Genomic DNA, 286266 nt, shown 5'->3' with positions numbered 1-286266 from the left:
GGAGTTTCTTCTGGCCTGGAGGGGCCCGAGGGTCCAGCCTGACCCCCACCCCAAGGTATTGGGAATGGGGGAGGGGGCTGCAGGGTCCCCCCCACCAAACCCTGTCCCACCCTAGGGCCCAGGCCACGGCACTGGCTCCCCTCCCAGAGCTGCTTCCTTCCCCTAGCGGCATTTGGCATTAGCTATCATCGCCAGGTCCATTAGCCATTAGCTGATGCGGTGACCTTGACCCGGCCTGGACCCTGCAAATGAGGGGGCACGCCGGGGGCGCAGGGCCTGACCCGCAGCGGCCTGCTGTGACCAGTCATGCGGCGGCCCTCTTAGACACTGCTCCGCCTACGCGGCCCCTGGGCATAAAAAGCCGGGCCAGAGAGACAGCGCAGCCGCCGGACCCCGGACCCAGCGCGCCCGCACCATGGCCGGCCCCAGCCTCGCCTGCTGCCTGCTCGGCCTCCTGGCGCTGACCTCCGCCTGCTATATCCAGAACTGCCCCCTGGGCGGCAAGCGGGCCGTGCTGGACCTCGACGTACGCAAGGTGAGCGCCCAGCCCTAGTCCCGCGGCACTTGAGGCTGGGCAACCCGCAGCCACAGGGTCGCCCCTGCCGCTCCCTTTCCCGCGCTGACCCTGCGCCGGCCCCGCCTGGCCTGGGAACCAAGGCAGCCGAGTAGCTTTTGAGTCCCCTCCTTCGATCGCTTCTGGGGGCCAAAGAGCCCCAGGGCGACCCCGAACCTCCGGCACTCCTCTGCCCTGCCCACCCCCACCCGGCTCAGCCCCCCGCCCCGCAGGCTCTCCCTCCCGGGCCCGGGCCCCTCCCCGCCCCCGGCTGGGCCCCTCCCCGCCCCCGGCTCACCCCCGCCCTCCCGCCAGTGTCTCCCCTGCGGCCCCGGGGGCAAAGGCCGCTGCTTCGGGCCCAGCATCTGCTGCGGGGACGAGCTGGGCTGCCTCGTGGGCACGGCCGAGGCGCTGCGCTGCCAGGAGGAGAACTACCTGCCGTCGCCCTGCCAGTCGGGCCAGAAGCCGTGCGGTAGTGGGGGCCGCTGCGCCGCCGCCGGCATCTGCTGCAGCCCGGGTGAGTCAGGCTGTAGCCGGGGCGGGACCGGGACACCGGGACCAGGCGGGGCGGGCCGTGGCGGGCCCTGACCCGGCGTCTCTTCATGCAGACGGCTGCCGCGGCGACCCCGCCTGCGACCCCGAGGCCGCCTTCTCCCAGCTCTGAGACCCGCCGGCCACCGACACCGTCGGAGCGCAGCCCTCGCTCCCTCCGTAGCCACCCCCAGGAATTAATGACTATTAAATAAAGCAGATTTTTTCTCCTCCAACCCGACTCGCGTCTAAGTGTCAGAACTGGGAAGGGAGGGCGTTGGGGGAGTCGAAGATCGCCGGCTCTCGGCGCTTCATAGGGAATTAAAGCCGCCACCCCGAGGGGAGAAGGGTGACGCTCCGCGGTGACATCCTGTAGGGGTGGATGGAGGAAGGAGGGGGACGACACGGCAGGCTCCCAGGGAGATGGAAACAGCCTCCTGCTTCCCACTCCAAACAGAGGTGGGGGCCTACAGCAGGCTGGACATGAGAGGAACTTTCTAAGGTCCAAAGCGACAGAGTGGGCCTGCAGAGATAAGAGTCTGACGGGGCACCAGAGGAAGGGCAGGAGGTTGGTCGTAGAAAGTGAAAGACTTCCTGACATCTGGAAGCAGGCTTGGGCCACACATGAGGGCTGGCCTGGGGGAGGGGAGCTTCGCTGGGGCAGCTGAAGGGCCTTCACGTTTCCAAGGAGCTGGACTCTCAGGCCGCAGGAGGCCACCTGTACTCTCAGAAGGGATGGCCAAGCTGGGGAGGCTGGGCGGGAGGGCCAGCACAGCCACCCTGTGGCTTGTTGTCCCACCCAGGAGGCCCTGGGTTCCCAGTGTTGCATGGAAGCCAGGATCCCTGCTCCTGACTGTGCAGTAAGGAAACGTGACAGCACTGGGGACCCTGCAGAACAGGGTTTCCTGAGAGCCCATAGCCACAGAAATGACCACAAAATGCAGAGAACACTACCAGAGAGACTCTTGCAACCTACACTTCTCATCTGTTCCTGGATCAAAGACCATTTTAGAGCAGCTATAAAAGCCTAACCCCTCTCCCCCAGAATGTGCCGCCGTTCACTTACTCGTGCTGTGGGACAAAAGCGATTTCAGAAGGTGCATGCCCACACACCCATTCCAAATAAAACAAGAGTGCATCACTATCTGTTAGTAATTTTTATATGTTATTTCTGTGGCTTTCTCACACACTGAAGCAATGAGGATTCACTCAGAGGCCTCCCACCCACCACAGCAGTGTGTCGTCTCACAGAGTAGAGAGAGAAAAAGTATACTAAAGAGGACTGTAAGGTTTTCTTTGTATAAATTACAAAACCAGGCAAAACTAAGCTATGGTGCTAGAGGTCTTGGGTGTGGTGGTGACAGGAAGGGGTGTAAGGGGGCTTCTGGGGTGCTGGTCATATTCTGTTTCTTGGCCTGGGAGCTGGTAAAACAAGTGTGTTCAGTTTATTAAATTTCATTCAGATTGCACACATGTGATTTGTTCACTTTTGTATGTATATTATACTAGAATAAAAGTTTTTTAATGAAAAACTTATCATTATTACCAAGATGTATGAAGAGAAGAGAGATGAAGCTTTTGAAAGCCCCAGTGGTTCCTGACAAGGCTGTGAGAGCAGGTCCCTCCTCTTACCCCATATCTGGAAAAAGAAATGACTGAAAGCTGAGCCCTGTTCAAATCAACCATGGGGAAGTATGTGATTCTCATAATTTGGTGTTTGAGAACCATGTCAAAGTTCTGTGGTCCCTCAGAAACCACACAGATGAAGAGGGAAGCAACCAGAAGGAACCACACTACTCAACTAGAGAGACACAAGGTTAGGGATTTGTGCTTTTCCAAGCTTGGGCATCCACCGGCCACATCAGCAGGAAGCCTGGGATCTCCCTCTGGGACCTCACTCTCTGAGTGCCCTGCATACCCTTCAAACCCCAGAGGATTCCATAGAGCAGAGCCATGTCAGCCCAGGTCTCCCCACCTGGAGAGAGAGTTCAGGGTCCCCTCACCCCTCCAGTGTTTTCTTTTCTGGTCTCAATAACACAGGGGCAGATTGACACCTCTTTTTCAGGGGATGATGCAGAGGTGGCATCAACCTGGGCCTGGTGAGGAAGAGGAGCTGGGAGAGCTGCCACGTGTGCTAAGTGAAGTGGTTCAGTGGCCAGACGGTGCAGAAGCCATTCTTCACTCTTCCTCCTGGTTCAGACCCATGGCCTTTGTCCTCCTTGGAATGACTTCTTCAAACTACCAAAGTACTTGGGGCTTGTGCAGTGGGGTGGTTCCCAACCCCTGCTTTGTATAACTAGTACTTTGTGAACCATTTAACTACCTGGGAATGAAATTCCTAGATAACATGCCCACCCACACACAATTTCAAAAACATATAATTAGTCCTAGCAGTAATATAAAGTAGAGAAAAGGAAAGTAATTTAGTACAAAATAACATTATTTTAATATGTAGCTAAACAGGTCAGGCTACACTGGGTGACATATACACAATAAGGTCATCTCATGATTATATCTGCTTATATCAAATACAGTAAAAAGAGATTGGAAGCCAATCTCTACAGGACATTCAGGAAAATAAGATGATCAAAGCACCATGAGGATCAATAGTCTTTTTTGTACCTAAAGAAAAGATGGACTCAGATATCAATGAATCACAAAGAATGTATTCATGGGACACCTGGGGAAATTTGAACAGTATATATTTGATGATAATAAATATTGTTGAGTTTTGGCTTGGGGCTTGCATGTGTGTGGTAACAGTCTGTGGTCATATCTTTAACAAAAGTCCCTCTCATTTGAGATGCACACTGGAACATTTACAGATGACATGGGATGACTGCTGGGATGACTTGGGGGTGGGAGGAGGGAGTGGAGGTAGGGATGAAAGAAGGATCATGTGTTGATAATTGTGGGAGTGAAGGAGGGGGTAGGTATCCAAGGGGTCTTTGTTTAGTGGCTCTACTTTTTTGTATATTTGAAATTTCTCTTAATAAAAACTGAAAAACCAAAAAGATTGTGGTAGAGGTAAATATTCTGATATGAAGAGATGCCCCAAATGTACTTTGTTAAAGAAGATGTGAATTAGTATCTGTACATTATGAAATAATACTAATTTGTAAAATAAAAATTCATATGTGTGCATACCAGAACACTGTGGGCAACCTCAGAGATGAGCTCTTCACAGCTGTGAGAAGCTTTAGGACAGAGCATTCCAGTCTGAAAACTATAATCATTGACTGCATCACTGAGCATTTATTGCTGTGATTTATTTTTATGTCACTCTGTACTATCCAGCTCCTCCAGTACAACCTTGAAGGACAGCAATTTCAGTTTTCTGTAGGGTCTATGTGGACAATAAGTTTGCCCTGCTTCCATACCTACTAAATTTCGTGTAGTTTAGTTTTTAAATCTGGAATGGTTTGAAATTATACCAGAAGTTTTTCCCGGCATCATAAGAGGTGATTGTCCATGGGACAGAGGTCAGAAATATTTTTTCCTTTTCCCGATATTTTCTTCCGTGTAGAGGGGTTTCCCTGAGATAACACTCCTCCCAGGGAGTAGCTGACTTGCGGGGCAGGGTGAGAGGAAAGGAGCAGGTATAATGCCACCCCTTCCTCTCTGATCCCTCTTGGGATGAGGCTGCCATCCCAGGAAGCATGTGCTGTCACAGTGCAAATGCAGGAGCTCAGCGGTAAGCCCTGTGAAGGTCCAGCTCCTTGTGTCTGGGACAGTAAACAGCTCTAGCTTGTTACTCAGCTTTGTGAAGCCTCCTCGCCAGCAGGTCCAAGTTGCATTGTTTAATATCAGTTCTATCAATAATAAAGGTAGTCTTCTGGCCTCCAAATGTCACATTCTTTTATTTCATTTTTTAATTGTTTCAGAATTCAGGGGTTATAGTTAGTTAAAGTTAGGCTGCCATTATAAAAACACCCAAACCGTAAGGAGACCTTAGGGAGGTAGAGAAGGTCACTGTTTAATTCCCTCTGTCCTATCAGTCCTCAGCATCCTCAGCTCTGTTGCACTTTGTCACTTAGGGACCCAGGTTTCTTCTGTCATATAGTTCTGTCATCCCCTAGGCCTCATCTCTGTCTGCATATTTGAGACCAGGACGTTGTGGATTCCACTGGGTGGGAAGGGAAAGAGTGTGGAGGAGGCTCACACTGTCGTTAAGACCCCAAGCTCACTATTCCTTTCACTCACATTTTATTGACAAGAACATGGTCATATGGACACACAGTGCAAATGAAGCTGGAAAATGTAGCTACAATTCTATTACTACACAGTGCCAATCAAACTCCCAGAAGGATTTTTTGGGTACAAATTGCAAAGGAACTAAAATAGCTAAATCAGTTTTGAAGAAGAAAGTTGAAAGAGTCTCACTACCTAATTTCCAGACTTACTGTAAAACTACCACAGTCAGGACAGGGTGGGAGTGGAGAAAAGATAGGCCTATTGATCAATGCAACAGATCAGAGAGGCCAGAAATAGACTTACGTGTGTATGGTCAAATGATTTTGAGAAAGTTACAAAGACAATTGAATAGAAAAAGAATAGCCATTACAACAAATAGAGCTGGAGGGAATTCCCTGGCGGTCCAGTGGTTAGGACTCCATGCTTTCACTGCCAAGGGCCCGGGTTCAGTCCCTAGTCAGGGAACTAAGATCCTGCAAGCCCCATGGCCAAAAAAAAAATGAAAGAAAGAAAAGAAAAATAATTAAAACAAACAAATAGAGCTGGAACAAATGAATATCCAGATGCAAACAGTGAACTTCAATTCACAACTTGCACCCTATACAAAAATAACTCCAAATGGATCATAGTTCAAATTCTAATCTGTTTAAAACTTATAAAGTTTTGATGATTACAATAGAGCCACTATAAACATTCACATACAGCTTTTTGTGTGAATATAGATATTCATTTCACTTGGATCACTACCTATTAATGGGACTGGTGGGTTAAATGGTAATTGTGAGTTTAACTTTACGAGAAACTATAGAACAGTTTTCCAGAGTGGGTGAATGGTTTTGCATCCACATCCACAATATATGAGGGTTACGATTGCTCCATATCCCTGTAAGCACATGATATTCTTAGCGCCCCCCTTTTTCTTAAGACATTGAAATGGTTTCTCACTATGGCTTTAATTTGCCTTTCCCTAATGACTAATGATGCTGAACATCTTTACATGTGTTTATTTGCCATCTATGTATCTTATGTGGTAAAGTATCTGCTTAAATTGTTTAGCCATTTTAAAAGTTGAGTCATTTTCTTATTATTGAGTTTTGAGAGGGCAGTCTTTATATATTCTGGGTATAAGTTCTTTATAAGTTGTGTGATTTGTGAATCTTTTCTCCCAGTCTGTGGCTTGTCTTTGCATTCTCTTAACAGTGTACTTTAAAGAGCAGAAGCTCTCTCCTGCTCTCATGACCACGTCCACACTCCTACAGTCCAGCCTCCCTCTGCCTCTTTCTCTCTCATAAGAACACTGAGATTACATGGAGGGACCGCCCGGATACTCCAGAGCCATTTTCCATCTCAAGATCCTTAACTTCGTTCCATGTGTAAAGTATCTTTTCCCACATAATAGAATTTCATGGGTCACAAGGATTAGACTCAGGGTACCTTTGGGGTAGTACTCTAACAAAGTATGGTAAGAACTTCAGAATGTTCTGTTTTCATATAAAGAAAGCTTTGAAAACTGTCCTGTTCCTGTCCTGTGTGCCTGATTGTGATAAAGTGTTGTCCCCATAATTGTACCTCCTCACACTCCCCAGTCTTGTGGGACGGTCCCATTGCTTCTCACACCCCCTTAGACATTTATTTGCATGGTTAGCTGTCCTTCCCTCAATCTGGTTGGAGGATGGTGACATTGGAATGAAAATGGGGCTGGGGGTCAGTGCACTTGTTCCTTGTACAGGAGCACTTCCTCTGGAGGTACAGCAAGCTCAGGTCAGATCTGGACTCTCTAAGAGGCAGACTTTCCAGGTTCTAAGCCACTCCTGGGACTAAAGCAAACACATGCTCATTGTATCTTCCAAGGATTCAGTTATTTCATGTATGAAAGACAAAACTTCAAAATTTCTGCAAGGTAATACGATTACACGTTCATGGATAATGTATGAATATTTCTGACAGACAAATTAGTGACATGTCCAATAATCCAGCCATCAGTATTCTTAAAGCAGATGTCTATTCTTCGATTGAAGACTTTTTAAAATATATTTAGTGGGCAAAATTGTTCCAGTTATATACAACCAAATCATCATTCTGCTGTAAAAACATTATATATTGTCTTAAATATGACATATCATGAACCAAAATTAATTAATTAAAATGAGCAGAAGTTTTTAATTTTGGTGAATTCCAAATGTATCAAATTTCTTCTTTTATGGATCTTGCTTTTGGTGTCAGAGCTAGGAAATTTTTGTATAACTTGAGGTCCTAAAGAATTTCCCCTATATTTTCTTCAAGAAGTTTTATAATTTTAGGGACTTCCCTGGTGGCCCAGTGATTAAGACTCTGTTCTCCCAATTCAGGGGGCCTGGGTTCAATTCCTGGTCGGGAACTAAGATCCCACGTACCACAACTAAGCCCACATGCCTCAACTACTGAGCCCGGCGTGCTCTAGAGTGTGCATGCCGCAACTAGAGAAGCCGGTGTGCCACAGCGAAGACCCAGCGCAGCCAAAATAAATAATAATAAATAAATTAAAAAAAAAATAAGTTTTATAATTTTAGATTTTATATTTAAGTCTATGATCCATATTTTTAATTGAAGAATAGTTGATTTACAATGTTGTGTTAGTTTTTGGTGTACAGCAAAGTGATTCAGTTATACATATATACGAATATATATATTCTCTTTTTTCTTTTTCTTTTCTATACATTCTTTTTCAGATTCTTTTTCACTATAGTTCATTACAAGATATTGAATATAGTTCCCTGTGCAACAGTAGGTCTTTTTTGTTTACCTATTTTATATATAGTACTGTGTATATTTTAATGCCAAACCCCTAATTTATCCCCCCTCCTTCCCCTTTGGTAAACATAAGATTGCTTCCTATGTCTGTGAGTCTGCTTCTGTTTTGTAAATAAGTTCATTTGTATCATTTTTTTAGATTCCACGTATGTGGTATCAAATGATAGTTGTGTTTGTCTGACTCACTTCACTTAGAATGATAGTCTCTAGGTCCATCCATATTGCTGCAAATGGCATTATTTCATTCTTTCTTATGGCTGAGTAATATTCCATTGTATATGTATATACCACATCTTTTTCATTCATTTGTCGATGGACACTTAGGTTGCTTACCTGTCTTGGTGATTGTGAATAGTGCTGCTATGAACATTGGGGTGCATGTATCTTTTTTCGAATTATAGGTTTTGTCTTTTCTGGATACATGCCCAGGAGTGGGGTTGCTGGATCATATGGCAACTCTATTTTTAGGTTTTTTTTGTTTTTTTTAGGGGGGGGCACTGCAGTGGGTCTTCATTGTTGCACGCGGGCTTTCTTTAGTTGCAGCGAGTGGGGGCTACTCTTCATTGCGGTGCACGGGCTTCTCATTGCGATGGCTTCTCTTGTTTTTGTTTTTGTTTTTTAAAGAGATTTTTAAAAATTTATTTATTTTATTTTTGGCTGTGTTGAGTCTTCGTTGCTGCGCGCGGGCTTTAGTTGCGGTGAATGGGGGCTACTCTTTGTTGTGGTGTGTGGGCTTCTCATTGTGGTGGCTTTTCTTGTTGCAGAGCACGGCCTCTAGGAGCACGGGCTTCAGTAGTTGTGGCACGTGGGCTCAGTAATTGTGGCGCACGGGCTTAGTTGCTCCGAGGCATGTGAGATCTTCCCGGACCAGGGCTGGAACCCGTCTCCCCTGCATTGGCAGGCAGATTCTTAACCCCTGCGCCACTAGGGAAGTCCCGCGATGACTTCTCTTGTTGCGGAGCACGGGCTCTAGGCACGCGGGGTTCAGCAGTTGTGGCACTCGGGCTTCAGCTGTTGTGGCTTGCAGGGTCTAGAGCGCAAGCTCAGTAGTTGTGGCTCACGGGCTTAGTTGCTCCACAGCATGTGGGATCTTCCCGGACCAGGACTGGAACCCATTTCTCCTGCATTTGTAGGCAGATTCTTAACCACTGCGCAACCCAGGAAGCCTTATTTTTAGTTTTTTAAGGAACCTCCACACTGTTCTCCATAGTGGCTGCACCAATTTATATTCCCACCAACAGTGTAGGAGGGTTCCCTTTTCTCCACACCCTCTCCAGCATTTATTATTTGTAGGTCTTTTGATGATGGCCATTCTGACTGGTGTGAGGTGATACCTCATTGCAGTTTTGATTTGCTTGTCTGTAATAATTAGCGACGTTGAGCATATGATCCTTTTTTAAAAACCAAGCTGCCTCTTCCCACCGCCCTCTGTCTGGATGGGTTACTAAATTCCTATTAGGTCTGGTCCTGCCCCAGGTCTTCCCAGACCTGGGGACTGGTCCTGAGTGTGCCACACTAGGGTAGAGGCGGGAGGCCATGGCAGGGAGAGAAGCCAGTGTGGGCCCTGCCCCGGCCAGAATTAATCACGCTGGACACTGAGCTGGGTCAGGATGATGGCAGAGCAGAGCTCTAAGACCAGAAGAGAGCTTGCGGCTGACTAAGACTGAGTCACCAGGCTCCGCCCCAAGGCAGGGTATTGGGGTCAGGGCTCAGAGTGACTTCTCTCTGCCTGCGCTCCCTCCTGGCCTCCCTCCTGGCCTCCAAGTGTGGGAGGATTCCAGAGGAGATGCAGCCCCTGTGGTCCCAAGACCTGGAGCAAGAAATCCCAAGGAGAGGATGCAGAGAAGAGAGGGGGTAGAGAGAGAAGGATGGGAGGTAACAGAGGGGAAAGTTGGGACAGAAGAGGCAAGGAAGGGATGAAGAGGGATAAGGAGAGAAGCAAGAGGAACGAGAGGTCGGGGGGTGGACAGGGGAAAAGAGACCAGTGAGGGGAAAGGGGATAAAGGGGCGAATGGGATAGAGGGGACAAAGAGGGACAGAGGGACATAGAAGAGGATCTGCCAAATGCTAGCAGACTTCTACCCTGAAGCTGCATAGTCAAGGCTGGAAGGTCCTAATGTGAGTGTGTGTGTGTGGAGTGTGTGTGTGTGTGTGTGTGTGTGTGTGTGTGTGTGTACATGTGCCTGTCTATGGTCTAGTCAGCTGGGTCTGCATTTCTCTGGGTGTGTCTGTGCTTCCCAATGTGTATCTCAGGGTCTGTATCTCTGACTGTGGGCAAAGATCACTGGGCGTGTCCCAAACAATTTTTTTCTTGTCTGTTTGTCTGGCTGTGTGTGTGGTTGGTGTGGCTGTTTTGGGGGGGAGGAGGTATGTACCTAGGGTTTCCGTGGGCTCTGTCTCTCATGCTGGCTGAGTGGTCCGAATGGGGATGCTTAGTCTCCTCCTGGACCGACAGTACCTGGCCCTCTCTCTGCTGGGTCTGGGGTGATGTTGTCCCCTCCACACGGGCACATAAAGCACAGCCTTGGATGAGATAGGCTGGGAATTCCTGAAGCTGTTTGTGCCTCAGCCTCCCAGGATGTAAAAGGGGATGAGAACTGCGGTCACCCTTGGTGCATCCCCTTGCCTCTCTCTCTCACTCTTCTCTCCGTGACTCTCAATGTTTCTCTCTCTCTCTCCATTGTTCTGCTGTCCCTCTGTCTCTTGCTATCTTGTCCACCCATGTCTTTCCCCATCTCTGCCTTTATTTCCATCCCTCTGCCAGATCCCCAACCCAGCCTCTCCACGGCCTGGACAGTGGCCCTTCCCCTCCCCGCCCGCAGGTCGCCCTGTCAGTAGTTCTATCTAGAATCGTGCTGGCCCAAGATCGCTTCCCGACAGGATCTGTCCCTTTTCTGGGGTGGATCTGCCCACGACTTAGGGTCCGGGAACTGGTCCCCCACCCTCCTGTCCTCTCCCCTCTCCACCCCCAGAGACGGAGACGCACGCTAGCCAATGCCTTTAAGACCGTTTATTTTTCGTGCTGCGAGGGCAGGGGTTGGGGTGGGGGCGCCTCAGTAGACGCCGGGCTGGGCGGGCTCAGCGGGCTCCGGCGCCCCCGCCAGCTGCACCAGCCGCAGCAGCAAGGCCCCGCTTGGCCCGTCCAGCAGGGTCGTGTTGCTCAGGTCGCTGGCCCGGGCGCGTCGAGGGAAGCTGGCGCCCTCCCGGCACTCGGGTTCCGTCACGCAGCTCTCTGCGGGCAGCATGGGCTGAGCGCGCGGCGCGGGGGCGCAGCAAGCTACCCAGGCCCCGCCCCCACCAGACCCAGGTTGGCCCGGCCCCCGCCCCGGCCAGGACCCAGCGCCCCCCGCCCCCAGGCCGCTCACCGTCGTTGCAGCAGATGCCGGCGGCGGCGCAGCGGCCCCCATTACCGCACGGCTTCTGGCCCGACTGGCAGGGCGACGGCAGGTAGTTCTCCTCCTGGCAGCGCAGCGCCTCGGCCGTGCCCACGAGGCAGCCCAGCTCGTCCCCGCAGCAGATGCTGGGCCCGAAGCAGCGGCCTTTGCCCCCGGGGCCGCAGGGGAGACACTGGCGGGAGGGCGGGGGTGAGCCGGGGGCGGGGAGGGGCCCGGGCCCGGGAGGGAGAGCCTGCGGGGCGGGGGGCTGAGCCGGGTGGGGGAGGACAGGGCAGAGGAGCACCGGAGGTTCGGGGTCTCCCTGGGGCTCTTTGGCCCCCAGAAGCGGTTGAAGGAGGGGACTCAAAAGCTACTCGGCTGCCTTGGTTTTCAGGTGACTAAGGAACAGCTCTCAGTGACAGCCCTCAGCATCCTCCCCCTTCGTTGAGGGAGGGGTCCCTCATGGGCTGCATGGGAGAGACCTTCCTTCTCACCTTTGGGGCCTCCTGGTGTGCACCCCTCTCTCAGCTGCCCACTACCCTCCCCTTAATGCAGACCTTCCTCCTCTGCCCGCGTTGCTCCAGTTCCATCTCTAGCATGCACCCCCTCTCCACACTCACCCAACCCCGTGCAGGGAGGGCCCCTGCCCCACTCCAGAATACACTCAGGCCCTTCTTCATATGTCCTGTTCCCTCTCTGGCCTTACCCTGCCCCTCAAGCCAGTGGGCCTCACTGGGGCCCTGACCTCTGCTCACTCACCTATGGACTGACCCTGTGGGTGGCAGGGACATGAGCCCTAGAGGAGGGCATGAGGCACCTAGGTGACTCCAGCTTCCACAGCTGCCAAGCAGAGGGAGGGGTTGTTTGTGGGGCTGTCCACCTGCCCACCGTAGTTTGTTCAGCAGCTCAAAACTGGCCACCTGTGGCCTTGACAGAATTGAGCATGGTTACTGGATTCCCTTTAGCTCTGCTGAGGTGGAATAAGAGGGAGTCACTGGACATGCAGCATGAAAGAATTGGGCTAGGTACCCAGCAGAACTTCCTTACAGGATACTTGGGTGGCACCTCCCACTCAGGCAAGCTCAGGGCAATGGCCAGCTTCTGGGGGATGGGGGGCTGGGGCCCATGGCTAGGAGAGGCCAGGAGTTGAACAGGGAAGGCCTCAAGTGCTGGAGAAGACAGAGCCTCCGAAGCTCCAGCTAGTCCTGGAGGAGAGGCCGCCATGGGCACCGCCGCCATGGGCACAGAGGAGGTCTTGCCATCCAGTTCTCCCTGATCCAGCACAGAGTCCAGTTACTGGGGAAACCTCTCTTTCCTGCATCCCTTCTCTGGTTGGAGACAATGTTCAGGAAGTCCTATGGCCCGTCCTAGCCCGCCCGACAGCCTGGTCCCCTCTGTTTGCCCATGCCAAGCCTCCCTTCTTCTGTTGGGCACTTCCCCTAAAGCCTGCCTCTCCCACGACTTCCCTTCCTAGCCCCTGCACTGTGATGCCATCCCTGGGCCTCTGCCCCTGCCCAGTAACCCTGAGATGGGCCACGGTCATACCTGTCTCAGCTCCAGGTCGGACATGGCCCTCTTGCCGCCCCTTGGGCAGTTCTGGAAGTAGCAAGCGGAGGTGAAGGCCAGCAGGCCGAGGAAGCAGGCAGGCAGTGTGGCGTCGGGCATTCTGGCACAGGTGGGCACAGTCTGCAGTACTGCTCTGTGGACTGCTGTGCTGCCTTCGCTGGCTGCCTATTTATGTCTGCAGGTGTTCCCTCTGAGGTGACGTGGCCACCACCCCCCTCCCCAGTGGCTCCCCAGGAGCCCATGGCCGCCAGGTCCCAGTCGTCAGCAGTGATTCAGGCATCTGGGGACGCACGTGGGCCTGTGCAGGGGATGATGGGGGAGGGGTGCCAGCCTCTGGGCTGTCATTGGCAGCGGTGTGGCTGCGGTGTGACAGGAGCTGCTGTGACTGTAACTGTGACTCTCTGGACTCAGGGAGAGACAGACGTGGGGGGGGGCCGTCACCTGGAGACTGTCTCCAAGCTTTCTGGTGCCCAGAAGAGGCTGGGGGTCAACAGGCCCTGTCCCCCGACACAGACCCCAGAGAAGGGGATGGGGGGGGACCCGAGGGGCTGCTGTGTAAGGAGCAGGTCAGGCCCCAGCCCAGGAGTGATGAGCAGGGGACAGTCGCTATGCAGGGCCCCATCAGGAGCATTAGTCCTGTGAGAGGATAAGTGACCAAGAACGGCACACACTCGAGGTGGTGCAGACAGAGGCCTTTGTACCGGCTGCACTAGGACAGAAAGTGCTGCCTGCAGCCCTGTGTAATGGAGGCAAGAGACCAACATGGGATCGGGGGTCATTCCCACTTGGTGGGTGAGGCAGGTTCCCGGGGGGAGCTGGGGATGCTCCCACCCCCACCCCTCACACCCACACCAGGGTCCAAAGACTCAGGGACTGGGGACCTTGGGGACAGCTTCTTGGCATGTCCCCATCACTCCCCTTCCAGGCAGGAGCATGGGGTAAGGGGAGCATCTATGGGGGAATGAGGAAATCCAGACCCATTAAGGCTCAAAGGTTGGGGGGTAAACTGACAGCCAGTTTGCCCCAATTCCTACCCTGACCAGGACACTAGTTTGTGGGGACCAGAGCAGGTACCAGCTCAGGCCTGGGGCCTCAGGGGGCTTTGAGGCTCGGGGAGGGCCAGAGCCACAGCCAAATGGGCCCAGCCTGAGAAGCAACTTTTGGTTTATGACCCCAGGCTGGTAGGTTTAAGGGATGGAAGTCTCCCTCCCTCGGCCGCCTGAGTGGCCCTCTGGTCCTTGAATCCAAGCTAGCCACCCTGCACCTCTCAGGCTCTGCACAGCCCCCAGCTCACCCAGCCCCCAGACTCTCGGCCTCCTCTCCTCTCGGCCTCCTCTCCAGAGTGCTGCCAGGAAGCTCCAGCTGCTTCCTGTCAACCAAGTGCAGTGCAGGGTCCCAGGTCCCAGAGATGGGGGGCTGTGAGGATGCTGGAGCCCAGCAGCCTGTTGAAATCTGGCCTCTGTTCCTCAAAACATCATGACTCGGGTAGATCACTTGACCTCTCTGTGCCTCATTTTTCTCCAGTGTGAAGTGGGGAAGATACTTGCACCCACATCACCAGGTTGTCATGAGAACTGAGATAATGTAATGCAGGAGGGATTTGGAAAAGTGCCTGCACCATTGTAAAGTTAATTACTAGTATCGTAGTATCATTAATGCCATTATTCTTAATAAGACCTTAAGAGAGTTCTTCCAGAGAGAGTAGCTTCCTGAGTTAATGCAGGATAAACTTTTTCATTCTGTTCATGGCCTAGAAATAAACTTGGTCTGGACATTGCCCCCCTGAGACTCTGCACTGTGGGGTAGACTGAGAGGGGCGACCAGAGGCCTGGCTTAGGCCAGCTGTGCCTTGGCCCAGCACCTTGCCCTCTCTGCACTTTTGGTCTGAGTTACCAACTGAAAACTGAAGGAGCTACAGGAAATTAAGGGCTCAAGCTCTGGAACAAGCTGTGTCCTGACTAGCCGTGTCTACCTGAATCACCATTCTAAGACTTGCCTCCCATACCAGGGCCCTTTGAAGATCCCAAATCCCACCTCCACACAGATACCAGAGGGCCTGCTTCTCCCAATACCACCTTCTTGGAGCCCACACTGGCTGGAAAAAGTCCCGTTACTGTGCTGACTGGCTGCATTTCCACTATAATACCTCCCAGGTCACATGGACCCTGAGGACACCCCCACCCCTTCTTCACTTCCCTTATATGTTCTCTTTCCAAAACTACTTTTTCACACCTTTGCCACCCTTACATCTTCTACAACTTAGCTCATGATCTTGATTCAGTGTCACTTAGAAAAAGAGGATTAACTCTTTTACCAGTCCTTCCTCACCACCCCTCACAGTACCCTCCCACACCATTTTCTTGATATAATAATGTCATAATGGTTAGGTCACTGTTACGAGTTAGACTGCAAGCTAAGCCTCCAAGCTAAACCATATGGTATATTATGATGACCTTTCCATCACTGAACAACTTTTTGTGTTCCCTGGAGTTAGTGATCACCTTTGTTTTTCATTGTTGTCCAACTGCCATTTTTATCCAGAAGCCAACATTTACTCTTCAACTCACTCCACTCAGGCTTCTGCCCAAACCAGTCCACTGAAACTCCTGTTATCAAGGTCATAAACTACTTCTGTATTACCAAATTTGGTGGTCATGTCCATGTCCTCATTTTACATTATCCCTTAGTAGCATTCAACATGGTTGAGCAGTTGTCTTTTTTTTTTTTTTTTGCCATGTCTTGTGGCTTGCAGGATCTTAGTTCCTCAACCAGGGATTGAACCTGGGTCCCAGCAGTGAAATTGCTGAGTCCTAACCACTGGATAGCTAGAGAATTCTGCACTTGTCCTTTTTAAATATATGCTTTTAAAATCCACCACACTGGGGCTCCCATGGTGGTGCAGTGGTCGGGAGTCCGCCTGCCGATGCAGGGGATGCGGGTTCGTGCCCCTGTCCAGGAGGATCCCACATGCTGTGTAGCGGCTGGGCACGTGAACCGTGGCTGCTGGGCCTGTGCGTCCGGAGACAGTGCTCCACAGTGGGAGAGGCCACAACAGTGAGAGGCCCGCATACCGCAAAAAATAAATAAATAAATTGCCAAAAAAAAAAAAAATCCACCACACTGGATGTTCTTTCTCAGTCTCTTTTTCTGGCTCTACCTCTTTGACCTTGACTTCTAAATGTGGAGTATCCCAGGACTCAGTCCTGTGTCCCTTCTCTTCTCTTCTCTTCTTAGGTGATTGCTTCTAACCCCATAATTTTATATACTTTCTACAAACTAATGATTCTCAAATTCATACCTCCATCCTGGGCCTCTCCCCCAAGTGCCCAGTGACAACTCCCCTTGGATATTCAATAGGCCTTTCCAACTTAGCGTGGTCAACTCCTGATTCTTAGCTGCTCCCCTGTTCTCTCCCAGGGTTCTCCAGCCCTGCAATCATACCACCATCCAGCTAGCTGGTCCTCCCAGAACCTGGGACTCACCCTGATCCATTGCTTCCCCTCACTCTTTGTTAGTCCTACCTCTAAAATCTATATCAAACTATCTGCTTCTTTCCATCCCTGCTTTGGAATTTCAGAGCCTGCTGTCTCCTTGTCCTAAAAGGCTTGCCTACCCTCACCTATCCCTGGGGTTCACCTTGCTGCTTTAAAGTGTCATCTCCCAAGAGGAGCCTTCCCTGAGCACCCACGTGGAGCATACCTCGCACTTAGCTCAGTTATTTTTTAAGTTGGGTCTATGTTGATGGGTTTAATAGCACCTACTACAACTTGCAGTTCGTTTGTTTGTTTATTATTATTATTTTGTATGTATGACTGTACCCCCTCTAGAATGAAAGCCTCAGGGCAGAAAGGACTCCATCCTTTGTGTCCCGTACTGTAACACCACTCCTGGTACAGTGCTTGCCACACAGTGAGTTTTCAATAAATGATGGAAAAGAGGAAGGGAGGGAGGGGAGCCCTGGGTACCAGCCTCAGCTCTCCAGGTAGTTACTGTGTGACCTTGAGCGAGTCACACCTGTTCCCAAGGTTGCTTGATGTACTGACCCCATGTCCTATCTCACTGAGGTCTTAAGGGAATCAGATCTGAAGGTGCTATAAGGGGTTAGAATTTTCAGAAATCTTTACATAACAAAGAGTTGCAAGCCTCCAGATTAAACTCCAAATCTCAGAATGTTCTTTAAATACTTCCTTACCCTTAGACCCTCTTTTCTGAGAACAGGTAACAACTGCCCCCCACTCCTGTTTCTTATTCCTTTTTTCTCAGGGTCAACCCAGTGCTTGTACTATAATGACATCTCTGCTACGCTCCGAAGGGGGTGGCCTCATTCTCAAACAGGTCTGCTAGCGTCTCATCTCATCTGCTTCCTATTAGTCTGACTCAAGGACCTTCAGCAGTGTGGTCACACAAATGCTCTGTGAACTATGCAGAGGAACGAAAGTGAGCAAACGTTGTGAGAGCCCAAGAACTGCTGACTGAATGAATCGAAGAGGGCTGTTGAGCAGGGGCAACAAACAAGAAAAATGCTGGGCCTTAGCATGAAACTGCCTTGGGTCTGCACCAGCAGTAAGGAAAAAATAAAAAAGCTTTCCCTTCTTCATCAGACGGGAGGGAGCTGAATGTGAATATGAGATCTCTAAAGAGGGTTACATTAAGCTTAAAAGAAATCAGAAATGAGAGGTCATCATAAAAAGTCTTACCTGCAAAAATAACCTAAGTAAAAAGCAACATAACCTAGGAAAAAATATTTTTGAGAGGCTTTTTTCTGTATTAAAAGCCTGTACAGCAGCCAGGTGGGTGGATTCACATCTGGGGACTGTGGGCTCCAGCTCCAGGGCCCACGGGGCCGGCCTGACACCCGCTGGGGACAAAGGCTTCTGCTCCGGGGGCGATCGAGGTGGCCCCCTTTGGTCGGCTGGGAAGAGCCAGCGGAGGGCCACATGCGCTTCTCTCACGCTTCAGCCAGAGGACTGGCCAGAAATGCCGCGGGCCGAGGAGAGCAGAAGCGCAGTCAGGAAGCTTCGTGGGCCTCGGGGACCCGACGGGGTCGAGCACAAAGCGGGCGGTGCTGCCGGGGCGCACGGCTCGCCGGCTTGGGCTCCCAGGAGGAGTCTCGCTGCGCCATCTGACGCCCTGGCCCAGCCCGGCCCGGCCCCAGCCCCGCGCTCCCGGCGGAGAAAAGCGCGCAGGGCGGCCACGCGGGGCGCAGGCAGCGGGGCAACGGCACAGGGCAGATCCCCCTCTCCGGGACACCTTCGGTGCCTGTAGTTTGGAGAGTGAAGGCTGAGTGGGGAGCTCCGGGAAGAGGGGGCAGGGAGGGCGCAGTTGGCAGGATAAAGTACTTGTGCTGCAAAGGTGTGAAGGAAGAGGATCTAAGCATGGGGGCCGGGGGCGGGACATAACACAGGAGGAACAGGCCTGTTGAACCCCGGACAACAACAGAGACTTCCATAGCCCTGAGTACGCGGCAGTACTGTTCTCAGCCTTTTACAAACCTTTCCTCCTTGAATCCGCATAAAACCCTAGGAAGGAGGAAGTCATTTTTATCTCCATTTGTAGACAGGAAACTGGGGGACCGAGAAGTTGCCCCAGGAGGCCCAGGTAATAAACAGCAGACCTGGGATTGAAACACAGGCCCCAGAGTCTGTGCTCTTTACCACTCCATTGCCTGGAAACCCACTAACAGTGACTAAACCACCAGGACATTTATAACTTATTTAGGATTCAGGGTTGGAGGTTGATGGTCCTATGCTTGGCCTGGGGTCCAGGGATGTCACCTGGGAATTCCTTACTGCCTCTGGCACCTTCTTCATGTCTGGGTGTCCCTCCTCATGGCAAGGGAGGCAGTCACAAAATGGGTGCCCTCCTCTGAGCCTCTCCTTTCTCAGGGAGGAGAAACTTATCTGTCCATGTTCTACACTAAATAGGGGAAATGCCTAAACAGGGGTGATGGGGAATAGCTAACAATTACTGCAAGCTGACAGTGTGTTCCCAGCACTACACTATAAGCTGTGTAACAACGTCAGAAGATACGTTTATCACCATTTTATTGATGTGGAAACTGAGGCTTAAAAGGGTTAAGCAATGTCCTGAAGTGCCACAGCCAGCAAGGAACAGGGGCAGGACCCCAACACCAGAACACCCTGAGGGAGACGGGTCCCCACCCCTGCGCCTTTCAAGGCTTTGATGGGTTATTCCAGGTTGTGATTTGCTGTTTTTTTGGGAAGACAGAACTCCAGGAACTCCTACAAATCATGTCCTAAATGTGTTAATCTGATGCCATCCTAACTTGCTTCAAAATAACATGAGAGGGGTGAATTTGGTGGGGGTAAGTAAAGAAGAAATAAGACTAGCCATGAATTGAAAGCTGTTGAAACTGGGTGATGGATACATGAGAGTTGATTATACTAATCTGTATTTTTGTATGTGTGTGGAATTTTCCATAATAAATTTTTTTTTTTTTTTTAAGTATCAGCTCCACCTTTTTTAGGACCTGGGGTAAAATATGACTAAATATATAAAAGTTGTAAGTCAAGCTAACAAAATGTAAAATGAAACATGCTCTGCCCTCCTACCTTGAAAAATATATGTTCATAATGACCTGAAGTCATGTTCAGATTTGGAGGTCTGCAGCAGAACTTGGCAGCCTAGGGGGCTGGTCTCTCCCTATAGCTTTGTTCTGTCCCACATCCCAGGGACAGGCACACCGGTGGACATTCCGCGTTCTGCCTGTGCACCTCACAAATTGCCTCCCCTTCCCGCCACGTAGGCACATTTGTACAGCTGAGGGGCAGTCCACCTGGGCCACAGACCCATGGAAGAGGACTCTTCCAGCCATAGATACAGTCATGGGAAAGTTAGGCAGCAAGTTCCAGGCCACAACCCTCAGTGCACAGATTCTGTGTGGGCATGTCCCCTGGTCTCACCCTGAGGAGAGCAACATAATGGCTTCTCTTGTCTGGTCTTAGACATTAATGGTCCTTGAGTCTGCCAGAGCCCTGCCCTCAGTAGGCACATGGCTCCAACGACTCAGCTGCTTCCTCCTCCCCTGTCATAGGACACCAGGGTCCAAACCAGAGTGTAAAGACCCATTTCACTGCCTTCTGCCCCTTCCTGAAGAATCCTACCTGCCCCTCATGTTCTTGAGAGTCATATGTCCATTCCTTAAAGCTCCCTCAGTCTGTAGCCAATGGAGAAACGGTAGTGCCTTAAAAGAAAATCAGGATGCTATTATGAAGAGTCAGCGGATGCCTCCCCACAAAATCCACTGAGATCAGTACCAGAGTCCCATCTTTCTTGCCCCCATCCCTGACCTTAGCAGACTTGACTCTCCTTGCAGGTTGATGTAGTACTGTACCTAGACATCCCTTAATGTGTTTCCCCGTCTCCCTGCCCCACTAGACAGTGTTTCTTTCATCTTTGTGTCCCCAGGACCCTGCATCAGGCCCCTCACTGGCTCTTTAGTAAATGGCCAAGTCAGTGTGCTGGCCAGCCCGGGAGCATTAGGATCCTCTGTCTGTGCTGGCTGCCCACGGTCAGGTACAAAATATTAGCATAGGAATATTTTCAGGTTTTCCCCTCCCCTCTCTGCTAAGAGGATTCCGGTTTTGAGCTCCCAGGTTCTCCCCCTCCTTCCCCAGCCCCCTCTGCAGCAATTGTCTAGGATTTTGTGGTTGTTCCAGTTACTACTGCTGTGTAACAAACCACCCACAATGCAGTGCTCTAGACAACCACCATTTCTTTATGCTCATGGATTCTGAAGGTCGGGAGTCCCAACAGGGCACAGCAAGGACACCTTTTCTCTGCCCCACAATGTGTGGTGTCCCTGCTGGAAAGAGTGAATGGCTTGGGGCTGGAATCATCTGGAGACTTCTTCATGCACATGCCTGGGCACCTGGGCTGAGGTGACTCAGAGGCTGGGCCCAGCTGGGACTGCCAACTGGAGTGCCTGCCTGCCTGTGGCCTCTCTGTGTGGCTCCTCACAGCCTGGTGGCCTTGGGATAGTTGGACTTCTTGCTTGGTGGCTCAAGGCTTCAAGAGTGAGTGTTCCAGCAAACTAAGCAGACAGGCAGCCTCAGAAATCTCATAGGGTCACTGCTGCCACACTCCATTGGTCGAAGCAGCCACAAGCCTGTCCAGGGTCGAGAGAAGGAACAAAGTGCCCCTTTGGGTGGGAGGAGTGCTGAATAATGGGCAACCAATCATTTGAAATCATCCCAGTGGCATGAAGTCAGGAGGAAAGGATGAAGACTGAGGTTTGGAATAGATGTTTCCAGGGAGCACTGGAAAAATAGGTATGGGAGCAGGGGCACAAAAGGACTGCAGGAGGTAGGTGGGAGGATAAAGGGGGAATTTGAAGAAGAGTTGCTGACAGACATCACGTATCATGTGAAACTGCGTTTTGGCGGCTGAATCTGTATTTTTGCTCCAGATCACTCCATGACTGAGCCGTGTGGGCCACAGCTTTGCAGGCCTTAAACAGACCAAGCTTGAACAGGTCCACCCAGGCCGCTCAAGCCTGCCCACAGGTTTCTTGAGTTGAGGAAACTTTCAGGGGCTGAGGCACTTACCATCATTTCCGCCATCTCATTACAGAAGGTCAATCTGCCAAGGCCGCCTGGTGCATAAACGCATGCCTTGGCATCTCATTTACCCCCGGTGTTCATGCCCTCCTCCCCTCCTCATTCCCAGGGGCCAGATCCCCTCAAGCCTGATCTCATTCTTGGGGTGGGGGGGAGAGGAAGGCAGGTGAGAGGGGCTCTCTCTGGGGGATCCTGGTTTCTGAGACGGGCTAATTACAGGCTTCCTAATTAATGAGCCATGAGGTTGCATTTCATCAGCTGAGTCACAGGTGATGTCTGGGCCCTGGGCCCAAGGGGAGAGTATGAGGAATCATGGGAGGCGGAGGCCAGGCTGTGTCTCTGCCTCCCTGACCCTCATTCTCTAGATGCTCTCTTTTCAAACCCAGTTCTTCTTACCACCTTAGAGGGTGTCAGCAGCCCCCCTTCCTCCCTACACCTACCTCTGCTTCCTGATATTTTCCTGGGACTGTCCCCCAGTCTGTCCATCCCTTATGCCTGCGCACCCCCCCAGGACCACATAGAGCTCATTAGTTATTGTTTCCCCATCACCCAGTTTCTCTTTCTCTTTCTCCCTCAGCCACATACATCACACAACTGGAGCTGCTGTCTGTACCATGGCAACCACATCTCAGGATCCTAGCACCCACTGCCGTTGGCCACAGCCTGCCAGAGACCATTCCTGAGCCACTCTTCCACCTGTCTCCTCGCTCCTTCCCACACTCACCTCTTTCAGTAACTGTACATGACAGGTACTTTTCCATTTTCATTTCAACCAGAAGATGTATCCATTTACAGGAAGTTAATGCTGCTGAGTCTTTATTGGCAGTGGTGGGGGAAGGGGAATTCTTTTATTTTTTGTGCCTAGAGGTATAATATTTTTGAATTTTCAAAAGCTGTGCTGTAGCTTGGTCGTGAGTTGTTATTCCATAGAATTTTTTGTGCCTTTAGTTCTGGGTCTCATGATGGACTTGGGTCCAGGTGGAAAGGTTCTAGTAGGTCGTGGAGTTGGGTGGTTTCCCACCAGATCAGTGCTGGCAGTACCCCGTTCCCTGCACTAGGCTCCCGTTCAATGGAGGGATCCTTAGCAGCTCTGTGGTGACAACATCCAGGCCACCCCTGTAGAGGGGACCTGCGCCTGATCTTTGCCAGCCTCTACTACCTTCAGAGTGTCTCAGGGGTTAAGTTGGTGGCCTTGGAGTCAGTCAGATGAGCTCTTCATGGAACTGGGCCTCGGCTTACTCCTTCTACCGAGAGTTGTGAGGATTAAATGAGATAATATGTATGAAGTGCTTAGCACAATTCCCAGGACGGCATGCTCAATATATAAAAACTTTCTAAAAGACTTATTTATTTATTTTTATTTGTTTTTTTCGGCTGCATCGGGTCTTAGTTGTGGTGCTTGGGCTTCTATAGTTCTGGCATGTGGGCTTAGTTGCCCCTTGGCATGTGGGATCTTAGTTCCCCGACCAGGGATTGAACCGGCATCCCCTGCATTGCAAGAAAGATTCTTAACCACTGGACCACCTGAAAGACTTCTGAATGCAAAGGTTTTTTTTTTGTTGTTGTTTTTCATACCTGGATGGGCTTCAAATTCTCTATAATCCCCTTGATATTTCATGCAAAATCATGTGTGTGCAAACCACTTGTTCCTGGGCCCATCTTCTGGACACAGCTGGCCACTCCACAGGGGGTGATGTGGCTCTAAGCCCCCCAGACCAGCCCTGGCTGCTCAGGCTGCCTGTTGGTAGGGTTGGAATCGTTCTCTTCATTTTTTGCCGAAGAATCTTTGGGCTAGAATCCTATAGGTGGGATGGCTTGGTCCGAGGGATCATGCATATGTAACTTTGCTAGATATTCTCCTCCACAGAGGGTGTACTCCTTGCATTCCCACAGCCTCATCAGCAGATTGTGGCCAAATTTTGAGATTTGTGCCCATCTGCTAAACAAGAAATGGTATTTCAGGCGTATTTTTATTTCATCATATTTATGAGCAAGGTTGAGCATCTTTTGACATGCTTAAAAGGCCATTTGCATTTCTTTGTGTGTCTTTATTTTTAGAAGCTATATATTGGAATATTAACCATTGTAATGCAACTTACATATTGTGTCTTCCCAGTTTGTAATTTGTGTTTTTGCTTTGCTAATGGTGGCTTTCTTTTTCTATGTAAGAGGTTTTTTATGTTTTAATTTTTTATGTAGTCAACTTTATCAATATTTCCCCTAACTATATGTGGATTCTGAAATCAGGAAAGGTTTTCTCACTTCCAGCTTTACAAGAATTTCCTCATTTTCCATTTTCTTCTAATTCTTAGATGGTTTCCTTCTTCCAGTGACTCCAGCACCACTTGCTGAGAGGTCCCCGCCCCCGCCCCGCCACCCCAATTTCCTTATGCAGTTGGGTCTGTTACTGGATTTAAAAATTTTTTTCATTGCTCTGTCTGTGTATTCATGGGTTAGTTTTCCCCACCCCCAAATCAAACTGTTCATTTTCAGATTTTTTCTAGTTATTCTGGCTTGTTCTTCAAAAAGATCTTTATAATAGGAATAGTGTGTAATGACAGCAAATGTCCATTAAATAATGTTAAGGGAAATAGCAGGCAACAGAACCACACAGTATATACACGTGCCTCTTTTTCCTTATAAAAAATTATTGGAAGAGAAAAGAGCCAGGAGAGCCATGTTTGAGTGGTCATCTCTCAGTAGTATGGCTATGGGTAGCATTACCTTGTTACTGATGCAGACCTTGGTGGAAAAAACCTGCCAACTGCCACATGGCTGCCTCTTCCTCCTTCCTCCTCACCTCCTCCCTGTGCCACTCGGGAGATCTTGTCACCCTCTGGGCCAAGGCATCTCTTTGTAAGGGAGGGAGAGCATTACAGCAGGGAGGAGCCTGTGGGCACGGCCTCTGCCGGGTCGGGGGTGGGGGTGGGGGCCGGCAAGGTGCTGGCGCATCTGATTCTCTACCCCACTGTCCTGCTCTCCGTTACAAGCTCCACCCCCGTGTAGGGGTGTTTCCCTACTTCCCGGGAGACAGGTTCCTAAGCGGTAAAGGGAACACCAAGGGCCAATAGAACTTTCTTTGATGATGGAATGTTCTGTATCTGTGCTGTCCAACAGGGTAGCCACTAGCACATGTGACTATTCAGTACTTCAGATGTGGCTGGTGTGACTGAGGAACTGAGTTTGTTTTCTGTTTTTTGTTTTTTTGCGGTACGCGGGCCTCTCAGTGCCCTGGCCTCTCCCGCTGCGGAGCACAGGCTCCGGACGCGCAGGCTCAGCGGCCATGGCTCACAGGCCCAGCCGCTCCGCGGCACGTGGGATCCTCCTGAACCGGGTCACAAACCCGTGGCCCCTGCATCGGCAGGCAGACTCTCAACCACTGCGCCACCAGTGAAGCCCCTGAGTTATTTCTATTTACTTTAAAAAGCCACTCTATTGGCCAATTCCCAATCCAGCCACGCCCCTTCCAACCTAGAACTGGAAGGAAAGATCCTGCCTGTGTAAGTGGACTGAGAGGCCAAGCAGGCCGGTGTGGGCTGGAGAGGGGAGAGGGCAGCTCCGCGGGAGGGCCCAGCACACCAGCAGCCCCGCCCTTGCCCCAGTGGCCAGCACACAGGCAGCCAGCCCAGCATCACAATACTGCAGACGGCAGGTGAGCAGCAGCCTGGCAGCCTGGCAGCCTGGCAGCCCGGCAGCCTGGCAGGGGGGTCCCTCCAGGGGCAGGTCTCTTTGTCTGCAGACCTCCTTACAGCAACCCAGGCAGCAGAGGACCATTTCTTGGGGAATGGAAAAGCACCCAGCAACTGAGCGGCCTCAGGCTGGAGACCCATGGGAGGAAGCAGGGCTGACGAGGGGATGGGGGAGCCTTTCAGCTCCAGGACCCAGATGCAGCCGCCTGGAGATGGAGTACTCCGGGGCACAGAGCAGGTGCTCCTCTTGGTGATTTGGTTTCCCTACTTCTTCTACCTTCAGAACTACTTCTGAGTGGCCCTCCTTTCTGCCTGCCCCTGGGGCTGGAGGGCGAAGGCAGGGCGAGCATGAGTGAGGGTGGAGTAGCCAAGGCCTGGGGCCTTGGCCCCACAAGGGGACGGCCAGGTTATGGGGCAAGGCCTCACTCTGTACCTTGGGGATGAAGATTTGGAGACCAGCCACTGGGGCCCAGCTTCCTGCTCTCAAAGGGCCCAGGGCTGCGTGCCCCCAAATGGACGTTGGGTTGAGTAAATGCTACAGGAAAGGGGACATGTACCCGCAAAGACCCTGTGGTCAGGCAAGGAGGCAGTGGGGTCACAAGGCTTTGAAGTCCTGAGTCTTCTCAGAGTCAATAGAGTCCAGCTCCTTGAGTTTATTGGTTAGCTGCTTTGCGCCTGCCCTGGGCTCTGGTGAGAAATCCTTTGAGTCTAGTTGGCAGCAAGAGAAAAGTTATTCTCATTTTCTAGGGTAGAGAAACGGAGCCCAGCAGTGCTTTGTGTGTTCTGGCAAGGGTGGTGAAAAGACCACTTCATTTTAGGGGACTCTTTAAGATAAAAATGGATGCATCTCCAAAGATGTGGATATGGCTCCACCTGTCCATCACAGGGGCTCCCATGCCTGGTTTCCTCCCAGAGCTACCTGGGGAGCAGCAGCCTGTTCAAAATGCAGATCACTAGGCCCCCTGCAGGAGGGGAGGAACCTCTGCCCTCATCTGGGCACTCTGCGCTTTATGCTGACCCCACGCTGGCGGCTTCCTCAGGCTCCCAGGTTGGGAGAGACAAGACAAACCCCAGAGGGAAGGCCTCCCAGCAGTGAACTTGCTCTTGGGGAACTAGGCTGTTATCTTGAGGCCATGACAGGCTGAGGGTAGGAACTGCCCTCCCCTCTGCAGCACTGCTTTTGCTGCAATGGTGGGGCTTTTCCTAGAACACAAGCACACAAGGAAGATAAGGCAATAATCTGGACTGACCCAGACATTTAAAGCCGAAGGACACATGGGAGTCTCACCAGCCAAGAGGAAAGCCCCCCAATGCAGACCTTGGAGGCTCATGTGAGGAGGGGTCAAGGGAAGTGTCACCAGGAGGCAGAGGGGAGGGTGGGATTGCCTCTCCACAGCCACCTTTGTGGCCATACACACCTTCTAGGAACTCTTAAAAACACATTCTCTAACCCCAACCCCAGATCTCTAAATTCTTAGATCTGGAGTCCAAGAATGGAATTTTTAATAAGCTCCCTCCTTCCCCCATTAGTGTAAGAACTATAGTTCTCTCTGCCCTGTGAGCAAAGCGTGGAAGCCAGAGAGAACGCTGGCCTTCTCCCCTGGAGGGTCCCGGAGGCAGCGGGCCTGTGGGAGTAGTGGAGAGCAGATGGCTCAGTATCCTGAGTGGCTTGAGGGACCCCCACAGGCTGTGCACCGGTGGCTGTGATGAAATCTCAAGAATAAACTAAGAAGCATCACCGTGCTCCTCCTTCCCAAACATGCTCAGAGGGAACAGGGAATAGCAGAGTGTATTTTTTCACGGATATTCTTCCATGACTAGGATCTACTCCATACAGTGAACAGTTGTAGGAATACATATTTTCCCTCTGGGACTCCAAAATTTTGAATGGGAAAAAAAATGCAATCTATCCACAAGTATCTTTGCTGAAATAGGCCCCATGCAGAAAAGGTACCTTCTCCCCTCGGAAGGCAGTGCAGCTCTGCCCACACGCAGCTAAGCAAGCTGTCACCAGCCTAGGGGGCTGCTCAACCCTTCCAACTGGCGTGCACACCCACCTGCAAACCCTCATGCATCAGATGCACCTGCAAATGCAACTTCTTGTCCCTTCAGGCCATTGACCCAAATTACAATCTGACAGGGTTGCAGTGACTGCTCACGGCTGCCCTGTGACAGCCCCACTTTGTGTGGGTGCGGGTAGGGTAGAGGAGTATGATGACACAGACAAGAGGAAGCCCACAGCGGATGTCAACCATTGCTTTATTAAGGCTCGGAGTGGTTTGCCAGTCAGAGGGGCTGAGTCATTTACTCCACAGATCCTTGCCATGCTCCACTTTTGGGTGACACTGAAGGTGGAGGCTCTCTCTGAGATCCCGAGCCACATTCACATCCACCTTGTAGGCTGAGGGGTGTGTGCAGACGACCTGGGGGGCCTCAGAGGGTGGGGCTGGCTCTAGCAGGCCCTGGGCTCTGGCAGGGGGGTGCTGGCAGGGAGGCACAGGAGGGCAGGGACATCTCCCCCATCCCTCCCAGCTCAAACTATGGCTTTGTTATCCTATTGCCAATTGAGCAGGCGTGGAGAGCCCCTTCCCTGACCCCTCACTCCACAGGCCCATGTACTATGCTGTGGGAGGAGACAAAGGGAAAGCCCGTGAGAAAGCAGAGGCCCCCCTGTGCCTGGGACCTGGCCAGACCTCAGGAGCTTTGACCCCCCCACTCGCTCCTCCTCAGCTCCTCCCAGCGATGGGTCTTCTCAGGTTGAGGTCAGTCACTCAGAAGTGAACCCGCAGAACGTCCTGGCTGGCAAATGGCCGCTGGCAGGCTATGCATGTCATGGGCAGGGAGCGTTGCTTCTCACCCAGGCAGGGCCGGCACAGGAGATGGCCACAGGGAAGCTGGTACACGGGCTCCTTTTTGAAGTAGGGAGAGAACACTCTTTTGCAGGATGTGCACTCGGGGCCCAGGATGCTCCCAGGCTGCTCTGGTGAATCAGGGAAGAAAATAGGCCAGGGTTAGGAAAAGCTGACCCCGGTCCAGGCTCCATCCTGGAGGCGGGCATGTGCCTGGAGTAGGACAAGAAGCTTCCCTACCCTGCATCCCTTCAGCAGCCTGGCTTCCTCCCTCCCTAGGCTGCCTCTGACTGATCTGGGAGGAGAGGATGCCAGAGAGCCTGAGAATCTGGGGAGCCTCCTCTCCATAATCAAATCTCGGTGCTCCAATGAATGCTCAAGAAAAGCTGGCTTCTGAGGGCTGCTGGGCAGCACTGGGCCCTTCCTGCTGCTCTCCCAGCAAGATGGACTTTCCCCTGGATAGGCTGCCAAGGTCAGGGCAAGGCACAAGCTCACCCTGACAACCTTGATAAACTGCAAGAAAGGTGAGATGTGACGAGAAGAAAAAGCAAAAAATGGTCTGAGGTACCCAGGTTGGGCAGGTCAAGGGGGGACGGAGGTCACCAGAGGGGCAGGGTTGAGGTCTGTCTGTAGCAGACCTGCCTGCTGAGCCTGGCACCTGAGTCTCTTTGGCCCTGTAGCCCAGCAGTTCCCCTCCTGACCCATCAATCCCTTTCTTGTGCTGCAGGCTCTCTCCTTCATGCTTCCCACAGGGTGTCCTGAATGAGGGCCACAGCGGGCAGGTCTTGCCACCCCTCCTCCCCAAGCTATACCTGCTGCCCTTCTCTCGTGGCCCTGGCCTAGGGAGGCTGCTCTTTCTCCCCCAGTCCACACCCATCTGGAGAGGGCAAGGATGACCTTTTGGGTGAAGAGCCGTAAGAATGAAAGGGAGCCAGCCATGCATGAGTGAAAGGGACAGCAAGTACAAAGAGTGGCTGGTCCATTAAAGAAACAGAAAAAACAAAGGTGTGATGTGTGAGAGAGTGGCAGAGGAGGGTGAGGCAGGGCTGGAACATGCAGGACCTCACAGGCAGCAATTTGTATTTTATTCCAAGTTCAGCGGGATACCCTGGAAGGATTTTAAGAAGTGGAGTATCATGATCTGGCTTACATAAAAAGATCCCTCTCTGGGCTTCCCTGGTGGCACAGTGGTTGAGAGTCCGCCTGCCACTGCAGGGGACACGGGTTCGTGCCCCGGTCCGGGAGGATCCCACATGCCGCGGAGCGGCTGGGCCCATGAGCCATGGCCGCTGAGCCCGCGCGTCCGGAGCCTGTGCTCCACGACGGGAGAGGCCACAGCAGTGAGAGGCCCGCGTACCGCAAAAAAAAAAAAGATTCCTCTGGCTCCTATGAGGAGGATGGGCAGGCAAGGGTGACTGTGGAGGAGAAGCAGAGGCTGCTACAGGAATCTGGGGGAGCAGTGCAGGAGCTGGGGCCAGGGTAGCAGCAAGAGTAATGGAGCAGAGAGGACATCCCTGAGATCTATTTTGGAGCAGTGTAAACAAAACTTGATGACGAATAGAATGTGAGGAATGTTGACGGAAACGAAGGATGACCTCCATGTTATAGGCTTGACCACAGGGTAGAAGATGCTTGCTCTTTACCAGTGACTGGATGATGGGGGGCTATGGGGAAAAACCTTTGGAGGCGCCTGCAGTTCTGAGTTAGAAATTCACTTAAGATATCCATGAGTTTCCCACACAGAGGCACCAAGAAGCTGTAAGGGAGGTCAGGGTCTGAGTTCCAAGGAGAGGAAGGAGCTACAGGTGAATATGGGCAGTCACAGGCCAAGTGGGCTCTCACTTGAGTGACACAGAGTATAGAGAAGAGGGTCTAAGACAAGAGTCTGGAAGAGAAGGAAGAATCAGCAATGGAAATTGAAGAGAGACTCTTGAAAATGGGGAGAAAAAGAGCATAACATCCGGAAGGCCAAGACAGGTGTTTCAGAAAGGAGAGGCTGGTTAGCCACAATAGACGCTGCTGAGAGGGTAAGTGTCCATCGAATTTGGGGTCATGGAAATTGCTGGTCACCTGGACAAGACAGGTTCTGGGAGTGATTAGGATGGAAACATAATCAGAGAGACAGGGAGGAGGGGACAAGGGCAGAAAAGGTAAGATGGCCTGGGATCCAGGCAATAAGAGAACAGACTAACTTTGGACAGGCAGGAGGAAGCAAGTGTATACCTTATCATTAGCCCCACCAGATTTCATCTTGTAAAAAATGCTCCAGATCCTCTCACTTTGTATCCTAACCGATTCTATCATCCATTGTGGTCCCAGGTTCATTTTAGGCAAAACTTAGCTCAGTAAGCTATCACTGTTCTAAGATACTGGTGAAAATGTTAATAGGAAGGGATGAAGATGACATACTCAACTTGAAACCACCCTCCACATTTACATGAAGTACCCCAGATGTCAGATGAGAGACAGACTACATAAGAAAAATAAGCAAAAAGGGAGAAACAAACAAAAGTCCTCAGGACAGAGTAACATTAGATCTTACCAAAAAATACCAATCCCCAGCGCCACAGAATTACTAAGAAATGACTAAAGAAAGACTTTCTTGTGAAGAGTTAAACTTCATAGGCAGCCCTTGAACTCACCCTGGAAAAGTAAAGGCCTGGGTGTTGGAGCTAAGGAGCTTGGGCATAGAGGTTCACAGAGCCCCAGAGGCATGGCCTGGCATCCTGTTCAAGGGCTCTGAGGAGACAGACAGGGCCCCTCTTACCCGAGCTGGAGCCTGGCCTCCAGGAAGTACTGCTCCCTCTTGTGCTGAGGTGCTGGAGCTGTCCCCTAGTCAGCCGAGCTGTGAAGGAGGGCATGGAGCCAAGGGTTGACGTCAAGGCAATTTCCAAGCTTTGCGACAGCTTTTGCTCATGGGATACTGGACCTGTTGAGAGACGCACAGACCACAATATCCAGAGGTTTGGCAAAAGCGAAGACCAAAACACAAAGTCCTCTGAGAACCACAAATGGTACTTCTAACTTCAAACAGACACAAACATAAAGAAGGTCCTCCCTAATGTCTACTAATAGACTGTGATGACAGGATACCAGGAGTTAAAGCCCTGGGGCCCCTGGCAGTTCTTACCCATCCCACACTGCTTTCAGGATTCCTGGGCTCTGCGCTAGCTTTTCTCCTCCTGTACAAATTGCTGGGCAGGCCTGGGCCACCTCCTGGCTCACCTGTAGAACTGTACCCTACTTTCTGAAGGCCTCCCTGCCTGCCAAGGAAATGACTGGGGCAAGTAAACACCCAGTTTTGTACCCCTGCTCCCTGCCCCCATTCCCTCCCCAACAGCCTTAGTCTGCTCTTTCCCCACCTCCTCCCTGCTAGGGCCCCCTCAACTCTGCAGGGCCACTGGCCTGCACTCCCTTGGTGTTCGTGTCCTCTTGCTTCCTAGGTAAAGCAAAGCAGTTATTATCGAGTGGAATAATGAAGACCTCACTCTGCCCACTCCACTATCTATAGGGCCTTCTCTGGATATGGGCTGAGGATGAAGGTAACAGGAGATGGGGACCGCTGCTGAAGAAAGGACGTAGAGATCTGCCTGATAGCACGGCTTCCCCAAAGTAGCACCATAAAAGTACCCCAAAGCGGGGAGTGGAATGTTTGGTCTACAGTATGTAGGACATAGGATATCAGCTTGAGGCCTTGAAGGAGCACTGGTCAGCGTGGTCCTGTGTCACCAACAAATCTGTCAAGGCCAACACCACTGGAGACCTCCACAAACATCAAGGTCTAAGTACCTTTCTCCTCATCTTGCCCCACTGCACCTCAGATGCTTCCAGGAGTTTCTGGGGGTCTTGTTAACTAAAATTTGCACTCAAAGCCAGAGAAGATACATACGTAACCTTTAAGTGTGCTGTTTGCATAAGCCTTTTAGACTAAGAGAGGAACTTTAAAGAATGATACAGGTGGATGGACCTAGAGTCTGTCATACAGAGTGAAGTAAGTCAGAAAGAGAAAAACAAATACCGTATGCTAATGCATATATATGGAATCTAAAAAAAACGGTACTCATGAACCTAGTAGCAGGACAGGAATAAAGATGCAGACGTAGAGAACAGACTTGAGGACACAGGAGGGAAGAGGAAGCTGGGACGAAGTGAGAGTAGGACTGACATATATATACTACCAAATGTAAAATGAATAGCTAGTGGGAAGCTGCAGCATAGCACAGGGAGATCAACTCGCTGCTCTCTGACGACCTAGAGGGGTGGGATAGGGAGGGTGGGAGGGAGGCTCAAGAGGGAGGGGATATGGGGATATACGTATACACATAGCTGATTCATTTTGTTATACAGCGGAAACTAACACAACATTGTAAAGCAATTATACTCCAATAAAAATGTTAAAAAAAAAAGAATGACAGAATCTAAACAAACTAGTTTTCATAAGCAAAAAGAAAAAGTTGTCAAAGAGCTATCTCCAAAAGCACCAAGCACTGACAATCACAGGGGGATTCTACCAAACATGTAAAGAGTAAATGAGGGACTTCCCTGGTGGTGCAGTTGTTAAGACTCCACGCTCCCAATGCAGGGGGCCCGGGTCCGATCCCTGGTCAGGGAACTAGATCCCACATGCCGCAACTAAAAAGAAAAAAAGATCCCGCACACAGCAACTAAAAAAAAAGAAGATCCCGCATGACGCAACGAAGATCTCGCACTCAGCAACAAAGATCCTGCATGCCGCAACTAAGACCCGGCACAGACAGATAAATAGATAGACAGACAGATAGATAGGAAGGAAGGAAGGGAAGGAGGGAGGGAGGGAGGGAGGAAGGGAGGGATGGAAAGAGGGAGGGAGGAAGGAAATAAGGAAGGAAGGAAGGAAGGAAGAGTAAATTATTCTAATACTACTAAATTGTTCCAGAGTTTAGAAAAGGAAAATTTCCTAATTCTTCTTATGGAGCAAATCATTGATACTAAAACCTGACAGAAGATGATGTGTACTTGTACACACACACACACACAAAACTGCAGTCCAATCTCATTAATGAAGGCAAAAATCCTAAATAAAAACACTAGCAAACAGAATTAAGCAGTACACTAAAAGCAGCATGACCAAATAGAGTTTATTGCAGGACTATAACAGTGGTTCAATATTAAGAAGCCTATTAATATACTTTACTGTATTAAAAGATCTAAGGATGAAAAATCATAATATCATCTCTACTGATATTGAAAAGGCATTAGACAAAATCCAACCACCAATCTTGGGTAAATACATTGAATAAAATAGGAATCAATGGTGTGGGAGAGTGTCTGAAATGGCCCCCAATGAACCCCACCTGAACTTAGTAACTTGCTTCTTACAGAATACAATAAAAGTGATGGGATGTCACTCTGTGATTAGGTTCTACAAGACTGACTTCCACTTGTTTGCACATGCTGGTGTACACAGCTACCATGTTGTGTGCTGCCCCTGAGAGGCCCATATGGCAAGGAATTGAGGACAGAATCCAGCCACCAGACAAAAGGGAAGTGAAGCCCCCAGTGCAACAATTCAGCAAGGAACTGAATCCTGCAACAATCACGAGTGACCTTTGAAGTGAATCCTTCCCCAGTCAAGGCTTGAGATGGCCGCAGCCCTGCCAACACTTTGATAGCAGCCTTGGAAGACCCTAAAGCAGACAATCCAGCTAAGCAATGCCTAGATTCCTGACCAGAGAAGCTGTAAGATAATAAATGTGTGGTTCTTTAAGCCAGTAAGTTTTGGTGTAATTTAAGCTAGCAAAGCATAAAACAAAGGGCAAGTGCCAAGTGTCACCCGGGAGGAGTAGAGATGACGACGGGCTTGGACATAAAACGAGGGATTACCTGTTGAACAATCCATGAGCTCACTGGCAGCTTTCATTTTCTTAGCAGTGTGCTCTGAGGTAGTGGGTGAGACCAGAAGGCTTGTGGTAGAAAAACAGGAAGCATTTAAGCCAAGGCTACTGTCTGGGGCATGTTCACCCTGCTCCATCTTCCTTTTCTGAGAGGGCAGAGCAATGGAAGAAGGGGTCACTGCCAATGCAGTCTGTGCTCTCCCAAGCAGGTGGCAGCCAGGGATGGAGTGCTGGAGCAGGAAATGGTCGATCCGGGCCTTCAAGTAGGGGTGAGGCAGGGGCTGGGAGTGCGGAGTAAAGGCTACTCCTGTGAAAGGGTCACTGGGCACTCGGCCCCATGTGGCTTCACTACGGTTACACTTCTCCAGCGTGCTCTGGTCAATGACCTTGCCTGAGGGCAGCAACATGGGGTAAGGCATGATCTCCAGGGTGATGGGATCCAGGAACTCTTCAGGTACATCCCGAATTACCTCAGCCAGCTCCAGGAGGCTGGAGGGGGCCTGCTGGCCCTCAGACTGGCCCCCAGGATCACAGTCACTCTCCATGGGCAAGGCTGGGGCCTGTAGAGACAAGTCCTGAGGGAGGCTCTCTGAGGCAACCAGCAAAATACTGTCTATCACCTCCTGAGAGCAGGTTTTAGCTGGCTGACCCCATACTTCCAACCGCTTGATACAAGGGATACCACTGCCTGTCACATGGGTGATACAAATCTTGAGATGGGCCACATGACTAAGAGAAAGAGCCCCTTTATTCCAGAGTTCCTGGGCCACAACAGCAGGGGAGGGAAGTGTGGCTTCCATCGGGCCAAAAGGTGGCCTGGCTTTGAAGCCCCTGTGGCTAAACACCACTTGGCTCTGGTTTTTCAACAAGACTTTGCCCACCAAAGTGAACGCTTCTTTCTCCGGAATGGATGGCTCATCTGGGCCTGGGGTCTGGCACTCGGGGGTATTCCAAGACACTCTGCTGGACAAGGCAGATGTATACATTTCCAGGCCAGTGACATTCTGGCCTCCCCCAGCTGTGAGGTCTATGTTAATCCTACAGATTTCCACATTGAAGGGAAAGGAAACTGTCACATAGACTGGTGGCTTAATGAAATACTCTGTCCTAAAACCATGACTTCTCTTTGTGAGGTCTTCAGAGATGAGATTTTCTACTTCATAACCATCAGCTGATATCTAGATTTAATGACAAAAACGAGACACATTGATTTGACGAGATCCAAATGAAGACAACTAGTTTTCAACAACTTGTCACTTCTAAGAAAACTCTTTAAAGAAAATCTGAAGTTCCTCATTTGAAATTTCCTCTATTACATCAAATTTTCCTGGGGTTTTCTTTTCTTTTTTTTTTGGCAGGCATCCAAGATCAGGTCAAAGGCTGAGGGCCACTGTGTCCCCAAATACTGCCCATCCTTAAAAAATGAGCATAAAACTCTGCCTAACCAACAAAAAATCCCTTCAAAATAACATGTCTGTGAAAAGGGGGCAGATTTACAAGTGTTTTTTAGATTGTTTTTGGGTTTTGGGGTTTTTTTTGCTTTTAAATTCAGAGGATGAAAATGTACAGATTTAGGGAAAAATAAAGATGTTCACTGAAATTCTCAATTTTGTATTTGGACTTGATCAGTTATAAGAGTTTCCCTAGGAAGGCATAACAAAGGAACTTCTTGTAAATCTATGAATGATGAAACTTGGAAAGAAAAGTTTGCACAGAGACAAGGACCACAAAAGACTATGGGAAATTTAAAACAGTAAATGTGCTAGGGGTGGGACTGTGAGTAGCTTTTTCCTTTCTCCCTTTTAATGTTTCCAATACCTGTTATAACCAATGGAAATTTTAAGATATCCTTGTCTGAAGGAGTCAGCTTAACAATCTGGGAACCTGAAATAATGTGCTGTGTGCAGAAATTCCAAATTGGGGAAGAAGTTCAATTCTCCCCTTGGAGTTTCCTTACTCCCTGCTCTGGACTGTGGAAGATATCCAGCTTTGTACAAAAGGGGAGGCAGCTTAATTCAAATAATAAAGAACAAGGAATCCATATAACAAATATAAGCCATTATTTCTAGCATGAGAAGTTAGCAAGAACAACAGCATGGGAGAGAGAGAATTCCTACCTTCACTCTGATCTTGAGTGAAATTAAAATTTACTGTCAAAGGGAAGAGAACCCTCCACAAAATGAGTCACAACTCAGCTTGTAATGGTGCTGTCTGACTCTAGAGGTGCGGTCTGACCCATGCTTACCTAAATATCATCTGGTAGACTCTAAAACAATGAGGGTGAAAGCACATTAAGCCTGAATTAAGTCTACATACACAAGGCAGGAAATGGGGAAAAACATGAAAAATAGATGTCATATATTTATTTATGTGTATATACTTGTTTTGTTTACCTTGTTGCAGTAAATTCTTGGTCTGAACTGTGGGAGGCAAAGATTTATTACCATCCTTACGGCTGAAAGGATAGCTTCCAAGCATCAGAAATAGCCTTAAATGAAAAAATAAAACTTGGTATTAGACAAGTTAAAATTCAAATCTAAACTTTTAGGAGTTGATTCATAAGATCAGCTTGGTGCTTTGTGACCACCTAGAGGGGTGGGATAGGGAGGGTGGGAGGGAGGGAGACGCAAGAGGTAAGAGACATGGGGATATATGTATATGTATAGCTGATTCACTTTGTTATAAAGCAGAAACTAACATACCATTGTAAAGCAATTATACTCCAATAAAGATGTTAAAAAAAAAAAGGGAGGAGAATCAAACAGGATAACAATAAAACTTTAACACACACACACTCTCATGGTCTATACTCACTCTTTTTGTATACTATATGGGATACTGGGAAATTCGTCACTGAAAAATTACAAAGCAGATTTCTTTTGCAGACTGTAGTTTGGTTCTCTGGATGACAGCTGTTCTAAAGCCCCAGTGGAGGCAAGGGCCTATCAGCTCTGCAGGGGGATCCCCACAGGAAAGAGAGGGTCAAAAGTGGATGAGCTCAAAGAAAAAAGAGGACTACTTAGCCAGAAGGTTTAGAATGAAAAGGGGCACAGAAAATAATCATAGTGGTGCTATGCATCATTGTCATTTAACACTTGTTAATGCAATTATGTTTTCTTATTAACACGAAAACAATTAGAAGAATCAAAAATGTCATTATTGAGAAGTAGAAAATCTTAGAGTTGAAAAGCACCTTAAAAGAACATCTAGGAGCTTCCCTGCTGGCGCAGTGGTTAAGAGTCTGCCTGCCAATGCAGGGGACATGGGTTTGAGCCCTGATCCGGGAAGATGCCACATGCTGTGGAGCAACTAAGCCCGTGTGCCACAACTACTGAGCCTGCGCTCTAGAGCCTGCGAGCCACAACTACTGAGCCCACGGGCTACAACTACTGAAGCCCGCGCACCTAGAGCCTATGCTCTGCAACAAGAGAAGCCACCGAGATGAGAAGTCCACACACCGCAAGGAAGAGTAGCCCCCACTCACTGCAACTAGAGAAAGCCCGCACGCAGCAATGAAGACCCAACACAGCCAAAATTAAACAAACAAACAAACAAAAAATATATAAAAGAACATCTAATCCAAATACAACTGACCCTCGGGACTTCCCTGGTAGCACAGTGGTTAAGAATCTGCCTGCCAATGCAGGGGACATGGGTTCAATCCCTGGTCCGGGAAGATCGCACATGCCGTGGAACAACTAAGCCTGCATGCCTACAGCCTGTGCTCTGCAACAAGAGACGCCACTGCAATAAGAAGCCCACGTGCTGCAATGAAGAGTAGACCCTGCTCACTGCAACTAGAGAGAGCCTGCGGGCAGCAGTGAAGACCCAATGCAGCCAAAAATAAATAAAACAAACACATTTGACCCTTCAACAACACAGGGTTTAAGGGCACTGACCCTCCACACAGGTGTTGAAAATCCACGTTTATCTTTACAGTCTGCCCTCTGTATTGTTTCCACATAAGTGAATTCAACCAAACTCAAATTGTGTGGTACTGTCGTATGTATTTAGTGAAAAAAAATCCACATGTGAGTGGATCTGCATAGTTCAAACCGGTGCTGTTCAAGGGTCAACTGTAGTCATTTTGATGACCAATAAGCAGGGTGAGGGAAATGGATGAAGGTGGTTAATAGGTACAAACTTCTAGTTAAGATAAATAAGTTCTGGGGATGTAATGTACATACAACATGGTGACTACAGTTAACACTGTATTGTACATTTGAAAGCTCCTAAGAGAACAGACCTTAAAAGTTCTCATCACAAGACAAAAAAAAAAAAAAAAGTAACTATGTGAGGTGATAGATGTTAACTAAGCTTATTATGGTAATCATTTCACAATATATACATATATTAAATCACTATGTTGTACACCTTAAACTTATACAATGTTATATGTCAGTTATAGCTCAATAAAACTGAAAGAAAAAGACTTTCTTTTGTCTTTTTCCAATGTCCAACAGCCTTCGTCTTTCTCTGTAGAGAAGTAGGGAAGGCACTAGAAACATCCCTCCCAGTGGTAAGCCTCTCCAATGGATTTGAACTCCTCGAATGAGGCCAGCCAGCCATCTATGCTTTTCCATCTAACAGACAAGGCCATGAAAAACTCCCGATAGCTACAGGGCCACCCTCTGGGGTCTTGGTATTGTCGTGCTCAGTAAGTGCCACTTGCAGAGGCCAGGCATGTTGGGCATCCTGCAACATTTTAGTGAGTAGTTTCTGCACAGTGAAGATCAGCCATGAGACCTGTGAATGTTTATTATCTCAGCCTAGCCCCTATGTCAGTTTTACATATAAACACAGAATTTTTTTTTTTTTAAAAGATCTTTAAATTTATTTATTTATATTTGGCTGTGTTGGGTCTTCGTTTCTGTGCGAGGGTTTTCTCTAGTTGCGGCGAGCGGGGGTCACTCTTCATCGCGGTGTGCGGGCCTCTCACTGTCATGGCCTCTCTTGTTGTGGAGCACAGGCTCCAGACACGCAGGCTCAGTAGTTGTGGCTCACAGGCCTAGTTGCTCCGCAGCATGTGGGATCTTCCCAGACCAGGGATCGAACCCGTGTCCCCTGCATTAGCAGGCAGATTCTCAACCACTGCGCCACCAGGGAAGCCCCAGAATATTTTTTAACATGATTTTAACACATGCTGAATTTTCTAGGAAGGGAACTTCCATGTCAACCACAGGAAGACCATACTTTACTTCAGGTCTTTACCAAGAAGTGTTCACTTCTGAAAACCACATCACTGTGGTATTCAGAAATGCTAATATATCTGACAGTCCACATTTTTTTTTTTTTTGCGGTACGCGGGCCTCTCACTGCTGTGGCCTCTCCTGTTGCGGAGCACAGGCTCTGGACGCGCAGGCTCAGCGGCCATGGCTCACGGGCCCAGCCGCTCCGCAGCATGTGGGATCTTCCCGGACCGGGGCACGAACCCACGTCCCCTGCATCGGCAGGAGGACTCTCAATCACTGCGCCACCAGGGAAGCCCCTGACAGTCCACATTTGTAGAAGTCTGCATTCATGTTGATTCTACATGTTGGTAAAAGCTTTTGATTACTTTTTTTTTTTTTTGGCTGTGCCACGCAGCTCAAGGGATCTCAGTTCCCCAACCAGGGATCGAACCTGGGTCCCCTGCAGTGGAAGTGAGGAGTCTTAACCATTGGACCACCAGGGAAGTCCCTCAGTTAACCTATTGAGCTCATTGATTTTAACAAAGTTTCAGGGACTTGTGGGGGCAGGAGGTTCTACAATCTCAATAATAATGAGAGCCTCTTTCTTAAAATGGTAACTCTTATTTCTGTCTCTCATCTTACTATACTAGCTAGAACTGCCAGAATTATATAAAATAATATTAGAGTTGCCATGCTTGTTTTGTTCCCATTAGAAAACACCTCTAGTGTTTCATCTTTGAACATAATGCTGACTGTTAGACTGAAATATTCTTTCTATGTTAATAAAGCACTCTGATTTTCATAGGTTTTTGAAAATCAGGGATATGCTTTGAATTCTGATTGTCTCTATATATTGAGTTTTATTTTTTTCTTATTTGACAGATTAATGAGATATATTTATTTTTTAAATAAATAAATAAATTTATTTATTTATTTTTGGCTGTGTTGGGTATTCGTTGCTGTGCGCAGGCTTTCTCTAGTTGAGACGAGCAGGGGCTACTCTTCGTTGCAGTGCGCGGGCTTCTCATTGCGGTGGCTTCTCTTGTTTTGGAGCTCGGGCTCTAGGCGTGTGGGTTTCAGTAGTTGTGGCATGGGGGCTCAGTAGTTGTGGCTCGTGGGCTCTAGAGTGCAGGCTCAGTAGTTGTGGCGCATGGGCTTAGTTGCTCCGCGCCATGTGGGATCTTCCCAGACCAGGAATCGAACCTGTGTCCCCTACATTGGCAGGCAGATTCTTAACCACTGTGCCACCAGGGAAGTCCCAAAATTTCCAATTTTAAGCCATCTTTTTATTCCTAAGATAGGCTCTAGTTGGTTGTGGAAGATTGTTCTTTAAATGTTTTTCAAACTCTACTGAATTTGATTGGTCATATTTAATTTTAGATAACACTGCACATTCATGTAACATTTACAAGCCCTATGCTAGGAACTGGAGTGGAGATAAAAATGAAATGGTCAGGTGGTGAAACTATTCTGTATGATACTGTAATACATGGCATTATACATTTGTGAAAATCCACAGAACTGTACAACACAAAGAATAAACCTTAATGTAAACTATGGATGCCAGATAAAAATAATATATCAATATTGGCTTACCAATTATAATAGATATACCACATTAATGCAAGATGTTAATAATAGGGAAACTGTATGCAAGGGAGAGGACGTATATGGGTACTCTCTGTATTATCTGATCAATTTTCCTGTAAGCCTAAAACTACTCTTCAATAGTCTAATAACAATAATAAAATAATAATAATGACTGGGGAAAAAGTGACTGAAAACAAATTAGGACTGGAGAGCAAACTGAAACAAGTGACTGTGCCGTTACAGGATTAGAGTAGCAGATCCTTTAAAGAAAATCTTACAAATCGTGGTATCTGTTTCTTTAGGAAATAGTGATGTCCAAACACTGTAGGATTCTATACGACTCCGGTTGCCACTGAGGTCTGTGCATGATCTTTTCCTCTCTCTTGTTCCAACACTCCTGATCTTTTAAGGCAAGTATTTCCTGCCTTAATGCTTAACACAGAAGAAAAAGAATGGCTCACCATATGAAAATGCAAACAGTCTCATCCAGGAAGACGGCCTCCTTAGCTCTGCCTAGGAAATAGCCAAGCTACCTGAATTCACTGCAAACACTCTCCAGTGAATACTTACAAATTATAGACTCCTTATCCAAATTTGGCAACTAAGTACAAGAGAGACTGTGTCTGAGTATAAGCTGGGGACCACAGACCATGGCTAAAGTGCCCTGCAGTTCAGAGAAGCAGCTTGAAGCCAGACAATATGGCCTTATAAGATAGTAAGATAATAAATATTTATAAGCAGATATCAATTTTCATTACAAAGATTTTTTTATTACAAAATATTTTAGATTAAAAGGTAAAGAATATAACAGAGTAGACATTCTTCTACCCACCACCTAGATTTAGTAAATGCTAACATTCTGCCATGTTCATGTCTCATTAATGTACCTTAATGATAATTTACCGTGTATTATCTTGCAACATGCTTTTCTATTAAGCATTATTATTTTAAGTTTTCTCATGTTGAAATGTGTATATCTAGTTTGCTCATTTTAACTTCTTCATAGTATTCCACGGTATGACTAAAACACAGTTTATTTCTCCATTGACCTATTACTTATATTTTTAATTTTTTTACTATGAAAAAAAGCTGCAGTAAATATTCTCTATAAGTCTTTTTGTGGGGAAAAAAAGTTAAATAACACGGTCCTGTCCTCAAGTCTTGAAGCATTACAAACTTCCTTCCAACAGTGATTATGGAATACAAAGGTTTGTAACAGAGCTTTTCACAGATGACATTAAGAGGAGGGAAGGATGGTCTAATCAATGTTTTTCAATTTGTTGTTTTAAAATCAAGTTATAGGTTGAAGAAAAGAAATATGAACTAAAAAAGTACAAAATACCAAAGTGCACATAGTGCATTATTTCAGGAGACTTTTGTTTCAGTTTTATACAAATACATATAACAAATATATACTAGGTTCAATATAAAATGTACTGTGGCTTTTGATGAAAAAGACTGAAAACATTGGCCAAAGGTATACCCAGAAGTCAGGGAAGAATTCACAGGAGTAGCGTTTGAACTAGAGACAACTAAGACACATGTCTGACCTCACGGACAACTCTGAAGGACAGATACCACATACTAGTGGTAAATCGTACAGTATGTGCTTGACTATAGGAGCCAAGAGACAAGAACAGGAACAAAATAGGAAGGGCACTAGGGAGAAGGACCAGTAAGACTCAAGGCACAGAAACAGGACAACGTGAGGCCAATCCAGGAAATGCTGAATATGCCACTTAGCTGGAGGAAGCAGGGCTGGAAAGGCATAGTTATAGTGCAACATTACTACCAGGAATCTGACAATGATAGGATCTACTGATCCTACTCAGATTTCACCAGTTTTACACGTACTCATTTGTGTGTGCCTGTTTATTAAGTTCTGTGCAATTTTATTCTATGCACAGATTTATGTAATCACTTTGTGTGTACCAAAGTCAAGATACAGAACAGTTCCATCACAAGGATCCCTTGTACTGTCCTTTATAACTCCAAATACTCTACTACCACAGAAGTCTTAAAGTTCCTCACCCAGATCTAAGCTCCTCAACTGAAGACTCCAGTTTAATTCACTACCCACACTATAAGAAACAAACTTGAGGGACTTCCCTGGTGGCGCAGTGGTTAAGAATCCACCTGCTAATGCTGGGGACGTGGGTTCAAGCCCTAGTCCAGGAAAATCCCAGATACTGCGGAGCAACTAAGCCCATGCGACACAACTACTGAGCCTGCTCTCTAGAGAGCCCGTATGCCACAACTACTGAAGCCTGTGCACCTAGAGCCCATGCTCCACAACAAGAGAAGCCACCTCAATGAGAAGCCTGTGCACTGCAACGAAGAGTAGCCCCCGCTCGCCAAAACTAGAGAAAACCTGGGCGCAGCCAAATATAAATAAATAAATAAATTTATTTTAAAAAGAGGAAGAAGAATGAGGCTCCAGATACATGCTCTGGAGTATTTCTTGCAGCTGACAGCCCCTACGGGACTGGATGTCCACACAGAGACAGACCTTTCTCCTCTGCCTCCCTGTACCAGGCTGAGGAAGGGAAAATGCAAGGGAAGGACTAAGAAGGGACCCAGAGGTAGGGTGACCAACAATATGGTATACCCAGGACTGAGGGTTTTTTTCAGAACGTGGAACTTTCAGTGCTAAAACCAAGGAAGTCCCAAGCAAACTGGGACATCCTATCTGGAAGGTTTCTGTCTGTGCTTCCTAGGAGCTTAAAGCAGCCAAGCAAACCTTTTTGTTGCTGATGACTCAGAACCTAGAGGTGGGGAAGTGTGGAGGGATAACTTAGAAGTGAATAAGGTGACCATGACACTTTCTGGACACGTGTGCATCCATCTTCCTTTGGCTTACAAAGAAGTTGCCATAGCTGAGCTATACAAGCTGATTTTTGAGTCTCATGAAAATGTAATGGAAAGTAATTCTGGCAGGTGCACATATTTTAAAGACTAGGGTCAAACAGGTTACAGAATAAAAAAAAAGATTACCTGTCAAATAAGAGAAAAGCATTTAGCATCAAAGAGTGGGTGGAATACCAAGGCACTGAGCAATTTCATAAATTGGGCATTTCAGCTTTTAAAGAAGTACAATACTTCTTATAATTTCTAAATTGAGTTACTGGTCCATCCAAGTAAAAAATCTGACAGGTTCGAGCCCTGGTCCGGGAAGATCCCACATGCCGCAGAGCAGCTAAGCCCGTGCGCCGCAACTACTGAAGCCTGCATGCCTAGAGCCCGTGCTCTGCAACAAGAGAAGCCACCGCAATGAGAAGCCCGCGCACCGCAATGAAGAGTAGAACCCCACTCGCCACAACTAGAGAGAAAGCCCGTGCACAGCAACGAAGACCCAACGCAACCTAAATCAATCAATAAATAATATTTTCTTTAAAAAAAAAGGAAAGAAATTAAAGAGCTAAGTAAATGGAAAGACATCCTGTGTTCATGGGTTGGAATACTTGATATTAAGATTGAAAAGCTACTAAACATCATCAGTCACTAGGGAAATGCAAATCAAAACCACAATGAGATATCACTTCACATCCACTAGGATGGCTATTTTTTTTAAAATAGCAAAGATGTGGAGAGGGCTTCCCTGGTGGTGCAGTGGTTGAGAGTCCGCCTGCCAATGCAAGGGACGCGGGTTTGTGTCCCAGTCCGGGAAGATCCCACAGGCCGCGGAGCGGCTGGGCCCGTGAGCCATGGCCGCTGAGCCTGTGCGTCTGGAGCCTGTGCTCCGCAACGGGAGAGGCCACAACAGTGAGAGGCCCGCGTACCGCAAAAACAAAAAAACAAAAACAAAACAAACAAAAAAAAAGATGTGGAGAAATTGGAAACCTAGTACTTTCTGGTAGGAATGTAAAATGGTATAGCCACTGCGGAAGTATGGTGGCTCCTCAATAAGTTAAACATAGAATTAATACATGACCCAGCAATTTCACTCCTAGGTATATACCCAAAAGTACTGAAAACAGGTGTTCAAACAAAAATTTGTATATGAGTGTCCACAGCAGCACTATTCATAATAGCTAAAATGTGAAAACAACCCGATGTCCATCAACTGATGAGTGGATAAATAAGATATTGTATATATATGAAATGGAGTATTTTTTGGCCATAAAAAAGAATGAAGTACTAGTAAATGCTATAACATGGATGAACCTTGAAAATATTATGCTAAGTAGAAGTCAGACACAGAAAGCTGCATATTGTACAATTTCATTTATATGAAATATCCATATATGCAAATCCATAGAGACAAAGCAGATTAGTGGACAGGGTCTGAGGAAGGGGGAAATGTGGGGTGACTGCTTAATGCGTATGGAGTTTCCTTTGGGGGTGAAGAAACTGTTCTGCAAGTAGATAGTGATGACTGGTTACACAACACTATCAATGTACTAAATATCACTGAATTGTACACTTTGTTTAAAATAGCCAATTTTACATGTATTTTACAAAACATTATTCACTACTTATCTGAAATTCAAATTTAACTGACCATACTATATTTTATCTGGCAATCCTAGTCCCATTCTAAATCCTGCTCAAGTTTCCCCATCCCTTCAAAGGTTCCCAAGGAATTGCCTCAATATTTGCAATCCATTCCTTAACTCCACTCATTCAACAGGTGTGCAGTCTAGCTTTTGCCCTGACAATTCAATTCAAATTGCTATTGTTAAGGTCATCAGTGATATACAAGTTGCTAAACTGACTGAAGATTTTTCAGTTCTTGCCTTAATTGCTCTCTCCCTAGCAACTGACTATACAATCCCTTTCCTTCTTGAAATACTCTTTACCCTTGGCTTCTGTGCAGTGAAAGGTTAACTCAGCAGGTTTGGGGTATTCAAGTCTTGCACATTCCAAAGAAACTTCACCAAGTCCTGGGATATAATCTCTAAGCCTTTGGAACACTGTGCCTGATAAGACTGTTTTATATACATCTAGGACCTCGGGCCACACCAGATAGTTTACAGTAACAAAGTAATTTATGGTGGGAGCCTTGTGTCATGCTGTATAAGCTGGACCTCTGGAGGGGTTGGGGACTGAGTAACTAAGATCAGCCATGTGGGCACTCACTCCATGTCTACATGACTGACCCCAAATAACAACCCTGCACACCAAGACTCAGGTGAGCTTCCCTGACTGGCAATATCTGTACATATTGGCAAACATCATTGTTGGGATGAATTAAGAGCAGACTGTAAGTCTCCACCGGACAAGGACAACTGAAAGCTTGTGACTGGCCTCTCCTAGACTCTACACTATGTGCCTTTTTCTTTTGATTTTAATCTGTATCCTTTCACTATAATAAACCATAACTCTAAATTTTTCTTAGTTTTGTGAATCATTCTAGTAAAAGTGGTCTTGGGGAGCCCAGACTTACTTCTATGCCCCTATTTTTTCCTAAGTCTGATTACCTAACTGTTCTTTTCCTGCCTTTATCACTGGATCCCTTTGCTTTGCCCTCCCTATAAATTCTGGTATTCTACTCTTGGTCATCTTTTCCCCTCCCTACCTGCAATAACCTACTTTCCACCTGTCCTAGGAAATTTCACTCATGGTTCTGCCATCTGACCTCATGCCCACTTGAGACCCCAGCCTGGACCCTTCTGCCTAGAGGCCCATCTCAGCATGATCCGGGCAGACTCAGCATTAACTCTGTACCCAAACACATCTCCTGCTTTAGTCTCAATTTTAGTTGCTGACTCCCTATCAATCTAGGCACTAAAATCATCATTCCCCAAACTGATCAATTAGCAAGTATTGATCTTTTTCCCCTTCCAAACATCTCCGAAACTTAAACTTTCCATTCCCATAATTTGGGCCTTCATTGTCTCTCACATGAGCACACATTTGTGAAATACTCTCCCTGATTGATCTCACACACCCCCACCACTCAATCTAGTTATATCCTGCTTTTTACCTAACGTTTCTAAAACATGAATCTCTCCAATTACTCCCCGACTTAGACCCTTGAGAGGCACTCTAGCCCCTGTAAACCTAGGCTCTTTAGCAAGGCCATAAGGCTTGTAACCCAGATATTCTCTCTCTCTAGCCCCACCCTCTACCTTCCTTCTACCCCCAACTCTCCAGCAATGCCTAACCACTCTAAATTCCCCGACCACACTCACTAAACATTATTATGTCCCAGGACCCATTCTAGGCACTGCAGATAAATTCTAGACAAAGTTAACTCAAGGAGCTACCTTCCAACAGGGAAACCAGTAAGTAAATAAAGAATAATTTCTGATACTGCTGAATGCAATGAGGATAATGAAGCTGAAGGTGATAGAGCATGATCAAAGGCCAATGGGGTAATTTTAGTTAGCATGGATGGGGAAATGACTTTTGAGAGGAAACCTAAATAATGGTGGGAGGAGTCCATTTTAAAACAAATTCTCATAGACCCCAAGTGTTTATAAAAGTTACCTGTATCAAGTTTCTTACATATATATAATCTTCTTATGCTTGTGGCTCTAATACAAACCTGAAGCCCCCTAGACTACCTATTATGGGAGTAATACATTTCCTTCTTGTCAGAGCTACTTGCCATGAAAAACATTCTGCCTGGTCATCAGATTTGGGAACCACTGGCCCAACAGGCACTCATGTAATTCTACTCTTCTAGGTCCAATTTTAAGGAGAAAATATCCTTGGGAGTGGGGCGAGGAGGAATTATATAAGAGAAGTAGAAATGCAGACAAGGGAGCTAAGAGGAAGATATTAAGGTAATTCTAAAATGGCTCTTTGAAACAGGAAGAACGAGCAACCAACGACAACCAACCAAATCTAAACGAAAATGAAAAGGACTTTAATTTTAGAGGGTGTGAAGAAAACATGAATGGGGGAAAAATGGTGAAATGTAAGTGAAGCTGTAAAAGATTCTTACTTAAAACAAAGTATAAGAAAATCACTTATTTAAAATGAGCTTTAGACAATGCCTGACTACACTCCTGTCCTAAAAATTCAAAATAACCATGAGATGAGGCCAGTAAACTGAAAGGAAAATGAGATAGGAGTTACTTGACCATAAGACATTTTAAGATGTTTATTATTTACCTGCACAAATTAACAGAAACTTATACAACTGAACCAGGTTACAATTAATTCACAGTAACTAACGTATGCTAGCTTCTATCTGCCACAGACAAGAACACAACCAAGTCTCCTCAACAGATGATTTTATTACCAAATCTACATTCTGGCTTTTATAACTGTTTCACAACAACTGGCACAGTGCACATCTACAGCATTTATGACTAGAAATGACCCAGAAGGCCCTTCAGAGAGCAGAGGTGAACACTTTCTCATGGAGAAAGGCCAGCTTTTCTAAGCGAGTTCGTTTCAGTAGTGGGAGCCATTCCCAGTGAGATAACTCCACCACATGGTATCCAAGCTGATTCAGCTGCCGCCTCTTCATATGATGTAGTCCAAGCAGATCCCTGGAACCATAGCAATACTGGTTCTTGTTTGTCAACTGAATAGCCAGCTTCACTTGTGGGGCCTGTCTGCAGGCCGGGGGGCACAGGCCAGCCATCTCCATGGCCTCCAATCTGTCTGCCGTATTGCAAAGGGAGCCCCCCATAGGTATGGCCGCCTCCTCCTCTAATTTCATGGGCTGCTGCCCACTGTCTGACTCAGTTTCCCCCTGCAAATGCCCTCCTGATTTCCCTTTTAGTAGCTGATTCATCAAATCATCTGTAAGGCTGATTCCCACATGCTTAAGCCTTAATTTGGCTACATCTTCAGTTGGTGTGGCTTCTCTGTTAAATGGTAATGGCTTCATGTTACCATCAAGCTGAACCTCTAAATCAGAAGATCGGGTATGAGGCAAAATCATATGGTGTTTGACATACTGGGGCCCACCCAACATGGTCTCAAGTAAAAAGAGAGCTTCTAGGAATTCAGGCTTTGAGTTCATATCCTTCCTTGCTAAATTCCACAGCATTTCCAATGCCTTTTGCTGAAGGTGAGAACTAAGACGATTGCCTCTGTAATCTGGACACTCAATGCCAACTGTACCATCAAGAGTATAAAGCTCCTTGGTGACCTCAAACTTACTTCTCTCTTGAGCTAACCTGACAAACCCTGGACTCAAAGCGAAATCTATGAGCTCTACTGGAAAGTACTCAGAAAATGCCAGGCCCAGCAGGCAGGTGAGCAGGTGTTCTGGGTATCGGTTGAACTCAGGCATCTTTCTGTGAATCTCATTTATCAGGCTAGAATAAAACTCTTCTGCATTGGGTGGCTTATAATTCAGAGTTCCAAATGACCACAGAATCTTGGCAACATCTTTACTTCGACAGTATGCTACCCTAGGAGGCAAAGAAGCAGCTACAGCATTCATTACTCCTTCGTCCAGGATGCGTAAGGCTGAGCAGGCAAGAGTCAGGTGCATGACACCTTGAACTCCCAGGGAAGGAATTCGCTGAGGAGCAATCTGTCCAAACTGCTTCATGAAATTTACGTGATCCACATGAGTGAAACGGAACATTTTAAGAATATTCACTAAGGCATAACTACTCAGATGCTGCATGTCAGCACAAGCCAGGTCTCCAATTTTCCGCATGACAAATTCAGAGAGACTACTACTAGATTTAAAAAACCCCAAACAGATTGTACCAACCTCCTCTAAATTAATCAAATCTATATACTTGAGGATTAATGATTCCAATTTTTTCATTAGGTCCTGGGGTGCCTGACGACTTTCACCTATAATATAAATTAAGTGAATCAGCTGGGACAAGGATAGCTCTTTCCAGTGCAAATTAAGATAACTAAAAAAGATTTTTAAAAACCGAGGTACTCTGCGGCCCAAGTACCGCCAGAGGTCAGCCACCAAGAGAAGTTGATCCAGACTCACCTCCCATACCTTATGGCAAAATTTGGTTTCAAACACATCTAGCATTGAATGGGAATGAGGAATTCCTAAACTGACAAAGGCTTTCAAAATACTGATCAGATCTGGGGCATCAAAGAGATTTATGTTTTTCACACTCAGCTGGCAGAGCAGAGCAAAGCTGGCACTGGACAGCAAAACAGGATGCTGCTCTGCAGGCAAAGAGCTCAGCTTACAAAAATAGTCAGCAATAATTTGAGGCTGGAGATTATCTTGATAAACTGTGACTTTGTGCAAAATTAGTTCACCTTCTGAAACAGACAGGGGCTGACAAGTCTCAGACCTGTTATAGCTGTGAAGCTGGTATTCTGGTCTTAGCTGTAGGAAAACTCGAGGGTCTTCAAAGGAATCAAAAGTTTCTACATCCTCTTCATCAACTCTCATGGCCCTGGGTGAGCCCGGCTTCAACGTGCTGGCCTTAGAGGCAGAAGCCCTGCTGAATTCCAAACCGGGGAGGGTACTGCTAATTGTCAGAATTCTCCCAGAAGCAGAGGTGCTACAAATGTTAACTTTTTTGGCAGGATGGCAGAGGCTGTTTTCTGGAGAGTCCTGTCCTTTGCGCCATGTGCAGCTTCTCATATTCCAACATGCCACACTTTGGGTTGCAATGTAGGTAAAAGGATTGCAAAAAGCTCGATATCTTAAAGGTTTTAACAGCTTGAGAGTGGCTGCCATTCTGGTGTCAGAACTGATCATTTTGGCAGTCAGAACACAGTCCTCACTGGTTTGACCAAGCAATTTCTTGTTTACATGGTTCTTGATTAGAGCTGGATGAGAAGGCATTCCACAGAAACTGCCTGGAAATCTTCGGCATATCACAAGAGCCATGGATCACAAATGACTGGGCCAGAATTGGTGCCAGATACTGAAAGAAGGGCAGATGAAGAGTAAGTGGCTTCCACCTATCATAGTACCAAAATTTACACACTATAAAAATGGATTAAAACGACACCACTGTCCACTCAAGTAAGTTCAATGCTGGTGAACGCCCAAACCACAAGACAGCATACATCAAGGATAAACCCCATGTACCTTGAGTAAAGGCACAGGAAAGCCCCAAACCCAGGGTACTATTGGGCAGTTCTTCGGACTGCTCCTCAGTCTGAACTTCCTTTGTCCTCTGGACAGACTTCCTTTATGCTTAGAAACAGCTGTTCCACTAACATCCAACAGGAAGGAGGCAGGCAGATTTCCAAAAAGAAAGCTGGGAACAAAAGTGAGCAATGTATTCCACCTCTTTGATATCAACACATAAAGAGCACACTTGGAGAATAAGAAAGTTGGTAAAAGCTGCCATACTAACAGCTAAAGTAAAAAGTGGGATTTGGGGTAAAGTTTAATTAATTATACCCACAATAACCTTCCCTGTTCCTCCTTTTGATTACAGAATTTGGCTGTTCTAATGCTGCTCCTGTACCTCTTAGAAGATGCCTATCCTCCTTCCAGACCTCTCCAGTCTAAATCACTATCACAGAGTAGTCATGTACTTGGGAAGTAAACTCAAAAACTCACTCACAAGGAATGAAACTGTGCCATTTGCAGACATGGATAGACCTAGAGACTGTCATACAGAGTGAATTAAGTCAGAAGGAGAAAAACAAATATCATATAATATAGCTTATATGTGGAATCTAGAAAAAATGGTACAGATGAACTTATCTGCAAAGAAGAAATAGAGACACAGACGTAGAGAACAAATGTATGGATACCAAGGGTGGGGAGTGGGATGAATTGGGAGATTGAGATTGACATATATACACTACTATGTATAAAATAGATAACTAATGAGAACCTACTGTACAGCACAGGGAACTCTATTCAGTGCTCTGTGGTGACCTAAATGGGAAGTAAAACTAAAAAAGAGGGGATATATGTATATGTATAACTGATTCACTTTGCTGTACCACAGAAACACAGCATTGTAAAGCAACGATACTCCAATAAAAAATAAAAAACTCACCCACTTTGGTGGGGGAGGGCAGAAGGCCCAGGCCCCACTCACTGTCAATTCATGGGTGGGACACAAAGAGCATCTCAAAGCTGGGCTCAGGGAGCACCAATTCATGCAACTGCCCTGCTGACAAGGGGACAGCACAGCTTTCCTCTGGAGGAGGCAGATTAGCAATGCTTCCAGTGAGTCAGGTGTTGATTATCCTGCCTGTGAGCAGCCCAAGTCCCATTTTTCTCCTATAGTAGAAACCATGAGAGGCTATGAAAATGACTCTGCTGTACTATTGCTTTCAATGTTTATTGTCTTTCCCTCCACTTGAGAAATACCAAGGCCCGACAAAGAAAACCCAGGGAGCCCTAAGCTGCCAAGATATGGACCAGACAGGGCTCTTGCTGCAGAAAATCCCATGAGGGTTCTGAGGGTGCCAGAATGACTTTCTGAAATGCCTAAGCAACTCCCGTCAGTCCCTTCCTTCCAGAGCCCACAGCATAAGAAATAGAGGACTGCAGGGCAGGCCAGTAGCATTTTTCAGGTAGCCCAGCTACACAGGCTTCTCTGGATGGCAGAAATGTATGCTCTAATTTCTTTGTGAACCAGAACGGAATTCTCTCATGCCAAATCTTTATACGCTTGGTTTCTTACTGTGGCCTGGGGACCATTCTGCCCACTATGTTTCAATCTGTGGGTCCAGATGCTATAGATCAGGTGTTAGCAAACTATGGCTCAGAGCCCAAATCCAGCCCTCCATCTGTTTTGTTTTGTTTTTTTAATTTTTTTAAATTTATTTTTATTTTTGGCTGCGTTGGGTCTTCGTTGCTGCGTGTGGGCTTTCTCTAATTGTGGTGAGCGGGGGCTACTCTTCGTTGCAGTGCGTGGGCTTCTCATTGCGGTGGCTTCTCTTGTTGCGGAGCACGGGCTCTAGGCATGCAGGCTTCAGTAGTTGCGGCGCACGGGCTTAGCTGCTCTGCGGCATGTGGGATCTTCCCGGACCAGGGCTCGAACCTGTGTCCCCTGCACTGGCGGGCAGATTCTTAACCACTGCGCCACCAGGGAGTCCCCTTCCATCTGTTTTTCTAAGTAAAGTTTTATCGGAACATAGCCAGGCCATTTGTTAAATATTGTCTATGGCTGCTTTCTCACTACAAGAGCAGAGTTGAGTAATTTTGGCAGAGAATATATGGCCTGCAAAGCATAAAATATTTACTATCTGGCCCTTTACAGAAAAAGTTTGCTATAGACCATTAGCTTACTCCTATGAATGCATATGGCCCACTTTTTAAAAATTAGAAAACATCAGAAAAACAATACTGAAATAAAGTTTTCTTTAACACTTAGATGATAATTAAAGATTTATGCCTCAAAATAGTCACTAGGAATCTCAATTAATATTGCAGCACAGGCACCGTGGGAACAAAGGAGAGAGCAATTAATGGAACTCTTCAGCTGACAGGGCTTTTAAGAATACCTGTTTCAGAGGACTTCCCTGGTGGTCCAGTGGTTAAGAATCCGCCTTCCAATGGAGGGGATGTGGGTTCGATCCCTGGTCGGGAAACTAAGATCCCACATGCCGCAGGACAACTAAGCCCGCATGCCGCAACTACTGAGGCCGCGCACTCTGGAGCCTGCGTGCCACAACTAGAGAGAAGCCTGCACACCGCAATGCCCACATGCCACAACAAAGGTCCTGCGTGCTGCAACTGAGACCTGACGCAGCCAAATAAATAAATATTAAAAGAAAAAAAAAAGAAAGAATACCTGTTTTGGAACCTGGAATCTAAATTTAATTCAACACAACGTGCAACTAAAGCAATTGTTCAAAGTCCTTCTTCGCATCTTGGGAACTAGATCTGAAGAAATAACTTAAAAAAAAAAAAAAATTTTTTTAAGAGGATTCCCTGTTGGCGCAGTGGTTTAGAGTCCGCCTGCCGATGCAGGGGACACGGGTTCGTGCCCTGATCCGGGAGGATCCCACATGCCGTGGAGTGGCTGGGCCCAGGAGCCACGGCCGCTGGGCCTGCACGTCTGGAGCCTGTGCTCCGCGGCGGGAGAGGCCACAACAGTGAGAGGCCCGCGTACCGCAAAAAAAAAAAAAAAAAAATTTTAACAATAGCAAAAAACTGAAAACCCATTATGTCTCTCCAGAACGAGGAGGGTGATTTACAGAATAAGTGTGTGTCAGGCATCAACACATGAAAAAGTACATACAAATAGTCAGTGGAACAAACAGAACACAACAAGTGCCATCATTTAAAATATACTGGGTTGGCCAAAAAGTTCATTCGGGTTTTCCCAAATGAACTTTTATAAAAGGAAAGTAACTATGTAGCTTCTTTGTTGGGAGACTTTCTGCTACACCTTTGATAAATTCACTTTTTTTTCCTTTTTATTGGGGTTAAAACTGTTAAATAGAAGAGTACATGGATTAATTTAACAAATACTTTTATAAATAATATAATTTTAAAAGCACATTAAATAATTTAAGTTACTGCAATTAATACTACCTAAGAGTACTTAATGAGATTACTGTATGTGGTCCTGAAATGAACAAAAGAACCACATGGAACATCATTTGACTGGTGTAGATCCAGTGTTTCGAATTGATGTGGCTCTTTTTGATACAGGCTAAGGGACTTCCCTGCTGGTCCAGTGATAAGACTTCACACGTCCAACGCAGGGGGGGCGCGGGTTCGATCCCTGGTCTGGGAACTAAGATTCCACATGCTGTGCGGCACAGCCAAAAAAAAAAAAAAATACAGGCTACACCCCAAGATGGAAATAACAAGAGCCACAATTGTCTCAGGGTCTCCACTGTGGCAAGCCTTGAATGAGCTGCTTTATCTGCATCAGTTCCAATCCTTACAACTTTTCTGTAAGGTAAGTTTTATTATCTCCATATTGTTGATAATTAAAAAGAGTCTTCACAAGATTAAGAAACCTGCTGAAGATTACACAGCCAAGGGACAGAATGGGGTTTGACATCACATCAAAGATTATCTGATTCCAAAACCCACATTGCTAGTGTATTGGAGAGACAAGAAGGGGAGTCAGATTCCAGACAGGGGTGTGGGGGGGGACCCCAAACAATCTATACGGTTTCCAGGTGCCAGGAAGCTAGAGGACTAGAACTGGGTGAGCCCAAAAGCCCCTCATACCTCTAATAGTGTAAGATCCTAGCTATCACTAGTATATACTTATAAAAAGAACAAAAAGAAAATCTCAAAGACCAAAATCTACATGAAGGAATGAGTTTACAAGATGCCCCAGTATCGGGCTTTCCTGGTGGCACAGTGGTTGGGAGTCCGCCTGCCGATGCAGGGGACATGGGTTCGTGCCCCGGTCCGGGAAGATCCCACATGCCGCGGAGCGGCTGGGCCCGTGAGCCATGGCCGCTGAGCCTGTGCATTCGGAGCCTGTGCTCCGCAACGGGAGAGACCACAACAGTGAGAGGCCCGCGTACCGCAGAAAAAAAACAAAAACAAAAACAAGATGCCCCAGTATTAAGGTAAAGAGAACTATAATTGAAGTTTATACATAAGTTCAACATAGAAGGGAAGTAAAGGGAAACCCCAGGATAATGATGAAGATCCCAGGACTACAGCAGTGAGCAGACACAAAAAGCAACTAGTTTATGCTGGAGGAGATGGATATTACATAGGAGAGAAGATTTACATTTCTGATGGGTAATCTGAAGATGAACAAGTAATAGGTAGATGGAAAACCAAGCCAATAACAGCAACAAAAATGATTAATTCCAAACAACACAAAAAAGTTGTACAAGACAGAAAATGTTATATTACTCTCCTTACTCAGCTGTAAACAATATTTACATAATCTTACTTATATAAACCTTGAATATCTGCCTCACCAAAAATTATGAGCAACCTATGTTGGGACATTAAAGGGAGGGGAAGTGGGGTAGAAGAAAACTGAGTAGTGATACAAGAGACCTAGAGCATCAAAGTCCATAACAAAGAAGTCAAAAGATTTTATAGACATAGATATATCCTAGAAATCAAGAAATAGAAACACAAATGTTACTTAGAAATACACCAATGAATGCCAAAAGAAACAGGCAAATAGTTGAAAAGTGACTCTGGGTAACAAAAATGGAGGGAGAAAAGAAAGAAAATTAATTTTAGTGTTATAAGATCTGTCAAACTATTTGCCTTTTTTTTTTTTTTTTTGGCAGTGCTGCATGGCTTGTGGAATCTTAGTTCCTGGACCAGGGACTGAACCTGTGCCCTCAGCAGTGAAAGTGCAGAGTCCTAACTACTGGGCCACCAGGGAATTCAACTACATAAGCCATGTATTTTTTTTTTCTTAATAAATTTATTTATTTATTTATTTTTGGCTGCATTGGATCCTCGTTGCTGCACATGGACTTTCTTTAAGTTGTGGCGAGTGAGGTCTACTCTTCGTTGTGGTGTGCGGGCCTCTCATTGCAGTGGCTTCTCTTGTTACGCAGCACGGGCTCTAGGCGCGTGGGCTTCAGTGGTTGTGGCGCATGCGCTCAGTAGTTCTGGCTCACGGGCTCTAGAGCACAGGCTCAATAGTTGTGGCACATGGGCTTAGTTGCTCCGCAGCATGTGGGATCTTCCCAGACCAGGGCTCGAACCCATGTGCCCTGCATCAGCAGGTGGATTCTTAACCGCTGCGCCACCAGGGAAGCCCCAAGCCATGTATTTTTAATTTAAAAACTTAAATTTACAAAATGCATGTTCTAACAGGAAATTAAAGTGTTCTTCAAGAAGACAATCAGGGACTTCTCTGGTGGTCCAGTGGGTAAGACTCCGCGCTGCCAATGTAGGGGGCCCACGTTCCATCCCTGGTCGGGGCACTAGATCCCATATGCCGCAACGAAGATCCCACGTGCTGCAACTAAGACCCAGTGCAGCCAAAATAAATAAATAAAAATGAATATTAAAAATAAAAGACAATCAGTGAATAGAGAAAGCAACCTTGGGACTTCCCTAGTGGTGCAGCGGTTGGGAGTCTGCCTGCCAATGCAGGGGACGTGGGTTCAAGCCCTGGTCCTGGAGGATCCCACATGCCGCGGAGCGGCTGAGCCCGTGCGCCACAACTGCTGAGCCTGCACTCTGGAGCTCTCGAGCCACAACTACTAGGCCTGTGTGCCACAACTGTTGAGGCCCGCGTGCCTGGAGCCCATGCTCCGCAACAGGAGAAGCCACTGCATGAGAGGCCCGTGCACTGCAACGAGGAGCGGCCCTCGCTCGCTGCAACTGGAGGGAGCTTGCGTGCAGCAACGAGGACCCAACACAGCCAAAAAATATTAAATAAATAAATTAATACTTTTTTTTTTTTAAAAAAGAAAGAAACCTACATACTCAAGGAAAATGCTGAAAAGTTATTTCTAGTACAAGCACTTCCTATTGTCTGCAGAACTTCTCTGTGGATGCCCAGTAACAGAACGATGACAAAATAAATAATCTTAGAGCCATGCAGAGTGAAATTGCAAATGGCAAACAACAGCTACTCACTTTTTCACCATGTAACTTTTAGCACAACTGTATAGACACCATATCTATGTATACAGATCTGAAATATAACCACTTCAGAAGCTGGGTATTAAGTACTGTGGAGAAGGAAAGGGAAGAAACACAAGGAAGATACAGAACCAATAAAGCAGAAGAGTGAGGGGGAAAGGCACTACAAAAGAGAGGAGGCCAGAATGTTTTGCCCAGATAGAGAAAAATATAGCTGAGAGTTAGTTCCTCCTTACGTAAGGGCTCCCAGAAAATCCATAAGAAAGCTGGAAAGAGAACACTATGAGATGCCCAATCAATAACTCCCGATGTCTCCTCTAAAGGTTCAAATTTATGTGACATCATTTCACAAAACCCCTTTCCTAGTTAAGTGCCCCAAGGATACTCTCCTTCCCATCTCCTCTTTAGGGGTCCTAAAGAACCAGAGTGGAGCCTCAGAGACCACTGGACCAACCATGGCTGTTCTGAAAGGCACTGCCCAAACCACCCTGAATGATATGATTTCACAAGAGTGAGAAATCTTACCTTTCCACCTTCCAGGTACAGGTCTGAGCAAGGCCGAATAGCTTCGTTTTAAACTACAGTCCAGAAGTTAGAGGAGGGGAGCCAGGCGGAGGAAGGCAGCCATGCTAACTGTAGATTAAGTATATGACACCCTCAGCATATTCAATTTACCAGTTACCGGATCTCATCCCTTAATTCTGATTTGATTCTTTTGCTAGAAAAATTTAACCCACTTATACCCTGATAAAATTACCACAAATAAATGGATACTTCAAACTCCATTTTTGTTTTAGCAAATAATATGTTGAGTAGCCCTGAGAATTAAAATAGCAAAAAACGAACTTCCTCTAGGCACTGCAGTCTACGAGAGGATTGACAAAAATCCCAACATGTAAACTACCTGCACCCACAACCATGTGAAAAAATTTCCAAATAAACAGTCCAAGTACCTATCACTGTTAGCACAACCGAACATTTGGCTTTATCTGTTTTCCTAGATTTGCAAGGCTGCACAGTATAGTATCTCAGACAAGTGAAGGGGAAGCATCAGAATTCTTTGGTATCAAAGTTGACTTATTTGCATGATGAATGACAAGGCTTTGTTGGGGACCAGGAAAAATAAACCAATGAATGGGGAAGAAAGTCATACTGACAAATTAGATGTGCAAAACTGCCAAAAACCTCACTTTCTCAGCTGTCTTATGCAGCACAAAGTCTTTAGGTTTTATTCTGGTCTACCAGGCAGAAGCAAATTCATCCCAGAGCTTGCCCAAGGCCATTCAGAGCAGTGAGTCACAGAATCTAGGTGACCGTTCTTACTATTCACAAAGTGTGAGCGAAGTGCAGAAAACATAAATTCAGATTCCAGCAGCAACAAATGACTAAAGCACAAAACATTAGCCATGTTGGTGCTAAAGCACTTGGCTCCAGCTCCACAGGATGAAGCACCGTCCAAGCGTCTGTAGTGAGTGGGCAATGAAGCATCACCCGAGGAGGCCCATGCACGTAACTGGTATGGAGAGGCCCCAAAGCTCCCTGAGTCAGGAAAGAAGAGCTGTGTCATGATTTGTACGGAAAGAGAAATGGCAATTATTTTTCTTATCCCTGGAGAGAAAAAAGGGAGGGGGACATCAATAACACCCTTAGACTTGTGCAACCAGAAACTATCTGTTAAAAAATGGGGAAAGGGTATATATCGTAGTGATATTTACTGAAGACTCAACCTCTCCCAGGTACTGAGCAAAATGCCGCAAGGCCTTGCTGCTCACAGTGCGGCCTGCGGAGCAGCGGCATCAGCCTCACCTGGAAACTGGTGAGAAACGCTGAATCTCAGGCCCCACCCCAGGCTTACAGAATCCGAACCTCCAGATTCCAGTGAATCGCATGCAGATTGAAGTGTGATAAGAGAAGCGTCAGAATATCTCACTACGCTCTCACAAAAGACCTGTGAAGCAAGTACTGTTATCATCTCCGTCTCACAGAGGAAAACTCAAGGTTCAGGTAAGCAGCCTGCCAAAGGCCACAGAACTCTGGGTCGCCGAGGTTCTCCCTAGAGCCGGGCCTTGGACAGGTGCCCGCAGCCCGCGCCGGGAAGCGCAGCCCAGCTCGGCAGGGAGCGCCGCCGCGGCCTCCTCTCTGGCCGCCGTCACTCACCTGAGCCTGTGGAGCGCGGGCGCCGCAACACCAGTCGCCACTCCCGCGAGTGGCCGCGGCTCGGCGACTCCTCCAGCTACCCCCGGGCCGCACAGCCCCACTTCCGGCCAACTGCCCGTTACTTCCGTATGCTGTGCGAGTGACGGGTGCGGCCGAGGCTCAAAAGACTCTGTCAGCGTTTTCCAAAGACGTTTTCCACAGGAAGATGTTGCTGCAGAGACAGGACCTGCGAAGGGAAATCCGCGCTGTGGATGGACGGCTCTGAAAGTCACTGAATAGCCTAGATACAGGTTGGAATCTCAGACCGCTACACAGGGTTTATGGCCTTGGGGAAGTCACGTAAATTCTCTAAGCCAAGTTTCTTATCTGCACAATGAGGTAATCATGCATTTATAATAGAGATATATCTAGAAAGCGTTCTCAGGAGGAGAGTTAGTGATGGATAGACGAGCCTGTTAGGAGAAATGGATGTGAGGAGCTGGGCTGAAAAGGCCAGGGCTTTGGCAGATGAGCCAGGGTGATCCTCCACCTCCCCAAGTAGGGGGGCTCCCACCTGAGTGGGTATGGGCAACCAGGCAGGGAAGAGATTCTCGAGACTTCCAGGAGGACTTGGCCCCAGACGGCCGTCCCTGGGGGCACTGGAGACGATCAGTGTGATCAGGGTGGTCACACCTTGTCCGTGCCTTGGCTGCTGATCCACCCATCCTAAGGGCTGTGAAGGGGACCTGAGAAATGGTGCTCCCTCCAGGGCACCGTCTTGACAGGGAGGACACTTCACTGCAAGGAGAGGCAAGCCTGGCATCCCAACTCCTGAGCTCTGTGGAGGGCACTGTTTGCCTGGGGGTGAGCATTTTGGGCCCTAGACCACTGACACCACTGCTCAGAGAGGGTTCTCTCACCGGGGCTGGACCAGGGCAAACACTGTGAGTTGCTGATTATGACTCTGTCCTTGCCAGCAGAACCCAGAGAGAGAGCCTAGGCGATGAAATGAACTGTAACGGCTCCTTGCACGTTGCTCCAGCCACGACAATCCCGTTCCTCTTTGCCAATACTCAATTTTCCAGGCTCCCCTGAAGTGAGAAGAGCATGTGACTCAGCTCCAGCCCACAAAATTTAAAGGGAATGGTGCTGTGAAGCTTCTTGGAAGGCTTTTACTTTCAAGACAGAGTGCTGCTGCCTCAGTCACTTCACGCAGCGGTGGCTGCCGCCTTGTGGCATGGAGGGAACATGCAAAAGTTGGGAGAGGAGGAGGATGAAAAGTCTAGGTCCTTGATGAACCAACACCTATGACACTTAGAGGATGCTTATGTCCAGACTTTTTGTCAGGTGAGGAAAAATGAACCACTCTTTGAGGTCCTGTGTATCAGGTTGTGTTACTTGTAGCAGAGTGCATTCTTGATTGAGGGTCTTTGTGAGGATGACCAAAGGAATTATAAAGGACAGCTTCCTACTTGCAGCACGCTTGGGTCGCTTCTGCCTTTGGGGCCTCACCACTAATTACAAACCAGTTCTCAGCCTTCATGTGTTCTGCCCTCAGACTTTGGCTAATCACTGTAAGGTGGCTCAGGATGCTGCAGGCTGCATCTAGTTGTCCTGCATCACCTGCCTTCTGACCAGCAGTCTGTTATCCAGATTCTGAGCTGGAACTAGTTTGAAACCCTTTTGGCAACAGTCTGAGCTGAAGAGAAAGCCCCTTTGGGCAGAAACGTGGAACCACTACTCCTCCTGGGCAACAGGGAGGAGCTTGGGCTTTGGGCCAACCTCCTGGCACAGCCCAGTGAGCACCTCCAGTCTCATGCCTCCTCTGGGAAATATTTACTCCGGCTTTGCCCTCCACACCCCCCTCACCCAGCCCCACCTCCCACACCTGCAAAGACACAAGCATGCCAAAAGAGTGCCACTCAAGAGGCTTTCTCCATTTTATTTCTTTGGGAAAAGAAAACGAAGTCTTTCCATCACATGTGGTAGAGATATATATTTATATATATTTATATATAATTTCTTTTGTGGCTGGAAATCCCAAAGCTAAGTCTGTTCATATTTTTTTCTTTTTTTTTTTTTTTACCTACTAATGCCTCCTCTTCCCCCTGCCCCTCTGGCCCAGGCCCAATTTCTGGGGCAGGTGCAGTGAAGGGTGAGTGGAATGGGCAGTGATTGCCAGGACAGCCCCCCACCCAGCTCAGAGATCTGGTGAGGGGCACTGGAAAGGGCTGTGCAGAAGGACAGAGGCCACAGGGGCACTCCTGTTTTTGTGGGGGATGCACAGCTCGTTAAACAGTCACCAGTCATGGGAGGAGGCTGGTCAGGGGTCGGGGGATTGCTCACAGTAGTTGCCAGCTCCCTCCACCCTGCCCCACAAACCCAGTCTGTGGGTGGGAAGGAGAGAGTAAAAAGAGAGAAATACAAGGGCTGAGGGCCAAGCCTCCTCTGATTTTTATTGCTGGTGTGTTAGAAATTTGCCTTTCCCTTCTTATTTTGGGGAGATGGACTCTGAGACGGCCCCCAGAGGAGGAAGTGACATTGGCTTCCCCAGTCCCCACCGATGGCCATGCCAGGCCTACCCTGGGCAAACACTGGGCTACTTCAGGCCTCTGGGACCCAGGGGTCAGTGATCCTCTCAGTTCAGTCTTGCTCTTCAAGAGCAATCATAGCCACCCCCACCCCCCAAAACAGGGGCCTCAGGCTCAAGCTTGGGCCCAGTGGAACTTGGAAGTGGGCAGTGCACCAAAGATCAAGCAGTTTTCTATTGGAAGAAAAGGTGAAGTTTGGGGGAAGAGATGGCCTAGGACAATGATGTTCTGAGCATGAAAGCAATAGGCTGAGCACGAAAGCAGAAGGTGGCTGAGGGAATCAAGTCAGGGAAAACACAAGAAGACATCACAGACACTCATGTGACCTCAGAAACTAGGTGAGGGGAGTGCCTGAGAGGCAGGTGGCACTTAATAGCTGTAGTTAGAGCTGGACAGTGGCCCTGGGTGTGGGGTCAGCCAAGCAGATGGGGCTGTTGTCCTGTGGGATCCTGGTCAGAAGGGTGAGGGTAAAGCTAAGAAGCTTCTAGGTGACCCTTCTCAGGAATAGGATGGCAGATCTTCCCTGGGCACTGAGCCTCCAGCCCCAGCCCTTCTCTCCTCCAACACACACATATGGACACACACTCAGGACCAGGCCAGGCTCTGAGGCCTGAGTCCAAGAGACCTTGGCAGGGAGGGGCTGGGCAAGTAGCCCTTTCAACCACAGGTAGGCCACCTGCTCCCGTTTGTCCTGCCAATCTGCCCAGGGAGGGAGAAAAGTACTGGAAGGAGAGAGGCCAGGAGTCCAAGGTGTCAGCTTTGGCAGAACGCACGCAAGCCACCTCAGGTTACATGGCCAAGGAGATGGGTACAGAGAGCATCTCTGGACACAGGGTGGCCGACAGTAGCAGCCCAGACCCACCAAGGAGCTGGGCACATCATGGCACTGCAAGGCCTGCCACCTCTCCAATAAGGGAGTGCCAAGAAAAGGAGCATGAGTTCCCCTGCTGCCTGGGCTCCTCATCCCCACTCACTCTGCCCTTCCCCTGTTTCCTCCTTGGGAGGAGGGTTGAGTGGGCTGCCCAGAGGGGCAGTGGTAGAGCCGGGAGACACCCAGTGAGGGGAGGGGAGGGGAGGGGCCTGGTCACAGCTGCTTTGAGAACCTCTTTGGTCTGGGGATACAGGGGACATGGGGAAAAGAGATGGCGGAGGGGGGAACACTGGGGACTCTGGCCTTTGACTGGGTATTTGTCAAAAGGCCACATGCCCAGGTAGGGGATCAGATTTCTGTGGACTCGATACGCTCGAGGCGGGAGGGGGTCCAGGCTTTCTTCTCCTCCCCATGTTGGGGTGTAGGCGTGCTGGCACCTCCCGCAGCCCCCCGCTCTCGCAGCCGCCGCTCCAGCTGCTGGTTGCGCTGGTACATCTCCACATAACTCAGCTGCAGCTGCTTCTGGTACTCGATGACCTTCTCCTTCTCCTCCAACCACACTCGGCGCTCCTCTGCGAAGCTGGCACCCTGGCGCTCCCGGGCTCGCCGCTCAGCTGCCAGCTCAGCCTGCAGGCGCCCCACCTCCCGCCGCAGGGCCCGAGTCCCACTCTCCCCCCCAGCATCCACCTCCCCATCCAAGGAAACCAGGGAGGCGGCAGCAGCCACCCCAGCCTGACGGCGCATCTTGGCCTCGTCGCTCTCGCAGGTGGCCAGCACGTCCTGCGGCTCGGCCGGGTCCACTGGGGTCAGCGCCGGCTTGAGGCAGGCAGAGGGCAGCTCGCCCTCACCCAGCTCCAGGCTGGCCTGTTTGCTGCTGAAGGAGTCCCTCAGGCTGAGCAGCTGCTCCTCCTTCTCCCGCAGTGAGGCCCGGCCCTCCCGCAGCTGCGAGCGCAGCCCAACAATCTCACTCAGCTTCTGGGACACATCCGCCTGCGAGTCCTTCAGCTGCTGCTTCAGTAGGGAAATCTCCCCAGCCTTCTGGCATACCTGGGCAGGGACAGGTGAGAAGAGAAGTCAGGGTGAAGGCAGAGCTCTGCTCACCCACACCCCAGCCCCCATATCCAGCCCCAGGGCATCAAGCTGCCCCAGGGCTCAGGGTCAGCTCCTCATCATGGCAGAAATGACATGCAGGCTTCCCTCCTCAGACTTGGGACAGACATGGCTAATCTCACACAGCCTGGGACAGCTCTGGTCCTCACAGACACTCCTAATTGATCCCTGCACAACCTTCACACCCCTTGTGATAGTTGTGGGCTGCTGCTCTGGGTTTCTCCAGAGAGACAGAAGGAAGGGGACACAGGGAGATGCCCAACCCCCCAGTCTGCACCTCCCACTTAGTTTCCTCCATCCGGGGCAGGAAGTCAGCCTGTTCCTTCTGGCAGGCGGCAACCTTGTCCTCAAGCTCTTCCCGTTGCCTCATCAGCCGGGCTGCCTCCTCCTGCAGCTGCTTCTTGTCCTGCTGCAGCCGCAGCACCTGCAGCTGTAGGCCTTGCTGGGCACGCTGGGCGCGACGGGCCACCTGCTGCAGCTTCCCACTGCAGCCCTGCCGCAGCTCGGCCAGCTCACGCTCCCAGGCCTTCTGACGCTCCTCCAGCACCTGTGCCACTGCCGCCTCGCTCTGCTCCAGGCTACGCCGCAGAGCTGCCACCTCCTGTTCCTTCTCCCACAGCCGTTCTTCTAGCTCCTGGATCAGAGCACTGGGCGAGGGTGGTGAGCAGGCCGCAAATGGCAGGCCTCCACCTCCGCCGTCCCCTGATCCCAGGTGGCCTGGCCGCCCCATGGATGAGGATGACCCACCCTTGCTGGAGGCCCGCACACTGTCAGAGGTTGCCAGGTCCTGGTAGCCTGACCCACCACCGCTGCTGCTGCCACCACTGCCACTACCATAGCTGGCAGTGCCAATGCGGTTGATGTGGCTGGTGGAGGCACTGAGGGGCGCCAGGTGCTGGCTATAGCTGGAGCTGTAGGTGGGCAGGCTTGTGAGTGAGTTCCGGCCTGAGTCTGAGAGGCCGCCCCCTCCCCCACCCGCTGGGGTCATGGTCCGAGACTTGTCCAGTCCACCCTTGAGGCCACCAGGGCCCTGTCGTCCCTCAGGGGTCCCGTTGGTCTGGGGGGGGCACAAGTTCTGCATGGAGTGGAAATTTTTGGGTACAACAGGCTTGAAGGCCGAAGGCCGAACTAGCGGCTCTGAGCACTGCACAAAAGCAAGGAAGGGGGAGTCGACATCAGGATGGGACCTTAGCCTTGCCCCCAGTCTCTTCCCTCTGATCTAGACTTGTTCAGCCCCACCTCCCACCCCCATTGGATCCCCATCCTGGGAGTCCCTCCTGGCTGGAGTCCCACCTTATATCCACCACCTGCCCCCCTCACAGCCAGGTCTTTACCCTTGACCTACCAGCTGGAGTTGGCCCCCAAGGCTCCCCAGCCCAGCTTCTATCTCAGCCCCTACAACCCAAAAACGTCCAAGAAGGCCCACTTCACCCTCTTCTATGGGCTGCCTCCTGCCCCAGGAAAAGGCCCCGGGGACTGACCTGGTCTAGCTTGCCAGAAGTGGCCAGGAGCTTGGGTGGGTGGCTGGGCTCACGATACTGTGGTGGGGCCTTGTCACTGCCGCCGCTGCTGCTGCTGCCACCACTGCTGCCCACCACATTGCCGCAGACATCTGTGTGGTCATTGCCCCGTAGCTCGCCATTGAGGTAGAGTGAATTGGCGAGAGCCTTGTCCTCCGAGGGGTAGCGGCCTGGCCTCTCCCTGCTGGCCCCACTGCCACGGGGGCCAGGGAAACTGCCTTGGCTGCCCCCACCCCCCGTGCGGGTGCCCACACTCTTCATGGCGAACTCCTGAGTGTGGGCCACCCCACTGCCCACACTGCCCATGGCCAGACGAGGGTCTGGGGGTCCGAGCTCAGAGGGCCGAGGGGCAAAGGCCAGGAGGGGATCCCGCCCTGGATCAGCGCGCACAGGCAGTGTCTCCAGCTTCGCCATGACTAAGCCAGGGGGGCACTGTGGGCACAGGTGGGAAAGCAGATAGGTCAGCTCCACCTCCACTCCCACCATCCCATGCAAGCCTGACCCGGCACCACCTGCATCCTGCCCCTCAGTGTCTCCTTCCTTATAGTGGGTACAAGAGTTCCCAAACACCCAAGGTAAAGGAATGGGGCTGGGTAAATAATGATAGCTTGGTAATAGGGGCTGCCCGTTGCACACCTGACAAAGCCCAACCCCCAGGGACTATGCACCTACCCTCCTAGCTTTGCTCTGCTCAGTATTCCATTCTTTAACTCCCACCTCAAACCCACCTCCTTCATGAGCCTCCCAGACACAGTGACCCCCTCAACTCTTCACTGCAACCCCCAGAACTCAGGTGTACTTTACTCTGGGTCTGGACCCCTATATCCCAACCTCATGGGCTGGGGAGAACTCAGGTGTACTTTACTCTGGGTCTGGACCCCTATATCCCAACCTCATGGGCTGGGGAGATGGGGTTGGAAGGGGACAGCAGTACCTGAATTCAGTAGGGAACCTCAGAACTTAAGGGAGGGAGAGAAACCCATCCCTATCCAAAAACTGTGGATGGGAGTCCTTCCCGGCCCCCTAACCCAGGGTGTTGCAGTCAAGGGCAGAAGTGGAGGCTCACTACCAGCGCAGGATCCTCTCCTTGCCTCTCCAAGGGGGTGGGGGGCCGACGGGTCCTCAAGCCTTGGACCCTCCGAGGCCCGGTCTGCAGGGGCCATGTGCCTCACTCTCGCAGCTCGTCCAGGACCAGCTGCGCGACTTTGGACGGGCCGACTGAGCCATCCTGGACTGCAGTTTTCTCCTCTGCGAAATGGGAGGAATGGAGGACCTACCTCGCAGAGCTGCCGCATGCCAGGCACCCCAGGGAGGCGGGCGCGGGGAGGGGACAAGGGTATTGGGGGTCTGGTGGGCGGGAGCTGCCGCGGCGGCGCTTATCTGGGCCACCAAGGGCATGCCCCGCCCCTCGCGGACTGCCGGGGACCCCAGCTGCAGCGCCTAGCAGAGGGCCCTACCGGAGGTCTTTCCAACTCCGCCGCATGGGGGCCTGGCACGAGAGGGCCCCCTACCCATGGTCAGTACCTCAGCAGAGGCCCCCGGGCTGGCTGAGGCCGGGGCAGAGGACGCAGCGCCGCCAGCGCGGGCGCCTGCCAAGCCTCCCTCCTGGCCTGCTGTTCCTACAAGTGGGCGGGGGCAGGAGCGGGGCCTCCGTGCCCAGCGGCGCCCAGGAGGATTCCGCGCCTGCAGAACCCCTCCAAGAATTCATTGCCTTCGGGAAGACTTCCTGGATTACTCCCCTCCCCCGCTCCTTGTGGACCTTGACCCTGCTTAGTTCACCGTGAATTTCTCTGAGCCCTTCAGTGGACGTGCGTCCCTCCTCCCCCAGGGCTGGCCCAGAGAAGCAGGGGGAGCAGGGCCTCGGGTTACCTGCGCTCAGGAAGGCCCCGCTTCCTGGTTCCTTTGTCTCAAGTCCGCACCTGGGAAGACCTGCCCCAGAGATCCTCATATCCAGCCAGGCAGTGGGAGCAGGCAGTGCCTGCTGTGAGTGTAGACGCTCAAATACGTGTGCCAGAAATGGCAGGGGGCGCCCTTCAGGCCTTTAACTCCTGTTCCCACCAGAAACCAGGCAGGGAGCCTTCCTTCTCTGCCAAGGTGAAGGGGTACTGGTAGCAGCCCTCGACCCCTTGAGTGCACTTCAAACTGTCTTCTACCCATATGCCCATTTTTAATGCTGTGTTTGTGCTATCAGGCCCCAGACCAGGGGAGCCTTAACAAAACTCTTGCCCTTCAGTCTTCTGGCCATCACACCTGGAATTACAGCCCTAGGTGGTTGGAAAACTTACCACAAACCAGTCCACACTGACTTCGTAAAATTCCATTCTATCAGCATCTCCCCCCGACCCCCCAGGTGTGGAGAACAGGACTTTACTACATTGCTCCCTTAAGCTAATCTGTTCCACATGTCCCACAAGGCTGAGACTTAGGGTGAGTCAAGAGAGGCACCTAGGGCGCAATTTAGGTGCAGGATCAGCAAGTGCAGGACCCTGAGAGTGAGTGCCTCCTTTCATCTGGTGCCCTAGGTGCCTCCCTTTTTTTTTTTAATATATTTTTGGCTGCATTTGGTCTTCGTTGCTGCACGCAGGCTTTCTCTAGTTGCAGTGAGCGGGGGCTACTCTTTTTTGCGATGCGTGGGCTTCTTATTGCGGTGGCTTCTATTGTTGCAGAGCACGGACTCTAGGCACGCGGGCCCAGTAGTTGTGGCTCAAGGGCTCTAGAGCGCAGGCTCAGTAGCTGTGGTGCACGGGCTTACTTGCTTGGCGGCATGTGGGATCTTCCTGGACTAGGGCTCAAACCCGTGTCCCCTGCATTGGCAGGCGAATTCTTAACCACTGCGCCACCAGGGAAGCCCTACGTGCCTCTTGACTCACCCTGGCCATGCTGTCTCCACTCCCAGTATACTCCAGTCCAGATATCCCCCTCCCATTCTAAGCATGACCCCCTTCTCTTGCCATCTCTGGATGCAGTGTAGGGAGCAGCTAGGGACTGAGAAGGTGGAGGCTGGGAGGCCTGAGGCTTAGAACCAGTGGGAAGATCTGGGCAGGGAGGAAGAACGGACAGAATTTCATACAGATGGTGTTCAGGGGGTGGGGGCAAGGGAGGAATCTGGACTGGGGCACCAGGATGGGTGTGACACCCTTAACTTGACAGGAGGAGAATGTTTGGGGGAAATGGGTGATTTGAGGAAGACCAGAGAAAGATATCTGTCACATACCGGATGGAAAGAGAGACTGGAATCATGAGCATTCAAGGGTGGTGTGGGTGGCGCCCAGCATGGAGCTCGAGTGGTAGAGCCCCAGAAGACTGGGAGGTGGTGTGGGAGTGGGAAGAAGGCCAGGAGAAGGCAGGCCCTGAAGACCAAGATGGAGTGGGCTGCAAGAATGTGGGGGCAGCTCCTGGTGTTAAAAAAGGGGCAAGGGCTTCCCTGGTGGTGCAGTGGTTGAGAATCTGCCTACCAATGCAGGGGACACGGGTTCCAGCCCTGGTCCGGGAGGATCCCACATGCCGCGGAGCAACTAAGCCAGTGCACCACAACTACTGAGCCTGCGCTCTAGAACCCGTGAGCCACAACTACTGAAGCCCACACGCCCAGAGCCCGTCTCTGCAACAAGAGAAGCCACTGCAATGAGAAGCCCACGCACTGCAACGAAGAGTAGCTCCCGCTCACTGCAACTAGAGAAAGCCCGCGCCCAGCAACGAAGACCCCACGCAGCCAAAAATAAATAAATTTATATTAAAAAAATTTTTTTAAAGGGACCAGGTAAAATTGGGATTGGCGGGGGTGTCCTGAATTTGGCAGGTGGAAACATCACGTGTCTATGAGAGTATGATTTCAGAAAAGTGGTGCAAGGCAGAGCCAGACTACAGGAGTAGGAGGGGGGTCTGAAGGGAAAGATGGAAGAGTTCCCTTCTCTCTTTTTTTTTTTTTTTTTTGCGGTACACGGGCCTCTCACTGTTGTGGCCTCTCCTGTTGCGGAGCACAGGCTCCAGACACGCAGGCCCAGCGGCCATGGCTCACGGGCCCAGCCGCTCCGTGGCATGTGGGATCTTCCCAGACCAGGGCACGAACCTGTGTCCCCTGCATCGGCAGGCGGACTCTCAACCACTGCGCCACAAGGGAAGCCTCCCCTCTCTTTTAAGAGGAGGCCAGAGAAGGCAGTAATTTAAGGTGGTTTGGGATCCAAGGGCTCTCTTCTAATTTTAGAATTTAACATGGTAGAAACCTGAGTGTGGTGATATCCTGAAGGAAGGCATCAATAGTGAGATTAGAGATCTAGGCAAGGGGGCGCCACCAGAAGCCTGGGTGTGGACAGGAGCAAACCTCAGAAGTGATCATGTTGATCATGAGAGTGACAGGAAAGTTCTTTGCAAACTGTAAGGTGCAGTACAAACATGCAATACTACCTTCTCTGAGATTCAGTAAAGGAGAATCTGACCATAGGTTGGGGCTGATCATATTCCACCCTGACCCACTGTTTCCCTGGATTGTGTGTGGTCCCCAGGAAGGCCTGGATGCCCAGAGTCCTGGATGGATGGAAATGAGGTCCCAGAACTGTTTCCTGAGCCTCCTATCCCTGTGGTTTACCTGGGGAATCTTTGACTACCAACCCACTGCAGCTCTCCCTGGAGTCTCGCTCTCCAAACAGCTTCTTGCCATAACTCTAACCTGTTATGGTCAGCCCCATACAAGCGTTCCCTGCCCCTTCTCTCTCCCAAGCTTGGGCTGCTGCAGCTTCTTTCCACAAAACCCCAGCAGGGACTGGTAGGATAAGCAGGGGCGTATGTTTCCCTGATAGGTGGAAACTGAGCCCAGGGGAAGGGTTTGAGCTTCATTTGTGGGTCTGGGTCCTGAACTAGCCCAGGTAGCTGAGTGTGGTCGGCAAAGACAGCCTCATGGCCTCAGCTCAACAACCTGGGATGACAGCCTGTTGCCCGATTCTGCCTCTATCTCTGTCCTATCAGCTCTCAGTGCCTAGGACATTACACACAGTATTAGTGGTCATGAACGGGCCAAAGAGACAATACCTGGGGGTTACATGGGCAGGTCCTTCCATCCTACAGTGACCACCCACCCCACCATAGCTGTGTCCCTCCCAAAACTAGGAATGCCCCACCCTTCTCTTGGGTCTCAGAGGCCCCAAGCTCAGCCCATTCACCCCCTAAAGATCTCAGCAGCCCCTCCTGCCAGCATCTTTGCGGGGGGCTCCTCACTGGGCTTTCTTTCTCAGCACTCCCTCCCCTGTGCAGCTGCCAAGGGACCCTTTCTAAAGGGCAAAGCTGATCTTGTCTGTGCTCTGCCCAAATTCTACTGCACCAAGTGCAATAGACAGAGTTATGGAGGTATCAGCTCCAAGTGTAAATCCCAGCTCAACTGATTAGGGGTGGAACTGCATGCAGGTTATTCCACCGTGGGTTCTCACACCTACCCTACAGGAATCTTAAGAAGTGAATGTATTACGGGTAAATGCCTGGCATTCCTCTCAGCCCTCAGAACCAGAGCAGAGCTTGAAGCAGGGCCCCCAAGGCCTCTCCTGTTGCTCATCCTATTTCCCTTGACCTGAGCCCCTCTCCACTCTACACACAAAATCTCTTCTCAGCTCTCTGTGCCCATCCTGCATCCTTCAAGGACCAATCCAAATGCTGCCTCCCAGGACAGCATCCCTGATCTACCCTGGGAGAGGGGGTAGGGTGGTCTTGGAGCACTTGGCTCAGGCCACTCCAGGGATATTTCATTCTGAGACTGGCCTGTGAGTACCCCCAGGGGGAATGGACGGCAGAGTCTTGGATCTCTGGCCCCTGGCACTGAGGAGATACAGAGAGAATGTGTGTGGGAATGCTAGTTATGAGCAATGCAAAGAGGCAGTGAATCGGACAGGAAAATCAGGAAGGGTTCCGAGAAGAAGGACTGAGGGAGAAAAGGTATCAGGGGCACTGTAGGGCTTTTGGGGGTGCAGAGGTCTCCAGAACTTCTTGGTTGGGATGTGTGAGGGAAGATCCATCTTCCCTTGGCGACAAAGGGGGAAGGGCCCCATCCCCTAGATCCTGGCTCTGATAAATCCCATGTTTCAGGAGTGAGGGGGCTGACAGCGCCCCCCCCACACACATCCCGAGCACACACACGCGCACACACGAGCCTCCCGCACGGGGGTGGGGGTGGGGGGTGGCGGGTGCTCGGGCGCTGCCCACGACAGAGACCCCGGCCACAGGCCATCCCGAGGAGATGCCCGGGGGTGGGGTGGTCTCTGCGGTGGGGGAAATCCCTCCCGCACCTCTCGATGCTCCCCACCAAGGCGTGTGGCCCGGGGGGCGGGGCGCAGAGGGAAGAGGTGACATAATCCGGGCCGCACCCCCTCCGGCCGCCACCTTCCCCCAGGCCCTGCGAAGCATCCATGACATCATCGGTCTCATCTTCACTCTCCTCACCCCCAAGGATCCCAGCAGTGGGACGCGCCCCCTCCCCGGCTCCGGGTCCTACCGAACGAGCCTCGCGGTGCAGCGGGCAAGGCGACAGACAGGTCGGAGCCAGGAGGGGCGCCGCAGTGCGCCTGCCTCACTTACTCGCTATCTCAGGGTCCGGTGCGGGGTCTTCGGCGTAGGCGCCGCCGGTCCGGCTAGCTGGCGCAGCCAGAAGCCCGCCCGGCTGGGCGCGAGGCGCGGGCCCGGCTGCGCTCGGCGCCCCTCCCGCTCCCCGCCTGGGCCCCGCCCACTCGCGGCTGCGGCAAACGCGGGCACGCCCTCCAGCCACGCCCCCCGGACCCGCCAATCCCGGGGCTGGGGCGGGGCCCAATGCCTTAACCCTTTCGTCGCTGCGTCCAGGCCCGCGCGTGGGACCCCTCTCTTTCACCCACCCCAGGGCGCCACGAGTCTGCCCCGAGCCCCCTGCTCATTCCCTGTTAACCCTCAAGACCCTTGGGCTCAGCCCCCAGTCTCCTCTTCAACAAATCCAGTAGGACCGCGCCCTCCTTGAACCCCACATCTTTGGCGACAGGGAGGAGCCCCTCTGACTTGGGGAAGGGGCTCTAGAAGCTAAGCCCCGAGCCCTATTCCTCTCGCGCTCCCGTTCTTCGGGACGCGACTTCCCAGCGAACGCCGTGGAGACCTTGCAAGTCTGCAAGGTGGGGGCGGGGCGAGACGTCTGGAGTGGATCCGACAACGCGCTTGGAAGACCCGTCGCGGGCATAGGGGAGGCTTCGCGGGTCGTGACTGTGTCCGTCAGCAATCGGAACCGGTTTGAAACTTGATTGTCGCGGAGGATCACCGTCGTGGGGGAAAAGGCGGGTGACAAGGAAAAAGACATAACATTACAATCGAGCAGGGTTTGACTGCTTCACCCTGTGGGCCGAAACTGGCAGGATGCCCGGCCCTTCGGAGTGAGAGGGAGTAAGGTGGTTCGTCTCATATCTGGAGCACCAGCTTCGCACGCGCTTGCCAGGTCTGTGAGAAGAGTGCTCATTCCGCCCCTGGTGGCCCGGGAGGACTGCCGGGAGGAAGAAGTCTGTCTGGAAGTGAGGCCTTAGCCTTGAACAGGGTAGACAAGCAAGCCAGGCCTAGGGTTCAGAATTAGCAAGAGCCTGGAGGCACAAAGTGTCTGTCCTAAAAACTGCAGCGTCTCCACTCCGGCTGGCATTTAACCCATTGTAGCTCTACTGTTAACAGATGACTTGTTTGGTCATCTGTCATCTTATTTTATGGTTTTTATTTCTGGCTATTTCCTGTTTTCTGAATTTTTCCATATTTGCTTTTATTTGCTATAGTGATTTGCAATGCAGAAAGCCTGTTTTTAATTCTCCTGGTTGTTGCCTTTTTCAAATAAAAATGCAGTTTATATTTCACAAATTATTAAAGTCAATGACAAATCATTTATTTATTTATTTATTTATTTATTTTTTTTTTTTTTTATGCGTTACGCGGGCCTCTCACTGTCGTGGCCTCCCCCGTTGCGGAGGACAGGCTCCGGACGCGCAGGCTCAGCGGCCATGGCTCACGGGCCCAGCCGCTCCGCGGCATGTGGGATCCTCCCAGACCGGGGCACGAACCCGTGTCCCCTGCATCGGCAGGCGGACTCTCAACCACTGCGCCACCAGGGAAGCCCACAAATCATTTATTTTTATGTTCCTCCTTGTGTAATGAGAAATTTCCATCTCTTGGCCTGCTGCCCTCACACTTACTTTTATCTGTCCACTTAATCTAGGATGATAGACCCAACTTTTTTTTTTTTTGCGGTACGCGGGACTCTCACTGTTGTGTCCTCTCCCGTTGCGGAGCACAGGCTCCGGACGCACAGGCTCAGCGGCCATGGCTCACGGGCGCAGCCGCTCCGCGGCATGTGGGATCTTCCCGGACCAGGGCACGAACCCGTGTCCCCTGCATCAGCAGGCAGACTCTCAACCACTGCGCCACCAGGGAAGCCCTAGACCCAGCTTTTGTTTTTACACTTTTTTTTTTAAAGTCAAAAAATCCTCTTTTTCAATCGTTTTTGGCTTTTGCGAACCCTTCGTTTAATTAGTAACAATGTCACTGCCAGTTTTTTATGCACTAATTTTTCTGTTCCTCATTCAGACTCATCTCCCACTTGACTGGTGATTTCAAGAACTCTGGGATGTTACCTTTTTCTAAGTCTTTGCCCTAGGTGAGAATGCCTTTCTACTGTCTTTACACACATGATGGCTTGACTATTTATAGAATTCTTGAATCTCAAACTATCCCCATCAAGACTCTCTTGTCCTTATCCCATTCTTTTGGCTCTTAAAATGGTAGCAAGTACACCTGAAACTAATATAATGTTATATGTCAATTATAGCTCAAAAAAAAAAGGTAACAAAGCTGGGCTGGTCTCTTTTATTATTATTTTTTTTAATATTTATGTATTTATTTGGCTGTGGCGGGTCTTAGTTGCAGCAAGCAGGATCTTTGGGGCATGCCAGATCTTTTTTTAGTTGTGGCATGCAGGCTCCTTTTAGTTGCGGCATGCAGGATCTAGTTCCCTGACCAGGGATGGAGCCCTCAGTCCCCTGCATTGGGAGCGTGGAGCCCTAACTGCTGGACCACCAGGGAAGTTCCTGGGCTGGTCTCTTTTAGGCAAGCAATTCACCTCGTGCTTGTTGGGATTTTTCCTTACCCTCAAAATTCAAACATTTTGCCAGTATAATTCTCAGTATAGGCATTTTTCTGTTACTTTTACAGAAACAAAAAAGGTCTTCCTTTCAACTGAGAAAAGTTTCCTTCTATGTTCTTTCTTGTCCATTCTATGAACAGATTGTTTTGGATATTTTTCTCCCCTAAAATTATCACGTTGGATTGCCATTGTCAATGAAATCTCTTTGTCCCTTTTCTCTGAATCCTGGAGACACTATCTCAAGTTTTTTGTTTTTGTTTTTTCAACATCACTGATTTAATTTTCTTCAGAGTCAAAGATATGCTGTTTTCTCTAATAAAATATCTCATTCTGTTTATTTTCCTTTCATTTTAGCCATTTTCTACCCGCCTCTGTCTTGATCTCAACTTAATCCCTTTTCATAGTTCTCTGTTCTTATGTCATGGAGAATGTGGTTTTGCATCTTAAGAGCACCAAGAAAATAAGAGAATAACCATATCTGGCTCTGTTCTAATGCATATGAAAACCTTGATAATGTGGACAATTTTCTGGGAAATAAAATTATAAAAATAAGAAAGATGTTGAAAATATTATCCAAGAAAGATGTCCAAAACAGGCTCTAGGCCCAGATGGTTTAATGGAAGAATTCTCTCAAACTTTCAGTGAACAGATAATCCTCACCCTATAAGTCTGTATCAGAGCACAGAAAACCAAAAATGGTAAATATTTCATTTTATGAAGCCACAATTCGCAATAAAGGAGGATCAGAAAGGAGAACTACAAACCAGTCATACTTATCAGTTCAGAGGGGGAAAAAAATCCTAAATACAAATCAAGGAAATAAAATTAAATATTATTGTATATGAACTTAATAATCCATGAGTGTGTTAAATGAGAAAAACAATCATCATAATAGAGGCCAAAAAGTCATTCAAAAATCAATACCCCAAAGAACCCTCATAATTAACCAGGAATGGTTGAAATTAAGATTCAATATTTTGTGTTTTCTTGACAAAAATCCAGAGGGCCTCAAATGGCCTAACTGAAAGTTGCCCTAGTCAAACAATCCTCCTCATCAAATGGATGAGGTGCAGTTTCTGCTTATCTCTGAGTATTGTAGTGGGTTTCAGTTCTCTGCCGGCCCTCAGATTTATTCAAACAAGCAAATCAGATCCCCTGCAGGAACCAGTGGGCACTCACCCTCTTGCTGCTACAAAGTCTGCCTCCCACAGTCCCTGGTTGTTCACTGTATTCCTGAGTGCAACACCTGTGTGGCCCTGGGTGGCTTGTGGTGTTCTCCTCCCCTGGGCTGTGAGTATATGTGCTGTCAATCTCACCTGCTCAGTGTCAGGTATTGTGTTTGGCCATCCCCATAACCCTAAGGAGGGAATCTCTGCCTCACCAATGGGGTGAAGAGCAAGTAATTAAAACAAGAGTATATCAGACTAACAGGGAATTCCCTAGCAGTCCAGTGGTTAGGACTTCTCATTTTCACTGCCAAGGGCCCGGGAACTAAGATCCCACAAGCCGCGAGGCACAGCCAAAAAAAAGAGTATATCAGGCTAACAAGAATTAAAAACCCACGTTGGTGAGGATGTAGGGAAATAGAAAATCATAAAGTGTTTTTTTTTTTTTGGCTGCGTTGGGTCTTCATTGCTGTGCGCCGGCATTCTCTAGTTGCCGTGAGCAGGGGCTACTCTTCGTTGCGGTGCGTGGGCTTCTCATTGCGGTGCTTCTGCACGGGCTCTAAAGCACGAGCTCGGTAGTTGTGGCACATGGGCTTAGCTGCTCCGCGGATTGTGGGATCTTCCAGGACCAGGGATAGAACCCGTGTCCCCCTGCACTGGCAGGCAGATTCTTAACCACTGAGCCACCAGGGAAGCCCCACAAAGTATTTTTGAGAGTATAACTTGGTTCAACCTTTTGGGAGGACAATTGGGTAATTTATTAAAATGAGAAATGCGATATCCTCGGACCCAACAATTCCATTTCTGGAAGAAATACCATCACAAATAATATGACAGATGTACAAAGACAGTCATTGACATAATGGTGTAATAGTAAAAAAAAAAGTTTTTTTAAACCTAAATACATCAATCTGCTAAGAGAAGATTGATCAAGTGAATAACAATGCAACCAATGCAATGCAAGTCCAAAAAAGCAAGTGGCAGAATCACATGTATACACACTATACTCTAATTTTTCTATTATTTTTTAAAGAATATATATGTACACGCATAGAAAAGTCTGGAAAGATACATACCAAACTATTAACAGTGGCTACCTTGAGATGGTGGGATTTCAGGGAGTATGACAGAAGAGAGGACACTAGGCACTTTGGTAATGTTTGCACTTTTTAAAACAAGCATGTGTTACTTTTGTAAAAAAAAATTTTTTTAAGGTAAAGAAGTTTGCTTGCAAGAATAAACAGGTGAGTAAGCTCTGAAAATTTAGACAGACTATTAGATATTAAATATTTGCTCAAAAATCCCTGCCCCAATGGAGTTTGCATTCTAGTGGGAGGAGACAATAAGTAAAATATATAGTGAATTAGAAAGTGGTAAGTACTAAGGAGAAGTTGAGACTGCAGGGGATCCCAATTCTGAATAAGATAGAAGGTCTTGCTGAAGAAGTGCACTCAAGTTACAGACCTGGAGGGGAGGGAAGCAAGCCTGAAGTATAAAAGAGGTTCCTAGGATGCAATCATTTTATCTATAACAAAATGAGCTTTTCTTTTTCAATGTTTTGTTTTATTGCACTAAAGCTTCCAGACAGAAAAATGGTTAAACATTAAAACATTATAATTTTTAATAAGATCAATAACTACAAAAAGAATTAGCATTGTTAAAAATCTACCTTTTGGGGCTTCCCTGGTGGCGCAGTGGGTGGGAGTCCGCCTGCTGATGCAGGGGACACGGGTTCGTGCCCCGGTCCGGGAGGATCCCACATGCCGCGGAGCGGCTGGGCCCGTGAGCCGTGGCCACTGGGCCTGCGCGTCTGGAGCCTGTGCTCCGCAGCGGGAAAGGCCACAGCAGTGAGAGGTCTGCGTACCACAAAAAAAAAACAAAAAAAAAAAATTTTTTTTTTTTTTTTGGCCACACCACGTGGCATGTGGGATCTGGTACCCCAACCAGGGATCGAACCTGTGCCCTCTGCAGTGGAAGTGTAGAGTCTTAACCACTGGACCACCAGGGAAGTCCCAAAGGTCTACCCTTTTAAATGGCACTGGCCCTAGATTGTTTTATGGCTGAGTTCTACCTATCTATAAACAGGTCATTCTAAATCATAGGAAAAGAGGAAAAGCGCTATGGACCTAGAGATTATCATACTAAGCTCAGTAAATCAGAAAGAGAAAGACAAATACCGTATGATATTTTTATATGGAATCTAAAATACAACACACATGGACATATCTACGAAACAAAAACAGACTCACAGACATAGAGAACAGACTTGTGGTTGCCAAGGGGAAGGGGGGTTGGGGAGGAGAAGGATTGGGAATTTGTGATTAGCAGATGCAAAGTATTATATATAGGAATAATAAACAAGGTCCTGCTGTGTAGCACAGGGAACTATATTCAATATCCTGTGATAAACCATCATGGAAAAGTATATGAAAAAGAAAATATGCATGTATAACCGAGTCACTTTGTACAGCAGAAATTAACACTTTTTTAAATCAACTTTTTTATACTTTAATAAAATTAAATAAACTTTTTTATACTTCAATAAAATTAAAAATAAAGGAAAGCTCTCTAATTTATAAAGGTAGAATAATCTTAATGCCAAAATCTGACAAATGAGACAAAAGAAGAAAATTGTGTGATTGATTAATCACCTGTCTTCCCCACTAGCTTGTAGCACCTATGTAGACAGGATCCTTTTTTAAAATTCCATATTTCCATCTTAATACTCTGGTAAGCAGAATAATGGCCTTCCAAAGATGTCCAAGTCCTAATTCCCAGGACCCGTGACTATGTTAGGTTACATGGCAAAGGAGAATTAAGATGTAGATAGAATTAAGTTTTCTAATAACTTTAAAATTGGGAGATTATCCAAGTGGGCTCCATGTAATCACAAGGGTACTTAAAAATGGAAGAGGGGGATTTTCCTGGTGGTCCAGTGGCTAAGACTCAACACTCTCAATGCAGGGAGCCTGGGTTCGAACCCTGGTCAGGGAACTAGATCCCACATGCCCCAACTAAGGATCCTGCACACGGCAGTGAAGATCCTGCATGCCATAACTAAGACACAGCACATCCAAATAAATAAATATTTTTTTTAAAAAATGGAAGAGGAAGTCGGTGGTGGATTGGGGCGGGGTGGGGAGGGAGATGTGACTATGGAAGTATGGTTAAAGAGATACAACGTAGCTTGCTTTGCAGATGGAGGATGGGGGCCATGGAAATATGGGTGGTCTCCTGAAGATGGAGAAGAGCCTCCAGAAAGAAACATAGCCCACCTTGATTTTAGCCCAGTAAGACCTGTGTTGGACTTCTACATAACTACAAGATAATAAATTTGTGTTGTTTTACAACACTAAGTTTGTGGTAATTTGTTACAGCATCACTAGAAAACTAATGCAAGCACATAACAGACACTCAACATTCATTTGCTGAATGATGAATGAAACCACAAAAACCCTGGGTCTATAGATAAATGGGTAAAAGATAGAAATATATCATTCACAGAATACAAATGGCTAATAAGCAGTTGTAAACATCTTCAGCTGATATTGAAGAGATGCAAATGAAAACCTATCAAATTAGCAGGCTGTTGTGATCCTTTGGGCGTCCTACCCACCAAGTTATCCAGAAGGGAATTAGGGGCTTCTTCTCTGGGATGACTGGGCAGTTATCTCCAGATGCCAAATTGAGGAGCAGGCACTTAAATCCATGCTAAAGTTTGGATGTTTGTACTAAAGCTTCTTCCAGCTTGCTTTATAAATAAAGGAAATAAAAACCTCCCTAATTGGGACAAAAATTCTTAGGAATGACCAGTAAAAGTCTTGGGGGTTATCTAGACCAATATAAAACTATAAGTGAAATGTTGATGACCCAAGCATGCTGGGGTGTTTTACAAACTGCTGATGTTCACACACACACATGGCCCATGAAAAAATTTTAAAGGAAAAATACAAAAACATTATTAGACTATATTCTCTTTTTTACCACTATTCTTTACTAATGGCACATTTTACCTAAGACAGAGATGGCTTTATGTTCCCCAGGAATTTTTCTTTTCTGTAACATTCTTCTTTTCTGTTTTTACATAATTGATGCTTTGTTTATATAATACTAAGAAACAGACTTATCTGTACCTATATTATATAAACCTCACTGCAAGATATTTAGAAACAAGGTAAAAAGGAATACAAGTCACCACCCCATCTGCCATCTCAGGTGAGTTTCATGCACTCACCTCTATTTGTGAAGCATGTTGGTCCTTCTTAAAGCCCCAAGCAAAATAATATTTTAAATTATTATTGCATCATGGAAATTATGGTCATGCCCAAACCTCTAATCAATCTTATGGAAACTTGCAAACTCCAAAAATGTTACCAGATTTAATTTTTATAAAATCTGGGGTAAATTTGTCCAGCAGAAAGTCTTTTCTGTAAACTCTGTACATTATCATTACAGATAGGTACACTGGTGGTTAAATGAAACTTTTATAACCTGCCTTGGGGGCCCACATTTCCCATGTGTCCAATACACACAAACTAAAAAGGCATCAAGACAACTCTCAAACTAGACATCAAGCGTGTGTCTACACAGCTACTATGAGGTTTAGCTCAACAAAAAAGTGACTTGACTTACCTCATTGATGAGGAATAAAGGAAAATAAAACAGCAGAAGTATTTATCTCAGTTACTCAGTTACGATACAGTCATAACATTACTGGTTTTAGTTTTGGTGTAATTATTATTATTATGGATGCGTTTTTTGTATCATGTTAGAAATTTAAGTCAAATTATAAAATCATATAAGAAAGTTAAAGTGACTAAAATTGGTCAGAGTAAATCTAGCAGGTTATATAAAGGGATATATTTAAACAAGTTTAGTGTTACAGTATCAGTATTTGGTAGGTTCTCTTATGAGGTTCCTTTACACACTTACCTGTAACGAGTAATCAAATACTGCATTAACCAGTCAAAAATTATATATGGTGTCAGAATAAACCAAGCAAAAAAATTCTTTTCAATGTCCCCACTATAGTCTACATTGCTTTTGGTACAATTCTGTGACTACTAAAAGTTATGTATGATACACAACTCTTCACTCATACTGCCCTGTCAATACAAAAGGAACAGGCTCCTTAGAACCCTGTTTTTCAAATTGTAGGTCGAGATCTCTGAGGGGGTTAGAGAAACAGGGAGTTCCCTGGTGGTCTAGTGGTTGGGATTCTGCGCTTTCACTGCCATGGCCCGGGTTCGGTCCCTGGTTGGGGAACTGAGACCCCGCAGGCTGCTCGGGGCAGCCAAAAAAAAAAAGAATAGAGAAACAAATATCAACATGCATCAAACCATGATAAGCAAAGGATTACTGTGAAACTTTAGCCTGTTCATTATCTCTATATATGCACACACACATGATGTAAAACGGATTTCTTAGTAAGAGATACTGTCAAAAAAATTTTGAAAAACACAGCATTGGTAGGATAGTTGTCTCCAATCTTGGGGCCAGGGCTTAGGACTGGAGGTGTCTGGGGCATGCACTTGTGAAGGCTTGCTGCAGTGCCCTCCAACAGTACAACGGGGGCGTGGAGGGAGGAGGTGATAGAGTAATAAAGATTTGTGGGATATGAAGATTGCGAAGAAGGCTTAAGAAATGAGTTAGTGATTTAAAACACTAATTAAACATCCCCCTGACACTTCACTAAATACAGCCCAAATCTCTGGGCTCAGTATTTACCACCCTTCCCAGCTGGGTCCCAAGCTCCCTTTCCACCCTGTCTCACCTTTGCCCCCACCTTTTCCTTTCCTCCACCCAACACTCCATGCCCCTCAGTGAACCACAAACCTTTACATTCTGCACACCTGGCTTCTCCTCAGCCCAAAAGGCCTCACCTTGTAATTATAGGCCGTGCACCTGTTGGCTGAATGATGGGTGGTATCCCTGCTATATTAATAGCATTGCCCTGCCCCCACTTGTGGATGGGGACATGTTTTGTTTACTGTGATTCCCTGGGGTGCTTAGCATCCTGCCTCATACTTAGTATTTAATAATTTTCCAACTCTTGACCAATTTTGTAAACAACCATTTTGATAAGACAAGTTTATTATATGGCTCTCCAACCTCTGCTTGTCAATATACCTTGAAGGTACCTTAAAAAGAAAAGTTGTAGGACTTCCTGGCAGTCCAGCGGTTAAGAATCTGTGCTTCCACTGCAGGGGTACACGGGTTCAATCCGTGGTCGGGGAACTAAGATCCTGCATGCTGTGCGGTGCAGCCAAAAAAAAAAAAAAAAGTAGTGATAGAAACTAACTGAACCACACTGGACTCTATTGGGAGCAAAGTGCTTTCAAAATAGACCTGTTGGGCTGGGCTGTGAGGATAAGGCACCTAGAACTAGCACAACAAGCACTGTGTAATTTAGGGGTTACAAAAATCAAAACTTATCTGATTGGTTGAAGCCATCAGTCTAGAGTTCCTGATGCAAGGGGGAAATCTGTGAAAAAGGAGCCACACAACAGGTTGAGGACTCAGATAGGTCCCTGGTTCTGAATCACCATCCTTCAGTCATTTATATTCTCAGCCACCTGAAATAACCACCCTGGTGCTCCAGGAAAAGTAAAAACTGTACCCTCAGGAAAAAATAAAAATAAAAATGGAGTTAGTGGGCTTCCCTGGTGGCGCAGTGGTTGAGAGTCCGCCTGCCGATGCAGGGGACGCCGGTTCGTGCCCCGGTCCGGGAAGATCCCACATGCCGCGCAGCGGCTGAGCCTGTGAGCCATGGCCTCTGAGCCTGCGCGTCGGAGCCTGTGCTCCGCAACGGGAGAGGCCACAACAGTGAGAGGCCCGCGTACCGCAAAAAAAAAAAAAAAAAAAAAAAAATGGAGTTAGTGAATAAGCAAATGGAAATCCATGGTATTTAAATGTTTACAATCAGTTTTAGCATTACATGTACAGATCAGTAATGTAATCGCTATGATACCATGTGTGTCTGGTCAACTTTTTACGGTATAAAAGTATTTAAAATAATTTCATATACAGCTGACCCTTGAGCAACATGGGTTTGAACTGCTTGGATCCACTTACACGCAGATTTTTTTCAGCAGTAAATACTACAGTACAGCACAATCTGTGGCTGGTTGAATCCACAGGTGTAGAATCACAGATAGGGAGGAACTTCCGTATAGAGAGCCAGCCATAACTTATATGCAGATATTTGCCTGTGCAGAGGGCCAGCGCTCCTGACCCACTGTGTTGTTCAAGGGTCAACTGTACTAATTTGGGGAGTTTAAATGCTTAGAAATATTTAAGTAATAATTAATGCTTAAACACTTGAAAATTTGTCTAAGTGGTTAAACCTGAAAGTTTTCATTTATTAGTTGTTAAAACAGTTTGTACATATTTAGAAAAATGTTAATCGCTTGCTATCTGAAGAACTATTCATTTGATACTTTTATTAGACTAGTAGATTGATTACTAAATAATGCACAGAGGGTTATAGGTTTTCCCCCTCTACACTAAGCCCCTGGGACTTAGAAGCCTTCTAAGTCCTGGACTGCCAGGAAGTCCTCATATCCCAGAGTCTTAGAAGCCTTCTGGGATATGAGGAAGGGTTGTGCCCTTTTCTTACTCCAGGCCTGTGGGCAGTGCCCTGAAGGTAGAATGTGGTGGCTTGGGCCGCCATAGTCATCTTGCTACGTGGATGGCAGTGGCTGAGGATGGTTGAGGGAAAGGATGGAAGAGACCTGGAGCTACTGTCTTGCTCTTCCAGAGAAGCTCCTTCCACTGGGGATTTTAATTACTTGCAACTTTACAGCCTGCCTTTCCACCCCACCCTCACTTCCTTCGCTGGCTCTCAACCTCGGCTACACATTGTAATCTCTTACTTATGTTCCCTGGACCCCAACCCCAGAGATTCTGATTGAACTGGTCCAGGGTGCAGCCTGGCACGAGACTGCGGTAAACTCCCCAGGTGATTCTAATGAGCAACCAGGGCTGAGAACCACTGCTCTAACTGTAAGCTCTTCTTTTCTCTTTGGAATTTTATCTTTCTATCTCTTACTGTGGTTATCTATGTCTATTTCTTCCTTCTTACTAGGCTGTGGGCTCCCAAATGGCCTTCCAAACAATGCATGTGGCCCTTCCCAGCTCCAGGTGACTTCAAGTGTCTATCGCTGATAGAAGTAGCAGAGTTATGCCTTATTTGGAATTTAGGTTCTATAGTCTATGCTTATGGCATCAAATGAGTCAAAATCACCCTTGACAATCCCTCAGGAAGGCTCTGTTCTGGGAGCCTGATGTCCTGTCTCCCCATGACCATCTACACAGACCGTTTCCTCCTAGACCAGAACAGAAAGCTGCCCTCCTCCACCAGGCACTAGAGGAAGTAGGTGGTTGTGTTTAGGGGCCATCTTGCATAAAAAATACACATTTAAACAGATGCCTCACCCTCAGCACAGCAGGAAGTTCATGCCATGAACAGCTCACAGGAACCAGAGTGCTGACCCTACAGGAGACACACATCTCCCATCTCAACCCACTCTCGAGCATATGGTCCTCACATCCACCAGTGGGTGGAATCACCCACACCATTCAAACTTTTTGTCAAGGATGTAGAGCTGAATTCATGTGAGGTACTATATGAAGCAATGTCCCTCCACTGCACAATTCTATCCAGCTCACACAGGTCTTCCCCTTTCTTCTCTCTGTCCCACAAGCAGCTGGCCCAGCCTCTCTCCTCCCTGACCTCCCTTCCGTCCCTCTTAAGGCTGATGTTCCCTAGGACTCTATCCTTGGCACTTCTCATTAACTCTTCTTCCTAAGGGCTCTCATGGTGAGAACTCCTTCCTCAGTTCAGGGAGATGTGGCCCAAGAGGATTCCCACTTTGGCTCTGGTAAAGTAGGGGAGGAGGAGTAAGACCTCATCCAGGCCTTGGGGGCTGGGCTTGCAGGACACAAAGGAACAGAGTAAACGCTTTTTATTGAATGAATGGATGAATGCATGCTTGATAAGAACAGAACTTGTATCTGCCTCCAAAGGACCCCACCCCCACTCCCAAGATATATTCTGAGGCTGAGATTTTCACCTGCTCACCTAGCACCCCTTCTGCCACACCAAGCCACACCAAGCTCACCAGTGCTCATAGACCTTTAATCTATAACTGCCTGGCCACACTCCATCACTGCCCCAGGACGGAAGGGAGGGATAAAGATGTATAGCCAGCTAGACCATGCCAGCTCTGAGTCCAAGAGGGAAGGGCTAGGTCAGGCTGGGACCTGGGCAGGGGGCTCCCGGCCCCAGGCGATGAGGGAGTTGCTGGCCTGGGCAAGCTCGGTGATGGATACCCGGCCCCGCTGTCGGATGAAGTTAGCCATGGCAGCCAGTTCCTCCGGGGTTATGTAGATGAACTTGCCCCGGTCGTCAATCACACCTGTGGGGACATGCAGGTTGTGGGGCTCAGCCCTCCCCACCTGACCTGAGGATGCCTACCCACCCATCCCTCCTGCCTGTCTACTTGGCCTTTCCTGGCTGTATCCAATCTTGACTAGGTGAGTCAAATCAGGCTTCCTTGCCTGTCCTCGTCACTCAAAGCCATCCCCAGGCCTTAGCATGTCCTCCTTGTAACTGCATCCCCCTCCTCAGTACACTGCTCCCCCAACCCGGGGTGGTCATCCTACCTCTGCAATAAGTCCCTGCAGCCCCACATGGCTAGATACTCCCCAAGGCCAGGGCCCGTAATGACTGATTCTTATCCTCTCACCTGTAAGAGTTCCCTCAGTCAGCAGGTTCTGGATGCGGTTTATGGTGTCCTATGAGGAGAACAGTTCTCAGAGCAGAGATGGGTGTTGCCATCCCCAAAAAAGGCACTCGCAACCTCCCTCCCACCACAGCCAAATCTCCTCCTCTCCTTCTCATGGCCACCCTGCAATGTGACTCCATGTTTCTCCTTTGGAGGGACCCAGAGCGAAAGGGCTCTGGTCCTGGGACCCTGCAGGACCCCTGAGAGAGTCTCTCTTCCAACCAGGGGAGAACCGTTGGTGACATTTGGCCAAGAAGGTTGGTATAGACTGTTGTAAGACAGCTGTCAAGGTAACTGGATTTGGGCTGCTAAGAGTGATGGGGTTTAGACATTTTTCTTTTTTCTCCCTGCCTGTTTTCCAACTAGTTAGAAAGGCAGGATTCCTGGGGTGCCAAGAGATTACTACACTCTACTCATTCTTGGTTGCGGGCAGGGTGGAAGGGGCATCAAGACTTTCCATCTTTAGGGCAGGCCCTCTCTTACAGCCACACAGACCCCACGGCCACACTCCATGTAACAGGCTACCTTGTAGGGCTTACCTGAGTCCGCAGGCCCACCTGGGAAGCCAGGTCTTCCAAGAGCACGACCTTGGACTGCTACAAACAAAAGGAGGAAAGGGAGTGAGGCTGAGCTTGGGCAAGTCCTTCTCAGCACTGGAACCCTCTGAAGTTGGCATTCTGATCCGACCTGCTCTGGGTGGCTGGAAAAACACTGTGCAGATTCCTATGGGAGAGCCTTGCTCCCTTCACACATTACTCACGCACTCTCCCAACTACCCATATGGAGAGACACACACATTCATAACCTCTCTCATTCCCTTGCTTGTGGGCAGAGATCTGCCCAAAACTACCACCTGCCCCCCAGGCTCCTGGACTGAAGACCACCCTGAGAAAGACTCACAAGTGGAGAACCAAGCACAGCTGCCACCTTCTCCTCTGCAATCAGACGTATCTTTCTAACATCTTGGGCAGGTTGGAAGGGGAAGCACCATAGAGATGAAGGGGAGGGGTGACAGTCACCAAAAGCTATTTAAAAAAACTTTTTCTAGAACTTGTATTTGCTGAGAACCTGCCAGGACAAGGTACTGAGAAGGTGCTGGGGAAGCAATGTTGAAAAAGACATAGCTCACAGCCCCGCCAGGAGGAGTGTAAGAACGTGGAGAAGAACAGAGCAGATAAAAGGACCCAATAAGCCAGGGCCTCGGTAGAAGCTCATTCTTGCCTCGCCTTTGCTCAATGCCCCCCTGGCCTGGAGAGTACCACAACCCTGACACGCCCATACTTCTTTTTACCCATCCTCTTCACACCGTATGAGCTCCCCCTTAACATAACTGTTGATAACACTGCTCAGTGCTTTCCACACACAGCCATGTGCCACGTGCCTCCCTCACATCCTCAGGAGAAAGGTTAGTTCCCAGGGATGCAGCTGAGGGTCCACTGCTGGATCCTACGCATGCACCTGCCGCCGCCTCCCCCGCAAACAGACAGCATATGACTTGAGAGAAGGCGGTCTTTTGCGTTTCTGTGAATCTTCCATAGCAAATGAGTTGGGGTAGGAGTGACATGGTGATACCGCCCCAGCTGCAGATGGCATGTGACTGTTTGAAATGCCAAACCGAATATGTAAGCAGGGAGGCAAGTGAGTGGCAGTTGGGCCAGAGTGTGGGCAAGCACAAGGTGACCTGGCCAGCCGGCCTCTACCTACAAAGCAGAGAGTGGGTGTTGGGCTCCGAGCGACAGCTCAGAGTGAGAATATGGAGTCACCCCAGGTGGTCCCTGAAAACCTGGCCTGAGGGGCTGCTGGGGCCAAAAGTATGTTTGGAAAAACAAACCAACCAACCCAGCCTCAATCAGAAAGAAGAGTGGAGTAACAAGAGCAAGCTATGCCTGTGCACATAACTGCTGCTCACAGAAATGTCCCTCCAGTTCTGAAACCCTAAGACGAAAGGGCCCATCCCCTTGGAGCCAAGAGGAAGGCGGGCAGGCTGAATTTTGGAAGTTCTCCTTCTCCCTGCAGACAGCAGCTCTGGGAGAATCAGCTAGCACAGGCTGGAGAGACTTCTAAACTCCAAAACAGTTTGGAGAACCCCCAGAAAATGGCCCCTCCAGAGAGGTGCTGAGAGCGAGGGCTGGCACTGCCCTGGGTACCTTTTCTCAGGCCTCCGCCTTGGAGAGGGGGACCTGAAGCTGATGAAGGAGGGCTTCCTGGAGGAGAGACTCAGACTACATTGCTGCCCACTGGGTAGGTGGGGACAGTGAGCTCCAAACAGCAGCAGGAAAGTGTGAGATACCCTTCCCAGGGTTGCAGCCCTCAATCAAGTGTGCCAGGGTGGAGAATGGGCTCCATGAGAGGGGAATGGCGGCAGTCTGAGGGAGCCTTCTCCCTCTCGGGAGCCTTGGCCCCCAGCTGTGAGCCTAGCCCCTCGCCGGCTGGGAGGTGTCTAAACCCTGCTCTCTTCTGGGAGAGGTGGGGGAGGATTAGCAAGCCCCGGCTCCTTGGCACCCCTGGTTACCACTCCCACCACCGCCTCTGCTCCCTCTGCATTCCTTCCCTCAGCCGCCTCTGCACCCCTGAGCTGCACTTGAAAACCTCTCCCCTCATCGCATCCTTTGTGGGAGAGGAGAAGTTGCTTAGCAGCAAAGCAGAGCAGGACGTGCTTATGCAACGCAACCCGGAGCAGTATCCGGGAGGCCTGCGCTACAGCTGTAGACAGAAGGGGGCACACCTGCTGCCCTGTCCCAGGTTCCAAAGGAAACATCATCCTATATCCCCCGGAAGACCCAAGTTACTGGCTGGGAACACATGGCAGGGGATGCTTGTTTCACCTCAGTAGAGCCTCAGTATGACAGAACTGGCAGAAAACACGCATGAAGAAACTGGAAAACACAGTGACTCACTGAGCATGGGGTCTAAAGAGCAGGGAAACTGTCAGACCCTAAGTGTGAGGAAGCGATCATAGACTCGCACCTCCCACACAGACCAGGTCCTTCTCCACCTTTGGGGTCAGAGGAGAAGGGACTCTCCTGGCCAGGAGCCCAGCAGCTCAGCCTCTCTTTTTCCACCTGCCCACTCCTGCACGAGCTTGAGTGAAACGCCTGCAGCCCCCGCTCAGGCCTACTCCCTCCAGGCCCTGAAGACGCATCGAACATGCACACAAGAAGCAGGCAGCTGACACCCAGGTTCTGCTCTGTGGCTTCTTACCTTAATGTAGTTGATGAACTCGGCCAGGAAGCTGTGGGACTAGAGGAGCAGAGAAATCAAGGTGAGTATCCCCCTGGCAGGGGCCACAGGGTCTATGCCTACACACCTGCCCATCTGAGTGCCACCTGCCTGTCCTGCCTGTGTGCCTGTCCAACCACCTGCGTAAGCAGTCGAGCCTCCTGTGGTGTGGGGATCGAGGCACCACTTCTCCCAAAGACAAGGTCTCAGCCGCTAGAGCCTGCTGATCCTGATGCCCACCCGCTTCTCACTGTCTGACTGGGGAGGCAGGTGAGGAGCAGCGGGGTGTCTGGGACAGGGTGGCTCGTCTTTTTGGGCACAGGGAGGGGTTTCCTAGGGGCAGTGGGCCCACCTGCTCCTCAGTCATGGTCTCGCCCACACCCTCTTCCTCCACCACGAAGGCCTCCTTCAGTTTCAGATACTCTTCATGCTCCCGCTGGGCCTGCTCCTCCCGGGCTTTCCTCTCCTCCTCCTCCTGTGGACACAGAAGAGGCAAGAGTCAGATATTTTGGGGTGAGTGCCCACCCTATCCTGTTCTGGTCTCTGCTGCCCCCACAGGGCAGCAGAGCATCCAGACCAGCCCTTTCTCAGGGACAGAGCTCCTTTAAGACCTTGATCCCTCTGGCTCCTAAGCTGAACAGCAGGATCCCTCTTCTCAATCAGTTCCATCACCTCCCAGATGAATGCTGCTCAGCTCCCCTTTCCCTGAAAATCCTGCCACGAACCCCCCCATAATATCCTCCAGTCACCTCCCCTCCCACTTCCTGTCCTGTCACGTCCAAACTTCGTGAACAAACACCCAGTTTCCCTTTCCCACCAATCAGCCATCCCTCCAGCCCACTCCAATCTGGCTTCTGCATACTCAGCTCTACCAAAACAAGTCCTGCTATGGTCTCACCCATGTCCTCCAACCACAAAAGCCAAAGGACAACCATCAGGCCTCATACCCCTGTCTTCTCAGTGGCCTGGGGCAGAGGCAACCATCCTTTCTTCCCTCCCTTGGCATCCAGACCCTACCCTCTCCTGGATTTCCTCCTGTTCCTTGGGCCATTCTTCCCGCCTCCTCCATCACTCAGCCCTGTCCCTTCTTTCTCCTTCACTCTCTGGGCCACCTCACCATGTCCACAGCATCAATATGCTGTCCTTGCCAGTGGCTGCCACAGTTGTATCCCCACCCAAATCTCTCCTTGCAAACGCACGACTGCCCAAGTGGCACACCTACTGGGCTGTCTCACAGGCACCTCAAATTGATTATGCCCCAGAAAGACCCTGTGATCTACTCCCCACACATCTGGTACTCCTCCTGGGCCCCTGGCTCAGTGAATCACACAACCATCTGGCCAGATGCCCTGGTCAGAAATGAGGCCCCATCTACCACTTCTTTCTTTAACTTCTGGAAAACTTGATCCACCCATGTCATTCTATCACCAGCACAACGTACTGCAACAGTCTCGCCCCAAATCAACCCATTTTCCAGAATTCTCAGAACGATCTATTTTAAACATGAAGCTAAAGCTGGGACACGGAATATACAAGATGAGCCTGGAGCACTTTGCAGTGTCAAAAGTAAGAAAGTACTTTAAAAAAACTAAACAATAAGGGTATGTCAAAGGTACACAGGAGCCAACTAAAAGAGCTCCCAGTGGCCAAAGCTGGAACAATCTAAGCAAAAAAGTAAATAAGATAGCACTGGATGGGACTTCCCTGGCGGCCCAGTGGTTAGGACTTCGCACTTTCACTGCTGAGGGCCCAGGTTCAATCCCTGGTTGGGGCACTAAGATCCCAGAAGCCACGTGGCATGGCGGGAAAAAAAAGCCTGATAGCGTTTGGATTATAATACAAAGTTCAAATAAATATCCATAAGTCCATGTGGATACAAATAAACAATTGGGGACTTCCCTGGTGGCATAGTGGTTAAGAATCCGCCTGCCAATGCAGGGGACATGGGTTTGAGCCCTGGTCCGGGAAGATGCCACATGCCGTGGAGCAACTAAGCCCATGCGCCACAACTACCGAGCCTGTGTTCTACAGCCCACAGCCACAACTACTGAGCCCATGTGCCACAACTACTGAAGCCTGTGCGCTCTAGGGCCTGTGCTCCACAACAAGAGAAGCCACCGCAATGAGAAGCCTGTGCACTGCAATGAAGACCCAATGCAGCCAAAAAATAAATTAATTAAAAAAAGAAAAAAAAATTTTAATTGCTTTAAAAAAATAAAACAATTGAATAAATAAAGAAGAAAAGATAAATCTGTACAAAAGAATTCCAAATACTTTATGTAAATACTCTCCTCTTAAGAAGGTGGAGCATAGCTCCCTACCCCTTAAGTGTGGGCTGTGCAGTGACTTGTTTCCAAAGAAGCATGGGAAATGGAGAAATCTGGCAAATATAACCTTAGCCAGATGATCAAGGTTAACATACTAGTGATAAGTCAAGTTGATAACATGTACCCTTGCTATGTTGTGGTGAGGATGACACTTCACCTCCGGTCTTCCTCCCAGAAATCTATAACCTCCAGTCTAACCGTGACAATAACATAAGCCAAACGCAAATAGAGAGACATTTTACAAAATACTTGCCCAACAGGTCACAAAACTGTCAAGATCATCAAAAGCAAAGAAAGTCTGAGAAACTGTCACAAGCCAGAGGAACCTAAGGAGATATGACAACTAAGTGTAATGTGGTATCCTGGATGGAACCCTGGGAAAGAAAAAGGATATTTGGGAAAAGCTAATGAAATCCCAATAATGTGTCAAATTCACTTAATAATAATGTATTAATATTAGTTGTGAGAAATATACCACAGTAAGGTATGATGTTAATAATAAGGAAATCTGGGGTGCAGGGGAGAAGAGTCCCAGAATATTTAAGGTGCATTATTAAGTTCAATATTCAGAAAGGTAAAAAACTCTCTCAACTAATGCCTCCCCTCTGCTGTGTTCCAGCCCATCTGCTATAGCACCCATAGCCAGGCTTCCTGCTATCCAGTGTCCCTGGACAATAGGGCCAGTAGAGGCCAAAGGCACCACGCTATGGGGTCTTCCCAGCTGGGCAGCCCTGGCTCTCACCCTATATACCCCACATCTTTGTGATGTTGCCTTTCTTCAGCACCTGATTCTCAGAAGGAAGGAAGCACCTGGCAAACAAAGGTTGATTCACCACCCTTACTGCAGTGGCCTCCATTCCCTGAGCATCTTCTCTATGTCAGGCCCCAAACAGAACCTGGTACAGATACAATCCACCATCTCTTACAATGCCCTTTAACAGCCTCAAGACCCTTAGGATCCAGAACCCCCCCTCTGCCACCTTACCTCTCTGACCCCTTTCCTTCTTCCTTACCCTGCTTTAGCCACTCTGCCTCAATGTTCTTCAAATGCTTTAGGTGTGTCCAATAAATCACATGCACAAATTTCAGTCTCAGGCTCACTTTTTAGCAGCAGCTTTACAGAGGCTGTGCCTAGAGCTCAGGGACCAAATAAACCAGGGCCTGCACCTGGCTCAAGGCCCCTCTTCTAGGCTGGAGGTGTTGGGAAGCAGCATGGGTATCAAGGCTGCCTGGGCAGCTGTCAGAAGTCAGCATCGGGGGCCTGGCTCACCTTCTGTTCCTCCTCCAAGCGAAGCCGCTCCTCCTCCTTTTTCCACTCTGCCTCACGCTGTGACTCAAGGCGTTTCCTCTCCTCACGCTCAGCCTCCTCTGCCTGGAGAAAGGCCGTCATGGGGGGCACATCTCCACCCCCAGCTAGAGTTTGCCCACCTCCCAAACAGGCCAGGCCAGGCAAGGCCTGGCCACAGACCAACGTTGCAGGAGACAGAGACAGGCAAGCATCAAATACCAGCCCAGCATGCAAAGAGCCTCGAGGGGAGGGTCTGCCATTTAGAAGACTCTTTCCCACTTCTCAGAGCTGCACCCCATCCCTCCTGCTTGCCTCACGCTGGGCTTTTCGTGCTTGTTTCTCCTCCAGCTTCCGCAGTTTCTTAGCTCCAATTTTCCCTAACAGGTGAGTTTCCACTGGTTTCTCGATGTCTTCTTCCTCTTGGGCTGAGTATGGTCAGAGAAAAGACACTTCAGGTCCTGGCCACGGAGGACTGATGATGATGGATCCACCTTAGGTCCTGGCCATGGAGGACTGATGATGATGGATCCACCCTACCCCTTGTACCTCTCCTTATGGGGGGTCTCCTTCCACTCACTTACAAATACCACTAGCCCAGCTCTGCCCTCTAGAGGCCTCTGCCACGCAGATATTCATCTGGTGGGGGGTGTGTTAGGTGTGGGGGAGAAGGGAGGGAACCATGGGGCAAGAAAACGGATGATAACTTTAGATCTACATAGCCATTAAGAAAGCACTCTAACCCAAGGGTTAAGCCCTCAGGAAATGAGTGTACCCACACAAGGAGAGTGCTGGAATAGAAGGAGTGGACTGGGCTTCCCTGGTGGTGCAGTGGTTGAGAGTCCGCCTGCCGATGCAGGGGACACGGGTTAGATCCCTGGTCTGGGAAGATCCCACACATCCGGAGCAACTACGCCCGTGTGCCACAACTACTGAGCCTGCACTCTAGAGCCCATGAGTCACAACTACTGAGCCCACGTGCTGCCACTACTGAATCCCATGTGCCTAGAGCCCTTGTTCTGCAACAAGAGAAGCCACCGCAATGAGCCCGAGCACCACAACGAGGAGTAGCCCCCGCTCGCCACAACTACAGAAAGCCTGCACGCAGCAATGAAGACCCAGTGCAGACAAAAATAAATAAATAAATAAATAAATAAATAAATAAATAAAAGACTCCTGCCCTCCTGTTTGGACACTGAGAGCCAAAATGAAGGAAGATGGGGTTGGCTCAGTGGAATAGGGATCAGGGTCCAGAGCTGCTAGCCCCCGGGAGCAAAGGCTGGATCCTAAGTCTCCCCTAACTATACCCTATGGCTCCCAGATATCCCTCCCACACTATGGCTTCACACCCCACTCTTCTGCCCAGCTTTGAGGGTCCCCTCACCCTCTAACCCAGGCCCTTTCTCCACCAGGCTGGGCCCCTCTCACCTGGGATGACGGCCTCCCCATCATTCTCAACTACTTCTGCCCAGGCCACCCGCTGGGCTCGACGCTGGGCCTGCAGGCGGCTGTCCAGGTCCCTGCGGCGCCGGGGCCTGCCCCCAGTTCTCTGCTCCTCGGGCTCCAGGGGCTGAGGCTGGGCCACTTGGCCTGCTACTACTGCCTCCTCCTCATTGTGCAAAGGCTCTTGGACAGCTGTAGGGAAGAGAAGAACCATGATTCTGTCTGGCAGCCCAAACCACCTCATGGCAGGGGGAACAGCGTCCTGGAAGCCTCACCCTCCTCTGCTCAACTTCCTCCAGGCTCCCGCTGCCCACAGCACAAAGTTCCAATTTCTCAGTCTGACTGTGGAGGCCTTCATAACCTAAACCCAGTCCTTGGTCCTATGCAGCAAGATCACCCCATCCCTCCCACCTGTGCTGCTTATCTCTTTCCTCCCAAGGACCCACTTTTCCAGGTGACCTGTCAGGAAACTACCACCCTGCAAGATGGAGCTGAAGCTCTACCTCCTCTAGGAAGCCCACCTTGACCTCTCCAGACCTCATCTGAATGCCCACGGCAGGACTGCATTTATCTGTTGCCTAACACCACCTGCCATGGTTTTATCTGGCACCCCAATCAGAGAGCACACCCGAGGGCTGAGTCTCTCCTCTCAGGAAGATTTGTTGGCTATTTGCCTTACCTCAGCTTCTCTGTGCCCGCCCCCGCCCCCACACATGCTCTTAAGTAGCTTGTGGGTCCAAGGAGGGGGAGAGACATATACACAAACCCATATGCTGATAAGAAATGATGGGGAGGGGGACAGGATGGAGGATGACAGGTGTATCTGTTCTGTGCCCTGGAGGATGACATGGACTTCCGGGCGTGGTGCAAAACAAGGAGGAAGGTGCATGGCCACATGGGTATTCTTGAGAGTGAAGGAGAGAGCTTCCTGGAGCTCTCTTCCTCATGCTCTGTTCAGCTCGTGGGTAGGTAGAAAACTTAGGTTCCCCCTCCTCGTCAGCTGCTCTGGAGCCAGCCTGGGAGGGATGGGAAACCCCTGTGGATCCCCCAACTGGCGCAGAGAAGGGCTGCCCGGATGACGGATGTGAGTGCCCGTCAGGGCCTAGCCCTTCTGCAGTGCCAAGGGGCGAGGGGAGAGATGAGGAAAGGCTCTCTTTTGGGGCCAGGAGAAAGGCGTAGGTACCCTGCTACTCTGTCCCCGAGCCGCAATCCTGCTCTGCGGCTCCCCGCTGATCCCCCTTCGCGCACGTATGCGCATGCGCGCAGCCTGCCTGCCGCGAAAGGCGCGGCTATCTCGCCAGGCAAGCCGGCGCACGCGCAGGAATCGCGGCTCGACGGCCTACAGAGGCTCCGGAGTCAGAGAACGCGCGGCCTCACCGGCCATGGCGTGGCGACATCTCCTACCTGCTACCATCCGGCTCCGGCTGCGAGTCAGGAAGAGGATAAGGCCGACAAGCAGAGCCGCCGCCACCAAGTACACCACCGGGGCCACCATGACAACGGCTTCCAGATGGAACCAGCCAGTGCGTCCAGCCTGAGGCCCGGGATCTCTCAGACCCTGCCTAACGCCCATGTGGCCCCTCCCGTTTCCCATTCTAGGCTCCGCCCACCACTCGGTCCCGCCCAGGCCGCACACTTAATTTAGAGGCCCTAATTTTTTTCTCAATATGCTGTACAGCAATGAATGAATGAATGAATTAGCTGTATAGCAACGTGATTCAGCTATACATATATATCCTTTCTTTTTTTTTGGCCTTGCTGCGCAACTTGCAGGATCTTAGTTCCCCAGCCAGGGATTGAACCTGTGCCCTTGGCAGTAAAAGCACAGTCCTAACAACTGGGCTGCCAGGGAATTCCCTACTTTTTTTTTTTTTTAATATTCTTTTCCATTATGGTTTATCATAGGATACTGAATATATTTCTCTGTGCTATAGGAACACAGAAGGTAGGAGCTTGTTTATCTATTCCATATATATCAATAATAGCTTACATCTGCTAACCCTAACCTCCCACTCCATCCCTCCCCCAACTCCTCCCCCTTGACAACCACAAGTCTGTTCTATATGTCTGTGAGTCTGTTTCTGTTTCATAGATAGGCTCACTTGTCATATATTAGATTCCACATATAAGGGATATATGGTATTTGGCTTTCTCTTTCTGACTTACTTCACTTAGTATGATGATCTCTAGTTGCATCCATGTTGCTGCAAATGAGAGGCCCTAATTTTTAACTTTAAAATGAATTCTGGGGGAGTAAAAAAAGTTAAGTGGAAATTATTGCAAATGATTATGTGCAGCGTGACATTTATGTATGTTTTAAAAGCACTAAATAATACCACAGTGTTTATGGAAGCACACATATGCAGAAAAAGTAAAAAAGATGCTTGGGAATGACACATACCAACTTCAGAATAGCAGTTACCTTTGGGGAGGGAAGAAGTTGGATGGCATTAACAGCAGAGCTTTGCCTATATCTGTGACATCTGATCTCACTAAAAGTAGAGACCAAATCTTCAAAAAAAAATAAATTGTAATATACTTTTGTACTCAGACTTGCAATTTTAAAGTAACTTATTGGGTTGTACAAGAATTATTGATCCAGTTTTCCACAGTGAGCACTAGGAAATTAAATACTCACAGGGAATTTAAATTTTAATTCTTGACACTGTTAAAAAAGAAAACAAAACTGGGACTTCCCTGGCAGTCCAGTAGTTAAGACTCAGCACTTCCAATGCAGAGGGCGCGGGTTTGATGCCTGGTCTGGGAACTAAAATCCCACATGCCATGTGGTGCAGCCAAAAAAAAAAAAAAAAAAAAACCAACAAACAAAAAAAAACTGGGGACAAATTCTACCTCAATAAAGTTGTGTAAAAAAAACCCTAGGGACAGGATGTAAACTCAAGATTTTTTAAAAAGCAAAGAACAACTAAACTACTAGGAATTTGCTATTACAGTAGTATGAAGATTTTGTGTGTATGATGACATAAAGATCCCAGGACCCATGATGTGTGTGTAGGGAAGGATTTGAAAAAATATGGACACATGTTAACACTTTAACATATGTTAAATTGGAATGGTGGGAACTTGAGCATTTATGATTTTCTGTAATTTTGAAATAGTTCATAATTTATAAACAAGCAAAAAGGGCAGGACAGTGCTTTTGAAACATATAAATGTTGATAATCGTTAAAGCTGGTCAGTGGTTATATAGGGGCTCATTATACTGCTTTTTTTTTTTTTTGGTAAGTTTGACATTTTTGTGCAAGTTTGAAATTTTCCATAATAAAAAATATTGTTAAAAAGTAAAAATTAAGACTTGATACATTTTTGTGTGTAATTTGCATGTGCACAGAAAGTTGTTTGGAAGGGTGAAACAAGAAACTGTCAATAGATATAACTTCCTTGCTGCCTCAGATTATATCACTTTCACAGCTTTCATTTGGAGTTCTGATTGTCAGGGTCCTGGACCCTAAGCATGTTGCTTAAGGTTTGTGGGCAGACTGAGTGGGGTGGAAGATGGCAGGGAGAACAACAGTGAGACAGCTGCTGCCCTGGTCCAGGTAAGAACAGAACAGGGCTGGATTCATGACAGTAGCATTGGACTGGTGAGGAGGGGACTGATTCAAGAACTATTTCAGAGGCAGAAATGATAGGACCTGACAATCTCCTTTGAGGGCAAGAATTGTCCTTCTTTGCTTAACTTGGTTTCCTCCACAATGAGGGAAGTGCAATTCCAAAGAGATTTTCTGTCATATTCCTTGCTAAAGGAAATAAAAATTTACATTTTAGGGACTTCCCTGGTGGCGCAGTGGTTAAGAATCCGCCTTCCAATGCAGGGGACATGGGTTCGAGCCCTGGTCCGGGAAGATCCCACATGCTGTGGAGCAACTAAGCCCGTGCGCCACAACTACTGAGCTGTGCTCTAGAGCCCGCTAGCCACAACTACTGGGCCCATGTGCCACAACTGCTGAAGCCAACGCACCTAGAGCCCATGCTCCACAACAAAGAAAAGCCATCGCAATGAGAAACCCACGCGCTACACTGGAGTAGCCCCCGTTCGCCGCAACTAGAGAAAGACTGCACGCAGCAACGAAGACCCAACCCCAGCCAAAAATTTAAAAAATAATAATTAAAAAAAATTTACATTTTAATTCTGGCATAGGCTACTTAATGAATGAATAATGCAGTCCCCTTCCTTTCTGCTCAGAGAAACTAAGAACCTATTTACGTTGGCTCACCAGTTAAGTGAAGCAATCGATACATTTCTTTTTTGTTTTGTTGTTGCCTAAGAGGATTTCTGTTACTTGCAACCAAGGATCCTAACTAAAGATCACACATACACAAACTTCTGCCTACAATTTTAGGTATTCACACATCTCCTTCCTCCCCTCCCCCCGACCCTGCCAAGCTCTTGGGCTCCAAGACCTTCAGATTTATTTATCTAACTATTTACTATTTATTTATTGGCTTGTGGGATCTTAGTTCCCTGACCAGGGACTGAAGCCGGGCCTTCGGCAGTGAAAGCACAGAGTCCTAATCACTGGACAGCCAGGGAATTCCCCAAGACCTTCAGATTTAGAGTGAGGTCTATCTAAAGTGAATACTCATTTCCAATACTCCATGCTTAATAACCCCGTAGCTGTCAACAGTCAGGAGGTCGGCTTTGCTGACGGGAACCTCTTCTGCCCCTCCACCTCCCTGAAGATTCACCATGACTTCATGAATTAGGAAGACAAATGACATAGAGGGAAGGCAACCACTTCCTGATGTAACCCACTACTTCTCAGGCCAACTCCAAGGAGCCTCGCAAATCACATGGTAGAAGGGGATCACATGGTAGAATGGGAAACTTCAGGACCTGCCTTAGGACACAGTGAGGGCTTCTGGCCTATGCAATACTCCCGCTATGGTAAAGTCATTGAGCAATGGGATTTTTCCCCCTCCCCGCAGAGGACAAATTCTGGGATCTAAAAAAAAAAAATCATCCAGATTATTAGAAGTCTTTAACATTAACGAAAATAACTCATACAGGCATTGACAGTCCTCCAGACTTCCGATGACACTCATCTGACAGGAGTTGCCTCACCAGGAGTAGAGCTGGCCCTGAATCTGCCCTTATTGTTAACCTCTGGTTGCTGAGTCCATGAAGGAGGGAGACAGCTGAATTGCCCAGTGGGGGTGTCAGCAGTGGGTCAAGGCCTATCGCACAGGTGGGTCTGCTGGGGCACTTTCTACTCTTTGCTGTGTTAGGGATGAAAAGATGTGGCTGAGAAGGGATGATGGACTTAAAGGACTGGAGGGATGAGGTAATAAGGGAGTCGAAATGCTGAAGTCGCAAATCTGGGAGATAGGGGAAAAGACCGGGCTAGATTTAGGCTATGCCAAGTTTAAGATCATAGTCAGAGAGCTGGCAAGCAAGGAGGAGCTAAGGAAGCGAGGCTGAAGGTGAGGTCAGAATAAAGAGCCAGGTTTGGGGGCCCTTGTCTAGAAGGAAACAGTTTCCAGAGACAGCTTTAGAGTGCCCGCGGTTAAGGTGAATCGTCCAGAGCCTAGGCAGTTCATCACCAGCCTCGAGGTAGGTACGCTGGGCTTCTTTGCTTCCTCGGTGTCCCTGTTCCAGAGAGGGGCGAAAGCAGGGGTGGGGCAGGTGGCTGGAACGGTCTCTTCTGACCTTGAGGAGAGCGTCTCTTTGCGGGAGGAACTGGTCTCGGCTTACACAACCTCCAGCGTTGGGAAGACCCCAGCAAATCCGACGCAGGAGGGCCGAGCCCTTCTGCTCCCTTCTAGCGCCCGGGGCCCCAGGCTGCTCAAACGAAAAGGGCGCTGTGCTCCCGGGGATCTGAGCAAGGATTCTGGGCGCCCAGCGCAGCCTTCCCGCCCCTCAGGTGCCCAGACTGCAGCTGCCGCCGTCATCATACCGCGCAACACGCAACAAAATCCACAACCGGCCTTCCTGGAACCCGAGGCCGGAAAACGGGCCACCCACTTCCGCCGCCAGGCGGAAGTAGAGGGGCATCCGGTGAACCGGCCAGGTACAATGGCGGCCTCCTTGTCCGGGAAGAAGATCGTGTTTGTCACGGGGAACGCCAAGAAGCTGGAGGAGGTGACGGGAGGGGTGGGAAGCCGACCAGGAGGCGGTTGGGGGGTAGCGTGTGGGAAGGTTGGCTGGGGAGAAGGCGGAGAAGTGGCTTCCAGGCGGAGGGAAGCACGCGGGTGGAAGAGCAGAGGGGGCACAGAGTCCGACCCGGGGGGATGGGTTGGATCGGGAAGGGGATGGGCCGCGTGGAGTGGACCAGCACGTGTGCGGAGTGGGGGTGACCCGGGGTTGGACTCGACAGAATGAGGGCCTTGACAAATCTGGGCACAGGGGTTGTGAGCTTAGGGGCATCGGGAGCTGAAGGAGTGGTGAGGTCCTTAACACTTGTCCCAAAGGTCACCTCTTAAGCTAGGTCCCAAACCGGGACCCTGACACCCCTCTGGAGCGGATCCAGACCCCGCTGCTGGCCTGGGGTTGGCAGGGGCCGGACAGGGTGTGGGGAGAGGCATCCAAGCTGAGTTCCACACCCCACCACGGTCCAGAAATGTGGTCCTCAGCCTCTCCCAGCCTCTTTCCGCCATCTGTGAAATGGCCATTATGCAGGAGGTCTGCTTCACAGCGCAATGGAGAGGAGTGAAGGAGGCAGTGGATCCAAAGTTCCTGCCTACAGGGACTTTGTGGTCAGCTCTGAGAATTCTGGGGGTTGATGGAACCGCTTTGGCTGCAAATAGTAGAGAGACACAGGGAGCTCATGTAAACAGCCAGGTGACAATCGTGGTAATACAATGGTATGCTGTCCCACAGGGCTTGAGGAGTCTTTCTCAGGAGTCCCTATCGAGGGGTTTATTTGTCCTTCTAGTTCTCTCTGGATGCTCATCCCTTTTCCTTTTGAGGTCTTTCTGCATTTTTCCCTTCTGATGGAGGAGGCAGCAAGGCTTCTGCCAGACATCAGCTCTGATTGGCCTTGCTTGGATCAAAGGTTTGCCCTTACTTGGTCAGCCGTGGTCAAGGAGGTGGATCATGTTTGGGGAGTCAGGATGACACCCACTAGATGTCTGAGGCAGATCAATGGGGTGCAGTCATTAGGGTCATTTGTCTACAGCATAGGGACCAATGACACTTGTGTGCTGTTACAGGGTGGCCTCAGAAGTCAGAGCCCTGTGCTGATAAAAGGTTTGGGATCTTGAGGCCAGACCAGACAGGCAGACAGGCAGTGCCACACTGAACAGAGCCCCATGCGAGATGGTGGGTGCCAGCTCCCAAGGCCATCTCTACCTCTGTTTGAGAATGTGGCCCTCCCACATTTAAAGAAGAGGGAGGGAATTCCCTGGAAGTCCAGTGGTTAGGATTCGAGCTTTCACTGCCGGGGCCCGGGTTCGATCCCTGGTCGGGAAACTAAGATCCTGTAAGCCATGTGGCACGGCCCCCCAGAAAAAGGAGAAAAAAAAAGAAGATGCTGGAGTGGCCAGAGGAGGCTCACTGGAGAAAATGGACTTGAAGTTGGCCTAAAATAGGGAGTTTTAACTCTTCATCTCATGGTACCCCATTGGCAGAGTGATGAAGCCTCTGGACCCTCTCTCAGGAAAATATTTTTAAATGTACAAAGTAAAATACATAGGATTACAAAGGAAATCAATTCTATTGATGTACAATTCTCAAAATATTATAAATATTTGTGATCCAGTTACATATGCTTTATTAATGCATACCGAGCTGATCTCCCTGTGCTATGCCCCTGCTGCCCACTAGCTATTTTACATTTGGTAGTGTGTATATGTCGATGCTTCTGTCACTTCGCCCCAGCTTCCCCCTCCCCCGCTGCCATGTCCTCAAGTCCATTCTGTATGTCTGCGTCTTTATTCCTGCCCTGCCACTAGGTTCATCGGTACCATTTTTTTTTTAGATTCCATATATATGCGTTAGCATATGGTATTTGTTTTTCTCTTTCTTTACTTTTTTTCTTTACTTCACTCTGTATGACAGAATCTAGGTCCATCCACCTCACTACAAAAAACTCTTTTGTTTCTTTTTATGGCTGAGTAATATTCCATTGTATATATGTGCCACATCTTCTTTATCCATTCGTCTGTCAGTGGACATTTAGTTTGCTTCCATGTCCTGCCTATTGTAAATAGTGCTGCAATGAATATTGTGGTGCGTGTCTCTTTTTGAATTATGGTTTTCTCAGGGTATATGCCGAGTAGTGGGGTTTGCTGGGTCATGTGGTAGTTCTATTTTTAGTTTTTACGGCACCTCCATACTGCTCTCCATAGTGGTTGTATCAATTTACATTCCCACCAACAGTTCAGGAGGGTTCCCTTTTTACCACACCCTCTCCAGCATTTATTGTTTCTAGATTTTTTGATAATGGCCATTCTGACCAGTGTGAGGTGATACCTCATTGTGGTTTTGATTTGCATGTCTCTAATAGTGATGTTGAGCATCTTTTCATGTGCCTCTTGGCCATCTATCTGTATGTCTTCTTTGGTGAAATGTCTGTTTAGGTCTTCTGCCCATTTTTTAATTGGGTTGTTTCTTTTTTTTAATGTATTTTATTTTATTTTTGTTTTTGGCTGCGTTGGGTCTTCATTGCTGTGCGCGGGCTTTTCTCTGGTTGTGGTGAGCAGGGGCTACTCTTTGTTGCAGCGCGCAGGCTTCTCATTGCGGTGGCTTCTCTTGTGGAGCATGGGCTCTAGGCGCGCGGGCTTCAGTAGCTGTGGCACAGGGGGTCAGTAGTTGTGGCTTGCAGGCTCTAGAGCGCAGACTCAGTAGCTCGGTAGTTGTGGCGCACAGGCTTAGTTGCTCAGCGGCATGTGGGATCTTCCCAGACCAGGGCTCAAACCTGTGTCCTCTGCATTGGCAGGAGGATTGTTAACCACTGCGCCACCGGGGAAGCTGGGTTGTTTCTTTTTTTGATATTGAGCTCCATGAGCTGTTTGTATATTTTGGAGGTTAATCCTTTGCTCGTTGTTTCATTTGCAAATATTTTATCCCATTCTGAGGGTTGTCTTTTCCTCTTGTTTATGGTTTGCTTTGCTGTGCAAAGCTTTTAAGTTTAACTAGGTCCCATTTGTTTATTTTTGTTTTTATTTTCATTACTCTAGAAGGTGGGTCAAAAAACACCTTGCTGTGGTTTATGTCAGAGTGTTTTTCCTATGGTTTCCTCTAAGAGTTTTATAGTGTCTGGTTTTACATTTAGGTCTTTAATACATTTGGAGTTTATTTTTATTTTTTTATTTTTTGGAGTTTATTTTTGTGTGTGGTGTTAGGTGGTGTTCTAATTTCATTCTTTTACATGTAGCTGTCCAGTTTTCCCAGCACCACTTACTGAAGAGGCTGTCTTTTCTCCATTGTATGTTCTTGCCTCCTTTGTCGTAAATTAGGTGACCATATGTGCATGGGTTTATCTCTGGGCTTTCTATCCTGTACCTTGATCTATATTTCTGTTTTTGTGCCAGTACCATAATGTCTTGATTACTGTAGCTTTATAGTATAGTTTGAAATCAGGGAGCCTGATTCCTCCAGCTCCGTTTTTCTTTCTCAGTATTGCTTTGGCTATTCAGGATCTTTTGTGTTTCCATACAAATTGTAAAATTTTTTGTTCTAATTTTGTGAAGAATGCCATTGGTAGTTTGATAGGGATTGCATTGAATCTGTAGATTGCTTTGGGTAGTATAGTCATTTTCATAATATTGATTCTTCCAATCCAAGAATATGGTATATTTCTCCATCTGTTTATGACATCTTTGATTTCTTTCATCAGTGTTTTATAGTTTTCCAAGTATAAGTCTTTCACCTCCTTAGATAGGTTTATTCCTAGATATTTTATTCTTTTTGTTGCAGTGGTAAATGGGATTGTTTCCTTAATTTCTCTTTCTGATTTTTCGTTGTTAGTGTATAGGAATGCCAGAGATTTCTGTGCATTAACTTTGTATCCTGCAACGTTACCAAATTTGTTGATTAGTTCTAGTAGTTTTCTGGTGGCATCTTTAGGATTTTCTATGTATAGTATCATCTCATCTGCAAACAGTGACAGTTTTACTTATCCAATTTCTATACCTTTTATTTCTTTTTCTTCTCTGATTGCCATGGCTAGGACTTCGAAAACTATGTTGAATAAGAGTGGTGAGAGAGGACATCCTTGTCTTGTTCCTGATCTTAGAGGAAATGCTTTCAGTTTTTCAACATTGAGTATGTTTGCTGTGGGTTTGTCATATATGACCTTTATTATGTTGAGGTAGGTTCCCTCTATGCCCATTTTCTGGAGAGTTTTTATCGGAAAAGAGTGTTGAATTTTTTTCAAAACCTTTTTCTGCATCTATTGAGATGATCACATGGTTTTTATTCCTTAATTTGTTAACATGGTGTATCACATTGATTGATTTGCGTATATTGAAGAATCCTTGCATCTGATGTATGATCCTTTTAATATGTTGTTGGATTCTGTTTGCTAGTATTTTGTTCAGGAGTTTTGCATCTATGTTCATCAGTGATATTGGACTATAATTTTCTTTTTTTGTGATATCTTATTTTGGTTTTGGTATCAGGGTGATGGTGGCTTCATAGAACGAATTTGGGAGCGTTCCTCTCTGCAGTTTTTTGGAAGAGTTTGAGAAGGATTGGTGTTAGCTCTTCTCTAAATGTTTGATAGAATTCACCTGTGAAGCCATCTGGTCCTGGACTTCTGTTTGTTGGAAGATTTTTTTTATATATAAATTTATTTATTTTTACTTATTTACATTTGACTGTGCTGGGTCTTCGTTGCTGCGCGTGGACTTTCTCCAGTTGCGGCAAGCCGGGGCTACTCTTCGTTATGGTGCACAGGCTTCTCATTGTGGTGGTTTCCCTTGTTGTGGAGCATGGGCTCTTGGCAGGCGGGCTTCAGTAGTTGCGGCACATGGGCTCAGTAGTTGTGGCTCGTGGGCTCTAGAGCATAGGCTCAGTAGGGCGGCACATGGGGTTAGTGCTCCACGGCATATGGGGTTTTCTCGGACCAGGGATCAAACCTGTGTCCTGTGTCCCCTGCATTGGCAGGCAGATTTTTAACCACTACGCCACCAGGGAAGTCCTGTTGGAAGATTTTTAATTACAGTTTCAATTTCATTACTTGTGATAGGTCTGTTTATATTTTCTAATTCTTCCTGGCTCAGTCTTGGAAAAATTGTACATTTCCAAGAATTTGTCCATTTCCTCATGGTTGTCCATTTTATTGGCATATAGTTGTCTGTAGTAGCCTCTTATAATCCTTTGTATTTCTGCAGTGTCAGTTGTGATTTTTCCTTTTTCATTTCTAATTTTATTGATTTGTGCCCTTTTTTTCTTGATGAGTCTGGCTAAGGGTTTATCAATTTTGTTTATCTTCTCAAAGAACCAACTTTTAGTTTTATTGATTTTTGCTGTTGTTTTCATTTCTGTTTCATTTATTTCTGCTCTGATCTTTATGATTTCTTTCCTTCTACTGACTTTGGGTTTTCATTGTTCTTCTTTCTCTAGTTGCTTTAGGTGTAGGGTTAGATTGTTTATTTGAGATTTTTCTTGTTTCTTGAGGTGCGATTGAATTGCTATAAACTTCCCTCTTAGAACTGCTTTTGCTGCATCCCATAGGTTTTGAATCATCGTGTTTTTGTTGTCATTTGTTTCTATGTATTCTTTTATTTCTTTGATTTCTCTAGTGATCTCTTGGTTACTTAGTAGTGCACTGTTTAGCCTCCATGTATTTGTGTTTTTTACAGTTTTTTTCCTGTAATTGATTTCCACATAGCAGTGTGGTCAGAAAAGATGCTTGATACGATTTCAATTTTCTTAAATTTTCCGAGGCTTGATTTGTGACCCAAGATGTGATCTGTCTTGGAGAATGTTCCGTGTGCACTTGAGAAGGAAGTGTACTGTGCCATTTTCGGGTGGAATGTTCTATAAATATCAATTAAATCTATCTGGTCTATTGTGTCATCTAAAGCTTGTGTTTGCTTATTTATTTTCTGTTTGGATGATCTGTCCATTGGGGTAAGTGAGGTGTTAAAGTCCCCTACTATTATAGTGTTACTGTTGATTTCTGCTTTCATGGTTGTTAGCATTTGCCTTATGTATTGAGGTGCTCCTATGTTGGGTGCATAAGCGATTATAATTGTTATATCTTCTTCTTGGATTGATCCCTTGATCATTATGTAATGTCCTTCCTTATCTCTTGTAACAGTCTTTATTTTAAAGTCTGTTTTTAAAAATAAATTTATTTATTTATTTTTTTATTTTTGGTTGTGTTGGGTCTTTGTTGCTGTGCATGGGCTTTCTCTAGTTGCAGCAAGCAGGGGTTACTCTTCATGGTGGTGTGCAGTCTTCTCATTGAGGTGGCTTCTCTTGTTGCATAACACAGGCTCTAGGCACGCAGGCTTCAGTAGTTGTGGCACACGGGCTCAGTAGTTGTGGCTCACAGGCTCTAGAGCGCAGGCTCAGTAGTTGTGGTGCATGGGCTTAGTCGCTGCACAGCATGTGGGATCTTCCTGGACCAGGGATCGAACCTGTGTCCCCTGCATTGGCAGGCTGATTCTTAACTGCTGCACCACCAGGGAAGCCCTAAAGTCTATTTTATCTGATATGAGTATTGCTACTCCAACATTCTTTTGATTTCCATTTGCATGGAATATATTTTTCCATCCCTTCACTTTTAGTCTGTATGTTTTCCTAGGTCTGAAGTGGGTCTCTTGTAGACAGCATATATACGGGTCTTGTTTTTGTATCCATTCAGCCAGTCTGTGTCTTTTGGTTGGAGCATTTAATCCATTTACATTCAAGGTTGTTATCAATTGTATGTTCCTATTACCATTTTCTTAATTGTTTTGGGTTCGTTTTTGTGGGTCTTTTTCTTCTCTTGTGTTTCCTGCCTAGAGAAGTTTTTTTAGCATTTGTTGTAAAGCTGGTTTGGTGGTGCTGAATTCTCTTACCTTTTGCTTGTCTGAAAAGTTTTTGATTTCTCTGTTGACTCTGAATGAGATCCTTGCTGGGTAGAGTAATCTTGGTTGTAGTTTTTTCTCTTTTATCATTTTAAGTATATCCTGCCACTCCCTTCTGGCCTGCAGAGTTTCTGCTGAAAAATCAGTTGATAATATTATGGGGATTCCTTTGTATGTTATCTTTTGCTTTTCCCTTGCTGCTTTTAATATTTTTTCTTTGAACTTAATTTTTGTTAGTTTGATTAATATGTGTCTTGGTGTGTTTCTCCTAAGATTTATCCTGTATGGGACTCTGCGCTTCCTGGACTTGGGTGGCAATTTCCTTTCCCATGTTAGGGAAGTTTTCTACTATAATTTCTTCAAATATTTTCTCAGACCCTTTCTTTTTCTCTTCTTATTTGGGACCCCTATAATTCGAATGTTGGTGTGTTTAGTATTGTCCCAGAGGTCTCTGAGATTGTCTTCGATTCTTTTCATTCTTTTTTCTTTATTCTGCTCCTTGGCAGTTATTTCCAGCAGTCTGTCTTCCAGCTCACTTATATTTGTTCTTCTGCCTCAGTTATCCTATTGTTGATTCCTTCTAGTGTATTTTTCATTTCAGTTACTGTGTTTTCATCTCTGTTTGTCCTTCAGTTCTTCTAGAACTTTGTTAAACATTTCTTATATTTTCTTAGTCTGTGCCTCCATTCTACTTCTGAGATTCTGGATCATCTTTACTACCATTACTCTGAATTCTTTTTCAGGTAGCTTGCCTATTTCCTCTTCATTTATTTGGTCTTATAGGTTTTTACCATGCTTCTTCATCTGTGGCATACTTTATTACCCTCTCATTTTTTCTGATGGGTGGGATTGTGTTCCTGTTTAACTGGTTGTTTGGCCTGAGGCTTCCAACACTGGAGTTTGTAGGCTGTTGGGTAGAGCTGGGTCTTGGTGCTGAGATGAGGAACTCCGGGAGACCTCACTCCAATGAATATTTCCTGGGGTCTGAGGTTCTCTTGTTAGTCCAGTGGTTCAGACTCAGAGCTCCCATTGCAGGAGCCGTTCACTTGGGGGTTCTTCCCGTCTCCTTGGGTGTCAAGGTCCCCCACCACCATCTGGCAGGTGCCCTAGTTGTAGGGAGACACAAACTCTGTGTCTTCCCATGCCGCCATCTTGACTCTGCCCCTTGTAAATGATATTTTGAGATATCTGCTACAACTGTAATGGGATATGACAACATCTGTGATTTTAATAGGTTTAAATATCACAGGAGATGCTAATGCTATTTGTGTTTGTTTTCTATATTCACTATTGAAAGGGATGCTAAATTTCAGGTAGGGGTTAGTGAAAATAAAGCGTTTTTTTTTTTTTTTTCCTAATCCAAGTTCACAGATCTCCTGAATTCTGGGTAACCCCTGATGGAAAATTCCTGGCCCAAAGGATAGGTTTTGGGAGCACTGAGAAGGGAAGAGGGTGTTCTAGGTAGGTGGTTAGCATAAACAGAGACCTGAAGTAGGATGGAGGGATTGGAGAGTGAGGAGATGGGGGAACTGACCTGCTGGGGTGGGACCCTGAAGGCTGGGGTGAGGCTCGTGGGCCTGACTTGGTGAGCTTTAGGGGACTGACAGGAGAGTTACCTGACGAGAAAGGTGGGTGACAGCTTGTGTAGTAATGGGGAATAGTTAAACAAATGGTGATAAATGTTCTTTTGTTTTGGAACAGGTCATTCAGATTCTAGGAGATAAGTTTCCATGCACTTTGGTGGCACAGAAGATTGACTGTATGTCTCTGATTAGTTCTATTTTTAAAAGATGATTCAATTTCTCTCTCTCTCTGTGACCTGACTGTGTGTCTGTTTCTCTGATAAGTGCCAGAGTACCAAGGAGAGCCTGATGAGATTTCCATTCGGAAGTGTCAGGAGGCAGCTCGCCAGGTGCTTGCTCCACACATGTCCTGTACTTGCGCCTCTTGTCCTGGTGGCTTCTGGGGTCTGTGCCTGCTGGGGATGGGTAGAGAATATGGTGGGCACAGTTTATAATGACTTGAAGGACGTTTCCAGGCTTAGCTAGGCTGGAGTCAGTTAATATTGGCTCTGGAATACTGCCTTCCTTTCTCAACCTTGACTGCATAGTATCCCCCTAGATGACCACACACACACATAATTCACTCTTCCCAATTCTCAGGTACATACATTCCACCTCTACATTCTCCCCACATACATCCACCCTGCACTCACACATCTCTGTGGAACTGAAAAAGAGTGCTTTGTAAACAGTCAGGCTGCTTGAGTATGAATCCCAGCTCTCCTGTCACTGTACCTGGAGCAAACTTTACAACCTGCCAAGGCTTTGATGTCCCTACCTTTAAAATGAAGATAAGAGATTAGTCAACAGCTGTTACCCAGAGCAGATGGACCTCTATCTGCTGCTGCTGTTGCACATCCCAGCTAGCTGTGAGTGTGGCCCTGGCTTGGGTGGCAGGGGAATTCACGGTGGAGATGGGGCCTGCTGCTGGACGCGCGTCTCAGGGCTGCATGTTCTTGTGCTGCAGGTGCAGGGCCCTGTACTGGTGGAGGACACCTGTCTGTGCTTCAACGCCCTTGGGGGCCTCCCTGGCCCCTACATGTGAGTGCTCCCCCACCATTTTGCAGGGCCCTGGCCACAAAACCACTTGAAATTTGAAATGATTTGTTACTTGATACTGCGGGTCATTCACTGTCTTGGCATCAACACCAGTATGTCAGATTGTCTTGAGGGAGGATTAGGGATGGGGAAGAGGCATACCTTTCTTTTGTAAAGTGTGAGAATGTGATTGTGTAAGTTGAGATGGGCAAGGGGAACTCACCCATTGGAGAGGTACATTCGTGGGCAGATCAGTTTCAGGAAAGAGGAAATAAGGAAGTTGAGATCTGCAGATGGATTTCCTTAAAGCTATCCAGTACCCTGGACCCCCTCAGAAGGTCTTTGTGTATCTCTAGGGTATAAATACCCCAATTTGTTAGGTCTTGGGTATGTATACAGTTGACCCTTGAACAACTTGGGGGGGTTAACCTGCGTTTAACTTACAGTTGGCCTTCCATATCAGTGAATTCAACTGTATATTACTGTAGTATTTACTACTGAAAAATATCTATGTATAAGCGAACATATGCAGTTCAAATTCATGTTGTTCAAGGGTTAACTGTATCTTTAACTTTTGGATTGCTAATTTGTTTGCCAAGGCAGTAGCACCCCTACACACTTATAGTGTATATCGCTCCATATTCTTACCAGCACTGTTTTATGACTTTTTAGTATTTTGTAATGGCGGGAGTGGGAAATGTTACCACATGCAATTTTAATTTGCATTTCCCTAATTACCAGTGAGATTGAGGGCTTCACTGGTTTATCAGTTCTTTTGTGGATTGCCTCTTTGTCTCCATTTCCTTTTTCCTATTGGATTATTTCTCTTCATTTTGAGTTGAAACATTCTTTGCTCTCCCAGGGCTCTAATCCCTGGGGGATGCAGCCCAGAAACAAGGTGGTAAGAACATCCATCTGATTGTGGTGTCTGACTCACCTTTATTTCTCTTGTAGAAAGTGGTTTCTGGAGAAGTTAAAGCCTGAAGGTATTATCCCCATGTCTCTTTCTTTAGACCTGTTTGAAATTAAGAATCTGTGGGTTCTACGGGAGGAGCTCCAACTAGTAATCAGGAATCTCGGGTTCCATCCCCTTCACGGAGTCTCCATTCACCTCAGTTTCCCCATCTATAATCTACAGCTCACACTCTCCCTATACACCCTGTGCCAGGGAGCACTGAGATTTGGGAGGAGTGGATGGGGTGGGGGTGGGTGGTGAGAGCTTTGTGTTTGAGGGACAAAGGGGCTCTAGTTGATTCTGGCTCAGAGAGGGACTGGCCCCACTTCTTGCTGTCCTTGCCTCAGTGGGGGGCGGGGAGGGGGACACCCTGCTGCTCCTCCTGGTCCTAGCAGCGCATACCCTGAAGCCCACAGTGGTAGAATAAGGAACCCCACATCCCCATCACCCAACTTCCTGGGTTATCAGCGCAGTGCCTATTTGGTGATATGTATAACTCCCCTTCACCACCTGGGCCCATTGAGTGCGGAGAGGGGGCTGGGGCCGGGCAGCGTAGAGTGCGCTGAGCCCTCACTACACGTGCCCGCAGGTCTCCACCAGCTCCTGGCTGGGTTCCAAGACAAGTCGGCCTATGCACTCTGCACGTTCGCGCTCAGCACTGGGGACCCCAGCGAGCCTGTGCGCCTCTTCAGGGGCCGGACCTCGGTGCGTACCCATGCTCGTTCCCCCCCGAGTGCCGCCAGAGGGCGCTGTGACTCGCGATGATGCTGCAGGACTGTAGTGGGGAGGGCGCGCCCCTGGGTACCACAGCTAGAAGTGCTGTCAATCCCGAAACTTATTTGACCCCTGAGTCTGGTGTTTGGAAACGCACAGTGGCTTACAGCTGTTGGGGCCTGGTATACCCAGAGCTCTGCAGTGTATGCTCTCCTGAGAAGCAGATGTGGAAACTGAAGGTGACAACTCCTAGAGCTACATCTATGGCCCAGACTCCTCCAAGCTTGAATCTCCTCATCCCACTGCTGAGGCAACAGCTTCCCTTGAACATCTCACAGCCTTTCCGACTTTTTATGTTCATATAGAATCTTCCTTCTCCCCCCAACTCATTCCTTTCAAAACTGCCCTTCAGTGCCCCAATGCTTACCTATCAGACCGTAGGTTCAGCTGCTTCTCACAGGGTCCAGACCACCCTCTGGGCTGGCCTGCTTCCCCCACCCCCCCGCCCCAGCCCATCCATCCCCTCCCCGTGGCAGGAGTGTACCTTGAGGCACATCATTTCTCTGCTTTGTCCTTTCTGCTTAGGATAGAATCCAGAGTCCCACCCTAGCTCACATAGCGCTATGCCAGTGGCTCCACCAGGGGCTGTCCACAGATGTTTTACTTTACACTCCCTGATTAGATTTTTAATTTTTGTGGTGAAAAAACAGGTAACAGAAATTACCATCTTCATTTTTAAGTGTACAATACAATAGTGTACACTGTTGTGCACCAGATCTCTAGAACTTTCTCATCTTGCAGAATTGAAACTATGCCCATTGAATAATGACTCCACCTTCCCCACCTCTCTCCAGCACCTGGCAACCACCATTCTACTTTGTGTTGCTAAGAGTTCAGCTACCTCAGATACATCATATAAGTGGAATCCTGCAGTGTTTGTTTTTTTGTGACTGGCTTATCTCACTTAGCATAATGTCCTCAAGTATCATCCATGTTGTAGCATGTGACAGGATCTCCTTTTTTAAGGCTGAATAATATTCCATTGTATATATATACCACTTTTTCCTTTATCCGTTTACAGGCATACCTCATTTTATTGAGCTTCACAGATATTATGTTTTTACAAATTGAAAGTTTGTGGCAATCCTGCATTGTCAGATGATGGTTAGCATTTTTAGCAATTAAGTATTTTTAAATTAAGGTATGTACACTTTTTTTTAGACATAATGCTATTGCACACTTAATAGATTACAATATAGTGTAAACGTAACTTTTATATGCAGTAGGAAACCAAAAAATTCATGTGACTTGCTTTATTGCGATAATTGCTTAATTGCAGTGGTCTGGAACTGAACCCACAATATCTCCGAGGTCTGCCTGTATTCATTGATGAACACTTGCGTGGCTTCCACTTTTTGGCTCGTTCATAATGCTGCTATGAACGTGGGTGTGCAAATATCTCTTCAAGATCCTGTTTTCATTCTTTTGGGTATATATCCAGAAATGGGATTGCTGGATCATATTGCCTGGTTACATTTTTAACAGTTAGTTTTAGTGGTCTGCTACTTTCACAGAAATGTTCTCTCAAAAATCAAAAGTATGAACAACCACAGGCCCAACTTCCTGCACCATGACTGACTAGCAGCTATGCTGCTGACGGGGCCTGATCACTTTCATCCGACCATTCCCTATTGTCTCCCCAGCGTGGGCTGCTGTTTGTACTTTGTTGCTGCCAGCCCTGACTTTAACTGAGGTAGCCTTGTTTCTCCTTGTTCTGTTCTCCCCTGTGCTTTCGAAAAAACCCTAGCCACATTGTCCTTTCAGCAGTGCGTATGATAAGCCTTTTCCATCTCTGGACCTCAGCACAGCTGTGTCCTCCACCTAGAATATTCTTGCCCTAGTCCTTTATGTGGCCAAAGTGTCCCCTCCTCACTGAGGCCTTCCCTGAGCTCCCCATCTTGTTATTCTTGAGCCCAGCTCCCAGTTTGTTGCCTCAAAGACACTTTGTATTTGGTAATCATTAATGTTTACTGGTGTAATGCTTGTTTTGCTTAAGAGTTCCATTCTGTGAAGGCAAGGCTACGATTTTCTGTTTTCCTGGTGCCTGCTTCGCTGAGGTGTTCAAAAAACAGTTGTTGCGTGGGTGAAGTTCAGAGTGGTTCAGTAACTGGCCTCAGTCACACAGCTCCCCATTAGCAGAAGCAGAATTTGCCTTTGGTCTGAATGACTTGGAATTTATATGGCTAATCCCCATCCTCTACTACCTCCCTTGTATTTTATAAGTTGTTTTTTTTTTGTTGTTGTTGTTGTTTTTTGCGGTACGCGGGCCTCTCACTGTTGTGGCCTCTTCCGTTGTGGAGCACAGGCTCTGGACGCGCAGGCTCAGCGGCCATGGCTCACGGGCCCAGCCACTCTGCGGCATGTGGGATCTTCCCGGACCAGGGCACGAACCCATGTCCCCTGCATCGGTAGGCGGACTCTCAACCACTGTGCCACCAGGGAAGCCTGACACTGGTTATCTTTGTCACATTTTCCTTTTGGAATTTGCCTATTACAGCCAGTATTTACTGAGCTCATTTTTGTGTTGAACATTGTGCAAAGTAATTTCTATTTTGTTGTTTCATTTGTTAGAGCCTCCCTTGTATTTTGAGAAATGCAGTAATAGTAGCAGGCACAGGGCTTGGCTGCAAGGTTCAGGGCCCTCAAACTTCCTATTAGGAGAAAATGTTTTCTGTCAGTCTTTCAAAGTTGCTTCTCTTCTTCAGTGAGGTCACAGTTTGTCAAAGCTTCAGAGAGGGAGGCTGGTCCCAGGGGTATCTGTGGGCTAATCAAGCATGTGGTTCCTCCCTGTCTGTGGGGAGCAAGCCATCCTGCTCTGCATTTTATCTGTGTTCAGCAAACATTTGCTGGCACCATGGACCCCTTGAAATAATATATTTTGAGTAAATAGGGTTTAACCAAATTCGTAAACTAACCAAACTCAATCTGGCTACTGCCCTCCTCACAGTGCATCTTCTCCACACCCAGTGGCACACCTGTCCCCCTTTCCTCTGGCAGGGCCAGATTGTGGTGCCCCGTGGCTGCCGGGATTTTGGCTGGGACCCCTGCTTTCAGCCTGATGGATATGAGCAGACGTAAGGAGCCCCAGTTTCTTTCAGGGGTGTGGGGTGGGGATGGCCGTGGTCTGGGTTGGGTCAGTGCCCTGCCCAGGTGCAGGCACGCGGATACAGGCGGGGCAGGCTCTGAGGTGCCGTTCCGGCTGAAGGCAGCTCTGCTGGGGTGGATGCAAGGAATCTGGGTGGCCCGGTCCACAGCTGGGAGGCAGCTGGGCATAGCTGAAGTCCTGGGCTCTCGGGCTCAGCTCAGCGCAGAGCAGCTTTGTAGCTTCAGTGGCTTCCCTGCTCTGACCTGGGCTTGTCAGCTTTGTTGGATGACTATCTGACCCCCATTTAGTCTGGAAAAATGTTAGCACTTGGCCACCACGTTACACCCCCACAGTGCTAGGAGTTTTCAGTATTTCATGCTAGCCCCCGCTTATTTACACGGGACATGTTGGCCATTATTGGAATCGGGTTTGTCAAGCTGGAGGGGGGCCCTTAGGGAGTGTGGCCTGAGGCCTCACAACAGCCAGGCAGGGCTGAGGACAACATGAAGCAGCACTTTGGTGACACAAAGGCTCTATATCTGCACTGTGCAATCCGGTAGCCATTAGCCACGTGTGGCTGCGGAGCATCTGAAATGTGGTTAGAGCAACTGAGGAACAGAATTTATTTTTATTCAGTTATAATTGGTTTAAATGGCCACAGTGACTGGTAGCCACCATATTTGACAGCATAGATGTGAAAGTGACAACTGGAGTAGGGATTCTTACCTCACTGGAGTCCTGCCATGGATGGCAGGCCACTGGCTGGCTGTTCAAGGCTCATCTGCTGCCCCCTGCCTCCACCTGCCCGTCCCACAGTGCATTGGAGGAGATTGCTATGTTTGCTCTGTCAGGCCCCACTGCTTCCCGTCAACAGATGACAAAGCTGATAAAGCATGCAGCTCATCCCCCTGTCCCCAGCTTCCCTTTGATGACTTTTGGACACACTAGAACCAGTTTAAGATCCTTTCACACTCATTAATATGGGTTTCTACCTACAGGGGAATTTAAGACTGATTTTTAAAATATTAACTCTGGTTGCCAGGAGCTGGTAGCCCCACTACCCTTTCCTAGGGACTCTTTGAGCTTTGGGCTCCAGGATGAGGTGAGGTGTACACACCCTACCTGAATCTGGGCCCCCTCTTCTCTGAGCTGCTACTGTTGCCCCTTAGGTATGCAGAGATGCCCAAGGCTGAGAAGAACACCATCTCCCATCGCTTCCAGGCCCTGCTTGAGTTGCAAGAATACTTTGGCAACCTGACTCCACTTGGAGCTGGTGATGACCACTCTAGCTGAGGATCCGGGGAGGGCTAGCCTGAAACCGCCTCTATCAGGCAGGCACCCATCCAAGTACCGCCTTCAGGGTTACCACTTCCTGGGGGTGTTACCAGCCGTCAGGAGCAGCTGGCTCTGCTTGGAGAAACTTCGGCCAGAGGACACCATCCTCTTGTCCTCGGGGATTCAGTGGTCTCCTACAGCCTCCAGGCCTGGAATCCGGAAAGGACCTTGGGTGTTAAAACTGGCCTTGGCAGGGTTGAGGGTTTGGGGAAGAACCACACAAACAGCCTTAGATGTTTTTTAAATGCAGCAAATAAAAATTCCGGAGGGTACTTGCTTCCAAAATAAACTGGGTATATTTGCTTTGAAACTTGCCTCAGACAGGTGTCTGTTTCCTGAGTCCCCTTTGGCACGAGCAGGAAACCTCTCAGGTCGGGGGGTGGGGGCAAAACGGGTGTAGCGGGGTGGCTGGAGGAGGGCAGTGCTGTGTTGAGGCTGTTTGTGTGCCCTTGCTAGCTGGAGTATTATATCTTTCTTTTTGTCCTTGAAGTCTCTGATCATGGGCTGAACTTTTCCATGCCACATCCCTGCTGCCCGCCCACCCAGCCACTGAGCAATGCCACCACCCAGCTGGCCTCTATTGTGTTTGCTGGGTTGGGGGACGGGCAGTGTGGGATGCTGAGTGCTTTTGCTTTATTCTGGTGTACATTAGAGCAGCTAAAATGTTGGTTTATGGTTATAACGCCAAGTTCATTTTTATGGCAGGGAGGAGGGATGGAGTTCTTGACCCCAGTTGGGTTGACATGCCACGGTTCAGCCTGGGGGGCCAGCTGAGTTGAGCCCTTCAGGAGGCCCAGCTCAGCTACCCCAGACCCGTACTGAGTCCTGGTGAAGCCCTTCCCTGGGAGGGACTTCAGAGGCCTGGGGTGGCTCCCTTACCTTCCTGCAGGTGTTACTCTGGTAAAGAGGAGGTGCCCAACCCCAAGGACAATCAGAAAAGCCTGTTGTGTGTTGGGGGGTGGGGGTCCTTAATGCTGGTGTGTCGCTCCCAAGCTTAAGTTACATCCCCTCCTCAGTCCTAGCAGCGCGGCCCAGGGCCTAGATTTAACAGTTGTTTCCTCCCCTAAAATTCATCAGCACCCGTGGGTGAGGACAGGACCTCATCCCTTTGCTCCCTTCTTGTCTGTGAAGCCCAGCTGGGTTGATTCCTCAGGAAGTGCCGGTGGTGGTGCTCAGCCTCCTCTGAATTGTCTGCTTGGCGTGGGTGGTGTCCGGCTGGAACTCAGGTGTGGGGTGCTGGGGGGCCTGCTTACTCCTTGCCTGGTGATCCTGGACACAGCCCCACCTGCAGGAAACACAGGCTACTGGGGTGGGGGCCCCAAAGAAGGATCACTTGCCACGTGGCACTTGGAGCAGGGCACCCCTCTGTGTCTGCTCCTCAGCTGCTTCCTCAGAGTTCTGTCCTGGATGCACAGTACATTTTCTGTCCCCTTTGAACTTTACCCATCCTGCAAGCAGCACCGTGAATGTGCTCATCCCACCCTACCAGCCACTGGGCTCTTCACTGGCCCCAAGCCTACTTTCCCTGCAGGTTCCTGGCAACATGGCAGAACAAAGGCCTCCTGGACCTTCCATGTTTCCCTGTTGAGCTACTGTGTGGAGTTGGAAGTAATAGCCCTTAGGCGGCACTCAACAAATCAGTCCCTTTTATCCCACCTCCCCTGGGATGGTTTCTCCCTCCTCAGGGCCCTCAGGTGGCCTTCAGAGGCTGGGGCAGGGCAGCATGGATGGAGGCGGTATGTAGAAGCATAGAAACAGGAGCTTTATTCTCTAATGTGCATACAGCAAGTTCCTTACACAATCAAGGAAATGGTTTCTCTTTCAGGCTCTTTTATCAAAAGAAAATCCGTCCTGCTTAGTCCCACCCTGGGCAGAAGCTGCCCTGAGCAGAGTTCCGGACCCAAAGCAAAAGGCTAATGGGAAGAGGAGCAGACACACACCTTGGAGCCCCCTCAATGCCCAGACACCCTAGGCCAGTTGGGACAGCTGTGAGGAGGTACAGTACAGAGCAGCACCCCAAGATACCCACACACAGCCACAGAGCCAGCCTGGGAAGACCCAGAGGGATGGGCGAATGGGGTGTGGCCAGGGCCTGGTAGTCAGGACCTCAGTGCTCAGCGTCCATGGCGTCCAGGTACTTGGCTTCAATGATTTGGGGCAGCAGGTTGTAGCTGAGGGGAGGGGGAACAGGCAGGAGGATAAGCATTGGGTCAGGGAGGAACAGGCTGAGGGTAGCCACTCCAGCCCACCGTCTCCCGCCCAGCTGAGTCCCTTCTGCCTGCTGGCCACCCTCCCGTACCGGATGGGGATCATGGCGATCATGATGAGGGGAAAGATCATCTTCATGTAGGGCAGGGTGCTCATGCCAAAGGCACAGAGCAGCAGCAGCTGCAGGACCTGCAGGCCTGTGAAGTAGTGGATCTTCCTCTGAGGCACCCTCCGGATGTAGTGGGTGGGTGGGTACGAGGTCTGTGGGTGGCAGGGACCAGGTGTGGGCAGGTCTGCAGCCATATCCCCCACCCCCACCCCTCACTCTCAGGGCCAGATACTCACTTGGTCCTTGAGCAGCAGGACCATGCGTGCAAACAGCTGGTTGCCGTCGATGGAGGTGAGCGCGATGTAGAGAAAGAGGCCGTAGAGCACAGGCTTGGGGATCCACTGTAGCGGGAAGGGCAGCAGCAGGAGGGAGAAGCCCACCAGGATGCTGGCGCCCAGGGAGGTCAACCGCGTCTCCTTCACACTCACAATCCTGCGAGGTTCCAGTGCACTGGGTCACCTCTGGCCTGGTCCACAGGGCCGTGTCCATCCCCGGTCACATGTGCTTCCTGGGCTCTGTTACTTCTGGGCCCTTATCCCCCGAACCATATCCTTCCTTAGGTCATATGTGGCCCAGGGCTACCCCCCACCTAAGGGTCCACGTGACTCTGGCCTCACGTCTCAAGGGGCCACTTTCACACTCACGTCTCGTAAATGTGCCCATTCTCCACACGCTCCTCCACCAAAGCTAGTGCCCGCACGTGCAACGGGGAGTGGGGGTAGGCAGCATGGATCCAGGGCAGCCCAAACAGAGACAGCCCGGTGTTGATGATGGCGATGAGCAGGAGGTCCCAGTGGTAGGCAGTGCCCTTTACCAGCCTGCAGCAGGCAGGGTCACATGTGGACAAAGCCCCATGGTCCCTGGAGGGCTGGACACACGCTTACCCCTCCCTCCCCAGCCCTGCGAACCTGTTCTCCGGGGCATTAGCCAAGGCAGCCACCAGGTTCTGCTCGATGAAGAAGAGCATGGAGAGGAGGAAGCCGAGGCCCATGGCGCCGCTGACGGCCACCAGGGATAGTGAGTGCATCTCGGCCATCTCGAACAGGCTCTTGCTTGGGTTGTAGCGGAACTTGCCCACTGCAGCCAGGTACAGGTCCCTGCTCAAGCCTTCCCCACAGAGCAACCCACCACACCCCACCACACCCCACGCCTAGTCCCAACTCACTCTTAATCTCCTGGAAGCCGTAGGAAGAGATGAGGGAGAAGGTAAGCACTGAGATGGGCAAGGCACAGTCTGACAGGATCTCACGCATGTAGGGGTGCAGGTAGGGGCTAGGGAGGCAGGTGGGTGTCAGCGTGGCCTGCAGCTTGTGCTCCCTTCCCCTCACCCTGAATGGGTACCCCTCACCTCTTCTTGAACTGATAGAGGGTGTAACTCAGCCAGAGCGTCCCCAACATGATGAGGAGGCTGAGCACAGCTGTGTCCCGGGCCAGGGGCTCGGGGCCCTGGCTGCCCACTGAAGTCAGCTCTGGTGGGCCAGCCAGGAGGCTGGTGTTGAGGGCAGCGTGGAGGCTGCTGTTGAGGCTGGGGCTGAGGCCCAGCAGGCTCACCGGGGAAGGCCTATCTTCGTAGTAGTTCCCGTGGTTGTGGCCACAGTAGTACTTCTGGAAGACTGGACACAGGCCAACAGGACTCAGCCATCTGGGCTCTGGGAGCCTGGGGCCCAGCAGCTTCCTCCTGGATGTGGGGGTGAGGGAGCCCCGAGGGGAGGAAGGGATTCTGGGGGGAGGAGGGGAGAGAGCTGGCCTTCTGTCAGCCAGGACCCCTTGGCCTGCCTGTCTACCCACCACCCCACACCCTGCCCTTGTCCATTTCTGACAACAAATCCTGCTTGGCCCAGGGCCTCTGATCCTGCCTGGGGCAGCTCTGTCACCCTCTAGCACGTGGGCCTGCTGCTCTTTGCCAGTCATGGCTCCCAGAGCACCCTGGGCCATGGAAGCAATCTTAGCGCTTACATGCTTCTTGGCTGCTCTGGGCACAGTCCATAGCCCCCCATCTCAACTCAGCTTCCCCTATAGCAGGTGGCCGCCGGCAATACACTCACTTTTGACCATGCCCTTGACAGCATCCAGCACGAATGTGATGGAAATGAACAAAGCAATGATCTCCTCTGTTGACCTGCCAGCAGGGGATATGCCTCATAAGACGGGGTGAGTTGTTAGTAGCGGGGAGGCTTCCCTGAGCCTCAGCACGGCCCCCTACCTCCTGCCATGAAGAGGACCAGGGTCCTAGGCTTTCCCCTTGGAGCAGTGATATGGTGGGGGCACCCCATCTGCTCTAGGGTTAACAGGGCCTCAGAGGCTGGCATGGAAGCTGACCCAGGCCCCTGGCTTTGGTCTCCCTCCTGCTTGTGAGTCCCAGAAGCTTAGGGAAGGCCCTGTCACCTCTTGAAGAGACTCATGACCAGGCTGAGGTTGAAGAGGGCATAAAGCGCGAGGAAGAAACTGTTCCACAGGCCTGTCCATGCATAGAAGGTACTAAAGTCCAGATTGTAGTCATCACAGATGCCACGGATCACTGCAGGCGGTGGGACAGGAGTGAGCAGTCAGGGCCAGGCTGGGACCAGGGACCTCAGGAAGCATCTCCCCGCTGCCACCCCCACTGCACCGTGGATGTAGAGGGCCAGGGGTGCGGTCGTCAGCAGCACCACCAGCGGCTGCCCGGAGAAGAGTGCGTACAAGAGGCCTCCAATGCTCTGCCCAGCTATGGTCTTCTGTACATCTGAGGAAGCGGGGCGGTCAGGGGGGAACCGTGGCCCTGGGCTCCACCCGGCATGCCCCACCAGGCTCCAACCCCTCACCAATGGCCCCGTTCGTGTTCTCATCGTTGAGGGACCCAAAAGCGATCGTGGGCAGGAGGCAGGCGAAGTAGAGGAACAGGGTGGTGGTGATGTATTTGCCCACAGCTTTGTTTTTCCCGATAATGCCTAAGAATGGGAGACAGGGCGGAGGGTGTGTTGGGGACACAGGACAGGCCTGGGGCCTGAGCTACAGGCCGAGCTCCAGGAGGGCCATGGGCCACTTACCATCAGTGAAGTCCAGCGGGTACACAGGGAATCTGCGCGCGATGTCCTCCCGGATGCCCCTCCCCATGGGAAGAAAGTCCTTGTGCCGTGGGGGCTGGGAGGAGGACACGCATCCATCAGCCCTGTGTCCCTGCCCTGTGCTGCCCGCCCAGGCCACCTCTGCCCTGCACCTGCGGGGGTCTGTGGGTGCAGATGGAGCTCATGCTGTAGTCCTTCGTGCTGATGCTCGGACAGTGGCTCATTATGGTGAGCAGCTGTCTCTGATGTACCAGGGCCTCCTTGAATTCCTCCTCCGTGCGGGTCTTCAGGAGCTTTTGGCGGAAGGTGATGTCTAAGAACATCGTGGCAAACGTGCGTCCCACCTCTGTCGCAGTCTTGGTGCTTTTCTGGGCATGGGGCAAGAGAATCACATCTGTAGCCACAGTAGAGCGAAGGGTGCCCAACCCTGGCCTGGCCATTCACGGACAGACATTCCCAAGCACGTGGCAGGTGCTCTCCCCATGACCTGGGTGTAGTCCCCCAAAGTTCAAGCATAGTGGACCCTGCCACGATTTCCACCAGGTCAGCAGATCACTAGAACTACCATCAGCCTAGTATTTTTTTTAAAATAAACTCAGGTATTAAATCTGTGTAATTGTGGATAATGATATCATGATGATGGAGAAAAATGTTCACCCAGCTACTTTTCACTGGTGGCATTTGCACGGTCGGCTGGTTTATGATTTTCAGAGGTGTTCCAGGCCCATCCGGCCTTCTGCCTCTTGCCTGGCCAAGCTCAACCCCGTCCATGAACTCAATGTTCAACCTCCACCACAGCAGCCTGTCTCACCTCCCCATCCTAGGTCCCCTGGGAGCAGCATGCACCCCCCTGCCCCCCACTCCGTGCTGCCCAAAGCTACAGTCCCGGGGCTGCACCGTGCACACTGTGCTTTCTGGTAGCTTTAGAACAGGCTTGTTCCCCCGAGGAGGAGCCAGGTGTCAGGATGGCTGGCGTGTCTCAAGGCACCAGTCTAGCCACTCAATCCTAGGGATTCTATTCCTTCCAGCTGTTCTGGCCACCTTGTCAGCTGTCACTCCCTCTGACCCATGAGCTGCCCGCTGCCCTAAGTGCCCTTCCTCTCTCCCCAGCAAAGTAACATCTGGAGAGATTCACAGCATGTCTATGAAAGCCCTGGGAGGAACGATCCCGTTAGCACCCCCTTTGCTTAGAGAAAGCCTGGGGAGGGGCCATCTGAAGCTCTGAGTCTACACCAGAGGCAGGGGCAGAATCATCAAGAAGCCAGTGGAATCTTAAGCATTAAGGCCCTTCCCAGGCCTGGGGAGGGGCCCTAGCCATTTTCTTTTAATGACTTTAAAATCCTTTTCCATAAAAGAAGATTCCCCAAATATACGTATAAGTCTCAGCCCCCACAAAAGCGAGATGCCCCTGGCTGGGGGGTAAATGCCCCAGGAAGGAGTGGGGATCTTTGGTCAACAAATCATAGCCAACTATAGAGTTAGGGTTGGGCAGGCCAAAGAAAGGCCCCTATGTTTGAATAGTAATAATCTTAAAAAGTATCTCTTGGGCTTCCCTGGTGGCGCAGTGGTTGAGAGTCTGCCTGCTGATGCAGGGGACACGGGTTCGTGCCTCGGTCCGGGAAGATCCCACATGCCACGGAGCGGCTGGGCCCGTGAGCCATGGCCGCTGAACCTGCACATCCGGAGGCTGTGCTCCGCAACGGGAGAGGCCACAACAGTGAGAGGCCCGCATACCGCAAAAAAAAAAAAAAAAAAGTATCTCTTTTCAGTCAGGAAAGAAATAGAACCTTTTGGGCAACTTCTGGGGAAATTAGGCGTTGATGAAGACCTACCAAGTATGCTTCAGATAAACCCCAGTAGGGCAGAGATGAACAGAGAGGGTGAGAACGTGGCCTTCAGAGGCCAGGACTGTGGTGCCTCCAGCACTGGGAGAGATGCCTCCAAGAAGAGGGCAGGGTAACCTGGAACCCTCCTTCCTGGGAAACAGAGCAGCCACCCGAAACCCCTCCTCACCATCTTGGGTGGGGCCAGCACTAGGATGACAAACCGCACCTCACAGGAATTCTCCCCCCAGTTCTGCGGGCGAACCAGGCGGCTGATGCACACGTGCCGCTTCAGCAGAGCCTTGGAGGTACAGCTGGCAGGGACAGAGAGGGCACACGGCACACAGTTGCCCTTGGGAGCTGGGGCTCCCCCCTCCCCGAGCCCCCAACTATGACCCCAGTGACCTCTGTTGTTAGGGAGGAAAAAAAAGACCAAATGGGATGGATTCCTCACTCTCCCCGCAAACTGAGCGAGCCAGCCTCCACAGGGACTGGATGCCTGGCTCCAAGGTGACGTGGGGAGGCCAGTTGTGGCAGCCTGGCAACTCACATGATGCAGAGCCACGACTGCTGGTATTGCACCCCCGTTACTGTAGCAGTGACCCCTTGGATTGTATCTGACAGTAGGTGAACTGCTGACAGAGTGGAAGGAACAGGAGGGTCAGATGGCCCCACCTCCCTGACCTCCCGCCCAGGCAGAGGGACAGCCCTTACCTTTACCCTCCATGGGGGCCCCGGCATCAGTGAAAAGCATGGCCATGAGCAGGTCCAAGTTGCAGTCGGGCTCGGTGTTGTGGGAGTCTTGGGCTAAGCGGCACAGCATGGCCCGTAGCACGTCATCCAGGGAGGTGGCTGTCTCGTTCAGGATGATGCTGGCCCGTGCCAAGAAGCCGTCTAGGTCCCGGTGCGCCCGGATCTCTTCCTCAAAGTTCTTTAACTTCAGGTACTGTGGGGGCCCCACACACAGAACCACACAGGCCCATAAATAAGAAGGACCTGTCGCTGTCTGGGTCCTTCCTCTGTGGTGGTCCCCGGCTGACCCTGCCCACCAGGACCCGACACCCGCTTCCCAGAGAGAAGACCAGCGAGGTTGGCCCCAGCAGCCGGGCCCTGGGCTAGTACGAGATCCAGCATCAGTGTGAGCTCTCTCAGGGAAGCAGCCACCTCCACCCCCACCTAGTGGCCCAGGACCAAATGTCTCCCATCCGGTCAATGGGCCACTTACCTTGCGGGAGGTGTGTAGGAGACCGTAGCCTCCAGGCGATTCACTCTCTGCTGGAGGAAAGCGGGGGGCTCAGGGGGCGGCCCCAGCCCTTCAGGTCTCTCTTGGTGGAGCGGGGCCGCATCTGCCCAGTCCCCAGTCCCCTGTGTGCCTCCCCCGACCCGTCCCTGCTACAACCCCCATACCAGACTGGGTGGGCTGCACCTCGAGGTTGACGTTGACAAAGAAGCGGATGCTCTCGCCAGACACAATGGAGGAGTTGACCGTGTCGAAGGCCTCATCCCCCAGGCTCTCCTCACGGGTTTCAGAGGCATCATCCGCGTCACACTTGAGGTAGCCTGGAGCCCCAACCACCACCAAGAGAGACCCCCCCCCAAGAGGGCCTGGCTACACACAGGACAAAGGGGCTCCAAGCCAAAGGAGCGGGGGCCCCTGGGCTGTCCCACTTGGTGCAATCTCGGTGAGTGGTAAGGGAGGCCTCTCACAGGCTAGGAAGGAAGCCTCAGCTAGGCCCAATATCTGGTCCTGGCCCAGCCCCCTGAGTATGGCAGCCAGCTGGCACCCCCCACCCAATGGTTTTCTCCAACATTCTTCAGCAGCGGGAACCCTGCACTGCTCTGTGCCACACATATCCTTTAGCTAGAGAAAGAACATGTCCATTCCACAGACACTGAGCCAGGCACATGGTACAATGATGTAGTTAAGACTGACTGGCCCCTGCCTTCTCAGAACCTCCAGGTTGTGGGACCTGGACCTGTCTGGCTCCCCAGAAACGATTCAAGGAAAGCCAGAGCCCTGCAGTATCCGGACCTCATTGGCACAGGGAGGGCATGTGGGGCAAAGCATCAGGGCTGAGAGACCTTAGTCCAACATCAGACAAGGCCCAGGAAGCAAGAGAGCCAGATAAACAGAGCCAGAGATGGAGGTGACAGGACCCCAGAGGAGGCCTCATCTCAGGCCTCCACCCATGGTGGGCGGGGGGCATGTTATGGTACCTTGGGACTCCAGAGCACAGAACCTGCTGCCCCTTTCTTATGGTCTGCCTCTCAGTTCCTGCAACTGACCCCCAACACAGGCCCCCTCCTATAGGAAGCCTTCCTGATGACATGGAAAAGTTCCAATCTGCCCTGAGTCCTGCTGGGGCTCCCCACAGCCTCTGGGATGACAGCCTGAGCCAGACCTGCTACCCCTGGCCCCTCAGGCCCAGTCCCACACCACCCACCTCAATCTCTCACTCCTTAGGCCAGGCGGCCGGCACCCCAGGCATGCCAGCTCTTGTCCTCCAAGCTGAGGGCTTCCCTCCCTGGAGGGCCTTCTTCAAGGCTTGACAGACCCTTTCTTCTCTGGCAAGTCCACCTAGAGCCCTCCCTGCCTTACTTTTGGCCCAGCTGACACCTCTTCCTCACTGTCCTGTAGGTCCCCTGTGGTCCACCACTTGTGATTCACCCAGGAGCCCTTGTAGCTGAGACCCCACCAATGCCTGAAAAACACCTGTGCAGGAACAGGGACGGGTCAGCAGCATGCCTCCACCTGCCAGGCAGTGACTCACCCTGACTCACTTCCACTCCCTCCCACTGGTTTCCTCTGCACATCCCGGGCCCTGTTCCCCCAATGTCCTGTGCTCAGTCTGGGCCCTTTCTGGGTAGGAGGCACTAGGCCTCCACTGTCAAGGCCATCATGGACTGGTGACCCCTAACTCCAGGTCTGCACTGCACCCAGAGCCCAGAGAAGAACTATTAAGTCAAAAGACGTCATTCCCCCATTTGTCATGGAGCTCACGTCCATGAAAAACACCTTCCTCCCCAATTCTAGACCTGCTTTGCTTAGAATGCTTGGTTCCCCAGCCCCAAACTGTCCCAACCTCCCTTCTGTCGTCACCCCCACCAGCACCCACTATTCCCTGGCATGCCTCTCACACTGTCCCTCTTCTCCCCTATCCTGGGCTCTATCTAGGACCTACCCAGCAGACACTACCAGCTCCCTGCAAGGCTCCTGGGATGCCATGTGTGCCCTATCTCCACCCTATAGCCCAATCACATACCTAACCTGTCCACCAGCAGCCTGGCACATGCAGTCACCATGCCCTGGGGACCCTGGGTAGGAGCACATCACCACTGTGTCCAAGCACTGTCCCACTAAACACCCCTCTGAGGCCAGCTCCCGAATCTGGGCTCAGGAGAGGCGGCACAGAGCCAGCCCAGAGATATGGGGAGGGAGAGAGCTAGGCTGGTGCAAGCAGGGAAAGCTGAGGTGCAGAGAGGTTACAATTCTTTAGAGGGACAATGGCAGCCCCTCCCTCACAGGGCTGGGTGGGGTCTGAGGAATGTGGGCACACACAACACTTAGCCTATAAGCTGGTCAGACAACCAGAGCATTGTAACAGCAAAACCATGGGCTATCAGATGGTCCACATAGTGCAGGATGGGAGCAGTCTGCCCTCCCAGGACCACAGGACCACCAGAGATCTGCCAGAGTCCAGGGCAGTGTCAGCTGCCTCTCTGACCACATCACAACCTTCTGGAGGGTAGAATCCAAAGGCATCCCAGCACCAGCAGAGGACCATGAGTACCCAGGTAGATGGACTAGGTCCCCTAGAGACTTTTGACCAAGGAGCTCTCTATATACACACACCCATACCTGAAATGTACTCACCTGCATCCTCAAAGTATCCATTCTGCGACATGATAGAAGAGTTTTCTGCAAGGCAAGCCAAAGAATTGTCACCAGCTCCATGCACCAGCCCCAGACAGTCTACAGGGCACATCTGCTGCCCACCACACACCAGCCCTGCTGAGTCTTTCTTACCCTTCCCAGAGACCCTGGGAGAAAAAGGAGCAGGGGACAGTACAAGACAGGGGCTCCTTGAGGAGCCAGAGGAAGCCAGGCCTGTTATTCTTCAGCCCATCTGCTAGGGGCTGCCCAGGTGGGAAAGGACCGAGGCAGACAGGGAGATGTTTTCAGCATGTTTTCTCCAGGAGCAATTAACAGTACCCGGTGAAGGAAGGAAGGATTCGCTTGTTGCAGGAGTCTGGAGGGAGGAGACCCGTCTGGCCACCTTCCCTGTGGAAGCCAGCCTCCCTCTCTCAAGCCTTCGCTGCCAAGCCCAGTAACTGGGCTGGGGCTCTTCCAGCACATTTCGGCTCTCACTCTCACGTCGGTCCCTGGTGCCATCAACACCCACCACACGTGCAGTTGCCACCAACCTCACGCGCCAGGGGTCACACTGGGGCGACCCGGCAACGGCCTCCTGCCCTCAGCACCACCCACTTTCTCCTGGGAGGCGGAGCCGTTGGTCCTCTTGGGAGATGCCGCGGGGTGGGGGGCGGGTGGTGGGGGAGGAAGGGAGCTGTCCGCGCTCTCAGCGCCGGGCCCCGGATGGATGGTCCGGACTGTTTGTGCCTCGCTGTGCGAGGAAGGAAGCGACAGGAAGGGCCGCGTGCACGAGAGGAAAGCGCCTCCGGACTCGGAGACCCTGGGGGTCGGGGGGCAGGATGCGGACGGACTCCCGGGGCGGGAGCCCGGGCGGCATAGAAGGGAGGGGCGGGGTCAGTAAAGCTAGCACCAGAGGCTGCAGGGATGGACAAAGGACGAGGATGACGACGGTATGGAAGGGTGGGGATGCTACTCCCATGCGGGGCGGTTCAAGTGCACGTAAATAGATGGTCGTACAAACCCCGGGCGTCAGAGCGGCGACGGAGAGACTGCTGCGGCCGCGCAGGGGACAGTCAGAGGCCCAAGGATCCCTAAGAGTGGGCAGGCTGCCGCGCTGCGCCAGGGGCGGGAAGGTGTCGGGTAGAACGTAAAGTGAGGCTTTCCGAGGTGGCTGCACGCCCGGCTGCGAAGACCCTGGCGCTCCAGGTGTTAGGGACCCCGAAACTCCGCCCCGCCATTTGCAAGCCCCCCACCCCTCCACCAGCTACCTCGTAGGTTGAAAAACTGTTAAGAGTTTCAAAACAGTGTTAAGTAAAGCGCGCAGTGCCCACGAAGTCGTCCTGGGCTTCCCCCAGCCACCCGCGTACCCACCCGGGCTCCCACTCCCTCGTGGCTGAACTCACCCCGGGCACCCCCGTCCCGGTTGGGAAGCCCCCACGACCCTCTCGCCCACCACGCCGGGGGCCGGTGCAGGCCGGCGGCGTCCGCATCCCCCCCAGCGCCTCGACGGCTCCGCGTCCCAGCTTAGCACGTCTCTGCGACGGAGACCGGACGGCCTTCCAGCCGCAGGCACCCACCGCATGGCTGGAGATGGAACATGCGCCTGGTGGCCGCGGCCATGGCCCCAGCTATCAGCCGCGGGACGGCTGCACACCAGTGCGCACGCCCTGGCTCCTCACCAGGTGCCGCGGGACCGCAACCTCGGCGTCCAGGGCGGGCCGGCGGCTGGAGCCGGTGACACAAGCCTGTGCCGCGCCTGGGTCCTAATGCCGCGCCAACGGTCCTCCCCAGCGCGGCCCGGGCGGGGTCCCGTCCGCCTGCCCCGCGCCCTCACCCGCGCTCCTGTTCAGTAAGGGCGGGCTACTCCCGGGAGCCCGCGGCGACTTAGAACGCGTAGACTGGGCTTCTTCGGGCCCGCGCGCTGAGCGTTAGGGGCTGAGCGGGGCTGCGAAGTTTCTGGGAAGAAGGTCGGTGAGCTCGGAGACCCTCCGAGTTGAGGCAGTGAGGCGGGTCTGGGTAGGGCCTCCCTGCAGTCGGCTTTAAGCTTTTGGCCGGGCCCCCTCACCCCCTCCTCTCGGCAGGGGGCCTCTGCTGGGCCCAGCCCTCCTGGGCCCCGCCCCCTCCATTCATCCCGGCTGCTCGAGCGGTAAATCCTCCTACTCCTCCTCCAGGAAGCGCGCCCCGACTAACTACACGGGCCGGCGCGCGTTCTCTGGGCTACGCCCTGCCCCGCGGAGCCCGCTGCCCTCCCGGCTCGGCGGCGTCGGGTTTACTGGCAGCGCGCCTCGCGGTTTCTCTCCCGGCCTCGTTGCGCCCTCGGCCTTCTCTTGGGTCAAGGTCTTGGCTTGCGGCTTTTTTCCTTCTCAAGATGGCCCTGCCGCCCGGTTTTCCTTCCCGGACACGAGGGAGCCCGGCCCGGGGACGCGCCTTCTCCGGCGCCTGGTCCTATGCAAGCAGAGTATGTGTTCGGGGGGAGGGGTGCAGGGTGGGGCGCGAGCTCTCTTGTGTAGGGAGGCGGTGGTGCGCGCGGCCAGGCAAATCCAGCCCATGCGGTGAACCCCTGGTCTGACCCTTGGTGGCTTCTCAGCAAATGAGCACACAGCCCTCAGGCCCCGGATTGACCCAGGAACTCTCCCCATAACAAGGTGTTAACTCCCCATCCCCTCCACACTGGCCACCAGCCTGAGGAATAGCAGCAATCCCCCCATCTGACCTCCTACTGGAAAGGAGTTCTCCGCCTCTGTCCCCCAGGCATGGAAGAGGGCAGGTGAAGCAAGCCCAGGGTGAGCCCTGCGGCCCCCAAGGGTTCCTGGTGCGTTGGGGCAGCCTCATGCATAGATCGGGTGAGGCTGACCTGGTTTTGCCTCCCAGCGAGATAAGAGAGCATTAGGAGCAAAGCTTCATGGGGTGCCCTCCTTGGCAGATGAAGGCCTGGGGGTCAGGATGGCCCAGAGCAACCTGCTCCCTGCTACTGCAGAAGATGCTGCAGAGGAGACCTGCGGGACTCTGACCACGACTGACTCGGGGCTGGCCACATGCTTCTCTGGTTGTGGTGAGCAGAGCTTGGTTGGAGACATGGGGTCACCTCCATTCATGGGTATCCCCTCAACTCAGCCTAGGGACCGTCTCTAGGTCACCATTTAGGTAGACCCGCAGCCCATGGCACAGACTCCCCCAGACAGCGGGGTGGGGGATGGAGATTTGAAGAGGAGCTGAAGATAGGCAGGCTGATTGCCCAGGAAGCAAAGTTCCATGTGGGAGGTGCAGGGGCTGGACCCCTGAAAAGACACCCATTTTGCCCTCAGCCCCTCTCATCTCAGAATGCCTAGGCTTCTACATCTGCCTCCCCATGTCATCAGCAGCTCCCAAACACCTGGACATTCCAAACCAACTGTTCCTAGAAGCCACCCTGTAATGGAGGGGACACCTCTCATCCCCTTACTGCAGCCTCCTCCTTCATCTGAGGCCCTTACGACTGAGCTCACTGAGGAAACAGGAGCCCACAGTCAAGATCTCCCGCAGTGGTCTGTGGACCTGACTCTCACAGAAACTGACACCAACCCCTTCTGACCCCTTCCCCACTATAGCCTCCTGCACTCTGCCCCTGTGGTTTCTATTCCCCTGATTGTCCTGGAGAGAGCCCCTGACCCCCACACCCCTGCTGCAAAGTGAGAAGCTGTTTCCTTTAGTTCTCCCACCCACCACCTGCCCTCTGTGGACTAGAGGCTGAGGGCAAATACAGGTGCTCCAGGTCTCCCTCCCCCCACACTCCCCATCTTCCCCCTCACCCTCCATGCCCCAGTGGGTCATTACACAGGGGTTTAGGGACCTGGACATAAACACACACATTCCCTCTCATTCCCATCCTTGAAGTCTCAGACTTTACTGGGCTGTGGACACAACCTTGAATTCTGGGTTCCACAAGGCGCTTAATGGCTTTCCGAAGTACTGAGTTTCAACTGAGTTTTCTCCTTTAGCCACTATGCCTATAGATTTTAGAACCTGGAGAAGTAACTCTATAGTATCTCATTAAAAAACAAAACCCAAAATACTCCCTTGAACTCCCCCCTCCAGGTACCACCCATTTCCTCAGTTGCACTTCAGAGCAAATTTCTCCAAAGAGTTGTCTCTAGTTCTCTGTATCCATGCCCCTCCAACCTCTCTTCCACCGATGCATACCTATCTTTTGTCCCCACCACTCCACTGAAACTGCTCTCAAGATCATCCTGCCTCAGCTTTCTGCCAGCCCCTCCCCCACCCCCTAGCAGCACCCACCACCACCAATCCCTCCTTTTTAAAAAAAATATTTATTTGTTTTGGCTGCACCAGGTCTTTGTTGCAGCATGCATGAGGGATCTAGCCCCCTGACCAGGGAACAAACCCGGGCCCCCTGCGTTAGGGGAGCAGAGTCTTACCCACTGGACCACCTGGGAAGTACCCCTCCTTTTTTCTTGCAACATTTCCTTCTCTCTCTCTCACCTCCTCGGACCTAGGAGTGTTGGCCTGCCCTGGATCTTTCCCTAGATCCATGGCTCTCTACCAGCCACAGCTGGCCACCAGGTTTCATGACACCTGTCACTGAGCTCCTGATTTCAATATGACATAGCCTACTTACACCCTCCCCCCTACCTGGATGGCTAATAGGGAATTCAGATGATAGTCAGGCAAAATAGAGCTCCCGAGTCCACTATCCACCACCATCCACCTGGCTGCTCTGGACCTGGGAGTCCCCCCGACTCATTCACATCTGATCCATGAGTAAATTTTGCTGGGTTTACCTTCAAAATAGAGCTCACTTCTGCCCACTTACATCCCCAGCCTGGTCCATCATCTGGCCCTCTGACTTGCCCCCACCCATCATCCATTCTCCACCTCCAATGGCTTCTCATGGCATTTAGGAAAAAAATAAAAGCAAACTCCCTGCTGTGGCCTAGGGGAGTAGGGGTGTGGGGTAGGGGATGCTGTACAACCTGGCACCTGCCTAAATAGGGAAATCCCAATTCATCCCAGACCTCCTGCTCCCAGGGGAGCACTGTTCCAGCCATGTGGCTGCCAACAGTTCCTACAACACAACCGGCCCCCACCTGCCTCCAGGCCTGGAGAGTCTGAGTACTGGAAGGTGTGTCCACAGCTCTTATTGTGGTTCAGTTCATCCTTCAGCTCTCAGAGAGGCCTTCCCTGGTCACACCATCTAAAGTAGTTCCTGTTTTCTTCCATCACAGATCCCCATGTCCCCTAACTCTGCAGCACAGCCTTCTTTACTGCCTGGGCTGTCTCCCAGGCTAGACTGGGATCTCCCTGAGAGCAAGGCTATGGTGTCTTTCACCAGCGCAGCACTGGTGTAGTAGGTGCTCATGACATATTGAACACATGACCAACACCTCCATGTACAGTTCCTGGAGGCTTTCAAGCCATGAAGCCGCCCAGATGACCTCTTCAGCTGCCATCCTCCACTCCCACTCAGGTTTTCCAGCCAGATACTCCTGACTCCCTCTGCCTACTTCCTGTCACCTGGACTCTTCAGATGTCCAAGTCCCTGTATTTCTACTTCCAATCTGCCCTCTCCTACTGCCCTCACCTTCCTTGGACCCTTGGCAAGCATGGCTTTCCACACCTTGCAGCCTTAGGCTTTCCCTGGAGTCACAAGCTTCTTGGGGCTCCTTGCTGCCCAGGGCAGGCAGCCTTGACCAGCATTCCCAGCCCCTTAACAGCCCTTCTCCAGCTGCGGCTGTACTGCCCCCTTGCTGTTCCTGGGAGGAGAGATGATGTTCCCACACTATCCCTCCAGTGGTGCTGGAGGGGGCTGAGGGAGGGAACAGGGCCTCCACTGGCCTCCCCTCTTTCCTGGGGGACACCTCCAGGACCCCTGGGTAGGTGAGAGGAAGACCTTTTGGTGCTCAAATATCACAGCATGAAGCCTTCTCCCAGTTGCCATCTACCTCTACTGAGGGGAAGATCCAGGTTCCTATAAGGGCAGCCAGGAAGGCAAGGAGCCCTATGGAGGGCCAGAAGGACCTGCTCCGCTCAGGACAATATCCCTCTGTGCCCCCCATACTCAGAGTCAGAATCTAGTGCTAGACAGCAGGATATTGAGCAGGAAGGTTCCAGAGCTGCCCCACTGCCCTCATTCCTTCTGACCTGGGTTCCAGTTCCACAGCCCAGCTTCTCAGCCAAGAAACCCCTGGCAGACAGACACCACTAAACACTGACCTACTTTCACTCATCCTGCTCCAGGGTATCCCTATGAAGGGCCAGGAATCTGCATTCCCAGTAGAGCTGGCCCCCAAACTTCCCCACCCTCATCTACTCCCAGGCCCCACTTCATTTGAACCCCATCACCAGCCACCTGAGTCCTTCCAAGTGGTGAGTCCAGGTGGCCTATCACCCTGCTGGTCATCACTGCCCTCCTTAGCCTTTATGTGTACCCCACATCCTCCTTATCCATGGCTCTCATTCTCACTGATCCCCCGTGTCAAGGAGCTGCCCAAGGTTCTGCTTCGAGCTCACTATTTAGGGCTGACACTGCCTGCCGCCCCACTTCAGCTGTCTTTCAAATGACCTCCAGCTCCTCCCAGCTCCTGCCAGGAAGCTGGATGCACAGAAAGGAAAAGTTAGTGGGGAAGGCATATAGGGCAACACCCTTGGGCAAATGTTCAGCCTCTTTGCATCTCTGATCCTTTTTATCTATAAAACAAAGAGGTTGAAATCGAGTGCTTTTTTCTTTTTTAATTTTTATTGGAGTATAGTTGACTTACAATGTTGTGTTAGTTTCTGCTGTGTAGCAAAGTGAATTGGTTTTACATATATATATATATACCCACTCTTTTAAAAATTCTATTCCCATATAGGTCATTACAGGGTATTGAGTAGAGTTCTCTGTGTTATACAGTAGGTTCCTATTAGTTATCTAGAAATAGTTTTTTTAGTTAAAAAGTTCCATGAATTTTTGGTTATCAAACCATCTTTCCTCCTCCTGTTGTCCTTATTTTGCTATTATTTGTACATTCACCCAGGCATGAAATTTCAGAGTAAAGATGTAAAGTTTCTTAAAATTTTGAAGCTATGAAGGAAAAAAATTAAACCTGTTTATTGGTATGGAAAAACAGTAGTAATGGTAGGATAAAATGGAAATATAGTCACACTTCATTTGGTTAGCTTTTTTTTTTTTTTACAGATTTATAATCATTTATTAGTTTGACATAAAATTTGTCGACCCTGATGCAAGTTTTTTAACCAAATTATTTTGGCTAGTCAATTTAGCAATGCTGAGGCCTGGGCGAAACAGGAATAATTTGTGGATAAACAAATTTATTTTTCTTCAAATTTCTGGAGAATGAAACAAAAGAATTTTGGAATTGTTTCAAAATGTTGGGGTTTTTTCCACTTTGGCTTTTTCCACTTCTACCTTGAGGTCATTCATCCCTTTGGCTCTTGTTTAATTAGTCATTTCGTCTTGTCAATTGCTCCTTCAAAATCACTCTCTAGTTAGTCCAGTTCTCACCCCCACCAATGTGGAGTAGCATTACAGTCTACATGATCTTTTTTTTCTTTTGGTTGGGTCATTTCCCTGACCAGGGATTGAACCCGGGCCACAGCAGTGGAAGTGCAGAATCCTAACCACTAGACCACCAGGGAATTCCTGATCCTTCTTTTATTTAGGAAAAAAAAAGTATCAAACAGGTTCCCATGGAACACTGGTGTCCCTGGGTATACAGAGGCAGTAGGGAGCCTTTCTCCATCTTCAGGGGGGCAATTATCTTAGAGAATAGAACATTTTCAAGTTAAAATTTTTCTTCCCTTGTTTAAAAGTCACTACTACCATCACCACCACCACAACAGAACAACTATGCTTGCTATCACTTGTACTAGAAAAGACTAGCAGAAAGCAAAAAAAATTAAATCAGATAGGTATCTGACTTTAACAGAAAAGCTCAGAAATGGCCTTCAGGTGGATGTGCAATGCTGATCCAGGGGAGCAAACCCTTCTTTGGGGAACTCAGCTCCCAAATGATGTTGAAGTGCCCTCATAAATGTGCAGTGACCCCTGGCCAGGCCAATCAGAATACTCCTGACCATTGTGACTGATTCAGGGATGAGAATGTGACCCCAGATTTTGGGCCTGCCTTTGGAGAGAGAGGTCGGGTCTTGCCTTTGGGTTGTTGGGGCTGTTGGGTGGCACAGAGGAAGCTTACTGCCAGGGGAGAGTGAAGCCATTAAGGACAGAGAGGGGGCTCTGATGACATCTGAGACCAGCTGAACTTGAAGCTGGTACTACCCTGGACTCCTCTTAGAGCAAACGAAGCCATTCCCTTTCCGTCATGAGCTGGCAGTAGGACTGTGGTCAGATTTTCTTTGGGCATGACTGTTCCCTAGAATATATGATAGAAATTAATACATCAGCATTTCTCTGTGCTCCTCAGAGAGGCTTGTGATTTTCAGCAGCTCCACCTTCTGCTTCAAATCACTTTCCACATGTCTATCCCACCAGGATTCCTTGATTCTGGGACTCTGGCTTGGTCAAGCATACCCTCAGGGTTCAGTTCAGTAGTCCCTGGCCCCTACTGTGGGCCACTGGTGGGGAGGACTCCTTTCCCCATCCCTGGACTTCTTGGCCTCCAAGTCCTCCTGGCCCTCAAAGATCATCCAGTCCTGGAGCTCTTTGCCATTTACTGTCCCCCCTTCTCTCTGACAATTATTTGTGGGTAATCCCCAAACCCTGGCGGTTTCTGGGAAGTGCAAGCACAGGAGCTCCTTCAAGGTTCAAGCCCTGTAGGATGGCGCGTGTGGTGGTGTGTCGGGGGGTGGTGTGTCGGGGGCCGTAGCGGGGAGGGAGGGGTCGTGTTGGGAGGCCCTGGGTAAGCCGGTGCTGAGGAGGGTGTATAGTACTGAGGCCAAGACCCCTCCCCCAATTCTCTCGGCTCCTCGCACAGTTTTGCGATCACATAGAGCCTCCAAACCCAAGACCACCTTCCCAACCATTTGAGGGAGGCTGCCTGTGGAGTCTGCACCCTCCCCCTCGGGCCAGCTCCCAGATCTTCCCAGTGGGTCACTTCCTTCGTCCGGAGGCCCCTGCATTGAGGGTGGGATAGGAAGCAGGGTCTCTGTGGATGCAGGTGGTGCCCCTCCTTAGTCGGCCCTTTTTCCAAAACGACAGAAGCCCCTGCACGGGGTGGGTCCTTGAGAGCTCCGGGGGTTCCGGCCGACCTCTCCCTTAGACCGTGCAGTTCCAAGGCCCGCCTGACCTAGGGAGCGCCAGGAGAGGTGCTCGGATCTAACCCGGCAAGGGCAGTGACTCTGCCACCCGAGCCAACTACTGTCCCTTCACGCCTTGCTCATCTCCCAACTGTAAAGTGGGACGAGTGGCCACCTGACGGAGCTTTGGCCGGGATTAAACCAAGCTACCAGCCTGTGAAGCAGTGGTTCCTAAGGCAGACTGGCACAGGCGGGGTGCCCCGCAGGCCAAGCGCCAGGACTGCGGATGCGGCTTCTCTGGGTGAGGGTGGGACAGCTTATCTCTGGGGCTCCGCAAGACCCCTGCGCCCACAGCCAGCTTCCTCGAGCCCCTCCTTGGGATCTGGGACTCCCAGAGAGTGCCCACCACAAGCCACGGTGTTCTCCTCATATGAACTGTATTCTCCATGGCCGCTCAGGGGTCTGGGGAGGGGAGTGGAACTCCCAAGGATTCCTCCTGAGGCAGCCCCAGCAAAGAGGCGTCCCGGGGAAACACTGCGGGGACGTCCCCAGTCCCAGGGGGAAGGCCACCTCCTGAACCCCCAGGGACACTTTGGGAATACAACAGGCAACTACTGGAGGCCCTGCTTGTTCAGTGATAAGTTTATTGGTCCTCAGTATTACATCTCAGTTAACAAGATAAATTCACATACACAACTGCAGGTAAAAAACATGAAAATAATATAAAAATAAATTGAAGGCTACTTTTATATATTTACTGAATTAAGTAGTGTAATAAATACTATAATAAGCAAAAAGCTTCAATCACACAATTGTTTCACTGAAGTTACAGCAGTGTTTGTAAATATGAGTTTTAAAATTTAAGTTATGAATATTAAAGCACTGAAAAACTAGTATAAAAGTGAATTTTGGCACGTAAGTGAGCTCTTCTGTCATTACTATTTGACAACCTGGAACAGTGAGGAAGCTATTTCTCACCTACTTTTTGAGGTACAACTATCCATCTAGGTCAGCAACATGGCTGGAATACTTAATAGCTTACAATCTTTGAGTTAACTTTTCCCTTTTGACAAGCCCAAAGAGCAAATCCAGAGCTTATTACTGTGCAAAAAATTTCTGAAATCCTAATAGAATTTAGGAGGGTACTTTTTTTTTGAGACCCACAGGGCCTGGTGTCCAGGCCTCAGGTCACAGCCCCCAGGACTCTGTGGGGCCAACTCCACTCCTTGTCAGCGGCCCCTTCCTAGGGTGATCCCTTTTCTCCAATTTCTGCCTCCTTCCAATCAAAAACAGAAAAATCCCACATCAAAATGTAAAATAACCTATAACTTCAGCGACTTCAACACTATCACACTCACTCGGGGTGATATAAAACTGAAGCTGCTAATAGAAGAGTGGGCAAAAAGCATGTAAGACCCTGGAGGACTTCTGCCTATCCCTAGGAACCTGATGTCTTTGGCTGGATCTCTGGTATCCACTTCTAAGGTCAAAATTTCAAACACAGTGTCATGGCCCTTCCTCTAGAGACAGTCTAAGACCCCACACCTCCACCTGGAGTGTCCAGAGGAATCAAGTGGATATTAATCTTCACATCCAAGACCCAGAGGCCCCAAAGGTTACAGAAGGGGCAGTGTGAGGAGGAAGCATCCTCCCGGCCTCAGTCCTCAAAGAGCTCACACAGCGCACCGCTAGTGTGCCTCTTCACCAGGGGCACTGCAAGTACGCCCCAAGGAATGCCCTTTCGCCAGTGTGCCCTTCACACTCCCAAGCAGGCTGAGGAGTGTCTATGGAAGCCTCAGCCAGTTTTGCCTTTTTGGCTTTGAAACTTAACATTTTGACTTTTTTCAATCACAGTTTCATATTCAAGTTGAGGTAATCACAGTTTCCCCTCTAACAGGAGAGGAATTGGGACAGTGGGGCAAGTTGGTGAGAGAGCATTTCTATGGACAATGGTCAGAAACCAAGACCATCAGGAGGTATAGCCCCATGCAGTGTTTAAGACCCACTTTTATGGGCGGGCTCCGACCCCTCTTTAAAAACTCTTTTGTGCAGCAGCCAGGAAATGGCTCAAGCTCCTAGAAAGAGAGCTTTCATTTAAATGTTCACAGCAACCCACCTGGAGGAGATGGCCTGTCATCTCCCCCCCGCCCCACCCCCCACCCCCTCCCACCCCTGGCTCCCTTTTCTAAGGCTGCTTGAGTTTTTAAAAAGAGCTCGGTAGAGCTAAAGGAAGCTACAGTAACTCATTATTATTTCATCAATTGCACTTAACATCTGTTACTGATTCTGAAGCAGAGGCAGGCCCGTTGTGGACCCCAGCCTCTGGCCAGCTAGAAGTGAGGGGCTCCCAGATGGGGCTCCACACCTGGGCCCTTGTCACCAGCAGCTTTGGGAGCTGAGACTGGAGCACATGGGCCTTTTCAGAAGCCTTTCTTCAAGCAAGAGTTCTTATTAAATGGTATTTGGAGTATTGTTCATTTGGCTTCAAATGAAAAATTTTTTTCTAATATAAGTACATGTTACTAACAAGCCCTTAACAACTGCTTTACTACTTGTATGCAGGACTCTGTGTGACAGACTACATGTGCTCCATCGGTTTTCTGTCTCTCCTCTGTGCCAGAATCCTTTCTCAAAAACCCCTCTACATTACTAGAAACTTTGCTGGTTTTGCCTATGTGCTCCTTCCTAAGGCATGCAAAAAAATACGTGAAATTCAGAAAGCATTTACAATCTAGGCAGCTGAGGCGCTGAAGTCCTAACAGACATCACCTAAGTATCTGTGCCTGCGACCTTCCTCTTCCCCACACTAATTCTGGAGGTCAGGCATGGGATACACTTGAAATTCCCCTCTGCTTTTTAGTCCAGCTGAAAACAAAGCTACTAGAAGGAATTCTAACTTGGATATTGGAATTCTCCGAAATTCCTGGTCCCCTAGAGCCAAACAAATACAAGACTAGCAACGATGCTCGGAGACATGAGATTCCTGAAGGTTGGGCTGAAAACCAGGCCTTCCCTGGCAAGACTGAGGGGAGGTATGGGTGCTGAGACTGAACCCCCTTCAAGTGAAGATGCCCCATAAGTGACCAGAACCCTGGGCATAAGACTACGCAGTTGCAGGACACTGCCCTTAACAGTGAGGCAAAGCGTCACCAGGGAGGCCTGAGCAGCAGTTTCTCTCGTCCCCAAATGAGGTAAACCAGAGTGATGACATGAGGAGGCTCAAAACCAGTCCCAAGGGGGGCTGCTTGTGTCAATTCAAAAGCCACATACTTCTGGAAAGCAACAAGTCTTTCCCCTCTGTTTAGTCCGTAAGGGACATTCCCTCATTTTAGAATAAGCTGCTGATCTCCGCCCAAGCTGTTGGCTCTGTGGGTTGGGATTGGCCAGGGCTTGTGCTGTTCCCTCTAGGACTGGGCACAGGGTCAGCAGGGCCCAAGCCTTCAGTGGAAGGGGCCTAAACAGGGAGGCAGGCACTCCACTGGGGTGAAAGGCTCTCCTGGGGTAGTGTCTGAGGCCCAAGGCCGGTGGTGGCCTGGGCCCCCAGGCATGGCCACAGTTTGGCAGCCAGGATTCTTTATGTCCCAGCAGCCACTCTGTGCAATCCAAATGCTCCTCCCACCCTCACACACTGCTGCAACAGCCCAAAGAAAATACTGTTATCAGAGACCCAGAGGTCCTGGACTGCCGGCTACACACAAAGGGCAGCCCCTGTCTGCTCATCCTCCATAAGGACCCCCCCACCCCTGCTAAATCAGTGGTGCAGGTGATGCTCTTCAGCGCTGTATAGAGAATAAAGACAACATGCACTCAAGCCAGCACACAAAGGCCAAGGAGAACAAAGACAGCCCCTCTAGGGAGGGGCCTCTGGAAAAGCTGAGGTTAAGACACCCCGTTTTAAAACGTCCATCTCCAGGGTCTTCTTCCTCTAGGGCTTCTGCTCAAAGAGGTCATGATACTCCTGCTGCTCCAGCTCGCGGTTATACTTCTCGATTTCCCGGTTGGCTTCTTCTACGTAGTCATTCATGAACTGGTCCATGACTGGCACCTCATTAAGGAAGAAGGCCCTGAGCCTTGGGGCCAAGGGAGCTGCCCAGGCCAGAGGAATCCGTGGACAGGTGGAATAGGGGACACTGAGGTAGTGAGTGCTCAGCCTGCACAGAAGGTACCTGACTGGCTTTTTTTATATACTGGCAGCACCACAGCTGTAAAGAATGTGACAGGGGTTGACACAGGGCCCTTCATGAGCTCTAAGAACTGAGCCCTTCAGCTTTCACTAGCCCACAGCAGCACCCCATCCACCTTTTCACAAATTAACTACTGTAATCAGACCCAGTCTCCAACTTGTAAATCATGACTCCCTGATGACCACAGGATGTCACCACAGCTGCATTTAAACTACAACCCCCAGAGTAACCTCAGTCATCACTGAATGAAGAATAAATGTAATTTTAATGACTCTAAGAGGACAAAATGAAAAGTTAGCCTCTGTGGCTTGCTGTGTATTCCCAAACCCAGCCGGCACCAGGGGCTAGGCTATGATGGCTCTAGCAGATACCCTCTTTACAGCCAGGTTTTCACACCCCCCCAGCCTCTCTGCCCCAGATTCCAAGGATACGTGGGTGAAAATCAGTCTTGTCACCAAAGAAGTTGACAAACTGGGTGCCATTATAAAAGTAACCTGCAGGTAGGGGGTCCAGGTGGCGTTTCACCTGTAGGAGAAGAGTCCTGTTAGAATTATCTGACCATTTTCTATCATTCACTCATTCATTAAAAACAAAATCAGGGACTTCCCTGGTGGTCCAGTGGTTAAGACTCTGCACTTCCACTGCAGGGGGCGTGGGTTTGATCCCTGGTCGGGGAACTAAGATCCTGCATGCTGTGTGGTGCGGACAAAAAAAAAACAACACCCCAAAACAAACAAGCCTATTACCCTAGCAAAATAGCTCACTTTGCCCTGTGGAAGGCTAGGTGTGCCAGGGAATTAACACCATCCTCACAAAAGCCATCAAACAATGACTGACAGAGGTTCTCCCACCTCTCAGGGAGGAACTCTGGGATTATTAATGGGACCAAGCCCCAGGTGCCAACAGTGGTACTGGTTTGACAATACACGATTCACTTCTCTTACTTTCCCATTTTCCTAATAGTGTTTTCTAGAATCACTTCCAAAATAAACTACCTGCACTCAAATCCTTATTTAAGGTGTGCTTCTGGGGAAACACACACTGCCTGCCTTCTGAGGTGCCCATGGTGTCCTCAGCAGGAACACCCAGAGATGCCCAGGCCCTGGAGTCGGAATAAAGGGGCCCTCCTCAAATCCACAGCAGGGGCTTCTGGAAGCCCAGAGTCCTGCCCCACCTGCTCATTACTGGGACTTGTGATGCAGCTCATGCTGAGACCTGGACTCTCTGTCCCTTTTAGCCTTTTCCCCCAAACCCATCAGGAAAAGGCCTCAGTGGGTATGGGAACTGGGGTAGAGCCTGGGAGTCAGCCTGGAGTCTGAGAGGGCTCCTCAAAGGGCCTCTCGTCCTGGCCTCAGGATTTCACAACCTGCCCATGAGCAGCTTCAGGATCTAGAGTTTTTACCTGGGACCTCGCTGGTTTCTCTGTGGTTTATCTAGGACAGAGGAATGGGAGAAGGAAAGGACTTCTGCAGCTGCTTGAACACGGTGACAAAACAGACCTCCATATCACCCGTTTCTCCCACAGGCACTAGTTCTCCCCAATTTTGTAACCACATCACACCAGAGGCCACCCCGTCCTTCTCACTGAGGCTGCAAGACCAGGTGAGCTGAGGTTTCTCTTTACCCAGCTTCCCTCTGTGGCCTGAGAGAAGCAGGACCTCCAGCATGCCCTACAAACAGCCACCTCACTCAGGAATCCTAAAAGATAGAGCTGCACAAGAACATCCTTGGGACACTGAGGGGACTTAGGCCCCCAGGGCAGGGTACTCACATGGATGTTCCTGATCTCTTGCTGGGTCAGCATCCCCCTGGTCTTCAGGGCTTTCCTCTGAGGCTTCTGTGCAGAGATGTAAGGAGGTGTCAGTTTCCAACAGAGCTGATGGGTACACGGGAGGGTGAGGGCTCAGGGCTCTGGGGGCCAGTTACATGACTGAGATGCCAGAAAGGGAAGCACAAGCATCGTCATGGACTGGATACAATATCCTGCCTGTCTGTCCCTTGAGAAGACCACTTTCCCATCACAGAGTCCTGCGGGCCAGGAGGGGACAAACGGCAGAAGAGAGACTGATGCATTTGCAAATAGGCATGTTTCTGCCTCTTTGCAGATTCTCAATCCTAGGCCCCAACAGTGACAGACATGCAGACAAAAGAACAACTGGAGGTCTCACAGTCAAATAGCATTTAAGAGTCTATCCAGTGAGTTTGAGAAAGACCCAGTCTGCAAGCAGCCATTCCTTAGTATAAAAGACAGGTCCCAACTGAGCATGTACAGAAGACCCAGGCCCCAGCCAACTCTATTTCCAGAGCTCTAGAATAAGCTTAAGCTCAGACTGTGCTAAGAGGCTTAGAACCCAAAGCTAGCAGCATATTAAAGGATTTTAACTCCAGTCCGGATTTTTTTTCTTTGTAGTATTGGACTAAAGATGTTTGTGTGGATCTATAGGCAAGCCTCCTCTTCCCCTGTACCTCTCTCCAGGGCCTCCGGGCTCACTGCTGTCTATGCTTGGAGTCTTGGTTTGCAAAGGACTCTAAGGATATCTTTGTTTTTCCTTTCTAGAGAGAGAACCAAAGTACAGGAGATGCTGGGCTCAGAAGACAGGAGAGCCTATGAATTAGGTTCAGCTAAGAAGACATTTTTGAGTTTAGAACACTAAGCTGATCCAGGGTCCACATGAAACAACTAAGTTTCACCTAGGTCCTGGTTAAGCCATCTGATAATAACTCCAGCCTGCCTTGGGAAGCAGGACTGGAAATGGCTTTGAGCACCTGGGCTCGCAGGGTAGGCAGCAAAACAAGTCTGCCTGGAGTTTGCCCCAGGGGCTTCCTCCCACTCTCAGAGTCCCTGAAAATGCTGGCTGAGCCTGTGAGGGGTGAACCAGTGGGGATAAAGCAGGGAGAAGGTGCAGGGGCTTCTGCCTCAGGTCCATCAACAACTCTGAAGTGTCTGGTCATATCAGTGCCAGGTCTGTCTGGGCTTTGGAAACCACCTGCTTAGCTGACTGCCGCAGCCAGTCCTTGACACTTTCTTCCTTCAGGGAGCAGCCTATGAACACGAGGTAGCATTCCTGCTGCCCGCTGCTGCCTTGAGGTGTGCTTCTGGAGTCAGGCGGTGGCGTGGGTCCCTCCAAAACTGGCACGATGCTCAGGGAATTGGCCAGAGTGTTGTGGCAGACCTCCATGGTCCTCTCAGAGTCTGCAAGGAGAACACTTTAGTCCCTGAGACCCTGCCCCAAAAGGATAAGGCTACACTAAGACTGGATTAGTGCAGCTGTGGGGGACAGATTCACAAGACATGCAGGAGGGAGAACTGACATGACTGGCAGCAAATTAGAAAGGATGAAGTAAGAGAGGGAGGAACAATGTAAGTTTCTAGCTAAGCTGATTGGGTGATCAGGTGGACACCATTAACCCAGAAGGGGACTACAAGAGGAAGAAAAGGTTTGCAAGTGGGAGAAGAAGAGTTTGACTCTGCATCTGTGGCATTTGAAAGACTGTAGGACCCTGAGTGGGAGACATCTACACAGTCATTAGAAGAAGAGAATGGCTGGGGTCACCCCTATGGAAGAGGTAGTTGAGGAGAAGCAAGGAAAGCTCCCTTGGTAGAGGTGGAGGGGGTGGGTCTCAGCTGAGGTCTGAGAGTCCATGGGAGGAGGGCAAGCTTAACAGTACAAGTGCTGCAGGAGGGACACATGCATGGGAACAGGAAAGATGCAATCGGGTTTATAAGCTGAGGCGCTGGGGGCTAAAATATACTGGAGACACAAGGGTAAGGTTCCCCAAAAAGGCATGATGAGAAAGTGATCTAAAACAAAGAAAGGTTTACCTTTAACAAGAAAGGGGTCAAGAGTCAGTCTAAATAAAAAAGAAAAGGAGGTGATGATAGGGGAGAGGGACGAGCAGGTGGGGGTCTGTCAGAGCCTGAGGGAAGTGGGCTTGAGTAAGGGGCTTGTAGAGTGGGGCCAAAGTTTCAGATTCAATAACATAAATTAAGCCAAAGGTTAAGGACCTTGAGAGATTCTTTTATAGAGGCTCTGCGACCTAATTCTATCTGAACCCAGATGATTCCATGCTTACAACTCTCAGTGGCTCCCTGCTGCAGACACCCCCGGTTACCTGCCCAGCATCCCCCTCTTCCTCCAATACCAATTCCCCATGGGCAATGGCAACTCGATCCTGGCCAATGAGAGAAGTTTGCTGAGGAACTGATAAAGACACCCACAGGAAGAGCCAGCTTCTTCCATCAGCTAGCTGTTGTGTCTGAATGTGACACTTAGACCTGCAGCACTACCTGGCAACCATGAGGGGTGGGAACCTGAGGAAAAGCTGACACCAAGAATGTAAGAACACAAAAGCCATATATTACCTGGGTCTTCACTGGCTTTGCTATGCTGCCAGACCTCTTGACTTCTTGCTATGTAGCTAACACCTGCTAGTTGAGCTGGGGTTTTCTGTTATAACCGCCAAAGATGCCCTAACAGACACACTCCCTCACTTCCTCCCCTGGGACCCAGACACAGTAAACCTTTTTTGGTTCCTGAAACGTGCCTGTTTTTGCCTCACATCCACAGCACATGCTCTGCCTTTTCCCTGGAACATTCTGCTCTTTCTCAATGTTGAGTTAACTGGCTCCTTGTTTTCACACCTTCCCTGAACCCCAGCCCAGGACTGACAGACTTCAGGTTGCAAGGGCTGCAGGGGTCAAAGGCTGATAAACAGGTTTACTGAACGGAGGGGAGGAGAAGGCAAGTGGAAGGCTTGAAGACTTTGGCAGAAACGGATCCAGAGCTGGAAGGCTCAGCATTGGGGTAGCTCCTGGTGACAGGTCTAGGAGGAGGCCATGGATGGCTCAAGACGGGTGGAGTGTGAGTCTCTAGAACAAGGAAGTCAAGGAGCTGTGAGGAGAGGCCCTGGGCAGGTTCATCCAGGGGCAGGAAAACAGATCCTCCACTGCAGAGCAGAAGGACCTGGAGAAAGATTGGGACCTTGACTGAAAGGGATGACTGGAGGAGCCTATGGTGTAAGACCCAGAGGGGAGGATTTTTTGAGAGAGTCTAAGAGGCATCAGTGGTCTGCAAAGCACCAGCAGAGGCTATGAACTCACATCATGAGATGTGAGCACTCCACAGAGTAGCGCTCCCAAGTCCAAGCGCCCAGTTACCTGAAAACTTCACTTTGCCCAGGATGTGGTAGATGTTTCCAGAGAAGGGACTTGGCTTGATAGAGGACTGAATTGCTGGTGGAGGAAGAGGATAGGGTTGTTACTCACCTGGGGGCAGAGGCCAAGTCCAGGGTGGCACAGCTGGGAGGGTTAGGGACTGGAAAGGCACCTCCTCTAGGGTCCAGGGTTCACAGGTACCCCCACCAGATCTTCCCCCAGTGGCTTTGCCACTATTCCCAGGGGTAAGGGACTCCCGGGTCCTCAAATTCTTCTGCCTCAGAATACTAAAATGGTGCCAGGAAGCGGCGACAACTCTGGGGCATTCTTTTACCAGTGTCTGGGACATGTCCCGGTCAAGGCTTACCTTTACACTTGGCCACAAAGCGAGTCTTCTCCAAGGGACGACCAAACCATACACAAATCTGAACCATTAATGGAAAGACCGATCCAACATCAAATTTACCTTCATACCTTAAAAGGTTTAAAAAATTATAAATACAAGTAATTGGGGCTTTGAGTGTTACTACATACTACATTGGAAAGAACTACATATCACTTATCATATTTGAATTCTCCCTTAATTGTACGTCATTTTGTGTACAAAGCACTTATTTGAAAGCATTTATGTCTCTTTCATCTTGAGACTGAGAAGCATGTTTGCCCCCTTAGAGCAGGAAGGTCTTACCTTCTTTGGACTAGCAATCCCTTAAAGTCAAAGACCCCCTCTACCTTTGAAGCTTGCCAGTATCCCAACTGGGATTAGGGGTCCCTCCTGGTACCTTTGGAGCTCTTCCTCAGGATCCCCTCCCACTCTCTTCAGGGCTCCCACTATGCCCCACCCTCACTGAGGGCAGTTTAACAGACTGTACATTTGGATGTGCAGTCTCTACAAAGGAACTAAAGGGCTGGGGCATCTCTGATCTATTTTCTCAGTTTTGAGTTCAGCAGACATACTGACTGCCACAGACTCATTAAGAACGCAGCATTTAAAAAATTTAACTTTTTATTATGGAAAATTTCAGAGATATGCAAAGATAGAAGGGTAGTGTAATGAATTCCTACCACCCAGCTTCCAAAGGTATGAAACTGTCATTCCTTCTTTTGAATGATTTCACTGAGATGAATCCCATGATTGGAATCAGTCCAGGAGAGGGCATAACATCTCATGGGTAATTTATACCACCCCCAGCAGTAGATGAGTGTACTAGTTTCACAACAATTCCTCCAGCAATGAATTTTATAGATATTTTTGCCTAAATGTAACAGGTGTCAATCAAAGCAACAGTGAGACACCATTTTGCATTTGAGTATTACGTACATGGAGTTCTGTTACCACAGTTGCCATTTATACTTGGTCTTAAGTGGACTGTTCACATCTATATAATATGGGTTACTTTTCTTAAATATCTAAACAAACTTTCCAAATACTATATTAACCCTTCGTCACATTTGATGCAAACACTTCCCTCCAGTCTATTGTATTTTCGTATTAGTTTCCTTTGCTTGAAAACTGCACTGCAGTTTTGAATTTTACATTGTTCAAAGTATCTTACTCTTTAAAGCAAATTCTTTAAAGTAAGGTGGTGGCATAACATTTTTGCAAGACTGACATATTCTTTTTGTTCTCTCCCCATCCAAACATGAGATTTGGAGACCACGGGCTTCTCAGGCTTCTGTGTTCAGAGGCTGTATCCTTAGGGGAATTTGGCGGGGCCAGGGGAATAGTACAAGGTTTCCTTACAGACTAGGAACAAGCCCTTCTATCAGGGGAGGTGGGGGTGGGGTCGATGACAACAGAGGGCTGTGGGAGGAGAATGGCTAAGAATCTGCACAGCACAAAGCTGAGCACATCCTGCAGCTAAGGCCTGTTCACTCTGAGGTGGTGGCCCTCACCCAAGGAGAGAGGGGAGAAATGTACAGCGATGAGCAGGAATCTGATGACTGCCATCTTGTTAAAAGAGTAAATCATCTGATTCCTAGGAATGAACTTGGAAGGGAGGGCCTGAAGGGTGATTCTGAGGCCCCTCCATCTCTGATCCTCTACAAGGACTGATCTTCCTGATAAAGGAAGATTTCAGACTCTAGATTCACAGAGCCTTCTAATGAACTCCCTCATACCTGTCTCTGTCCTAGATCAGTCTGCCTCCAGAAAAGTCTGTGCCCTGAGCTAGGTTAATGTATGCCATGCCCACAATGAGTTGGTGGGAGACTCACCCACCAACTCAATGGACTGGAGAATAGGTGCTTCCCTAGGCACCAGGTGGAGACGACAGAAGGCTCAGGACCAGGCCCAGAGGTGTGGGCAGCATAAAGGTCAGTAGCTGCAGCCACTGGAGAGAAGAGTTTCACCCCAGAAGCTCCATCTTTTTCTTTTTAGCTAAGATATTATTGTCTTGTTCAGGCATAAGGAATGATCCACTTACTCACTGTTTAAGTATGATGTGACTCAAACCAGAGGTTCCTTCTAAAAATAAGGCTGAAAACTTTCAATTTTACATATTGACCTTTTTTTTTTTTTAAAACAGGATAGTACAATCAGTTTTTTGCTGGTACAAAATACTGGTGATGTGAGGGGTGGTTGGAGGACTCACAGAGGTGGCTGACGGAAGTGAGTGACGATAATAAAGATGATCTAAATCAATATGAGGGATCAATTTTGGCTAAGCTTTAACTGTCTTCCCCTGAACCTTCAACAGAGCAAAACTAGTTATCCATTCCATACAGGGACAAGTGCAGCATGGTGGTTAAGAGTACAGGCTCTGCTGTACAGCAGAAATTAACACAACTTTGTAAATCTATTATACTTCAAAAAAAAAAAAAAATACAGGCTCTGAAGCCACACAACCTGGGTTTGAAACCCAACTCTTTCATTTACTAGCTGTGGGACTTTGGACAAGACATTTAAGTCCTTGCTGCCTCAGTTACCTTATCTCTAGAATGAAGAAAAAAATGGAATCCACCTTGCAGGCTTGGTTTGAGGATGAATGAGATAACACAGATTGAACTCTTAGAGTGGCACTGTGAACAGAACTTTCTGTGGTGATGGAAATGTTCTGGATCTGAACTGTCCAAGACAGTAGCTGCTAGTCACAGGTAGCTGTTAAACACTTGAAATGTGGCTTGTGTGACTAAAAGGCTAAATTTTACTTTATTTTTATTAATATACATTTACATTTTATTAACTAGCCAAATGTGGCTAGTGGCTGCCGTACTGGAGAGCGAAGTCTTACAATGTGTAGCACACAGTAAGTGCTCAAGTGATGCTGGAAATATGATTATACTGCACTTCACACTCTCTTTTCTCTTCCTCTCCTATCTGGAGGACAGGTTCAGGCTAGGAGGCCACCTGCAGAGCACAGAACATCCCCTGGGCCACAATAGCAGGGAACCTACCTGTCAGATGGGAACCCTAGAGGACTGACTATTCTCAGGAGAGACTTTCTCACCCGGGAGGGTCATAACTCCTTGGTTCCATGCTGGCCACCTCACTCTCAATAGAGGCTAGAGGAAACAAAGGATACCATTGTGCTTAAGGCCTATAAGATGACTCCTTAAGTCTCAACATCCAGCAAGGGTCTCAATTTGGACCCCAAGATGTGGATCACTGGGCTTCCAGCAAGGCCAGTGGTTACTGGGACACGGCAGGCTGTTGCAGCTGCCATTGTCACCCTCCTAGAGCACACCTGGTATTTTCACTTTCTCTTTTTCTTTCCTGTAAATAAATAAATCACTGAGTTTATAAAGAAATCTTAGCTACTTTTCAATGATGATACTTGCCAGCCAGGGTACATTAGATATCGAGATCGTAGCATCTGAGGACTCGAAAAACTATTTTCTGAGAGAATCAGTTCAATGTCTTCATTCCTTTGAAAACATACAGAAAACCCAGGTTAATTAGAACTATTAACCTTAACCTGTACATTCTGCTTACTCTCTACACCCCCATACACACATACAAGTACATGCATATATTTTTTTTCTGTTATTTCACCCCTAAATACTTTAGTATGCATCTCTAAGAACAAGCACATTCTCTTGAAGAACCACAACAGTATAATCACACTGAGGGAATTTAATACTGAGGACAAGCAGCACTGGTATCACATGGGAGCTTGGTGGAAATGCAGGATCTCCAGCCTACTCCAGACCTACTGAATCAGAACCCTCGTTTTAATAAGATCCCCAAGAGGTTCATATGCACATTAAAGTTGGAGAAGTATTGATATAATATACATCCATTTTCAAATTTCCCCTTTTTGGGGGGATAGGGCACTCAGGATCCAATCAAGGATTGCTTATTAATTTATAATCTTTATTTTCCTTCAGTCTGGAACAATTCCTCCAACTTTTTTTGTTTGTTACTAATTTTTTTTTTTTTTTTTTTTTGCGGTATGCGGGCCTCTCACTGCTGTGGCCTCTCCCGCCGCGGAGCACAGGCTCCGGACGCGCAGGCCCAGCGGCCATGGCCCACGGGCCCTGCCGCTCCGCGGCACGCGGGATCCTCCCTGACCGGGGCACGAACCCGTGTCCCCTGCATTGGCAGGCGGACTCCCAACCACTGCACCACCAGGGAAGCCCGGAGTTGACATTTTTGAAGAGTACATGCCAGCTGTCTTGTGCTCCACAACCTGGATTTGTCTGGTTGCTCCTCATGATTAGATTCAGCTAAGCATTTCTGGCAAGATTAATGGCCAAGTGATGTTGTGTCCTTCCCACAGTGTCACGAAGGAGGCACACGATGTCAGTTTATCCCATTAGTGGTCTTGCTAAGTTTAATCATTTGGTCAATGTCATGTCTTCTAGATTAAACCTCTCCATTGTGAAGGTACTTTTCCCTCTTTGTAAGTAGTAAGCAGTCTGTGGAGTGACAGATACTTTTTATTTATTCATTTATTTATTTAATTTATTTATTTATGGTTGCATTGCATCTTCGTTGCTGTGCACAGGCTTTTTCTCTAGTTGCAGAACAGCGGGGGCTACTCTTCGTTGCAGTGCGCGGGCTTCTCAGTACAGTGGCTTCTCTTGTTACGGAGCATAGGCTCTAGGTGCGCAGGCTTCAGTAGTTGTGGCACATGGGCTCAGCAGCTGTGGCTCACGGGCTCTAGAGAGCAGGCTCAGTAGTTGTGGCGCATGGGCTTAGTTGCTCTGTGGCATGTGGGATCTTCCCAAACCAGGGATTGAACCCGTGTCCCCTGCATTGACAGGCAAATTCTTAACCATTGCACCACCAGGGAAGTCCCGTGACAGATACTTTGAGACAAGTGAATATCCTTTTCCTCAACAATCTGTCATCCACTGCTTTTAGCATCCATTGATAATTCTTGCCTAAATCAAGTATTATACGAAAGGTTACAAAATAGTGACTTTCTAGTACTATAAATCCTTATTTATTTATTAGCTAGCATTCTTCTATAAAGAAGAGATTTACTGATCTGTCCCTCTCCCTTTTTTTGTATCACCACAGACTCATTTTACTCCACGTGCTATATAATCCATTATTATCATGGTTCTCTCATATACTCAAGTTGTCCCAAATTTGCCTAGTGGGAGCTTCTTAAGCTAGCTTCTGTATCCTTTTGACATATTTCCACTAATCTTTGAATACTTCCCTGCTTTTTTGTCACAAAATGTACTAGGCTCACCTTGTACTTTCACTCCCTGAACCTGCAATCAGCCAATTCTCCAAAGAGTCCTGATACTTTGTAGTGGGGATTGGTACTTAGAAATTAAGATCTAGAAGTATTAATTGCTATTATTATTTCTAGTTCCTTTTAATGGAAAGGGTATTATTTCTGGTCCCTTTTAATGGAAAGAGCTAGGGAATATACTTTTTTTTTGAAATAAGGCATTTATATCGAGTCCCCCAATTCAACTCCAACATTTGCAGGGTTTTTCCTTACCTTTCCCATTTCATATTTATAATCTCCCTTCTCTAATCAGTGATGTTGTTTGGAATCAGGGTTCCAACAGAGGATTAAGCTCAGAAGCTACTTGAATTATTTTGCATATGTATGGCTCTTATTACTCTGGTATACAGATGGATTCACGTTTTTGTTTGTATTTTTTCCCTCCTTGTTGACTTAATTTTTGAATGTGTAAAGTATGTGCATTGCTCAAAAGTCAAAACTATATGAAAAGTATACACCTTTTAGCACTTTATTGAGCAAACAAAACTGCTATATGACAAAATGTTTTCATACATACATACACACAAAGTCACTAATTCTCTATTTTTAGTTTGTAACTTGAACCCAGGTCTATGAAGTAAAGATATAATTTCCCCATGTTTCTATGCCATTCCTCTCACATCTTAGCACAAAGAACATTGAGAGAGTCTTGACTTCCATCCTTTAATGATGAGAACGTGAATGCATCCAAACAGAACATCTCAAAACAGTACAGGAGGGCTTCCCTGGTGGCTCAGTGGTTGAGAATCTGCCTGCCAATGCAGGGGACACAGGTTCGAGCCCTAGTCTGGGAAGATCCCACATGCCGCAGAACAACTAGGCCCGTGAGCCGCAACTACTGAGCCTGCGCGCCTGGAGCCTGTGCTCCACAACAAGAGAGGCCGCGATAGTGAGAGGCCCGCGCACCGCGATGACGAATAGCCCCCGCTTGCCGCAAATAGAGAAAGCCCTCGCACAGAAACAAAGACCCAACACAGCCAAAAATAAATAAATTAATAAATTGCCAATGTGATACATGAAAAATTATATATATTAAAAAAAATTTTTAAATTAAAAAAAAAAAAAACCCAGTACAGGATACTAACATGTGGGGTCCTCTTGGTGATTTTTACACAGCATCAAAAGCACTTCAAGGGTTTCCCTGGTGGCGCAGTGGTTAAGAATCCGCCTGCCAGTGCAGAGGACACAGGTTCAAGCCCTGGTCCGGGAAGGTCCCACATGCCGCGGAGCAACTAAGCCCATGAGCCACAACTACTGAGCCTGCGCTCTGGAGCACGTGCTCCGCAACAAGAGAAGCCACCACAATGAAGAGTAGCCCCCACTCGCCGCAACTAGAGAAAGCCCACCTGCAGCAACAAAGACCCAACACAGCCAAAAATAAATAAAAATAAAATTAAATTAAAAAAAAAAAAGCACTTCAAGACCTGACTTTTATAAATGCTCAGGTCTTTGATACAGTGGAAAGACCCAGTGGGCCATAGCTAGACTGCTGCATCTGAGAAAGTGGCTGGTCCTGCGGAGTGAAGTGAACTGGTAAGTTTACCTGGTGACAATCCCGTTTTCTGCAAGAATGAAGGCTGCGGAAGGATTGGCAGCTCTGATGAGGCTCTGCAACTGAATGAGGAGAGGGTGCCTCTGCTCTGTGGTGTGACTGGTGAACACCACATTACTCACCAGGCCTGGGGAACAAAACCAAAAACAGTTCAGCCTTTATAGAGTCCTGACTGGGGCTGAGGGTTTGCACAAATGTGAGCCCTTGCTCCCTCCCCTGATCATCCCTTCTAGCAGCCCCCTCATGTAGACACCCGCCACCCAACACTGATATACATAGCCATCATTCTGCTCCTCTTTCTGCCACTGCAACCTCTTGGAGTGAATGGCCTCAACTCTGTAGCTGCCTCACTTCCTAATCTCCTCTGTCTTCTTAATTCCGCTTTGATACCTGGAGCTTTTTCATCTAAGGGCCCTTTCTATATCCCATGTACTTAACCTCATCAGGAACCGGTGCCAGTGACTTTTCACCAGTTCAGAACACAGACATGTACCAAGCACAAACCATATGTCAGGTGCTAACTATTCTCAAAGAGTGCACAGTCAAGAAGTCTCACCCGTGGACCCACAGTTCCAAGGTAAGTGCTAACAAAGATATTCAGAGTGACACAGTAAGGAAGGGTGGCGCATGTAAAGAGAGGTTGTGGAGTGGGCCACAATCACTCTCAACCTTTCTGTGAAAATATAGAAGTAAAATCCACAGCACTACAGATAATTTTGAAATCAGAGAATTTGCCACATCCCACCATGCCAACACAATTTTAATACCTCTTCCATACTTATTTTTACATGGCTAGGATCACAGCATATACACCATTTCTGCTATAATATCATTTGCATTTGTGTTATTCAACCATTTTTATTCACTTAATATTGTGAAAATTTCAAACATATACAAAAGTAGAAAAAAATAGTATAATGAATGCCCACGAGCCCATCACTTGGCTTCAAGAAAGATCAACATTTGGCTAACTATTTCTTCTATACCATACCCCAACCTTTTCTCCTTTCCTCTCCTTCCCCACTGGATGATTCTGAAGCCAATAACAGACATCCTATTATTTCATCCAAAAATATTTCAGTATGTATTATCATAAGGACTCTTTAAAAAAATGAATGATTAACAATAAATTCTTTAATATAAAATATCTAGCCCACATTCAAACTTTTCTGTCTCAAGAATATTTTCTTAATTTTTTGGAAACAGGAACCAAACAAAGCCCATACATTATATTTCACTGATGCATCTCGTAATTCTCTTTCAATCTATAGTTTTCTTCTTACTTCTTTGTGATTTGTCGAAAAACTGCATCTTGTATATTTCTCTCAGTCTAGATTTTGCTGATTGCATCTCCATGGTGCTGCTTAACATGCTAGATATATCTGGTTTATAGATTCAATCTTTTTTATTATAATCTAGTTTTTAAAAAGTTCTTGTTCTTTTTCTAACTTCTTAAGTTGAATGCTTAATTCATTATTTAAAAAAGCCACAATGAGATAGCATTTCATACCTGTTAGAATGGCTATTCTTAAAAAGACAAGAAATAAGTAGTGTTGGTGAGGATGTGGAAAAAAGGGAAACTTGTACACAGTTGCTGGGAATGCCAGTTCTATAGTGGTACAGACATTATGGAAAACAGGATGGAGATTCCTAAAAAAATTAAAAGTACCATATGATCCAACAATTCCACTTCTGGAATATACCAGAAGGAACTGAAATCACTATCTTGAAGAGCTATCTGCACACCCATGTTCACTGCAGTATTATTCACAATAGCAAGATATGGAAACCTAAGTGTCCATTAGTGGATGAATGGATAAAGGAGATATGAGATAGATATATCTTGTATATATCTATCTTAGATATGATAATGATATATATATATGAATGTTACTCAGCCATAAAGAGAATGAAATCTTGCATCTTGCCATGGATGGACCGCAAGGGCATTATGCTAAATGAAATAAGTCACACAGAGAAATACCATATGATCTCATTAATATGCAGAATCTAAAAACAAAAACAAAAACAAAAACCAAGCCCATAGATACAGAGAACAAACTGGTGGTTGCCAGAAGCAGGGGGCAGGGGGTGAGAAAAATGGGAGGAGAGAGTCAAAAGGTACAAACTTCCAGTTATAAAATAAATAAGTCGTGGAGATGTAATGTACAGCATGGTAACTATAGTTAATAATACTGTATTGAATAACTAAAAGCTGCTAAGAGAGTAGATCTTAGAAGTTCTCATCATAAGAAAAAACTGTTTTGTAACTAGGTAAGGCAATGCATGTTAACTAGACTTATTGTGATTATCATTTTGCAATGTATACAAACATCAAATCATTCTGTTGTACACTTGAAACGAATACAATGTTATATGCCAATTATATCTCAATAAAAAGAAAAATTATTTCTTGTTTAGTAACATAGTAACTTAAAGGTATATGCTTTCTTTTGAATTATTTGGTACAGAAATATTCATGACAGGTTGTAGATGGTGTCCTTTATCATTAAAAATTGCCCTTTTATTTATTTACTTATTAGCCGTGCTGTGCGGCACGTGGGATCTTAGTTCCCCGACCAGGGATTGAACCCATGCACCTTGCAGTGGAAGCACGGAGTCTTAATCACTGGAACACCAGGAAAGTGTTCCCCGACCAGGGATTGAACCCATGCACCTTGCAGTGGAAGCACGGAGTCTTAACCACTGGAACACCAGGAAAGTCCCAAAACTGCCCTTTTTAGACTCTTCAATATTTTGCCTGGTATTCAACCCTGCTGTTATTAATATCAACCTCATTTCTTTTTGTTTGCATTCGTCTGTTATATCTTGTCCGTCCTTTCATCACCATCCTTACTTAGTTTTAGATGCTTCTCTTGTACAGAACATCATATAATTAGATTCTACTTTTTGGTTTAATCTGAGATACTTTTCCTTTTAATAGGTGTTTATTCCATTTATATTTACTGACACTTTGTTTCTGTTACCTTAATTACATGGAATTCTATTAAAAAATTTTTTTTTAACTTTTAGCAATATGATTTCTGCATTGTTTTCTGCTTTCCTTCTGATAAGTGGTGGGCTTATAGTCTGTTTTATGTTCTTATGATAGCTATCCTTATGTCACCTTTAGACAATGTCTTTTGACATTTCCATATGACAGACAAGGAAGTTCATATACCCTTAAATTTGCCCCACTTCTCCACTATCATGTTCTGGTTGGTTACATTAATAATTTTATAGTTCCTCTAGTGGATACTTTTTTTAAGTTTTACTGTTCTTATAAATTTATTTATTTATTTATTTATTTATGGCTGTGTTGGGTCTTCGTTGCTGCGTGCGGGCTTTCTTTAGTTGTGGCAAGCGGGGGCTACTCTTCATTGCGGTGTGCGGGCTTCTCACTGTGGTGGCTTCTCTGGTTGTGGAGCACAGGCTCTAGGAGCGTAGGCTTCAGCAGTTGTGGCTCGTGGGCTCTAGAGCACAGGCTCAGTAGTTGTGGCGCCTGGGCTTAGCTGCTCCGCGGCACGTGGGATCTTCCCAGACCAGGGCTCAAACCCGTGTCCCCTGACTTGGCAGTTGGATTCCTAACCACCATGCCACCAGGGAAGCCCGAGTGGATAATTTTGTATCTTTAAAGAGTATAACTAACTCTTTACAACTTGACTTAACAGCTTTAAAATTTACTGCCATCTCCCACTTGAGAAGATGTAGAGGTAATCTCTCTCTCTTGTTGCCTCCTAATTTTTTATTAAATATAATTTCATTTATAGGGTTTTGAGATTTTCAACATTTATATTCTATTTTGTAATAGCATTCTCACAGGTGTTATAATTAATTCTATACCTAAGAAGACTCAATGCTCATCATCAGTCTTTTTACTAATAGAGACTAGTTTTTTGTTTGTTTGTTTGTTTTTTGCGGTACGTGGCCTCTCACTGTTGTGGCCTCTCCCGTTGAGGAACACAGGCTCACGGGCCCAGCCGCTCTGCGGCATGTGGGATCTTCCCGGACCAGGGCACGAACCTGTGTCCCCTGCATCATCAGGCAGACTCTCAATCACTGCGCCACCAGGGAAGCCCGAGACTAGTTTTATAAACGATTAGTTCATAAGTGAATGTCTCTAAATTATGAGACTTCAGCTTTCCTAAGTAACCCTGTAATTGTAGGATCCTGAATAATGAATATTCAGTACAGAGGACTCTTACTGTTCACTTTAGTCAAGTGTTTTGTTTTTTAAAACATTAGCTGTACTTAGTTTTTGAGGGCAAAATTCATAATGTACGGAAGAGTTCACAGAGAAAGTAAATTCCCTTCCTACCCAACAACCTACTTCTTTCCCTGGAGGCAACCATATTTATCAGAGTTTTCTTCCAGATATGTGCTGAGTATCTACAAGTAAATGTGTATGTATACATTTTTCCCACAAACAGTGGCATACTATACCATTCTGTACCTTGTTTTTTCACTTAAGCCCTTTAAAAATTTTTTTTGGTAAAGCTTACTTCTTCCTTACAATCTTCTCTAATACCGTTATCATCCCAATCCTCCCCTCATGCCACCTTGCTGTCTCCCTTTCTCTGAACTATGAGAGCTCCTTTGAATAACACGGGCAGTGCTTAAAATATAAGGCTTATATTTTTATTTATCTTCTTCATATATGTAAAAAGATAGCATAAGGTAAAGATTAAAGCGTGGGTTTTAGAGCCAAGCAAACCTGAGTCTGAATTTTCGGTTCCACTAATTATTCATGGGTGACATTAGGCAAATTGCTCAACTTTCTCTCTGAGCCCAAATTTCCTCCTCTGTCAGATGGGAACACATACCTCCAGGTTATCTGTGAAATGCTTTATCACAGGCTACAGAGAGTAAGAACTCATTAAATGCAACCTGACACTACTACCACCACCATCTCATCATTTGGGAATGGGACCCCTACATGTACACCAAGGAGCCTGGACCGATTCCTCAGACCGACAGAGGTGGCTGTGGCACACCTTAGCCACAGCAACAAGCAGGAAGGTAAGTCACATGACTCTCACCAGCCTAGGGTGCTGAGCCCATGGTTTAGATGAGTGGCTATCACTGGTTTGAAGGCGACTTCCAGGACCCCTGGCCCCTGCCTCTGGTCTGAGGTAGAAGTTAGTGATACTTCCTTCCTCTCACCAATCATATTTATAAAAAGTGTTCCAAAACTCTGAAGACTGAATCTAACCTCATAACCACATTCCACTCGCAACCAGGGAATGGGGGTTAGGAGCTTCATGTCAATGGTCGTATGTCACAATGGGGACAAGGCACACACAAAGGGTATACAATATGCCTAGGATCATAGATGTCAGGAGGTAGGGCTCGACTACTGAGCACATAATCTGCTTCCTGCGTGCTTACACACTGTTTGGGAATCTATTGGTTCCTTGGTTCTGAGACATGAGTCCTGCTCTTCACAGGTATCTGTTAGTGCTCCACAGCAAGTCAGTCGGCCTTAGGTAAATATGGCCTATATGCCTCTGCACAGTGCTTGAGAGACCTCTGAGGATTCAAGGGTGAGTTTCCTCAATGGCTTCCCCTGACATCCAAGTGGTCACTTGGTGAAAGGCACACCGACTGCCTGGGCCATCGTCCATCCTCCACTCTCAGTCCCTGCTACCATTTGCCTGGTTTAGACCACTGCTCTCTCTTCACTAGGTTACTGCTCATTCTCTCTACTTCCAGGCTTCCTTTACTACAATTCATTCTTCCTATTGTAGTAAGAGTAATCTTTCAAAAACATAAATCTGATCAAGTCACTTCCCTACTTAAAATATTTAATGCATTCCAATTATTTTTAGGCTGATATCTAAACTTCTTGGCCTGCTTGACCTATCTGCATGATGCACTTCCTCAGGGCCCTAGTCGTACTCTAATCACCATCAGGCCTTCAATCTTGCTGTTTCTTCTGCCTGGAGCCATCCTTTCTCTCATTTTTTTGAAGGAGGGCCAACTCCTCCTTCAGGGTGTAGACAATTTGAATAGCACCTCTTCCAGAAGCCTTTCTTAATCCCCCAGGACTGGGTTACAGCAGGCATTAGATAAAAATTTGCTGAATAAATGAACGAATAAATGAAGTGTAATAAAAGACACATGCAACCTGACCTCCGAGGCAGCTGCCTAAGAAACTAAGCCGTGGGTACCCACATGCCAAAAATTCTCCCACTTGCAGGTCTGAGCAAGTACTATTCATCAGACAGCCATCTGGAAAGGTTTCTAAGATTTATTAGTATATACATATTTTTGGTGCAAAATTCGTAAGGTACAAAAGGGTGTTCTTCTCTGGCACCCTGAGCCTTATTTCTCCTCCACAGAGGCAACCACTAATAACCAGATTTTGGGTATGCCTCCTCAGATAGTCTATGCATATACAAGTATATACGAATACACAGAACCACATTTTCTTAACAGCTTCTCCTACACTTAAAACTTCTATTCTCAAGGTCTTCAGGTATGGCCTAGATGTGGTAACAGTACAAGACTTAGGAATTCAAATGGAGAATATGTCTGCATTTTGTTTATTCTATTTTAAAAAGGTTTCTCACATGCCTTCCTTGTTCATAAGCTTTAACATTAAGATGGACCATCTGCAGTCAGAGTTTTAGGAAAGCCTCCTAACAAAGGTGATACTGGTAGTGCCTGTGCTTCCATTCCCATTTAGAAAGGTCACTCTGCAGGCTGTGGGGAGGCAGTGAGGACAGCCTGGTGAGCCTACTGCCAGAACCCCATGTCCTGGTGCAGCCACAGGAAGTGGCTGGGGCCTTTGGAAACTGAGTAAAGCAAGGCCAGGCAGCCAGGCCCAGAATGTGGCACAGTGGGGTGGCAGGCAGGGTTCTAGAAGGCTCAGCACATTCCAGAGATGGCAGTTATGAGAGCCGGCTCCTGCGAGAGGCCCATGACATTACCAGGGGTGGAAGACAAGAATAGCTGTGGTGGATCCTGCAGTGAGGAGTCAGGAAAGGCTGAGAGAAGATCTATAAAGCCCCTAGGACTCTACTTAGCATCTACTTGGGCAGAAGAAACTGGAGAGTCAGACTACTGCGAATGTGCCAACCTGAGTGGCATGCAGCAGGGTCACAAGCACAGGCTTGGCCTGCCTGAGAAAAGGCTAGGATCTGAGTCTCTGACAGATACCTTGCCCGAAGTCCTGTCTGCCCCATGAGTACCATGTAGACAAACACTGTGGGCTTTGGATTCTAGGTCAGGAATTGGACATATAAAAGGGGCTTTGCTTTGTGGAGAAACAAGCAAAAGGATTATCCCCAGCATTCCTTAGGCCAGCTATGCAATCTGCTACCTGCCAAGAGGAAATGCCATCTTCAAGGCAAGGTACAGCAGTTATCTGGAGCACAGGGTGAAGAGGCCATCATGAGCGGTTTCATCTTGCTTGGGCAGGGAGCTTCCTTCTGCTCTGTTATCAAGGAGTGGATACTCTGATTTGGCCAACGCCTCACCAGTCTGGGTTGTGAGTGAGCAGGCAGCCTGGACTGGCCTGTTCCCAAGAGTGGAGAAACATCTCTGAGGTCTGTTTGACCATCCCAGTCTGGCTAAAGACTTCCAGCAGCCCAGAAGAATACAAATCTCACTTCTTTTGTCTATCTACAGATACATCTAAAAGCAGATCATGGTAGTAAATTATCTGCACTCTGTTTTAAAGCCAGCATTATAATGAGCCTTGCTTGTTGTTTAAGCATTGAGATTATTTCCTAATCCTTGGATTTCTGTAATACACATCATCTTGTGGCTGCAATACAGTGCTTTTCTCATTGTAAAATAATCCTTTGTTGTAAAAGCAATGAATCAGGGAGCTTGACTCATGAACAGGAGCGCAGGGAGGCAACTGTTCCCTTGGGACGTAAAATGTTTGTCTACCGGTGGCAGATTCTACCTCTACGAGAGCCACCAAATCTCTGAGGAAGAAGAAATACTTGCATTTTATCTCCTCTCTCCCCAGAGGGTCCATGCCCATGGTGAATTAGGTCAGATCAGTCTATAGTGTCCTCTTGGCCCAGATGTAAGGGGAAGATGTCTACCAAGGCACTATCACTTAACAAGCCCTTTGCAGTTCAGAAAACAGCATATATGGCCTCAAGGTTATCTGTCTACATCTGATCACATTCCCAGCTTTCTTTTTTTTTTTTTTACTCCTCCGACCAGGGACTGAACCCAGGCTGTGGCAGTGACTGTGGCACTGAACCCAGGCTGTGGCAGTCCTAACCACTGGACTGCCAGGGAATTCCCCTGGCTTCTTTTTTTTTTTTCTTTTAATTCTTTTCTTAAAAACATATTTATTTGGGCTTCCCTGGTGGTGCAGTGGTTGAGAGTCCGCCTGCCAATGCAGGGGACATGGGTTCGTGCCCTGGTCCGGGAGGATCCCACATGCCACGGAGCGGCTGGGCCCGTGAGCCATGGCCACTGAGCCTGAGCGTCCGGAGCCTGTGCTCCGCAACAGGAGAGGCCTCAGCAGTGAGAGGCCCGCGTACCGCAAAAAAAAAAAAAAAAAAAATTATTTATTTATTTTATTTTTGGCTGCGTTGGGTCTTAGTTGTGGCACGCAGGATCTTTTGTGGTGGTGTACAGGCTTCTCTCTTCTTGTGGCATGCGGGGTCCAAAGCGTGTGGGCTCTGTAGTTGCGGCATGCAGGCTCTCTAGTTGTGGCTCGCATGCTCAGTAGTTGCAGTGCACGCGCTTAGCTGCCCCGCGGCATGTGGGATCTTAGTTCCCCGACCAGGGATCGAACCCGAGTTCCCTGCATTGGAAGGCGGATTCTTAACCACTGGACCACCAGGGAAGTCCTCCCACCCCCACCCCAGCTTTCTTTATAGAAGCACAGAATTGACACACATTGCCTTTAAACAATGAGTTGGAAGGCAGTGTTTATGAAATATGCCTACAAAATCCCAGACAGAACTCATTCTGTCTTGGCCTAAAAGAGCTTTCCTCTTGTAATACTGGCCCAGGTTCATGGACAGTAAAGACAGAACACTTGCTTAAGGTTCTTTGCCAAGGTAGCCTGATCATCTTTCTCCCACATGCAAAAAAAGAAGAGGGGCACTGAAGGAGAAAGTGTCAAGAAGCCAAGGGGCACTAGGGTGGCAATCGTCATGTGATCAGTTATGTGATCGATCACTATATGATCCATCATATAGTCAGAGGGGCTTACTACAGCCCACACCCTTGGCTTTGATCATGACTTCCAAACATTTATCGAAGGACCAGACAGCTCTCTTTGGTTATCTCCTGGACCTATGTTTTCTCCTATGTAGTCTATTTCAAGGATAGGTACCACCAACCTTTCCAATCTCCCAAGCTAGAAACCTAGGAGTCATTCCAGATACCCCCTTTTTCAATGTCCCCCCATCTAGTCTGTTACCGGATCCTACTAACCCAGCCCCTATAAAATCTCTTTAATCTACCTGGGGTGGACACCGTGGATAGACCCAGCCAACCTCCATTCAACTCTGCTACTGGGGTGCAGTGCCTAGAAAGCAACAGGGGCCTCTAAAAGCTAGACTTGAGACTCCCTGGTGCAGAAGTCCAACACACACATTCTTCTCTCCAGTGACCCGGCCTCCTGCCCTGCACAGCCTCCAGCTCAGCTCTTCCCCAAGACAACAGCTCTACGAATGCTCTGTTGTCTCCATTCCCTGTGGATTGGCAATGGCATCAGCAGGGCAAAACCGTGCTGGTGACACTGAGTTATTTTCTTCCATCTGATTTCTACTTGCTGGGCTGTTTCAGGAAGCCCAGACCCCAGGCCTTCTGACAACAATAAGTATTTTATCACCAACTGTAGGAAATTTAGAATTTATTCTGGGTCTCCAGCCATCATAGCTAATATGACTAAAAAGTGCTGCTCCCAGGCTGCCAGATGGTAGGACAATGCAAGGATGAGTATAACCTACAGGATGGGTGGATTTTTCTAAATGTTATAAAGGAGACGTGGAAAATTTCAGTATATGTAGCAGGGGACTATGGGAGAAGGTTCTACTCGGCCATACTCTCACTCATGGGACAGGAGAAATGCATCAAAATCTTGCTGATCCACAGGCTAGGAATACCTATTCAGTCCACTGACATTAGCTGGAAGGCCAGGGCAGACTTCAGCCCAGCTCAGAAGAGGTGTTGCCATGGCAATTTATTATCATTAAGAGACAAACTCTTGGAAGAAATCTGCCTATCAAATATGATGAAAGCAAAAAATGCCCAAGTTTTCCCTGGATCAGTTTTATTTGCTTTAGATTTCAGAATGGTAGGTGGGAGCACAAAGAAAAGTCTGTCGCATCTAAACATAATTTGAAAGGCTTGCAAGCGAAAACAGAACATATTGCTTACCTTGTGAACACTGGTCGAGACATTTAGGAAAGAGAAATCTAGGGAGAAAAAAGAAATATTTTAAAACCATTAATCTCAGAATTTTCATTGGTTATTTCTCACAAAAATGTGAATATCACTAACATACAAGATGACTTACTCAGTGGGGCAACGGGCAGGCAACACTGAACATTAAGGATAGCCATGATTATACAAAAGGTTTTCATAGCTTTGAACCAAAGTCCCCTAAGCCAGAAACCCCACAGAAGTCCCAAAGTGGCCAACTCTTGGTGGAATGTTGAAGAGGGGATACTGAGGACAGGGCCAGCTCTCAAGACTATAAGAAATGGAGAAAGAGAACTTGGTCTTCTTTTCCACCCTCCCAAAGAGATACTGTCCTGACAGTAAAGGGGAAATTTCAAGGGAAAATGAGAATTATTTTGCCTAACTGTGCCAAGGGCCTTCAGTACCAAAGTTGCCATATTTCCCTTTATGTGCACAACAGAATCCGGGTTTCCCTTTAATCCTGTTCTGAGCTCAAACGGTGAATGAAATGTAGGAAACTGACTGATTGGATTGAGGGTGACTAATCCAAAGTGTGAGTTAACAACTGTAGCTCTGCAGTAAGCTCCAGAGAAAAGCCCATATTCGCAGTGCTTTAAAACTTCTAAAACACCACAGTGCTCTTCTTAGAGAAGAAAGCTAACACTAATGAGAATAGCTGCCTTTTATCAAGTTCTTACCATGGGCTGGGCACTGTGCAAGCAGTTCATATATACAATTTTATTCTCACATCCACCCTGTGCCTTGGGTACCTAAAAACCACAAAGAGTGGGTTTAGGTTGGCTAAGCAAGCTAAGCACTTGGCCCAAGGTCCCACATGCAGCTAGGAAATGGGAGAGCTTATACAGGGACCCAGGTTCATTTGGCACCACAGAGCTCCTGTGCTTTCTTCCCCTGCAAATAAGATGCTTGATGAAGCCACCCTCTGAATTGTTGCTGGTGTAGTTGGCAGGTATTAGTGCTGTTCAAAACACTGAGGGGAGTTTCTCTCCTGCAATTTTCTTGGTGGTGGCAAATCCTCATCTTTTAATTTGATTTCTGACAACAGCCAGACACACAGCATTTGGAACCAAATTTGGTGGATGAGTGTGCTGGATGAATACAACTTTGGGCTGTGGATCTAGTTCACTTGCCTGACTCCTTCATGGTTTCTAAAGAATTCCATGAAAGAATCCCCATGTGCTCTGAGCAAGGTCAGGAGCCCTGGAGCAAAGGAAGAGACATCCGCACCAGAGTCTCCCAAGAATAGAGGTCACTGACTTCACTGCATTCATAGTCCACTGAATGGCCAGCCACACAGCAAATGCATTCTTAGAAAAATGACTGTCCCCATCAAGTAAGTACCTGTGACTTTAGAGTACATGCCCTTAAAAGCCCTTCTCAGTGCCCTGCTTGCTTTCTTGCAGCAGCCCACAGAAATTCACACCAGTGGCATCTTAGACAAGGCTGAGCAATGTTTCCCCTCAAGGCATCTTATACAATCACAGGTTGGATGCGCATGTTTTAAACCCCTGACAGGGTAGAGGGCCATTAAGCTGCTCACTTTAAACAGCTGCAAAGAAAATACTCAGAACACATGGACTTGCACATACATGCAATTTCTTCTCATATCTTGGCATCTCTGGCATCCCTGTCCTTCAAATTCATATGCTGGCTTTCTTTACTAATCCAACTATGAATTGTCATTGCTTTTTTATAATTCTTATAAAATTACATGAATCTTTTATTACAGCACTTCCTACCCTATATCATGATTAACTGCGTACATGTCATGGGTGTGGCATTTGGAAAATTATTTAACTTTTCTGAGCAACAGCTTCCTCATGGTAAAACATGGTAATGATGCCTACCTTAAATGCCTCCCAAAATACCTAAAGGGGATTTTGAGGTTTGAAAGGGGTAAAGCATCACAGTGTCTAACAAACAGTGGAAAACAAATGTTGGCTCACTCCTTTCCTTCTCTGCATATCGTCCTCCCTACTAAACTGTAATATTATTATTATTATTATTTTTTTTTGCGGTACGTGGGCCTCTCACTGCTGTGGCCTCTCCCGTTGCGGAGCACAGGCTCCGGATGCACAGGCCCAGCGGCCATGGCTCATGGGCCCAGCTGCTTCGGCAGGTGGGATCCTCCCGGACCACGGCACAAACCCGTGTCCCCTGCATTGGCAGGCAGACTCTCAACCACTGCGCCACCAGGGAAGCCCTAAACTGTAACATTATTGAAGACAGACAATAACAAGTATTGGTGAAGCTGTGGAGAAATGGGAACCCTCATACATTGCTGATGAGGATGCAAATGGTATAGTGGCTTTGGATAAGTTTGCAGTTCCTCAAAAAGTTAAATATACAGTTACCATATGACCCAGTAATTCTACCCAAGAGAACAGAAAACATACAACCATATGAAAACTTAATACATAAACATTCATAGCAGTATATTTATGGTAGCCAAAAGATGCAAATAACTCAAATGTCCATCAACTGATGAATAGATAAAAAAGATGTGATATATCCATACAATGAAATATTTGTCAATAAAAAGGAAGGAAACACTGACACATGCTACAACATGGATGAACCCTGAAAGAAGCCAGACACAAAAGGCCACATATTATATGATTCCATTTATATGAAATGTCCAGAATAAGTATATCCACAGAAACTTCAATAAAGCTGTTACATTAAAAGAAGCAATATACGTGATACTATAAAATATCAAATGGTTTCCCCATCATCCAACATTTGCCCCCAAGGAACTGGTCATTTCCCAGAAGGAACAACTATTACACAGTCTGGCATGTATCCTTCTAGATATTTTCTATGCGTATACAAGTAAACATTTAAAAAATACACATTGTTTTGGTAATTTGTTTTTCTCACTTCATAAAATATTATGGCCATTTTCTATGTCAGAAGATAAAAATCTACTTGATTTTAAAAAATGCCTGCATAGCAGTCCATTATATGAATATCCCCAAATTTAACCAGTCACTTACTAATTGAGCATTTGGATTATTTCCAGTTCTTTGATATTATTAATAGTGTTGTCTTGAACATTGCAGAGCACACCTGTCATATTTCAGACTGCCCAGTACCTTCTAAACACCTTTCCCAGACTTGGAATTAGGAAGCCCGTCCCTGGCGTAAATGGCAGAAAACTGCTTTTCCAGCCTTTCTTGCCGTCTGGTGCAGGCATATGGCCGAAGTTCTACCAACTAGACTCCAAGTGGCAATGAGCATGGTGAGTGAGGGAATGTATGGTAAGCAGACTCCATTTTCTGGTGGAAGAAGTGGTTGAGATATCCCCTTCACCGGGGCAGCCCTACAGGAAGTTTGAGTGTTCCACCTGGCTGCCTAGCCAATACAGCCTGACCCTCCTAGAGACTCTGCAAGCTATAATGTACATTAGTAAACTCCTCCCCAGCTAGACATGCTGGAGTGGGCTCTACTGTTTGGAATTAAAAATTCTGCCTGAAACAAACACCCCTATACGTATATATCTTTGCACATTTTTAAAAATATAACTGTATGATAAAATTTGAGCAATGGAATGGCCATATTTGTCTCCAAAGAGATTAAATCATTTTACATTCCTATCAACAGTGTATGGAAAAAAAAAGAGTGTATATGTGTACCTATTTTCTTACACTGTTGCAGTATAAAAAATCACCCCAAAACTAAGTGGCTTAAAATAATGATGATTTATTATTTCTCATGATTCTATAGGTTGAATGGGCAGTTGTTTTGGCCTGGGGCAGCTCAGCTGGGGCTGATGATTATCTAAAATGGTCTCACTCACAGGCCCAACTGGGTCTCAGTCCAAATGGTAGGAGTGGATGGCTGGGCCTCTCTCTTCACATGGTCTTTCATCCTCAAGCAGCCTAGCCCAGGCTTCTCCATATGGTGGTCTTAGCTCCCAGAAGCAAGAGAGGGCAAACCCCAATGTGTAAATGCTTTTCAAGCCTTGGCTTGTTTCATGCTTCTTGATGTCCCACTGGCCAAAGCCAAGTCACAATGCCCAGGTGAGAAGTAGATTCGACTCTTCAGGTCTTGATGGGAAGGGCTGCTTCTGCTGTGGCCATAATTTTAATCTACCACAGTTGGCTATGTAAGGATGGATTCCTTCCTCCCTTCCTCCCTCCCTCCCTTCCTTCCTCCCTCCCTTCCTTCCTCCCTCCCTTCCTTCCTTCCTCCCTCCCTCCCTCCCTCCCCCTCCTTTGTTTCTTTCTTTCTTTTGGCCATGCCATGCAGCTTGCAGGATCTTAGTTCCCCAACCAGGGAGCGAACCCAGGCCATGGCAGTGAAAGCACCAAGTCCTAACCACTGGACTGCCAGGGAATTCCCAGATTGTTTTTGCTTTTTAAAAATTTATGGGCTGGGCTTCCCTGGTGGCACAGTGGTTGAGAATCTGCCTGCTAATGCAGGGGACACAGGTTTGAGCCCTGGTCTGGGAGGATCTCACATGCTGCGGAGCAACTAGGCCCATGAGCCACAACTACTGAGCCTGCGCGTCTGGAGCCTGTGCTCCACAACAAGAGAGGCCGCGATAGTGAGAGGCCCACGCACCACGATGAAGAGTGGCCCCTGCTTGCCACAACTAGAGAAAGCCCTCGCACAGAAACGAAGACCCAACACAGCAAAAATAAATTAATTAATTAATAAACTCCTACCCCCAACATCTTCTTTTAAAAAAAAAAAATTATGGGCTTAACACTGGCCCACTTACTTTTTTTTCTTAATGGAATGGGATTAATGTTATTTAATAACTTTCTATTCTTTTTTTTAACCAAATTAAAAAAAAATATATATTTATTTATTTACTTGGCTGAGCCACCGGGTCTTAGTTGTGGCACACGGGATTTTCTAGTTAAGGCATGTGGGATCTAGTTCCCTGACCAGGGATTGAACCCGGGCCCCCTGTGCTGGGAGTGCAGAGTCTTAACTGCTGGACCACCAGGGAAGTCCCAATAACTTTCTATTCTTGATCATGAGTCCCATAATTCTCTTATTCTATTCCACATGCACCCCCATGCACATGAAACAGAATAGCTCCACAGCCCATGCACAGGGGCTAATCATTAGTTTTCCAACAGAGCATTAGTAAACCACTATAGTAAATTACTTTCTGGAATGGTTTCAAAAGTAAATTTGGAAATTTCTCATTCATATCTAAAAACTGAGCAAAATCAGTAATTTTGATTTATTGACAAATATTATTTTTGATCTCTTATACTTTTTTTTTTTTGGCTGCATTGGGTCTTCATTGCTGCACACGGGCTTTCTCAAGTTGCGGTGAGCGGGGGCTACTCTTCTTTGTGGTGTGCTTGCTTCTCATTGTAGTGACTTCTCTTGTTGCGGAGCACAGACTCTAGGTGCGTGGGCTTCAGTAGTTGTGGCTCACGGGCTCTAGAGCGCAGGCTCAGTAGTTGTGGCGCATGGGCTTAGTTGCTCCGTGGCATATGGGATATTCCTGGACCAGGGCTCAAACCCGTGTTCCCTGCATTGGCAGGCAGATTCTTAACCACTACGCCACCAGGGAAGTCCTAATCTCTTATACTTTTTAACCCACCTGATTTTGTCATTTATATTTTTATATTCCATAACTATAATTCATATACTTTACCCTTATTTCTATATTTAAAGAGATTATATGCTTATCTTTAGCTTGTTTATTGATTTACTTATTTAAATTCTCTTCAAGGACACTTATTCCTCACATGCTGGCATACTCATTTATTCCACAGACACTTCATGAGCACTTACTATGTACTAAGCATTAAACAGAAATGATTTCTGTCCTCGCAAAAGCTAAATCTGTATTCTATAATTCCTCTCTTTTCTCTAATTGTCTTCATTTCTTTGTCTATTTCCTCTCAAAATTTTTTTTGGCTGTGTGGCTTGTGGGATCTTAGTTCCCCGACCAGGGACTGGATCTGTGCCCCCTGCAGTAGAAGGGAGGAGTGCTAACCACTGGACCTCCCGGGAATTCCGTATTTCCTTTCCATTTTGTTTTAGCAGTGTCTACTTTTACTTCTCACTGCTTTGAGATTTTCATTTCTATAGTGAAATTTTTATTTTCTTTCTAGGACTCTAACGGTTTACCTTTCAGCTGCTTTTGTCAGCTAAATTCCTTTTCCCCTGATCTTTTCTATTTAACTGCTTTATTTATAACCTGCACACCATAAAATTTACTCATTTAAAGTGTACAATTCAATGATTATTTTTAGTAAATTGTTTACAGAGTTGTGCAACCATTGCCACAATTCTCTGTTAGAACATTTCCAATACCCCAGGAAGATCCCTCCTCCCCATTTCCCCAGACCTTTTATATCTATTCCTTGAGCTCTTCCCTCACCACCCTGTTAGTTTCTCTTCTCCTTAACTTTTTATTGACGGTGTAGAAGAGTGCTTGTCTAGAGTGTAACCTTTGTCTGTTCTTTGTTTATTACTATCTTTTCCTACCTTTCTATGTTAATATGTCTGGTAGTGTCTAGTCCCCTGTTAGACCCCTTTCTGCTTTCATTCATCTTTAAGTAAAAACTTCAGAAAAAGAAGAGACATGGATGGTAGAAAGAGTGGCATGTAAGACTCAATATGGCATTCTGAAGTACAATGAGGATGCTCAGCATTCACTACAGTAACCTAACCTAAGGCAGAAGGAAAAATAGACCACCTTAGCTTTATTATGGGAGAGCAGAACCTAGGTCAGAGCTAAAGAGAAGGGAGAATGGTGAAGACATTTCTTGGGATCAGTTAAGGTGACTAGGGAAGTAACTTCTAATGTAAATTCTACGAGAAGTCTAAAGATATCAACTTGGGACTCAAGAAGGGAGCTTTTTCAGATGAAGATCTAAGGATAGATCAATCAGTTACCAGGAGATGACAATAATATGGACTAGCCAGAAAAACCACATGATTAAAGACCTTGGATACATTCTACTAGGCTAAAGGGAGAGGAAGTCAAATAGCTCTATGAAGGGACACTGTAATGTTTGAAACTTCCCAGTGAGGATTTCTCTCATGATGAAATAGGTACTTCTAGATACCACTGGGGCAGTATAAACTGCAAAACCCACTCAGAAAGCAATTTGGAAATATGAATAAAGAGTAATAAAACTATCATACAATTAATTAATAATATATCTTTGAGGAATCTATTCTAAGGAAATTATCTGAAATTTCAGAAATTTATATGGATAAAGATGCTCTCATAGCATTATTTATGATAGTGAAAAGCTGGAGACATCCTATGTGACTAACAATGGGGAGCTGGTTAAGACTATTATGTCCATACATGCACATAATGATTACATACCCAATCAAAATGTAATTACCACTGTAATTGCAGGAACATATATATGTTCACTTACATAACATGTCTATACGTTAACCTAAGAAGAAGGATATAAAATTATATGTATATCACAACTGTAAAAAAGCATGCACATAAAAGACCAGAAAGGAATTCACAAAAATTATAATAGTTAACATTGAGTGAGATTATGAGTGAATTATACTCAATTTTCTTTGTTATTATATTACTTCCAAAGTAGAAAAAAAAAGTTCACCTGTTTGTAATGAAAATAAGTGTCATTAACTGAGGTAAGATGCTTTAAGATGGCTTAACCACATGAAAAAGTATCTGTGAGGTACTCCAAGTGCCTTGGGACACAAAGCCCCTCCCCTGCAGTAAAGAGGAAAATAAAAGCCTGCCATAGGCATTCTTTTTTTCTGGGAGAAGCTATTTCAAGTCCCACTGTCCTAGAAGGGTGACTTTTCAGTGCACAAAGTGGTGAGAAGCTGTCAGTCCAAATGGTAGCTCTGAGGACCTAGCACTAATCAAATGACAACTGGGCATTTATTACATACAAGGTAGACTGATGCATTCCAAAAGATAAACACACGTAAAGATGTGCCTCCTACTGGGAGGTGGGAGAAAACTGCTTTCTGTACACTTAAACACAACACACCCTGTGGGCCAGAGGTGGTCCTAAGTATGTACCTGTGCTCCATGTAGCAGCTCAGGGGCTCCACACATACTGTGATGGCACCAATGGTGAAGGAGGACTTGACATTTGAATCTGGATGTATCTGCAGGGCCTGGACAACATCAATAACATCTGTGTAGCTGGGGGGGAAAAAGGGAATAATTAGTTTACCGATTGGCGCTTTAGAGTGCGGGAAGAGGGGTATGCTTGCTGAGTGGCTGAGTAAGGGTGGAAGGAAAACCAAAAGGGGGAGACTGAGACTAGGTTCCTTGGGGTCACCCCACTTCATGATTTAGAGCCCCTGGAGTCCACAGTGCTTCTGTATTTCCAAGTTCCATTAGTTCTAACCGCAAGAGTGAGTGGAAGAAAGAACCCTACTGCCCACTCCCCTTATGAGAAGCCTGCAGGCGACCCTGGGGCTCTGAGGGTGGGACTTGGTGTTTTCTAATCAAGTTAGGAGCTCCCGCATTGGTATATTTTCTTTAATAGCTCTTTCCTCTCTCCTTTCATCTCACAGAACATGCGGGCAAGAGAAAGAGGGATTATGAGACATATCTCCAAGTCAGTAGACACATGGCAAATACCAACTGCATTTGTATCTCCTGCCTGGAACTCCCTCCAGGGCCAATTTGATGTTTTCAATTACAACTTAATATGTTCCTGATCCAACTCTCCCACATCTGCTCCTCTTGAGGTCTTGTCCTTCTCAGCAGAGGATATTCCACTCTTTCAGCTGCGAGGCCAAAGGTTTGTTTGGCATCTTCTTTTACTCCATTTTTTCTTAATCTTTAAAATATAACTATGCTCATACTCCCACTCTACCACTGAGTCCAAACTGCTTCTGTCTTTGTATCTCCCTATAACCTGTTTTCAACACAAAAGTTAGAGGGGTCATACTAACCCCATCGGGTAAGCCACTGAGTGAGTGGCTTCCATCCCCCCCCAGCCTGAAAGCCAAAGCTCTTACAATGGCCCACACAGCCCTCTAAGATCTGACCCACACTGCAGGGATGAGTTTAATTTCTTACTATTTCTTCCTGTACCTGAATCTAACTGCTTTGACCTCCTGGCTCTTCCCTGAATGTGCCAGGTATAATTTCACCTTTGCACTCTCTGTCCCCTCTCCTGTAATGCTCTTTTCCTCAGATGTCTGCAAGCCTCACTGCCTCAACCCCCTTCGGGTCTCTGCTCAATTGGCATCTTATGAGAGAGGTGTCCTCTGACTTCATGCAGCCTATGGGATATAGCAATCCTCTCTCTTGATACTCCCCACCCTCACCCCAATTCTTCTCCAAAGCACTGACTACAGCTACATACACTGTATTTTCTAATTTGTTTATTGTGTGTCTCTGCAATAAGAATGTAAGGTAGTTGCTGGGTGCTGTAATCAATGGTGCCTAAAGCAAGGCAGGTGAATGAACTGGACATTGAACTCCAGGCAGACCCCTGGCCACTCCAAGAACATTGTCCTGACTGACCCAGTCTATCACAAAAGGTCAATTCTTACGGAGCAAAAGGCAAATCTGATGGGCAGCCTTGCTGATCATACAGACCTGGTCTTAGCCTGGGGCTGGGAGGATAGGTACAGCCTGCCTGGGCTATTTCCTGAGTTCCTACAAACAATTCATCTGTACAACGGTACTTGACTTTACTCCACACAACAACATTAGCACCCCCAACCCCAGGTCTGCCTCAGTCCTGACCAAACAGCAGTGGGCGCTTCAGTAGAGAACATGGTGTGCTAGGTTCTACAAAGAGCGAGCCCTCTGCTCCCTGGTTTCTCTTGAAGGCTTCTCCCACTGCCTGGGCATGTGTGTATATGACCATGTAGAGTGCTTTCCACTGGTTCTGTAGTGTTTGGATGGTCCTAGATGCTAGGAGAGCCCCTCACACTGCAGTAACACTCTGGTAAGCAGGCCTGAAGCTTACAAACTGCCTTAAATCTCTTTGTAGTTGTGTTTAATGGCCTTAATGCTCATGGTGAAGTGCCCTAGCTTTGCTCCTCAGCATCAGCTTTTTCCTCCTCTTCTAAAGAAAAGTGTCTGGGGGCTTTTTACTTTCCATGTTTGGTACAAGCTGTAGAGACTCTCATTTCTTAGGGTTAAAAAGAACTGAAAGGGACTTCCCTGGTGGTGCAGTGGTTAAGAATCCACCTGCCAATGCAGGGGACATGGGTTCGATCCCTAGTCCAGGAAGATCCCACATGCCGCGGAGCAACTAAGCCTGTGCACCACAACTACTGAGCCTGCACTCTAGAGCCCGCGAGCCACAACTACTGAAGCCCGCGCACCTAGAGCCCATGCTCCACAACAAGTGAAGCCACTGCAATGAGAAGCTGGCGCACCGCAATGAAGAGTAGCCCCCGCTCACCGCAACTAGAGAAAGCCCGTGTGCAGCAATGAAGACCCAACACAACCATAAATTAAAAAAAATAATAATCTTATTAAAAAAAAAGAACTGAAACATTTATAAGTCAGTCCTGAGGATTTTGGCAATTTTAATACAATAGATTTCCCTTAGACAGGGTGACTGGGGAATTCCCAAGTTTTCAGAGGATTACATTAATTTTCACTGATTTTAATGGAAAACAGTTAGAGCAAAAAACAGGCCCCAGGCTTCTTGGTGAGGCCAATGTATCTAGGTGAAGCATCTGGGCACTGCAGCCAGGAACCACTGAAGCAGACAGCAGGTCTTTGGTGTCGATCACTCTACTTGTTAATGGTGTGCCTGCTAATGCCCTCCCTTACTGCCCAGCCCCTGCCTTATAACCATCCTGGGCATGGCTTCCAGACAGCAGGAGGCAGCCCTCACCTCAGAAGGATGCGCACCGATCCAACTGATGAAGCCTGTACCTGGCCACTCTGGCTAAACTGCCCCAACTGCATGATGAAGGCAAAAAACTCTTTGTGTTGCCTCTTTCTTGTCAGTATTCTCTTTATTAAAAACAAAAACAAGGGCTTCCCTGGTGGCGCAGTGGTTGAGAGTCTGCCTGCCGATGCAGGGGACACGGGTTTGTGCCCCGGTCCGGGAGGATCCCACGTGCCACAGAGCTGCTGAGCCTGTGCGTCTGGAGGCTGTGCTCCGCAGCGGGAGAGGCCACAACAGTGAGAGGCCCACGTACTGCAAAAAAAACCACAAAAAACCCCCAAAAAACAGAAACGAAAAACCCATCAGCGCTTTAACTTTCTTTCCTCTGAAACAACATATTCCATACAATTGTCTTTCGGGCTCTTTTTTACATTTGCAATTTAAGCCTACAATTTTACCTCGTTTTACATTAATTCAATTTTTGTTTTGAGCAATACTGCTTTAAATGTAGATAATGTAAAGAATAATTTTACAATGTTCCAGAGTATAAACAAATACAGCCCCTCAAATTCCTTAAAATTATTAAAACTCAGATTTCCGCAGTTTTACTTATTTGTGTATGTATTAAGTTCTATACAATTTTGTCACCTGTGTAGGCTCCACCACCACGATAAAGATACCGAACAGTTCCGCACCACAAAGCTCGCTTGTGTTGCCCTTTTATAACCACACCCACCTCCCTCCTGCCCCCAACTCCCATCCCTAACTCCTGGCAACCACTAATCAGTCCTCCATTCCTAAAATTTTATCATTTCAAAATACATTAATTTTTAAAACAACAACCTAATAATCCACTTGATGTCAAAGCTCAGCACCACTGCCCACCTGCTGCAGTAAGTAGAATGGGACCAGGCCACTCTAGGGGCAAAAGAAAACTCTGCCCTACAGCACAGAATCCTGTAAATCAAAATAAAGGCCACATTCACGGAATAAAATTCTCAACTTGAGAAGCCTCTGGGGTGTCCCCTCACCAACAACCTCAATACTGGGCTCTAAGGCCCAGCCCCAAGGAGATGGACATGCTACAAAGAGGCTGCCATGTGTTCCCTGCTGTGCCTCAAGAGAATGGGCCCAGCCTGTAATAACAGTGTCACAGTGAGCACCACAGCAGGAAATCCATCTGAGGTTCCTAGTGTCCTGGGGCTATGACTGGGCAAGAACTGGGTCTGAGAGTACAAGTGGGCTGGCCATACACTGTCACTGCAGTCCAGAGCAGCCAGGACAGCTAGCACTTTTGCAGACTTGTACAGTTAGAGACAAGGAGTCAACAATGCTTTCTGAAGTAATGGAAGATGGAAATGACCTCAGCTGCACAATGTCAAGCTACCAAATTTGACTCCAGGTCCACACCCCCAATGACTCAACTCTGGAGAAGCAGCAGGAGGTGATGAAGCTAGGCCAACCCATTCCTTTGACCATTAGAAGCGATGGAAAACAAGTGGTTTCTAGCCTTCTGGCTCTGTGGCTTCCACAACCTCAGCCCACTAGTAGGACAAAAGGGTCAACAGAAGGGAAGCCCAAAGCAGGTGTAAGAACAAGATCTAAAGAAGAGGAAAGATGTCCTGGCAGGGCACATACTCCCACCTGTCGCCTGCAGCACCATCGGCCTGGCTTTCCTCCAGTCCTCACCATCACACCCCAGAGACCAAACAGGGTTTTGGATCCGGGCCTACTCTCTACTGGAAATAATTAGCCAGTTGCAAATACTAATTATTATGAGCACAAAAAAACACAGCATAGCACAAAAGCACTTTGTGAGAACTGCCAAAAGCTTCTTTATCACCAACTATAATGACAGCAGCAAAGAGCACAGCCCATGTTTTCCTGATCTGACACGTTCTCCTCTGGGCCCAGGGGATGATGGGCCTGCTTCCTCCCTGGAAGCTCTTAGAACAGGTCAAGGGAAGCTCCTTGCAGCCAGGGCTCCCCAAGCAGCGGTACACACTCCGAAACTGTCCTCACAGGGAGCTCCTTGCCCAACTGGATTATTCATGCTCCTCACTGAGGGTCCAAGGAAACCCTCCTGCACTAGCCATTCCGTGGATGATGGGGCTCGAGACTAGAGTGTGGGGACTGTCTCTGCAACTCCACAGGAGGGAGGACTGAAAAAACTGAAGCTCCCTTGCCTCGGTGGCAAAGGAAGAAGCTTAGGGACCATTACTGTTAGAAGAATTATCAAAGAATCTTGCCCAGAAAACCACCTCCCTAACTCTCTGCCTCTGAGGATATTATGATGTTGAGGCCAAACTTAAAACTTGTGTGCAAAAAAAAAAAAAAAAAAAAAAAAAAACTTGTGTGCAATCTTCACCAGTCACTCTGGGCCACAGGATGGCAACAGTTCTTGTTGAAGGCATATCTGTGTAACACAGACACTTCTCATGCATGTGTGTTTGTTCTGTGCCCCAAGTTAGCCACACATGAAATAACAATAATAGCAAGGTCACCACCCTACCCCACTATCCCCAAAAGGCTTCCAGCGCTCACCCTTGTAACACCACCAGTAGTCTGGTCTTCTTGCGTATGTAGGCTGACTGGCGGGCAGAGCAGTTCTGTTGGGCCTCCAGGGCACTGGAAAGGTATCTCTGGAAGTGGGCAGCATGAAAACATTCGGAGCTGTCCATGACTTGACGGTATACCATCCACCTGGAAATGGCAAGTGTAATCTCAGCATGAGGACCAGGCCCATAGGCTCTGCCAGTGGATTCAAATGTGACCAGTACACCCACAGACTCTCTGTCCAGTGAACCCATACAGGAGAAAGCAATCCTGGCACCACAGAAACAGGCAGAGTGCACTGGCTGGGTGGGGAGCCCTGTATCCTGCAATCACTACCACTGGAGCTTTTGGCAGGAAATGCCTTGCCACAGGAGAAAAGGTCAGATAAGCACATGACCAACAGATTTCAGAGTTGAGAAAGACTCCTGAACAGGCAGTCACTTCCTGAAAGATCATTCAGTAAAATGGCTTCAGTCCAGTTTTCAGTAAAATTCTTGCTAAGAATAAGTAATGGGGGGAGGGGGAGTTCCCTAGGGGCCCATTGGTTAGGATTCGGCACTTTCACTGCAGTGGCCCAGGTTCAATTCCTGGTTGGGGAACTGAGATCGCACATGCCACGTGGCACAGTCAAAAAAAAGAATAATGGGATAACGGGTAGGGTGAAGAATTCAGATTCTTTACAGAACAAAAGCAATGGAAATGAGGGAGGAACTGGTTAGCTATTGAGTACTTATGAAGGAGGCTCCCCACAGCGCTCCCCCGACAATCTCCCACTCTAAACTCCCAAACTTCTAGGTGATTTCAGTCTTCTCAATTCTGCTATATGGCCTCCTGCAGGATGCCTTGCCTTTTTTTTTTTTAAAATAAATTTATTTATTTATTTTTGGTTGTGTTGGGTCTTTGTTGCTGTGTGCGGGCTTTCTCTAGTTGCAAGTGGGGGCTACTCTTTGTTGCGGTGTGCAAGCTTCTCACTGGTGGCTTCTCTTGTTGCAGAGCATGGGCTCTAGGTGCACAGGCTTCAGGAGTTGTGGCTCGCGGGCTCTAGAGTGCAGGCTCAGTAGTTGTGGCACATGGGCTTAGTTGCTCCGCAGCAACTAAGTGGGATCTTCCTGGACCAGGGCTCGAACCCGTGTCCCCTACATTGGCAGGCGGATTCTTAACCACTGCACCACCAGGGAAGCCCAGGATCCCTTACTTTGAGGTAGACCAACTAGTTATTAAAAGCCTGGTCGGGAGGCTTCCCTGGTGGCGCAGTGGTTGAGAGTCCACCTGCCGATGCAGGGATGGGTTCGTGCCCCGGTCCGGGAAGATCCCACATGCCGTGGAGCGGCTAGGCCCGTGAGCCATGGCCGCTGAGCCTGCACGTCCAGAGCCTGTGCTCCGCAGCGGGAGAGGCCACAACAGTGAGAGGCCCACGTACCGCGCAAAAAAAAAAAAAAAAAAAAAAAAAAAGCCTGGTCGGCAAGGGTTGTTTAGCAATCTGCCAGCCAAATGGAAGCGATGGATGAATGATTTCCCCAATTTTGCCTAAGCCAGCATGTCCCAGTTCCACCTGAGCTCACGCAGTCCCCTTGTGGTTACGGAAGGATCACATCCACCAGCTCTCAAGTTCTAACCACCCTGGTCCTGAATTCCCCTGCTGACCAGGCACATTCCCAGGCCTCTGCCCATGCTGGTCCTGCTGCTACAGGGCTCTTGCCCAGATACCCAAGGGTTCATTCCCCCATTTACTCAGGCCTTTGCTCAAATGTCACCTTCTCAGTGAGGTCTTCCCTGAGTACCCAATTTAAAACTGGAATCCCTCCCCCAGCCCAGCAGTCCCTATAGCATTCTCTGCATTAATTTATCCATAGCACTTTTCACTAGCTAATATACTATTTTCTTATCTGGTTAACTGCCTATCTTGCCAAACTAGAATACAAGCTCCATGAAGGCAGAGATTTTCTCATCTGTTTTGTTCATTCATCCCCTACAGTTAGAACAGTATCTGGCATACAGAAAGTACTCGGTATAAATGTGTTAAATGAATGGATGGATGGATGACCACTGCACTGATACCAGTGACACCAAAGGTCAGTGCATGTTGAAGGTTTCCCAGTGCCAAGGCAGACCCAGACATAGAATCCCTTTCCCCAAAGCAAAGGCAGCAGCCATACTAACCTGCCGTATTCCTTATGCAGAGTGACCAGAAAAGCACAGAGCTCGCTAGCATGACAGCCTGGGAGGCCAGTTACAATGCTGATAATTACCTACATGAAAGAAAAGCCATGTGGGTTTGTGATTCAACTGGGAGGCAGCGTTGTGTAAGAGGTTAAAAGAACTGACTTCTTGAGCCAGGTTCTATGGGTTTGAACCTCAGCACCAGCACTCACTAGTTATGTGACCTTGGGCTCACAACAGAATCTACCTTGCAGGGTGGATGTAATGATTAGCTGAGTTAATATATGTAAACAAAATACGTGCAACAGTGTCTGGCACATAGCAAACACCATATACAACAATGTAGCGTTACTATAATAATTTCCACGGAGCAGGCTGTGACTAGATCAGTCTCTGTGTGGAACAGATAACTAGTGAGAGCCTGCTGTATAGCACAGGGAACTCTACTCAACGCTCTGTGGTGACCTAGATGGGAGGGAAATCCAGAAGTGAGGGGATATGTGCATAAATATGGCTGATTCACTTCGCTGTACAGCAGAAACTAGCACAACATTGTGAAGCAGCTATACCCAATAAGCTAAAAAAACAAAAAAGTATAATGGAAAATACTGGGCAGAAAGGAGGTTTGGGACAAAAATGCCACAGGCTAAAGTGGTGTCGCAAACTCAGCGAAGGAGGGGAGTGGCCTGTGCCTTCCAAGCCACAGGGCCTGAGCTAAGGAAACAAACCGGGTGGAGGAAGCACTTCTCAATCTTGATGGGGAGAAGAGGTGCCAGGCTGCACTTTCCTAATCTTGGCACACGACCACATGAAAACAGGGCCCTCTGCAGGCAGACATTCCAAAGCAACTCAAGAAATTCACCAACAAAGAAGGGGTCAAGCAGAGGAAGAAAGGAACCATGCATTTGCTAAAGGATAACGATGTCAGTGACATAGCATGGCAAGGGCTTCTTTAAGTATGTTTTATTTCACAATACACAAGACTCACTGGGACAGGTCTGGAGTGAAGTTCAACTTGGTGGCACTCATCACTTGAGCTAGTCCCATCAGCACAGAGATGGCTATGGATGCCTCTTTTATGAGAAACAGTTCTCCCTCCTCCCCTCTGAACAGACCCTTAGTCTGTATCCCTTTCTGTGCCTGTGGGCAGTACTCCATGTAACTGACTTTCTCTTTATACTCTTCCCATCCAAATTTCTCCATCTTGGTTCCCATTCCTCAGCACCCACGCCTCAGCCTCTCAAATCCCAGCAAACATGCTCACAGCCAGATACCTTCTTACTTTAAGGCCAGTCCTGTAGCACTTTGTTATATGAAATATCAATACATATATTAAAAAAATATGTAAAATATAACATTTTCATTTTTAAACTCTTGCTTAAGGGAAAAATGAGGCTTCTGACTGCTTAATGCTTCTATTTCCTTTTGCAGCTGAGTGTCTTCTAGATTTGCACAGAAATAAATGCCCTCTTTGAGCATATTATGACATATGGTTCCAAAGAAATGGTGGGCGGAGTCAAGAGGAGAGGCGTGTGAAGCAGGAGCAGATTAAAATCCACTCTTGGGAAGACAGTGTTTATAAAGTGTCACCTTATCCTGGTGGTGCTAGCAAGGTCTCGCTAACACTTCCCCTTACGAAGCTCAATGTGTCAGGTAAGTCCTTGCAACCAGAAAGAGCTGATGGCATGAGAGTACTGAGCAGGAGTTTGGAAGACCTGGAGGAGCAAGGGGAAGGCACAGCAATATGCCAGGCTTTCATCATTGCTATGGGGCTCAGCTGGGGTTAATGTAGATGCCTGTACACAGTCATTATATACAGCAGGTTTCATGTGTATCATTACATAAGTATCCAGGGAGGTGGAGAGTCTTATAAAAGGGACTCTGCCTGAGCTCCTTTTGTTAATTGACACTGAAGATTAAGGGCAGGCTATCAGGATTATCTTCCCATGAATTCCCAGCTTATTTGGTGAGCTGCTGTACCTTGTCATTTTCTACTGTGTGAGTAGGGTTGATTTCAGCTTGCTGCAGCAGGACAGGGAGATGGGTCCTCATCATGGGTTCCCGACTAACGCTGCTGACGGCAAAATGCTGGAGAAACCTAGAAAAAGAAAGACAATGCTATTATGTTACCATCACCAGCCTTGCCTGAATGTGCCCATTCACATGATAAAAAGAAACCTTAGTGAATATCTCTAGAGAATAAAATTGTATATGGTGTGTCACTACTACTTTTTATAATTATTCTTAAGAAGCTATAAAGAAAGAAAATGGAGCTTAGAAAGCACCAACTCTGAGGTTTCTGACATTTCAAAAGTCAGAAACAGAAAAACAGAGCTCACCCATCCAGCTCTGGGAGTTTAGCTGAGAGTAGCTTTAGAGGACTCCGTTTCTCCCCAGCAGAATGGCTCAGGACACTGAAGAGCTTCTGTGCACTGGAGTGTCTGGAATATCAAAGGCTCACAGATTAGAATTCCATCTCTCTACAGCAAACATACTTTACATAACTTGTTCTGATATTTTCAAGCCAAAGTCCTGTGACAGAGTCAATACTTCTAAAACAAGCATCTCACTGACTTAAGCAAAATTCGGCATTAATGCAAGATGACTGGTTTGCCCACATAGGAAGCCTGGCCTAAAACCTTTGGTAATACTACAGGTTTCTGATTCTTGGTGGATTTCATCTCTCTTGACTTTTGTTCCCCAAGGGCACTGGCTACCTGCAAGTTGGCAGCACTGGAATGATTGTGTCGGCCCTTTCAGAAGCCAGGACCCCTGTGTTACATAACACAAGTCATCCTGCAGAGAGAGCAGACACACACAGCCTAGGGAAGCAAGCATAAACACTGAAGGCAGCCACTTACAATCTCTTTTGTTCCACAGATAATCCATCTTCCTGGATCACTTTTAAAGACAGCCCTGAGTTAGCCTGCTGTTGCCAGGGGGAGAAGACCTAAACAAAACAGAATTTGAGCAAAGAACACTTTAAACCCAACAACAGGATATGGAACCCACATGGGGATTTGATGGCTGTTGAAAATCTAGACTGTCAGTACAGAGAAAAACCATCATAACAAACAAGTTTGTTCCAAAATTAGAGGCCTGAAGCAATTCTGTTCTGTATTTTTAAAAACTAGAATTTCTTTCTGGGTTCTTCTCCCAGGGATTCTGCTCCTTAAGAGGCCAGGAAGCACAGAGGAAGGTATCAGGTAATACTGTTCTGGCAGCAGGGGCGTGTCTTCCCTGGTGATAGGGACAGACAGAAGGAGTTCAAGCAACTCCTGCCTAGAGGCAGAGGAATAGCTGAAGAGAATCTCTAGGTTCCTAGGCTGAAAGGACAAGCACAAGGAGGTAGAAGGACCAGCTGGCAGTAAGATGGAGACACAGACAGGTCCTAAAAGCTGCTCTGCAGCCAAGGCCAGTAATTGCCTCCTCTCTGTTCTATGAATCTATCCTGAGGGAATGACTGTCCTCTCAAAAGCTGTTGCATCACACCTTTCCAAGCATTTCCACCAGAATAAGACTGGCCATTTGTATGACTCTGGCTACTGCTTGGTCTCTAAGTAGGCTGTATAATTCTTGGTGAGCTCCCTCACTCGTGCAATCTGTGCTGAAAGCCTATGGTGTGCAGCCTGCCAGGTGGAACCACTTGCAAGGGCAGGGCCTATGAACCATGGGGAGGGAGAGTTTGGGGTGGGGTAGAGAGCTCTGACCCAGTAGGTAGGGCCTAACAACTCAATAAAGTAGCTAAAAGGAAAATGAGTCTAATTATGACTTATAAGGGACAAAGAATATTTTTCTTAGAAGTTAGAAAGCCTTTTGTTCAGTTCCTTTAGGTTCTCACCTTTCAATGGCAAGAGTCTATTCCAGGACCCAAAAAGATCAGAAGCAGCCACCCTCACACCAGCCCTCCCAACTCTCCCTCTCAGCACCTCACTGTTAGCCCTGAAACATTGCCTTACCAACTAAATTGCTAGGAAAAAGGCTAGTAATTGTTTTGCTGAATAATGATTGATGTTACCTCTGAGTAAAATGTTTGGTATATCTTGGATTTGGGGAAAAGGGCAATCATCAGAAAATTGTTTGATCCACGGAAATGAACTGGAAGATGGGGAAGCAATGAACTTTTGAAGTCTATCAGAAGGGCAGCAACAATACTGGTGGAATCCTAAAGAGAAAAAGAGGGAGCATCACTGAGAAAAGCCATATGCATGATACAAGCCCTCACATCTACTGTCAGAACACATATGGTGAATGTCAGTCCAGTTATTTTCACATTACGTGGTTTACTGGGATTCAGTTATAGATGTGCTTACCCACACCCAGTTTTAGGAGATATAGGAAGTACAGGGTCTTTTCTCCTAAACTGAAAATATCATCTCTTCCTAGGATATTAATCCCTTATCGGATAAATGATTTGCAAATATTTTCTCCCATTCTGTGGGCTGCATTTCACATTCTTAATAGAGTCTTTTGATGCAGAGAAGTTTTAAAATTTGATGGGAGTCCAACTTACATATTTTTTTCTTTTGTTGTCTGTGCTTTTGGTGTCAAATCCAAGAAACTGCTGCCTAATCCAAGGTCACGAGGATTTACTCCTATGTTTTCTTCTAAGAATTTAATAGTTTTCGTTCCCACATTTAGGCTTATACTCATTTTGAGGTTTTTTTTATATACAGTGTAAGGTAAGAGTCTAACTTCATTCTTTTGCATGTGGATATCCAGTTTTTCCAGCACTGTTTGTTGAAAAGACTGTCCTCTTCTCATTGAATGATCCTGGCACCCTTGTTGAAAATCATTTGACCATATAAGCAAGACTTTCTTTTTGGGCTCTCTATTCTGCTCCATTGGTCTACATATCTAATCTTACACCAATACCACACTGTTACAATTATTGTAGCTCTGTAGCTAGTTTTGAAATTAGGAAGTGTGAGTCCTCGAACTTTCTTCTTTTTCAAGATCATTTTGGCTATGTTGGCAAGGGAGTCCCTTGAGATTCCATATGAATTTCAGGATGGGTTTTTTCATTTCTGCAAAAAACGCCATTGGGGTTTTAACAGGAATTGCCCTGAATCTATTGATTGCTTTGGGTAGTACTATCATCTTATTTTAATATTAAGTTTTCCAGCCCATGAACGTGGGATGTCTTACCATTTATTTAGGTCTTCTTTAATTTCTTTCAGCAATGTTTTGTGGATTTTGGTGTTTTAAGTCTTTCAACTCCTTGGTTAAATTTATTGGAATTGTTTCCTTTAAGAACCGTTTCGGATTATTCACAGTTTGGGTACAGAAAATGCAACTGTTCTTTTATCTGTTTATTTCATATTCTGCAACATTGGTGAATTCGTTTGTTAATTCTAACAGTTTGTGTGTGTGTGTGTGTAATCTTTAGGAATTTCTACATATAAATCATGTCATCCATGAACAGAGCTACTTTTACTTCTTTCTTTCCAATTTAAATGCCTTTTATTTCTTTTGCTTGCCTAACTGCTCTGGCTAGGACTTCCAATACTATGTTGAATAGACGTGGCAAAAGCAAGTATTTTCGTCTTGCTCCTGATCTCAGAGGAAAACGTTTTTTTATAAAGTTAGTTTATATATACTTTAAAATTTTTATTTATTGATTTTTGGCTGTGGGCTTCTCTAGTTGCAGCACATGGGCTTAGTTGTGTTATGTGGGATTTTAGTTCCCCAACCAGGGACCAAACCTGGGCCTGCTGCATTGGGAGCATGGGGTCTTAACCACTGGACGGCCAGGGAAGTCCCTTTTTTTTTTTTTTTTTAATAATTTAAGATTTCATTATGAAAGTCGTATGTTCATTAAATAAAAATTTGAGAAAAATATAAAAATAGAATAGAGAATAAAGGTTAAAAAAATTAATCCAAGGTCCCATCACCCAACTCCAACTACAGCTAACATTTTAGTACTTTTCCTTCTAGTCTGTTCTTCCTATTCATTCATTGACTTCCCTTTTTTATGTACTGGGAAATCATATTCACTTTTACAGTTTCATATCTTGCTTTTAAAACTTAATCTACCATTCGCATCTACCATGTTGTTGTAAACTATCTGTAAACATTTTCTAAGGCTGCATCTGACTCCCCTCTTAGCCCACCACTATGACTGGACATTCATATTATCAATTCCACTTCACCTTTTGTTTACTTCACTGTACCTTTTATCTACTCTTTACTAATTTACTAATTTACATTAGTGGTAATTTACATTAGTGGTAGCATGCATCTGATGTGCTTCCACGTATCTGTTAACTAACCTCATGTCCTCTGAACATCCATGACCTGGCACTCAGTGTTTTCATGTTGATAAAGTTAGAGCTCTTCATAGAAAAGAAACAGCAACTCATTTTTTAATAATCACCAAAAACAGTTTTCCTGGTTTGTGTTTTTGTCTTTTAATTCCCCTTTTGAATACTTTTTAGAGTTTTAAATTATTAGTGTGATAAATTTTATGCTACATCCATACAGTGGAATACTACTCATCAATAAAGCAATAAAAAGGAAAAACTATTGATACACACAACAACATGGATGACCTAAAAATCATGTTGAGTGAAAAATGCCAGGCCCAAAAAGGTACAGAATGTATGATGTCCATTTATATAACATTTTAGAAAATGTAAACTAATCTACAGTGACAGAAAGCTAGTAAGTGGTTGCCTAAAGCCAGAAGCTGGGGGAAAAGATGATCTGCAAAAAGGTATTAGAAAACTTTTGGGGGGTGACAAAAATCTGTATCTTGACTGTGCTGGTGGTTTCATGAATATATACATCTGTCAAAACTTTAAACAGATACAGTTAACTGTATGTATGTATGTATTTATAATATATTTTATTCAGTTGAACATATCTAAAATATTTTAAATGTAATCAATATAAAAATATTATGAGATATTTTACATGCTTTTTTTAAGGTATAGCTGATGTACAATATTATATAAATTTCAGGTGCACAACACAGTGATTCACAATTTTTAAGGGTTATATTCTATTTATAGTTATTATAAAATATTGGCTATATTCCCTGTGTTGTACAATAAGTCCTTGTAGCCAGTTAATTGCACTTAGAGTATATTTCAATAAATTATCAGCAAAAAGTTAAAAAATCCTTAAGTGGTCAAATCTGACAAACTGTTTCTTTAGAATTTCTTGTATCATTTCTAAGCTTAGATTAGAAAGTCTTCCTGTCCCTAAAGATTTAATAAATATTCATTTTTATATTCTCCTTAACTGGACTTATTGTGGTGATCATTTAATAATATATATGTCTAAGACAGTAGATCTTAAAAGTTCTCATCAGAATCTGAAAAAGAATGGATATATGTAAATGTATAACTGAATCGCTTTGCTGTACACCTGAAACTAATATACTGTAAATCAACTACACCCCAATATAAAATAAAAATTAAATTTAAAAAAGTTCTCATAAGAAAAATAATTTGTAACTATACCCTTCTTTCTACTTACGAAATTTTAAAATATTTAATTTTCTCAGAAGTTTATTTTCATTTTTGATATGAGTTAAAAATCCATCCCCACCCACCCCAAAATTAGGTAACTTATCATTCCAGCCCTTAAGTTTCACCCTTTCCTTCCTGATGTTGGAAGACTCTTTAACCTAATTAATATCAAATATCAAAGCTTTCACCTAATATAGCCATCTAACCTGTCTGGTTGGTCTGTCTGCATTTTTGAACAGCCTTTAAGGAACCAGGTTCTATGTGGAAGAAAGATATAACTCTTTCTGACTTGCTCACATAATTCATTTTCAGAGCTATCTGACCAAACCACTTTACCCGGTCTCTGTCCCGGCTCCCAAACAAGCTGGTTTTGAGGCTGAGACCACAAAGGGTGGAGGGCCTGTCCTCTGCTCTGGTGTCACACTGTGATGAGCTGTGCCCTGGCCAAAGGGTACAGGCTAGGGGAAACTCATAGCTACCCCTATGGCTCACAAGAGCCTCTCCATGACTTTCCTGCCTGCCTGCCTCAAAGGCAGCGCTGGTTCCTAACATCCTGCCCTGTGGTGGTAGAGGGAAGACAGGGAGTTATTTGATTTTCCCTCAGAAGTGTGAGTATCTTTCTGAACATCAAAACCATGGACTGTAAAACACCTACCCCATCATAAAACAAAACGGAATTCATGTGATCCTTGGAAATGATGATATTTCCGTGATGACGGTCAGAAAACAGAAGTCCACCAGAGAAGAAATGTACTTTCCCTGGAACGAAAAGAGATCTGGTAAGAGCTGGAGGGCTGGATTCTGGGGGCCAGTATCACAGCGTTCTTCCTGCAGGTTCCAGGCCAAGACAGAGTGGTAACTAGAGACCATCTGAAGTGCTTAAGTTAAACGATCTTTATGCTGAGAACTGTGCTCTGAGAAAGCCAATGTACCCTCCTAGGGCCTCAGAGAGAAATGAGGCATCAGATACAGTCTTTGCATAAGAATTAGAAAAAGCAACAAGTGAGTAAGTTATCAGCTGATGGAGAGAGGCAAAATTCACATTCACTTATGGGTGTCTTCCAGGGAAATACACTAGAAAAGACTTTGGGTATATCTGCTCCATTACTGAGTTTACAGATGCTCCTTTCTACTATTTTGGCAGAAGCTGGCTCAGCTCTGAAATGACCACATCTCTCACATAAGGCCCAAGAAAGAGCACTAGGGCATCAGCTGTTGAAAGAATGGTGAAGGGTGCTTAGGAGCCCCTTGCCAGGAAAGGAACGTGTGAGTTAGGCAATAAGTGAATTCTACAGACACTGGAGGCTGCTGTTCTGTAGTTCCCAAAAGCAAGATGGGTGGGACATGGACACTGAGTGTGGGTTCCTTAGAATAAGGATTCAGGTTTAAGGAGAGCTGCTTGTTTCCTGGGTGGCCAAGGTTACACAGCAGCTCAGTATGGGCCCTAGGGAGTAGATCATAGAAATGATGGACACTAAGGTGACAAGGGTTAAGGCTGGGCCTGGGCTTGCTTTGGAGACCCAAATGAAGCACCCAGGGCACACATAAGACCCATAGGTGAAGCTGCTCTCTGGAATGGTCCAAGCTGGATCCTTCCGATTGCTGTAATAGCCTTTCTTTCCATGTTTTCACAAACAGAGAAGAGATAGAGTATTTCTTAGAGCTCAAGGCACAGGCTTGGGGAAAACCACCAATATCTTATTGCTAAGGCAGAGGACATGAGACCAAGAAGAGGGACTGATTCCTTGAGCTGTAGTTCTAAAATGGCAGCCCCAAAGCTGTGTAAGTTGTAATGACAAGAGCAAAGGCCAAGTTTTGAAGGTTTCCTGAAAAGGTGGAGTTTCAGGAGGCAGAGAGGGGCCTAGAGAGTATGTGTGCTTGTGTGTGTGCATGTTAATGGGGGGTGGGGAGAAGTGGGGGAGATGGAGGCAGTTTTTAGGTACTAGAGGACGGTTTGAAGCCTGAATCATAACAAAAGAACAAGACAACCAGTCAGCGGGAACTAATGCCAACCTTACCAGCCAGCCCAGTTCAAGGCACTCAATGGTTCAAGTCCTGTAAGTCTCCTACCCTCTAACAAGTAAAACCTAGCCTCACCTACACACAGTCATGCCCTATGGCCCTCTTGAGTGGAGGCTCCTCATGCCCCAGCCTCATCCTGCACCCATGCCAAGGTTCATCACTGCTGTTCCCAGACCATTCCCTCCCAAAATGGCACAATATTTTCATTCCCTCAGAGACTCATGCCCCTCCTTTCCTTCACTGCTCACATCTACTGCCCTCCTAATTATGCTACAACACTTCAAACAGCTTCTGAATGTGTTCACAGTCTTCTCTTCCAAAGCCGACACTCCCATTCCCTCTAAGAGATCAGGGGGTGGGCCATGCCACGCTCTGGCCTTGCTGCTCCTCAATGCCAGTTCAATACCAGTAAAGCAGCACCCAGAATGTCTTAACTTCTGAAATCTTCAGCTCCAGAACCTACTCTCTGACTACAAAATGCCATCATACTTTTAACTATCTCACTCCCCAAACCTCATCCCGTGATGTCACTGAGACTTTGAAGCCTTCAGTTCCCCCATTTTCCCTTATTGCTCAGAAATTTCTGACTTTCCTCTCATCCACATTCAGGGCCAATCCCCAGGGACAAGACAAACTTTTGATCTCTGTTTTGTCAGGGAAAGGGATGGGAACAGATTTTATTTAGTATTTACTAAGCACCAACCATGTCATATACATTATAGTTTCCCATCTTTGCAACAACTGTAAGAGTTAGTATTATTTTTAGAGGACTGATGGGAAATTCAAGCTTAGAGAGATCTTCCCAAAAGTCATAGAACTGCTTGATAGTGGAGCCAAGTACAGAACACAGGTTTGTCTGATGCCAGGGCACTGTACCACGCTAGCCACTTCGATTCTCTTTTTTCCTTTACTTCTGCTCTACCCACAGCCCATTTGTGGCTAATCTGATGAGGTACCTTCTCTGCTTGCTCAACCTCAACAAGCCCTCAGTGCTGCCTGGCAGTCCCACCACTGCCATCTCCTTCCATCAACTCCTCCAGGGCCCAACCAAAGCCCTTAACACGCTCCTAACACCACAACTTCTTAAACTCCAGCCACAAGATGACTCTACCTACTGTTAAAGAGGAAAGAGGGGTCAACAGGTGTAATCAGGTAGAAACTGCTCCCCTACCTACTGCTTAGTATCTGGACCCTTCCATGTCCTGGGCTCACCGTCCACCTGTATACCTCTAACATGAAGCTTCTCAGGAACAAGTACCACTCAAAGGCCTCCTGGACAAACCTCAGAATCACTCCAAAGCTTCCAGAAAACAGCACGTATCTGAGAGTTGGTACATTCCAAGTAGTCACTGGGAAGATGGGAAAAGAAGTGGATCAGGGTGGTCATCTCCAGCACTTCTTCTCCCCCTAGATTCTAAAGCCTCAAAACAAAATGGAAAAGAGGCGGAGAGAAATTCACAAGGCAGTGCTGGAAAAGTACTCACTATGGGGCCTGGCCCAGGGCAAGAGCTGATTTTAGTACTGGTGCAGACTGTTCTGTGTTGCAACTACCCTTTGCTCTGGGAATAGTAACTCTGTTATTATTCTCAGGGCACACATGAGATAACTGGAGTCTCTCACTGGGTGGTCCAATGCCAGTGCCCCAGTCTCTTAGATCCTAATCCATTTGAAGTATTAACACTTCCAGTATCTGTTCTGGACTTGTGACTGTCAAACTGTTATCTGATAGGACATGCCTTTGCAAGGGCTTCTCAGTGACTGGGGGAGCCAATTCCTGATGAGATCTCCCTGGCTCCTTAACCAATCCCTGGTGCCTTGCTTAATGGGCTCTTTCATTCCTTCTCCATTCTGTGAGTCTGAAAACCCAAGGTAAGAGGAAGTTCCCCCTCAGTACCCAAGAAGTAGCAGGGGACTACAGCAGGGCTGTCTTTGACTGACCTCTACATCCCCGGACATCTAACAGGAACGAGCCCTCAGGGCAAAATAAGACACCAAATGTTAATGAAGAATTTGGCTTTTCCTCCTTCAGACAACTGGCTGTACAAATAAAACCCCCTGGACTTCCCTGGTGGCGCAGTGGTTAAGAATTCGCCTGCCAATGTAGGGGACAAGGGTTCGAGCTCTGGTCCAGGAAGATCCCACATGCTGCGGAGCAACTAAGCCCGTGCGCCACAACTACTGAACCTGCACTTTAGAGCCCTTGAGCCACAGCTACTGAGCCCGCGTGCCTAGAGCCCATGCTCCGCAACGAGAGAAGCCATCGCAATGAGAAGCATGTGCACCACAACGAAGACTAGCCCCCACTCGCCACAACTAGAGAAAACCCTCATGCAGCAAAGACCCAACACAGCCAAAAATAAATAAATAAATAAAATAAAAATCCTCCAATGGTCCAGCCTGTGTAAAGAGGGAACATTATCACTGCTGGGAAAATATTATGATGCAATGGCTGGATAATTTTCCTTCTGTGTGTGTGACAGTATGTGAAGTATACACATATGATTTAAAGAAAAAAACCTGGGCTTCCCTGGTGGCGCAGTGGTTGAGAGTCTGCCTGCCGATGCAGGGGACGCGGCTTTGTGCCCCGGTCCGGGAAGATCCCACATGCCGCAGAGCGGCTAGGCCCGTGAGCCATGGCCACTAAGCCTGCGCATCCGGAGCCTGTGCTCCGCAACGGGAGAGGCCACAACAGTGAGAGGCCCGCGTACCAAAAAAAAAAAGGAAGAAAAAACCCTAAACAACAACAAACCCTGATGCCTGTATATGCACCACTCAGCTTAAGAAATCAAGTATTCCTAGTGCCTTTGAAGCCTCCTCAATGTCCTTCCTCAAAGGCCCTCTCTCTTCCACCCAGAGGGAACCAACATCCCAAATTTTATGTAGCTTTACCATACTTCAATGTATCTATAAACTATATATGATTTAGTCTTGTCTCTTTTACTTTCATACAAATGGAATCTTAATACATGTGTTCTTTTGTGACTTGCTTACTTCTTGCAGCATCCTGTTCCTGAGAGTCATCCACGCTGTAGGTAACACGCAACTGTGGGAAATGTGTATGTTGTAGGTATATGCTATATAATTCATTCATGCTCAGTGCTGCAGAGAAATTTCTCTTTTAAAGTGTCCCTCAACAGTTTCATATCAGCACAAGGGAACACATGAGAGGGTGTAGAATGAAGCAGATGGCCACTGCCTGGGCCTTCCCATCACAGGAAGGTGAAACTCAGTTTGGTCACCAGAGTTCTCAGACTTTATGTGTCAATGGTACCAGGATCTCTGCTCCTCATTGCTAAAAAATCTCTGCCTGATGGAAAAAATACTCTGGAATCTGTAAATTGCTACAGGGATAATGAAGGTGCTGCCCGAGGGCCAACCATTCACTGAGGCTTGTAGGAAATAGTAGATATATGGTCAATTGATATTCAACAAAGGTGCAAAGACAATTCAAAGTAGAAAGGAGAGTCTTTTCAACAAATGGTGCTGGAAAAAATGGATATTCCCATGTAAAACAATGACCATCAATTCATACTTTGCACCAGATATTCTGCCCATTCGCACCAACCACAGTGGAAAACCTCATACTTCATAGGGATGGCAGGTAGTGTTCTCAGAATGATTTTGCCTCACTACCGGGGTAAAATTAGTCCTAAACTAAATGCTGCTCTGCTTCTTGCCTAACAAAGCTTAAAAGACAGGCCCAGATGATAAGAGTAGAAGAGAAATAGAGCAGTTATTATCACTGTATTCCCTATGTTCGCGGCTAGAGGAAAGACTGAACCATGCTAACCTGAGACATGGAAGATGTAAAAAATGTCTAAATTGAACTTCTAGAGATGAAAAATACAACTTCTGAGAAGAAAAAAACACTGGATAAGACTAATGACATGACAACTGTTGAGAGCTTAGCTACTCCGTGGTACTGCTACCTCAGCATCCATCTTGTTTGGCCAAGCAGCCTGCACGGGCCGTAAACTGACACTAGCCCCCTCATGCAAGCGCATGCCCTAGACAACAGCCTGCAGAGTCACAAGCAAATGTAAGTTCCTGATATGACTTTCCCAGAAGCCCTTGTCATCAACAGTCTCCCCTGCCTCCTTAGTGCCTTCTCCTTGTATGCCCCTTATATAAGACCTCCATGGAGCTTACCAAAATTCCACTCTTTTTGGTTTGAATTGACCAGTTTGGCCTTAGCCAAAAGGCTAAGGAATCCCAAAGCACTCCAACCCACAGGCCCTAATAAAGGCAGGTACCCAGGTCCAGCCTGCACCTTGCCTTGACCACCGCCCCCTGACCCTACACCTCCGTGTAGCCCCTCAAGGCATGCCATTTCAATTTCTTTTGTGGTCTTTGGTTGAACCTGGCTCACCATCCAGCAGCCTGTGTTCTGTTCAACAAATGTTAATTTAACAAACTCATAACAACAATGCAGAACAAAAGATTAGTAAATCAGAATATGTAGAAACTATGCAAAATAAAACATAAAGAGAAAAAAGACTAAAAATAATTGTACAGAGCATCAGAGAGCTGTGGGACAACTTTAGGCAGCCAAATGTATGTAACTGGAATCCTTGAAGGAGAGGGGAAAAACTGAAGAAATAATGGCCAAAAAATTTCCAAATTTGAGGAAAACTCTAAATCCATCAATTCAAGAAACTAAATGAATCCCAAGCATAAGCAACATGAAGAAAACCACACCAGTCACATAAAGATCAGACTGCTTAAAATCTGTGATAAAAAGAAAGAAAATCTTAAAAGCAGCTGGTAATAAAAGACACCTTATATAGAAAGGAACAAAGATAAGAATGACAGTAGATTTCTGCTCAGAAATAATGTTAGTAAGAAGACAGTGGAGTGGAGCAACATCTTTAAAGCACAGAAAGAAATGGTCAACCTACAATTCTTTAGCAAGTGATAATATCTTTCAAAAGCCTCAGGGTTGGGACTTCTGAAATGGCTGTGAGGAGTCTGGAAAATTCTCTCCCCAGGAAGCAGCCATAAAACTGGACTGTCAAAAACAACTAGTTAAGGACTCTGGAAACGGACCAAAGTTATACAACAAAACTGAGAAGCATTTAAGGAATTCTACTGAAGCTTGGTAAGAACAGTGGAAATCTATGGTATTTTAGCTTGGGGCTATTCACATTACCTCCCCTCCAGCTCTGTGGTGCAGAAGTCTTATGAAGGAGAGAGGTTGGCCTGCTGGAGTGGCTGACTTTATCTGGGGGCAAAGCACAGAAAATTCCATACGTAGGGATATCAAAAACCAAAGCAATCCAAATGGCAAACATGGGACTTCTCTGGTGGCGTCGTGGATAAGACTCTGCGCTCCCAATGCAAGGGGCCCAGGTTCGATCCCTGGTCAGGGAACTAGATCCCACATGCATGTCACAACTAAGAGTTCATATGCTACAACTAAGGAGCCGGTGAGCCTCAACTAAGGAGCCCGAGAACCGCAAATAAGGAGCCCGCCTGCCGCAATTAAGACCTGGTACAACAACAACAAAAAAATAAATATTAAACAACAACAAGTGGGAAACATTCAGGGAAGACCAACGTACCAGAGATCTCAATGCTGGCTGGTACAATCAGCCAGAAATGTAACAGGAAAATCAGAGGATTGAGACCATAGATGGCAATTATGTCTTTACATACCACAAGAAAGATGTGTTGTAAGGCACTGTCCTGGTGCCAGGTGCACCAAGAGACAAGTACAGGAATGCTCATGAGAGCACTGTCTGCAATAGCAAAAAACTATAAACAACCCAAATGTCCATCAAGAGTCAAAAGGATAAACAGCATATTTTCATACAAAGCAATCCTATGGAACCATGAAAATGAATGAGCCTTATGGCTACGCACAACAACCTGGATGAATCTTACTTAGGACCAGAACACTGAGTGAAAAAAGCAAGTCCCAGAAGAACACGATAGAGTATGATCCTAATTTGTATTAAATTCAAAAATAAGACATTGTTTAGGGATATAGGCATATGTGGTAAAACTCTAAAGCAAGCTCCTGAGGATTAGGTACTGGGCAGCTTGCCTGACCAAGGTCAGCAGGGTAGGGAAGAGAAGGGCACATAAAGGAAATGAATGAAAAGGAAGCTGCATAACAAAAAGTCTTTTGATAGCAGAAGTCACTAACTGGGAAAGGGAAAAGATACCAGAGCTGGAAACATTTCAAGGTAAAGGAAGTACTATTCTTTTTGTCCATAAGTAGTTCACTGGGCCATCCTTACCAAAAATCAAAAGACCTGGACCACCCCCCGAGATGTCACCACTAACTTGTACTATAACCTCAGACCCATTTTTCACCTTCTATGGGGCTCAAGATACGAAGATCAATCAAGATAATGCATGCTGATAAGCTCTTTAAATGCCTTCAGAGGATGGGAACAGACAAATCTCAGTCTCAACTCCAGGCATATTTACTTAGATCCAAATGACATTTAAGCTTCAGGACCCCTCACCTGCTCAAGCCCCTTTTCAAGGCCGAGAGAAGAGACTTAACCCTTCTGTATGTACTATTTTTCCTTAAGAGAGCCCTGAAGTGGTATAAACTTCAAACCCTATAAAACTGACCTGAGCCCTGAAGTGGTGAAATGCTAAATATACAGCCAGAGGATACTCCTATTTAAATTCTCTGCTCTACTGAAATTTCCTGCCTCAGAAATCCATCTCCTTAATTCAAACTACATTTTCCTCAGGAACTAAGAAAGTGTGAAATCTAAGCTCTCAAGTGTGTGACTAACAAGGCCCCAGAAATTCCTGGCTTTATTCGTGTGTAGAGACCTCAGGATACACTGAATCTTGCTGGATAACTCAATACAGTGTAAGATTATTTTTCTAACAAGGACTTTTGCTAAGAAGGTGCAAACTAATTTTGGCAAATATCCTTGCTAAATATTATAACTGGCTCAACTATGACACAGCACAACCACCTCTGTGTTGTGTCTACAAGCTGATTTTAAAACATTATGCAACTTTGCCTCAAGGCTGGGGGTACTGTCACACACTCTCCTGTCTTTGGCAAATGTTCCTAACTTCCTGGTTTTTTGCACCAGGATCTGGAGAGGCAGAAATGCAGGGGGCACAGCATGATAAAAAATGCTACCTGGCATTTTGTGGATCGAAAACCAGGACTCCTTGTGCTTTATCTTCTATGACAACGGAGGAGCCAAGTTTAACCAGTGATCTGAGAACATGGAGAGCAACTTGTCACTGGAGAGAATATTTTCAAGAAGAACAAATTATCCAGAGAGAGAATTTGCTTAGTAAAGGATCAGGAATTTGTGGAGTAAGTCATAACTCCTCTTCCACAAAAAAGGCTTATCTAACAGGGAAAGAATAGGACTCATAAGAAAATGTTATTTTGAGGAAACCAAAAAGGAGCATGGAATGAATCCCCAGGAAATCCATGTAAGACCAACACAGTTCTTGAGAATTCTACATCAGCAGAAACACTGCCAGCTTGGACTGAAAGGGATAGAGAGAAGAGAAAAATGAAAGGAGACTGTTGGACCCCCAAAATTCTAGCGGCAAGAAGCAGGCTGATAAAACTAGTCAGCTACAAAGTGCCACCTTCATGAAAAGGAAGAACGACAGAGGTATAGCCACAGACCAGAGGGCAGAGTCGTGAGCCTAGAGGGCAAAACTAAGAGTTTAGAGGGTAGAACCAAGAGCCCAGGGGGCAGAACTAAGGGCCACGGAGGACTATTCCTAGGCCTTGAAACCTAATCTAGGAACTGGAGTTTGTCTAGCTGAATTTCAAAGCTGCCTTGGGGTTGGGACTCCTTTTTACCTTTCATTTTTCCCCCTTTTTAATATGAATGTCTATAACTGTTATCCTATGCCAGTCCTACCTTGTATGTTGTGAGGGCTGGGGCAGATAACTTGCCTCTAATTTCACAGGGCTACAGATGGAAAGGAATTGTGTTCAGGACCTGTACTTTATGAATTAGCTCCAGAGCCTCACGTACAGCTGATTTAAATAATCTTGATGATGAGATTATGGATTTTTCAGTTGGTGAGATTTAAGACTCTGAATTGTTACCATAATGGAATGAGGCTTGTGGGTGGGGGTGACTATATCTTGCATGTGAGAATCGTGGGGCCCAGAGGGCACACTGTGATAGGCAGAAATTTAAAACAGCCCCCATGATCTTCATCCTCTTAGGTTACTCCTGTATTCATGTAACATTATATGGCAAAAGGGAGATTATCTGATTGGGCCTCCTCTAATCACATGAGTCCTTTATAAGCAGACTTTTCTCTGCCTGGTAGAGGAGGAGTTCAGAGAGATTTGAAGTGTGAAAGAGATTCAACACAATTAAGGTTCTTTGTTGCTGAGATGGAGGGGGTCACAGGGCAAGGACTCCTGGGAGGAGGAGCTAAGAGTGGTCCCAGTTGATAGTCAGCAATGAAAGAGGCCCCTCAGTCCTACAGTCTGAAGGAAATGCACTCTGCAAACAACCTGGATGAGCTTGGGAGCAGGTTCTTTCCCAGAGCCTCCAGATATAAGCCTGGTTAATGCCCTGACTTCAGTCTTACGAAACCCTAAACATGAATCCAGCAAAGCCTTCCTGGACTTCTGACCACAGAACTGTGAGAAAATAAATGCATGTTGTTTTAAGCTACCGAATTTGTGGTAATTTGCTACACAGCAGTAAAAAAACTAACCCAGGTTTTGTTTTGGCCCAACAGAACCTATTTCTGGACATGTTGCTGCTCTAGCCCATTCTGAGAGCAATCCTCAGGCAGCAGCAAGAGGACCAGGTGCAGTTCTGGCACCAGTCCTTTCTAGCACAAGTTTCCTCATCTGGAAAATGGACAGATCAAAAGAGAAAGCTTTTGTAAGTAAGAAAGTAAGTAAGTAAGTAAGAAAACACTTCTACACCAACAAGTTTTTTCAGATATCAGATGTGTTATTAATTACAACACTCATGTTGAAACCTGTGAAAGAGGTACCCAGACAGAGTCAAAAACAGAAAAGTCAGAGCCGCTCACCTTCCTCAGGCCAAGACTGTTGATTACTAGAATAAAGATACGCCCCTTCTCCTCTAGTTAGAAAAGTGCCCAGGAAACACTCATCTCCCTTTAAAAAACAAACACAAAGAGCAGGTGATTTACAGCATAAACATTCAGAGAATCAAAAGTCCTGCCCAAGTTAGTCCATCTACAGAGGCTGCTAAGTCAGCCTCAGATTTACCCAGCTTCTTTCCTGGCCTTTGGCACTGCTTGGCTCTTTGCCATGTTACTGGTATTCGTGACTCATGCTGAGAAAAAGAATGTTAAGGTCCTCTCTGAGTCTAGGCACCATGGTCTGCAATGCTTGTTCATGTTCCCGTAGATTTATATCCTCTGATAAAAGAGGCAGCTTCTCCTTGGCCTAAAGCCTTGACCTCTTAGCTCTACATGTCTAGGCCAATTTGAGATCTGCATGTATGTAATTTATTTATGCCACACCACGTGGCATGTGGGATCTTAGTTCCCCAACCAGGGATTGAACCCGCATCCCCTGCACTGGAAGCGGGAAGTCTTAACCACTGGACAGCTAGGGAAGTCCCTGAGATCTGCTTTTAAAAGTACTGGGAGATTTTGAAAAAACACCTAAAGGTTTAAGTGGCAGAAAGAATCCCTCTAGTTTGTACCCCATACATGGTTATTTCTAGAGCTCTGCTGGGAAGGGGAAGAATACAAAAAAGAATTGAGACAAGAAGGTACAGAACATTTAGATTAGCAGTAAGAGGAAATATTTTAAGTTGTTTTATAAACTGTTTACATTTCATTTTGATATGATGTTAACATTAAGAATAAGAAGGCTGCTTACCATAACCGATTGCTGGGTTTTCTCAGAAAATTTTACTTCAATATCTTCTACCTGTGTCCAAAAGGAATGCAGATTTTCAGTTTACTACTTCAAAGGCAAAACTCTGCTAGGTCTCCCTTGTGTTCACATATTTCTAAGAGAGCAGTCCCTCCATCAAATCCAGTGTTCTCAGGCCCTGATGGCTGGCAGAGCTGGCTGCTGGTCACAAAGCTCAGAGCACCAGGCCATGATGGGCTCTCTCATGGGGACATGAAGTCCAGCTAAATGAGCCTACGATATGTGGAGAGGATATGTTAGTCTCCACTTACATTTCACTTCGGAGAACACTATTTTTAGGGGTGAAGGAAAGAGAACATTTTAAAGTATTTTGAATGTGTTCTCATTTAAACATATTCACATTAGAGGATGACTCTTGCTCTCCTCTATTCATGTCAGGATTGTAGAAACAGAATATAAACAGATTCTGAAATAGGTACTCAGACCATTACTAGACTCACTGCTGTCATATTTTCTGTGTCCCAAGGCACCAGAGTTTCAGATCAAGTCCCACAGATGAAGATGGGACGATTCCACATGTAGAGACGTGGTTGTAAAAACTCAGCAGCAACTATTCTGACCAGAAAAGGGAGCACATGATCCACTTCTCACTTTCCCTGTGACCTTGGACAGGTTGGTCAATTTCTAAACCTCAGTCTCCTCATCTGTAAAATGAGGGTGTTAATTTTTCCCTTTCACAATTTAACAGGACCCAGATAACTGAGTTCCTTTCTTTTGGAACTTTTCCAAGATTATAAGAAAGTTAAAGAAACTAGATTCGTCTGTATAAAGAAAAAGAGCAGAGATAAAAACTTCTATTCCTGAAAAGTGGCTAGGTAAGGATCTGACATCCCACCAGGACCCAATGAAGAGGCTCTTCCTTAAACGTTCTCCCCAGTTTCTCCACGTTTATGTCCACTTTCACCTGATGAATGACACTAACCAGCCAGGAGCAGAATCTGGGTATGGCTGCTGTCAGGATTATGAAGCTGGTTTCTGTGGTAACAGTGCCATCTGCAGGAAGACCATAGATATGCCGGTTACTGCCCACCACCAGAGCCCACCTTGCAGGCCCCAGACTGCTTCCCCTTCTCAGGAGTGAGGGCTCCTCTTATTAGTATACAGAGTCTGAGGCCTTCAGAAAATGAAAACTTCCTCATTTGGGTACAGGGAGTCTAATGAGGGGATGGAGAAAGGCTTCCCCATGTGATTAACTCTGTTCTTTTTACACCAAATAGAAATACATATTTAAATAAAGAGTCCATTTTATCTATACTTTTAATTTTTGTCAAGGTAGTACAGATGTACATATTAAAAACCAAACAAAACATTATCAAGCTCATCCTACTAGCACTGGATATTATCATTCTCTAGAATTTTTTGCTAACATAATGGGTAAAAAAAAAATTTTTTTTTCTAACATAATTTGCTAATTATTATTTCAAATTGTTTTCCTGACTATTAGTAAGGCTGTACATATTCATATATATATATATACATATACATACAGTGGACCCTTGAACAATGTGAGGGCTAGGGGTACTGATCCTCTGCACAGTTGAAAATCCATGTGTAACTTTACAGTCAGCCCTCTGTATCCAGTTCCACAACCACGGATTCAACCAACCATGGAACATGTAGTTCTGTAGTATGTACTTACTGAAAAAAATTTGTGTATACGTGGACCTGTGTAGTTTAAACCTGTGTTCAGGGGTCAATTATGTGTGTCTGTGTATGTATAAATATTAAAATATATATATATTTTAAATATTTAAATTTTTTTTTTGTTTTCCACTCTGGTAAACTGCCTGCTCATATTTTTTGCCCATTTACCATGGGGTAGCTTGTCTTTTTCTTATCAATTTATAAAAGCTCTTCATAAATTAGGATATATACCCTTTGTTTATTTTAAGTATTCTAATATTTTCACCAGTTTATTGCTGGTCTTTTGATTTAGTTTATGGTTTATTTTGCCCAAAATATATATATACACATAAACAAGTTCAAGTTTTGCTTTCCAAAGATGACATATACTTACCCTTTTCTTTAACCAAGATCTGAGATGTCAAAAATGATTCTGAGAAGACCACAGATCCTAAGCACCCACATCCTCCCAGCAAGTCAGGTATGTCATAGAGGGTCATACAAGCCTGTATCAAATAAGAAACCAGAGCTAGTCCAATTGTCAGTCCTAAACATACAGGGAAAAATCCATAAGAAACAGACCACAAAATACTAAGGCACATGGCAAAAGAATACTGGAGAATTTCTAAGGAAAACTCAAGTATATCTTGAAATACATCTCAAACTGGGAGATGACTTCAGGATCACCCAGGCTTTTTGCTCCTTGGTCAGAGGCACACTTGGGCTAGATGAAGAATATCTTTACGTTTCTGTAAATTCCCTCAAATTGCTTATCCTCCCTAAATGGCAATGCAACAGCCTTCCTTCTTAACCATGACCAGTGTCACATCCCAGTGTGTCCACATGTTCATCCACTCCTTCTTTGGTTTGGGCTCGAGTTCTGAACAAATCTGGAAAGGGGGATACATGTCTTCATGGATATTTCTGGATACCTGTCAAAACATGCAAATGCTCCTTTCAGTACCAAAAAATTAAAAGAAAGCTGTTCGAGCTTTAATGGCCAAGACAAATAAAAATAGAGGCTTCAGTAGGCCAGAAAAAAACTAGAGCAACTCAGAGAAAGCTCCTGAATGGCTGGTAAGAAGGCTATAATTTAGTTAAAAACCACTGAAAATGACATAATTCTGAGATGAATCTAGCAGAGGAAATGCAGAAATTGGTACAAGCCAGAGTTAGAGTTTGAGATGACCGTGGAGATCTGGTGAAGGACATAGGATAAGCTGCACGATGAGCACTTCCAGGCCTTCCTGGCCTGACGATGCTGAATGGCCAGGTATAGAGCTCCTAAAGCCAGAGCTCATTTTCACACCTTGTTGTCCTCATATGGGATCCCTGCTCTATCCTCAGTACAGAGACAAAAGACCTAGGCCTCTTGAAGGGACTGCTAGATTCTCAAATAGATGGCAGGGGACTTCCCTGGTGGGCAGTGGTTAAGAATCTGCCTGCAAATGCAGGGGACACGGGTTCGAGCCCTGGTCTGGGAAGATCCCACATGCCGCGGAGCAACTAAGCCCATGTGTCACAACTACTGAAGCCTGCGCGCCTACAGCCTGAGCTCTGCAACAAGAGAAGCCACTGCAATAAGAAGCCCGTGCAGCACCACGATGAAGAGTAGCCCCCGCTCTTCGCAACTAGAGAAAGCCCGCGCAGCAATGAAGACCCAACGCAGCCAAAAAGAAATAAATAAAAAATAAATAAATTTATAAAGAAGAAAACAAAAAGATGGCAGAAGAGTTGAAAGGAAAAAAACCATAGTTAAAGTCCTTAATCATCCATGTTGTCATGATAAAGGAATGTACAAAGTGACAGACAGGCTTTATATTTCAGTTAACTTTCTCATTAGGCATGACAACTGGAAGGTTTATCTAAATTTGTTTCAAAGAATTTTGAGTACCTGAAGACACAGAACCTTCCTGGGCTACATGGTTCCTCTTAAGTGACAATGATCAGTTAGGTTCCCAAATCAATTAGGAAGACAAATCCTGTGGTTTCCTAATCCCCCACTTCCCTATTTGGCCTCTGGTGTTGAGGAAGGGGAGAGAGGACATTAAAAAGAAGACATGTAGCATTTTTTAGACACTTGCTATGTACTTCCCACATGTGGCATGGGGAGAGAAAAAATATGAAGCATTGTTCCTATCTTCAGGAAACCTATAAAGTATAGCTGGAGAGACAAGAGCATTCTTACATAGAAGTCATCATGTGACACATTACTATAGAATTACTCCCTAATTTATGTAATTTATCCCCTAATTATGTATTCCTATAGGAATACAGTACTTGTAGGGAGAAATCAGTAGGGTAGGCTTGGAGGAGGAGACAGTATTTCATCTTTGCCTGGAAGGGAGGATAGGATTTGGACAGAAAGCACCAACATCCTATCTTTTTTTTCCTATTTCATTAGCTGCTGCTGAATGTGTACTTAACGCAGTAGTATGATTCTACTGGACTGCTAATCACCTACTCCAGTGCAAAGCATCTTCCAGAGCACTGCACAAGAGTCTAAGAAGAGAAGTCAGGGAAACTAAAGTCCAGCAAGGAGACAAAGTATTATTACCTAAATATCAGAAAGTATTTCCCAGTGTCTTAATAATGTCACAAAAAAGTCTCCATTAGCTCTAAAAGAACATCACCACAAAATACTGACAGAGACAGGGAGCAGGTATGTTATAAACACAGAAACTACTCACAACCTTAAAAAATTACCCATGTTGTATCACTCTCTGTAGATGAGATAACACTATGCTTGTCCCCTGGTGATGGCAGTGGGCATGCATTTGCACCAAGTCATCCACATCTGCCCACCCACTTCCCTGTGACCAAAAGCTCACTGAAATTAAGGTTCAGGCAGTAGCCACAGAATGGACTGAAGGTACAACTTGTACCCATATATACTACAACCAGAATCTTGGCTGGATGTCCACCATCCTCTTATGCATTGCTTGCCAATTTTCTTCATATCAGGATACACTGGGGTAAACAGAGGATTTGGATGTGGCTGGGAGCAACTGGTTTAGAAACCCTGGCTCCCCAAGACCATGCCAGCTCACCTCAGGGACCAATAATTCTGCATCTCTACACCCATTCCCTTGGCCCATTAGTTCTGCCTTCAGCACGTAGGTCAGAAAGCTCTGTTCTCACTACCCCACTTCACAGGAGACTCAGGCCCAGATTTTTTTTTTTTTAATGTTAGTTTGTTTTTATTTTCATAAGCGCCTGTTAAATAAGGGCATAAGGACTTCCCCTGGTGGGGCAGTGGTTAAGAATCTGCCTGCCAATGCAGGGGACATGGGTTCAAGCCCTGGTCCAGGAAGATCCCACATGCCGCGGAGCAACTAAGCCCGTGTAACTACTGAGTCTATGCTCTAGAGCCCACGAGCCACAACTACTGAGCCCACATGCCACAACTACTGAAGCCCGTGCGCCTAGAGCCTGTGCTCCACAACAAGAGAAGCCACCGCAATGAGAAGCCCGTGCACCGCAACAAAGAGCAGCCCTTGCTCGCCCCAACTAGAGAAAGCTCGCGGGCAGCAACGAAGACCCAATGCAGCCATAAATAAATAAATAAATTTATTTTTTAAAAAAAGGGCATCAACACAGGCCTTGGAACACAGAGAAGCCACTGAAAACTTGGTCTGTGTTGAGGCAGGCTTGTCATCAGCTCCCATTTCCATGTGAGGTCAGAGAAACCTCAGCCACTTGGAGGAAGCCTTCCTAATCTCAGGAAGAGGTGTCTACCACCCCCACACCCTCACCACCCCCTTTCCCAGCTAAGACTCTGCACCCAAGGGGCACCTAGACATGGGAGTGTGGATGTGGTAAGCCTTGTACAGCTGCTGGACACCCTCAGAAAGCACAGGCTCACCACCACTGCAGCTGGAACAGTCCTGAAAGTAGACTAGTTTTCTCAGGTAAGGGGTGGGCTGCCTAAGACTCCCACCCACTCCTACCTCACCCCTTGTAGATGTCCTCTACAGGCCATTCCCTGCCAGCTGACCTGTAACAGCTCTGCTTACCGTCTTCACAAAGTATAAGCTATCTTCACTGTCCAGAGGCACAATTCTACAAGAGGAAATTGATGGGAGAGACATATATTAAATTTACAGTGTTCTCTTTTTTTCAACTTGGAAACAACTCACACTCAGATTTCTCTCAGGGATTTTCAAAACACTGGGTTGCATGTATGCAGAATTCCACTTGGAGGGAACTAGGTCCAGCCCCCAACCCACCCTAGTCTTTCAGTGGAAAGCATTCAGGGCAAAGGGCCTCAGCTGAGCACAGCCACCTCCAAGCTCAGCCCTGGAGTGATGCCACTGCCAGGTGTAGAAGGGTGAAAAGATCATCCATGCCAGCAGTTACAAGGTAGTTGCTCTTCGTTTTGCTCCTAAAACTTGCCCCCAGTGAGGACACACCATAAACATATACTTACCTTCCCTGATTATTCACAGCATGTATATGAAAAGCCATCTTGGAGCTGTAGACCCAAAACAAAATAAAACAAAAGTCAGTCTGCTTTTGTGACCACTGTGTTGGCATCCTCCCCAGACACCTGCCACTGCAATGCACCTGTGCTGGGCTCTCACAGCCACGAGTGAGGTGTGTGTCGTCCTTACCTGCCTTAGGGTATCATGCCATCAGCAAACATGGGGTCAGTGTCTGACTCCAGTCACGGCCCTGCCTCTGTGCAGATTCTCAGGGCTATCTTGACTCTTGGACAGAGCAGGAGAGAACTATGATTGCCATCCATGGCTGATTGAGAGTAAACCTCTATTTGCCCCAGGCCTCTGGTCCACAGCTTGACATATTCTCCTGCTCCTCCTCCTCTTCACCACCTTTGAAGTCAAGCTGCCAGCCCTGCTCAGAGTCAGACTGCTACCCACAGTCAACTGCTATGTAATAATGGGCATGGTCAGGCCTTCAGAACTGAGGAATAACCAGAAAACCCTTTTGGCATCAACTCTTTTTGTAAAAGAAAGTTTCTAAATTGAATTAAATTTAATTTTTTTGCATTAACAAGTACTGGTCAGTCATATGCTAACTTCCCGTGTTCCTCTTGGGAGAAGATTTGCTAATTTGGTGCAGTTTGAGGGAAGTGACCATGTGAAGAGAAGGAAGTGGGGCTCTTGGGTGGAGGGCTGGCCCTGGAAGACTCTCCTCCTATTGCCTGGAATGTATTCTCTTCTCGTTCTTTCCTCCAGCCAGGGTGGTACACCCCATGCATAGGAGGCCATGGGATTGAGAGTGTGGCCTGCCCTAGAAAGGCAGAGTGGGCTAGGCAAGGCCCCGAGGACAGGAGGAATGGAATGACTTTGTCAGCCATGCCGATGATAAGAGAGGAGAACCCACTGAGACAGCAGCTACCATTCACTTGCCCAATCACTCTACAGGGCAGGAAGATGATGAAACAGATGCACAGAGAGCTCCCTATCTTGCCCAAGGTCACACAACTGGAAAGCAAAGAAGCTTCCTTAAACTCAGGTCTCCCAGGAACAGACAGTTCAGGTCAGCACACAGCCTTAAGGGACCAAATTTCCTCTAGCCCTCCCCTCTCGTGGTCAGAGCTACAAGATTCAGAAGACCCAGAAGAAAGGAAAAGAAACCTGAAGCAAGCCTACAGCTTTGCACCAAAGAGTTCTGGTTCTTTCCTACACTCCTGGAGCTATAGCAATAGAATTCTTCTTGTTAGATCATTAACTAACTTAGTTTTCCAAATGTTCCTTCTCACTACCCAGGGCGGCAGATGTAAGAAAATGTGGGGTATGGAACTGAGGTACCACAGGGCACATCCCAGAAGTGTCCTTAAAGAAACTCTCTGATATTGTTGTCTTTTGTCTCCTTCGCAAAAAAGTACACCACGTCGTCCTCGTATGGGACAGAAGCTTGAGTGGACTGGGTTCAAGATGGTTTAGCTATGGACAAAGACTAAACAGAGATACACTGTGATATGCCAGGACATGTGTGATGGGAAGACTGCCAGGAAGCCAAATTCCCAGACCTTCTAGACCCTGAGACATGGCCAGGCTCAGGGGTTTCTACCATCTGAGAGGCAGATGAGGCTCAGGGCAACTCTCTTCTAAGCAGTGACCATCTTCATGTGCCCAGGGCCCCTAATCCTAACAAACCTCACCACTCATGTCCCCAGCTTCATCTTTCTAACCTCTGAACCCAGGTCTGTCAGTTCTAATACTGATCTGCTTCCCATTCCAGCCTCAGGCAGTGTGTCTGACTCTCAAACAGTTCCTCCATCCTTGGCTCCTTGGCCTCTCAAATAAAACCCTGATCATGAATGACTCTCCTTCACATATCTTATTGATTTACTGGAACATTTCTCAAAGGGGAGACAGAATATCAAATACAAAGGAGAAAAGGGTTTTTAAAACACAAACATTAAAGAAAAGCTTTTATAGACAATATCAGCTATTGCTTACTGTAGGGCTGCCTTAAACTGCATCAACTCAAAGGAATTTAACCCAGATCCAAAGGTCTGCTCAGCTACCTCCTTGGCCTGTAAAATCAGTAACAAAACAGAGACAATTAGCTTTCACAGCAGGAAAGAATACACTTAGAAGGGCCCTTCTCACATATGGCCAGGAGAACACTTCCCATCCCCTCTAAGTGACTACTTTGTATACATCAATAGATTAAAGTGAAAACATCTTGTCAGGGGAAACAGGAGCCTGCTTTATTCGGGCTGGGTTCACATGAAAACACTTCATTCAGGCAGGTGGGCACTGGAACCTGATCTGGTGACCTGTAACCAGCTGGGACGGTGCCATTGTGAGGCCTGGAAAAGCGCTTTCTCCTCCCCTCGAGATATCACTGCCCTCAGTGTTTCTGCCCAGATGCTAAGCACATTCAAATAACTAAAGTTATAAAAAATCAGTTAAAAAACAAAGGTGCAGAACTGATACTGAAGAATAACCTACTGTTTTGCATAAACTTTCAGCTAAAGGGCTGAGAAATCCCAAGTACAGGGGGAATCAAGTTCAGTGAGGAGGGAAGATGGCAAGGAACTGGTGACAAGGAACTGGTGACTAGGCGATAGTCTCTTTGATATCTACAACACAACCTTTCCAATGTCAAATGGTTTGATTCAGGAAAGGTCCTATTGGCACTGGGAGGCATCAAGCCAACTCGTTCTCATCTGTCACTGGGTCAGATATAGAATCCAACTCAGCACAGCAGGTTAACCACAAAACAGCAAGGAAGTAAACGGTCAGAGAAAGGGAACACATGTGCCTGTCTAGGAAAGACAAGTTAGAATTTCTAATCTTTAGTTAATTTTTTAAAACACAGAATTATAGGAAATAAAACTATGTAGCTCAAAATCAACTTATCTAACTTTATTAAAATTCACAGAACAATCTATATTTTTCTTTATTTTTTAACTTTTGAAAGACTTTAAAAAAACTACTAAGTAAAACAATATACTACAGAATGATTTTTTTTTTAACAGAACCAGATATCTACAAAGAAGTGCTGATTAGCTGTCATTCATAAGACAAGCTCAGCACACTAAAGGCAACTCTTTGGTGCCCAAGTTCACACACAAAATTAAGTACTATAAGGTGTCCAAATTAAAAACAGATCGATAAAAAGTTTCACATTAAAATAACTACTAAGGAAAGAGAAATGCGGTATTTAAATTACCTTTGTTAGACTGGAAGTTTTAGCATAACATGCAATGGCAGCCAAAACAGCCTCAATAACAGCAGCATATACCTGTGACAAAAGCCTACTTTAAAAACAAAAAATAAGGGTTAACTACAGCATCACAAGGTTTCATCAAAAGCTGCGTGCACATAAATGACATTCTCTAAGAAACAGATTTTTAAACAGAATGAGAAAAGTATAATAACAGAACTTGTTGATTTCTAGACCTTTTAAAAGCTATATGCCCCATTCCAATTTTTACTTTGCTCTTGTTAAACCATGATAAGAACCACCTTTTCTTAATTCTGCTCAAAAGACCAACCTTCCCTGTTTGTGATCCAACAGAAGAAAACTATGTAGACTCCCTGACCCTCTACGAGGACCCGAAAGGTATCATGACACAGACTTGCTGCTTTTCCAGGAACCAACCACAGCACCCCTTCAAGTCATCTCCTCTCCAGGCCTGCTAAGGGCTGGCTGCTACTGGAACCTCAGGGTGGGACCCCTCAGGGGGCAAAAGAGATTATCCAATTGAAGAGAAGACTCGCTCCACTTAAACGAAAAAAATTTTTTTTAAATTGGGGTATAGTTGCTTTACAATGTTCTGTTAGTTTCTGCTGTACAGTGAAGTGAATCAGCTATACATATACATATATCCCCTCTTTTTTGGATTTCCTTCCCATTTAGGTCACCACAGAGCACTGAGTAGACTTCCCTGTGCTATACAGCAGGTTCTCATTAGTTATCTGTTTTGTTTAGTTTTTTTTAAATTTTATTTATTTATTTTTGGCTGTGTTGGGCCTTTGTTGCTGCACACGGGCTTTCTCTAGTTGCAGCAAGTGGGGACTACTCTTGGCTGCAGTGTGTGGGCTTCTCATTGTGGTGGCTTCTCTTGTTGCAGAGCACCGGCTCTAGGTGGGCAGGCTTCAGTAGTTGTGGCACATAGGCTCATTAGTTGTGGCTCGCAAGCTCAGTAGTTGTGGCTTATGGGCTCTAGAGCACAGGCTCAATAGTTGTGGCACATGGGCTTAGTTGCTCTGCGGCATGTGGGATCTTCCTGGACCAGGGCTTGAACCCGTGTCCCCTGCACTGGCAGGCAGATTCTTAGCCACTGCACCACCAGGGAAGCCCTAGTTATCTGTTTTATACATATTAGTGTATATATGTCAATCCCAATCACCCAGTTCATCCCCCACCTTTCCCCACCCCCGCCTTGGTGTCCATACGTTTGTTCTCTATGTCTCTTTTTCTGCCTTGCAAACAGGTTCATCTGTACCATTTTTCTAGATTCCACATACACGTGTTAATATATATTTGCTCTTCTCTGAGTTACTTCACTCTGTATGACAGTCTCTAAATGCAAATTAATAGCCGGAGACCACTTTCTAAATAGCTCACCTGATCTAGAGAATAGAGTATGCTTTTGAGGGGAAGCATCCCCTGCTCCTGCCCAACTTTGCCCTTCCTATCTGACTTCACACTTCCCAAAGACATTATAAGGTTTTTTTCTTGGGACTTCCCTAGTGGCGCAGTGGTTAAGAATCCGCCTGCCAATGCAGGGGACACGGGTTCGAGCCCTGGTCCAGGAAGATCCCACATGCCGCGGAGCAACTAAGCCCGTGGGCCACAACTACTGAGCCACAACTACTGAGCCCGCGAGCCACAATTACTGAGCCCGAGTGCCACAACTACTGAGCCCACGTGCCACAACTACTGAAGCCTGAGTGTCTAGAGCTCGTGCTTGGCAACAAGAGAAGCCACCACAATGAGAAGCCCACACACCACAGCGAAGAGTAGCCCCTTATCACCGCAACTACAGAAAGCCAGCGAGCAGCAACGAAGACCCAACACAGCCAAAAATAAATAATAAATAAATTTATTTAAAAAGGAAGGTTTTTTTTCTTTGCCAGACAAGGAATGCCATGAAGATTCCTAGAAAATCCAAGTCTGGTTCCCTTTTGGGCAGGGTTTCTCAATCTCTGCATTTTGGGCCAGCTAATTCTTTGTTGAGAGGTCTTCCCTGTGCATTATAGGATGTTGAGAAGCATTCCTGGCCTCTCAGTAGTAACCTCAGTTGTGACAAGCAAAAATGTCTCCAGACACTGCCAAACATCCCTGGGGATGGGGGGTTGGGGAGGGACTGGTGGCAGTAATGTGGTAGAACTGCCCTCGGTTGAGAACCATTGCCTTAGGGGAAGGAGACCCAGGGTCTTATTAGGATAATTACAGAGAGAAGGGGCTCATCCACAAGGCCTCAAAGGCAAGGGAGGGGTTTGGAAAGTAACTGCCTTATCTAAGAATATGTTTATTTTTAAGCCTGAGAATCTTGTAACAGGTAAAGGAAGGCAAAAGGGAACAGGGAAGCGCAAATTCTGACTCCACTGTTGGTTCTGTTTCTTTTACTTTAAACTTTGCTTTTCATTGCTTTTGTTATTATTATAATCACTATCTATAGCTGTAAGCATACATAATGGCCTGCCACAGGGAACCCTGACCCTCTGCCTGACTGTTAAACTAAAAGGCCTTTGTTCAGCTCACAGAGAGACATCCTGACCCTGCCCACCTGTGAATGGCTGCAGAAAAGAAGAAATTAACACAACCCCTTCCCAGTGCAGAAGATATTCTTCAAGACAAATGGCCTTTTTACCTTTCTGCTTCACCACCTCTCCCTCTCTGATTCTATAAAAGAAACTGGCTTCCAAACCCCTGTAAGATGGTTATTTGGCCACCTTCTTGGTCTGCTGAATAAAGTCTCTACTCCTTGCCTCAACACCTCGTCTCCCGATTTATTGGCCTGTTGTGCGGCGAGCAGAGCAAGCTTGGACTCAGCAACAGTTTGATAGTAGGAAGAACACAGAAATGATCTGGTCTAACACTCTCATCTTACAGAAGAAACAAGTAGGGCCTGTAGAGGAACTCAGGTCTGCTCTCAGCCTGGTGCCTTTCCATTGTGCCACATCACACTGCCAACACCTTCAATTTCCTCCTTGGCTCTCACACCACACCTCTGCAATGCAGGTAAGAGATTTGAATAAGGTAGAAGAAAAAGAGAAACAACACATAACAAAATGACAGCTCCAAGGTTCAACATATCCTGAAGATTGCTGACCAGGCCATGGCAGAGGGGTATGTCCTGGTAGGTAGGTAAGTGCCCGTCAGGGACACTGCCAAACAGCTTGGCCACTTCCAGGTATGACAAGAATCCTCCACATCTCAACACTAAGGGCAAAGATTTATAGAGGCCAAAGACATATAAAGATATCCTTACTCCCTCCCTCACCCAGCTTAATTCAAACATCACTCAGTACCAACACTGGTTCAGGCCAACCCCCTGCTTGGCCTTGTCCTATACAGACCCTCAGGCATGAGTTCAGTACAAAGCTATCTGGCTTCTGACTCATAGAAAGGCCTGGACAGGAGGCCTGAGACCCATGATTAGGGAAGGGCCTGCTCTATGCCTGGATGGTGCTGCTGTTGCCTTCAGTAGGACTCCATTAGGCCCCAATTCCACCAGCCCTGTGACTTAACAAGTCTCCTGATGTGGGCCCAAGCACCTCTCAACACCAGTCCCTGAAGTAGAGCACCAGTGACTTTGGTTTAAGCAAAATGTCTATGGGTCTAGAATGAGGGTCCAGGGCAATGGCTAAGCACAGCTGGCATAGAAACACAAACAGGTACAAAGTAAGACTATACATATCCACCAACACATGAGAATGTGGTTGACTTGCTGCTAACGTAAAGAAAACCCACACACAAAAATTGTATACACACTACAATTACAGCTACACAAAACCTATATGTATAATTTAAAAAAAAACAACAAAAAGATACACATTAAGATACTAATGTGTGGGGCTTCCCTGGTGGCACAGTGGTTAAGAATCCACCTACCAATGCAGGGGACACAGGTTTAAACCCTGGTCCGCAGGGGACACGGGTTTGAGCCCTGGTCCAAGAAGGTCCCACATGCCATGGAGCAACTAAGCCCATGTGCCACAACTACTGAAGCCTGCGTGCCTAGAGCCCATGCTCTGCAACAAGAGAAGCCACCGCAATGAGAAGCCCACACTCACTGAAGCCCGCTTAAATGAGATTGCCCACTGCAATGAGGAGTAGCTCCCGCTCACCGCAACTAAAGAAAGCCCGTGCGCAGCAACAAAGACTCAATGCAGCAATCAATCAATATATTAAAAAAAAGAGATACTAACGGGTCGTGTCTAAGAAGAGGAATTATGGTTAATCTTATTTTTTTTCCTCATTTCTCAAATTTTCAAGTGTGATTATATTACTTTATATTTTTCCAACAGAGTCTTATGGGTTCTACCCTAGAGATTCTGATTCAGTAGTTCTGAGAACTACTATAGCCTGAGAAATGTATCTTTTTAAAAAGATCCTTAAATGATTCTCTGTGGCCTATCACTGTTAGCCTTTGGGAAGCACAGACCTAACTAGTTTATGCTAGGATATTTAATTAGGTAATAACAGAACTCTATTACCTTCATAATTCTGAAAGAAAATTCCTTTACGGAATTCAGAAATTCCTGCATTATTATGGACTGATTACATCCTCCCAAAATTCATATGGAACCCGTAATCCCCAGTGTGACTATATTTGGAGATAGGGCCGGGCCTTTAAAAGGTAATTAAAGTTAAAGGAGGTCATAAAGTGTGGGCTCCTAATCCAGTAGGATTGGTATCCTTATAAGAGGAAGAGATGCCAGGGACTTCCCTGGTGGTTCAGTGGTTAAGAATCCGTCTTGCAATGCAGGGGACACGGGTTCTATCCCTGGTCGGGGAACTAAAATCCCACATGCCATGGGGCAACTAAGCCCACGTGCCACAATCAGAGAGCCCGTGTGCCACAACTAGAGAGAGAGAAGCCCACATGCCACAACTAGAGAGAAGCCTGTGCACCTCAACGAAAGATCCCATGTGCCAATGCAGCTAAAATATAAATAAATATTTAAAAAAAAAAAAAAAAGGAAGAGGCACCAGAGATCTTTCTCTCTCTCCATGTAAGCACAACACTAAGAAGGTGTGGTCTGCAACTCAAGGAGAGAAGCCTCACCAGAAACCAACTCTGCTAGTACCTAGATCTTGGACTTCTAGTCCCCAGAATTGTGAGAAAATAAATTCTGTTGTTTAAGCCACACAGTCTGTGGTAATTTGTTACGGTAGCCCAAGCAGACAAGCATTAATGAGTTTACTTCTTGTCTTTGGTTTCCTGCTACACTGGGGGGCGGGGGGTGGGGGGCGGGAGAGAAGTCAACACTAGGCCCTTTCTAGAGAGTTGCATGGCCTGAGTTGAGACCCTAGCTCTGTTCCATAAGTCTCAGTGTCAAATTCAGAGGAAACACCTCTCAGACCAGATGTGGTTTCACACAGGTTCTACCAATGGGTTTCAGGATGTTTTAATTTTTGGAAAGCCCTATTAAAAAATGCACTATATAGAAAATATATTAAGAAGCGTTATGCCACTTAAATGCATGGGTGTGCAGGCAGGAAGTCTCTGAGTCTGGAGAGAGGAGCAGATGGCAAACCTGGCAGTGTCTCTAGCCTAGACTTCAAGATGAAAGACAGGGGCTGGGACATTCTGGGAGACTACACAGCTCTACTTTACTTACTTATTTTACTTATTTATTTATTTATTTACTTATTTGGCTGCATTGGGTCTTAGGTGCAGCAACGTGGACTCCAGAGAGCACAGCCTCGGTAGTTGTGGTGCGGGCTTATTTGCCCTGCAGCATGTGGGGATCTTAGTTCCACAACCAGGGATAGAACCCACGTCCTCTGCATTGGAAGGTGGATTCTTAACCACTGGGCCACCAGGAACGTCCCTTTGCTCACCTCTTAAGCCAAATGTCCTACCCAATGCTGATCTCAAAAGGAGGTAAATGGGACAATCTCAACATCTGAGTAACTCAATGTGAGAAAGAAAAAAATGTAATAGAAATGAAGACTTACATTTGTTCAGTTTTCTTGGGCAGTTTGTTGTCATCTCCTGTGAAAGAGGACCATGTATTAAGAATGTGACAAGATTACAGGAGATGCAAACACTTTCACAAGGAGGCTAGAATTTCTTAATTTTTTTTTTTTTTTTTTTAGAATTTCTTAATTTGAAGATGTCAAGAACTACATTTTTTTCTTTTGAGTTAAATACTGTACAAGCACAAACAACAGTGAAACCTAGCTTCTGCCAGTATCCTCCCAGACCATCATCCCTGACACTGACCTTGACAACCAATCAGCATCACCACTAAACACGAGAGAAGACATGTAGAATCTTCATCTCTGGAATGTTTTTGCTTTTATTTTAAAATTTTTAAATTAGGAGGTATAAGTAAGCAGGCTCAGTTCTGCCTCTTTCTTCATCTCCTTAATTATCCAACCCAAGTCATGCTTCTTTCAGAGTTTCCTGGCTTATATAACAATGCTCAGGAGAAGATCTGGTTTCTGATGTACTCTCCTCTGTGGAACAGTGCTGGGACCCTCATTCATTCAAGAGTTCTTCTCTGTGTCTCTTTGGATGTCTGCAGCTTCTGGTTACCCCAGCAAAGAGGATAGTCTCAGTCAGCCTAGCCTTTCTGAATGGCTCCTCAGCATAGAGCACTTGCTCCTGTCAATGTTCCCAGCTTATGGGTACCCTTCTACCATGGCTCTTCCTCACCTTCCTCACTAGAACAACAGGCACCTGGCTGAGTCATCCAAACTCCCATTGCAGCCCATATCTCCTCCTGCTATCTCCAACTACAGCTGACGCATCTTTGCCTTCCCTCTGATACCAAGCACTTGGTCTCACTCATGATTGGACCTAATATATATTGAGCTGATAATTATTCCTCCTGAAATACATTGTGAGAAATGTGTTAGGCACATCAACAAGGAATTACAGGCTACAAAATGAGTTTCTGAGGAAAGTAGTAAATCTCAAGTCCACTTCTAGTTCATGGGAGAAACTTTTCATTAGATAAGTTGATGAGATGACAACTTACATGGACTTACCCAAGTAAGGAACATGAGTAGCTCCAAAAAAGTATGTTCTTGAACAAGCAAGGGGTCCCTTTGGTGAAACACACTGTACTACCTGGATATCAGAAAAAAAAAAAAAAAAGTAAAAAAGGAGCAGGGACTTAAGTGTGTACTGTTAGAGAAACAAAAAGTGTATAGTTAATAGAAATCCATTTTATTTTACCAACAGCTGATTTATTATTTTTTAAACACATAGGGGAAAAGGTCACCTTTTTTTTTTTGGTGGTACGCGGGCCTCTCACTGTTGTGGCCTCTCCCGTTGCGGAGCACAGCCTCCGGACACGCAGGCTCGGCAGCCATGGCTCACGGGCCCAGCCGCTCTGCGGCATGTGGGACCCTCCTGGACCGGGGCATGAACCCGTGTCCCCTGCATCAGCAGGGGGACTCTCAACCACTGCGCTACCAGGAAAGCCCAAAAGGTCACCTTTAATTGTTGTTTTTCCAAAGGTATCTTGTGTGTGTTTTATAACTTTGGCTACATTGTGAGGCTGCTGTTGGGTCAGCCCAGGATGCTAAAGAATTAACAACTTAGAAAGAAAAGAAGACAAAATGTGCTTGGGTTTTGACTGTCATTAATGTTTAGTGCAGAACTTTCACAGTTTGGACCTTGGCTGACATGATATGCACATGTGGGAAGGCAGCTACAAATTCAGGAAAGGAGGTGATACCCAGGTTCCCACCTTCACTTGTATTTTATCTCTGTACACAGGCCATCCAGAAGAGAAAATAAGTTCTCTAGATTTTTAAATTCTTATTTTTCTTCCCTGCTTAGTTGTTCATTTATACAGATGGAAATGGATGTCCTTTTCTCTTTTGAAAATCCAACAATCTCATCAGGCTTCCTAGGATAGTAGGTACAAAATGCAAAAATGCTACCACAAGAAATAGAGGAAAGGAAATTAGCACAGTATCTTATTTTTTTTTAATTAATTAATTTATTTATGGTTGCATTGGGTCTTTGTTGCTGCGCAAGGGCTTTCTCTAGTTGCGGTGAGCGGGGGCTACCCTTCATGAGGTGTGCAGGTTTCTCATTGCGGTGGCTTCTCTTGTTGCACAGCACTGGCTTTAGGTGTGCAGGCTTCAGTAGTTGTGGCTCACGGGCTCTAGAGCGCAGGCTCAGTAGTTGTGGCGCATGGGCTTAGTTGCTCCATGGCATGTGGGATTTTCCTGGACCAGGGCTCAAACCCGTGTCCCCTGCATTGTGAGGCAGACTCTCAAGCACTGTGCCATTAGGGAAGCCTAGCACAGTATCTTAAAAACAGCTAAATATGACACAAATATTCATTCCTTCTATTTTACTCCATTAAGGAAGTCACAAGAGAATATATGGCCTTTTTCTGTAATCCAAGTTATAGATTTGAAATAAAAATTTAATTCTAATCTAAACTATACCATAGTGAATATGATCAATACTGTCATGATCCTAAATGAAAAATCATGTATATAATTCTAATTGTTGGTTAATAGGCTTATTTCCTCAAAACATGTTCCTTGGATTTCCAAATTTTCCCTAACTAAAGGTTTTTTTTAAGGTGCCATGTATTTCAAACCTGCTTCCTTAGATGAGGTCACAAATTTATGTAAGCCTATATTAACATCAAATTTATTGATGTTTAGATACAACTGACAAGGGATTAATCTCCAAAATATACAAACAGCTCATACAGCTCAATATCAAAAAAACAAACAACACAATCCAAAAATGGGCAGAAGACCTAAATAGACATTTCTTCAAAGAAGACATACAGATGGCCAAAGGGCACATGAAAAGATGCTCAACATCAGTAATTATTAGAGAAATGTAAATCAAAACTACAATGAGGTATCATCTCACACTGGTCAGAATGGCATCATCAAAAAGTCTACAGGGGCTTCCCTGGTGGCACAGGGGTTGAGAGTCTGCCTGCTGGGGCAGGGGGCGCGGGTTCGTGCCCCGATCTGGGAGGATCCCGCGTGCCACAGAGCGGCTGGGCCCGTGGGCCGTGGCCGCTGGGCCTGTGCGTACGGTGCCTGTGCTCCGCAACGGGAGAGGCCACAGCAGTGAGAGGCCTGCGTACCGCAAAAAAAAAAAGTCTACAAATAATAAATACTGGAGAGGGTGTGGAGAAAAGGGAACCCTCCTACACTGTTGGTGGGAATGTAAATTGGTGCAGCCACTATGGAGAACAGTATGGAGGTTCCCCAAAAAACTAAAAATAGAGCTAGCATGTGATCCAGGAATCCCACCCCTGGGCACATACTGGAGAAAACCATAATTTGAAAAGATACAATGCACCCCAATGTTCATTGCAGCACTATTTACTGTAGCTAAGACATGGAAACAACCTAAATGTCCATCAACAGATGAATGGATAAAGAAGATGTGGTATATAAATACAGTGGAATACTACTCAGCCAAGAAAAGGATGAAATAATGCCATTTGCAGCAACATGGGTGGACCTAGAGATGATCATACTAAATGAAGTAAACCAGAGAGAGAAAAAGATAAATACATATGATATTATATGTGGAATCTAAAAAAAAAAAAAAATACAAATGAACTTATTTCCAAAACAGAAAGAGACTCACAGGCATAGAAAACAAATTCATGGTTATCAAAGGGAAAAGGGCGTGAGGGGAGGGATAAATTAGGAGGCTGGGATTAACATATACACACTACTATATATAAAATAGATAACCAACAAGGACCTACTGTATAGCACAGGGAACTATACTCAGTATTTTGTAATAACCTATAAGGGAAGAGAATCTGAAGAATATGTGTGTGTGTGTGTGTGTGTGTGTGTGTGTGTGTGTGTATATATACACATACACACATATATATGTATAACTGAATCACTGTGCTATACACCTGAAACTAACACAATATTATAAATCGACTATACTTGAAAAAAAATGTTATTGACATTTACATTAAAAAGGAAATTGGTACAACAGAATTTGCATGTGTAATGTAAAACTGCTCAGATAATCTGGATTTTCAGATTTAATATCACCTGTTAATTTGTAAATTATTCACAAATGGCACAGAAATGGAAAAGATAAGTACATCACCTTGAAACAGAGATGAATGAAGATGAAAGTTCATAACTAGGCCCCCCACCACCCCAGGACCAGGTCTCAGTAAGTTCCTTGACTTCATTAGGTTTTCATGTTTGTAAAATAAAGAACCCCAATTATTACAGAAAGTTGTAAAAATAACCTGCTACATTTTTGTTTTGGTAATAGACTATTTTTTTTTAGAGCAGTTTCAGGTTGACAGAAAGACTGATCCGAAAGCACAGAGAGTTCCCACATTATCTCCTGTCCTTCCCTCTGCCTCCACAATTTCCCCTATTATTTGTCTTGTAATATTATATTTGTTACAACTGATGAACTAATATTGATAAATTATTATTAACTAGAGTCCATAGTTTACATTAGGGTTCGCTCTTTGTATTGTACATTCTATGGGTTATACAAATGTATAATGACATGTGCCCATCATGACAATATCATACAGAATAGTTTCACTTCCCTAAAAATCCACTAAGATCCATCTATTCTCCCTTCTTCCCAAACTCCAGGCAACAACTGATCTTTTTACTGTCTCCATTTTTTTTTTTTTTTGGCTGCACCGCGTGGCTTGTAGGATCTTAGTTCCCCCGACCAGGGATTGAACCCAGGCCCTCGGCAGTGAGAGTGGCAGTGAGAGTGTGGAATCCTTAACCACTGGACCGCCAGGGAATTCCCTTTACTGCCTCCACTGCTGTACCTTTTCCAGAATGTCATATAGTGGGAGTCATATACTATGTAGCCATTAAAGATTGGCTTCTTTAACTTAGCAATATGCATTTTAGGTTCCTCCACGTCTTTTTGTGGCTTGATAGCTCTTTTTATCACTGAAACACAGTCCACTGTATGGATGTAACACAGTTTACTTATCTAGTCACTTGCTGAAGGACATCTTGGCTGCTTCCAAGTTTCCAAGTTTTGGCAATTATGAAAAGTGATGTTATAAGAAAAAATTCCTTGTGTAGGTTTTTGTGTGGACCTAAGTTTTCAGCTCATTTGGGTAAATACCAAAGAGCATGACTGATGTTAAAAGTATGTTTAGTTTTGCAAGAAACTGCCAAACTGTCTTCCAAAGTGGCTGTACCATTTTGCATTCTCACCAGTAATGAATGAGAGTTTCTGTTGCTCCACATTTGGTGTTGTCAGTGTTTCAGCCATTCTAAGGTGTGTAATGGATGGCTAAATTATTGCTCCAAACATTTTACAGCACCATCCTCACTGACTCTTCTACTAGTCTGTGAGATCCTTCGAGGCAAAGACCATGACTATATTTTCCATGCACCTAGCACAGTGACTGGCACATAGTAGACACTCAATAATGATTACTGAGTTAATGACCGAAAGCCCTTTGGCTTTGGAGTCATACAGACCTAAAAACAGAAACTGGCTAAGTCATCCACAATGTGGGTGTGCACTGGGGTTGGTTTCTTTTTTTGCAATTTTTTTGAGATAAAATTCACTATTTTAAAGTATACCAAAAAAACGTACTGGTTTTATCATTGTGCTCTTTTGTCCTCCTTATTGTTCCAAGATTCCTTCTTTTTTTTTTTTTTTTTTTTAATCATTTCTTCTTTTTTTGACCAAACTTCCTTTAGTCATTCTTTTAGGGTAGGTCTGCTGGCAACAAATTCTCTTAGTTTTCTTTCATCTGAGCATGTCTTGATTACCCCTTCATTATTGAAGGAGGTTGTCACTGGATATAGATTTCTAGATGATAGTTCTCTTTTAACACTTGAAATGTAACAGTCAAGACATAACAAATTTAGGCTTGGAATGACTGTCTATTTTAAAGTTAATTTAAAATTCTTATTCTACTGTTGATACTACTTGGATAACTGAAAGTTTGGTTCGTGAAAGTATTTTTTTAACCTTTTCCCTTCAATATTTAAAAATTAAATATGATACTTTCAAATCATATCTAGTACTTATATAAAAATACACAGTCAGTTTGTGATCACTTTTCACACCAAAACAACTTCAAGTTCAAGGTTAAATCAATACACTAGTTGGAAAGGTTCCATTTATCCAGCTCCCCTCCTTCCTATTTGATAATAAAACCAATTAAGCACCAGGTAGTCAAGCCACTCACCATGTGTTTGGCAAAGCTCCCGCTGGGACCAGTGCTGCGTACCAGGTGCCCTTCAGAAGGGAAGTTAAAGTTGCCAGCATTCAGGTTTTCTTGTGTGGAATGATTACCAAAGAGAACAAATGGCTGCCTATTAGGGCTAGAGTGGCAAATCAAAAACATGTAATTAGTGAAGAGATTACTGGCTAGGGAAACTTCCAAATGAGTGAGTTCTTGGGCTTCTCTGACTGTCATCCTGCGGTTTGAGCAAGGTGATTAGTACAGTCCACCTAATACTCCCTGCTGGTTGGGAAGAGATACCAGATTATCTTTGACTCCTCCTACTGACCCATAGGGACATAACTAAACCCAAGCCATGTTTATATTTTTAGCTTGTCCTGCTGCTTAAGGAGAAAGTTCTGTAAGTTTGCTGTCCATGATACAGAGATGGAGCAAAATCCCAGTTTTATACAATAGCATTTTGATAGAAATATACATTTTCAAGAATGATAGCAGTTGTGATACTCACACTGTAGACAAACAATAGAGCTGTTAACCATTCCCAAGTAGCTTTAGGAGGGAAGGAGGAAAGTGGGGTTGCAAATGTTCTCACCACCACACCTACCCATCCCTGCACCCATCCCTCTCTTCCCTCTTTCCTCTTGGCTGCAATGCTTCCTCAGAGTTTCCCTACTTTCCACTCTGCTTCCACTCTGCCCTCCTATAATCCATTCTCCACATTGCAGAGAAGATAATCTTTTAAACATTCAAAGCCTTTATTTTCAGGAGAAGGGCTGAAATCTTTCACATGGCCAACAAAGACTAACATGGTCTGGCCTGGCCAACTTCTTTAGCTCCATATAAGGCCACTCTCTCCCAATTTCCACACTCCAGCCAAACTCATCTTCTTTTATGTTCCTCAACACACATTTCTTTTATGTTCCTTACGTTCTCATCTCAGGACCACTGCTTTTGTCCCTTAATTATCTTTACTCATCATTCACATCTCATCTCCCCCCAGAGGTCAGCTCTCCAGTGTGGTCTTCACAGTACCATGTTCTTTTTTCCTTCAAGGCGTCAATCAGAGTTTGCAATTACATATTTCTTTGTGAGGTTGCTTGATTAATGTCTTATTTCTCCACCACACTATTCACTCCATGAGGGCAGAGACTGTGTCTGGTTTATTTTTAAATCATGTATCTCTTGCTTAGTATGTCACACCTATTTGTCAACAAATAGTCAATGACTAAAGGATATTTTAAAAAGATAGTTTCTGCTATGGATTGAATGTTGTGTTCTCCCAAAATTCAACATGTTAAAATCCTAACCCCCAAAGTGATGGTATTAGGAGGTAGGGATTTGGGGAGGTGATTAGGTCATAAGGATAGAGCCTTCACAAACAGGATTATAAAAGAAACTCTTATAAAAGAGGTTCCAGAAAGATCCCCCTTGCCCCTCCTGCTATGTGAGGTTAGAGTGAAATGACACCCATCTATGAGAAAGTGGGCCCTCACCAGACACCAAATCTGCCAGTGCCATGATCCTGGACTTCCCAGTCTCCAGAACTATAATGGAGAAATAAATGTTTGTTGTTTATAAGCTACCCAGTCTATGGTATTTTTGTTACAGGAGCTAAAACAGACTAAGACAGCTTTCTTTATCCCATACCCTTTCCTTAAATTGCCCTTAGAGTATGTCATGTGGAAAATCCTTTGTATTTCTTCTCATTGTTCTTAAACATACTTCCTTAAGCTTCAGGCAAACTGGGGCTGTTAAAAGTAAAAATGACCCTGATTCTATTCTGATGCTAATTCAAGTTAAGTGAGACTCTGTGCAGAAAATGACTCTGAGTCCCAGCCAGGGTAGTCTGTCTCATTACCAGATTGGACTGCAGTTGGGGAAGAAAAGAAAGGAAAGATCTACTCGCATTTATCCATCAGAGGAAGTATCCGCTGCTGGGCCCTCCTGATTATCATTGCAAAAGAGATACTGAAGGAAACACCTCAAGAAAACAAATGCAGCAACCCTCATTGCTCCCATGTCTTCCTGGGGCTGGACCTTTATGCCCAATCCCTTTTACTTCCCAACAAGCCACTGTTGATCACTGCCCAGCCCTTGCACACTCTGCTTCCTCTAGCTTTGCTGGGTTACTGATGGAATAAAAAATTCCTTTCTTTAGATTTTAGCAAGTTACAATGTTTTAAAGGCCACCTTAATATAAAACTTTTTTTAATACAAAAATACAAAAGCAGTGAAACAGACAATTTTATAGAGTATGGATTTCTTACTCTGTGATGACTAAAGTCAACCCATATTTTCCTGACTCCAGCTTCTGTACTTAGATTCTCCCCCATTTCCACCCCCTTGTCAACAACCATTCAATTTCTTTCCCAAGAATCTTACCTATTTTCAGTTATATGACTGGAAATCATTCCATGACTAAAGTAACTTCTGAATGGCTAAAAAAGAAGTCAACATTATATATATTAAGATCACAATTTTATAAAACAATCACAAACCCATCATATATGCATGTATGTGTGTTTATAGTATGTGTGCGCGCGCGTGTGTGTGTGTGTGTGTGTGTGAGAGAGAGAGAGAGAGAGAGAGAGAGATGCATGTTTATAGATTGTTATAAGAACATGGGAGGACATATGTGGTGGATAACAACATGAATTTTGGGGATAGAAAGCAAACAAACAACAATTAGCAAAGAAAAAAAAAAGATAAAAGGCTGCAAAAGAGAAAGAAAGGAAAAGGAAGGTTAAGAAAAATCCTTGTCAAATTTTACAGTTTTTAACTACTGAAAGGAAATTGGACAAACCACCATCTGTGTTCTAAGTTACTAACCATATAGGAATCTTTTTCTTCTATTAAATTTTTTTTTACATTTCCAATAATTAGAATTATGTTAATTCTATAAATTATAATATATATTAATTCTAGTATACTAATTTAAAATGAGTAATGAGGGAGAATCCAAGGGACTTAGAAGTACTGACAGAAGTTTCCCAGGAAACCACAGAAGTACTTCTCAGCTTTGAGGTGCATAGTGCTAGGCTAAACACTAATCAGACACTGATATGCAGGGTCTTTGTCAAGAGTTCAAAACTTCAAAAGGCAATTCTAATCCCCTTAAATAATGCTGATTGTTTCCCCCCCCATTAAATAAATAATATATGCTTATTTTAGAATACAATAAAAACCACCTACAATCTCTAAGAACTATTAACGTTCTGGTACATTTTCTTCAAATCTTTCTTCTATGGTATATTCATAGAATATATATAGATTGTACCAAAGTTTATTAAATAGTCCTTTATTCTTGGAAATTTATATTGCTACTAACTCTTACATCATAAATAATACTGTAATGAATAACTTTTCATAAATTTTATCTATAGCTCTGATTATTTCCTTAAGGCAAATCTGGAAAGGAAATTATAGGGTAAGAAGGCAAAACTATATTGCCAAATTGTTTTTCAAAAAAGTCTGATCAATGTACACTTCCACTTACAATATCTGAGTGTGCCTATCTCAGGGTAAGCACTGTCCAATAAATGTCCTTTTAAAAATATATTTGTCAAGTTGACAAACGAAAAATGGTACCTCGTTGTTGTTTTTATTTTATACCCCTTTGATTTTTAATGAAGTAGAATATTTCAGATATGTTCAATGGCCATTTGGACTCTGTTCTGGTAATTAACTGTTTATTTACATCCTCTGTATGTTTATCAATTGGAGTTTTGGAGTCTGTCTTACTGATTTGTAAAAACTCTTTATATATTAAAGGAATAACAGGTTTACCATGTGAACTGTGACAGGTATTTAAATGTATTATCTCAAGTACAGTTGACCCTTGAACAACAGACGTTTTAACTGCACAGGTCCACTTATATGTGGATCTTTTAAAATAGTAAATACCACAGTAATATATGACAGGCAGTTGGTTGAATCTGTGGATGTGGAACCGCGGATGCCAAGGAACCGCAAATATGGAAGGTCTGCGTATAAGGAGGTGTTGTGTACACAAAGGGCTGGCTATAAGTTAAATGCAGATTGTCGACTGTGTGGAGGGTCTGGAGGGTCTGGGTCCCTAATGCCAGTGCTGTTCAAGGGTCAACTGTAATCCTAGTAACAACCTATGCAATTCATTCTATCATGATCCCCTCTTTACAGATGAGTTAGCTAATTTAATTAACTTGTCCCAGGTCACAGAGCTAGTGAGCTGCATAGTCAGGATTCTAACTGGATTTGGGAAAAAAAGATAAAATCAGATCCATATCTCACATCATATACACAAAAAATCCCAAGTGAATTACGGATCTAAATTTTAAAAATTAAACCATACAAGTACTAAAAGGGTAAATTCCTGTTTAACCTTAGATTTATAAGCCTTTCTGTATATGACTGAAAATCCAGAGGCAATAAAAGAAAATATTAATAAATTTACATAAAGATAAAAAGTTTACATGGCAAAAAACCACCATAAACAAAGCAACTGATAAATAAGGAAGAAATATTTGGAATATATATCACAAACAAAAAGGTAATAGCCTAAATATATAAAGAACTCGTAAAAAACAAGGAACAAAAGACCTAAAACCTGCGCTCTATAGCTCAGTTAATAGGATTGTACCAATATTAAAATGGGAAAAAGACATGAAAATAAAATGGCCTTCAAACATATGAAAAAGTGTTCAAGCTTAGTCATAATTAGAAAAACACAAACTAAAATAATACCAAGATACCATTTCTCATCGATGAGACTGTCAAAAATTAAAAAGTATGACAACACATTCTATTGGTGAGGCTGTGGTAAAACAGGCACTCTCATATGTTGCTAGTGGGAATGCAAATCAGGACAACCTTTCTGAAGGGAAATTTGGCAATAGCTAACACAACTATATATGCACTTACCTTTTGACCCAGCAATCCCATTACTAGGTATACAAACCTCCAACAATATGAAAATACATAAGCACAGAGTTATTTACTATGGCACTGTTTGCAACGGCAAAATAACCTAAATACACATACATAAGACAGGGGTTATTCTGCATATAACTTATAGTTGGCCCTCTGAATTCGCGGCTCCTCTGCATCCATGAATTCAACCAATCCTGACTGTGTAGTACTGTAGTATTTACTACTGAAAAATATGCAAGTGGACCCAGGTAGTTCAAGCCTGTGTTGTTCAAGGGTCAACTGTACTATGAATTATAATAAAGAATGAACTGACCTAGAGAGAGTTCCAGGATACACTGTTAAGTGAAAAGAACAAAGTGGAAATGACTACATATGGTATGCTACTCTTCAATGAAAGAAAGGATATAAGAAAATACCTATGTATCTGATCATTTGTGCAAAAGAGACAGAAAACACAAACCACAAACTGAAGAGATTTGTTACCTACTGGTAATGGAATGGGTGGAAAAAGGGTGGGAAGAAAGTGGGAATCAGAATATGGTAGTAAGAACCCAGGAGTGACATGTCACCAAGTATATCTTTTTTTTTGCGGTAGGCAAGCCTCTCACTGTTGGGGCCTCTCCCGTTGTGGAGCACAGGCTCCGGACGCGCAGGCTCAGTGGCCATGGCTCACGGGCCTAGCCGCTCCGTGGCATGTGGGATCTTCCCGGACTGGGGCACGAACCTGTGTCCCCTGCATCAGCAGGCAGACTGTCAACCACTGCGCCACCAGGGAAGCCCTCACTGAGTATATCTTTTTGAATATTTTTTACTCTTAGAATCAGTAATAAGAAAAAAAGAATTAAAAAAAATTAAAAACTGAAATGGGCATCAGTGAGAGGTGGGACAACTTCAAGTGGCCTAATATAGAAGTAACTGGAGTCTCTGAAGGAAAAGAGGACAGAAAAAATAATGGCCAAAAACTTTCCAAACTTGATGAAACTAAAAATCCAGATCCAAAAAGCTCAACAAAACCCAAGCATAGGAAATATGATCAAAATTATAGTGAGACATACCATAATCAAATTACTCAAAACCAGTAATGAAAGAGAAAATCATAAAAGTTACCAGAGGGAAGAATGACAAGTTATGTACAGAAGAACAAAGATAAAGATCAATGACTTCTCATCAGAAATAATGCAAGTGAGAAAGAGTGGAACAACATCTTTCAGGTACTGTAAGGAAATAACTGTCAACCTAGAATTCGATATACAGCAAAAATACTTTCAAAAATGAAAGTGAAGGATTTCCTTGGTGGCATAGTGGTTAAGAATCTGCCTGCAAATGCAGGAGACACAGGTTCAACCCCTGGTCCGGCAAGATCCCACATGCCGCCGAGCAACTAAGTCCATGTGCCACAACTACTGAGCCTGTACTCTACAGCCCGTGAGCCAGAACTACTGAGGCCCAAGTGCCTAGAGCCCATGCTCCATGACAAGAGAAGCCACCGCAATAAGAAGCCTGCACAGTGCAACAAAGAGTAGCCCCCGCTTGCCACAACTAGAGAAAGCCTGCGTACAGCAAATGAAGACTCAATGCAGCCAAAAATAAATAAATAATTAATTAGAAAAAAACGAAAGTGAAATAAAATTTTTTTTCAGACATACAAAAGCTGGAAGAATTAATCATCAGAAGATTCACACTACAAAAAATGTTAAATGATATCCTTCAGGGCGAAGGAAATCATACCAAATGGATATCTGTGTCTGCACAAAGAAATGAACAGCACCAGAAATTTTAACTACATGGGCAGATATGTACGATTTTTTAATTATTTAAATCTTTAAAAAATACTTTTAAAGATTTTTAAAAGCCAAAAAAGACAACTGTTTAAACAAAGATAACCCCAATATATTGTGGGGTTTATAACATAATGTAAAAGTAAAATGCACAACAACAAAGATCAACTCCAGTTCCAAAGGGCAGGAGTAGGGCCTGTCCTGGGTCACAGTGGAACACAGCAGAACTAAGGACTGGCAGTGCAAGCCCAAAGTAAGCTCAAGTGCAAGCTCAAGATCACTCTTTTGATCCTTCCTGTTAACTAGTTTTGGGAAATAGTTTGGGAACCAGTTTTGTGCCTTACTTACTTTATTTATTTATTTATTTTATTTATTTTTGGCTGCATCTGGTCTTAGTTGTGGCATGCGGGATGTTCATTGAGGCATGCAGGATCTTTTGTTGCAGCGCGTGGGCTCTTTGCTGTGGTGCGCGGGCTTCTCTCCAGTTGTGGCCTGCAGGTTTTCTCTTCTCTAGTTGTGGCGCGCAGGCCCCAGAGCACATGGGCTCTATAGTTTGCAGCACGCGGGCTCTAGTTGAGGTGTGCGAGCTCAGTAGTTGTGGTAAGTGGGCTTAGTTGTCCCACGGCATGTGGGATCTTAGTTCCCTGACCAGGGATTGAACCCGCGTACCCTGCACTGGAAGGCGGATTCTTTACCACTGGACCACCAGGGAAGCCCCTGTGCCTTAGTTCTTGATTTACATACCTCAGTTTACTCATGGAGTGGGTCTTATCCTGAACCTAGTAACTTCACTACTGTTGTCTGCCTAGAAAGAAAGCTTGGCATTACCTAGAGGTTCAACTGACAAAGGTGTGCTATTCACATGTGGAGAATTATTCCTAGGCTTATTAACTGGTGCCCAATAGAATTCCTGGCTGATAGGGGCACCACCTCTGACAAATGAGTATCTTTCTTGTAGAGAAACTGCACAGAAAAAAAAACCTTCTTATATAGGGGTTGGCATGGGAGTTAAAAACTTCTTTATAGCATGCAACAAATCTTAAGGAAATGATAGCCAAATTCAGATTGGTAGTGCTGTATTCTGAGAATTTTTTTGTTTTTTTTTTTTTTTTTTTGCGGTACGCGGGCCTCTCACTGCTGTGGCCTCTCCCGTCGTGCAGCACAGGCTCCGGACGCACAGGCTCAGCGGCCATAGCTCACAGGCCCAGCCGCTTCGCGGAATGTGGGATCCTTCCGGACTGGGGCACGAACCCGTGTCCCCTGTATCTACAGGCGGACTCTCAACCACTGCGCCACCAGGGAAGCCCTGAGAAAATTTTTAATAAAAATAAAAACAATAAATAAACTAGTCAATTTCTTCTTTCTCTTTAACCCTTCCTTTACATACCTCACCCGCCTGAGATTCAGACAATTCCAGCAAGAAGGGAATTTCTGTGTCAAAACTGGCGAAGAAGCTAGTCCACTGACGTTCAAAAGCCACCAAATCCTAGAAAGAAAATGAAAAGATAATGTGGTCATTCAAGGAGGTACTTTAGAAAACCAGAATCATGAAACCGCATCTGATCTCAAAATACCAGACCGTTTAAATATGTTGTTTAAAAGGTAGTAGCAAACTACTGATACATGTTACCACATGGATGGACCTCAAAAACATTATGCCCAATGAAAGAGGCCATATATAAAAGACTACAGTATATGAAATACTCAGAAAAGACAAATCTAGAGACAGAAAGTAGATTAGTGGTTTGCTTAGGGCTGACCGTGGGAATGGAGGTTGACTGCAAGTGAGGACAAGGGAACTTTCTGGGTTGATGAAATGTTCTAAAATTCAAATTGTGGTGATAGTTGCACACCTCTGTAAACTTACTAAAATCACCAAACTGTACACTTAAAATGGGTAAATTTTATGGTATATAAATTATATTCCAATAAAGCTGGGGTTTTTTGTTTTTTTTTTTTAAAGGGCAGTAAATGGGCTTCCCTGGTGGCGCAGTGGTTGAGAGTCCGCCTGCCGATGCAGGGGACGCAGGTTCGTGCCCCGGTCCAGGAAGATACCACATGCCGTGGAGCGGCTGGGCCTGTGAGCCATGGCCGCTGAGCCTGCGTGTCCGGAGCCTGTGCTCCGCAACGGGAGAGGCCACAACAGTGAGAGGTCCGCATAACGGAAAAAAAAGGGCAGTAATGTCCTTTAAAAGCTGTTTTTAAAAAGGACAGTTAGCAACCCTTGTTGAAGAGGGAGTTATTTATGAGTCACCTAAAGCTATTTATGAGACACTACACCTAGCACATAAGCTCACAGAGTGAAGCTTTGTTTAAGGACAAATTAGTTGACTTTAGTTAGAAGTTCAGTGGGGCCAGAGGTGGCCCAGAGCCCTTTCCTCCCTCATCCTCTCCTCCTACAAGTATGAGGAACTCTGCACCTTCCCAGCTGACTCTCCTCTACATACAGCCTGCCTCCCTCCCCCATCCCAGCTGCTTTTCAGCCTCCTCTCTGAACTCATTCTTGTTCCCAACCACTACACATTGCTTTGTGTTCCCAGCTTTTTTTTTCAGGCATCATCAGTTAACCCAAAATATCAGCTATGACTTGCTTGATTGAGATACTCAAGTGACATCTTTGTCCTTATTTGGAAGTTGCTGTTAAATTGTACTCAAATTGGATAGTTCTCTTTACTGTCCATCTCACACTGTGTAAGTGTACATGACAAGCACCCAGCCTAGTGCCTTGCTTACAGCAGGCATCCTGTTTGCTGCACTAAAACTGGCTGTCTGGATCTATGCTCTTCCCTACTCTTCTCTTTAAGGATACATAAGTACTCATACCTATGAACTCTGTGTTAGACATGCAATGGTCCTAGGCATAAAGCATAATGGATCTCTGCTGGGAATACTTAGTGTAAACAACATTCTCAAGTGACTTCACTATTTGCTGCCTAGACAATCTGTATTTTGTTTATTTTATATATAGATATTTATATACACACACATGTATTACATTACATATATGTCAATATATGTCTAAAATTATTTTCAGTAATACGGAGGAGACAGTGCTGGTATTGTTTTCTGAGTATGTTTTATATATAACATAGGATAAAAATCAGGTATATATGTGTGTACATATGTATGTATATACATGTGCATGTATATATAAGTATGTATGTGTGTATACACACATACACACACACAAGGAGAGAAAAGGCGAGGGAGCAGGGAGAGCAAGAAGAGAATTTCCTAGTCTCGTCCACTGAAGACACCTAGAAACAATGACCAAACCAGGAGCAAGGAGCATTTCTAGCACCCAGACTGTGGTGCTGAAATGTGATTTCCCACTCAAAGAAACCGTAACTTACTAGAGAAATGACCAATTCCAGGTCTGAGACAGGAAACGTACAAGATAAGCCTGGAATATCTTGTCACAGTATATAGCAGAGAAGTTATTGAGGACTGTTAAGATTGTGTTAAAAGGATTTGTAACCAACTTGAAGTGAGACCACAGCCCAAAGATGGAACAATTTAGAGCAGCGGTAAAAATGATAACTGCAATGGACAGAAACATATCAAATATATTTAAATCTATGAGTTCAAAGTTAGATATATTTTAAAAAACTATTTTTTTTTTTACTGGTTACTTTTGGAAAACGGTTGGGAACCAACCTTATTTTGAAAACTTAAAAGTAAAAGCAAGAATTCAAGCATTTATCTTGCTTTTCCTACATGAACGTCACCACTGCATAAACAATATTAGCAAGCTGAATATTTCTCTTTAGAGAATATAAATGAAGAAGGAATTATAGAATTGGAATACCACCATTTTGCAATAGTGAATTAAGACTCTAATTAATGAAGTAAAGATCTGAAGATTGCATATCAATGGCTGTTCACAAAATAAAGAGAATCAATTAGATACACGTACTTCTTGGTAAGGAACACAATACCCTCTATGAAGTAATCTTCCCTCTAAAAATCAACCCTGAAACTGATTAAACCTCTAGATTCAATTACTAATAATCAGGAAATACAGAAGACAGGGAAACTGTTAAACTACATCATGGGAATGCAATCAACAAAATCCCAGTAAGGGGCTTCCCTGGTGGCACGGGGGTTAAGAATCTGCCTGCCAAGGCAGAGGACACGGATTCGAGCCCTGGTCCTGGAAGATTCCAAATGTTGTGGAGCAACTAAGCCCATGGGCCACAACTACTGAGCCTGTGCTCTACAGCCTGCAAGCCACAGCTACTGATCCCGTGGGCCACAATTACTGAGGTCCGCGCACCTAGAGCCAGTGCTCCGCTACAAGAGAAGCCACCGCGATGAGAAGCCCATGCACCACAACAAAGAGTAGCTCCCACTTGCTGCAACTAAAGAAAGCCCGAGCGCAGCAAAGACCCAAAGCAGCCAGAAATAAAATAAATTAAAAAAAAAAATCCCAGTAAGGACAACCATATGACAATGATCTGGTTTCTTCTACAGTTAGCGAGGGATGGGTGGGAACAAAGAGAAGGAGGGGGAATCCATACATGAGAAGAAACCTAAAACACACACAGCAGGCAAAGCTAAACTATGATTAGATTCAGAAAGACCTGTGCTGGAAACTTTGCTTTGCCTCTTACTGGCTGTGTGACCTCCGGCAAGGGAGCTAACTTCTCTGAGCCGCAAATGCCTTATGTGCATAATGGCGGGGGCTATTATTTACCTTACAGAGATATTATAGGAATTAAATGAAATAACCTGTAGAAAGTGCTTATTACCAGGCCTTACACACTAGATGTCTGCAGTACTTGTCAATTTCTCTGCTTCTACTGTTGGCTAGCTGGAGTTGGCTAAGAACATCTGAGCCTCCACCTTGATTTCCTGGAACTTGTCTGCTCTATCTCTCAGACACCCGTAATGCATATCACTGGCCTCAGGTAAGTCACATTTGAGGCTATGCAACCCATTGTGGGTCTGTGCTTTCCTTGATTGGCTCTGTCCAATCCCTTGGGCTATACCAGAATGCTTCACTTTGTGAGGCTTAGGAAAACAAAAAGAACCAATATAGCTATTAGTACAGAATACACTTTATTCTGTTTTCCAATTCTATTTAGAAACAAACTCAAAAGTATGTTTCTATTTTAATGGCCTACATGGTGACACTCACCTTGGTTTGGGTCTACGATAAGAAGTAGAGTTATACAGTTGGGCAGTCACCATTTTCTGGCTATCTTCTACAGAAAAACACTGCGTGCTTTGGGGGATACACAGAAAAGATAGGCACTTTGCTCCCAAAAAAGTTCCCTGAGGGAGGTGGATATGTCAGTACTAATTACAGAATAAGGTGGAATGAATCATTAAATACTGCCTTCAGCTCCACGCTATGACCAACAGTGACAAATCCTAACCACTAGACCATTGGGAATCCATGCTATGACTGAAATGGAAGATTTCACGTGTGTGTGTGTGTTTGTATTCAAATCTTCCTAATATCCTTGTGTACTTCTCTATGCCCACTTTATAGATGAGGAGACTGAGGTACTAAATGGTAAAATGACCTAAGGATGCAATACTAACAACTAGCAAAAGTGAAAATATATCTAGGTAAGGGATACCCAGAGCCTGTGTGGTTTCCACTAGACACACTATTCTCCAATTTTTCCCCAGCACAAACAGTGCATTTGTGGAAATGGATACTGTGTATGGAGGTAGAATTGGTTCGTTGGATCTGATGATGAAGAAGAGAAAGTCTCTCTGCTCAGACTCCTGAAGGCCGAATCCAGAAGACAGGCCCAGATGGATATCAAGATCAGATAAGCAGCAGAAGTCTGCAAACCCCAAGAAACATGCCAGTGTGCCTTGGCCCTTGGCCACCAGGAAAGGACCCTGAACTTCAGACAGAACTCTTGCCCCTATGCTGGCATCCGGCAGTGTCTGATCTCAGGTGACTCAAAAAGGGAAAAGAAGCTTAATTTCAATATTTAAAAGTATTTTTAAGAATTACACGAGGTAGGACTTCCCTGGTGGTGCAGTGGTTAAGAATCCGCCTGCCAATGCAGGGGACACAGGTTCGAGCCCTGGTCCGGGAAGATCCCACATGCTACGGAGCAACTAAGCCCATGTGCCACAACTACTGAGCCTGCGCTCTAGAGCCCGTGCACCACAACTACTGAGCCCACGTGGCACAACTACTGAAGCCCGTGCACCTAGAGCCTGTGCTACACAACAAGAGAAGCCACTGCAATGAGAAGCCCATGCACCACAATGAAGAGCCCCCGCTCGCTGCAACTAGAGAAAGCCCATGCACAGCAATGAAGACCCAACGCAGGGAGGCAGGGAGGGAGGGAGGGAGGGAGGGAGGAAGAAAAAGATTTAAAAGAAAAGAATTACATGATGTAATAAATACAAGAAAATGAAAATAAGTAAAATAGTAACAACCACCAGTGAGACTACCATCTTTAGTTTCTAAGACACTGAACACAAATTATTTTACAAAGATGGAAATACACTCTGCTTTTTACTTTTCTCACCAAACATATTTTGAACATCTTTCTAAATCAAATCTCAGAGCAGTATGCATTTTCTCTTTGCAGGATCTGACCAAGAAGCATGGAGCTGTAGGATCCCTGGCCATGAAAGAGTTGCCAGCAGTGACTGACCAGTAAAAATTAAGGCCTAGATGCTAATTCTGACTATAAGATTACCAGTCTTAGCAAAGAGAAAATACATGTGAACAGAAAAGTATTTGGATATTGAAGAGAAAAAGAGTTTGTAAAGAGAACTTTGGAGGCTATGAAGCAGCTAAGCAAGAGAAGAGAGAAGAAAAAAAAGTAGATTTTAAGAAGTAATATGGGTACAGCTTGGCTCCCTTTTTAAAAATATTTTATAGGCACAAGTAACGACTAGAATTGTATTTTAACTTCTTTTGGTTGTTGGATTTGAATTTTATTAACACTTGTAGACTCAACACAGAGAACCCTGCACAAATTTATAGTCATTTTCATACATATTTATTTTATCCTACTTAGGGTTTACTGAGCTTCTTGATCTGTGGATCGATGTATTTTATTTCATCAATTTGGAAAGTTCTCAGACATTATCAAATTAAATTTCCAGCCCCATTTTCTCTCTACTCTCCCGTCTGGGACTCCAATGATCTACTATGCTAGATCATTTGACACTGGCAGATACTGGATTCTCTGTTCCACCCCTTTTGCTCTTTTTCTCTCTGTCCTTCAGTTTGGAAACTTCCTATTGACTTATCTTCAAGTTCACTGAACTTTTCTTCATTCGTGTCTAATCTGATAAATTAGCCAACCTAATAAATCCTCCATTTCTATACCATATATTTTTCATTTCTAGCATTTCCATTTGGTTCTTTTTATAGTTTTCAGGTCTCTGCTAAAATTCCTCAACTCTTCACACATGTTGTCCCATTTTCTTCCAGATTCTTTAGCATTTTTATCAGTTACTTAAACAGATCAAATTTTCTTGTTTCTTCTGGTCTTATAATTTTTAAAAAATCATATGCCAGACATTTTGTATAAAAGACCAGTAAAAACAGAGGTAAACAGTACCATTTACCTCTAGGAAAGGGCCACTAGATCCCTTTCTTTTGTTAGGCCACTAAAGCAGGGATCTAAGTCAACTTGATCTATAATTGATCAGGGTCTGCATTTTGTAGCATTTGTAGTTTGGTTTACTTCATCACTAAATTCAAGTATTTCGAGGGTGGGGTGTGAACTTTGATAAAGATTTTGCTCAGAGTACTGGGACAAGATTCTGGAAATTTCTTTGCATTTTATAGCTGAGCTACCAGCTTGCGGAATCATGGACAATCTCTCCCTGCTTTACAAGCTGGCTACCACATTTCTGGGTGGCTAACGAGTTCTCTTTGCTCTCTAGTCCCCTTGGCTCTGTCTGTGTAGAGAGATCCTTGCCTTGCTGCCTTGCACCCAGCCTTAAGAGGGCAGCTGCTTATACTCTGTAAAGACCTGGAATGCCTCCAAATGACTGCTCTCAGCTCTCCTGCGCTAATCCAGGTTATAGCTGAGTGTCAAGTACCTCAGCGGGGATGGTTCTCAGTGCTCCTGCCTGGCTCCTAATCTTTGGTGGACTACCCTGAGCGCTTGTGAAGACCTATGGTTTAGAGTTGAGGGGTAGGTGCTGACTCACTCACATACAGCCATTAAAAGCTCTTTAAAAGGTCAACTGATTTTTTTCTTATCCCTGTCTGTGATAGATTTCTCTTCCTCCTGCTGCTCTACTGGAAATGAGAACAGTGTCCTATGAAGGGCCCTACTTTTTTAGAAAACAGAGTTCTTTGAGGTTTCCTTGCATCTTCAGCTCTCTAATGATTTTACACTATTATTCTGTTGCATATTCAGATTGTTTTGGTTATTAGGGTGAGAATAATGGTCTCTTTTGACTTTCTATATCCCTAACTGGGAGTGGAAAACCATGGTCATTTTTATTTCTTATTTTGTGAACAGCCAATTCCGGTTGCCTCCTAGTTCCCCACTGTTGTATTTTTCTTATCAATTTGTAAGAGCTCTCCATAGTGTAGTGGGTATAAATGTGCTCAATCATATTTTGGTATAAGAAATATCACCTTACTTTATTCTTTCTAAATAAAATTAAATCTGGCCCTGAGTCCTCCTCACTCTTCCTGTGAGATGGGAAGTCCACTATCAGACATTAAAAGGGCTTCCTTTCTACTTCTTCATGGTATCACTTAAGAATACCAAGCTCACTGGAAGTCAGAAAACCAGGAAATGGCCTGGTCTACAGCCCATGATGATTACCACTGTTGCTTCTTCAGTTGCATGATGTCACTGCTGTTCTAGGTGTAATTAAAGATGCTCTCCTGAGTGGTCCCATTCCATTGACTCCAGAGATGCTTGTGATGTTCTCAAAACTACAATGCTATGTCTAGCTTCCATGTGTGACCTGAAGCATCCTCACGTTCAGGGCACTGCATGCAAGTGGGGCATGGGTCCCAGATACTGTGCAGAAACTCCTAAACTACTTATCTCTCTTATTTGTCTGTGGTTAAATTTTATTTAACATTCTTACACTCTTTTTTCCTCTTTTTTTTTCTTCTTGTGGCCATGCCACGCAGCTTGCGGGATCTTAGTTCCCCAACCAGGGATTGAACCTGGGCCCTCAGCAGTGGAAGAACAGAGTCCTAGCCACTAGAACGCCAGGGAATTACCATCATTCTTACATTCTTAATGTAATTTTTGCATTTTCACTTTTTCCCATAATTAGGCAAGCCATGGATTGATGATGATGATTAGGTCTTTTTAAAGAACAAAAAGTTCAGGTTTTAATTTTCTTTTATATTCCTATTTTATTAGAAATGTTTAACAGAATGGATGTTCAATTTCATCAAATGCCTTTTCAGCATCTATGGAGCTATCATAAATGGTTCCAAGGAGAAAAATCAGTAGTGATTACATTAATAGATTTCCTGATATTAAACTAAATATTAAGCCCTTAATAAACTCTGCTTCATCACAGAATGTTCTTTTAATATGATACTGTTTGCTACCATTTTACTTAAAGTATAGGCATTAATATTTGTAAGACTGATGTGCAGTCTTCATTTTTTGAATTATTTTTGTTGGGTCTTGATTTCACAGCTCATTTCATTAAAAGGCTACATACAAGCTGTTCTTTTTCCATGCATATCCATCCATGACCCCTGAGAGACACTACTGAGCTGTTTAAACAAAGTACCTATACCTTAGTTTTGTTTGTTGCTCCTCATTGCAAATTGCTCTGTGCACTGTGAATTTTTTCTTCAAAGTTCAGATGAAAAATTAATGCCTGACCCTTTAATCCAGGAGTCAGTAAATTATGGCCTTTCCTTGGAACACAGACACACTCATTTGTTAAAGCACTGTCTATAATGGCATTGCTGAGTAGTTCAAACAGAGACACAGGGCCCACAAGGCCTAAAATGTTACTGTCTACCCCTTTACAGAAAAACGTTGCCAACCCCTGCCTAATCCTTGATTCTTTTAAGGCATACACCAACTTTTTAATCTTTTCATGCCAGAGAAAGAGTGCAAAAAGACACCCTCTTTATTGTTTTTCTAAAGTCCAGCCCAACGGAAAGAATGTCTTTAGGTCAAAACCTAAATCTTGGACCAGGCAGGCAGCCTTGGTCTCATCTCAGGTGAGGTTTCCTCACAGTGGAAGAGGTCCCCTTCCACCCCCCAAGAAGTTCAAGATAATAATTGGGGGAGAAACTGTTCAATTCTTTGACTAAAGCAAACTAAAATATATCCTGCGTTTCTACAAGTTAAATACCATTAGTGGATAATTGAGCTGGCTGTAATATTTATAAGTTAAATACAGTATAGCTCCTTACTTCTGAAAGCAAAGTCTCCAGAGACATAGGATCCATCTTGCTGTAGACATTCCATAGATTCAAACTCACATCCTGCAACTGCAACACAAGGGGAAAAACATTGAAATAACTGAGTCAGTATCATTAGGATGATCAGAATTATTTCCTGACATTTAGAAATGACTATCTTGGTAAAAACTCAGTGATTAGAATAATAAATAAAAATTTTATATTATACTAGAACCTATACATATTAATAAATGTGTCCCATTCAAGGAAACTATCTGTTCAGAAACTTTGGTATATCTTCTGAATATCTTCAATGATGGGCATATATATATTTATACACATATACACACAAAAATATTTTGTCTTTGTTTAGAATAAAATTTTAATTAAAATAATACATTCCTATAGTTTTAAAAAATCAAATACTAGTCCTAAAGGCTTGTAATAAAAAAATTTTAATCCCAACTCCAACCTTTCACAAACCTCCACTAGTCTTAATCCTCAGAGGCAACCACTTTCAAGTCTTTTAACATTTTCTTTTTGGTAATTACCTCCATATTTTGATACAAGCTTCTATCACTTTCTTGATTTATCAATTTAGAAATTAAATACTGACTTATGGTACTAAGATGTAGCTCTGCTACGCCTATCCCCATTCTCATACGTTTTCTCACATATACACCTTAACATTATCTAATATCATGACTTTTTTGGTTATACCAGTAGTTATTGTTTATAATATTAAGGATATATATATATAAATATATTAAAAATATATAAAATTTACTGCAGGCCAAGTGCATACCATACTCATATTTGCTTTCTTAAACAAATTTTGTTTTTCCAAGAGCTACCAACAGCTTCATTCTTTTCACTTGTGTAATTTAAAAACTCAATTCTAAAATTTTTTCTACCTTTCCCACTTAATTTGCTAGTATGCTTACACTAGGGTTTCTCAGTAGCAACACTACTGTCATTTTGGGCCAGTTATTCCTTTGTTGTGAGGGGCTGCCCTGTGCATTGCCTTGTGCAAAATCCCTGACCTCTACTCACTAGATGCCTACAACTCATCCCCCAGCCCCGGACCAGGCAAATCAAAAGCATGTCCAAATATTGCCAAGTGACCTGGGGGGAGGGGGAAGAAGGGACAGCGAAATCACCCCAATTGAGAACCACTGGCTTAAAGATATCAGATAATCTATCATTGCTTTTTCTTCTTGCTTCATTCTGGTATGCCTGTTATGTAAGCTTGCTGTGCAACTGCAACTTTCACTATGAGACTTCTCTTTGCTATCATCCTGGTGCTCTCACGAGATGGATCTGATTCCATGGCTTAATTTGTCTCCTGTTCCTTGGTTAACTTGTTTGCTGGAGAACATCCTCCAACAGCTTTCTAAGAAAAGATTAATGGGAGGAAATTTTTTTTAGTTTTAAAATGTCTTTATTCTGTCCTTATGACTAATTTGGCAATCACTGATGCTCTTTCATCCTTCTGTATTCTTTAGTCTCTCTGTGCTTCATCTTGGATAGTTTCTACTGCTATGGCTTCAAATTCACTAATCTTTTCTTTGGCAGAGTCTAATTTAATGTTACTGCCATCCAGTATATTTTTTCATCTTAGATATTGCAATTTTCACTTCTAGAAGTTCAATCTGAGTCTTTTTTATATTTTCTGTTTCTGTTCAACACGTTCAGTCTTTCCTCTAGCTTCTTGAACATATGCAACAGTGAGAATAACTTTTAATGTCCTTGTCTGCTAATTCTAACATTTCTGTCAATGTTAGGTCAATTTTGATGGACTGATTACCTTATTATCAGTCATATTCCCACTTCTTTGTAAACTGATAATCTTTGGATGCCAGACACTGTGAATTTTACCTTGTTGGGTGCTAGATATTTTTGTATTCCTATAAATATTCTTGTGATTTGTTCTGGAATGCAGTTACTTGGAAACAGTTTGATCCTTTCAGTTCTTGCTTTTATAAATTGTTAGGAGGGTCCAGATTGGTGCTCAGACAAGGGCTGATTATTCCCCACAGGAGACAAAACCCTTCTGAGGACTCTATCCAATGCCCCTTGTGAATTATGCATTTTTCGAGTCAAACTGGTGGGAACAGGTACTATTCCCAGCTCTGAGCATGCATCAGGCACTGTTCTGGAATACTTTCAGATATTTTTTTCTTCCTCCACTTTCAGTAGTTACATCACACATGAACACATATATCAACAGGCTGTTGAATGTGGGGGTGGGGAGAAAGGAATCTTGGCAGATCTTGGGAGTTCTGTTTTGGAGCAAATATTTCCTCTTTAGTACTCTAGCCGTCTTGGTCTCACCAGACTCTCAGCTGCATCTACTCAGCTCAGGAAGTGCACTGGGATCGACCTGGGTACCCCCTTCCTGTGCCATAGCCTGGAAATTTTCTCAAAGTACAGTTGACCCTTGAATAAGGGGGTTTGGGGAACTGACCCTCTGTGCAGTCGAAAATCCATGTATAACTTATAGTCAGCCCTCTGTAAATGCAATTCTGCATCCATGGATTCCACCAACTGTGGATCGTGTAGTATTATAGTATTTACTACTGAAAAAAATCTGCATGTAAGTGGACCTATGCAGTTCAAACTCCTGTTGTTTAAGGGTCAACTGTAGTAAGCTAGGACATTCTTGGGGCTCACCTTGTTTATTTCTCTCTCTCAAGGCAATCACTATTCCTCATTGCCTGATGTCTAGTGTCTTGACAATCAATGCCTCACATGTTTTGTTTAATGTTTCTTTTGGTTGGGGAAGGAGAGAAATCAAGTTTCTGTTGTCTTATTGCATAAGACTTATTTTTTCTGATTTTTATGATATTCTTTAATCCTCAATGTTCAAAAAAGGCATAGACAGATTTAAGGTTTTTCTACTTTCACTGATGCTTGCTAAAAGCTTTTATTTCTCTTTATCACTGGAAATGTTTACTTTTTTTTTTTTTTAATTTCCTCCCTTCTGATATCTCTGCTCTATTTTTCTAGAACTCCTACTTAATGGTTATCAAACCTCATGGATAAGTTCTCTATGACTTTTAAGTTTTTTCTCATATTTTCTACCTCTTTTATTTCTAAACTTTCATATTTTGAGATTTTCCTAACTTTACCTCCCAACTTCTGTTAATTTTATCAATTATCATTTTCCAGAGCTCATATTTTCCTTATATTCATTTATCACAAAATAACACTTATTCTAATAAGTCACCAAATCTTACATTTCTCTGGGCATCCTAAGGAGAGTTTTGTATCTTAACTTTTCCTCTATATCATAAATTATCTTTGGTCTTAATCAATCAGAGTTTTTAAAAAATCTTGATCTTTTTCTTTCAAGTTACAGGTATTTAATCAAATGTGTGGTGAGCTTCACTGCCTGTTTATATTTTCAAATGAAAAGGCTGATTGGACGCTTTCTGCTCTCAGCAGAGCTTGTCAACTACCAGGAAGTTTTATAGGGAGTAGACAGGCAGGAGGCAGTTATTATAGGATCTCTACTCCCTCATATTCTAAGTGTGAAAGTGTAGATAGAGAGCTTTACTCTCAGCCATCAAAAGCTCCGCTACCCAATGAGTTCTCTTTGTTTTGTTTTTCAGTTTCTATAGAGAAACCCCACCCATCCACTCACCTTGTTCCTTGTTTTTCCTAGTGTGGAGGTGGCAGTTGGTAAATGTCCGGTTGTTTATCACTTGGGAGGTGGGGAGGACGACACAGACTACTACATAACCTTCAGTTAATTCATTTTTGATGCCACCTATTTCCATTCTCTATCCTCCATTTTATTACCTTCTTCCTCACTGATTTAGCCTACTTGGCTCCTTCCTCTGTACTGTGGAACAGGTTTACAGGTGTGTCAACTAATTAGATTTTTGAGGTATTGATTTCTATTTTTAAAATTTATTTATTTATATTGAAGTATAGTTGATGTGTAAAATCATATAAGTTGCAAGTATACAATATAGTGATTCACAATTTTTAAAGCTTATACTGTGTTTATAGCTATTATAAAATATTGGCTATATTCCCTGTGCTGTACAATATATCCTTGTACCTTATTTTATACATAATAGTTTGTACCTCTTATTCCCCTACCCCTAATATTGCTCCTCCCCACTTCCCTCTCCCCACTGGTAACGACTAGTTAGTTCTTTATATCTGCGAGTCTATTTCTTTTTCATTATATTCACTAGTTTGTATTTTTTTAGATTCCACATAAAATATCATATTTGTGTTTCTCTGACTTATTTCACTTAGCATACCATCCAAATCCATCCATGTTGTTGCAAATGGCAAGTTTTCATTCTTTTTTTATGGCTGAGCAGTATTCCATTGTATATATATACACCATATCTTCTTTATCCATTCATCTACTGATGAACACTTAGGTTGCGTCCATATATTGGCAACTGTAAATAATGTTGCTGTGAACACTGGGGTGCATGTATCTTGTTGAGTTAGAGTTTTGGGGTTTTTTTTTTTGAATGTATACCCAGGAGTGGAATTGCTGGGATATAAGATAGTTATATTTTTAGTTTTTTGAGGAACCTCCATACTGTTTTCCACAGTGGCTCTATCAATTTACATTTCCACCAACAGTGTATGATGGCTTCCCTTTTCTCCACATCCTTACCAACATTTATTTGTGTTCTTTTCGATGACAGTCATTCTGACAAATGTGAGGTGATATCTCATTGTGGTTTTGAGTTGCATTTCCCTGATGATAGTGATGTTGAGCATCTTTTCACATGCCTGTTGGCCATCTGCATGTCTTCTTTGGAGAAATGTCTGTTTAGGACTTTTGCCCATTTTTTGATTGGGTTGTTTTTTGGATGTGGAGTTGTATGAGCTTTTTATATATTCTGGATAGTAATTCTTATCAGTTGTATCATTTGCAAATATCTTCTCCCATTCAGTAGGCTGTCTTCATTTTGTTGACGGTTTCCTTTGCTGTGCGAAAGCTTTTAAGTTTAATCAGGTCTGACTTGTTTATTTTTAATTTGTTTATTTTATTTGCATCAGGAGGCAGATCCAAAAAACTATTGCTACAATTTATGTCAGAGTGTTCTGCCTAGGTTTTCCTCTAGTTTTATGGTTTCCAGCCTTACACTTCGGTCTTTAATCCACTTTGAGTTTATTTTTGTATATGGTGTTAGACAATGTTCTAATTTCATTCTTTTACATGTAGCTGTCTGGTTTTCCCAGCACCACTTATTGGAGACTGTCTTCTCTCCATTGTATATTCTTGCCTCTTTTGTTGTAGATTAATTGACCATAAGTGCGTGGGTTTATTGCTGGGCTCTCTATTCTGTTCCATTGATCTATGTGCCTGTGTGCCAGTACCATACTGCTGTTATTACTGCAGCTTTGTAGTATAGTCTAAAGTCAGGGACTGCGATTCCTCCAGCTCTGTTCTTCTTCTTTCTCAAGACTGTTTTGGCTCTTTGGGGTCTTTTGTGTTTCCATACAAATTTTAAAATTATTTGCTCTAGTTCCATGAAAAATGCCATTGGTATTTTGATAGGGATTGAACCAAATCTGTAGATTGCCTCAGGTAGTATGGTCATTTTAACAATATTACTTCTTCCAATCCAAGACCACGGTATATATCTTTCCATTTGTGTCATCTTTAATTTCTTTCATCAGTGTCATACAGTTTTCTGAGAATAGGTCTTTTACCTCTTTAGGCAGATTTATTCCTAGGTATTTTATTCTTTTTGATGCAATGGTAGATGGGATTGTTTCCTTAATTTCTCTTTGTGATAGTTCATTGTTAGTGTATAGAAATGCAACAGATTTCTGTATATTAATTTTATAACCTGCAACTTCACCAAATTCATTGATGAGCTCTAGCAGTTTTCTGGTAGTGTCTTTAGGATTTTCTATGTATAGTATTATGTCATCCACAAACAGTGAAAGCTTTACTTCTTCCTTTCCAATTTGGATTCCTTTTCTGTCATAAATTGCTTTTATTATGTTGAGGTATGCTCTCTCTATGCCCACTTTTTGGAGGGTTTTTAATCATAAATGGGTATTGAATTTTGCCTTTTCTGCATCTGTTGAGATGATCATATGGTTTTTAGTCTTCAACTTGTTAATGTGATGTATCACACTGATTGATCTGCAGATACTGCAAATTTCCATTGATAGATCCCACTTGATCATGATGTATGATCCTTTTAATGTGCTGTTGGATTCAGTTGATGATTTTGTTGACGATTTTTGCATCTATGCTCATCAGTGATACTGGCCTGTTGTTTTCTTTTTTTATGGTATCTTAGTCTGGTTTTGGTATCAGGTGATGTTGGCCTCAAAGAATGATTTTGGAAGTGTTCCTTCTCTGCAGTTTTCTGGAACAGTTTCAGAAGGACAGGTATTAATTCTTCTCTAAATGTTTGGTAGAACTCACCTGTAAAGCCATCTGGTCCTGGACTATTGTTTTCTGGGAGTGTTTTTGTTTTGTTTTGTTTTTTGTTTTTGATTCAATTTTAGTACTGGTAATTGGTCTGTTCATATTTTTTATTTCTTCCTGGTTCAGTCTTGGGAGATTGTACCTTTTTAAGAATTGGTCTATTTCTTCTAGTTTGTCCATTTTATTGATGTATAGTTGCTCGTAGTGGTCTCTTATGATCCTTTGTATTCCTGTGGTGTCAGCTGTAACTTCTCCTTTTTCATTTCTGGTATTATTGATTTAGGCTCTCTCCCTTTTTTCTTTACGCGGCTGGCTAAAGACTCATCAATTTTATCTTTTCAGAGAACCAGCTTTTAGTTTCATCTATTTTTAAAAAAAATCTCTATTTCATTTATTTCTGCCATCTTTATGACTTTTTCCCTTCCACTAACTTTGGGTTTTGTTTGTTCTTCTTTCTCTAGCTCCTTTAGGTGTAAGGTTAGGTGGTTTATTTGAGATTTTTCTTGTTTCCTAAGGTAAGCTTGTATTGCTATAAACTTCCCCCTTAGAACTGCTTTTGCTGTGTCCCATAGGTTTTGGATCATCATGTTTTCATTTTCATTTGTCTCTAGGTAATTTTTTATTTCCTTTTTGATTTCTTCAGTGATCCATTCGTTGTTTAGTAGCATATTGTTAACCCTCCATGTGTTTTGTGGTTTTTGCAGTTTTTTTCCTTGTAGTTGGTTTCTAGTCAGTGTTGTGGTTGGAAAAGATGCTTGATATGATTTCAATTTTTTAAAAATGTACCAAGGCTTGTTTTGTGGCCTAGTATGTGACCTATCCTGGAGAATGTTCCATGGGCACTTGAAAAGAATGTGTATTCTGCTGCTTTGGGATGGAATGCTCTATATCAATTAAGTCTATTTGGTCTAATGTGTCATTTAAGGCCAGTGCTTCCTTACTAATTTTCTGTCTGGATGATCTGTCCATTGATGTAAACGGGGTGTTAAAGTCCTCTACTGTTATTGTGTTACTGTTGATTTCTCCCTTTATGTCCATTAATATTTGCTTTATGTATTTAGGTGCTCCTATGTTGGATGCGTATATATTTATAATTGTTATATCTTCTCCTTGGATTGATTCCTTGATTATTATGTAGTGTCCTTCTTTGTCTCTTATAACAGCCTTTATTGTATGGTCTATTTTGTCTGATATAAGTATTGCTACCCTGGCTTTCTGTTAATTTCCATTTGCATGGAATACCTTTATCCATCCCCTCACTTTCAGTCTGTGTGTGTCTTTAGACCTGAAGTGAAGCCTCTTGTAGTCAGCATATACAAAGGTCTTGTTTTTGTATCCATTCAGCTACTCTGTGTCTTCTGATTGGAGCAGTCAGTCCATTTAAATTTTAGGTAATTATTGATATATATGTTCTTATTGCCATTTTGTTAATTGTTTTGGGGTTGCTTTTGTAGGTCTTTTTTCCCCTTTTCCTTCTTTTGTTCTCTTGTGACTATCTTTAGTGTTTTGTGTGGATTTTTCTTTTTTGTGTATACCTATTACAGTCTTTTGGTTTGTGGTTACCATGAGGTTTTTATATAGCGATCTATATACATACTTGATTGTTTAAAGTTGTTGATCTCTTAATTTCAAATGCATTTTAACAATCCCACAGTTTGCACTCTCCTCCCCTCACTATGACTGTTTTTGATATCTGTTGGGAAAATTAATAAAGTAGTCTTGTTCAGGCTTCAGATGCAGAAGCAGGCCTCTGACTGACCTGTGACCCAGCCTGGACTGCACGCTTGCTTGCACACCTAACAATGCTGCTAGCAAGGCAAGCAGCACTCACAATAAGAAAGGGAGTGGGTCTTGGAATTTCTTGAGCCCCGGGGACCTGGCCAGTCCCCTGGGGTCTGGAAAATCTTGTGACCCACATGGTGAAACAAACAGCATTGCTAAAGTAAATCCAGAGCTGCATTTTGGCATGCAAACTGATTATCAGTTTGTGGCCTGGAATTACAAAGGGAAGCCCCTGGAACTCTGATCTGAAGTCTCACCCATGGGGTGGAGGCACCACCCAGGACCCTTCCCAACTGGGGCTCCAGACTGGTGTTACTCAGGACTTCCCAGCTGCTGTTTGGATCTGGAAGTAGGTGTTGGCCCAATTCCGTGATGTATATATACCGTGTTATGTTTCTCTAATATTCTTATTCCTTTCCTTCTAATGATTGTATATTAAAATTAAGCTAAATCACCTTTCATTAAAGGATTAAAGCTGTTTATTTGTGTGAAACAAGTGGTTATTTTGCCAGTGAATCCAACAAACCTTAAAACAGAAAGCAGGCTTTCGGCAAAACACCACCACATTTTTTTTTTTTTTTTTTTTTTTTTTTTTGCAGTACGCGGGCCTCTCACTGCTGTGGCCTCCCGCCGCGAAGCACAGGCTCCGGACGCACAGGCCCAGCGGCCATGGCTCACGGGCCCAGCCGCTCCGCGGCATGTGGGATCCTCCCGGATCGGGGCACGAACCCGTGTCCCCTGCATCGGCAGGCAGACTCTCAACCACTGCGCCACCAGGGAAGCCCCACCACCACATTTTACATCTAATTCTTCTGTGTATCCCTTAAGTGCTTATTGTGTATATTTGTGGATACTGTGGATTTTACTACTTTTGCCTTTTCACCTTTCTACTAGGTTTGTGCATGGATGATTTCCTATCTTTACTGTATGTTTTCCTTTACTGATGAGCTTTTTCATTTCATAATTTTCATGTTTCTAGTTGTGGCCTTTTCTTTTTCACCTAGAGAAGTTCCTTTAACATTGGTTGTAAAGCTGGTTTGGTGGTGAACTCTTTTAGCTTTTGCTTGTCTATAAAGCTTTTGCTCTCATCAACAAATATGCATGAGAGCCTTACTGAGTAGTGCATTTGTGCTTGTAGGTTTTTCCCTTTTGTCACTTTAAATTTATCATGGTACTCCCTTCTGGCCTGCAGAGTTTCTGCTGAAAAATCAGCTCACAGCCTTATGGGAGTTCCCTTGTATGTTATTTGTTCCTTTTGTCTTGCCTCTTTTAATATTCTCTCTTTAATTTTTGCCATTTTAATTATAACGTGTCTTGGTGTGTTCCTCTTTGGGTTAATCCTTTATGGGACTCTGCATTTCCTGAATGTGAATAACTGTAACCTATTCCAGGTTAGGGAAGTTTTCAGCTATTATGTCTTCAAGTATGTTCTTAGCACCTTTCTCTCTTCTCCTTCTAAGACCCCTATAATGCAAATATTAGTGCGCTTGATGTTGTCCCAGAGGTCTGTTACACTGTCCTCATTTCATTCTTTTTTCTGTTCAGCATCAGTGATTTCCACTACTTTGTCTTCCAGCTCACTGATTCATTCTTCTGTATCATTTAATATACTGATGATTCCTTCTAATGTATTTTTCATTTCCGTTATTGTATTCTTCATCTCTAGCTGTTCTTTATATTTTCAAACTCTTTGTTAAAAACTTCTAATTTCTTGCTCTGTGCATCCATTCTTCACCCACATTCTTTTTTTTTTTTTAATTTATTTTTTTGGTTGTGTTGGGTCTTCGTTGCCGCACGTGGGCTTTCTTTAGTTGTGGCGAGTGGGGGCTACTCTTCGTTGCGGTGCGCAGGCTTCTCATTGTGGTGGCTTCTCTTGTCGAGGAGCACGGGCTCTAGGTGCGTGGGCTTCAGCAGTTGTGGCATGCGGGCTTCAGTAGTTGTGGCTCGTGGGCTCTAGAGCACAGGCTCAGTAGCTGTGGCCCATGGGCTTAGATGCTCCGTGGCATGTGGGATCTTCCTGGACCGGGGATCGAACCCATGTCCCCTGCATTGGCAGGAGGATTCTTAACCACTGAGCCATCAGGGAAGCCCCACCCACATTCTTTGTCATCTTTATGATCACTACCCTGCACTCTTTCTTGGGAAGATTGCCTTTTTCACTTCACTTAATTCATCTTCTGGGGTTTTATCTAATTCCTTTGACTGGAACATGTTCCTCTGTCCCCTCATTTTGCCTAAGTTGCTGTTTGTATTTTTATTTATCTGGTAGGTTAATTATGTTTCCCAACTTTGGAGAAGTGGTCTTCTGTAGGAGACATCCTATGCATCCCGGCAGTGCACCCCCCCTTGTCACCCAAGCTATATGCTCTAGGGGTTCTCCCATGAGGGCTGTGTGGGTCCTTCTTTTGTAGAGGGCTATTTGGGTGATGTGGTAGGCTTTGTTGGTGCCTGGTCCAGTTGGCTGCCAGGCCCTGCCTTGTGCAGAGGCTGCCAGCTGCTGGTTGGTGGGGCTGGAAAACCTCAGGGAGCCCCAGGACTAGTGCTGGCTCACTGCTAGGCAGAGTCAGGGTCCAGAAGACTCCAGGGTTGTTGCCTGTCCACTGGTGGGTGAAGCCAGGTCCTGGAGTTAGTACCAGACACCTGGCAGGCAGACCTGGGTCTTGGAGTCTGGTTTCTAGGCCTAGGGATCCCAGAGCTGGTGTCAGATCACTGTTGTGTGTGTGTGTGTGTGTGTGTGTGTCCTGACAGAGTTGGGTTTGGGGTCCAGGGTGTCCTGAAGCTTGTATTTGGCTGCTAGTGGGCAGGGGGCCGGGGCCAAAGTGCTCTCAGGGCAGGGTCTGGCCTGCTTTGGGCAGGCTGGATTCACAGGCTGTGGGAGTCTGGTTTTCTTGCAGCTGGTGTCTGCCCCTTGGTTGGTGAGACTGGTCCAAAGGCTGCAGCAGGCTTCTGGGAGGGTAGGGCTGGGGCCCAGAGGATTCTGGGACTGGTGCCTTCCCACAGGTAGGTGGAGCTATGTCTAGAGGCAGCTGTGGGTTCAGGAAGTCTTCAGGCAGCCAGCCTGCTGATGGGTGGGGCTGTTCCCCTGCCTGGTTAGTTTGGCCTGAGGCATCCCAGCACTGGCCCCTACAGGCAACTGAAGCCAGGTCTTGGTGCTAATGAGCTAGAGGGAGGACTCCACAATGGCAACCACTAGCATCAGTGTCCACGTGATAGAAGGGAGCTCCCAAGGAATGGCTGCCATCAGCGTCTATGTCCCCAGGGTGAGCTGCAGTTGCCTCTTGCCTCTCTGGGAGACTCCCCAAGACCAGCAGGTAAGCCTGGCCCGGGGTCCTATCAAATTACTGCTTTTGCCCTGAGTCCCAGGGCGTGTGATATTTTGTGCACGCCCTTTAAGAATGAAGTCTCTGTTTCCCCCAGTCCTGTGGGACTCCTGATATTAAGCCCTGCTGGCCTTAAAAGTCAAATGCTCTGGGAGCTCAGTTTCCCAGTGCAGGGCCCCCAGGCTGGGGAGCCCAATGTGGGGCTCAGAACTCTCACTGCTGTGGGAGAACCTCTGCAATGTAATTATCCTCCAGTTGTGGGTCACCCACCTGGGGGAAAAGGAACTGACTATATTGCAAGTCTGCCCTTCCTACCTGTCTTGTTGTGGTTCGTTCCTTATGTCTTTAGTTGTAGAAGGTCTTTTCTGGTAGGTTGTGGTCTTTTTTCATCGATGGTTGCTCTCCAAATAATTCTGATTTTGGTGTGCTTGTGACAGGAGGTGGGCTCAGGGTCTTTCTACTCTGCCATTTGGCCAATCTCCCTGATTTCTATTTTGAAATTCAAATCTTAATTCTACTAATGAATTTGGAGACATAACAATATTTCCTCATGTCATCCACCTCCCTTTTTAATTCTGCTTGCTCTACCTATCTCATTTCTCGTTTTACAAACTGCATTCTTAAAAAGTACAAAGAGATATTTTTCTCAATTTTTATTTTATTTCCTGGAGAAAATATTTTTTAAAAGCATGCCGATCTATCCCTGCATCTAATATGCTATGGTCTCTTTCTTACCTTTTGAATTTTTTCATAGGGTTTATCCTACCTTTCAGTACAAAAATCTTATGTTTGTCCATAAAAAGATGAATGAATGTTTACTCTGTAGTTATTCTCATTATTCAGAGGATTATTTTAGAATCCTCCCCTTGGGGAGCTAGTTAATGTAAATTTACATTACCAGGTCATACAGTTCCAGCAGCTGGAGAGTAAGAAGGAAGTTGGAGGCAGGGAAAGCCCTAGCAGAGGAACTTCCCTGTACTGCTTCCAGGAAGAAAGAGTTCCCTATATCCATAACTTAGTTTGGCTCAGCCTAAATACCAAGTAAATGCTATGTGGGTCTGGCTTCCTTTCTCATGCTGGCACCTACCACATCAGGGATGAAAACATCCTCTGAATTAAGGATTTTCTTCTGGGTATGAGCATGTAATAAAAAAGAAGTTTGAAAAATTAAGATGTAAGTATCCGTAGTTCTCCTCCTAGCTTTCAAAGAAGGCAAGAACTTTTCTGGCTCAGGCAGTTATCAGGCCTTTAATATGTGAATCAGAGAGAAGTACAGTATAATGGCAGAGCTGATCAGTAGGCCAAACTACTCCATACCTTAAACGACCAGGAAGGACAGGGTAAGGAAGAGAAGTGAGGTCAAGGGAAATGAGATGGAGACGAAAGGAAAGTATCTGAGAGAATGAAAATTAGTGGCTACAGAGAAGGGCAGGATCTGAAGAAAGGGATCTTGAGAGAAGACTTATAGTAGTAACTCTTACAATATGATGTGTGCTGTTTCCTCCTCACTGCCCATCCCATCCCCTAAAAACACCACCCTACAGGAAAAATCTACATTACCTGGATTTGACTTCATGGTATGATGCACCTTAAGGCAGAAGCCAGAGGCCTGCCCCATTTGAGCTGCATGAATTGTACAGCCTCCTAGTGCACTGCTTTCTAATTCTAATCTAGTGGCAGTCCAGGGGTTAGGAGCACAGGCTCTGAAGCCAGACTCTCTTGACTGGGCCCTAGCCCTGCCACTCACAGGCTACTAGCTCTGTGACTTTGAGAAATTCATTTAAACTTTCCAAAAAATAGGGATGGTAATAGTACCTACTTCGGAGGGGTATTGTAAGAATTAAAGTTAATTCATGCAAAATGCTTAGAACAGTGCCTGGCGTATACGAGACAGTATAAATGCCTAGTTTATACAATTAATTAAAAATAAACATTACCATTATCACTAAAAATTTTAAGTTTCCTCTCTACCTCCTATGGCTTGCCTCCTTTCAAGCCCCTCTTCTTCTAAATTAGAGGGCATTAGGTGCTATCAGGGGCAGCTCCCACAGCCTTGTTGATGTTCTGCTACCTGTGGTCAATGTGAGAAAACTGGTTTGGAGCAAGAAGAGTAGGGCTGATGTGGTGTGTGTCTCTTCATCCCTACAGCCCACGTTCCTCTACATTACAGGGTTTGCCAGGTGAGCCTCCAAACATTTCTTAGGGACACTGCTACTTCTCAGAAGGGGGTAGGACTTAGCCCTGGGTCTTGCTTCCAAAGGTCTCACTTACTTCTATCCCTAAGAGTATGTCCCCATTTCTAGCATGTCAATGTTCCCTCTCCCTGGTTTCCTGTACTGGGGGCAGGTCATTTCAGTGCAGATCCTATGGAGGCAGGTGGATACCAGGTCATCCTCCCTAATATGTACCCTGGATGATCCCCTCTCCCAGTCTCATTCATTAATTCACTTAACAAATATTTATTGGTCATCTAGATGCAAAGAATACTGAAATAAAAGATACTGTTCTTACCATAAAATCTAACCCTTTTATTCCTCTAGTACACAGTACTTATACAAAATTCTCATTGCTCCTTTCATTGCTCTTGAACAGTTAAATTATACGAACTTCTGAGCTACAAACAACAAGAATGCTTTTGTTCTCAAGGAGCTTCTAATCCAGAGATCAGGGGTGGGTGAATGGGTGAGTGGGTGTGACAAATATGGGTGACATAGGAGTCAGCCTAGGGTGCTACAGGGAACTTAGAATGGGGAAAGGAGAGGAAGGAGGACAGAGAGGAACTCCAAGAATAAAGGGCACAGGAGCTCAGTTTGGGGACTAGCCTTAAATAGCAACTATTTTCCATTTCTTTTAACTTGCTCCATGCCCTTTGGAGTCACTGCCAGCTTTTCAGAGTGTTATACACCTACATTGTGGGCCTTCATAAAAACAGCCCAGTGGTAGACAAAAACCAGGCACACTGCTTTTCATACATACCTCGTATTTCATGGTAAAAAATCCATCCCCTCCAATGCCCTCAAGTGCAAAGGCCTGTACAATTGGCCATTTCTCCACTACAAACATATCAAATATCTGCAAGTGACCTAGAGGAATCAAGTACAACATGTATCAAATACCGTCCTGGATATAGCAGTCTAAACCTGATCTAATGTGGTCATTAGACATCATTTCTCACAAGTTCACCACAGCCTCATCAAGCAAAATAAAACTGAAACAGATACACAAACAAGTTACAAAAATTCAGATTTCTCTACAGTATTTTTTCACATTCTGGTTTCCTAAGTAAGTAAATAAATAAATAAATAGTGGCCTACTACATCTGACTTGTAACACTAAGTGGATATATTTATTAATAGACAAATTTATTAAAACTTGGCTCCTTTCCCTTAAGAAACACAGCTAACCAACTTCCTCAAGGGAAAATTACCAAATCAAAATTTTTCTTTTCTTATAACAACAAGCTTCAATGTGCAAAGTTTTTTTTTTTCATAAATAAGATACAAGCACTGCTAAGCTTGTTCATTTTTTCCCTCTGTTTTCACACTTTTTTTTCTCGGCCATGCCGTGTTGGCACGTGGGATCTTAGTTCCCAGACCAGGGATCGAACCTGTGCCCCCTGCACTGGAAGCACAGAGTCTTAACCACTGGACCACCAGGGAAGTCCCCTACACATTATTTTTGAGTCTCACTGTCAGCATATTTTTAACAGCTACCCAAATTACTATTTCTTATTAGCAAGAGGCCCCACATCTACACTTCCAGTATAATAAGTGGTATAGCATAGATGGCAACTATGGTAAATCCCTTATCAGTTCTTCTGACTGCTGCTGGTAGCATGCTGTGTTGCTGCAGAAACTTCAGTTATGAATACAAGCTTGCATAGGAAAGTTCCCAAATTTCATTCTGCTTGATCCTCTTTGCCTTTAGTGAAAACAGATCAACAGGTTTCCCAGCTGAATGCCTCCACTGAAAGGAGAAGTAAGGACATTCGATTCACACACCATCCCAGCAAGGTTCTAAAATGACTGACTGTCAGATACGCACCTTGGGAGCTGTAAGGAATGCCAATTCTACTACAGTCTCGAACCATGTCCACAAAACTGGCAATTTTAAATTCTTCTGCAGCTTCCTCATCTTCATACTAAAGAAGGAAATAGAAAGGGAACACGCTCTAATGAGACATCATACAAAATCCCATATTTTCTGTGCATTTTTATTAGTTGTCCCAAATGTCCCAAGAGGGTTTTTTTGTTTGTTTTGTTTTGCTTGGCCGCATTGCGTGGCTTGCGGGATCTTAGTTCCCTGACTAGGGACTGAACCCATTCCTCGGCAGTAAAAGCACAGAGTCCTAACCACTGGAACGCTAGGGAATTCCCATCAAGAGGGTATTTTTTTTTTTTTTTTTGGTACGCGGGCCTCTCACTGCTGTGGCCTCTCCCATTGCGGAGCACAGGCTCCGGACGTGCAGGCCCAGCGGCCATGGCTCACGGGCCCAGCCGCTCCGCGGCACGCGGGATCCTCCCGAACCGGGGCACGAACCCGCGTCCCCTGCATCGGCAGGCGGACTGCCAACCACTGCGCCACCAGGGAAGCCCAAGAGGGTATTTTTAAAGGCAACTTTCAGTATTTGCTGGTCAGAAACACGTCATTCCCTTACCTTACACCACATACAAAAATCAACTCAAAATGGATCAGAGACCTAAATGCAAGAGATAAAACTTGCCCTCAAAAGTCCCCCAAATGCTCATATGGCAAGAAACGTTCTGGACCTACACTGGGTCACAATTTCCACGAAATCCTAAATCTTAAGTCCCAATTTGATTTCTAGCCAAATCTTGAAAAGGGTCTAAAGGGAAATAGAAACAAATACCAAGAAATCCAAACATGGAAATGTCACAGAGCTTATCAAATTCTCCTGGGGCAGTTGCTAGGCCCGAGAGAATGGACCCAGGCCGGGGATAAAGAAGCAGGGTAGGAAGGCAGGTTCACAAGCCCACTATTAGGTCCCAATTTTAATAGTCCTTTTTGTCTCTTTCAGGCGTATAATTTATTGCTAGGGTAGCCTCATAATGAAATATGAAAAGTTCCACTAAAAAAATAACCTTTTTTTGTGTAACCACATTTCACAAATTTTTATTTTTTGGGGGGGCCATGTTGCGCGGCATGTGGGATCTTAGTTCCACAACCAGGGATCAAACCCATGCCCCCTGCAGTGGAAGCTTGGAGTCCTAACCACTGGACCACCAGGGAACTCCCCAATTTGATTTCTTTAAGGACCTCCTGTTCCCATTCTATCAATATATTTTCCTGAACGAATATCCTCAGAGTGTCTCTAAGCGCCTATTTTATCGTTTCTCCTCACCTCATTTTCGGTCATGCAGTGGAAATGCAGATTTCTCCAATGTGCCACATAGGGTAAAAGATAGCGATAATTTATAGGATTACAGTACAGATGGACACTATCTGATTTAATCAATATAATCACATCTGTAAGAAAAACAAAATTAAAACACAAGATTGTCAAAGGCATTTCCTTTACACATCTTCCGCCCACATAATCAGTAAAACCATTAAAACTACAGAAACAATGTAACAAAACTCTAAACTGAAAATTCTTTAATTAGGCAACGTGCTTCAAAGTGACTAGAGAACACTCAAGTGTGGACAGCAAGCATTTCCTCATCCCCATGCTATGCTTCCACTACTGTGGCCCTCTGGTTGTGGTAGAAAAGTCAAAAGAACAGCCTTCAGGGTGTTTCACAAAGTTCAACACAGCAAAATTTGTTGTACCAAACTCAACTGTGTACTTCGCTGTGGAGATAGATAGTAATTGGAAACTCTACAGGTAAAAGCCACTGAGGCAGGAAAACAGCACCAAATATGGCCAGTGACTGGTTCTCCTGCAGACATCAGTGTATAAAGCTCTTGGCTGCTGGCTCATCTGGCTCAAGGCAAATCGTGGGCCCGAGGATACCCTTTGCCTTGCAACCTGGGAAGGGTTATTGTATACAGATGTAAACTCTGTACACAGGAAAGGCTGGGAGGAAGGAAGTAGAGGCACGTGATCAGCAGCTCACAGATTTAGGGAATAACCATCGATGCTGGTGGGTCAAATAAATAAAGCAATCCCAAAGGTGCAAATAAAACCAAGTAAACGAACAAACAAGTCATGGAATGGGGCAGGAATATTAAAAGAGTTTGAACACTGAGAAAGAAAGCAGTCCTTCTTTTCCAGAAGAAAAGCAGAGGCTCCATTCTACGGCTCCTCAGAAACCAAAGTCATTAGGCCTCTTTCTAACAAGATGACACTAGGGAAGGGGCTAGAGGAGATGGCTGGAAGTGAGAGAGGAGCGTGGGGGCAGGAAGCAACTGAGGCAGCAGGTTTAGGGCAATGCCAACACAGTAACACAGTGTGACGGACCATAATCTACAAAAACATAAGCCCAGTGAATACTGATCTCAGCTGACTGCACAGCTGGGTGGCCCCATGAAATAAAGCTCCATGATGGTGGCCTTTTAAGCCACTCTGAGCTCCACACCTGGTCAGACCCTAGGTGTTCTAGGCAACACAGTATGGAGCAGGCTCTTCACTGCTGACTCTCAGCTAAGTGCTAGAGTTAAAAGGTAGCAAGGGATGGGAAAGAAGCCCCGTCTCATTCTGCTGGGAGACCCACCCTGAATCACCTGTAGGTCACCTACTCAATAGTGAGAGTTTGATGTCACTGAGGGCTTCCTGTATAGACTGTACTCTATACTAATGTGTAACATACTTCAAAGAATTAGGAACCAATAAAAGAAATAATGCAACAGCTACTAAACCTAATGAAGCATGCTCAGGATCTCACAAGACTGATGTCATCACTACAAATAAATTTTAACACAGTCAGGTAAAAGAAGAAAGCATAGAGCAAGTAAACTATTTTAAAAGTTTCTTTTTAAAATAAATCCTTTGTGTTTGCCTCTTTTTCTCTCAGATAATTAGGGATTGTAATGTAGAAGATAAATCTGGTGAACTCAGCTTTCTAGTTACTTGGATTTAAAAAATGAATTTATTAATTTGGAAGAAAACGCTCACTTTATAAGCACTCATTGTGCTAGGTGACAGGATAAAGACAAGATAAGCAAAAAGGAGCACCTCTGAGGATTTAAACTACTTCCTTAATTTCAGTACTGCAATGTCCTTAGCAACCTTGACTGCAGTGAAATGTGTGGTTGATACAAGTATCTGCCTTTTTGTAACTGTCTAAATGAGCTGCCAAGATGAATTCTTTCCAAACCAGTATGTTTTACAGTCTAAGAAAGCATTTTTTAAAATCAAAATCTGAAACTAAATTTGAATTGAAAAAAAATTAACAGAAGGAATAATTTCACCCTGCTTTCTGTACTTCCTGATAAAAAGAAAATCTTTCACCAATCTATAAGGATAGATACTATTAAGGACTTTACTACAGAAGAATTTTCACATACACTAGGCCAGGGTGCTTCACCTTTCAGCACTACTGACAGTTTAGACCAGATCATTCTTTGTTGTGGGGAGCTGTCCTGTGTACGCATTGTAGGATGTTTAGCAGCATCTTTGGCCTCTACCCACTCTGCCCAGTTGTGACAATCAAAAATGTCTTCAGATATTGCCAAATGTCCCCTGGGGGATAAAACTGCCCCCAGTTGAGAACCACTGTACTAGATCCACAGCAAGATTATTTCAACATCAGATGTTTGCTTTCACACGTCCCCCAGCTGCTTCACAAGAGCTGTCTCTCATCCATTTTGACTTGTCTATTCCTGTGTCTCCTGATCCACCTGGCAGACAAGTCATAATGCTAAGTATGTGATATCAGAGATAGCTCCTGGGCATCACCCCATAGCAGCATGAACACAGGGTGAGTGTCTCAGAGCCAAGGAAAGGGGAATGTAAGCAGAAAGTCTGCATTGTAGTCACAGGCATCGTCATAAATTACAGCTCACAGAAAACAATTCCCAAAGACAGAGCAGGACAAAGAGCCTTTGTTCCTAAGCTGAAGATCCACATGAAGTCCTCCTTGCAGGAGTAGCCTGCAGGCTTATCCTTGAATCACAGCTGAGAGTGCTTTCATAGGACAATGGCACATAATATGAACCTCCCAGCATGTAGAGGCAATGGAAAATTCAGAGGAAAACTAGTACCTTGCCAAGAAGATATAAAGCCAAATATTGATGTTTACTTTTTTCCTCTAAAACCGATTTATCTAGTAAACATACTCTGAAAACTACTTGTCACTAGTCTCTTATAATCCAGCAGGTAACCTACAGAGCATATTACTTAACATATCAGCAAAGAAGAAATGTCGTTTTTCATTAATAAAAAAAGCAAAAATATACTGGATCTTCAGGCTATTTTAAATTTGATCATATTTTTCCATAAAAAGTCCATGAAATAAGAATCCAAAGTACTATATCACTTACTCCTCTCTCACACAGAGTTCACCAATATATACTTACCATCTAGAACCTCTTCAGAAAACCCTGTTTTCTCAAAATCACTGGTATTCTGATTGTACAAACCAAACAGAAGATAATTTGCCAGCTCTCTGCAGCCTTCATTGTACCTGCTATCGATTCCTGCAAGGCAAAAAAGGCTTTGATCAGCTGTACTGTACTACGGGGAACATATGAGTCCCAACGGTTTGCCCCTGCTCAGCAAAACCCTAGTGGTTAAGTTAAAGGCAGCACCTCAGACCAGTTTTGTGCCAGAAGCCAAACTAAACAACTCTGAAAGAAGCAGGCCTCAGCATCAAGTACTCTTACATGGATTCAAGACCTATATAGTTGAGACAATCAAACAGCACAGAATATAGAAGCTGTTAATTTAATCAAAAGCAATTCTTGAGGATAGAAGGAACCAGAAAATATAGTCCAAGTCCTGCCATAGTTGGTTAAAATTTTTTAATACTTTCAGTTAGAATAGGAATAGGCATCAGAAAAGTATTCTCTTCTCAAAGAGACCTTTACCAAAACACGTGGAATTAAATAAAGGAGGATTAAGGTGTTTTGAAAAGAACTCAAAGAAGTAAAAAGAGGACAAGTGAATGAAACCTCAGACATCCATCATTTCACAAATATTTATCAGGCCCAAGGCCTAGCACTCTGCTGGGTGCTGAAGCATGTAGTAAACATGCCTACAGATGGTCTTCACGAAGCTTACAGTCTAGTAGGGCTGGGTCAGAGACTAATAAAAAGGAAATTAAATACTGCCTTCACAACTGCCTTTCAATGCCACAGGCACATATACTACCTGGTTCCTGGATATCTGTGAAGGCCCAGAGCTATGACTCTGGACAAGAGGAACATGTCAAGGGCAGGAGGCAGCTGGCTACGTGAGGCTAAAAGGAAGGGGCTGGGCAGAAGAAGCTCCAAGAATGGAAATATGGCTGGAGCCTGGGAAACAGGACTGTCAGTTGTTATTCAGACCAGTGAAAAGTAATGGCATTCAGACCAGAGGGGCTTAGAGACCACCTGTGGCAGGGGACTTCAAATATGGGAAGACTTCTTTCTGAGCAAGATCAAAGCAGCACACCCTCTTTTATGCCATCCAACACTTTAGTGAAGAAAGAGATGAAAAAGATTCAAAAGCAGAAATTATCTGGCCTACATAAGGCCTGAAGTAGAAAGGGCTACAGAGTTAAAAATAACCAGTGGACTGCGCAGCATGTCCTCTTCTAAGGATTCCAGCTACATAAACTGCCACAAAAAATGCTAACATTAAAAAGACTGACCATGTAAAATTAAAGGTAAAAGATACTATATGTAACCACTTTAGTTAATAAAGTTGTTTCCCATGGGGGAATTTTGGGCTACAAATCTGATACTGCTAAACATGCATACTGGAATTAAACAAGTAAATGGATGGTAGACGGTAGGTGCCAAGTTTCTCACTGGTGGAGTGGAAGTTTACAGATAAGCAAGAGAAGGAGGCTAGAATGATCCATGTAGTAATGGGTTAGAGCTAGAAACGCTAATATGAATTCACGTTTAGCTTAATACAGTAGAGACAGTTATATAACATTTACAGATGTGTATATATACACCACTTAAGGTACACACATATATTTCCTTACTTTGTCAGCTGAGAGGGCCTAAAAGCAATGACATCCCAGTAGCAAAGAGCATACCCAGTGCCCAGATCTTGGTTTCTAATACCATTCTCCAATAAAAGAAATCAGGGCTTCTTAGAGAAATAGCTGATTCTAGGACTGAAGCAGGTAATATACAAAATAAGACTGAAGCATCTTATAATGTCAGAAAGTACAGAAGGACTAAATAAACTAAAACTTTTATGGAGATATATCAAAGGGAGGGATGTAGGAACCAACTGAAAGAGCCCCAAACGGCCAAGGCTGGAACAATCTGAAGTAGTAGTAGGTTATAACCTAAGGTATAAATGAAGTAGTACTGGATTTTAACTCAAAGTATAAAATAAATCTCCATGAAGACATACAAACAAACGATTGAATAAATAAATAAATGGGGGATAAGAGACAAATATCCCATGCAGAAGAATTTCAAATAATTTATGTAGACACTACCCTCCTCAAGGCAATGGAGCATAATCCCTGCTCCTTAAGTGTGGGCTCATAGTGACTTCCTTCCAAAGAGGACAATATGGAAGGAGGGGTGGGGAGAGTACTTTACAATGCAGAACCTGACAAATATTATCTTAGCCAAGTGACCAAAGTCAATATAAACAGTGAAAAGTCTTGTGAGTATGTATCCTTGATATGTGATGAAAATGGCATGTTACTTCATTGGCCTTGCACTCCAAAATCTATAACCCCAGTCTAAGCATGAGAAAAACATAAGAAAAATCCCAAAAGAGGGATTTCACATATGTCAAAACTTATCACATCGTACACTTTAAATATGTGCAGTTTACTATACATGAATTATACCACCATAAAGCTGTTTTAAAAAAAAGGTTAGCAGAAATTCAGTGAGAACATCTCCTACACCCTAATAACTAAATGAAAAATGCCAAAGTGGAGGGAGCTGAGTCAGAGTTGCTCAGAAGGATACTGTAGAGGCTAGAGGATAGATTAAACCAACCAACCAACCAACCATGAGATGCTATGATAACTCTAATTACCCAAAAAAGCAGAATTCACTAAACCCCAGAAGCTGTTTAAAAACACACAAGTGCCTCATTGATTTCTTGCTTCACATTCACATACAGCTGTTTGTCCTGAAGGTTTTTTTTGGCTGCACCACGCAGCATGTGGGATCCTAGTTCCCTGACTAGGGATCGAACCCACAGCCCCTGCATCAGAAGCACATAGTCTTAACCACTGGACCGCCAGGGAAGTCCCTGTCCTGAAGGTTTATTAAGTTTTTACCTCAATCTTCACACCCAACTTCAAACATCAATTTCTGCAACATTTGTGTTTTCATTGAAAATATATATATAAATATGTATATATATATATATATATATATATATAGTCTCGTGATATTCTTATAAGTAGACTTTCTTCTCAATCCTTTAGTATTCTATATTCAAGTAGCCCACATGATCAATTTTATGTTGCCTATTTTTACTAGGTTGAGCCTTAACTAACAGAAATAATGGCGTAAGTCCAGTAACAAACAGGTGGTTTTATTCATAAGTAAATTCATGGCAAAGACAGCCCCCACACCCTTGATGGCTGCAGCTGGAAAGAGAATCCAGTGAGTGTTGTTTCAGCATTTGACTGGAAATCTAGGCCCATTATAAACTATGTCTCTTAGCTGAGTGAGTGATGAAGCCAAGATTCAAACCCAAAACCTGCCTGGCTCCAGAGTGCACGTTTTTAACCACTCTGCCCACTGCCTATCGTAAGTTTAAATGCAAGTGCTATTAAGTGAAAAAATAAAATTATGCATAGACTATCTGAGGAAGGACAAACAAGAAAGTGGTTCGCTTCTGGGAAGGAAATTGGGTGGTTGACAGACAAACAACCTGACCTAAGCAAGTTTTATGACTCAATACTGTGAATGTAAATGAAAGTGAGATAAAGAAGGAGACTGACTTGACATAGGAAAATCTACAAGATATACTTATCAAGTGAAAAATTTTCAGTTAGATTAACAACAATATACATAAAATGTTTCCTTTTATGTTAAAAAAATATGGTTGATATTATCTCTGGGGAGTGGGACTGGGTAACTGGGATGATTAGAAAATTTTGTTCATTATTTGTGTAATGTCTTAATTTTTAAATTATATGATGTGTTTTCATAATAAAAACAGTTAAAGAACAAATAAATGCCGAATTCTGCCACTCCACGGCCCTGAGCAAGTCTGTTTGATCTCCCAGAGTCTCAGTTTCCTCCTCTGTAAAAAAGGGACAACACTGCTTCTTGTAAGGTTGCTGTGAGGAGAAATGAGGTAACATGTACAAAGTGCCTGCTCTGTGGTACAGGCTCCCTATCTCACTGATATCTCACCTGACCTCATTAAAACAGCAACAGATCTCAGGGGAACAAAAGCTGGGAGAAGAATACTAACTCACAGCTTATCTCACAGTGATGATACTATTATTAATATCTTCCTGTGAACAGAAGCCAAGTTGTCCCAGCCCTGAGTCCCACCTTGTTAAAAGCACTGACCTAGGATGCAGAGGATTCCATCGGGTTGAGACTTGCTGCTCTGGGTCAGGATGCTCTGAACCTGGCGGAGTCGACTGCAGCTGCAATAAGAACAGAAATCAGCTTCCTGAGTGCCAGCATATGAAGGCATGAGGAAGGGAACGACTGCTAGGGATGGAAACTGGTTCTTATCTGACTTTGGTATCAGAATCATAACAAGAAATTAGGGAGTATTCTTTTTTCTTCTATTTTTTGGAAGAGATTATGCAGAAGTGGTCTGAAGACTAAGTCTGAACTGCTGATTACAAACTGATGGTCAGTGGCTCTCTGGCTCAACAAAGGATGGAGCCAAAGGCCCTCTCATGATGAATGCTGGACAGGACTAGAACTGAGCAGCTGACCAGAAGGACTTCCAATGACTTCTCAATTTTGAAGTTTAATCAAAGAAGAGTTTCTACACTTACCTGTCCTAACTGTGGTCATCACTGGTCTGTTAAAAATGAAACAAAAAACAAACAGATAAAAACTAAAAACTGGCCTAAGGACCTAAAGGAAGCTCTGATGTATCATCATAACTACCCCCACAGAGAGTGTCAGTAGATGGTACTTGCTCCCATTTCTGTGCAGATCTCTGATTCCATTGGTTTTAGGCATATGCCCTTCCTCCCAAACAAAGCATAAGGAGAGACACGACCAGATGTTAATATCACTTCTAAGGACCCCATGCTTTCCATATCAATCCTTCCTCCTTCCTAGAAGTCCGAGAGAGAGCTGGTCACTTTCCTGCTTGAGACTGATCTTTCCATAAGGTCTGTCCACATCACCTTCAGGTCCAAGATCTGTCTCCAGTATTCATTCCCTAACACTCCTATATTAATTTTTTCCCCTACAGTCAACATATTCCCAGCCCTACCACATCATTATTATCTAAGATCCTCCATAAGCCAACTACAGTAACTGTTCCATCCATAACAATCAGATTTCATCCTCACCCCTCTGTTCCGGTACACTGCCCTACACTCACCCAAGCAATAGTGTATCCAGCCAAACAACACCACTTCCCTTCCTTGGATTCTCTTTCCCTGCCTGGATTCTTTCTGATGTTCCCATACCCCAAGTTCATGACTTAGTGGTCATTATCACTGTCTTCCCTCAAGATGTTCACAATCTTCCACCTAATACAGAAACCAAAGATAGCACCAAAAAATAGACACCTACAGATCAATATCTACCATGAATATAGATATAAAAATCCTCAATAAAATATTAGCAAATAGAATTCAAAAACATACAAAAAGAATTGTACACCATGACCAAGATGGATGCAAGGCTGTTTCACTACTGGTAAATCAATCAATATAATCCATCATCTAACAGGCTAAAGAAGAAAAAAAAAAATCACACAACCATATAATTGATGCAGAAAAATCATCTAACAGAATTCAACACCCATTCATAATAAAAACACTTAGAAAACTAGAAATAGAGTTTCCTCAACTTGATAAAGAACATCTACAAAAAAACCTCCAAAGCAATGTTTGGAATATACTTAATGGTGAAAGAACTAAATGAGGAACAAGAAAAATATGTCTGCTCTCATTATTCCGATTCAACATAATACTGGAAGTTCTAGCCAATGTGATAAGGCAAAAAAAAAAAAGGAAATAAAAGGCATAAAGATAGAAAAGGAAGACATAAAACTATTGCTATTTGCAGATGACATAATGACCTATGCAGGGAATCTCACAGAATCTACAAAAAACAAAATCTGAGAACTAATAAGTGAATTCAACAAAGTCACAAGATCAACATATAAAAACCAACTGTATAAATGAACACACAGAAACCAAAATTAAAAATACAGTATCATTTAAATATAAATCTAACAAAACATGCACAGGACTTACAAGCTAAAAACTACAAAACACTGATAAAGGAAACCAAAAAAGATATAAGTAAGTGGAGAGACATATTGTATTTACGGACTGGAAGACTCAACATAATATAGATGTCAATTCTCCTTAAATTAATGTACAAGTTTAACACAATTCCTATCATAATTGCAGCAAGATTTTTTGTAGATACAGAAAAGATTACTCTAAAACTTACATGGAATGGCAAAGGAACATTCTAAAATAGCTAAAACTTTTCTGAAAATGAATAAAGTGGGAGGAATCACTCTACCTCATGTCAAGACTTATTAGAGAGGCAAGTTCAAGATGGTGGAGTAAAAGGACGTGCACTCACTCCATCTTGCGAGAGCACTGGAATCACAACTAACTGCTGAAGAGTCATCGACAGGAAGACACTTGAACTCACCAAAAAAGATACCCCCAAACCAAAGACAAAGGAGAAGCCATAATGAGACAGCAGGAGGTGCACAATCACAATAAAATCAAATCCCATAACCGTTGGGTGGGTGACTCACAAGCTGGAGAACAATTATACCACAGAAGTCCACTCACTTGAATGAAGTTTCTGAGCACCACGTCAGGCTTCCCAACCTGGGGGTCTGGCAAAGGAAGGAGGAATTCCCAGAGATTCAGATTTTGACAGCTAATGGGATTTGTTTGCAGGATATTGACAGGACTGGGGGAAACAGAGACTCCACTCTTGAAGGGCACATACAAAGTAGTGTGTGTGTCAGGGCTCAGGGGGAAGGAGCAGTGACCCCATAGGAGGCTGAACCAGACCCACCTGCTATTCTTGGAGGGTCTCCTGAAGAGGTGGGGGATGGCTGTGGCTCACTGGTGGGACAAGGACACTGGCAGCAGAAGTTCTGGGAAGTACTCCTTGGCCTGAGCCCCCCCCACAACCGGAATCTAACATTAGCCCCACCAAAGAGCCTGTAGTCTCCAGTGCTCGGTTGCCTCAGGCCAAACAACCAACAGGAAGGGAACCCAGCCCCACCCATCAGCAGACAAACAGATGGAAGTTTTACTGAGCTCTGCCCACCAGAGCAACACCCAGCTCTACCCACCACCAGTCCCTCCCATCAGGAAGCTTGCACAAGCCTCTTAGATAGCCTCATCTACCAGAAGGCAGACAACAGAAGCAAGAAAAACTACAATCCTGCAGCCTGTGGAACAAAAACCACATTCACAGAAAGACAGACAAAACGAAAAGGCAGAGGGCTAGGTACCAGATGAAGGAACAAGATAAAACCCCAGGAACACAACTAAATGAAGTGGAGACAGGCAACCTTCCAGAAAAAGGATTCAGAATAATAACAGTGAAGATGATCCAGGACCTTGAAAAAGAATGGAGGCAAAGACTGAGAAGATGCAAGAAATGTTTAACAAAGACCTAGAAGAATGAAAGAAAAAAACACCTAGAAGAATTAAAGAACAAACAAACAGAGGTGAACAACACAATAACTGAAATGAAAAATACACTAGAAGGAATGAATAGCAAAATTACTGAGGGAGAAGAACGGATGAGCAACCTAGAAGACAGAATGGTGGAATTCACTGCTGCAGAACAGAATAAAGAAAAAAGAATGAAAAGAAATGAAGACAGCCTGAGACCTCTGGGACAACATTAAATGCACCAACATACACATTATAGGGGTCCCAGAAGGAAAACAGAAAGGACCCAAGAAAATATCTGAAGAGATTATAGTCGAAAACTTCCCTAACACGGGAAAGGAAATAGCCACCCAAGTCCAGGAAGCACAGAGAGTCCCAGGCAGGCTAAACCCAAGGAGAAACACACCGAGACACATAGTAACCAAATTGGCAAAAATTAAAGACAAAGAAAAATCATTAAAAGCAACAAGGGAAAAACAACAAATAACATACAAGGGAACTCCCATAAGGTTAACAGTTGATTTCTCAGCAGAAATTCTACAAGCCAGAAGGCAGTGGCACGATGTATTTAAAGTGATGAAAGGGAAGAACCTACAACCAAGATTTCTCTACCCAGAAAGGATCTCATTCAGCTTTGATGGAGAAATCAAAAGATTTACAGACAAGAAAAGCTAAGAGAATTCAGCACCACCAAACCAGCTCTACAACAAATGCTAAAGGAACTTCTCTAAGTGGGAAACACAAGAGAAGAAAAGGACCTACAAAAACAAACCCAAGGGCTTCCCTAGTGGCGCAGTGGTTGAGAGTCCGCCTGCCAATGCAGGGGACACGGGTTCGTGTCCTGGTCTGGGAAGATCCCCCATGCCGCAGAGCGGCTGGGCCCGTGGGCCGTGGCTGCTGAGCCTGCGCGTCCGGAGCCTGTGCTCCACAAAGGGAGAGGCCACGACAGTGAGAGGCCCGCGTACCACAAAAAAAACAAAACAAACGAGAAAAAACAATTAAGAAAATGGTAACAGGAACATACATACTGATAATTACCTTAAAGGTGAATGGATTAAATGCTCCAGCCAAAAGACACAAGCTCGCTGAATGGATATAAAAACAAGACCCATATATATGCTGTCTAAAAGTAACCCACTTCAGACCTAAGGACACATACAGACTGAAAGTGAGGGGATAGAAAAAGAAAGAAAAAAATCAAAAGAAAGCTGGAGTAGCAATACTCATATGAGATAAAATAGACTTTAAAATAAAGAATGTTACAAAAGACAAAGAAGCACACTACATACTGATCAAGGGATCAATCCAAGAAGAATATATAACAATTATAAATATATATGCCCTCAACATAGGAGCACCTCAATACGTATGGCAAATGCTACTAACAGCTGTAAGAGAGGAAATCGACAGTAACACAATAATAGTGGGGGACTTTAACACCTCACTTACACCAATGGACAGATCATACAAAATGAAAATAAATAAGGAAACAGAAGCTTTAAATGACACAACAGACCAGATAGATTTAATTGATATTTATAGGACATTCCATCCAAAACCAGCAGATTACACTTTCTTCTCAAGTGCGCAGGGAACATTCTCCAAGATAGATCACATCTTGGGTCACAAATCAAGCCTCACTAAATTTAAGAAAATTGCAATCATATCAAGCATCTTTTCTGACCACAACACTATGAGATTAGAAATGAATTACAGGGAGAAAAACGTAAAAAATGCAAACACACGGAGGCTAAACAATAAGTTACTAAATAACCAAGAGATCACTGAAGAAATCAAACAGGAAATCAAAAAATACCTAGAGACAAATGACAATGAAAACACGACGATCCAAAACCTATGGGATGCAGCAAAAGCAGTTCTAAGAGTGAAGTTTATAGCTATACAAGCCTACCTCAAGAAACAAGAAAAATCTCAAATAAACAATCTAACCTTACACCTAAAGGAACTAGAGAAAGAAGAACAAACAAAACCCAAAGTTAGCAGAAGGAAAGAAATCATAAAGATCAGAGCAGAAATAAATGAAATAGAAAGAAAGAAAACAATAGCAAAGATCAATAAAACTAAAAGCTGGTTCTTTGAGAAGATAAACAAAATTGATAAACCTTTAAGCAGACTCATCAAGAAAAAAAGGGAGAGGACTCAAATCAGTAAAATTAGAAATGAAAAAGGAGAAATTACAATGGACACCACAGAAATACAAAGCATCATAAGAGACTACTACAAGAAACTCTATGCCAATAAAATGGAAAACCTGGAAGAAATGGACAAATTCTCAGAAAGGTATAACCTTCCAAGACTGAGCCAGGAAGACATAGAAAATAAGAACAGAAAAATCACAAGTAGTGAAGTTGAAACTGTGATTAAAATTCTTCCAACAAACAAAAGTCCAGGACCAGATGGCTTCACAGGTGAATTCTATCAAACATTTAGAGAAGAGCTTCTCAAACTCTTTCAAAAAACTGCAGAGAAAGGAACACTCCCAAACTCATTCTATGAGGCCAGCATCACCCTGATACCAAAACCAGACAGATAGTACAAAAAAAGAAAATTACAGACCAAGACTACTGATGAATATAGATGCAAAAATCCTCAAAAAAATAATAACAAGCAGAATCCAACAACACATTAAAAGGATCATACACCATGATCAAGTGGGATTTATCGCAGGGATGCAAGGATTCTTCAATATACACAAATCAATGTGATACACCATATTAACAAATTGAAGAAGAAAAACCATATGATCATCTCAATAGATGCAGAAAAAGCTTTTGACAAAACTCAACACCCATTCATGATAATACCTCTCCAGAAAGTGGGAATAGAGAGAACCTACCTCAACATAATAAAGGCCACATACGACAAACCCACAGCAAACATCATTCTCAGTGGTGAAAAACTGAAAGCATTTCATCTAAGATCAGGAACAAGACAAGGATGTCCACTCTCGCCACTATTATTCAACATAGTTTCAGAAGTCCTAGCCACAGCAATCAGAGAAGAAAAAGAAACAAAAGGTATACAAATTGGAAAAGAAGAAGTAAAACTGTCACTGTTTGCAGGTGACATGAAACTATATATAGAAAATCCTAAAGATGCCACCCCGAATAACCACAGCAATCTTGAGGGAAAAAAAAGGAGCTGGAGGAATCAGACTCCCTGACTTCAAACTATACTACAAAGCTACAGTAGTCAAGACAATATGGTACTGGCACAAAAACAGAAATATAGATCAATGGAACAGAACAGAAAGCCCAGAGATAAACCCACGAAAGTAATCTACGACAAAGGAGGGCAAGGATATACAATGGAGAAAAGACAGTCTCTTCTAAAAGTGATGCTGGGAAAACTGGACAGCCACATGTAAAAGAATGAAATTAGAACACTCCCTAACACCATACACAAAAATAATCTCAAAATGGATTAAAGACCTCAATATAAGACCGAACACTATAGAACTCTTAGAGAAAAACATAGGAAGAACACTCTTTGACATAAATCACAGCAAGATCTTTTTTGACCCAGCTCCTAGAATAATGGAAATAAAAACAAAAATAAACAAATGGGACCTAATGAAATTTAGAAGCTTTTGCACAGCAAAGAAAAGTATAAACAAGACAAAAAGACAACCCTCAGAATGGGAGAAAATATTTGCAAATGAATCAACGAACAAAGGATTAATCTCCAAAATATATATAAGCTCATGCAGCTCAATAATAAAAAAACAAATAACCTAATCAAAAAATGGGCAGAAGACCTAAATAGACATTTCTCCAAAGAAGACATACAGATGGCCAAGAGGCACATGAAAAGCTGCTCAACATCACTATTAGAGAAATGCAAATCAAAACTACAAAGAGGGGACTTCCCTGGCGGTCCAGTGGTTAAGACTTCGCCTTCCAATGCAGGGGATGTGGGTTCAATCCCTGGCCGGGAAACTAAGATCCTACATGCCTCACAGGCAAAAAACCAAAAACATAAAAACTGAAGCAATATTGTAACAAATTCAACAAAGACTAAAAACGGTCCACATCAAAAAAACAAAAACAAAATCTTAAAAAAAAAACAAAACGACAATGAGGTATCACCTCACACCGGTTAGAATGGGCATCATCAGAAAATCTACAAACAACAAAGGCTGGAGAGGGTGTGGAGAAAAGGGAACTCCCTTGCACTGTTGGTGGGAATGTAAATTGATACAGCCACTATGGAGAACAGTATGGACATTCCTTAAAAAACTAAAAATAGAATTACCATAAGACCCAGCAATCCCACTACTGGGCATATACCCAGAGAAAACCATAATTCAAAAAGACACATGCACCTCAATGTTCACTGCAGCACTATTTACAAAGCCAGGTCATGGAAGCAACCTAAATGCCCATAGACAGATAAATGGATAAAGAAAATGTGGTACATATATGCAATGGAATATTACTCAGCCATAAAATGAATGAAACTGTGTCATTTGCAGAGACTTGGATGGACTTATAGACTGTCATACAGAGTGAAGCAAGTCAGAAAGAGAAAAACAAATATTTTATATTAACGCATATATGTGGAATCTAGAAAAATGGTATAGATGAACCAGTTTGCAAGGCAGAAATAGAGACAGAGAGGTAGAGGACGAAAGTATGGACACCAAGGGGGGAAAGCAGGGTGGTGGGGGTGGTGGGATGAATTGGGATGATTGGGATTGACATATATACACTAACACGTATAAAACAGGTAACTAATAAGAACCTGCTATATAAAAAAATAAAATTAAATTAAAAAAATTTTAAAAACTTATTATATAGCTAAAGTAATCAAGACTGTGGTTCTGGCTGAGAGACAGACACATAGATCAATGGAACGGAACAAAACAGCCAGAAATAGGCCCACAAAAATATAGCCAATTAATATTTGACAAAGGGTGGAAAGTGATTCAATAGAGGAAAAATAGTCTCTTCAATAAATGGTGCTGAAACAACTGCATATCCATAGACAAAAACATGAACCTCAACCTAAACTTTATAACTTTCACAAAAATTAAGATAGATCATAGATTTAAAAGTTTTAATGTAAAACTATAAAATCTTTAGAAGAAAAAAGAATAAATATTCAGGGCTTAGGATTTAATGAAGTTCTTAGGCTTGATACCGAAAGTATGATCCATTAAAAATTTGATAAATTAGACTTCATCAAAATTTTAAACTGTGCTTTGTGAAAGAACCTGTTGGGAGAATGAAAAGACAAGCTACAGACTGGTAGAACATATTTGCAAATCACTTACCTAACCAAGCAGAATACAGAAGAAACTCTCCAAACTCAACAGTAAAAAAACAATCCAATTAGAAAACAGGCCAAAGGCATGAAAAAACATTTTCTCAAAGAGGATACAGAGGTGGCACATGAAAACATGTTCAACATCATTATCCATTAGGGAAATCCAAGTTAAAACCACAATGAGGTATTAATACACATCTATTAGAAAAGCTAAAATATCCATAACAGATGGTGACGATACCAAAATGCTGGTGATGATTCAGAGAAACTGAATCATTCACAGACTTCTGAAGTAAATTAAAGAAGACACCAATAATGGAAATACATTCATGTTCATGCATTGGAAGACTTAATACTGTTAAGCTATCAATACTACACAAAACAATCTACAGATTCAATATAATCTCCATCACAATTCCAGGAACTTATATATATAGTTTTATATATATATATATAAATTTTTATTGGGTCATAATTGATTTTCAATGTTGTGTTAGTTTCAGGTGTACAGCAAAGTGAATCTGTTATACAAATACACATATCCACTCTTTTTATTAGATTCTTTTCCCTTATAGGCCATTACACAGTATTGAGTAGGGTTCCCTGTGCTATACAGTAGGTCCTTATTAGTTATCTATTTTATATATAGTAGTGTATATGTGTCAATCCCAATTTTCCAATTTATCCCTCCCCTCCACTCCAGAAACTTTTTTTGAAGAAACAGAAAAATCCATCCTAAAATTCACAGTAATTTCAAGGAACCCAGAATAGACAAAACAATATTGAAAAAGAAGGATAAAGCTGGAGGAAACACTTCCTGATTTCAAAATTTATTACAAAGCTAACCATAACAGTTTGGTACTGGCATAAAGACAGACATATAGAACAGGGGTCCCCAATCCCCGGGCTGTGGACCGGTAAGGGTCCGCGGCCTGTTAGGAACCCAACCACACAGCAGGAGGTGAGCGGCGGGCGAGCTAGCAAAGCATCATCTGCAGCTCCCCATCACTCACATTAATTACCCCCTGAACCATCCCCCCCACACCTGGCCCGTGGAAAAACTGTCTTCCACGAAACCTGTCCGTGGTGCCAAAAAGGCTGGGGACCACTGATTATAGAACAATGAAACAGAATAGAGAGCCCAGTAATAAACTCTTTTTGTGACTGGCTTATTTCACTTCCTATAATGTGCTCATGGTCAAATGATTTTTGACAAGGGTACCAGGATTGAGAAAGGAGTGTTTTTTTCAACAAATGGTTTTGGGAAAACTGTATAGTCACATGCAAATTAAAAAAAAAAAAAAAAGGATTCAAACTCTGACTTTACACCATATACAAGATTTAACTCAGAATAAAGACCTAAATGTAAACCTAAAACTATAAAATTTTTAGAAGAAAACATATGGGAAAAGCTTCATGACATTAGAGTTGGCAATGATTTTCTGTCATTTTCCAATGACACCAAAAGCACAGATGACAAATGGAAAGATACATAAATTAGACTTTTATCAAAATTAAAAACTTATGTTCATTAAAGGACACAATTAACAGAGTGAAAAGACAACCCACAGAATGAGAGAAAATATATGCAAATCATACATCTATTAAGAGGCTAATATCCAGAATACATAAAGAACCTCTATAACTCAACAACAACAAACAATTCAAAATGGGCAGAGAACATGAATAGACATTTCTCCAGAGAAGATACATAAATGGCCAATAAGCACATGAAAAGATAAAAGATGCTCAATATCACTAATCATCAGGGAAATGCAAAGCAAAACCACAACGAGGTATTACTGTCATGCAAATTAACATGGCTACTATCAAAAAAGCAGAAAATATAAAGTTTAGCAAGGATGAGGAGAAATCAGAACCTTTGTGCACCATTGGTGAGAATGTAAAATATTGCAGTTGCTGTGGAAAACAGCACAGTGATCCTCAGAAAATTAAACACAGAATTACCATATGATCCAGCAATTCCACTTCTGGGTATACACCCCAAAGAAATGAAAGCAAGACTCAAAGAGATATCTGTACACCCAAGTTCATAGCAGCATTATTTGCAATAGTCAAAAGGTAGAAGCAACCCATATGTCTATGGACACAGATAAACTGTGGTATATACATGATACAATGGAATATCATTCAATCTTAAAAAAGGACAGAAATTCTGACATATGCTAAAACATGGATGAACTTTAAGGACATTATAATAAGTGAAATAAGCCAGTCACAAAAGGACAAATATCATATGATTCCATTTTTATGAGGTACCTACAACAGCCAAATTCACAAAGACAGAAAGTAGAAAGATGGTTGCCACGGGCCAGAGGGAACGAGTGGGGAGTTACTGTTTAAGAGGTACCAGAGTTTCAGTTTTGCAAGATGAAGAATTCTGTGGATAGATACTGGTGAATGTAGCATAACAATGTGAATGTACTTAATACCACTAAATTGTACACTTAAAACAGTTAAGATGGTAAATTTCATGTATATTTTACCATAATTAAAAAAATTTTAAGTTAAATTTTAAGTTAAAAGCCAATGTGATGTAAAACAGAAAGAAGAGAGGGAGAACTCTTCTTATGTGAAAGAGATTAAAGAATAATAAGACGCAATTTATGAACCTTAGTTCGATTTAAACAAACAAACAAAAACCCAGGGAAACATCTATGAGACATCTGAGGAAATCTGAATATGCCTTGTATAACAGGTAATAATTATATATTATTATAATATTATTATCTATTATCCAGGGCATATTCAAATTGACTATTAATTTTCTTAGCTGAGATAATATTATGGTGGTTACAAAGTAGAATGTCCTTTTTCTTAGCAGATGCATGAGGCAGTACTCAGGAGCAAAGTGTCATTATATCTGCAAATTGAAAAACGTTTAACAGAAAAGAAGAATGAAAAGAAAAGAAAAAGTAAAGAATGCACATAAGGTAAAAAGTTAAAATTGGTGAATCTAAGCGATGGGCATAGAGTATTCACTGTACTATGTTTTCATCTTTTCTGTATTGTTCAAACATTTTCATAATAAAAATTTGGAGCTGGAGGTAAGGAGATGTGGAGTAACTCAGGGTTTGGAAGTAGCAGAATTTAAGCTGCAAGATGACTAAGATTAAAGTAAGAAAACTTCTTTCCCTGGGAAATGGTTGCCTGTCCCTCCCCACTTTCTCATGTTTAATATAAGATTCATTTTTCAATCATTCTCTACATGACAAATATTTCATTAAGTTGGTCCTTTGGTCCATTGCGCAACCCTAGCTGACCATCAAGGTTACCAAGAGCTCTTGGGCTTTCAAACTTAGAATCAGCCAGTGACAAAAAGCATTAACAGGTCATGTGACCAGGAAACAAACAGCTCCCCAACTACTGCGGTGGGAAGCCAAGACAATACTGAAGACAGGAGCAAAAAGAGGATTTTTTCCCTGCAAGTGTTTTGGGAAATAAATAAAGGGAAAAGTAAAACAAAGTGAAAGCATATAAAATGTAGAAAGACCTTCCTCTTCCCAGAGTAAAACATTATCATAGTATTTTCTTGTCTAATGGGTAGAACTAAATTTAGTTTTTTTCCTTTGAATATTTTCTTGCTTCCCAAATTTAGTTTTTAACCAGAACATAGTCTATTATTTGTCACTGAACCATTAAACTTTTCACTTACTGAAGTATTTACCTATTAAAAAACACCTGGTAGGGCTTCCCTGGTGGCGCAGTGGTTGAGAGTCTGCCTGCTGAGGCAGGGACGTGGGTTCGTGCCCCGGTCTGGGAAGATCCCACATGCCACAGAGCGGCTAGGCCCTGAGCCATGGCCACTGAGCCTGTGCGTCCGGAGCCTGTGCTCCGCAACGGGAGAGGCCACAACAGTGAGAGGCCCATGTACCGAAAAAAAAACAAAAACCAAAAAAACACCTGGTAAGTATAAAGAAAACCACAATCACTCATATTTACAGCACCTAGAATTAACCTATGTTAGTGCCTTTTTGAATTATGTAAAATATTAATTTATCATCCTTTTTTATTTAAAAAAATGGAATATGACATATAAAACTAAAGTCTTCACTGTTCCCCACCACTGGAGGTCACCACTATGAGTTTGTTGTGTAACCACCCACTCTTTTTATCCTTTTTTTCAATAGAAACTTTCAAACACACACCAAGCCCAGCAATAGCACTGCCCTGTAGCTTCCAGGTCTACCTGAGCACAGGTGGCACGTCCTGGGTAGATGGCCTGTGGTCACCCACGACTTTACAAAGTTCCTCCTTTAGAATACCTGTAGATTCAACATATACCCAGTAATACTGTTTATATCAAACATGCTGCTTGTATACTATACTGTATTTCTCAGTTTCCTTGGATTCAGGCTCAAAATCTAGACATTATAGATGACAAGACAAAAACAAGACCCAAAGAGAAGCAGTTTGCCCAAGATCACAAGGCTGAGTAAAGATTAACAGCCCCAGGACCTGAATGACCAGGCACCCTGACTCTGAACTTCTCCTGATATATCTCACTGATTTCCTGACAATAAAGTTAGCCTCAGATACAATATTGCTGAATTCTAAACAATCATCTCTGTTTTCCCCATCTTCCATTTTATATATAATAGTTAATTCACTGCTCACTGCTTTTGTAACAATTACTGTATACACAGCCAGATATATTTTCTTGTTTGTTTGTGTTTCATTATCCTGGTTCCCTGGAAATGAAGGAGAAAATTTGATTTCTGCCTGTTTTTCCTCCATAATTTATGCTTTTTGATTTTCAAATTAAACAATTAAAACATGAATAATCCTCCTTATATTCTATATGCTTTGTGCTTTGAATGTTTTACAAAGTGAATCCTCATACCAATCTGAATCACTTTATCTTATAAAACTGCTGTGAACAATGTGATGTGAATCTCTCAGTAATACATAGTTTGGGTGAGTTTTTTGGGGAGAGAGTTGTTTTACATAAAATCATAACAACGATATATGTAACTGCTCTGCAACGTGTTTTCACTTAACATTGTACCTTAAGATCTTTCCAAGCTAGTAAATAGAACACAACCTCATTTTTAAAACTGTTGTACTACGTTCTTTTGTTTTTATTTAACCAGACACTATAATTGAACATTCAGGATTTTTATTATTTTTGCAAATAGCAAACAATGCTTCATTGAACAACCTTATATAGCCATCTTTGGCACAAGTACTAAAGTTTCTGCAAGGTAGAGAATAGCATTGCCAGGTTAAGAGGTATCTGCATTTAAAACTTTGATAGATCTTGCCAAATTGTCTTCTTAAAACGTTCACCTACAATATACCAGAGTACCTGTTTCGCCATAACTTCTAAACCATGTGTGGTTAGAATTTTCACTGTTATACAGTTGTCCCTTGTTATCATGGAGGATTGGTTCCAGGACCCCCTCAGATACCAAAATCTGCAGATGCTCAAGTCCCTTATAAAAAATGGCATAGTATTTGCATATAACCTATGCACACCCTCCGGTACACTTTAAATCATCTCTAGGGACCTCCCTGGCAGTCCAGTGGTTAAGACTCTGGCTTCCAATGCAGGGGGCATGGGTTCGATCCCTGGTCAGGGAACTAAGATCCTACATGCCACACAGTGCAGCCAAAAATTAAAAAAAAAATCATCTCTAGATTACTTATACCTGATATAAGTGCTAAGTGAACAGTTGTAAATACAGTGTAAATGCTATATAAATAGTTGCTTGTGTGCAGCAAATTCAAGTTTTGCTTTTTGGAACTTTCTCAAATTAAAAATATATTTTTTTTCCCCATTTATTTATTTATTTATTTATGGCTGCATTGGGTCTCTGTTGCTGTGCCTGGGCTTTCTCTAGTTGCGGCGAATGGGGGCTACTCTTCGTTGTGGTGCGAGAGCTTCTCATTGCGGTGGCCTCTCCCGTTGTGGAGCATGGGCTCTAGGTGTGCGGGCTTCAGTAGTTGTGGCACGTGGGCTTAGTAGTTGTGGCTCATGGTCTCTTAGAGCGCAGGCTCAGTAGCTGTGGCACACGGGCTTAGTTGCTCCGTGGCATGTGGGATCTTCCTGGACCAGGGCTCGAACCCGTGTCCCCTGCATTGGCAGGCAGATTCTTAACCACTGCGCCACCAGGGAAGCCCAAAAAATATATTTTTGATTGGGGTGGCTGAATCCATGTTTGAAGAACTTGTGGATATGAAGGGCTGGCTGTAATATTATTTTATTTAGGACTTTTGCATTTGTAGTTCTCCTTTGTACTCTCCTAGTCAAACACCAGCATTATGCCAGCATGAGAGAACAAATGGAAAGCTTTCTGAGGTATATACTTCACTTAGCATGCTTTCCATTTTCATTTCCCTTGGTAACATACACTGTGCCCCTTCTCTGCCACAGCATCCAATCATGACTCACCCAGAAGCAAGCCAGGTCAGCTGGAGAGTCCTTTCCAGGGATTTCCTATTTTAGAGGTAGAAGAGAAATGGCCTCTAGGGTTACAGTGCAGGAAGAATGTGGATTTCAGGTTATTATGGATAGAGGCAACTATTTTGATAGCAGAGTCTTGGTTCCAGTTCCTGAGGCCCTAGTTCTTACAGGTCTTCCTACAAGTCTATCTCCCCACTATTCCTTCCAGCCAAGTAAGCCAATACATTCACTCCCTTTTTTACTTTAATCTTTTGAGTTGGGTTTCTGTCACTTGAAATAGAGAGCATTCTTCTTATTATGAAATCAAACCCAGGAAATGTTCAGGGTTGAAGCATACCAATGTCTGTAACTTACTTTGAAAAGCATTAAAACATAGGATGGATTGATGGATGGATAGCAGGATGACTATATGATAAGGCAAACAGAGCAAATACATTAAGCAGAGAATCTAGGTATGAATATACATGAATGTCCACTGAACAATTCTTTCAACTTTTCTGTACTTCCAAACAGTTTTCATAATAAAATATTGGGGGGAAAATCAACAGCACGAGTAATACAACATATTATCATATCAGCATTAATTCAGACTTCAGGTACTGATTACAAGGAGCTACAGCAGGACTGCTAAGAAAAGGGTTTAAGGGCTTAAGAAAGTTGGCCCTGCATTAAAGTGGCAACTATTTATTCCCTCCATAAAACAGACTTGGAAGAAAGCCAAGAAGGCAGGATGTGTCTCAAGTCAATAAATGTCCTTTCCCACTGATGTCCTTTCTGGAGCAACAACTTGCAATGTAAAAAGCAAAGGCAACATTACTGCTATCATGACCAGCATGGTTAACCAGTGACCATAAAGTGACTCAAACTGAAGGGATACACACACACACACACACACACACACACACACACACACACACACGACTGAAAATGTGTTGGCATCATTTAACTATTCCATGACTTGAATTTTCTCCCAGCATTTTCATGTAGCTCATCACAGCCATTAGTAATCCTAAGCAATATAACTTTCATTCCACACAGCTACCTCTCTGTGGTAGGGACAAACAGGTGCCTAATCCATATCCATTCTCCCCCTTTTTTTTTTTAACTAATAATGGGTTGGCCAAAAAGTGCCTTCAGTTTTTAAGTAAAAATAAAAGACACATTTTTCATTTTCACCAAGCACTTTATTGAACAACATAGTCACCGTTTTGTTCCACTACCTTCTGTCATTTTTCAGGCAACTTCATAATTCCATCTTCCCAAAACTTTTTGAGCAAAGGTTCCCGGTGTCTTTTACAGTCTTCCAGGGAATTGAAATTTTTTCCATTAAGAGAATTTTGTAAAGACCAAAATAAATGGAAACCTGAAGGTGCAATGTCTGGTGAAGACGGTGGATGAATCAAAAATTCCCACCCAAGCTGTAACAGTTTTTGCCTGGTCATCAAAGAAACATGAGGTCTTGCGTTATCCTGATGGAAGATTATGCATTTTCTGTTGACTAATTCCGGACGCTTTTTGTCGAGTGCTGCTTTCAGTTGGTCTAACTGGGAGCAGTACTTGTTGGAATTAATCGTTTCGTTTTCTAGAAGGAGCTCATAATAGAGGACTCCCTTCCAAACCCACCTTATACGCAACATCACTTCTTTGGATTAAGACCGGCCTTTGGTATGGCTGACGGTGGTTCATTTCGCTTGCCCCACGATCCCTTCCATTCCACATTATTGTACAGGATCCACTTTTCATCGCCCATCACAATTTGTTTTAAAAACAGCATGTTTTCGTTACGTTTAAGTAGAGAATCGCATGCAGAAATACAGTCAAGATTTTTTTCACTTGTGTGGAACCCAATCAAAGCGACGAACATAACCAAGCTGGTGCAAATGATTTTCAACGCTTGATTTGGATATTTTGAGTATGTCAGCTATCTCCTGCGTGGTATGATGTTGACTGTTCTCAATTAAAGTCTTGATTTGATTGCTATCAACTTCAACTGGTCTACCCGACTGTGGAGCATTGTCCAGCGAGAAATCTCCAGCAGGAAACTTCACAAACCACTTTTGACACATTTGATCAGTCACAGCACCTTCTCCATACACTGCACAATCTTTTTTTGTGTTTCAGTTGCATTTCCACCTTTCTTGAAATAATAAAGCATAATATGCTGAAAATGTTGTTTTTCTTCCATCTTCAATATTAAAGTGGCTACACAAAAATTCACAAATTTTGATACATTTTTTATTTACTTAAATAAAATTTATTTATCTATCTATCTATCTATATATCTATCTATCTATGGGTGCATTGGGTCTTCACTGCTGTGCACGGGCTTTCTCTAGTTGCAGCGAGCAGGGGCTACTCTTCGTTGAGGTGCACGGGCTTCTCATTGCAGTGGCTTCTCTTGTTGTGGAGCACGGGCTCTAGGCGCGTGGGCTTCAGTAGTTGTGGCACACGGGCTTAGCTGCTTCACGGCATGTGGGATCTTCTGGGACCAGGGCTCAAACCCGTGTCCCCTGCACTGGCAGGTGGATTCTTAACTACTGTGCCACCAGGGAAGTTCTGATAAGTTTTTTTTTTAAATGCATGCTGATATGATAGCTGTCATAATACAATCTAACAAAATTGTTTCGAATGAAGTTAAAGACAACTAAGCACTACTAGAGCCACTTACGGAAAAAACCGAACGAACAACCCAATAGTATCCCAATTTTATTTGGAGCAGCAATAGGCACAGCTCCTTTGCTTCTAGAGCTGACCAATGAGACATGCAAAAGCGATCAGGTGGAGGCTTCTGGGAAAGTTTGCTGAAGGGAAAGAACTGACTCAACTAGGAAAGCTGCTGCTTTTCTTTCCCCTTCTTGCCTGACAGACCTGATGGCTAGAGTTCCTGCAGCCATTTTGTGACCATGAAGCTATGAAGAAAATGGAATCCATTTGCTAAATACAAACACGGAAGTGGCCTGGTTCCCTGATGACTTCATACCAGGACTAGCCTGCCCTCCTCTAGATAGACATCTTTTCGAAGAGAGAATAAACCTCAGTTAAGTCATTGTTAAGCATCTTCTACCAGCTGCCAAACATGGTTCCTGACAGGTCACCTTACCTAAAATAGTTAAAACTTGTACCCAACTGCAATTCATGTCTATGCATATTTCACAAATTGGAGTATATAAGACTCTCTACAAACTACATCTGAGAACTTCAGAGAATGCTCCCCACCACAAATGGAAAATGTTATTTCAAAGTCTGTCACTATGTTCCACTGTAACAATATATTATTTTCCATTTTCTTCCTTTTCTCCAGATTTCTCTGAGCATTTCCACACACAGTCTGCTCTTTGTAAAGTCAGTTTCACAGGTCTTCATTCAAAAGGCATCCACAAGTACTTTCCCTCACTTCTTTGACTATTAAAAGCATGCCAAATATAAATGCACTGTGGAATCCTGGATTGAATCTTGGAATAGAAAAAAGACATTAGTGGAAAGACTGGGCAAATAAAGTCTGGAGTAATAAACTCCAAATAAAAACAAATTTACTAAGTAAACAAAGTTTACAGTAAACTAATGTACGGTACAAATATTAATTTCTTAGTTTTGATAAAGGCACCATGTTAACATTAGACGAAGCAGAGTGAAGGCCTTATAGGAACGCTATGTACCATATTTGCAACTCATCTATAAACCTAATATTATTTCAAACAAGTTGAAAGCAAAAAGCATGCCAAATTAGCTAACTTTCCATTGAACTAGGTTCAAAATCACAGAAAACAGTTTTAAATCCCCAAGTAGCAAACTCTGCTTTTTCTTTTCCTTTTTATTTCAGGGCAAAACAATATTTAAGCTGTGGAACTCTTGAGGGCATCTGCATCTCATCTACTCTCCCTCTCCAAAAATTAGAATATCACAGAAGAGCCCAAGAGCTAGGAAACACTGTTACAATATTGTGCACTATTAATGCAACTATACTCACTAAATAAGAGTCCTCAGAACACAGTCATCCCAGACATATGTGAAAATGCAGACAGGGGCATCCCCTGCTTTTCAAAGTTCGCTTTTACATAAGACCTACCTGTTTTCACTAACTGAAAGAAATCTGAAGAGGGTTTTTGCTTTTATGAAAAAAGGTGAAAAGCAAAGATAGCCAGCATCTGTTTTGCAGTGGAGCAATGAGAGTGGCACTGTCAAGCTCCTTCCCTGGTAACTACACTCAGCATTACAGCAACAAGCCTCCATAGCTTTGAACTGTGTCTGTGAGCATCTGTGATTTATCCTGATTTATTTTGTGCCTCTGTTAGCAAGATGTGTTCTAAGGTAATTGCTCCTTCACTTTAGGCTGTTTCACCTTACAAAAGGTTTCCTAGGAAGGCTCTACTTTCTGATAGCTGGGGGAAACCCATACTTATACCTCCACCCCGGGCCAGAAATAAGGTCATAAAAACGTAACTAAGCAAACCCTTTTTACTTCTATAAGCACCAAACCAAGCCTCCCTGGCCAGAATCCAAGCAAGTATACTGAAGGTGAAACTTCACATTTTCAGACACACAAGGTCATAGTCTTGCTCTGTATTTTGAGTTTTCTTAAAGCAGGGACAATTACCACTTCTGTAGATCTGTAAACCCAAAGGAGAACCACGGGTATTGGTACCTGACCAATAAATATCACCTGAAGAGATAACCTGTCTCTGTGAGGCTTTATGTAAGCGCTCTCTATAGAAAATCACTATGGTGACCCACCTTCCCACCATCTAGCTTACAACCGTGATTCTTCATTCTCTGAACACCCTTAGCCCAGAGTTTCACCTGTAATTATTCTTTATTCATTCAATAATTAGTGCAAGCAGTGCTTCATAATGGCTAACAACAGCAGTTCACATTTAGTGAGTACTGACTATGTGCCAGACACTGACCTAAGCACTAGGGCAAGCAATATGGGAAATGGCAATAAAAAATGGTCCCAGCCCGGGGCTTCTCTGGTGGCACAGTGGTTAGCAATCCGCCTGCCAGTGCAGGGGACATGGGTTCCAGCCGTGGTCTAGGAAGATCCCACTTGCCACGAAGCAACTAAGCCCGTGAGCCACAACTACTGAGCCCACGTGCCACAACTACTGAATTCCACGTGCCTAGAGCCTGTGCTTCGCAACAAGAGAAGCCACCACAATGAGAAGCCGGCACACCGCAACGAAGAGCAGCCCCTGCTCACCCCAACTACAGAAAGCCCACATGCAGCAACGAAGACCCAACACAGCCATGAATTAATTAATTAATTAATTAATTATTTTTAAAAAAGGTTCCAGACCTTTGGTAATTTCCAGAAGCAACAAAGAAGGTCCTTTCTTATGAGTCCCTTAACAAGGAAAAAATCCCACCTATACATGGTATAGAAGAAGCCCAGCACAGGAACTCCTCGGTCAGAATTTTTTGCTAGAGCACACGCCACCCAGTGAGTTCTTAAAGGGCGCATGGAAAGTCAAACTATGAGACCTCGCATGTGTGAAATGTCTTTATTGTTCCCTCACACCTGCCTGAGAGTTTGGCTGGATACAGAATTCTTGGTGGGAACTCATTTTCTTTAAGAAGGTACTCCTTGCTCCATTATCTTCTAGTGTCCATTCTTGCTACAATCTAATGATTCATGACTCTGTGATTTATAGATCTTCTTCTGTCTTCATAGTGCTCAAAAATTTCATTATGTGGGGACTTCCCTGGTGGCACAGTGGTTAAGAATCCTCCTGCCAATGCAGGGGACACGGGTTCGAGCCCTGGTCCGGGAAGATCCCACATGCCACAGAGCAACTAAGCCCGTGCGCCACAACTACTGAGCCTGTGCTTTACAGCCTGCGAGCCACAACTACTGAGCCCACACGCCACAACTACTGAAGCACACGCACCTAGAGCCCGTGCTCCACAACAAGAGAAGCCACCACAATGAGAAGCCGGTGCACTGCAACAAAGAGTAGCCCCCGCTGGCTGCAACCAGAGAAAGCCCACGTGTAGCAACGAAGACCCAATGCAGCCAAAAATAAACAAATAAAAAATAAATTTCTGAAAAAAAAAATTTCATGATGATGTGCCTTGGCATGGATATTTTTAAATTAATTGTGCTGGATTCTTGGAGGGTCCTTTTAATCTAGAAACACACCTTTATTTGTGATAAACTATTTTATTTTGGATGATTTCTTCATGCCAACAAACAATAACCACCCACTACCCCTCCTTGTTACAGACATCTACAAACCTGTAGGTCACTCAGTCCTCGACATTCCCTCAAGATTTAGCTTCTGGATCATTGTCTCTTTGCTATTACTACTCCCATCTTAATTCACGATGATCTCAATATGCACTGAGATAACCCTTCCACTATCCTTACCTCTCAGTACCTTTACTCTTATTTTCCAATTACGTCCTCTATCCTACCTCAGCCACTCCCTCCCACAGTGCCCACATCCAAGCAGCTCAACACAGCTGAAGGCGAAGCATTCAACCATGCTAACTGGGTCTCACCCACCTTAAATTTATGACTACAAATGCCAAATGGGCACCTGGTGCCCTAAAATATTTCCTTATTCAACTCATTTTTTCCCACTCTCCTGGATGAATTTTACACCTTCTTTCTCTTCAAACTTCCAACACCTCCCCCACTCTTCATTTTTAGCTAAAGACCTTCCTTCTTATTTAACTGAGAATATGGAAGTAATCAGAAGTGAACATTCACTCTGTCCCACTACCAAGCTACCAATTCACCAGTATTTGGGTCAATATAATCACCACAGTTGAACTGTCCATGTAGCTACTGAGCTTAAGGTCAACATATCCATTTATATCCTAGATGCCATTCCCTCTCATCTACTCAAGGACTTCACCCCTGCAACTGTTCCTTCTCTCTCTTTAATCATCAATTTGTCTCTCTATACTCCACCATTCCCATTAACTTACAAACATGCTATCTGCCCACCTAAAAACAAAAAGAACTCTAACACTTCGTGCCCTTCCAGTCACAGCCCTATTACTCTGCTCTCCCTTATAGAAATCCTTGAAACAACATCACTGTGACTATCTATACTCACTGTCTTCAATTCCTCTTCTACATCCTCTTGAACCCACTGCACCAAAACTGTTCTTGTCAAGGTCGCCAATGACCTCCACATTACCAAATCTAATAGTCTATTCTTGCATTTATCATTTGACTATCCTTGATTCTTCCCCTATCTCAGAGGTAGGAAACCATTTCCCCTCAGAATTTGGAAGACATTGCTACACTGCCTTTTTTACATGGGATATCCCAGGGCTTGGATGTTGGTCCTCCTCTCTATCTACATTTACTCCCTGGGTCTCTATCTAGTCTCATAGCTTTAAAAAAAAATTTTGGAGTCACCAGTAATATGGGTGGTATTTCCAGTTTCAATCTCTCTCCTGAACTACAGACTAATATATCCAACTGCTAATCCAATATCTCCACTTGGCTATCTGTTATCTATTAGGAAACTCAAATGAACAAGGCCAAAATTGAACTCTGTTTTCTCCACAAATCTGCTCTTATTCCAATGCTCCCAATATCAGTAAATGGCAACTCCATTCTTCCAACTGCTGAGCCCCAAATTGACTATGCTTTCTTACATTATTGTTCCTTCAGCCCTATTTCCTCCCCAATATTTACTTCTCACCACTCTGTATTATGATTTTTACCTCTCTCCACTTACAAAGGAGCTCTTGGAGGGCAGAGGCCTGCCTTATTGCTCTGAATCCACAGCACCTAGCACAGTGTATGTTGGATTATTTGCATAAAGCGGGAGTGAAATTTAAACTGTTAAACAAGTCCTGAGCAGGATCAGATTCCTCTGCAGGAAAAGATCTGAAGTAGGAAAGCATATTTCAACTATTTCCACTGGTTCCTTAGTACAAGTAAAGACAGTTATTTGGTAATAACTCCAAAATCTCAGTGGCTTGAAACAAAGGCTTACTTCTTGCTCACTCTACATGTCAAACATAGGTCACCTGGAAGCTTGCTCTGGTTCCCAGACTGAGACTAGCCACCATCCGGAGCACCAACAATCACCAAAACAGAGGGAAAGAGTGGCAAATCACACACCAGAAGTTTTTACCATGAAGGGATACACATCATTCCTGTGCACATTTCACTGACCAAAAGCAACTAACAACGCCATATCCATCTTCAAGGGTGCAAGCAAGTACAATGGTACCACATGCGCAAGAGACAGAAACCAAAGATATTTGATGGACAGCACTGATGACTACCATATCATTAAAAAGAAGCTTTTAGGTCTAAGCAACAATATTTTAACTCCTGATCTCTACTGCTCATCTGTGAAAATGAACTCCATTGCTAGAAGAGAACCACTCACTTGCAAAGTACTATCTATGGGTCTCTAGGAATGTAGCTTCACCAGGTAGGCCCGCCTCTTTCATCACTCAGGTGTCAGAGTGCAGCAAAGAAGCCAAAAATGGGTGACAGGAAAGTGCTGAGCACAAACCTTCTATAAACGTTCAATGTCAAAATCTGGGAAAGGCTTAACTGAATGAGTAAGAAAAACACGTTCAGTTAAAAACGGCAGGGAAAGGAGGGAAACTTTCACAAAATTTCTTTTACCAAAGGTATACAACCTCCAGGCCTTGGGGTTCCTTGCACTACCCCATGTCTGAAGACTAACGAGTTTCACTCAAACCACGTGATGGAAAATTCGGAGTTTGAGTATGATTAGTAAAGTTAGCCAACATTGATCTTTTTAACATAAAAACACTACTTACAAAAAAAAATGTATACTGACATGCTACCAGAAGCAAGGAAGGAAGCAGTTATTTTAGAGATGGATTTTATTCAGAAGCTCTTTTTTCCCTAAAAGTCTCCAAGACTCCAGACTTCAAAGCTCAAGATGATATGGGATGAACCCCAAGTCTACATAGACCCTGGATTTAAAGTGTGGCTGCTTCAAGTTCTAAAGTATCCTGTGCAGTTTCTATTTTATTCAAAGTTTAAATACTTTCTAACAGTGAAACTGGCTGCCAGAAACGTTAGGACAGACTGGAGATGGTTACCATAAGCTGCTAAACACTTGCAACTGTAAAGCCCACTGAAATTCCACTGAAGAGCAGAACAGGAGTCCAAATATGTCACCTAACGTCACCTGCCAAATCAGAAGCAAATTAGGACTCCCAAATGCAACTAAGGGTATCTAGGCCCACCTCCCCATCCTTTACTTACTCAACCAACATGTGTTAGTAACTGAGGTGAAAGAAGGAATGTCGGTAAGTAAGAGACGGACTGGATTTTAAGATTCAGTTCTTGTTCTCCATGAATCTGGTGGAGTTAAAACAAAATAAAAACAAAACAAAACAAAGAAAAAAACAGATTTGAGAGCAAAAATTCCAATACAATGCCTTAAATACCATAACAAGGATACAGGAAAGACCATTCTCACATGTTAAGCTGACAACCTTCGTTCAAGGAAACAACACCGTATTTGCTTTGTTAAGTAGCTAGAATAAAGAAAAAGCAAACAAAACAAATAAAAACCCTCTTCTGGTTTAATGACAGTTTAGCAGAACCAAAGCCCATTTCTCTCTCTTCCTCCCTTCCTCTCAATAGTCTCTGCCACAACCCCTCCATCATTCCAACCTCCACACTCCACTGGCGGCCCCAAACCAGCTCCATCACGAATAATACCGAGACTATCAAGGTCAGCTCCAAAGGCACAGGAAGCAGACAGCAGAAACAAATCTTCATATATCGAAAGCGGGCGGGGACCCTCCCTATACTGAGGCACCCGGGGGCTCTATCTCTAGGCTCTGTGGCCTGGGATCCGCAGCTTTCGGGGATTCTGGCCCCTTTTTCCTTATCCAGGCCCCTAATGACCTCCACCTGTCCTCAACCTGAGCTCCCCATCGTGGAGTGAGGGAGCCTCGGGCTGGGGCAAGGGGAGCTGGGGAAACGCGCAACAGGGAAGATGCTGTCCGTGTGGGTGTTTCTATGGGGCGGGAAGGGGGTACTCTCTAGGGAAGGCGCAGTGAGAGGGAAAGGCTCTAAAGGAGACCTACTGTAGGGGAGCATGAGAGGTAAGCCATTTCGAGGGAAACCCATTTGGGGGTTCTATAAGGGGAGCTATTGTGAGGGGACGTCTCCATAGATGGCCGTTTCTGGGGAAAATATCCTATGGGGAAGGCAAGTGAATTAATCATACAGAAGGCACTGTGGAGGTTCTCAATAGGCGAATCCTTCCGGGAGGAAATGTTCTATGGGGTTGAGGATGTCATAATAGGGGGTCTTCAGAGAGGAGCCGTTGTGGGGTTGTCGATACAGGAGCCATTGTGGGAGCCTCTGCACCGAGAGCCGCTCCTCGGGAAACGTTCGTCAGGGAACCGTTCAGGAAAAAAACGTCCGCAAGGAAGCCATATCGGGCCACGCCCTTCGGCGGGAGGCGTCTCCAGACCCCAACAGCCCGCAACCGCCTGCCCGCCCGCCAGCCCCTCTGCTGCCTCAGCCCCGCGTACCTGACGGAGGGCGACCCGCGGCCAGGGCCGCCGGGGGACCGTGCGCGGGGCAGTCCCAGCCGGTGTGGGGGGTACACGTCCATGGCTGCGAGAGGCGGAGGAGGACGGCGCCGCTGCGAGGGTCACTCGGGCCTGCGGGCGTCTCCTGGCCCGCTACCGGCGGGTGGGGCTGCTGGGCGTGCCGGGTGGGCGGGGGGCGCAGTGCGCGGGGGCACGTCGGGGGCGGGGCACGTCGGGGGCGGGGGCGGAGCCGGGGGAAGGGGCGGAGCTGGACGCGCGCAAAGAGCGCGAATGGGGGCGTCGGGACGGGTTGGGGGTGGGGGCAAGCGCACGGCTGCGGGTCGAGTCTTCCTTAAGCTTCGAGGCCGCCGGGTTGGACGTTGGGAGCGTGGGTGCCCAGAGTGAAAGCTACCGGGCCGCCGCTCTGGCCTGTCCTCAGGCTTCGCATCGTGGAGTGGGACTCTGCGGCGCCCCCAGCCACGCACACGGGCGCGCCTGGGGGCGGGGCCTCGTTCCGCCCCGCCCAGTCCACTTCGGCCTCCAGCAAAGCCTTCTGCTGCCGCAGCAGGTCCCTGGCGCGGAGATCTGA

At 45.6% G+C, this 286266-nt stretch overlaps 9 protein-coding genes across 16 annotated transcripts; 2 read left to right on the top strand and 7 right to left on the bottom strand.

The window, feature by feature from the left end:
• The first annotated feature begins 387 nt into the window (after positions 1–387).
• OXT (oxytocin/neurophysin I prepropeptide) lies at positions 388–1315 on the top strand. Its single transcript, XM_065892165.1, has 3 exons — positions 388–535; positions 869–1070; positions 1162–1315. The coding sequence occupies exons 1-3, from the start codon at positions 416–418 to the stop codon at positions 1215–1217; spliced, it is 378 nt and encodes a 125-aa protein (XP_065748237.1). The 5' UTR covers positions 388–415; the 3' UTR covers positions 1218–1315.
• Positions 1316–11063: 9748 nt separating this feature from the next.
• Positions 11064–13152, bottom strand: AVP (arginine vasopressin). Its single transcript, XM_065892143.1, has 3 exons — positions 12988–13152; positions 11434–11635; positions 11064–11300 (listed from the first exon to the last, which is right to left on the bottom strand). The coding sequence occupies exons 1-3, from the start codon at positions 13105–13107 to the stop codon at positions 11122–11124; spliced, it is 501 nt and encodes a 166-aa protein (XP_065748215.1). The 5' UTR covers positions 13108–13152; the 3' UTR covers positions 11064–11121.
• Positions 13153–27521: 14369 nt separating this feature from the next.
• UBOX5 (U-box domain containing 5) lies at positions 27522–36445 on the bottom strand. Of its 3 annotated transcripts, none has more exons than XM_065892955.1 (4): positions 36392–36445; positions 33988–35176; positions 30893–31054; positions 27522–28256 (listed from the first exon to the last, which is right to left on the bottom strand). In XM_065892955.1, exons 1-4 carry the CDS (start codon positions 36443–36445, stop codon positions 28048–28050), a joined length of 1614 nt encoding a protein of 537 aa, XP_065749027.1. In that variant the 3' UTR covers positions 27522–28047. The 3 variants fall into 3 exon arrangements, with proteins under 3 accessions (XP_065749027.1, XP_065749030.1, XP_065749028.1); XM_065892956.1 differs by having other exon boundaries at positions 28130–28251; XM_065892958.1 differs by lacking the exon at positions 30893–31054 and having other exon boundaries at positions 28048–28256.
• An 11353-nt stretch (positions 36446–47798) lies between these two features.
• Positions 47799–59347, bottom strand: FASTKD5 (FAST kinase domains 5). Its single transcript, XM_065893543.1, has 3 exons — positions 59274–59347; positions 57642–57749; positions 47799–50526 (listed from the first exon to the last, which is right to left on the bottom strand). Exon 3 carries the CDS (start codon positions 50487–50489, stop codon positions 48045–48047), a length of 2445 nt encoding a protein of 814 aa, XP_065749615.1. The 5' UTR covers positions 50490–50526; positions 57642–57749; positions 59274–59347; the 3' UTR covers positions 47799–48044.
• Positions 59348–61179: 1832 nt separating this feature from the next.
• Positions 61180–72027, bottom strand: LZTS3 (leucine zipper tumor suppressor family member 3). 4 transcript variants are annotated; one of them, XM_065892669.1, is made up of 5 exons: positions 71903–72027; positions 66373–66592; positions 65306–65776; positions 64102–64968; positions 61180–63761 (listed from the first exon to the last, which is right to left on the bottom strand). In XM_065892669.1, the coding sequence occupies exons 2-5, from the start codon at positions 66505–66507 to the stop codon at positions 63063–63065; spliced, it is 2172 nt and encodes a 723-aa protein (XP_065748741.1). In that variant the 5' UTR covers positions 66508–66592; positions 71903–72027; the 3' UTR covers positions 61180–63062. The 4 variants fall into 4 exon arrangements, with proteins under 4 accessions (XP_065748741.1, XP_065748742.1, XP_065748743.1 ...); XM_065892670.1 differs by lacking the exon at positions 71903–72027 and having other exon boundaries at positions 66436–66507; XM_065892671.1 differs by lacking the exon at positions 71903–72027 and having other exon boundaries at positions 63063–63761; positions 64165–64968; positions 66436–66507.
• A 12716-nt stretch (positions 72028–84743) lies between these two features.
• On the bottom strand, positions 84744–95257 carry DDRGK1 (DDRGK domain containing 1). Its single transcript, XM_065892582.1, has 9 exons — positions 95092–95257; positions 93673–93879; positions 92560–92672; positions 92230–92331; positions 88985–89107; positions 88615–88653; positions 85953–86009; positions 85375–85423; positions 84744–85044 (listed from the first exon to the last, which is right to left on the bottom strand). Exons 1-9 carry the CDS (start codon positions 95180–95182, stop codon positions 84878–84880), a joined length of 948 nt encoding a protein of 315 aa, XP_065748654.1. The 5' UTR covers positions 95183–95257; the 3' UTR covers positions 84744–84877.
• A 4467-nt stretch (positions 95258–99724) lies between these two features.
• Positions 99725–115709, top strand: ITPA (inosine triphosphatase). Its single transcript, XM_065892620.1, has 8 exons — positions 99725–99790; positions 108373–108430; positions 108519–108583; positions 109201–109274; positions 110226–110257; positions 110816–110931; positions 113998–114074; positions 115255–115709. The coding sequence occupies exons 1-8, from the start codon at positions 99725–99727 to the stop codon at positions 115376–115378; spliced, it is 612 nt and encodes a 203-aa protein (XP_065748692.1). The 3' UTR covers positions 115379–115709.
• A 1455-nt stretch (positions 115710–117164) lies between these two features.
• SLC4A11 (solute carrier family 4 member 11) lies at positions 117165–128129 on the bottom strand. Of its 3 annotated transcripts, none has more exons than XM_065892009.1 (20): positions 128082–128129; positions 126479–126523; positions 124012–124164; positions 123830–123879; positions 123319–123550; positions 123155–123236; positions 122795–122918; positions 120934–121149; positions 120764–120857; positions 120539–120664; positions 120346–120459; positions 120123–120255; positions 119783–119856; positions 119086–119350; positions 118903–119009; positions 118646–118814; positions 118382–118555; positions 117974–118169; positions 117720–117889; positions 117165–117591 (listed from the first exon to the last, which is right to left on the bottom strand). In XM_065892009.1, exons 2-20 carry the CDS (start codon positions 126507–126509, stop codon positions 117528–117530), a joined length of 2574 nt encoding a protein of 857 aa, XP_065748081.1. In that variant the 5' UTR covers positions 126510–126523; positions 128082–128129; the 3' UTR covers positions 117165–117527. The 3 variants fall into 3 exon arrangements, with proteins under 3 accessions (XP_065748081.1, XP_065748080.1, XP_065748082.1); XM_065892008.1 differs by having other exon boundaries at positions 117528–117591; positions 123830–123876; positions 128056–128098; XM_065892010.1 differs by lacking the exon at positions 120346–120459 and having other exon boundaries at positions 117528–117591; positions 123830–123876; positions 128056–128098.
• Positions 128130–139595: 11466 nt separating this feature from the next.
• Positions 139596–285816, bottom strand: DNAAF9 (dynein axonemal assembly factor 9). The gene is made up of 37 exons (XM_065892337.1): positions 285678–285816; positions 260175–260254; positions 256035–256154; positions 252919–253043; positions 251601–251697; positions 250533–250639; positions 236040–236117; positions 227076–227174; positions 221385–221440; positions 219006–219141; positions 213835–213916; positions 212797–212833; positions 206830–206917; positions 205608–205684; positions 203609–203653; positions 203196–203241; positions 199574–199685; positions 198479–198549; positions 197500–197550; positions 196677–196764; positions 186301–186404; positions 182189–182335; positions 181032–181120; positions 180510–180611; positions 180151–180268; positions 178171–178259; positions 175999–176157; positions 170661–170786; positions 162614–162651; positions 152243–152378; positions 148790–148876; positions 145377–145483; positions 145013–145087; positions 142842–143047; positions 141626–141691; positions 140286–140379; positions 139596–139708 (listed from the first exon to the last, which is right to left on the bottom strand). Exons 1-37 carry the CDS (start codon positions 285758–285760, stop codon positions 139596–139598), a joined length of 3534 nt encoding a protein of 1177 aa, XP_065748409.1. The 5' UTR covers positions 285761–285816.
• Between the last annotated feature and the right edge of the window lie 450 nt (positions 285817–286266).

This window comes from Phocoena phocoena, chromosome 15, assembly GCF_963924675.1.
Source record: "Phocoena phocoena chromosome 15, mPhoPho1.1, whole genome shotgun sequence".
NCBI lineage: Eukaryota > Metazoa > Chordata > Mammalia > Artiodactyla > Phocoenidae > Phocoena > Phocoena phocoena.
The sequence above is the reverse complement of the archived record's forward strand: the minus strand, read 5'-3'. Positions and strand labels throughout refer to the sequence as shown.

Bases quoted from the DNA above. Each gene is read 5' to 3' on its own strand.
- OXT (XM_065892165.1), top strand. From the start codon at position 416: ATGGCCGGCCCCAGCCTCGCCTGCTGCCTGCTCGGCCTCCTGGCGCTG. The intron at 536-868 runs GTGAGCGCCCAG...CCCTCCCGCCAG, and splicing joins TGGACCTCGACGTACGCAAG to TGTCTCCCCTGCGGCCCCGG. The intron at 1,071-1,161 runs GTGAGTCAGGCT...CTCTTCATGCAG, and splicing joins CGGCATCTGCTGCAGCCCGG to ACGGCTGCCGCGGCGACCCC.
- AVP (XM_065892143.1), bottom strand. From the start codon at position 13,107: ATGCCCGACGCCACACTGCCTGCCTGCTTCCTCGGCCTGCTGGCCTTC. The intron at 11,636-12,987 runs GTATGACCGTGG...CCCTCCCGCCAG, and splicing joins CCGACCTGGAGCTGAGACAG to TGTCTCCCCTGCGGCCCCGG. The intron at 11,301-11,433 runs GTGAGCGGCCTG...TGCTGCCCGCAG, and splicing joins CGGCATCTGCTGCAACGACG to AGAGCTGCGTGACGGAACCC.
- UBOX5 (XM_065892955.1), bottom strand. From the start codon at position 36,445: ATGGTAATAAATCTTTGCCTCCCACAGTTCAGACCAAGAATTTACTGC. The intron at 35,177-36,391 runs GTAAACAAAACA...CATTAAATCTAG, and splicing joins CAAGAATTTACTGCAACAAG to ATATCAGCTGATGGTTATGA. The intron at 31,055-33,987 runs GTAATCCCTCGT...GTCTCTCAACAG, and splicing joins GCTCATGGATTGTTCAACAG to GTCCAGTATCCCATGAGCAA.
- FASTKD5 (XM_065893543.1), bottom strand. From the start codon at position 50,489: ATGGCTCTTGTGATATGCCGAAGATTTCCAGGCAGTTTCTGTGGAATG.
- LZTS3 (XM_065892669.1), bottom strand. From the start codon at position 66,507: ATGGCCCCTGCAGACCGGGCCTCGGAGGGTCCAAGGCTTGAGGACCCG. The intron at 65,777-66,372 runs GTTAGGGGGCCG...CTGTGCCCACAG, and splicing joins CCTTGACTGCAACACCCTGG to TGCCCCCCTGGCTTAGTCAT. The intron at 63,762-64,101 runs GTGCAGACTGGG...GTCCCTGCCCAG, and splicing joins TGGAGGAAACTAAGTGGGAG to GTATGCCAGAAGGCTGGGGA.
- DDRGK1 (XM_065892582.1), bottom strand. From the start codon at position 95,182: ATGGTGGCCCCGGTGGTGTACTTGGTGGCGGCGGCTCTGCTTGTCGGC. The intron at 88,654-88,984 runs GTGGGCCCACTG...CTGCTCCTCTAG, and splicing joins AGACCATGACTGAGGAGCAG to TCCCACAGCTTCCTGGCCGA. The intron at 85,045-85,374 runs GTGAGAGGATAA...ATGTCCCCACAG, and splicing joins GACTGAGGGAACTCTTACAG to GTGTGATTGACGACCGGGGC.
- ITPA (XM_065892620.1), top strand. From the start codon at position 99,725: ATGGCGGCCTCCTTGTCCGGGAAGAAGATCGTGTTTGTCACGGGGAAC. The intron at 99,791-108,372 runs GTGACGGGAGGG...GTTTTGGAACAG, and splicing joins ACGCCAAGAAGCTGGAGGAG to GTCATTCAGATTCTAGGAGA. The intron at 109,275-110,225 runs GTGAGTGCTCCC...TTTCTCTTGTAG, and splicing joins GGCCTCCCTGGCCCCTACAT to AAAGTGGTTTCTGGAGAAGT.
- SLC4A11 (XM_065892008.1), bottom strand. From the start codon at position 128,098: ATGGCCGCGGCCACCAGGCGCATGTTCCATCTCCAGCCATGCG. The intron at 121,150-122,794 runs GTGAGGAGGGGT...CCCCATGCCCAG, and splicing joins TGCTGGCCCCACCCAAGATG to AAAAGCACCAAGACTGCGAC. The intron at 120,858-120,933 runs GTGCAGGGCAGA...TCCTCCTCCCAG, and splicing joins GCACCCACAGACCCCCGCAG to CCCCCACGGCACAAGGACTT.
- DNAAF9 (XM_065892337.1), bottom strand. From the start codon at position 285,760: ATGGACGTGTACCCCCCACACCGGCTGGGACTGCCCCGCGCACGGTCC. The intron at 182,336-186,300 runs GTAGGTGTTTTA...TTTTCTCTTTAG, and splicing joins CCGTTTTGTTTTATGATGGG to GATTCCACCAGTATTGTTGC. The intron at 140,380-141,625 runs GTGAGTACCCTG...CTTCTCCTACAG, and splicing joins AAGAGATCAGGAACATCCAT to GTGAAACGCCACCTGGACCC.